Here is a 251,168-nt window from a genome sequence, read left to right on the forward strand (position 1 = left end):
CACTGGGGTTCAGACTTAAACAAAATTGTCTGATGGGCTGAGTGGGCTTTGATGGAGGCCAGGGTGTAGAAGGAACAGTGGGGTCCCAGGAGCCCAGGACCACTCAGTGCCTGAGCATGGAAGGAGAGATGAATGGTTTAGGGACCAGGTATCTAGCCTGAAGGATAAGGGTTTTGTGTGGGAGTTGAATATGCTGTAACTTTTTGGGGGCAACAGTGAGTCTTTCAGAGCTCCAGCTGTGAGGCGGCATCTTCATAGAATTCTTTTGGCTTGGCCTCTCAAAGCTAGGAGAGGGCTATCTCATCATCATTACCATGACGATTAACAGGTAGATAGCTCTGCACAACTCTAAATGTTTCGTCTACACTAACCACCACCACCATGTGAAGTAGGTACTGCTATTACATTCATTTTCTAGATGAAGACCCTAAGGCACAGAAAGATGAAATGATTTGCAGAGACCACGCAGACCATAAGTGGAAGAGTCACATTCCAACCCAGTCAGCCTGTTTCCAGATGTTGGAGAGCTGTAAATGTAAAAGGCAAATTGAATGGAACTACATTCTAAAGAGCAAAGAACCCCATCTGTGTGGGCTGAGGTTTACTTAACGGGTGTGTTGTCAAGACTGGGCACAGGATTGGTCAAGGCAGAGGGACTTATTGCGGGAAAGGCAAGGAAGCAGTTTTTATGGCCATAGGAGTTGGCCCGACAGATTTAGACCTGGAGGAGAACACAATGATTGGCAGAGTTTCCACTTCCTGAGTGTGAAGCTGGCATGTGAGGCTATAGGGCTGAGCAGGAAAGGCAGAGCAAACTCTCCCATGGCCTCATTTGGCTTGGGAGAGACAGGTTCACCCCTCATGGAACGTGCAATAGATCTTAACATCCCAAACCAGAAGTGCACCAAGTCTAATCCAAGTAACACATTTCTTTCAGACAGAGGTAAGTGTGGCCAAAATTGAAAATTCCCGACAGAGAATCCAGATTTATAAAAAAAATTAAGTGGGCATTTTAGAACTAAAAAAAAAAAACAAAAACCAAAAAAAAAAAAAAAAGCCAAACCAACCAACTGCAATTAATAACTCATTGAGATTAATAAGCAACTGGACATAGCAAAGCATAGGAGTAGTGACCTTGCAGAAAGGTAAGTGGAAAATATCTAAATTGAAACATTATGAGAAAAAAGAATAGAAATAATAGAAAAGAGCATGAGAAACACGAGGACACAGTCAAATGGTCTAAGGTACGTGTAATTATATTTCTTTCTTTTTTTTTTTTTTTTGAGAGACAGAGAGAGAGCACAAGCAGGAAAGGGGCAGAGGGAGAGGGAGAGTGGGAGAGGGAGAGAAAGAGATTCCCAAGCAGGCTCCACTTCCAGTGCAGAGCCCGACACCGGGCTGTACCTCACAACCATGAGATCATGACCTGAGTCAAAATCAAGAGCCGACACTTAACCAACTGAGCCACCTAGGCACCTTTGTATATGTATACTTCTTGAAGAAGAAGGATACTAGGAGAGAAGAAATACTCAAAGAGATAACATCTGAGAACTTTCTAAAACTGAGGAAAATATCAACCAAGAGTCAAGTAACTCAATGGACCGCAAACACAAGAAGACACACAGATAGCCAAGTCAGCATATGAAAGCATACTCAACACCACTCATCAATAGGGAAATGCAAATTAAAACAAGAAGATATCACGACATGCCTATTGGAATGGCGAACATCCAAAAAACTGACAATACCAAATGTTGACCAAGCGGAAGAGCAACAAGAACTCTGACTCCTGATGCGAAGGCAAAATGGCACCCTTATGGAAGACAGTTGGACAGTTTCTTAAAATGCTAGACATCCTCTTACCATACAGCTCAGGGCTCATGGTCCCAGGCATTTACCTAACTCATCTGAAAGTGAATGCTTACACCAACACCTTGAACCAAATCCCTAATGAAGAAAAAGCACACTCAAAACAGTAGGAAACTTTGTGGGATTTTTTGATTGCGTCTGGCCAGTTCCCGACCCAGCATAGGGCAGCACGCTTAGCGGGGACACAGTTCCTGTGCCCTTCCTCCCTGAGGAAAGAAGGAAAAGAGTTGAACTTGTTTGCAAAGTTCAGGCTTCTCGGGGAGCTTCTTGAGGAACTGGTTTCCATGTTGACTAACAGAGATGAAAGGGGAACAGTGGCATAGTTCAGATATCAGTGTGGAGGCTAGTAAGAGCCGTGGTGAGCCTCAGGGTGCATGAGAATAACAGGCAGCCTGGGGCAAGAGGAATACAGTGAAACGTTGATGGCCCTGAGGAGAAGCAGCAGGGGTAATACTTCCCCTTTCTTCCCCGCTCCAGCCCCCAGTAACCGCCATTCTATTTTCTGTCTCTATGAATCTGACCACTCAAGGTACCTGATATAAGTAGATTCCTGTAATAATGGTCCTTCTGTGTCTGGCTTCCCTCACTTAGCATAATATCTTCACATGCTGTGTCATGTGTCAGAATTTCCTGCTTTTTTAAGTCTCAAAAATGTTCTACTATCAGTAGAGACCATATATGGTTTATCCATTCATCCATCCGTGGACATTTGGGTTGATTCCACTTTGTGGAAACTGGCTGGCACAGGGAGGGAGGGCAGTCTTATGGAGGATGGCATCCTTAACTTCTCAAGTTGGGCCTGATTCCAGGTGCCACTGTATTTTATAATTTAATATAGTCATTTTACTATCTTTTAGTTTTATTTTGGTAGACAGGTAGGCATTTGGTATTGACATATAGTGAGAAGTATTAGAATAATGAGAAATTTGTTCCTGGCTAGTATTATCTTACAAACATTTAAGTTTCAAATATAGATTACCCCTAAGTAACTTGTATTTGGAAAAGTCTGTAAATATACGTGTTTAGGGATGTTTATCCCAGACTTTTTTTAAGTTACAAATTTTGGAATCTCTCTCTGCCCCTCCCCCGTTCATGCTCTGTCTCACTCTGTCCCAAAAATAAATAAACGTTGAAAAAAAAATTAAAAAAAACCCAAATTTTAGAAACAGTCTACATGTCCATTCATGGGAGTGTAGACAAGCCATAGCTTTTGAAGAAATGCAAATAGCAAGCCCATCTCTAGAGGGTCCTGAACATAAAGATACATTTCCAGGTGAAGATGATTATAGAAGAAATGTGGTTTCAAAAGTTTTGGTTCCCCTGTTAAGGAAAGAGGAACATTTTTTCCTCTCCATCCACCTCTATGTCTATGTCTTTCCTCACAGGACAGGAAATGCTAAGCCCATAGCTAAAGGTCACATTTGTTGGTCAGCAGGGGCACTGGGCCTGAAAAAGCCTTATGCCCATGGCAGGGTTGAACTCCTAAAACTGTTTTAGGGAAGGGGCACCTGGGTGGCTCAGTTGGTTGAGCTTTTGACGTCGGCTCAGGTCATGATCTCGTGGTCAGTGAGTTCAGGCCCCGCGTCGGGCTCTGTGCTGACAGCTCAGAGCCTGGAGCCTGCTTCGGATGCTGTGTCTCCCTCTCTCTCTCTGCCCCTCCCCCGCTCATGCTCTGTCTCTCTCTGTGTCAAAAATAAATACACATTAAAAGAAAAAAAATTTAAAACTGTTTTAGGGAAGACCCAGATAGCTCCTTGCTCTCTCTCTCTCTCTCTCTTTTTTTCTTCACCTTCTCTTCTGCTAATTCTCCTCCATGAACTCTCTGCTTGTATCAGCAAGACAACCCAAGCCTAGGTGTTCTAAAGGACTGGTCAATTCCTCTCTCTTCCTCTTTCTCTTCCCAATCTGAGAATGCCCATCCTTGTGGCAGGCAGAGGTCTAAGTATAATCCTCAATGACCCTTGCCCCTGCTGATGGACACTGTAACTATGATGAAGTATTATTCCTGTGATAATAATATGTTATCTCACCAAAAAGAGATTACATGGGCGAGCCTAATCTGATCATGCAGGTCCTTACAGTAGAGTTTCCTCAAGCTGGACATAGAAGGGGAAGTCAGAGGGCTTTGAAGCATGAACATGGTGCACAGTCACTGGCTTGAAGGTGGAAGAGACCATGTGTGAGGACCAGAGAGAGGTACTGAGAGGGATCCCAAGCCAATGTCCAGCATGCAAATAGGGATCTCAGCCCTGAAGCCACATAGACCTGAATTCAACCAATGACTCAATGAGCCTGGCAGTGGATTTTTCCCCACAGTTTCCAAAGAGGAGCCCAGCCTGACTAGCACCTAAGTTACAGCATTTGAGACCCTAAGCAGAGAATCTAGTTGAACTTATCCAGACTTCTGACCCACAGAACTATGACTTAGTGTTGTTTTAAGCTGCAAAGTTTGTGGTAATGAGTTACACAGCAATAGAAAACTAATATAATGATCTTATGATCCAAAGAACATAAGCTCAGTGGGATTCCACTGAGCCTTAGTTTTCTCATCTACCAAATAGGGACAATGATGCCAGATGGGTTTGTTGTGTGGCTTAAATGAGATAGTGTTTATGGGGTGGGGGGAGCTTTGCATATTGCAAAGTTGATATTTTTGTTGCTATTACTGAGCGTGTACTTGAACTGGGCCCAGTTGGCCTGGTTTCAACACTTTTCCAAGGAAGGATAAGGGCAGTGTGAAGATTGTAGTTGAGGTGACGGACGACCAATCCTGTATTTTCATTTCTATTTCCTGTTTCCAAAGGCAGACAGCTCTTCTAGGTATTTGGACTATAAATCATATCAGAGAGTTAGAGAATTTTCGGGAAGTACATTGTTCTCAACGCTTTGTCTTCTCCCCTCAAAAAAATGTAGGTTGGAGATTGTCCTGCTCCTTGAAATTTAACTGTGCGTCAGAGATGATCTTTGACGACCATCTACTTCCGTGTGTCCTGTGGCATTACTGTCCAGATCTCCCCTTTTGGCCATCACCAGGCCTTCTTGTGTCTAAATCCAAGGCTTTCTGGGTCTCATGGCTATTGGTTACACTTTCTTCTTGCCCTTGGGGGTGCAGAGACAGTCCCATTTAACTTATGACTCTGGTTATTTTTCTGTCACACTTTCAACATCATTGAATGCACATCCATAGACATGTTTCAACCAGTTATACACATAATGGGACAGGAAACAGCATTGCTATGAATAGGTTCTCAGGATGAACAAAGTCCAACTTCTTCGTATTCGTCAAGCAGATTTTTTTCCAAGAAAGGAATTCCCTAAATTCTTGACCATACCTAATTTAGGAAACAATAGGGTAACAGTAATATCTTCTGAAATAACAATGTGTGTATTTGCTTCCAGAAAGTGAAGAATCTCTTTAGGATTTTTCTATCAATTGGAGAAAAAAAAAAAAGGGTAGTAGCAACAGTAGGAAACATATTTGAGCCAGATCCTTCCCCCCCTTCCCTCTCTCTCTCTGTCTCTGTCTCTCTGTCTCTCTCTCTCTCTCTATATATATATATGATTGATAGATAGATGATAGATAATCTTATATATCTGCCTTATATAGATATTTCAAACTATTATTAAGCCAATATTTGAAGTGGAAATTTATTATTATTATTGCTGAACTTATTATTTGGGAAGATTTTGCTCTTTTGTTTCATTTTTCTCCCTCGTTTAATTTAAATCTGCGCAATATTTAATAGAATATGCCAGATAACACAGGAAGGGGCTTGTTAGAAGTCAGGTCAATTAATGTCACCTAATATTTTGACTCACGCAGACATTCCTGAAGATTCAACTGGATTCATTTAACTATTCACTCAGAAGGTTTATTAACCACTTCCTTTATTTGTTTTCTCCTTTTATGACATGTATTCTATTGTTTCTTTAGTGTAGACACTACTTTGTTACCTTGTTTTTCCTGTACAAGGATATAAGTGCCTCAAAGATGGGGACCAGGTAATATTTATCTCTTGCAATTCTCCGCACAATGTCTCACTCAATAGATCCTTATTCAATTCAGTATTAAAAAAAAAAAAATCAAAATGACCTAACAACCTAAGGGAACCAAGCTGGCAAAAATCCGGCAATACATGGGGCGCCTGGGTGGCTCAGTCGGTTGAGCATTCAACTTCAGCTCAGGTCATGATCTCATGGTTTGTTGAGTTCAAGCCCCACATCAGGCTCTGTGCTGACAGCTCAGAGCCTGGAGCCTGCTTCGGATTCCATGTCTCCCCCTCTCTCTGCCTCTCCCCTGCTCGCACTCTCTCTCTCTTTCAAAAATAAACATTAAAATTTTTTTTAAGAATCTGGCGATACATATATTTAAAAGAACATGTCAGTCAGGATGGTTTTGGCTGGGTGTAACAGAAAGTACAACTAAAGTTTGTTTAAATAATTTTCAGAAATGGATCTCACATAACAAGCAGTCTGGAAGTAGCTGCCAGCAGCCTGGCAGTGTCATCAAGGACCCGGATTCTTTGCCTGTTTTTATTTACCTTCCTCAGTACGTCAGCCCTTGTGGCCACAGGGTGGCTACACAATTCTAGGTACCATATTCTCACACAGTGATGTCTAAAGGCCGAAAGAGAGGGCACCCCTTCCTTCTGTCCTTTTTTAAGACTGATGAAAACGGAGTGAAACTTACAGCAGAGTTTTCCCGGTGTCTCCGTAGCCAAAATTCAGGCTGTCCTTTTCTGCTCTGATCTAGTAAGAGAGACTAGATTTAACCTCCCACATCAAACAACTAGAAAACTGGTCAAAATATGTGAAAGTTGTGACATTTTTAGACATTAAACAATGGGCAGTACGGACCTGGGATCCGTGAAGGGAGGAAATAAAAGGAGTGAGCCCTCCACATGCCCAAGATTACTGCATGGAGATAGTTTCCAGGACACAGACCAGGAAGGCAGCCGAAACAGAGTCTGCCGGCCTCGCTCACCTAAGGAGACTGAGACTGGGGTGTAGACACTGCAGGGGTTGTGGGGTAGGGTTCTAGATAGGAGGAGGCCAGCATTAACCCAATGTCACAACCATAAAACTCCTGTACAGTAAAAGAACTCTACCCACTGATGTCCCTCCACAGCAGAGACAAAACTCCTCAGCAAATTTCAGCGAGTTAAATCCAGAAATATGTAAAATGTGACACATTAGGTGATACCTTAACACGACATGGGGTTTCCCCAAGAAATGCAAGATCAGTTTAATACAGTGGAAGACAAAAAAAAAAAAAAAAAAGGAGGAAATCTGTATGATTACCTCAATAGTTACAGTAAAAGTATTTCAGAGTAATCAACATTTATATGTTAAAACTCTCGGGGCACCTGGGTGTCTCAGTCAGTTGAGCATCAGACTCGATTTCAGCTCAGGTCATGATCCCAGGGTCATGGGATCGAATCCTGCATTGGGCTCTGTGCTGACTGTGGAACCTGCTTGAGATTCTCTCTCTCTCTCTCTCTCTCTCTCTCCCTCCCTCCCACTCACTCTCCCCTTCTGTCCCTCCCCCACTCACTCTCTCTTGCATGCTCTCTCTCTCTCTCTCTCTCTAGGAGAAGGAAGAACTTCCTCAATGTCATAAATTACTTCTACTAATTACTAGTGAGAGCTAATATCGCTCTCAATGGTGAAAGATACACTGCTTTCCCTGGTTATGAAGAAGGCAAAGACGTCCACTCTCATCACTTCTATTCAACATTGTACTAGAGCTTCTAACCTGGGCAACAAAGCAAGAAAAAGAAATTAAAGGCTTTAAGACAGAAACAAAGAAGCAAAACTGTCTGTTTTGGTTTTTTTTTTTTTAAGATGACATGGCTGCTTATGCAGAAAATCCTATGGAATCTGCAAAAAGCTATTGGTATTAATAAGTGAGTTTAGGAAGCTCTCAAGATACAAGGTTAATAAAAATCATTTGTGTTCCTAGCAATAAATAGTTTAAATTGAAAAAAAAACCCATCTGCAATAGCATTGAAAAACCATAACATAGTTGGTGATAAATTTAACAAAAAACAGGACGTGCAAAGCCTATACACTGAAACTGGAAGACATGGCTGCAAGAAATCACAGAAGACTTCTGTAAATAGAGGCAGGCTGTTTCATGGATCGGAAGCCTTGACTTTATGAATGTTAATTGCCCTACAACTTATCTATAGATCCACACCTTCTCAATGAAATCCATGTAGGCTTTGTGTGCATGCAGTAATTGACAAACACATTCTGAAATGTATGTGTAGGGGCACGTGGGTGGCTCAGTCAGCTGGGCGTCTGACTTCAGCTCAGGTCGTGATCTCACGGTTTGTGGGTTTGAGCCCTGTGTCGGGCTCTGTGCCGGCAGCTCAGAGCTTCAGATTCTGTGTCTCCCTCTCCCTCTGCTCCCGCCCCCCCCCCACCCCGCTCACACTGTCTCTCTCTCCTTCAAAAATAAATAAACATTAAAAAAGTAATAATAAAATAAAATAAGATAAAACAGAATGTAGGTGGAAAAGCAAAGGACTTAGACTAGCCAAAACAAACTTGAAAATGGAGAATAAATTCACAAAATATATTGATCTGATTGCAGTACTTAATATAAAGCTATGGTAATCAAGACTGTGGGATTTGCATGAGGATAGAGATATAGACCAATGGAACAAGATAAAATATCCATAAATAGGCTCATCCATATATGGCCAATTGATTTTTAAAAAGGTTCCAAGGTAATTCAGTGGAGAAAGAATATTCTCTTTAACGAACAGTGCTAGAACAATTAAACGTCCAGATTTTTAAAAATATACCTCAATTCTTACTTCATAAGAAGTAATACAGGAAATAAAACTATGAAACTTAAAATTAGGAAAAACTTTGTGACCTTGGGTTAAGCATGATGTCGTAGGCAGGACACAAAAAGCTCGACCTGTAAGAGAAAAAATCGACAATTTGAACTTTGTTGAAAGTTAAAACTTGTTCTTTAAAAGTCACTATTATGGGGGCGCCTGGGTGGCGCAGTTGGTTAAGCGTCCGACTTCAGCCAGGTCACGATCTCGAGGTCCGGGAGTTCGAGCCCCGCGTCAGGCTCTGGGCTGATGATGGCTCAGAGCCTAGAGCCTGTTTCCGATTCTGTGTCTCCCTCTCTCTCTCTCTGCCCCTCCCCCGTTCATGCTCTGTCTCTCTCTGTCCCAAAAATAAATAAACGTTGAAAAAAAATATATAAAAGTCACTATTATGATAAAACGATTGTGTGTTAAACAGTAATGATGGATAGGTGACAGTTTGCATTTGCAGAAACCTATAGAATTGAATAACACAAGGGGTGAACCTTAGTGTATGAAAATTTAAAATAATTCTTTAGTGGATTGGGGGAGTCCAAGAAAGAACGTAGACTGTGACAAGAGAATCGAATGTACTATGTAGGTGGGAAACAACCTCAATGAGGGTGGTGGGAGACAAAGGTGTTGACCTAAGTAACTTTGGACATGAATGTACTCTGTAAGACTAAAGGGGAGAGGAACGTCACTCAAACTCTAGTTGATGTCGTTATTTCCCACGGGGGAAGCAGTTAACAGTTCCGATACTGCTGATACACATATATATTCTGACACATGTATACTGGAGTCAAACAATTAAGTAAATAAATGACAAATGGTGGTAGGTAGGTTTCTAACTGTTGGAGTGTGAATCTGGGGAGATCGAGGGGAGAATGCTAGAATGATCCGTGTGGTTTTGGATTACAATTGGAGACACTGGTAACTACTCATGCTTACCCTGACATCCATACAAGTGGTAAGGCATAGAGATATTTATAGATTTCTGTAGATACGCTAGTTAGTATCTCGGTTTCTAATACCACTCTCCAATAAAAAGGAAATAGGGCTCCTTGGAGAAACTGCTAATTTTACGTCTGGGTCAGGGAATATATGATATGAGCCCAGAGCACCTTGTACTGCCAGAAAGTAAGCAAATGCTCAATGAACAAAATAGAACAAAATACCAAGTTCACCATGATGGCAGATATGTCAAAGGAGCCAACTGAAAGAGGACTCAATGGCCAAAGCTGGAAAAAAATTAATAAACAAAATAAGGAAATAAAGTGCTGGATTATAACCTAAAGGAGAACATATTGATATTCTACTTTACAGACGGGGGAACTTAGTCTTACCCTGTTAAGTGTGGGCCGTGCACAGTGACTTGCACAGGGTACAACATGGGAAGGGGAAAGAGAATAACTTGACTTGGAGAAACCCTACAAACACTCCTTCAGCCAGCTGATTAATGGCAACCTTAAAATAATTACAAATCATGTGCCTATAAAATGTCATCATGTAATGTGATAGGATGAAAATGGCACTTTACCCCTGTAATCTTCTCCAAAACCCATAACCGCAATCTAATCATGAGAACAGCATGCAGACAACAGTTGGTTAAGTGTCTGACTTCAGCTCAGGTCATGATCTCACAGTTCATGGGTTCGAGCCTGAGTGGGGCTCTGCATTGACAGCTCAGAGCCTGGAGCCTGCTTCAGGTTCTGTGTCTCCTTCTCTGCCCCTCCCCCGCTTGTGTTCTCTCTCCCTCTCTGTCTCTGTCTCTGTCTCTCTGTCTCAAAAATAGATAAATAAATGTCTTTGAAAATGGCAAGTAAACACAACAAAATGCTCATCATATCTGATCATTTGTTATCATTGGCAAATGTATATTAAACTACACTGAGAGAACTCCACTAAAATTAAGAAGGATGACAGGGGCATCTGGGAGACTCAGTAGGTTAGGTGTCCGACTCGATCTCAGCTCAGGTGTTGATCTCAGGGTCTTGAGCTCAAGCCCCGAGTTGGGCTCCGTGCTGGGCGTGAAGACTACTTAAAAAAAAAAAAAAAAAAAAGATGGGGGTGCCTGGGTGGCTCAGTTGGTTAAGCATCCAACTTTGGCTCAGGTCATGATCTCACAATTCGTGAGTTCAAGCCCTGCATCGGGCTCTGTGCTGACAGTTCAGGGCTTGGATCCTGCTTGGGAGTCTGTGCCTCCCTCTCTCTGCCCCTCTCCTGCTCTGCATCTGTCTCTCTTTCATAAATAAATAAACATTTAAAAAAATTTTTTAAAGGATAAAAATACCAAATGTAAGTGAAGAAAGTAGAGCAACTGGAAAATCTTGGAAATCTTACATGATATGGATGGGAATGCTGCTTTGCAAAGCACTTTTGCAGCTTCTTCAAGCTTATATGTACTTTGTATATGTTCATCCTATGATCCAGCAAATCCCCCTCCTAGACATTTACTTAAGAAAATGATAACAGAAAGATTTGTGCTTGAATGTTCAGCAACCTTATGCGTAGGAGTCAACGGAAGTCATCCAAGTCGATAAATCCGTTGCACTGTAGCCGTTGCAATGGGAAACCACTTGGCTAAAAAGGCACAGGCTGCTGAATCACACGGCAGTGCGGAGGAGTCTCAAGTGCATTACGTTAGACAAAAGAAGAAAAACATAAAAACTACACGCCGTATAATTTATTTTATATGAAAACTTAGAAGATGCTGGTTCCGTAGTGAAATAAAGCAGAGCAGTGGTTTCCAGAAAATGGGGGAAGGAAATAACGATGAAAAGACGGCAGGAGACTTTTGGGGGGTGAGGAAATGTTTGATGTCACGAATGTGGCCATGGTTACATGGCTGTTTACATTCGTCAGTCTTACCAGATTGCACACTTAAAATTGCTTTATTTTATTTCACATATAAACTTCAGTAATGCTGACTAAGAAAAAAACTGAGTCGAGAGCCTGTATCTAAGCTAATCTCTGGCAATTGGAGTGGAATTACCCTGATCAAACTGCATTTATCACGATTCGCTCTCGGGTGGGAAAAAGCCGCCTTCCCTCGAGCACAGACCATCTCAAACCTGGATAAAATGGGGGTTTGTTAGTAGGAAGAAAGGTGAGGTTACAACCAACAGTTTCCTCTGCTCAGGGTCATAACGTCCTTATTTAAATTAGCCATAAATAATCTTCATTTTGTAAGTAAAATCCAGCCTTTCATGAATAATCATCACCTATCGAGCCATTCCTGCCCACCAAAACTGTGTAGAATGTTCCTGAAAAAAAGCTCTCCCATTAAAGGACACATATGAAGCAAATCCTCCAAGCTCGATGAGCTGGCAACTTACGGAAGAGAAGACGAAGCCCCCCACGAACGCCCTGTGACATTGTGACCGGCACATGTGGCATGTGACCTTCCTTCAACTCCTCTTTCCGTCCCTTCATATGGGGTATTTTGTTTTCTATCCTTGGCTGCTTAGCTTGCCCTTGTGGCTTTGAAGGGAGGACGTTTTTGGCCGAACTCGCAGAGAGGAAAGACGTATGCTGTTCTGCTCTTGAAATGTGTTTATTTTTCCCCACTACATATGTTTTGCTTCCTTCTCTAATGTCTGTGCTGAAATTGAAGAAGTCTGTCTTGCACGGGTGGTTCTCATTAAAATAGGCCTGGGCTGGTCCCTGTTTCTACGTAGATTTCAGGACCACGGCTTTTTATGGGTGAGTTACAGAGCCCTGCATAACTTGCCTGCTGCTATTCACGATGCATTACCCAGAGTTGTGAGAGAATTCAGGCCTAAATTGACAGGTCTGCTACGAGCTCACTTGAAACATCTGATATTCAAGTAAGACAATCAACTAGAAAAAAAAAAATCGGTGCATTCTTCTAGATTCTTCAGGTCCTAAATACCTTTGGAATGTAGGTAATCAAAAAACAAACAAACCTGAGCTCATTATCTCTATAACCCTTCGCTTCATAAAAGCCCTGCCCGAGTTACAGATGTGAAGCTGTGCCCTGGGCGCTAAAGAAGGTTAACAGAAGACTGTTTGGAAAAAAAAACACTGGCTTTTAAAACCCTGTACCTAAACATATCGTCCATTATGTTCTAAAGCTCACCAACAATAAATTAAGGCTTTATTTATGCTAAAATGTCCACCTCTGCAGATTTAGTAGGAAACAAAAGCTGTGTACTCATAGGCACTTTGATTTTCGTCTTGGGAAATGTAAAAGCTAAACTTTCTGAAGAATTGTAATGATGAGCCTAACTTAGAAAGCTGTTGACAGCTGAAACATTTGGTTTCTCAAACAGTCTCGGTCAGAGCCCTTACCCAGAGCACATGCTCACCTACAGAGAGCCGGGCCTTGGGGATAACCCAACTCCGGTCACTTCTGTTACTTAAGGCCTTTCTTGCCCCCAGTGAAATTCTCATCCCACTCCTTGAATTGGTCGTGCTTTGTCCCAGGACAGACTTGGAGAAAGTCTGGAGCAGAAGGAAAAGAGCTTCTCTATCCTAACACAGAATTGAGTTTCCTGGATTGGGGGTGGGGAGGGTCTCTTCCAATAAGCTTCCCTGTTTACAGCATCCTTCATCTGCACAATGACCTTCTGGGGAGCAATCCTAGCTGTGCTTTAGACCCTAACCTGGCCTTACCACCCACCTCTGTCTCTCTTGTTTTCCATTTCATTTACACGCTCAGCTGGGATCCCTATACCTGTGTTCTCGTTCATATGTGTCTTCCCACCATGTCTTAGAATTTCTGTGGTTGTCATTAGCACTGTTTCTCCCAGTATTTCTGGTTCTCCTCCCCCCCTGATAGGCACACAATGGGATCCCCCTGAAGTTAGGTATGACCAGATGACTTGCCTTAGCCGGTGGAATGTCGGTGGAAAGTTTAAGAGCCAGTGTGTGATTTACTTCTGTTGCTGTCTCAGTGAGTATGGAAGCATGTGTTGAAATGAGCCTCCGTCACTGCATCAGCTTGGACCCCTGAGTCACAAAAGTGAATGGAGCCCGCTGCTAACTTATAATGATCAAGAAAGATACCTTTGTTGATTTAAGCTTCTGAGGTTTGGAAGTTGTTTGTTCCTGTGGTATAACCTAGCATGTCCTGATGCTATGTCCTCTCCTGTGTCTGTGTTTTATTTTTCTGTTTCAGTATCGTACAACCTTTTCACATCCTGTATTTCACTGGAGCTTTCAGGACTTGGTTTGCATTCTCCTTTTATTTTATGCCTTATTATCCACCATTATTCTCATTGACTTCAACATCTATGCTTATGACCTGCCACATCTTAGACCTGTAGTGCCTGCCTTCCTTGTCTTTAGAACTTTTTTCTCTATATTAGTCAGCATCCAGCAGGGTCGTGTCCTGGAACTCATTACTGTAAGGCCTCCACGCCAAGGTTGAGATCACTAAGTCTGGCCTTTGTCCCAAATTTCAAACTCCTGGTCCGCCTACCTGGATTTATCTTGGTCAAGCTACTTAAGTGTTTTGTGCTTGTTTCTTCATTGAAAAATAAAGCTAAGAACCATACCTATCTCATAGGGTTGTTGCAGAGATTAAGTGAGATAGTGCACAAAGGCCCTCAGAGCAGTACCTGGCCCATTGCAAAAGCTCGACAGCTGTTAGCTCTAACGATTACCAACTGCTCTCTACCATACTCTTAGATCTGCTCTCCATTGCTGTTGCTTTAAATATTTTGTTCTTGGGGCGCCTGGGTGGCGCAGTCGGTTAAGCGTCGGCTTCAGCCAGGTCACGATCTCACGGTCCGTGAGTTCGAGCCCCGCGTCAGGCTCTGGGCTGATGGCTCAGAGCCTGGAGCCTGTTTCCGATTCTGTGTCTCCCTCTCTCTCTGCCCCTCCCCCGTTCATGCTCTGTCTCTCTCTGTCCCAAAAATAAATAAAAACGTTGAAAAAAAAAATAAATAAATAAATAAATATTTTGTTCTAACCCTGATCTTCATTCTAATTCCTAATCCACTAAATCTAATAGCATCCTTTGACTATGGTCGACGCCTGTATTTTAACTCCGTAACTCCCAGCTATGGCTCCTCCTTAAATCACGTACTTTCTTAACCTGACATTGACTGTGGACACACGAATGAGCCCAGGGGAGGCCAGCAGGAAAAGCACAGAGCTGAGCCAGCCCAAACCTCCAGCCCACAGTATCACCTTGAGGAAAAGAATAATTATTGTTCTGGTCATTGAGTTTGGGTGATTTATGATGTAGCAAAAAACCCACACACCTTCTGGTTGTGCAATTTTGAGCAAGTTGCTGAATCTCTCTGAACCTCTATCATTTTACTGGTAAAACGGAGATACTATTTACTTATCTTGCAGATGAGGATTAAGCAGCTGGCATAGTAAAGTGAGTGTCGCTCTCTATAACTTCCTGGGGTCCTTTCAACGGATCAATTGCACAGCTCCTCTTCCCAGAAGGCTTCCCCTACCTGCCAGGAGCTCTTTCCTCGCCTGGTTTTCTCTCTGAACCGTTACACCTCGTGAGCTCGCTCGTGTCCGGGACTCTATGATCAAGCACAGAAGACTCAACTCTCTGTCCATCTTGCATTTCCAGCTGTTTCTCTCACGTCTCCACTTACCGATCTGATCATGTCTGAACTACAACAGTCTACGGCACTCATTACTTCCTCTCCCGTTGGCTCACCTTTCCCATCTAACCTATTTTTTTTTTTCATTCTAGGAGAGAAAGTTTTAAATCCCCAATTTCCTTTATTGTCTGTTTCCAATTAGTTACTAAGTCATGTTTCTCCTTTGAAATCTCATTGTATTCTTTCTTCTCTGTTCCCAGTGCCAGTCATCTATTCAATGTTCTCCCCACCTCGACCCCCATTATGATCCTAGTCATCGGCCTTCCATGTCTCGATTCCACTCTTTCTAGTAACTGCCAGCCGATCGATTTTTCTAAGGTTTTGGCCTTGCTGTTTCTCTGCTTAAGAACCTGTAAAATTTCTACATCGCCTGTGTTTCTTTTTTTTTTTTTTTTTTTTTTTCAACGTTTATTTATTTTTGGGACAGAGAGAGACAGAACGGGGGAGGGGCAGAGAGAGAGGGAGACACAGAATCGGAAACAGGCTCCAGGCTCTGAGCCATCAGCCCAGAGCCTGACGCGGGGCTCGAACTCACGGACCATGAGATCGTGACCTGGCCGAAGTCGGACGCCTAACCGACTGCGCCACCCAGGCGCCCCATATCGCCTGTGTTTCAAGGGCAGATTCCTCACTCCAATCTCTTCCTACGCGTTGTGGTCCCACTGCAGTATCTAAACCTGTTACCCACTCCCCGCTAACTGCTCCATTCAAGAGGGGCCGCTATTAGCCCGTCTCCCACAAATAGATGCTGTGCAAAGCCGAAGATGCTGATGCTTTATTTGAAAAGTGAAATCGTGGCAGCAGAAGAGAGGAGGATGTGGAGAGAAGGAAGGGGAGAGGCAGGCAACACAGAGTGAGGCATTAGGTGCCGGTTCTGTTTCACGATGAGCCAAAAGGGGCTCTCGAGGGGCTCGGTGGTTGTGTGCACGCACTGGTCTCCTCTCGGCCAGCTTCGAGGAGAGGCTGGGCCTTCAAGTAGTGCATGGGAGAGAGAAACAGGAGGAATTTCTGTCTGGCTCCTTTGTCTTCTATTTCTCATCCATGAAAATTCCGCCCATGGGGTGTAAGCTGCCCCCCCCCCCCACTTCTGGGTTTCATCATCTGTCCCATTCAGGAGCTATTTTAGGTGCCAGAACTGGCACAGTGCAGTGGTTTCTGCCCAGGCCAGAAAGTATAAGGAGGAGCCAGAACTCCAGCAATTATAGAAGAGGCCAGAGTGGAGGGTCAAAAGCCATGGTCAGGGCGTGGTTGGTCCAGCACGGAAGGGATCTGAGGAGACCCACCAGCTCGTGTCCCTTACGGTCTGCCGGTGGCCCCACCCATCCAAACATACCCAACCTGACGCTGTCTCCTTGCTTGGACTATTCTCCACAGTCGTTTACTTTCTGTTCTGCCTTTCTGAGTCAGGCCGCTTCTTCAGTGAGTGTTGAAGCTCCACTCTTTCCATAAAGCTCCTTCCAACCTATGGAAGACTATGGAAGACATGGTCTTCCTATGGAAGACATCTGCTGTTTCGATTTCTGCCCATTTTCTTAGGACTCGGTTCTCTCCTTGGGCAGGGGGCGATTTCCTATCGTGTAAAACATTCTTCCCCTTCCTCGCTCCCAATTCCTACCGTGGAATGGAGGAGAAGGAGTCAGTGTCCCTTTGACCCCCACCTTGGGCGCACGCCATTTAAGCTCAGCCAATCTGTTACTGGTTCCCCAGGCTTTGGACTCTGTAGTCTGCTTCAGCTCTGCTGTTTGGGTGGGTGACCTTGGCTACGGATCTGCTGCCTAGCACCTGCAACTCTTGGTTCCCGTGTGGTCTGAAGCCTTGCCCTCCATGTTCCCGTGGATTCTGTGAATCTCATTCTCCCTGCCCCCTGATACCTCTCCAATTTCCTTGCCATGAGTTCCTTCTTCAATGTGAAAAATAACGTTAATAAAATCAACAGAACAGTCACAACAGAGATTTCAGTACAAAGTATGTTGGTGGCACAAAGGAGTGAGCAGTCCATGAGTATTGGAACGATCACGGAAGGCCACCTAGGGGAGGAGATGTTTGAATTGGGTCTTGAAGGAGGACCAGGAAGTTAACAGGTGGGAAGAGGGATGGACGTCATTGGCAGAAGGAGATGTAGCTGAGCTCTGAGGGATGGTTTGCTCGGTGGGAAGTGGGTAGTTTGGAGCAGGTCGTGTGATTGCCAGCCAATTCTAAAGGCCATCTTTAATGAGTGTGAGCAGGAGTTGAGGAAAGACTGGTCAGCATGGTTCTCCAGCCTCCTTCAGATGCCATGGTACAGTCCTGCGACAGGGGGAGGTGGAGATTTAAGTAGAATAAATGTGATAATGGATGTACAGTATGCTTTCAACACTCAACACATAGCAGCTGTTACTGTTATTGTTGTCATTACCACTTCTAGTCGGAGATGCTCGTCTTCAGATTTTACAGCAGAGGAACACTGAGCCTCAGAGACGGCAATTGATCTGTCCAAGGGTCAAGTAGCTAATAATTTTAGGGGCTCCTGGGTGGCTCAGCTGGTTAAGCATCTGAATCTCAATTTTGGCTCAGGTCACGGTCTCGTGGTTTCTGGGATCTAGCCCCGCATCAGGCTACCCACAGACAGCTCAGAGCCTGCTTGGGATTCTCTCTCTTCTCTCTATGCCCCTTCTCCACTCATGCTTGCTCGCTCTCTCTCTAAACATAAATAGAATTAAAACTTTAAATATCAATAAATAAATAAGTAAATAAAACACAACTTTATTTACACACAATCTCAGGACCTCGGACTTTCTAGTATCCAATGTTGCCTTCCAAGATGAACTACTATATCCTGGAAAGGATGTTTTGATAAAAGAATACCGTCCATTCCTACAACAAATCCTATTTCTTAGTAGTTTCTTCTTCCTAATATATGAATATTGTCTCCATCACTAAACCATAGCCAGATTTACAAGTTATATAACTATAAATTGGCTTCTTGATGAAAAGTCTGGAGAAGGTATTACAAAATGACAACAGAGGGGGATCTGAACGCAACCATGGAAAAAAGAAGCACTTGGAAAACTGAAAACACAGATCGGTGTAGAATGTTTACCTCCATCCAGAGTGAAGAGAGGGAGAACTTAATAAAAAACAGAAGGAAGCATCATTAAAGTGATAGTTTATAAGCATCTTCTTCCGAACCAGGGAGGATGACAATGACACAGTGACAAGTAGGTTTATAAATATGTATATCTTACTTTTCAGATAACTGGTGTCCAGCTATAAATTTGTTTGCTGCGACCATTGAAAGCCCGATTTCGAAGTCTAACTTTCCTGTTGAAGGGTTTTATTGTTACAAATACCCAGCAGGCAAGGATATTCTGCAGGGGGTCCCGGGGACAAATGCTGTTGACTCGTCCTTGTGAACAGCTGTCTTCCAGACTCTCCCCAATTCGTCTTCCTCTTCCTTGATGCAAGAAAACACACACCTGCCAAGTCTCCTCATGCCTGATTCCCTGCCAAAATATTTTGAAAAATCTTTTTGGGTTTTGCTGCCACTGGTCACTATTTTATTTTAATCTCTACTTGGGTTTCAGGAAGATGTTCTCTCCTGGCTGGACTTCCCCCTCAGGGTCCGCTGCACTGCTTGCATAGAAATAAGAAGGTGAATGATAGTTTATCTCTTCACGTGCGTCTAGCTGCCTTTTATAGGCATGTGCCGACAAATCTGCTCACCTTACAGTCTTATAGTAGCTGGACAATATTGCTTCCTCATCCACCCATGATGGTGATGACTGTAATCAAAGAAAATTATTGCTCGATATTTACTTGATGTCAGGCTATGTATGCTAAGAATCTTGATTCTCACTTTTGGGCATAGGTCTTGTATTTATTCCCATTTCCAGATGAGGACAGGGAAGTTGAATCATTTTCCAACGATTATCCAGTCAAGTAAAATGTGGGAGCTGGTAGTTGGTTTCAGTCGGATTCTTTCAGTATTTTACCACTACGTGTTCTTGTGTGAAATTCTTGTTAAATTCCACTTAAATGTATTTTTTTTTAATTTTTTAATGTTTATTTTTGAGACAGGGAGAGACAGCATGAATGGGGGAGGGTCAGAGAGAGAGGGAGACACAGAATCTGAAACAGGCTCCAGGCTCTGAGCTGTCAGCACAGAGCCGGACACGGGGCTCGAACTCACAAACTGGGAGATCATGACCTGAGCCGAAGTCGGACGCTTAACCGACTGAGCCACCCAGGTGCCCCAAATGTATTTTTTTTAAGTAATGCTCTGGAAACTTAGATTTGCAAATATAAAATACTCTTAAGTCCTTTAAGAAACCATTAAGCGAGGGCACCTGAATAGCTCAGTCGGTTAAATGGTCAACTCTTGGTTCCAGCTCAGGGCATGATCTGAGTCTGAGCTCTGCGTCAGACTCTGTGCTGTCAGCCTGGAGCCTGCTTGGGATTCTCTTTCTTTCTCTCTCTCTCTCTCTCTCTGCCCCTCCCCTGGCTTGTGCGCTCTCTTTCTCTCTCTCAAAGTAAATAAATAACTTTAGGAAAACAATTCAGCATCAGAAAGCAGATACTACCCGACATTCTCTGTGACCAGTAATGGGAGGTATGTCAATATAAAAAGCGTGTGGGGGGGCGTGGGTGGCTCAGTCAATTAACCTTCCAGCTTCAGCTCAGGTCAAAATCTCACGGTTCATGGGTTCGAGCCCCGTGTCGGGCTCTGTGCTGACAGCTCAGAGCCTGGAGCCTGCTTCGGATTCTGTGTCTCCCTCTCTCTCTGCCCCTCCTCTGCTCACACTGTCTCTCTCTCTCTCTCTCTCTCTCTCTCTCAAAAATGAATAAACGTTAAAAAATTTTTTAAAAAGTGTGTGTTAGGACTCAGTTTCAAGTGAGAAAAACCCAATTAAAAATGGTTAAAGAAAGAGGAAAGTTCATCATGTGGATAAAAAAGAAGCCTGAAAAGCCAAAATGGTGTCAAGGGTCAGGTATACCACCTAGGTAGGGTCTCAGACAATGACTATGCTTGGCCAACCCACACTGGGTAGTGGCCTGCGTGTGGGGGTGGGTAGGATAAGGTCAGGTCAAGTGGTACAAACAGCGTCTTCTTGTGGTAACCACAGAGCCATGGGAAGGCAATTCTCAGAAAGTATGTGGGACATAGATGTCCTGTACAATGGAAAAGCTAAGAAATTTCCTTGAGAAGTGATTTCTAAGAAATGTTGTCCAAGGTAAGGCCTGAATTGAATGGTGAGAAATGTTTTCACTTGACAAGGCAATTCTGGGCCAGGCATGATAGTTTCCTGACATGAGTCATAATTTTACTCGTGTGGTGGTTCCATGCTCTTACAAAGAAATAGTAGCAATAGGACTTTGAAAAGTAAAAATTTCCCTGACATGCAGGCAGATAGAAGACAGAATATTTGAGGCAAAAAAAAAAAAAAAAAAAAAAAAAAGAGAAAACTTTTGTGAGAAATACTGAAGGGAGGATATAATACGTGAATCAAAGTGATCAAAAGTGAGGGGTGCCTGGGTGGCGCAGTCGGTTAAGCGTCCGACTTCAGCCAGGTCACGATCTCGCGGTCCGTGAGTTCGAGCCCCGCGTCGGGCTCTGGGCTGATGGCTCAGAGCCTGGAGCCTGTTTCAGATTCTGTGTCTCCTTCTCTCTCTGCCCCTCCCCCGTTCATGCTCTGTCTCTCTCTGTCCCAAAAAAATAAATAAACGTTGAAAAAAAAAATTAAAGAAAAAAAATGATCAAAAGTGAAATTCAGAATGAGTTAGAAAATCTTGCCCGGGTAAGATTCAGCTCTGAGGCAGTATTTATTTGATTTTATCTTGAAACTGACTCTTGTGGAGTAACTAGTTCATCAATCAAGCTTAGCCATCTTAATCAGTTTCTATTTTTAATTTCAAAATAATCTGGTACAAGTCATGATAATTTATTTTTGTTAACCACGCAGAGGAGAGCCTGGTTTTTCAGATTATAGGATATATTAGTGTAAGGCTATGGTGCCTTTACAAAGGACTCCAAAAAACAGTGGCTTAACTTAGACGATCTTGTATTTCCTTCTTCCATAACACGGTCCAGGCAGCAAGCGGGCTCTATTTATCCTCTGTTCTGTTGCTTCCCCATCCTCCCCGAGTGGTTCGCATCTGTGGGATTGTAGCGGCACGGTGGAAGGCGTGAGGTGAAGCTGGTGAAAAGGGGACAGACAGGCCCATCATTCAGGGCAAGGGAGTCTTCCTCCATGGGAAAGGGCCGGAAGTTCACACTTCGTGTCTGCTCACATCCTGTTGGCCTGAACTAGTCAGAGTCTGTTGTCTGTTGTCGACTGAATGTTTGTGTCCCCTCAAAATTCATATGTTGCCGCTCTAACCCCCAAGTGTATTTGGAGATGGGGCCTCCAAGGAAGTAATTAAGGTTAACTGAGGTCATAAGGGTGGGGCCCTGATCCAATAGGATTAGCGTCCTTATAAGAAGATACCACAGAGACTTCTCTTTCTCTCTCTGTGCACGCACAGAGGAAAGGTCATGTGTGGACACAGTGGGAAGGCAGCTGTAGCTACTTATGGTTTCCCCCCCTGACATCATCTCCACTTGATTTCTGGGAGACAGTGTTTATCTAATGTATTAGTGCCCCATTGCTGCTGTAGCAAATGACCACAAACTCACTGGCTTTAAACAACACACATTTGTTATCTGACAGCTCTGGAGGTCAGAAGTCCAAAATGGCCTTTCATTGGCTGAAATCAAGGTGTTCTCAGAGCTGGTTCTTTCTGGAGACTGTAGGGGAGAATCTATTTCCCTGCCTTTCTGGCATCTAGAAGCTGAAGCCGCCACATTCCTTGACTCACAGTCCCCATCCCTCCATCTTCAAAACCAGCAACGGCCACTTGAGTCCTTCTCATGTCAAATGCCTCAGGCTCTCCTGCCTCCTTATTTTGCTCATAAGGGATTATACTGGGCCCACCCAGATAAACCAGAAAAATCGTCTCACTTCAAGGTCCTTATTTATTTTTTCTTTTTGGGACAGAGAGAGACAGAGCATGAACGGGGGAGGGGCAGAGAGAGAGGGAGACACAGAATCAGAAACAGGCTCCAGGCTCCGAGCCGTCCGCCCAGAGCCCGACGCAGGGCTCGAACTCCTGGACCGCGAGATCGTGACCTGGCTGAAGTCGGACGCTTAACCGACTGTGCCACCCAGGCGCCCCTCAAGGTCCTTATTTATACAGAAAAATGCATAGGTCCTAAGTCTATGTAATTGAAAGAATCTTGATAAATGTTTACAATCATACAGCCAACACTTCACTCAGGACACAACATGTTCATTACCCCAGACTCCCTTCTGTCCCCTTCCAGTCAGTGTTCCTGCTCTCCGTGAGCAGCCACTGTTTTCTTCTGACCAGTGTTGACTGTTGCTAAACGTCACATAAATGGAATTATACAGTACCCTTTTGTGTCTGACTTCTTTCACTTAACACAATGTTTTTGGAATTCCGTCGCGTTGTATGAGTCAGTGGTTCATTCTGTTTTATCGCCAAGTAATATTCCATTGTAAACTACACCACAATTTTGAAATCTATTCTCCTGCTGATGGACACATCGCAGAGCTTGGTTCCAGTTTGGGGCTCTGAGTGAATAAATATATATGTATTTGTGGGGGGAAAATCCTTATTTAATCACATCTGTGAGGCCCACATTGTCATGCAATGGAACATATTCCAGGTTCTGACCACATCTTTGGGGTCCCATTATTCTGTGTACTTCTCCTAATTTGCCTACTTTGTCTCCTAGTCCTGCTTGACTCTCAAGCTGCCTAAGCCTAAGTCTCCTAATCACTTTATTTCTTGCCATGGGCCCTTAAGGAGCTTAGCCTATACTCAGCCTCCTTAGCTTTGTCCTGGATCAGACTCTAACACCAAAACCCAATTTTAGAAACTGACCTCTCGCCTCTTTTGTTGTAACCAAGCCCCCGGCTTTGTACACCAAGCTTACTTCCTAGATCCTAGGGTGATGCTCCTGAGCCCGAGTCCCCGTCTGGAAACTCAGGTCCTTTAGAACTAAAGCAAGCCTCCAGAGAAACAGTCCTGCCCCATACTCTGGGTATCACGGCCAGGTCTGTGCTACGTGGTTATCAGACCATGCAGGAAAATCACTTGCTAGGGTAGACTTCCTCCTCTTGCCTGTGACCGTACCCCTGTGAGGCTGGCTCCCCTGGTGGGTCCAGCCGCCAATAGCCGGACCTGGATTGCCTTCCATGCAGGAGTCAGTAAAGTCTAGCTCAGTGTTTCTCAAATCCTGTTGCAGGAGATTAGGATTACCTGGAGAGCCTTAAAATATCTCGATATCCAGGCCACACCTGGTACCAACTGAAACGCTCTCTGGGGGTATAAACCAGCATACTTTTAAAAACTCCATCGATTCCACTTTGCGGGCAAGATCAAGGACAAGTGAACCAGCAATTCTACTGCTCAAAGTGTGCCCTGCCTACCAGCAGATCAGCATCACCCGGGAGCTTTTAGAAATACAGAAACTCAAACTTCTAACCTCAGACCTACTGCATTACGATCTGCATTTCAACAAGCTCCCTTGAGTGGCTTCTCTCATTATGAAAGTGTTCATAACTGAGCTTTTTTTTTTTTGCCTTTTAATTGGAAAATGGAATAGTACTGGAAGAAATTGAAATAATTCATCTTTATTGAGCATTTATCATGGGCCAGGCAGAGCGCTGGTGATTTACATACATCAGCCCATTCAATTCTTAGGGCAAACCTCAGTAAAACCTTCCCAGGCTGCCCCGTCAATGCTTGGTTCCCCATTTTCCCTCTAAAGTCTGATGTTTCATTATGCATATACATACATATATATGTATGTATATGTAACTTAAAAAAAAATTTTTTTATGTTTATTCATTTTTGAAAGACAGGGAGAGACAGAGCACAAGCAGGGGTGGGGCGGAGAGAGAGGGGGACACAGAATCTGAAGCAGGCTCCAGGCTCCGAGCTGTCAGCACAGAGCCCGACGCGGGGCTTGAACTCACGAAACGGTGACATCATGACCTGAGCCAAAGCCGGGCGCTCAACCGACTGAGCCACCCAGGCGCCCCTATATATAACTTTTTTTAAAAACCTTTTTCTGTCTTTTTATTTTAGAGAGAGCAACAAGTGGGGGCAGGGGCAGAGAGAGAGAGAAAATCTTAAGCAGGTTCCATGCTCAGAGAGCTCCATCCCACAGCCCTGGGATCACGACCTGAGCCAAATTCAAGAGTAGGACGCTTAACCAACTGAGCCACCCAGGCATTCCTTTACTTTTTTCTGTCTTAACTGCCAGGCTGAATGTCCTACAAAGATGAGGACCATAATATGTCTGTCTTCCATTATCTCGACTTTGCAGATGAGGGAACTTGCCCAAGATGTTGCTTTCAATAAGTGAGGGGGAACAGTGAGCCTTCTCCGGGCCTGATCAAAGCCCTCTATCACTACCTCTAACACCCACACACCACCCTTCACCCTTTCATGAGCGGAACACAACTGTATTTTCTGTGTGCTGCCTTCTAGGTTCTTGTTTGCATGAGTGCTTATTTTATAAAATGGCACTCAGAATGCCCGTTATGTTTAGAATTTTGCTTTTCTCACTTAACATATCACAATGCTTTTTGCAAACGTTAAGTTTTATATTTTAAAGATAGCTACACAATAGCCTATCACATTGATTTACTATGAACTACTTAACCAAGTATTGCTTAGCATTTAGGTTATTGTCACTGTTTATTATTTATCGGTGACTTTGAACCAAGCATCTGTGGGTGCTTACTTGAGCTGAGTTTCTACTTTCTCACAAAACGTAAAAATTCTTATCTCGTTTTCACCTTGAATGGGCCACCCCTGAACTTGCATGGTGCTACAGCCAATTTATCCAACCATGCTAAAGAAGGGGAAAATTGGTTACTGCGATTGCTTTTTATTTTTATAAGACGCTCAGAATTGTGACATTTTTACTGTTTCATCTTATCCCTTGGAAGTTTGGAAACTCATCTCTCACTGCATTATTTCTGCTCAATTTTGAGCGATGACAAATTGTGCCTACTTGCAAATTTTGACGCTTCCTATTTCTCCCCCAAATGTGTTGACCCTTTGCTTCCTCACATCACAAGTGAGTTCTCTGTCTGCAGTTCAAAGATAAGGTCTGACTGGAGTCTGAACGGAATTTCTAGGAACCCAGGACATAGGGAGACAGATGACCCCTTATGATTCCACCTGCTGTTTTTGACCTCATCCTCCATGGTCTCCGTGCAATGACCTCAGGAACTCTGGACCAGAAACCAGACCTGGGGTCTCGTTATCGACTGGACATTTGCTCACTTTAGGACCTTAACCCATGAACTCATTACCTCATCTCACACAAGGCAGTCCCTTCTGCCCCACTGCTGCTCTGCAGAATCTTACAGAATTTGGAAGATCACAACAGATAACCCATGTAAATGCATGTAAGACACTTTAAAAGACACATATGCATGTGTGTCCAAAGTTATTTCAGTGCAGGAATACTTTCAGTTCTGTATTTTAATATTTACATGTTTAGTACTTGATTAGTTTTTAGATATGAAATTTATGTAATCATTTATTTGATAAGTACTTTAATACCTAAATATTCTAATAGTTAAAAACAACTGTATTTTAAATTTGGTGCTGTGAAGAACGCTTTCTCACTCAACCATACTGCATCCTTTTTTTTCCTCAGATTTTTAAAAGTAATCTCCACACCCAACATGGGGACAGAACTCACAACCCCAAGATTAAGAGTCTCCTGCCCTACCTAATCTGGGCCAGTCAGCTGTCCCATAACAAATCCTTTTTAAAGGGCCCAATTCTACCTTTTTGTTCTTTACCTCTATGATTTTTAAAAGATAATCGCTAATATAATAATTTATTAAGTGTTTAAGGAAGTGTCTTTAGAAAAACTGGAATTGCTAGGGGTGTCAAACTAATTGACACAATGAGATAAAATCTCCCTATCAGGCAAAAAAAAGGGGGGGGAAGGATGGGGGAAGGTACTAAGGGGTTTTTATGATCTCATGGGTTTACACTGTGAGAAAATGAGATCTGCAAAATGTTGTGAATACTTTTAATAGAAAAAAATCAGAGGAAATTAAAAAAAATTAACAAGGACCAGATGTAGTTAAAAAGAAAAAAAAAGAACAAAGCAGTTGAACTCTCGTGTTAAGACTAACTTCCAAAAAAAAAAAAAAAAAGGGACATCTTCCCCCCCCCCCCCCCCCCCGCTGTAAGTAAGGGTAAACTAATAATTAAGTCCAAGTGACTCCTCTTGCCTTCCTTACACGAAGTGGGAAACAAGTTACAACTCATTTTCAGAAAAATCTTCGCAAAATCCTCAGCTAAGGCCCCGAGTCCCGGCCTGGAAAGGAGTCTGGCGGCCCGGGGCCCGGCGACCTTGCGAGGGAGAGGGGCGCTGGTCAGTTACACTCCGGGGGGCTTTCCGAAGGCTGAGGCACACAGCCGGCCGGGGGGCGCCGGGGGGCGCGGGCTGCGAGGTAAGGCCGGTCTCGGCAGCGGCGCGTCCTCCCGGCTCCCGGGCCCGGCCTGGGCGCGGAGCCGCCGTGGGGCCGGAAGGGTCGGCAGGGCAAATACTTTCTCGGAATCCACTCGCCCGGACCCACTTCAGCAGATTTTTTTCCTCCTTCCCAGACACTTTCTCCGCCCACCTCTCCCTCTCGGAGGGGGGGGTCACACCCCCGAGTCGGGACGCTCGGGGCACCGCGCAGGGCGGGCGGCCAGCTGGAGCGGCCGGTCCCCGCGGGTCGCCGGGGCCGAGCGAGGGGCCCCGTGGGGGAGGGGTGTGCGCGGGCCGGGGCGGGAAGGGGCGGGCGCGGCGGAGGTCGGGGGGGTGTGTCCGAGGGGCCGGCGGGCGGGAGGCCAGAGCCCGGCGGGGAAGGGCGGACTCGCGCTCTGCGGAGAGACCCCGCGCGTGGCCGCGCCTTTCTTCCCGGAGCCCACCCGAACGGCGGCTGCGAGATGCGCGGCGGTGGCGCGGGGGTCGCGCTCCTGGCCTCGCTGCTCTGGGTCGCCGCGCGGTGCCAGCAGAGAGGTGAGACCTGGTCTCCGGTCCCCCGGCGGGCGGGGGCGGCTGCGGGACAAAGCGCGCCGCTTTGCCGCTTGTTGGGTCGGTGCGCTCATCCTCGTTCACCTCCGGCCCGGGGGGATAGCACGCGTGAGTCTCCCGCGCGGCCCGTGGGGATCGTCTCCCTGGCCGAGCCAGAGAGGGCTGGGGACGCCGCCCGGGACGGACGCAGCCCGCTCGTCCGACCCTTGGGCTTGAAACTCCTCGGGCTCCGGGGAGGTCCCGCTCTGTTTTCTGCGATCCAGAGCGCCGCTGAAGCTAGCGGTGCGGGGATGGCGGGAGTGGGGCGGGGGGTACGGGACGGGGTGGGGGGGGGGCTCGTTACGACCCTGCAGCGGTCCTCAGTTCGCAGCCCCGGGCTGCTGGCCGGGCGCGGGCAATGAATGGGAAAAGCATCCTCCGAGTCTCCCTCATTGTCCTGCAGTGGAAAGCCCGCTGGTCCGCGGAGGGGAAAAGGCGGGCTCCTTGGAGCCACTCGCGGCCCAGGTGGGCTAGTGGGGACAAGCCATAGTGAGAAGCGCGCCCCCCCGCCAGCTGTCCTGGACCGGGAGTACTCGCCCGCGCGGCCCTGCAGAAGGCGTCCGAGCCACAGTTTGCGCCTTCCGAAAGGGCGCTTTATGTGCCACCCCCCGCCCAGAAGTGGCCAAACCAGCTCATTCCCCGCGCGAATTTAGGCCTCGGGGTGAGGGAGCCGGCGGCGACCGGAGGACTTTGCACGCTCGCTCGCTGCAGGGTTCCGTGCTTCCCTGGGCAAGGTTTGCGGAGAACGGAAACCCCAAGCTGATTTTCAAGGCTTCTATCAATGCCGGGAGAGAAACAGAATCCCTCTTTCCCTTTCTGCGGATCACTCCATTCCCCCCCCCCCCCACTCGACCCTAGGGTTAAGTCTTCCCAGCGTCGCTTCTACTTGGCTAAGCGGTCACAGTATTTGTTGAATGCATCGTAATGGTGCAACATATGACCATGGGCACAGTCCCACAAATACACATTTCATTAAAAAAAAAAAAAAGTACGAGTCAAAAGTAGGTAGGCGGAATGCGAAATACCCTCGTGGGAAAACTGTGTGTTTGGGCATTGTGCTGAGTTGTGAACTCCACAGAAACGTGTCCATCTCATTCATTCAGGCATTCGTGATGAACGCACTGGACCGGAGCTGGCAACACAGCTTTGAATGCCAGGCGCCTGCTCTGCTGGGAGTTGGGCTGGGACATAGAGGGAATTTACATAGTTTTGTGTGCTAGAAAGGAGCCGCAAGAAAGGGCGCCGCAAGCCCAACTCATTTCTCTGGGGTTGTTGAAAGCGAACAAGTCCCAGTTTCCCACACGGTGCACAGAGTGCAGCTTGGCTCAGTTTTATTGTTCTCAGAAATTGAAAGTTCTAGATGGAGGAGATGCCCCGAATGTTTTTCTTGCCCCTAGGAGCCGAGCACTTGGCTCCAGAGGTTATGAATGGTGTTTGGAGAAAGTGGGACCTCATGGGGCTTTCCTGCTTAAGATGCTGTGGGAAGCCACCCACAGCGGGAGCCTTTGAATCTTTCATCACACCGCCTTCCACATTTGCTGGTCTCCACCCTATCAACCAACACTGTGCTTCTTAACAGGCATTTTAAAGGGAGTTTTCATTTAAAAAATAATAATTTGTGCCCTACATATATAGCAGAAATGATGCGTGTAATGGTATAATTTGGTCATAATAAAATAATCCTGACCTGTATCGCTGATGAGCTAGCTATCTGGTGCCTGCGTTTTTGAAAATGATCATTATCTAACAGCCCTTAGATTATTAGCAGTTCTCTATAATTTCTGCAGTCTCTCTCTGGATCACCTTACAACTCACAGTATAGGACCCAGTGGCTCATTTACCTTGAAATGTAACCTGTTTAAAGTGAGTTATTCCTAAGTCTAAAATAAAAGGTGGTGTGTTTCTTAAAATAAGGTTAAGTCCACAGCTAGCAATTACATAGAATTAAAATTGCTTCGTGGGTTGGCTCATCAGCTTTTCTGTTTTAAGTCCTTCTTTTTTAAAAGTAAAAACAGGTATTTCCAGGCATAGGGGTAAAATGTGTGAATAAAAGAACATTTACTTGATCATCAAAATGGCATAGCATTCAAATTTAGCATGTATGTACTCACAGTAACATACGTGTGACTTAGGGAATTTCACAGGCACATTTTTCTTTTCTCTGGAGCTGTATTGCCCAGGTAAGGGCCAATAAAAAATATTGGTCTTAGCAGCTGGGAACAAGGATGTGTGTAATAAACATCACTGCCCATCTTCTATATATCCTGGACTTCAGCCCACTCCTTTTCCCTTCCTCTTTTCCAGACATTGAATATAAAGCCTACCACTGTAGCTAATATGACGTGATGAAGAATTCAAATGCCACAAAGAGGTGAAATGAACACATGTACTGTTTTGTGAAGTCTTGTGCCACTCTTAGAATTGTATTGTTGGGGCGCCTGGGTGGCGCAGTCGGTTAAGCGTCCGACTTCAGCCAGGTCACGATCTCGCGGTCCGGGAGTTCGAGCCCCGCGTCGGGCTCTGGGCTGATGGCTCAGAGCCTGGAGCCTGTTTCCGATTCTGTGTCTCCCTCTCTCTCTGCCCCTCCCCCGTTCATGCTCTGTCTCTCTCTGTCCCCAAAATAAATAAACGTTGAAAAAAAAATAAAAAAAAAAAGAATTGTATTGCTATATAAGCACGTATCATAAAATGTTGATATACCCACTTATTTCAAGGTAATCATCCTCGAAACACTACCATTTTATAATAATTCATTCATAAAGTCCCATGGATATTCATTATCATCTGCAGCAAATTTGGGGAGTGACAAGATAGATCTTTAAGCTTTAGATGTTTTATTCTCTGGCCTTACTAGCTGGACGGAATTGGACAAGTTACTTAATGTCCTGTGCTTTGGTTTCACCATCTGCAAAATGGGAATAAATTATAGTGCCTCCCTGGAGAGGCTGTTAATGATGACATGAAACAATGCAAGAAAAGCACTTGGAACAGTGTTTAGTGCAGGGTTAGCCCTTAAAGTAGGTAATCTACAAGCATCGTTGTTACTATATTACATAGAACTTATGAGGGAGGCCCTCTTCTTAGCTGTATTCTCTGGGATGCATAATCATTTCACAATTTGGAGTCTGGATTTGGAATCAAATAGTCTTGGGCTTTAAGTACCAGACCTGTCCCTCTGATGAGCCATGACCTTGGTTAACATCTTAACATCTCTGAATGTCAGTCTTCCTGTGGATAGGATTCATGTGATTCATGTGGATAGGATTCATGTGATTCAATAACACATGGAAATATTGGTGTGGCGTTGGGCACCTCCTCGTGTCACAGGCATACAACCCGTGACAATGGCTCTTACTGTTATGCCTGTCGTGTGTGCCTACCTCCCTCTTTCGTTGCCCACATTCATTGGTCATTAAGACTTGTTGATTTTACCCCCTGAAAATCTGTCTCCACGTTATGTTTTGTTTGGTTTTGTTTTGTTGTCCCCACTACTGACTAGGCTCAGGAATTGTTTATTTTTCCCATGAAATATTGTGATAGTTCTCTCACCAAACCTGCCTCCTCCCCTCTTCTCCGTTCTCCGCACTGCCTTCGCTGTGATTTTTCTGGAAACGCCACCTTATGGGCTTGGCCTGGTGCCCGCACCCCTCGCTGTTTCTCATGTATACACAAAATAACAGGGACATCACACTGGGGGTACACCAAGGAGGATGGGACTCCGGCTGGCCTGTTGTCCCAGAGCTAAGGGCCGTTATTTCAGGCACACTTGTACCTCCTCATAGTCAACCAGTATTTCCTGACACACAGGCTGTTAAGTGTCAGGCAAGTCTGCTGTTTAGGTTCCGACATCCTGGAAAACCTTCCTGGTCCCCTGGACGCGGAAGTATTTCTTAGATGCTCTTCCCTGAATTCCCAGGGGTCTCTCTGCTCAGTGCACTTGTCATACTTACCTACTTATCATGGTGGTGTAAACAATTGTCTCGCCAACCTGTCTCGCCCGCCGACTTGAGCTTCTTGAGGCCGGGGACGGTTTTATTCATAATCTGTATGTTCGTTGCTTTGCAACACGCCTCGCAGTGAACAGCCCCCAACTTTGCTGAGCCAAATTGAAATCAATATCTTTACTTACGAATCAATCAACTTAAAATAAGTTTTTGTATAGATAATCCATGCCCATGGAACAAAATCCAAAGAGTACTAAAGGGTATATAGAAAGGGATTAAGCCTTGACCTTTGCCACCTTCTTTTGAGGCAAGCACTACTTTGGTTTCTTGTGTATTCTTCCATAGATGTTTCTTCACATAACTCCTCAAAGCAAGCTACTTTATGACACCTACTTCTTCTGTGATGGTATAAGGGAGGACCCAGTTATTTCCTGACAGAACACGAACAGTGTTCCTCTCTCCACTGCCGCTCCCCATTCCTACTTCAGTGCACCTGTTGCAGGGAATTAATACATCACTTAATGAATGTACATACTTGTGAACTTCAGTTGACGCTTGTCACCTTCAACTTGTCCCTTCCAGCATGGTCTGACAGAAAGGTAGTAGAGCCGTGTTCCCTAGATCTTTTGGAATTTGAAAAGCCGGCCACCAATCGATTCCATGACCTTGTACTCATTCTGAAAGTATCGCTTACCATTGCATTGACAAGCTATTCCTTAAGCAGTAAATTCTTTTTAAAAGTATACTGTAGGAGGGGCGCCTGGGTGGCTCAGTCGGTTAAGCGTCCGACTTCAGCCAGGTCACGATCTCGCGGTCCGTGAGTTCGAGCCCCGCGTCAGGCTCTGGGCTGATGGCTCAGAGAGCCTGGAGCCTGTTTCCGATTCTGTGTCTCCCTCTCCCTTTGCCCCTCCCCCGTTCATGCTCTGTCTCTCTCTGTCCCCAAAATAAATAAACATTAAAAAAAAAAAAGTATACTGTAGGAGATTTATGATGTAAAGAAGTCAAGTTTGAGGATAATTCTATTAGAAGTTTAGGATGGTGTGTTATTTCACCAACTCAGTATGATTTGTTACTGGAACACCTATGGCAGACACAGAAAATTTTAATTGTTTTGAGTTTATTTACCTTTGAGAAGAGAGAGCACATGCACGTAAGCAGGGAAGGGACCGAGAGAGAGGGAGGGAGAGACAGAATCCCAAGCAGGCTGTGTGCTGTCAGCTCGGAGCCTGACTTGGGACTCCCACGAACCTGAGCCAAAATCAAGAGTCAGAAGCTCCAGTGTCTGAGCCGCCCAGGAGCTCCCTAAAATTTAATTAAATTTATGCTGAGGGTGACAGTGCCCAGAGTAACCATTTAATAGCACAGAATCTTTCCACTTGAGTCTTTGTTTTTTTTTTTTTTTCAAGGCTGGGTCAGGAGAGCTTTCTTTGGGTTAACTTGTTCCCAGTGATTTTGTGTCTTGCTTGGGGGCAGGAGACAGACAATGGAGGCAGTGAGAATCCAAATCAACCCGGTGGATGACATTCTTGCCTGGGTAAGCATTTACCTCAGAGTGTTCATCCAGAAACTGCGGTGTGGAAATTCATAAAATCCTGGCTTCGGCACGTGTGCGCGCCTTATTTATTTATTTATTTATTTATTTATTTATTTATTTATTTCATTTTTTTCTTTTCTGAATCTACTGTTTGAAGTTTGAATCTCTTCATTCCTGAAGTATCTTTGAAGTCTGATCTTTTGGCCTAGCAGGCAGTGGGACTCAAATTCTTGTGCCAGAGAACCTCCTGCATTGCTGGTGGGAATGTCAAATTTAGATCAATGAGTATTTATAGCAAATGCCATCGTTCCCCATTCCCTGAAGTATTTCCTGCATTTTGTTGCACCGTTCCCTAATTTCCTGTCAGAACCTCAGGAAATTCTCCGCAACAATAAAGAAGATGCTGGAGTTTAGCAGATCATTTTTGGTTAAAAGAGAACATTTGGGGGGAGGGGGGACCTCCTCACGTCACAATGCTGATTATTACATAGCACACACTTTTAAATGTCTTCCAACGTTTTTCGTAGTGACAGAATTTGACGAACAGCGATTATCTTGTTACCTCAGGCCCAGCACTTACGATCACTTCCCTCAGGATTTCCCCTAGTTTCTGACCTTCTTTCTGTTCCCTTGGCTGCGTCTACCTTTTCTTTTTCTTTTTTTGTATCCCCTTATCCAGATTGTCTCCCCGAATTTTTGTTCCTTCCTTTAAACGATTCCCTGATTTTTTTTTTTTAAATTTGTTTCTCCTTGTTTGACTGCAAATAGTCACCAGCTGTCTAAACTATGACCAACCACTTGTAATATATTTTTAAGGTTTTTAAAAAAAATGTACTTATTTTGAGAGAGAGAGAGATTGAGAATGAGAGGAGGGAAGGAGCAGAGATAGAGGGAGAGAGAAGCCCAAGGAGGCTCTGTGCTGCCACGCGCCCAGAGTGTGGGCTTTGATCTCGTGTGAGATCATGACCTGAGCCAAAATCAAAGTCGGACACTTAGCTGACTGAACCACCCAGGTGCCCCCCAGCCGCTTTTTAAAATGTTTATTTATTTTTGAGAGAGAGAATATGAGAGCACAAGTGGGGGAGGTGCAGAGAGAGAGGGGGGCAGAGGATCTGAAGCGGGCTCTGTGCTGATGGTAGAGAGCCCGATGTGGGGCTCGAACTCACAAACGGTGAGATCATGACCTGAGCTGAAGTTGGATGCTCAACCAAGTAAGCCACCCAAGGGCTCCCCAGCCACTTCTAATAAGTCTGATGCCCACATGCTTTCTCCTAATGTGCTCTAACACTGCCGTTAGGCCAGTGCTGCTGAAGCCTTGCTGTCATCGTGTGCCCCCTTGGCCCATCCAGTTCCAACTCCTGCCACGGCCATGGCCCTCCATAGCCCGTCTGGCTCAGTCAGGACTACCTAGCCTTATCCACAACTTTGTCTATCCCAAACGCCTCCTTCCTCCGTTACTGCAAGTAGTGTATGGACTTCCAATTGTCTGATTGGTCTGCATTACCCCCTTACCCTAATTGCACCCCCGTTTCTTACCTAAAACCCAACCTGACCACCCAGCACAGCCTGCAGCTTACTGCTGCCTTGTTACGATGCCCTGTATCAACTGTCCTGTGTCTGGATTTGCGTGCTTGTGTTTGTGTGTGTGTGTGTGTGATGAGTTAGGGATCCCACCCAGCCAGAGTTGCCTTCTGATCCTCTTTTGGATGGCTTGCCTAGAATTTTGTCAGCCAAGGTCGAAAAGAAGGGGTATTTTTCCTGCAAAGATCAAAACCTTAGCTCCCTGCACTTCATGCAATACACAAATAACTTGAGGGTATGAGGTTCTTGTGCTCAGACCTGAACCATTGGCAGTGGGGGGTGGCACTGCCCACAAATGCTCCAGAGATGGTGGGGTTGCCTTAACAACCATAAAACCCTTACCCAGCCCCTAGATTGGCTAATAACTAATAAATAAGTTATTTCCTGGGCGCGTGGGTTGCTCAGTCTGTTAAGCATCCGACTTCAGCTCAGGTTATGATCTCGTGGTCCGTGAGTTCGAGCCCCGCGTCGGGCTCTGTGCTGACAGCTCAGAGCCCGGAGCCTGCTTCGGATTCTGTGTCTCCTTATCTCTCAGCCCCTCCCCCACTCACGCTCTATCTCTCTGTGTTTCTCAAAAATGAATAAATGTTAAAAAAAATTTAAAAGAAAAGTTATTTCCACAACTCTTTCTGCCACTTGGCTTACCTTCTGTCCCCGTTACTATGCACTATGGTCGGCGAGCACTCTTTCCCCACCCTCAGAATTCCCCTGTCTAGCTTTCCAGCCCCTTTATTCTGAACCTCTAATTTTGGCATTTCTTTTTTCTTTTTCAAATGAGGTATAATTGACATATTACATATATTAGTTTCAAGTGTACAACATAATGATTCGATGTTTGTATATATCACAAAGTGATCACCATGGTAAGTATAGTTAACATCCATTCCCATACGTAGTTACACATTTTTCTTCTTGTGACGTGAACTTTTTTAAGCTTTACTCCTTTTGCAACTTTCAAATACGCAACAGGGTGTTATTAACTATGGTCACCATGCTTCACGTTACTTCCCCAGGAATTGTTTATTTATAGCTGGAAGTTTGTACCTTTTGACCTCCTCCATCCAAACACCATCTCTGTTTTTGCACAAAAGCTAGTTTTCCCAGCTCCTGACAACTGTACTTCTGGATTCATGGGTATTCTTTTGTTCATTTTAGAAGTGTGGGGTGGAGGGGAGTTCAAGATATTCACAAACATGCAAAATGCCTTTAGAAGCTTCCGTAGCTTTTCTTAAAGGGAGTTAGCGTTTTAAATAGCTAATACCTTCTTAGGGTAGGGAATAATATTTTCTTGTGAGATAGCTATTTCTATTCCATATTTCTAATTTTTGTCCTTGTGTTTGCTAATTCACTTATCCATTCATGCAAGGAACATACACTGGGACCCCGTTGTACAAAGGACCCCGATGTCTCTTGAGGACCCTGTTCTCAGCTGCCTTCCTTGCTGCAATCCCAGGCATTTCTTGATGATGTTGGTAGACTTGCTTTTGAAGTCCACAGAATTGAAAAGTGCATATGACAAAAAAAAAAAAAAAATTCTCCAGGAGAAATAATGGGCAGAGAAGAAATGGAGGGATTAAGGTCTCATTTGTAGATGTTACCATTATATTTTGTTTCCTTTAGTCATGTCGGTTCACCATGACCTGAGCAGGCTGAGTCTTGGGGCAGGGAAAGGCGGGAGATCGTGAGACAGAGAATGTTCAGCGTTAGCTGGAGCCGCAGGAGCAGCTCTTCTACACCAAACACCCTGTTAGGTGATGTCTGTTTCCTTAGGCTTCCTTTTGTGGGAAACTCGGAGCTCACCTGTTTGGCTGGCTCTTCTCTGTGCTCCAGGTGAAGAGGCACAATTAGTACAGTTCTCTCCCCGGGCTGCACATTAGAATTTAACAACATCAACGCCCAGGTCCTGCCCCCACGGATTGTAATTTATGGGGTCTGGGGTGGTGGCTGGTCATTTGCACTTTAAAAATGCTCCAGAGGTGATTCCTCTGTGTAGCCAGGGTTGAAAGGCACTATGTGAATGTCGTAAACTCAGCGTGCCAGTGAAATGCAATCATACAGCAATGCAGGTTTGGTAACTTATCCATGGAGGCAGATCAGGGACACTGACCCCACTGAGCCTGCCATAGCTGGGAGGCTAATGCTTTGTGTGCGCGGGTACTGAGCGCTTATACCCAAGCACCATCCTTGCTCGCTTTATGTGTGTTTCATGTGATTCCCATTGCACCGGGAAGTGGAGATGGTACTAAACACCACAAAGTTGTGAGGGATCCCCACACTCACAGCCTGTGTCATTAAAGTTGTTCAGAGAAACAGATTCTTCTTTGTGTCCCAGGAGCCCCTCAACAAGTGTGTGTCACCAGTAAGTGCTCAGCTGATGTATAGTAATTGCCGCAATTCTGGTTTAAATGAGCAGTTTCAGTCTCCGTTTGCTGACTTAGTCACATATAAAGGCCCTTCTTTCTTTAAAATCCTTCCTGATAGGGGGGCACCTGGGTGGCTCAGTTGGTTAAACGTTCCACTTCGGCTCAGGTCCTGATCTCATGGTTTGTGAGTTCGAGCCCCGTGTCGGGCTCTGTGCTGACAGCTCAGAGGCTGGAGCCTGCTGTAGATTCAGTGTCTCCCTCTCTTTCTCTGCCCCCTCGGCTCACATTCTGCCTCTTTCTCTCTTTAAATAAATAAATGTTAAAAAAAAATTTTTTTTAAATCCTTCCTGATCAAATATGACATTTAGATTCCCTTCCATCTGGAGACAAGATCTGGTCTTGTAGGGCTCACCAGTTGATGGATGGATTATTTTTCAGTCTTTACAGGATCCATCAAAAATTTAGTAAATCCATCCCATCTATGGGCACTATCTGGTGCCATATCCCTCTCTCCCAACTCCTTTAGAAGGACAAGCCACAGGTGCCTTTTTCTCTGTGTTTATCTGGGTCACCCCCTTCTCCCCAGATCCAATCTGCACCTTCTCAGGTCCGGTGACAACAAAGTCCAGCTGTCCTTACTCACCTGCTTCCCTATCCTTCTCTGATCTTGTCTTTAATTGATGATCCATTTTGCATTTGCTTCCTGCTTCTCTTCAGAAATTTGGGTTTTTTTCCCAATGTTTGGCTTAATATTTCCCTTCTAGCTCCACCCAAACTCACTCCCTCCACCTATACACCACATACACTGCCTACCAAACACACACCTCTGTCTTGACCTTGCAGACCAGCTCCCAGCTAAAGATACCTAGAGAGGTATTGTACTAACTAACCCCAGACCGACAGAACCAGAGTCTGGACCTGGGCCCATCTTCTGGGGAGAGGGGTGGGCAAATTCTGCTGGAGGGACCAGCCCAGCTGCAGGTGCTGAGATGAAATCTGATGTAGCCAATAAGAGCCCAGAAAGCTAAGTCCCCATGTGTTTAGGGACTGTGAAGTTGGCCATGTTCATCCCATTCTTGTTGAATGGCTTCTCACTCTCTGTGAGCAGGACTTCCAGGGCTGTGTGCTCAGACCCCTCCTTAGCTTCTTCTCCCACTGCTAACCCTATTTTGGCCATTCTGAGATATCTCAGGTTCCCACAATGGGACATGGTGGCTTGCATCTGTGAGCCTTGAGCACACTGTTCTATCTAGTACGTGGAAAGGCATTTCTTTCACCCGTGGCTCCCTGACTTACCCGGCTCCACCCATTCAAGCTTTGTGCCTGCTTGTTGCCATAGCAGTTTGTTCATACACCTGCCGGGCTCATCGTTTTGTAACTGTTTGTTAACTTGTCCGTCTCTCCTTGAGGGTAGAGATTTTGTTCTTATTTCCAATAACCAGCACAGTGCCTGGCATTTAGTGTTGATTCTGTAAATACTAGTTGGGTGAATGAATGGAAGTCCCAGTGCAGACAAGCAACAGGAGTGCAAAGGAGTCTGGTGGGCGTTACTTAGGGATCCAGGCACACAGGCAGTTGGGATTAGGTCACCAAGTCACCAAGCAGAGTGATCATCAGTGGCAGGGAAAGGACAGGGTGCCATCTCAGGAAGGCTGGATGGCAGGATTCAAGGATGGGGAGCACGGAAGAATTCAGGTAATGAAATGGAGCGGGGGGAGGGTGAACAAACATTTTTGGGGACCAAGAGCTGAGCTCACATTCTAAACCAGAACACGTGATCAGGGACAACCTGAAATAAGAAATCCAGATACTTTTCGTGTTCACAGATGGCATCCAAATATGGAGACAGAAGAGCCACAGAATCCAGTAATTAGAAGGTGCTGAATAACTTGAAGAGGTTATTAATCTGAGCTTTTTTTCCTATCTACTAATTTAGTACAAAGCAAAAATGGATTACATTCTTATAATTAAAATCATGACTGATGGTGAATATTGAATACAGATTTAAAACCCTGATTATATTTAACAAAGTCTTACTTATAGATTTGGAGTTACTACCTCCTAAGCATCTCAAGGCAGCCATTTATTAACACACACAGGCAAAAAGTATTCAGATTTCTAGAATGTTCCATACACCGGTGACCTGGGGTTTTTGCGCCCCCAGTGCTTGTAGTCAAATGAACATGAGAAATACCCGACGGATCCTGCTGCGTGTGCTCCTCAGCTCAGATCTGGGAGAGATTTTTGTTTCTCAACGCCTCAAACGCCAATATAACTCATCTTACGGCTTTAGAATAATATCACCATAAGCAGAAAGAGAACTGATTCACCACTACATTTCTGCTGCACTGGGTTTTCTTTTGAAGAGGGTGAGTTGCAGCACTTTGGTTTCTGTTACCAATTTTCCCTACGCTGATTTTGTTACACAAGATGCTTAGGTTCTTTTTCGGTGAATGATGGTACCCACTGAGAAGTCTGAGATACATGAGAATTCACTGCTCCCTGCAATCTAACCCACTAGATGATGTCAGATGCACAGCTTACACATTATACATTATTAACATACCGTAATTAGCAGTCAGGTAAGAAAAAATGCCATACCCAATGAATCTGATAGAATTACAGTTTTCTGTCCTTTGGGGTGTTAAGACTTCTTCCTTGAATCAGCATCAAGCAATATGCAACCTTCCAAAGCCTCTGTCTGGATCCAGGACATTTTAGGGATCAGTCCTCAGGTGGCATCACCATCTTCAGAATGAAGGCTACAGACTGCATGATTTTATACCCTGTACATGCAAAGGTGAGGAGACACTCCAACATATTTTAATGGTTTTATTGGGGTATAGTTACATACCATAAAATTCTACCAATCGGATGTGTACTGTGCAGTGTTTTTTTAAGTAAATTTAGAGTGTCGTACTGTCATTGCCACAATCTCTTGTGGAGTATTTCCAAGACTTCAAAAGGCTCCTTTCCACTCAGTCCCCACCTTCACTCTCACTTGGCCCCAAGCAATCATCTGCTTTCTGTACTTTTTGATTTGCCTTTTCTGGAAATTTCATATGCATAGAGTCATACGGTGTATATTCTTTTATGTCTATCTTCTTTTGTTTAAATGGTATTTTCTAGGTTGATCTAGATTGTGGGGTGGATCTGGAGTTTGTTATGCTTTATTGCTGAATACTGTTCCATTTTGCAGATAGCCACATTAATTTAATTTCGTTAATTTATTTTTTGAGAGAGAGAGAATGTGCATGAGTGGGGGAAGGGGCAGAGAGAGAGGAAGAAAGAGAATTTTAAGCAGGCTCCATACTTAGCGAGGAGCCCAGCGCAGGGCTCTATCCCACGACCCTGGGATCACGACCTGAGCCAAAATCAAGAGTCGGACGCTCAACTGACTGAGCCACCTAGGCTCACCCATCAGGAGCCATCAGGCTCAATTGACTGAGCCACCCATAGCCACATTTTTTTTTTTATTTTTTTATTTTTATTTATTTATTTATTTTTTTAAATTTTTTTTTTCAACGTTTATTTATTTTTGGGACAGAGAGAGACAGAGCATGAACGGGGGAGGGGCAGAGAGAGAGGGAGACACAGAATCGGAAACAGGCTCCAGGCTCTGAGCCATCAGCCCAGAGCCCGACGCGGGGCTGGAACTCATGGACCGCGAGATCGTGACCTGGCTGAAGTCGGACGCTTAACCGACTGCGCCACCCAGGCGCCCCCACATTTTTTTTTTTTTTTTTAAATCCAGTCACCAGTTGGTGGAAATTTTGATTATTTCTAATTTGGGGCTATTAGGAATAACGCTATAAACATGAGCATTCAAGTCCTCCTGTAGTCATGTTTCATTTCTCCTGAGTGAAATTGCTAAGAGCGGAATATAGGTCATATGGGAAGTTTATGTTAACTTTTTAAAGAGACTGAGATTATTTTCCAAAGCGGCTGCACCATTTCTCCATTTCTACCGGTGGTGTATGAGAATTCCAGCTCCCCTACATCTTTACCAACACTGCACATCGTCTGTCTTTCTGATTGGAGACATTTTCGTGGCTGTGAACTGGTATCCTGTGCTTTCACTTGCATTTCCCTCATAATTAATGACATTGAGAATTTTTCATGTGCTTCCTAGCTATTCATATACCTTCTGTGGTGAAATACCTGTTCCAGCGTTTTGCCCAGTTTTTATTGGGTTTTTCTGTTTTTGGAGTATTGAGTTATAAAAGTTCTTCATGTTTTCCCGATACAAGTCCTTTATCAGAAATGTGATTTGAAAGTATTTTTTCTCAGCTTATTACTTGTCTTTGGTTTTTATTGTCTTTATTTTTTTTAAGATTTTATTTTTAAGTCATCTCTACACCCAACATGGGACTCAAATTTACAACACTGAGATCAAGAGTCACATGCTCTACTGAGTCAACCAGGTGCCCCTAGCTATTTAAAAAAAATTTTTTTTTTAATTTTCAAGTTAGTTAACATACAGTGTAGTCTTGACTTTGAGAGCAGAACCCGGTGATTCATCACTTACATATATATAACACTCAGTGTTCATTCCAACGAGTGCCCTCCTTAATGCCCATCACCCATTTAACCCAGCCCCTAGATTTTCTTAATAGTGTGTTTTGAATCGCCAAAGTTTTTAATATTTTATTTTAGGTCCATTTTATCTTTTTTTTTCCTCTTATGGATTGTTCTTTTGGTGTCATTTTTAAGAATTCTTTGCCCAATCCAAGGTCACAAAGATTTTCTCCTCTATTTTCTTCTAGAAGTTTTAACGTTTAGCTCTTACATTTAGGTCTATGATCCATTTTGAGTTAACTTTTATGTACAGTGAGGAGCCAGTATCTAAATTTGTTTTTTGCATATGGGTATACAACAGTCCCAAACATTTGTTGAAAAGACAAAGTTGCCTTGGCATTTTGCCAAAAATCAATTTGCCGTACGTATGAGTGTATATTTCCAGACTGTATTTCGTTCCATTGATTCATATGTATTTTCCCATGCTGACACCATGCTGTCTAGATTGCTTTCATTTTATAGTAAATTTTGAAATCTGTAGTGTAAGACATTCAATTTTGTTTACTTTTTCTAAATTGCTTTGAGAGTTTCAGGTCCTTTGCATTTCCACTAGTAACAGCTTGTCAATTTCTTTTTATTTTTTTAAATTTTTAAAAATGCTTATTTATTTTTGAGAGAGAGGGACAGAGTGTGAGTGGGGGAGGAGCAGAGAGAGAGAGGGAGACACAGAATCTGAAGCAGGCTCCAGGCTCCGAGCTGTCAGCACAGAGCCCGATGTGGGGCTCGAACTCACGAACTGCGAGATCATGACCTGAGCCGAAGTTAGATGCTTAACCGACTGAGCCACCCAGGCACCCCACAGCTTGTCAATTTCTACAAAAGATGCCAGCTGAGATTTTGATAGGAAGTGGATTGAATCTAAAGATGAATTTGGGGAGAGTTGCTGTCTGATAGTATTGAGTCTTCCTATCTATGAATAAAAAACATCTCTTCAGGGGTGCCTGGTGGCTCAGTTGGTTAAGCATCCAACTCTTGATCTCAGCTCAGGTCTTGATATCAGGGTTGTGAGTCTGAGTCTTGCATTGGGGTCTGAACTGGGCATGAAGTCTACTTAAAAAAAAATGAACCGTCTCTTTGTTCATTTAGGTCTTCTTTAATTTCTCTCAGAAATGTTTTGTAGTTTGCAGTGTGTTGGTCTTAAATTTCTTTTGTTAAATTATTTTCTTAAGTATTTTCTTCTTTGCGAATAAAAAAATCTGGGATGTATGGAGAGCTGATCAAGTCCTCCTTTGCACTCATGTCTCCGGGACATCCCTGTTAGGTGTTTGGCTGGTCAGCTCAATGTAGCTTGCATTTCGGGGACTGCAATCACAGGCCAGCAAAACCTCTAGCAATCCCCACTCATTTATATGTTTTCTGTTGAATTTACTATTTTTATGACAACATCATTGTGTTTCCACTCTCTGCTCCAAATGGGGTCAGCCGTCAGTCCCTAGCAGTGAAGCTGCTGATGCCCAGGCTTGCACTGCCCTGGTAATCTACCATGGTGGTGAAGAGCTGGGTAAGGGTTCAGCAGCCCGGGCAGAAGGCTGGTCTTGCCCGCTGGTCTTAACCTGAAACCCTGGCAGCTTTTCATAAAGAACAACTCCTCAATTTGTTGTTGGTCTTTGGTTGATTTCAGAGTCCTAAAACAGTTGTTTTTAAACATTTTGTCCAATTACATATTTTTTTTTTTCAGGGGAGGATTTGTCAACCTCTCTATTGTGACATTGCCAGAAGTCTCTCTTAAAATGTTTTAACTTTTATAGATTCCTCTCACCACCAGTGAGAGTCCATTTCTTGCTTGCTTGCTTGTTTTTTTTTTTTTTAAGAGAGAAAGAGCGTGCATGTGCATAAGTGGGAGAAGGGAGAGGGGCAGAGAGAGAGAATCTCAAGCAGGCTCCACGCGGAGTATGTTTTCCACACCCCTGGGATCATGACTGGAACCGAATTCAAGAGTTGGATACTCAACTGACTCGGCACCCAGGAGCCCTGAGAGTCCATTTCTATTACCTATCATGCCATTAGCCACCCACTAGTTTTCTGTCCATTTCTGATATACTTCTTGTTAATTAGCAAAATGCTGGTGTTGATGGAGACAGATAACACAACACTATCTATGATGGGCACCTCTGGAATATGAGCAGTCTTCCTGACTGGAGTACGAGCTGACTACCCCCCAGAGGAACCTCACCAACTTTAACACTAGCTGCATCTGGGTAGTTTAACCTAAGACACACACACACACACACACACGCGCGCGCGCGCGCGCACACACACACACACACACACACTGTCTCAGTCTTTATACTGAAGTATCTTAAAGTAAATTTCAGATATTAGACCTGTTACCATTTATACTTAAGTAGATGTTCATCGTGAGTCAAACTTCAGTTTGGATCCTCAGTTTGACTAATTGTCAGCATATGCAAGTGAAAGGGAACTCTGGGAAATGCAATCCCCACGAGGAAATGAACACCACATTTAAAGAAGTGCTGTATTGGCAGCCTGGGAGCGTGGTCCCAGAAGTTGGAAGAAGGGCTAACTAACATTCTCCTGACACAAATGAGGCCCCCTGAACTTGCCAACTTCTTTGGAGAGAGAGCCAGAGGTGTGGAGGAAACACAGAGGGAGGTCTGTGCTAAGGTGTGGGAAGAGGAGGGAAGGACCGAGAAGGTGAGGGCTGAGGAAACGGAAAACTGTGTGGACCCTGCAACTTGAGCTTGAACCAAGACACTTAGAATGGGAAACCTGTGTAAGCCACAGTGGAGAGTAAAGATGGGCCATTTGGTTTTTACTCATTTGTTCTAAAAGAAAATGTGCTACAGAAGATGTATATCAATGTGGTTTATTTGAGAGTAGTAGTCTATTAACCCAGAATCTGGGTTCTGATTTCCTCATTACTAACGTGTAGAAATAAAGTAAATTTTCCTTGCCTGTAATATCATGATAAAATACAATATAGAGAAGAACTTAAAAAATAAAGGGTTAATATGGGGTACCTGGGTGGCTCAGTCAGTTAAGCATCTGACTCTTGATTTCATCTCGGGCCATGATCCCGTGATTCATGAGATTGAGCCCCATGTCAGTCCCTGCACTGAGCGTGGAGCCTGCTTGGGATTCTCTCTCTCCCTCTATCTTTGCCCCTTTCCTGCTCATGTACACACACACTCTCTCTCTCAAACTAAATAAACTTTTTTCAAAAAAGGGTACTGCTGTAGTGATGAACTGTGTCTCCTTGACCTTCCCTACCTATCTCCACCTGTTTTCTTCACCGGAATGGGGAGCTGGCCCCACCTTCTTTGAATGGCCCTGCCTGTGCCTTCGGAGGTGCTCTTGAAAACTCTTCCTGATCCTTCTGTCACCTAGACCTACATTTTCTCCCGGAAGCTCAAATGCAAGGTTCCAAGGCAGCCAGGGAAGAGATGTCACACTGTCCTCTCCAACCCACCCCTCCCCACCTTGTGCAAAGCCCTCCCCACAGGCCTCTGTGAAAAGACACCTGGTCAGAGTGCCCAGCAACCTGCAGGATTCAGGCTTAGAGGGTGACTCTCCATCAGAGTTAGACCATGCCAAGTAAATATCCTTCTTTTAAATTAAAAAAAAAATTTTTAATGTTTCTTTATATTTGATAGAGAGAGAGAGAGAGAGACAGAGGTTGAGCAGAGGAGGGACAGAGGGACACGTAGACACAGAATCCGAAGCAGGCTCCAGGCTCCAAGCTGTTAGCACAGAGCCCGATGCGGAGCTCTAACTCACGAGCAGTGAGATCATGACCTGAGCCGAAGTCAGACGCTTAACTGACTGAGCCACCCAGGCCCCCCTCTTCTTTTAAATTTTCACATTATATTGTAAGCATTTCACTGTGTCTTCAACATATCATTTGCAATATGACTGAAGCAGGCCAGTGGCAGATTATTCGCATGGAACAGGGCAGAGGAATCAAGCCACTGGTTTGCTTTAATAGATTTCACTGGTTGATGCTCATTTGAACTTTTTTGTTCATCTGTTGTGTCTTCAGTTGGGGAACTCTTGAAGATTCTGCTTCTCTTTACAGTAAGCCAAAAGCCTTTGTTTAACTGAAGCACCCCATTCCCTCTAGAAATAGCTGCTCAGCGTCTCCAAGACGTGAATGCAGGATGGGGAGTCTGGGGTTCTGTTGAAGTAGTGACAGAAAACTGCTGGAGGAAACATGATCTTACTAATTAGTCTGCTGATCTTTATGCCAAGGCTTGGCTGAATTAGCCAACCCCAGAGTGGTATGAGAGCTAGAAACAATCCAAGAGATCATTTAATCTCTTGAATCCAGAACAGCAGCCTTGGAGATGCTCAGCCATGAAGCATCCCAGACCCGCCTCAGATCTGCAGTGGGAGTCTGCATTTTTAAGGTGATCTCCAGGTGATCTATGCATGTAAAAGCTGGAGAAGTACTATTGTAATTCTCAACTCCTTTTGCATAGTCCAGTGCAGAATGGCTTTCGAATATCTTGTGCATAGCTAAATTATAATGATCACATTTGCGGATGCTAAGGGTCCTCTTCTGTCTTTTTTTTTTTTTAACGGTATTTTATTTTTGAGAGACAGAGAGATAGAACATGAGCAGGGGAGGGTCAGAGAGAGAGAGGAAGACACGGAATCTGAAGCAGGTTCCAGGCTCTGAACTATCAGCCCGGAGCCTAACGCGGAGCTCAAGCCCGCAAACTGTGAGATCATGACCTGAAACCAAGTCAGATGCTTAACCAGCTGAGTCACCCAGGTGCCCTCTCTTCTGTCTTCAATAACATGGCATTATTAATTCAACCTTAGATCTGGTAACTTTTTTCAGATTACTGTTTTTGTATTGTGTATAGCTATCACAAGGAACCATAATATCTTTTCCACCTTCGCCAAGCTTATCCCATACTTGCAGGTGGATTTTGGGGGGGAAAGTGGAGGGTCCTACATTTATCCCTGTTAAACTTCTGCTGGTTTTATTTCGGCCACCTGAGATTCCACTCGTTCTGCAACCCCACGTATTCATGTCCCATATATGTGATGCCTTTTTATATCAATATCTCAATTAGGATTCATAACGTTAACAAGGAAGCATTGGGAACACGATGTGGAAAACCCAAGTGTCTGCTCTCAGTTCAATATACTTTAGGTTGCTTCTCTTGGTTTCAAGGTAGCTTTTTGGGAAAGTACACTGCTTCCGCCTTTTCCCCATGAGAATGCTCCTGGGCCATCTTGGGCTTTCCATGGGAAATCAGTTCCTAAGGTGCGCTAGGATAACCCGCAGAGAGTGACCAAATTACCGTGACACAGGGGGAATGGGGGTCTGTAGTAGGTGGGAGGCCAAAAGAAGATAGGGTTTAAGGAAGAGGGGAAGGTCAGTTTTGGCAGAAGCTCCTGCAAGGTCAAGTAAACTGAAGGTGAACTGCAGGCAGAGTTGGAAGTTGATGCCCTCGAAAAGGGCATTTTTAGTGACTTCAAGGAACGGAATCCCAGTTCAAGGTGAGTGAAGAACAAATGTGAGGCAAGGAACAGGAGAGACAGTGAATGAAATTCTTATAGACATCCTTGACTTAGTAACAGCTTTTTGAAAAAAAAAAGAGAGAAATGATCACCTTAAACATATACATCTATTGAAAGAGGTATGATTTCATCTATTGAAAGAGCCTGATTTCAGAAACAAACAATGGTACTGGACCTGAGAAAACACAGGATTATCAATCCCAGTGAGAATGCTACCAAGATCATGAAAGTCTGTGTACTTTTGATTGGAGTGTTTACTCTGGGTGTTAAATGTATTTGTCTCTGGTTGGTCTCCAAGGTGGGAGATAACTCAAATGATTTCTTTGTTTGTGAGATGTCCCTGTAGGAATGTACTGGAATAAAAAGAGCTGTAATCTGGTGGATCCAGCCACTTTGGGGTCATCGTACTGGTGTTCAGTTACAGGTGGTGGCTTTGAATGCCAAATAGTTTCATCACAGGTACATGGACACTTGTGAGGACAAGCCTCGATTGATGCTACTGCTGGGCCCATGGAGAGTAAGGGCAAAATGAAAATAGGGGGCTCTTTGTTTAAATTCTGAAAACTTTCAGGATGGTTTCAGCAGAGCATTAAACCAGGGGGGAAGGCACTGATCACACATCCTGGAAGTGACTGGGGGCACATTCCTCAACAGACTTGCCAAAGTTTTAAAGCAGAAGCAAGGAAAATTTGTATCACAGAGCACAGCAGAGGCGGAAGAAGGAGAAAGAAATAATTAAGACCTCGAAGGGTTTGTAGAAAAGTTGATGGGTTTTGGAAGCATTTGGCTGGTGAGAAAATATTGCATTAATTGATGTTTTTAGGTACTTAAACAAATGATATAAACCTCGCGCACATTATACGTGAATAAGCAAAGTATAATGTGACTGCATTTTAATTCAGCAGGCTGGCAATATTGAACTTAAAGGGCATACTTGCTTTTTGACTTTCCTTTCAGTCAGTTCACCCCTGTAAGGATCTGGAAGGAGAGGAGGAGTGGTAGTGCCTTTCCAGGGCAGTGGGAACCAGACGGAAGATTTCAAAATATGTGTGTGCGTTGAGGACCTTTTGTGTGTTGCCTAAATGCAATAATGTTTTCCACAGGTATTTAAGTTGCTGCCCTTGGCAGCCAAAGAGAAAAACACTTCCTGATGAATGAATTCTAGTTTTTGTCTCTGCAACTGAACTATTATGCTGAATCAAAAACCACCCTGTCATGGAATATAAGCATTAAACAAGCCTTTGTGGGAGGAGTGGGTGGATCCCGATAAGGTTCTGTTTTCTGCAGAGGATGTTTGTGCCCAGCTGGTTCATTCTGCTTATTTATCTTAACAGTGAAAACCTCTGTCTTTGTCAAGGACACCTTGAGTCCATTGCTATGGAAATGGAACTCAGCAAAACCCTGAGAAGGCCTTTAGCTCACCACCCCCTCTAGTTTTTCTGAGATTAAACATCTCTTCATCTTCCCATGTGAGACAAAAAAAAAGTCAGCTGTGTTAAATGCCAAGCTCCCAAGAGTTTGGATTTGACTTTTCCCTCTCTGATTATGTAGGGTCTTTCTTTTTCATTCTCCTTCTCTCCGCTCCTCCCCCTCTTTTTCCCCCACTGAGCTGGAAAGGGCCTTGGAATCTCTAGAATATCTTAAAGCTTTTCTTTTACTAACAGCCATCAATGATTAAATTGGTGTAGTCCCAAACCCAGGTATTTGCTTTTGAAGGAGGAGGGGCTGTGGGCGGGGAGCCATTTGCCCTGTTTCTGTCTTGAGCTGACAGGGCTCCCAGCCTAGGGAGGACCCCAAGTTGTCTTCATTTAAAAATGCTCCCAAGTGTGAGCTTTTCGAGAAAATAAGATAACTGGTCACTTTTGAATAATTCGCATTGGAAGCAAAAGCCCTGTTTAACACTAAGCAAGCAAGACTTCTGCACATTTCAACATTAGCCATGATGGCATATTATTTCAAAGTTCTGCGAATAACGGTCTTTCGTATACAAACCAAGTTCACTGACTAGTGATTAAAATGGTTTGCAATTTAGGATAAATAGCTTGAAATAGAGTTTCTTTCAGTGGTGTGTTCCTGTTACGAAAGCATGGTTGTAGGTTCCCCGGGGGAAAGGAACGGAAGAGGAAGGAACCAGTTGTTCTAAGGAGCCTCTGACAGTTGCTGATAAGGCACAAGTAAAAGTGGGGAGATAGTTTCACGTATGCTTATTTTTCATATACACTAATTCATAACCTGCAGGGATGTTTGTGTTGTTTGCTGGAAAAAAAAAAAACAACATTTAAGGTGAGGTGCATTTTGCCACAACTGGTAAGTAGCCTCCTGAACATATTTTAGGGGTTGGGGATGTGCTACTGTAAGTAATTTCAACTTAAACCCTCTTCACTCTTTCCCCCACTCTTTCACATATGCCCACGGTCCTCAGCATCGGAGAACGTGTCCCTGAAAATAAGCAAGAAATCACGTGATAACTTTATGAGGGTGGGTTCATTCCCTCGGAGGGAGGAAAGATGTCATGAAAGCTTATGTTGGTTTCCTCAGGGCATCTCATCTCCTGGCCCAGGCAGCCTGGATGACCTCAAGGGCTCCTTTTCCACTCAGTGCCCCGGAGCTGGAGGCGGGCGCCATGTCAGGCCCACCTGGTCAGGTCACTTGGGACTTCGCCTGAGCAGGACATTAACTCTTGGCTTGGCCGGGGCTCTTCTCACTCACCTTCACGACCCACCTGGATCAGAAGGGCAGGGAACCTCCTGGCTGCCTTTGTCCAAAGATGGACTAGATGCGGGGATGAGGAGGTGGGGAAAAGACACTAAGAGTGACCTATGCCACCAGCCCCTGACTCAACAACACTTTAGTAGGAGCACTTTCCCATCCTGGCTTCTTGGCCTTTTGGTACCAACGGGTCCCTTTGGCAAAGCCAACGGGCCTATTCTTAGCATGTTTTTAAGTGCATAAAGTGCATACTACAAAGAAAACCAAGTATATTAAAGTATAGCGCTGCCCCTAGGAGTTAGCATGGCTAACTCTTCACATTTTGTGTAACTGTGCAAACGTCACCTCTTCAGAGACATCTTCCCTTGTCACCTCCTAGGACAATGAGAGAAGATTGTGATTTACAAATGTGCATTTAACTTACAGGGATTTATGACCACACAGTGTCGCAAAGGCAACATCAGAAGGAACAGTAAGCAAGGAAGAAGGGGAGGAGGGAAGGGGGTCAAGTGTGAATAGAGTGAGCAGTCCTGCTCAGCCTTCTGCGCAGTGAGTCCCTGCCTTGGAGAGTCTGGGTTTCTTTCCTCCGTGTGTCATTCAGGATGCACATCACTCTGGGCTGAATGTGTCTCTTCTGTTTAAAGGCAGATACTTCTCATACTCAGTGACCCTGGAAGACAAGCCTGCTATTTCATCTAAAATCAAATCAGAGAAACAGAGACTCAAATACATGAATTATAACCATGTAAGTCTAACTATATTTGAGGAAACTGATATTAGTGGTATCCACTTACAATATGCAAATAATAAGAGCAACTCTTTATTGAGCTCCTAATACATTATATCTTCCCCATAATCTCATTTAATGCTCACAGAAGTTCCTAGGCACTGCTCTTCTCATTGCACAAATAAGGGCACTGAGACGTAAAGCCACTCAGCCATGGCCACACAGCTGGCAACTGGTAGACTTATAATTCACATCCATGGTGCTGTGATACAGAAGTCCATGTTCTTCCTCCTTACCCAACCACTGCCTTTCATAAGTAGTGGTGATTGTGATAGACTTTCCATTCTAATAGAATTGATAGAAAATACATGATTGGAGTGGACATTTCCATTTTAAGCCTGAACGTGTACAAGTTCGACGTTAAACATGCCCTATTAAGTAGAACTTATCGTTTTGGAAAAATTCCACATGATGTAGATTTATACACTGGGGAGTAGGCAAGAGTCAAGAAAGTGCTATTGTCATGGGCATAGATCAGAAGCAAAGCCAGCCTCTGTGAATTCTCTGACTTATGATCAAGGTTGTATGAAACATCATTTGTTTCTCTCCTTCTCCTCTTGAGAGCCAAAGCTCTGAGGAGTGACTCCCAAAGGAGCAAAAGAAAGCAGAAAGGAGAGAGAGAGAGAGGGAGAGAAGAGAAGAGAAAGAAGGAAAGAAAGGGAGAGAGAAAGAAAAAGAAAGCCAGTTTATATTTCTTTTGAATTCTTAAAAAAAATTTTTTTTTAACATTTATTTATTTTTTGAGAGACAGAGACAGAGTGTGAGCAGGGAGAGAGGCAGAGAGAGAAGGAGATACAGAATCCGAAGCAGGCTCCAGGCTCTGAGCTGTCAGCACAGAGCCTGATGTGGGGCTAGAACCCACGAACCGTGAGATCATGATCTGAATGCAAGTTGGATGCCTAATCTACTGAGCCATCCGGGTGGCCCTCTTTTTGGTTATTTTATCCAAAATGATAAAAGAATTACCAAATTACTTCTCTTTGCCTTTCTGTACATTGAATGGAGAAAATCTTTTCTTACTTCATTTTCCAAATAGTGGGAAAGAGAATGATGGACACATTTACCTGATAAGCTATTGAGGTAAAATTCCAGAATCATAATAACTTAGAAAAAAGGGCTCATAAAAATACTCATTTAATAGTTGAAGAAATTGGAATGCCTGGGTGGCTCAGTCAGTTGAGCGTCCAACTCTTGGTTTGGCTCAGGTCATGATCTCACAGTTCATGGGATGGAGCCCCATGTTGGACACCGTGCTGACAGTACAGAACCTGCTCGGGATCCTCTGTGTCTCTTTCTCTCCGCCCCTCCCCCACCTGCACCCTATCTCTCCCACTGTCAAAAATAAATAAACAAACTTAAAAAAAATAGTTGTAGGGGCGCCTGGGTGGCTTAGTTGGTTGAGCATCTGACTTCGGCTCAGGCCATGATCTCACGGTGCGAGGGTTCGAGCCCCGTGTCAGGCTGTTTGATGGCAGCTCAGAGCCTGGAGCCTGCTTCAGATTCTGTGTCTCCCTCTCTTTTTGACCCCCGCTCACTGATGCTATGTCTCTCTCTGCCTCTTAAAAATGAATAAACATTTAGGGGCGCCTGGGTGGCGCAGTCGGTTAAGCGTCCGACTTCAGCCAGGTCACGATCTCGCGGTCCGTGAGTTCGAGCCCCGCGTCGGGCTCTGGGCTCATGGCTCGGAGCCTGGAGCCTGTTTCCGATTCTGTGTCTCCCTCTCTCTCTGCCCCTCCCCCGTTCATGCTCTGTCTCTCTCTGTCCCAAAAATAAATAAACGTTGAAAAAAAAAATTAAAAAAAAAAATGAATAAACATTTAAAAAAAGTAAAAAAAAATAGTTGAAGAAATAGAGGCTCTGAGAGGTTGATGTGCCTGAAGACATAAAGGCATGTAGAAGTGCAGCCAGGAAAAGAGTCTAGATTTAGTCTCCCAGTTCTGTGCACTTAGCAGTGAGAGAGCATTCCTTCCTTCATTTTTTTATTCTTCCATTCAGACTTTATTGGGCATTCACATGAGCCAGAGGCAAACTTAGGGCAAGTAGGATATGGTTCTACCCCAAAGTAACCCACAGATTGATCAGACTTGTTTTTATTTTTCAGAGAATGGATAGTGAGGGGGGAGAAAAATGGGAGGGAGATGGGAGCTGGTGCAAATGCTAAGTGCAGATGGGAACAGGACAAAAGAAGAACATCTATATTAGCCTGGGATTCAGGAAAGATCAGAGCTTAGCCTGAAGGGTGAGTAGGGCATGAAGGGTTATATGAAATATGCAAAGGGAAGGAAATTGAAATTGATTTGAAAACTAACAAGAGGAGCTGGGAAACGATTTTAGACCTGCCTTTGCCTGGGTACACACCCTCATCCATCTGCCTGGAGTATCCCTAACTGCATTTCTTGTTCTAGACTCTCTCCTCTAATATGTTTTAAAATATTGCTGCATTTTAAATATTATTCTTACTAGAATCTGTGAGTAGATGCCTGTTTTTTTCTCCTGATTGTGAGAGCCCCAGGGTTAGGAACAGCCCAGATCTGGCATCCTGGTGTCTCAGAGGGGGTGCCTGCCTTAGTGCTTTGATCCTAAGAGATTCTCATGGAAAGTTTATTGAACTTAACCTAACATCCTCACCTGCTTCTTTGGACTCATGTGGATACATTACTAAAAGTGAAATCATCATCTCCCTAAAATTCAAGTCATTAGAATACTTTAATACTATTAACCTGGATATTAAGTTATTAGAATACATTGATGTTATTATCCTGGAATAGTGTTAGATCCTTCCAGAATTTTTCTCTGAATGATGCCATTTGTCGTTGTTAGAGGTGCTGTTTTTATTGGTCAACCAGGCAACTACCATGATTCAAAGAGTGCTGGCAAACAGGGTAGTTTCTTTTTTTAATTAAAAAAAAAATTTTTTTTAAATATATATTTTTGAGAGAGAGACAGAGACGGAACATGAGCAGGGGAGGGGCAGAGAGAGAGGGAGACACAGAATCAGAAGCAGACTCCAGGCTCCGAGCTGTCAGCACAAAGCCTGATGTGAGGCTCAAACCCATGAACCACAAGATCATGACCTAAACCGAACATGGATGCTTAACCAATTGAACCACCCAGGCTCCCCAGAGTGGTTTATTTCTAATACTAGCCTTCTCTAATTTATTTATTTATAGAAGTTTACTTGGTTAAATGGGTGAGGTTAGAGTAAATGGAGAACAAAATGGATTTGAATTTAAAAAAAAAATCACAAATTTCTCAATTCAGGAACTTACATTCTTATTTTTCCAAATTTCTCCATGATCGAATAAATAGCTTTGATTATTTTTTCAAAATAAAAACTCCTGACAGCAAAAGCCACTGTGATTATTCAACCCCATAAAATTTTCATAATTTTTAATTCCATTCTGGGGAAGAAAAGGATCTGAAATTACTGCCCTAGACTCCTTAACTAAGAATTGCAGATCATTTTCTTTCCAGGATATCACATTGGTTTTGAGTATGGATTAGTATAGCATCATATACTAGCATTGTATAGAACTCAAAACTGTTTTTTTCTTTTTCCAAAGCAGAGAACAAACCTCACTGGAAAAACTCATGCTTTTTTTACACACAAATGCATTAAGGCCCTCAACCCCCGACCCTGAATCATTTGAGAAATATTGATGAAAAAGATGTTGCCATTAGCTTCAGGGTAGTCAGCATTTTAGATACTCCGGTTTTAAGGCAGCAACAATATTTGCTGCTGAGAAAAACATCTAGAAACTTCTAACAATGAATTATTAAGCTATCGGGAAGTCTCTCAGATGAAAACGTGGGTAATTGTATGTAGTAGCATTGTTGCCTGCCAGCTTGTGGCAGTTGTCTTTAGTTTTATTTTTTACTTCATATGAATAAGGGAATTTCCATTAGATTGACAAGTCCTAAAGTGCATTTAAGAAGGCCATATGTACTCAGGCTGTGAGGAAAGGGAATTAAAACAAAACAAAACAAAAAACACTGGTGAATGAGAAGGAATTTATTTCATGCTCAGTGGAGTTTGGCTTTATATTAGCTACTGGCTAAATACACACATAGAGAAATGATTCCATTGTGTGTCCCATTGAGTGAGAGAAAAATACAGATTAGTATTACAGGAACACTAACTAAAGTAAATAATGTCTCTCAACAAAAATGTATAGTCTAATTTATTAAGTCCATGGCTAGGGAATGGGAAAACTGTGTAACATACGTATCCTACTGTAGCCTTCATTCTGCCTTTGATTTTTATGCATAAAATCAAACGTTTGCTCTTGCTAAATTCTTGATCCCGAGGCCCTTTCTCACCCTTTGATTTCCTGTCCCTCCTCCAACTTGAAGCTTGGGTAGTTTCCCTTTACTGAGGTATTTCAGTGGTCTTTGAAATGATTCAGCAACCTGAGGTGTTTAAAAAAAAAATTATTATTATTATTATTTTTAAAGTAGGCTCTGCACCCAGCATAGAACCCAACATGGGGTCTGAACCCACAACCCTGAGATCAAGACCTGAGCCCAGATCAAGAGTCCGAATGCCTAACCAACTGAGCTGCCCAGGCGCCCCTTAAAAAAATTATTTTTAACACATGCTTTTTCTAGTGTGTATTCCTTTTTTTCTTCTTCTAGCAGATGTGGTCATATGCAATAGGGAACAGTAATTATTTTATAACTGTGAAGTGAAAGTAAATGTATTCATGCAAGGAATAATGTTTAGTGAATCATTTTTGTTTTTTTTTCTTCAAACATTAGTTTATCTGAGAAGAAAGATTAGTTTTAGTGAAAGACAGCCAGGATGTTTTTATGGCACTAAAACGATTTAAAGGTTTTTCTACTCAAACATACTAATGAAGGAATTTATTTTTCTTGTATTAAAAGTGTATGTATGATACCAGCAAGGTAAGGACATACAGAAATTCTTTAAACCTATCTAGTACAGGGGCACCTGGGTGGCTCAGTCAGTTAAGCGTCCAACTTGACCTCAGCTGAGCTCATGATTTCACCATTTCATGAGTTCGAGCCCCACATTAGGCTCTGTGCTGAAAGCTTAGAGCCTCCTTGAGATTCTCTCTCTCTCTCTCTCTCTCTCTCTGCCCCTCCCCTGCTCAAGCTGTCTCTTTCTGTCTCACAAATAAATAAATAAACATGAAAAAAAATTAAAGCCTATCTAGTACAAAGAACTACCTGATGCTGATTACTATAATTGAGATATTATTCAACCAAATTCTGTTCAGTTTACCTTCACAAGGTTTGTGCTTCTTTGCATCAGTGACTTGGAGCAGAGACTTCTGAGTACAGAGAGCATGTGCCCTCACCACTCCTAGCTGCCCCCTGTAACTCAAGGCCACCGAAGTTCTCCAGAGTGGGAGGGGACCCTGGGCAGGAAGCGGGGAGTTCTCTTGATGTGGAGCACTTGGGGGGGGGTGAAGAAGTGGGAGCACTTGCTAAGTCAACATGTGAAGTATTTGTCGATAGAGAAACGCATCGCTAAATCAGTTCCCATGACCTTGGTTTCTTTTTCTTGCTTGGCTAATCTGTGCCAAGGGAATGGATAGAGTTGATTGTACTGCAGATCTAAATGCATACATGTGGTATAGAGCCAGAAAAATATCGTTTTAGCTCTAGGGATAAAACACCAATGTTTAAAATCATATTGCATTTTATTCTTTTTCTAATCTTTGTTTGTTTAGAGAGCGCAAAAGCAGGGGAGAGGGCCAGAGAGAGAGAGAGAGGGAGAGAGAATCTGAAGCGGGCTCCGTGCTCAGCATGGAGCCCGACTTGGGGCTCAATCCCATGACTGTGAGATCACGACCTGAACTGCAATCAAGAGTCAGACACTTAACTGACTAAACCACCCAGGGACCCCAAACCATATTGTATTTAAAATTTTTTTTTTAACATTTTTTATTTATTTTTGAGACAGAGAGAGACAGAGCACGAATGGGGGAGGGGCAGAGAGAGAAGGAGACACAGAATTGGAAGCAGGCTCCAGGCTCTGAGCCATCACCCAGAGCCCGACGCGGGGCTCAAACTCACGGACTGTGAGATCGTGACCTGAGCCGAAGTCGGACGCTCAACCGACTGAGCCACCCAGGCGCCCCAGCCATATTGTATTTTAAATGCCTCCTAAAATACATTCAAACCAGATTACTAGAATGGTAATTCTAATGGTAATCTCCTAAAGGATGGAGAAAATGAGTATTTACCTCAGCACCAAACAGAATAAATATCAGCTCCTCCTACCATGTAAATACCACACGCAAGAATCTGGTTTAGGAACCAGATCAGTACATAAAATGTAAGTGTCTAACTACTGGTGGATAAAAATAATACTTTAGGGAACTGCATAATTACACATAACAATTCATCAGTTTCTTCACAAAGCCTTTTTAATTAAAAAAGAATCCCCTTTAAAGGAATATGATAAAAATAACCAACTTTAAGTTCACAGTGAAAAAATATATAATATATTAAATATTGTATAGGATATAAGTGTGCGTTGTGTTTCACAATTAGGAGTAATGATCTGGAAGACAAACATTCAATAACTATTTTCTGTTGAGAGGCTAAGGGCCTCTTGACTTGAACAAGGTCATTCTCCTGGGATAGAACACTACTGATAGGTAGTTCTGTTTTATGTGGCATCTTTTTTTTTTTTAATTTATCTTTAAGTTTATTTATTTATTTTTGAGAGTGAGAGAGAGAGAGAGAGCAAGCAGGAGAGGGCAGAGAGAGAGGGAAGCATAGAATTCAAAGCAGACTCCCGGCTCTGAGCTGTTAGCATAAAGCCCGACGCTGGGCTTGAACTCATGAACTGCGAGATCACGACCTGAGCCAAAGCCAGATGCTCAACTGTCTGAGCCACCCAGATGCCCCTGTGGCATCTATTTTTTAAATAAATGCATAGTAATTTTTTTTAATGCAGTAACCCTTACCAAAAACACCATTTGAATTTTGTAATTTCAGTGATTACAATATCTATATTAGAAAAGCTCATTGAAAACATTAGGCACTACCTAAACAATAAAAATTGAACACATGAACTCCTTCTATATTACTAAGATTATATTGTGCTTTTTCAGATTTTACTGGAAAAGAAACACTGCAGAGAAAACATTGACTCTTTGCTCTTTATAAAGAAAAGATTATCTCCTGTGATCTGAGATCAACCTCGAGGAAATTAGAGAAACCCCCCTTAGCTAACACCCCCCTGCCCCCTCACTGAAGTTTTGTGTCTCAGTACACAAAATCATTTAGGTAGAATGCCTCTTCAGTGTCCTGTACACCATTGTTTCTCGATCTTTATGGAATCTTCACTGCTCTTATCTTCTTTTAACAAGATACAGCCAAGTTTCCAAAGACCCTAAAGCCATTCTGCCTCCCACAGTCATCCAAAAATTGTTTTCTGAATAGTTTGGACCAGTTGCTTAAAGATAAAAATCACTCAAGACAAAAAGGAGTGTACAAAGGCAAAGATTATTACTGAACTGAAGAGAATTTTGAAACCTGGATCATAGTGTCGTAAACCCTAATTCACCAACAAAAATAGGCAGTAAAGAAAAAGGAGAAGGCAGGGAAAATCCTAGATGATTATGGGAAAGACCAGGTAAGTTCTGGCAGAGGCAGCGGGAACAAGGCGGACAGAGAATGGGTGCCCTTCTTTTAAGTGAAAGGTGTGTGAATTTCATCAGCAGATACATGCATTGGATCATTTGAAACTTGTCTTGACACCTGTTCTCCCAACATTTTGTTGTGAAGATTTTCAATCAGAGAAGTGGAAAGAATTGTACGGTGAACACCTCTCCTCCCACCCAGATCCTACAATGAACATGTTACTCTTTCTCCACCACCTGTATTCCATCTCTGTCCATCAACCCAGCTCATTTTTGGTGCATTTCAAAGTGAGTTTAGATATCAGTATGCTTTGGTCCTAAACTTTTTTTTAATAAACTTTACTTATTTATTTTGAAAGAGACAGAGACGGCATGAGTGGGGGAGGAGCAGAGAGAGAGAGAGAGAGAGAGAGAGAGAATCCCAAGCAGGCTCCACGTGATCAGTGCACAGAGCCCAACTTGGGGGCTCGAGCTCACAAAACTGTGAGATCATGATCTGAGCCAAAACCAAAAGTTGGACGCTCAACCGACTGAGTCACCCAGGCACCCCTGCTCTTAAACTTTTAAGCATGTACGTCAATATTTGTTTGATTCTTTTTTGTTTTTCAGGTAAGGTGTACATACAGTGAAATACTCAAACCTACCCACACTGTAGACTTGTGCCTTCTGTGATTTTTCATGACACCAAACCTTTGTCGGGATGTAGAATGTAACATTACCCCCCGAAGCTCCCTCGTGTCACCCCCCCATCAATTCCCACCCCCTGCAACTGCCTGTTCCGATTGTTTCCTCATACATGAATTTTGCCTGTCCTAGAATTTCATATCATTGAATCCGCTGTATGTGCTGCTGGGTGTAAGGCTTCCTTCCCTCAGCGCACAGACTTCAAAATCTCTTTTTGAGTCACCTGCAGAGTGAGGTGAAGTAATCCCATTCTTTCGATTTCAAGTGGCTGAGCTGACTTGGTGAATCCTGACTTTCAGGGCTGTTTCCTGCCATTCTCAATCTTGCCAGCAACGCGCACATCAGCACCAACGCCACCTGTGGGGAGCGGGGGCCCGAGATGTCCTGCAAGCTTGTGGAGCACGTGCCGGGTCGACCCGTGCGCAACGCACAGTGCCGGATCTGCGACGCAGACAGCGCCAACCCCAAAGGCAAGTGTCGCTCCTATTCGGAAGTGCCCTTGGGGACTGGTACCTCTAGAAATGATGACTGAAGGCTTCTGTTAGGAGTCACGAACGTTGTGTTCACCTTCACTGCCACTCATGTCCACTAGCCTTGCCATTGGGAAGTCAAAAACTTTAAAGAGCTGAGAGGGGGGCGCCTGGGTGGCGCAGTCGGTTAAGCGTCCGACTTCAGCCAGGTCACGATCTTGCGGTCCGTGAGTTCGAGCCCCGCGTCAGGCTCTGGGCTGATGGCTCGGAGCCTGGAGCCTGTTTCCGATTCTGTGTCTCCCTCTCTCTCTGCCCCTCCCCCGTTCATGCTCTCTCTCTGTCCCCCCCCCAAAAAAATAAATAAATAATAAAAAAAAAATAAAGAGCTGAGAGGAACGCCTATATTTTTTCTTTTCGCAGAACGCCACCCAATATCCCATGCAATCGATGGGACCAACAACTGGTGGCAAAGCCCCAGTATTCAAAACGGAAGAGAATATCACTGGGTCACAATCACTCTGGACTTAAGACAGGTAGGTCGGGCCAGAAGCACTGAAGGATGTCTATGGATTGCTGAGTTGTGCTCTCCCGATGCCCTTCCAGAAAGTCTGGCTTGTGTCTGAGCATGTTTACATTCTGGTCAGACTGTTTTCCACCAGGTGAATTCAAGTGATACACAGAAGTAGTCTATTTCTTGTTGCATTTATCATTCCCAGGTATCTGCGAGAATATGGATGAAATTGTGTCCACGTGGTTTGGTGTTCTTGGAATCTGGGTGAGCGGGGCACGCTCACCTGTTTGGGATACCATATCAAGCTGTGTGCTACATGTCGTCAGACACCCTGGGGGTGAGGGGACAAAACGCAGAGTTCCTTTTGAGGTTATTGGCTTACTATTATCACTGTGCAAAGGTATTGCATAAGGGTTGTATGTAGAAAATAAGGCTAGGAAACCAAAGGGATGATGTGACTCCTGTTGGCCATGCTCCGGCCCTGTCATGCCGTCGGTGAGTCCCAGAGTAATGGATTGTCCTTACTTCTGTGAGCAAGCCTTCAGTACGAGTTGGGAAAGACAAGGTATAAATGGCTCCAGCCACGCCCGTATCTTCTTGCTTTGCTTCAAGACCACATAGGAGAACGGAGAAAAATATGATACGGGTCTTGGTTTTCCCGATGTTTCTGGAAAAGGGAAGGAAAAGGAAAGAAATCTGAGAGGAAGGAATGAAAGAGAGATGGCAGGTGTTTTGGGCTATTGTCAAAATCTCGAATTTGAGTTCTCCAGAAAAGCCATTGCATGACATTCTTATTTATTTCCATTTAATTTCTCTTACATTAGAACTCATCAATATCATGTTAACTATAAGCTCAAAGAGACAAATCATTGAAATACGCACTGCAGGGTTGAAATAGGAGTTGTGAAAATTTCATGACAAAGAATTATAATTCTTTGAACAGGTATTAGTTTTGGGTTTTTTTAAATGTTTATTTACTTATTTTGATAGAGAGAGAGTGTACCCATGCGTGAGTAGGGGAGGGGCAGAGAGAGGACAGAGAGAATCCTCAGCAGGCTCCGTGCTGTCAGCGCAGAGCCCCGTGTGGGGCTCAGTCTCATCACTGTGAGATCATTGCCTGAGCCGAAATCAAGAGTCGACCACTCGAACGCCCAGACCACTCAGGTGCCCCAAATAAGTAATAGTTTTTGAAATGTGTAGGCGTTTAAGTAGAAGGCAAGGTGATGGTGTGTATATTCACATACAAGGAACTTTTGTATTATTTCTAACGTATCTGAGTTCTTCTGGGAACCCTTGGGTTCTTCTACTTGGGTTCCTTCTACCATAAGGAATACATTCAAGTGGAATTAGCAGGGCCTATTAGAAAATGTATTATTTCTAATAATAACAGTAAATAAAGTAGCAAAAGGTGAGGCTCAGGAGATTTTTCCCCATGTTTAGGTTCATAGTATTTCAGTAAAATAACACTTTCAGTTGTTTTCAGCCGTATGTCTTGCGTTATTATGTCATGTCTTAATATTTGTAAACCTCCCTAAAGCAAAAGAGAAAAGAACCCCCATTTTGGCCTGGCCTGTTTTTATTTCAATGGTGAGAAATTGAATCTCTTCCTCTACTGCAGGAGATCTTGGTTTTCCCATCGCCTTTTCCGTTTATTTTCTATCTTCAAGGGGAAAAATACAGCCGTTTTCACCATCAGAAATGTGATAGTATATGGAGTGTAGAGGCAAACTAACAGCTGGACATTTTACTTTTGGATTTCAGATCCATGTTAGACTGTCACTTATCGTGCAATGTGTCACATTTGATTTCACTCTGAAGGGATCTCTTTTGCTTTAGGTTGAGCTGAGTTGGCTTGAGGAATTCAAGGGGGCTCATCAGTTTTAGGTCTTTAAAGCATATTTCAAAAATAGGCATGTTTACATAGTTATAGACCTCTAGGTAATTTCTAGTGCTTTTTAGATAAATTTCCAAATTAAGATTACTTAAACTAATTGGTACTCAGAAATGTCTTTACCTTTTTTTTAAATTTATTTTTTATTTAAATTTTTTTAAATCATGTATTTATTTTTGAGAGACAGAGAGAGGCAGAGCATGAGCAGGGGAGGGGTGGAGAGAGAGAGAGAGAGGGAGAATCCGAAGCAGGCTCCAGGCTCTGAGCTGTTTGTTAGCACAGAGTCCAACACGGGGCTCGAGCTCACGAACTGCGAGACCGTGACCTGAGCTGAAGTTGGACGCTCAACCGACTGAGCCACCCAGGCGCCCCTCTTTACCTTTTTTAGACAATGTAAAATTTTTGTCATGCTCTCAGTTTTTTAAAAAGTGCATTATGCAAGTCTCTCTCAGATTTATTTATTTATTGAGCCTTTTTATTATGAACATTTTTTAACATGCAGAAAGCATATTACAGTAAGCATGCACATACCCACCCCTGAGCCTCAGAGATTGTTAAACATTCTGCAATCTTGATTTCAGCTTCCCAGTTTCCAGGTGAATGGCAGTCATGATGATATTGTACCAATACAATATTTTCTGTAGCTTCAAAAAGTGAAGAGATTTGTCCTGAAGAGACACCATGCCATTTGCAGTCCTAACAAAATTAAGAGCAATTCCCTAATAACTATTTCACCATCCGTATCGAACTTTCCCCGTTTATCCAACAATGTCTTCTGTAGCTCTTTTTCCTTTTCAAACCAGGATCCATTAAAACCAGTTCTCACATTTGATTGTTAGACTTCTTAAATCTCTTCTAATCTGCATTGCTCTCCACTGGTTTTTAATTTTTAATTTTATTTTTTTAATGTTTATTTTTGAAAGAGAGACAGCACAAGCTGGAGTCAGGCAGAGAGAGAGAGAGAGAGGGAGATAGAGGATCCAAAGCAGACTTCATGCTGTCAGTGCAGAGCCCCATGCAGGGCTTGAACTCAGGAACAGCCAGATGATGACCTCAGTGGAGGGAAGGAGGGAGGAAAGGAGGGAGGGAAGAAGGAAAGAAGGAAGGAAGAAAAAGAAAGCTTAAGATTCACTTTAACGAATGTTAATCCTAACATATATGTGAGTAGTCTACATAACAAACTACTTCCTGCTCACTATCAAGTGACTTCGGAGCTTGGTCTTCAGCACTATACCCCTGAATTGAGTCAGAGATCTTTTGTGACAACTTAAAATTTTAAAGAAGTCATTCTGAGTGAGAGAACTAGCATGGGCATTTGATGGATCTTTTTTTAATTTTAATTTTTTTCAATGTTTATTATTTATTTTTGAGAGAGACAGAGACAGAGACAGAGACAGAGACAGAGCATGGGCAGGGGAGGGGCAGAGAGAGAGGGAGACACAGAATCCGAAGCAGGCTCCAGGCTCTGAGCCGTCAGCACAGAACTCGAACCCACAACTGCAAGGTCATGACCTGAACCGAAGTTGGACGCTTAACCAACTGAGCGACCCAGGCACACCATTTGATGTGTCTTGAATGTAATGCTTGTCAGCATTTTTTTTAGGCCCTGCTGATTCCACTTGAATGTACTCCTTATGGTAGAAGGAACCCAAGTAGAAGAACCCAAGGATTTCCAGTTTGAGACCCACTACTTTCAAGGTTTAGACACCAGGCAGAATCTTTCATCAATAGGGACATTCGAAAATCCAAACCACGGTGAGATACCACTTTGCACCCACTGACACGGCTGTTACCAAAAATACAACAGAAAATAACGGGGGTTGGTGAGGGTGCAGAGACACTGAAATCGTGCTCCATTGCTGGGGGGAGTGTAAAATGGTACAGTGTGGTGGAAAACAGTGTAGTGGTCCCTCAAAAAGTTACACAGAGAATTTGCACATGCGCCAGCAATTCTCTTCTAGATATATCCCCAAAAGAACAGAAAGCAGGAATTCAAGGAGAATACTTGCACACCCGTGTTCATAGCAGCATTATTCATAATAGCCAGAAGGTGGATGTAACCTGTGTCTGTCAATAACTGAATGAGTAAACCAAGTATGGTATGTAAATAGAATGGAATATAATTCTGCCTTCAAAAGAAAGCAAATTCTTTTTTTTTTGGCATTAACTTCAGTATTTATTATTTTTTAGAGACCATTTATTTATTTTTTCAATATATGAAATTTATTGTCACATTGGTTTCCATACAACACTCAGTGCTCATCCCAAAAGGGGCCCTCCTCACTACCCATCACCCACCCTCCCCTCCCTCCCACCCCCCATCAACCCTCAGTTTGTTCTGTTTTTAAGAGTCTCTTATGCTTTGGCTCTCTCCCACTCTAACCTCTTTTTTTTTTTTCCTTCCCCTCCCCCATGGGTTTCTGTTAAGTTTCTCAGGATCCACATAAGAGTGAAAACATATGGTATCTGTCTTTCCCTGTATGGCTTATTTCACTTAGCATAACACTCTCCAGTTCCATCCATGTTGCTACAAAGGGCCATATTTCGTTCTTTCTCATTGCCATGTAGTACTCCATTGTGTATATAAATCACAATTTCTTTATCCATTCATCAGTTGATGGACATTTAGGCTCTTTCCATAATTTGGCTATTGTTGAGAGTGCTGCTATAAACATTGGGGAGAAGTGCCCCTATGCATCAGCACTCCTGTATCCCTTGGGTAAATTCCTAGCAGTGCTATTGCTGGGTCATAGGGTAGGTCTATTTTTAATTTTTTGAGGAACTTCCACACTGTTTTCCAGAGTAGCTGCACCAACTTGCATTCCCACCAACAGTGCAAGAGGGTTCCCGTTTCTCCACATCCTCTCCAGCATCTATAGTCTCCTGATTTGTTCATTTTGGCCACTCTGACTGGCGTGAGGTGATATCTGAGTGTGGTTTTGATTTGTATTTCCCTGATGAGGAGCGACGTTGAGCATCTTTTCATGTGCCTGTTGGCCATCCAGATGTCTTCTTTAGAGAAGTGTCTATTCATGTTTCCTGCCCATTTCTTCACTGGGTTATTTGTTTTTCGGGTGTGGAGTTCGGTGAGCTAAAAGAAAGCAAATTCCGATACATGCAGCAACATAGATGAACCTTGAAAACATGCTAAGTGAAATAAACCAAACACAGAAGGACAAATACTGATGATTCTACTTCTTTTTTTTGTCTTTTTGACAGAAGAGAGAGAGAGAGAGAGAGAGAGAGAGAGAGAGAGGGAGAGAGAGAAAGAGTATGAGCGGGGGAGGGGCAGAGAGAGAGGGAGACACAGAATTGGATGCAGGCTCCAGGCTCTGAGCTGTCAGCACAGACCCCGATGCGGGGCTCGAACTCACAAACCGCGAGATCATGACCTGAACCGAAGTCGGACACTCAACCGACTGAGCCACCCAGGCACCCTGCATGACTCTACTTCTATGCAGCACCAGAGTGGTTCTCTCTCTAGAGAGAGAGAAAGTAGAATGATGTCTGCCAGCGCTGAGGGGAGGAGGGACTGGGGAGTCAGTGTTTCATGGGTGCAGACTTTCAGTTTGGGAAGGTGAAAAAGTTCTCAAGGTGGATGGCGGAGATGGCTGCACAACAATGTGAATGTACTTCGTGCCAATGGACCGCACACTTAAAATGGCTACAATGGTCATTTTTTACGTTATGTATATTTTACCACATCTTTTGAAAGTTGGTATATTGTGAAATACATGCTGTTTTGTATCAGCTGGGTCCATCCAATCAGGAAATGAGAAACCACACCAGTTATTTACAGGGATGTATCTAGCACGAGGAACAGGTTAAACAGTGTTGGAGGACTGGGGAAGAGAGTACCAAGGGAACTCGGGGATGCTAATGGCTGAAGGGGAACCAGGGGAGGCGACTGGGTTATTGGCATCTACACGCGTGGGGGAGGCTGCCTTCCAGTCTTCTGGCCTCCTACTGTTGCCTCCACTCAAAGCCCCCCAAAGCAGAGTATGGAAAGGTGGATTTGCGGTTGCTTTGCAACCAGCACAGAGACTGTCTCCTCAGTAGGTCATCACTTGTGCCATTGCAACCATGTAAACACAGAGACACGGCCTTGAACCCTGGAACAGTAGTTTCACGGTGGTTGGCCAGATCCTGAATATGCGTATAGTAAGTTTTTAGATCAGCTTTGGAATAAAAATGCAAAATTTGGAATTTTCATGGGCAAACCATGGGGTGCCTTTTGATACATTGACAGACTGGGTGTGTCCTTAGATCTTGGCTTAGAGACCATACAGGGTGATGCCTTGGTACCGTGACTTTAAGAAGGACAGCGGTGGAGGAAAAGGGAGGCAGTTCCTTTATTTATATATGTATTTATTGTTACTTCTTGATTGTGTGGTGCCATGGAGGTGTGGAAAGTGTAATTGGGCACTATGCTTTCATAATTTACAAAGTAGAAGCTCACAGCATTGAGGATGACATGTTGTTCCTAGTCAAGCACCTGACAAACTCCACGCACTAAATAAATGTGAGCTTCCTTTCCTCCTGTCATGTTTGTAGTCCACAAGTGACTTTGAAGTCCCAAAGATCTTTAGATATCACCCGAAAAAAGGTTAACCAAGAACTTGATATAATCTGGTTGGAGTTCGCCCGTAGGAGAAGGTTGAAGGATGCAATTATGCAGATGTTGAGAAATACATTCATAAGTCAAAAACGATTTTTTTTTTTTGCTAGTTAGAAAAGTACATGGCCTCATGGTAGAAAAATTAGAAGGTTCAGGTAAGTGTAAAGAGGCAGAAAACCTTATAATCCCTTCACTCCAAAGCAACCAAAATAACATCAGCATATTGCTTTTAGGCTTTTGCATGGATTTCTGTGTATTTAATAATGCTGCAATAATGCTATCATGTATAACAGATTTATTATGGGTGTTACATCATCAAATCCTCATGCTCACACTATGAGTTTGGTCTTATTATGATCTCCTTTTGACAAATGACAAAACTGAGACTTAGGGAGTTCAGGTAACTTGCTCAAGAGTAGAACTCACTGGGGTTCAGGAGCCTGGGCTCTGTCTTCATCAATGGGCAATACGATCCCTTCAGCTGAAACTTTTGACATATATGTTTGTGTCCTGATGTTTTATTAACTTTGTAGCATTTCGCAACATAGCTAAAACTCATTATTAATAATTTTTGAAAGTACATTAATATTCTTCTACATGGTTTACCCATCACTTGCATAAGAATCCCCATGCCTGACATTTTAGTTATTTTCTGTCTCTGTTATGGGGAATAACTGGGTTAAAAAAAAAGAGTGTGATCTCATATGTATGCCAATGAAGTAATACAGTGAATACAAATCAGTTTCAAGGTTCATACTGCAAGCTTGTGTTTAGTTTTATTTTGATGATCCCATTAAAAAGGAATATTTATTGCCTGTATGTGTATAGGAATCTATACATATACCTTGTATATGAACATATATGTATTATATATATATATATGATATGTATGTGTAGGACTTACACAGTTGACCCTTGGACAGTGTGGGGGTTAGGGGTTCTGACCACCTGTGCAGTTGAAAATTCATGTATAAGTCAACTACTGACCTGCTGTTGACTGGAAGCCTTATCGATAACATATAGAATTTAGAATCATATAGAACTTATAAAAATATATAATATAGAATTATATACAGTAGGTATAGAGTCTATATATGGCATATTAAATCTATACATGTATATATTGTATACATATAATCTACGTATTGTGTACTTATATACAATGAATATATATAGGAATCTATATTTGTGTACATACTAACATAAGTATAGGTTATAGACTACAAAGCATTCTTTTCCTCATCCGTATTATTTTATCTGTTCTCCCCAAAAGTCCTGGAATACAGATGGTCTCTTTGGAGGTAAGCACATTGCAGCACAGAGTGGTTCACTGGCTCACCCAGGGTTAAGTGGCTGTATGTGCTGAAGCTGGGATTGGAAATCGGGACTTCTGGTTCCTTCCACACTCTGCTACTGTCTCACCTCATTTGTTCCTGGTCTCCTATCACTGTTTTCCTGTTACGGGGAGACTGGCTGGATCTCACAGAATTTCCTCCTGATGTGGGATAGTTCAAGGTCTTCCTAAACCCTTCCCTTGTTTCTCTTTCTTCATGTTGCCACTCAGGGGGTCCTTTCCCTACGGTCACTGGTAGATTTGGGTGCTAGCGGCCATGTGTTTTTTGGCCAAGAAGCAGGAAAATGAACCAATGTGTTGTACTCTCCCTCGAAAAATTTTAAAACCTGGGAAAAAAGTGTCACTGGGAGGTGGTCAGATTTGTGAGTCAAAATTTGTAACGTTCGTTTAGAAGATAAAATACGTTTCGTAAAAAAAGGAAATGTTTCCTATAGCACTGAAAATAAAACTGCCTTTTGAAGCAGTGCTTTATTTTCTGTGTAGGTTTAATTAGGAAGTGGCACTTTGTTGTGGGAACATAATCACAGAAGGGCCTTTGTTTTATACGAACCTTTAAACAATAGCTGCTTGTTTGCCGGGTTTTATAAAACCTCATTAATTTGGATGTCTGTTGTTTTTTCCCTAAAATTTCTGAAAAATTGACCAGAACTAGATTGAGGTTTATTATTGTGTCATATCCAAATAGAAGGTGTTTGCTAAGCACACTGACAGGGTAAATAAGAAAAGAACAGGCAGATTTCACAGTCTTCAGAGGGAAAATCTTGAAAGATTTTTAGAACAAGAACTGCATGTAAGTTGGAGTTTCTCATTGCAGGGGAGTCTTGGCTGTTCATTAAAAGAGGTCAGGCAAAGACCCTTCCTGGAAACTGTGGTAGGAATTATTGTTAACCGTATACTTGCATTGATTCAAAATGATTCATTCTGTTTCAATTTTCTGTTACTTTATACTCAACCAATTTCACATGTTAAGTTTTTCTTGAATTTGTTTGGCAAAAAGAATAGATTGGAAGAAATCTTAAGCTCTTCATTGTGGTCTGAAGTAAGCCACACAAAATCCTTGTCCTTCAGGCATTTTTATCTTTTTCGTCCTGTTCTCTGTGAAACTGCTACTCTCGTAGATAGGTCTTTCTTTTGTTTTCGTATTTTTATTATCTCATTTTATTGTTTCATACACAACTTCTCCAGTTATCTATTGTGTATCTAGTGTGTACGAAATCACAGCAAACCTTTATGCCTTCAAACAGCAGCATTCATTATATTTATCCCAGTTTCTATGGGTGAGTATTTCAGGAAGGGCTTGATTGAGTGGGTGCGTGGGTAAGGTTGCAGGCATGGGGGTTGGAGGTGGGGCAGCTGGGGAGGAGGTGCTGAGGCAGCTAGGAAGAGGTTGTCTGGGCAGTTGGGAAGAGGGTACTGGGGCAGCGGAGAAGGGGGTGCTGGGGCAGCTGGGGGCTTCATGTGGTCTCAAGACCTCTCTGTGTGGTCTCTCCATGTGGGCTGGTGTGGGCGTCCTCATAGCGTGGCAGCCTTAAGGCAGAATGCCTACATGGCAGTTCAGGGCTCCAGCACAAATGTTCCAGAGAAAGTTCCAGAAGTCGTGTCCCCACGTAGACCTGGCCTCCAGAGTCACGTGGCAGCACCTCCCTGGGCTCCATGGGCCACCCAGTCATTGCAGTCATGGGAGATTCAAGTAGAGGAGACATGGAACCACCCCCGGCCTGTCAGCGGGGGAGGGGGAAACAGTTGGAGGCCTGTTGTAAAACTGTGACTGCCTCATACTTGTGACAACGCCTGTCTCTGAGGGGCTTCTTCTGCCAGCCTCCCACAGCTCGTCTTAGGTGCCATGCCTTTATCTTTTGGTGTCCTAAAGAGCTATAGGATCAAATGGGGACACAAATACTATACCTTGAATTGTTCAATGTTCCTGGCAGGTGCGCTGAATAAGCGAAATTAACTGAGACCAGGCTTCAAGGACTGTACAGACTTCTGTTTCTTGACAAGATTTTTTTAATGTTTATTTATTTTGCGAGAGGGAGACCCAGAGAGCAAGCATGAGTGGGGGAGGGGCAGAGGACGAGGGGGAGAGAGAATCTCAAGCAGGCGCCTCACTGTCAGCACAGAGCCGGACACGGGGCTCGATCTCAGGATGTGTGAGATCATGACCTGAGCCAAAAGCAAGAGTGAGACACTTAACCAGCTGAGCCACCCAGGTGCCCTGACAAGATTTATTTTTGAGCTTTATCATTTATGTATTATCAATAGTTTGCTGAACAGTCAAGCATAAGCATATTGCCATTTAGCACATTTCGTTTAGCATCCCCTGCCCCTTATTTTGTTTTGAAAGTCAGAAGATTGGCCTCACTAATACAGTATGTTTTACACAACAGGGCTTCTTAGATTGGGCCTTGGTGAGGATTCTGGGAAATCAGTGCAGGTTTTGAGACCCTGTCTCAATATACTTTTCTTGTCCCCAATTATTTTGACTTCAAAATACAGTTTTTTTGTATATGTATGGAAAGAGAGAGGTCTGTTCTGAAATCATTATTTCTTCCTGTTATAAAGATGAGTTTTAATTTCTGAAGAAATACTTCTTTGGAAAATATGGTGCCGTTGGAATCCATTCTAGCGTTTGCTGGGTTTTTATTTCTTTCTTTTTACTTAGTGATCTACTCAAACTGCAGCATCTTTATCTTTAAAAATAAAGCTGGGACAACTAGGAAAAAACAAAGGAGCTCATGAATACCTCAGCTGTACCTCAAAATAGCTCTTGTGTTTTCAGTGTCTTCAATTGACCTTTTCTCTGTGCAGAAACATCCTTTATTTTGATATAGAAGTGGAAATTTTTTAAATATAAAAAAATACAAGGCAAAAAGTTTCTAAAAAATCACTTGTGATATTAATTACCAGGAGTTACCTTTTTTTTTTAGAATTTTTCTTAATGTTTATTTGTTTCTGAGAGAGAGACAGAATGTGATCAGGTGAGGGGTAGAGAGAGGGGGAGACACAGAATCCGAAGCAGGCTCCAGGCTCTGAGCTGTCAGCACAGAGCCTGACGCGGGGCCTGAACTCACAAATCGTAAGATCATGACCCGAGCCTAAGTCGGACACTTGACCGACTGAACCACCCAGGTGCCTTAGGAATTACCTTTTGATCTATTCCATCCTAGGTGAGAACACGGTACATATTTAATAATTCATGATCTCTGACTATTGGGTGCTAGGGCCTCAGGATTCCTTGATGAACAAGACAGTGATGGCATTTGGGGAAAACCCTTAGCACAGAGAAGGTACGCAACAAACAGTGGCTTCCTTATATATTGGTTGTTATCACTGCTGCTTTGATTGTTACTTAAGGCCGAGTCTGGCCTTCAGGGCCTCTGGTCGTGGGGGAAATGGGCAAGTAAGCAGACCTCTTTGGTCCTGTGGAATAGGGGTTGAGGGTGCTTGGAGAACATAAGGAAGGGAAGGTTAGGGAATCAGGGAGACAACCCAAATGAAGGGAGTGAAGAAGGGAGCAGGGAATGAGGAAGGGTACACAGGAGAGCAGCTAGGGAAAGGCATGTTTATGGAGCTAAAATAGTACATTCAGTCCTGTAATAAATGTCTTCTTTCATTTTTCCTGTTGATTGAGATACAGTTTACACACTGTGAAATGCACCCGTCGTAAGGGTATAGTTGGATGGGTTTTGACACCTACAGACACATGTGTAAGCCACAGCCTTATCGAAGTACAGACCATTTCCACGGCCCCACCAGCTCCCCCTGTGCCTTCCCAGTCTGCGCTCTACCAGCCCCTCCCCCTCCCACCACCAACTCCTCTGGAAGTTTCTCACTTTATTTATTTATTTAAAAAAAAATTTTTTTTTTTAACGCTTATTTATTTTTGAGACAGAGAGAGACAGAGCATGAACAGGGGAGGGGCAGAGAGAGAGGGAGACACAGAATCGGAAGCAGGCTCGAGGCTCTGAGCTGTCAGCCCAGAGCCCGACGCGGGGCTCGAACTCGCGGACCGCGAGATCGTGACCTGAGCTGAAGTCGGACGCTTAACCGACTGAGCCACCCAGGCGCCCCAAGTTTCTCACTTTAGATTAACTTTTCCAGTTATATAATACATGAATGGAATTAAACAGTGTGTCATTTTGTCTGGCTTCTTTTAGCGTGCTGTGAGACGCAGCCACAGGTGCTGGTATTGGTGGCTTGTTCTTTAATTTCTGGGTAGTATTTTACTTCGTGAATATGCCAACATTTGTTTTATCCATCCTCTTGTTGTGTTGTTTGGGTTATTCCAGTTCTTTTTCTCAACGCCTGTTTTATTTTATTTATTTTTTATTGAGATGTAATTGACAACACTGTAAAAGTCTGAGATGCACAACTTGGTTTGATATATTTCTTATCGCAGTATGATTACTACAGCAGCGTTAGCCAACACTTCTATCGTGTCATGTAACTATCATGTCTTTTTCGTGTTGAGAACAATTAAGCTGTAGTCTCTTAGTGACTTTGAAGTTTATTATAAAGTATTGTGGACTATAATTGCTGTATTATGCCTTAGATCGAAGAACCCATTTATGTACTAGTTGCCTTAGTTTTTGACTACTGTAAATAAAGCTGCCACGAGCATTCTCATACACATCTTTTTCTGGACCTATGTTTTTGTTTCTCTAGGATTGGAATTGCATAGCCAAAGGATATGTCAGTATTTGACTGTAAGACATTGACAAACCACTGTCCAGAAAGTGTCTCCAGGCAATAACCTCGTCTCCCCGAAATCACTGTCCTGTGCTTCCTGCTGTCCAATTCTTTAAAAACCTTTTAATGTTTGTTTTTGAGACAGAGAGAGACAGAGCATGAGTGGGGAAGGGTCAGAGAGAGAGGGAGACCCAGAATCCAAAGCAGGCTCCAGACTCTAAGCTGTCAGCACAGAGCCCGATGTGGGGCTCGAACTCACAAATCGTGAGATCATGACCTGAGACAAAGTTGGGTGCTTAACTGGCTGAGCCACTCAGGCCTCCCTAATTTTTTAGAACCACTCTTTTGTATACTTTATCCAGTTTTCTAGTTGTTTACTCCGGGAGGGCCAGGCAGTACCAACTTCTTCTTCATGGCCATCTTCAAAATTCCTGTAACAATATTCAATGACAGAATAATAGGTCACCATCTGGGTACATGATAATTTATTCAACCTGTTCCCATTGTTGGACATATAAGGCATTTCCAATTTTATAAAGTCATGCTGCAACAAATGTTTGGATGTTTTTATGACTGAAGGTCTGATTATATTTTAGTGTAGATTCCGAGAAATGGGATTATTGGGTCAAAGAGCTTAAACATCTTTCAAATGTGATCTTTTTTCTTTTTTTGAGAGAGAGAGAGAGGGAGAGAGAGAGAGGATGCAAGTGAGTGAGGGGCAGAGAGAGAGAGGGAGAGAGAGAGAGAAGCAGGGCTCGTCCAAAGCAGGGCTCGAGCTCACCTGAAGTGAGCCCGGACTCATGAATGTGAGATCATGACCTGAGCCGAAGTCAGATATTAACCAACTGAGCCACCCAGGCGCCCCTCAAATGTGATCTTCACTGCCTTAGTTTTTCAGAAATATTTGTTATTTTATATGCTCTCTGACAGTGAGTGTGTGTGTCTCATAACCCCTCAGCAGCTCAGAGATTAACATTTCCCTTCGATTTTTGTTCTCTGATAATCGAATAGCAGAGCATCTACTATTTGCTTGTTTATTTGTTATTATTTGTTCATGCATCTATTCAGATGTAGCATATACTTATTGCTTTATGTCACTGTATTGGACATCTATTTGGGGGCACTGGGCTGAATTCAGATGCTTAAACAATGTTTATTTATCCTTGTCTATTACCTTCACAGGTATAAATTATGTCATGATTATTCATCTCTACAGGAGCCATCAAAGTGCTTGTAACATGGTAGTGACACTCTTAGATATTTGAACATCCATGCAAGAGGCAGGACAGAATTTTCAACTCCTATTGTAACCAAACAGCAAAAAGTTGAATTAACTCTAAATATTGTTTGGGGAGGTACCACTTGTCAGAAGAATCACTATGGCACTTGAGAAAAGTAACTAAAACTCTGATAGTGGTACCTTCCAGCCATAGTGAGCATCTTATAAAGTGTTTTCCTATGCATTATTTCACACTACACTTACAATGCGGAACAAGTAAAGAACGTATCGATTCGTATTCGCGTTCTTCGTTGTGAATAATGCCGTGGGACAATAGAACACGCTTTGGATTTATCATTTTAAGCCTGACTTGTGGAAAATATCAAATCTAGTTTTATAATTCTCTAGATGGTAAGAAATTAAAATGTGTTACCTGGGGGAGAGTGAATCTGGAAGTCTTGCTCTGTGAGCATTATTCTTGGTGAGATGACAGACAAAGTTGCCAGAGCGATAAAGGTAGAAAATCCCTAGTGACCGGACAGCAGCCTGTTTATGCCACTGCACTTCCTGAGGCCTGGGATCCCTTTGAGATTTGTATCCAGATACTTGGAGGGCACTGGCTCCCTCCGGCCTGCCCTTTATGCGCCATAAGGTACGGAAATGAAGTCTGGAAAAGCTGTGTGATCAAATTAAAACCTGCAGATTATTAGCTGGGGAGTCACAGCTGTCCACACCGGATATCCTGAGAAATTTGGTGAAGTCTTAAAACCACCCATTAGCCAACTGGGGTGGTTTAAGCTTTCTTAGAGTGATAACTACGATAGTCATGTGTAAATAGTTTGTTTTTGACAAAGTAATAGACTTTATTTTGCAGAGAAGTTTTCTATTTATAGGAAAATTGAGTGAAAAGTATAAGAGTTCCCATATACCCCCCCTCTATAATAGTTTTTGATCAAATTTGGACTCTTAATCATAGTTTTTAAAAGTAAATCAAGTGACTGATGTAGTACATGTTCACAAGTTTCTAAGAACTTTCCCCCTCATATGTAGAGGGTGACTGAAAATTGTCATCCGTCTTATAATTTAAAAATTTCTCTTTTCTGTAGTGTTTTATGGCCTGTTATCAGAGGATATTTACCTTTGTTCTTCATACAGTAGAAGCACAAGGAAAGCCAGTAACGTAACCAGGCAGTAGGCCTCCACTGAGGTGGCCACTATTCGGGGTTATTTATTGCTTTATACCAGATTTACCTACGGGCCAGGCAGGAAACAGGGCTTCCCAGAAGTCAGCTCGTGGTTCAGGAAGTAGCTCCAGGGAGGAAAGCAGTCTGTCTGAACTGTGGGTCTTCAGTCAAGGCATCGCCAGGGCCTCCTTCCCTTCTCCAACCTGAGTGGTTTGGGGCTTGGATTTTATATTTTGTGAAGTACCATCATGACAGAAACAAGGTCATGGGAAAGATGAGATTCCCGATGTCCCTTCTGAGCTGTTTGCTTGACCTCCACGTGGCTTCATGGGCTTCTCCAGAGTTCCCTGACTGGAAATAATGTGTTCTACTCACATGCAATTTAGAAACCTCCATCTTCCAGGAAAAGTTGAATCTTCATGCCATTTACTTTTCTCTCCCTATTTCCCCATCCTTTTTTTTTTTCTTGTGGTAAAATATACATAAAATTTGCCATCGTAACCATTTTTTTTAAGCGTGCCATTCAGTGGCATTAAGTACATTCACACTGTTGTGAAACCATCACCACTGTTTGCCTCTAGGTGAATAATCCAGTCTCTATGAATTTGACTTTTAGGTGACCCATATGAGTGGAATCAGGCAGGATTTATCCTTTGCATCTGGTTTATTTCACTTAGCATAATGTCCTCAACGTTCACCCATGTTGTGTTATGTATTAGAATTTCATTCCTCTTTAAGGCTGAATAGGGACATCCCAGGGTTTGTTGACCCATTTATCCATTGATGGATATTTGGGTTATTTCCATCTCTTGGGTATTGTGAGTAGTGCCACTATAGACATTGGTATATTGGTATCTCTTTGAGTCCCTGCTTTCAGAAGTGGGATTGCTTGGTCATATGGTAATTCTATGATTAATTTTTTGAGGACTGTCTTCCATACTGTCTTCCATAATGGCTGCACCATTTTACATTTTCACCACATTTTTCTTAAGTAAACAAAAGCCATCCTGCATGAGACACTTATTTAGATATTTTTTTTTAAAAAAGCTTTAAGTGTGATCATTTAAATGTGATAACCATCCATTCGATGCCTGACAAGTGATAGATGCTCAGTGAAGTTAGATGTATCTAAAGAAAAACGACAATCTTTAAATAGGACATAGACCAAAGAATGAAATCTTGCAAAAACAAAAAATAAAATGCTTTCTAATTTCTCTAGTGCTAAAACTACAAACGATTCGGCTAGATTTCGTGACCAAAGGAAAGAAACACATAATCATTGTTTCTAGGAGTTGTAAATGTGTAACTAATAGGTTAATGTTCAGTGGAGTCAGTCAAGTGCAGATTTACACAGCTTTTCTGGATGGTATCGCCAGTTGGATTTGGGAGGCTTGATGATTAGGAGCCCCCTTTACTTTCAAAGGGTGTGATGACACTGTCTTCTCATGATGAGTGATGAGAAGGGATCGGAAGCACGCAACCCATTGCGAGAACGACTGGGGCACCATAGGCCATTGGGAGTTCTAGCAGATGAAGTGGAAAGAAGTTGATTTCCAAATGTTTGTAGCCAGAAGTGTCTGAGACTGAGGAAAGAAGGGGGAAGTGCGGGTTGTGGGGCCACGTGGGGCAGACCTGTTCCATCTTCCAGAGGTGGATAGAGGGTCCTGCCAGAGTTGGAGAGCTCTGCCTGACCTCTTTGTGTTTTCTTCAAACTTATAGTTGACTTTTTAGAAAACCCTTTGGGGCACCTGGGTGGCTCAGTCAGTTAAGTATCCGACTCTTGGCTTCAGCTCAGGTCATGATCTCAGTTTGTGAGTTCTAGCCCTGCATCCGGCTCTGTGAAGACAGCATGGAGCCATCTTGGGATTCTTTCTAACCCTTTCTCTGCCCCTCCCTCGCTCATGCTCTCTCTTTCTCAAAATAAATAAATAAACTTAAAAAAAAAAAAAGAGGGGCACTGGGTGGCTCAGTCGGCTGAGTGTCCAACTTCGGCTCAGATCATGATGTCACAGCTTGTGAGTTCAAGCCCCGCGTCGGGCTCTGTGCTGACAGCTCAGAGCCTGGAGCCTGCTTCCGATTCTGTGTGTGTGTCTCGCTCTCTGCCCCTCTCCCACTCGTGCCATGTCTCTGTCTCTCAAAAATAAATAAACATTTAAAAAAAAGAAAGAAAAAGAAAACTCCTTAAGACCCACTTGACCTTTTCTCTTTTTGGTCTTGGCCTTCACTACATCATTGTCACCATCTCTCCTGATTTCCCAGCACCAACATCCAGTTCCATTATCTTTTCACCCCTGCTGACTCTGCAGCCCCCTGGTTCAAGGTCCTCTAATGGTCTAAAAGTTTGAACATGGTGTCCTTCCCCATCTCCCCCCTTCTGTCTACACCCAAGCTGGCCTGGCCTCCTGCCATTTCTACACCACTCTGTGCTCTGGCCCCACAGGGTCTTCACTTCTTGTCCCTCTGCACCTTCTCTTGCTTTACCTCGACATCTCCTCCTCAGGCCTCCCCTCTTTTCAGAGAAGACTTCCCCAACCACCCCATCTTCTCCAGTTTAGGCTGGCCTCCCCTGCCACAGCCAGACACCTTCAACACCTTCTGTCTTCCTGGGGGCTTGGCTAACCTCTGTCTTGTCCATCAGGGCATCCAGCCACGCTAACCATGTCCTCCCCTTCCCCGCTGTACTGGTTGCACCTGCCCCATACAAGTCCCCGTCACAAAGCAGACACTCAGTCAGTGTTTATTGAATGAAGCTCCAGCGAAACGTTGTTAGGGAGCACTCCTTGCTCCCGTCCTCATGTGTCCCTATGGGGAACACCTCTGAGAATGACATCTCTGCTTCTCTGCCTCTCCTTCCTCCTCCCCTGGAGAGGAGCAGGTATTTGTCTAGCTGGCTGAAGAGCTGACCCAGGTAGGGCCACGTCCCTATTCTTCTCTTGTTGGGCAGGTTGTTCATAGGACACAGGTTCCTGACCCGCAGGGCAAGGTCACGGGGCGGGTGTGCACATGTCCACTCCGCCCGTGACGCAGAGCCACACAGACCACTACAGCTACCCATTGAAGCCGCAACCTCCATTTTTTCCCTTTTTCTGGCATATCGCTGGCTTCTTTCTTCAGTCTCTGTGACAGATTTCTGAGCCTACTTCACAGTGAGTAGGGGAAGAAAGGGAAATTATTTATTGCCACTTCTGCTCCAACATAAATCAACGGGAGGCTGCATTTTGGGGAAAAGCCTAATGTAATTTCGAAGGCTATGAGATTCATAGGTGAAAAACTGGTGGAGGTTAGGAGTCAGGGGATAGGAAAGGTGCCTTTTGTATTTCTTAGGTCTGAGAGTGACCAGTACGTGCATCTCACAAGTGGGTTTGTCTCATTGTAGGGGTGCCGGGCCGTCACAGGACACAGAGTGGGAAAAAGGGTGAAGATCTCCACGCAGGGCATTGGGTGACATGCCTCGTTGTGCTTTTGAGGTAGTTCCGACTAATCTTCCACAAAATTCAGCAACAGCGTTCCAGAACACTTGGCAACATTGAGCACTGGGAACAATTATGTGGAGGAATGCACTGACACAGGGAATGAAAACTAACATCTTACTTTCCAGTTTTGACTTCTTCAAGTAGTATGACACTTTTCCTTTGAAATACTTGCTAGTCGTCCTTAAATGGAAACTGTGACATGGGACAGCTTACTGACTGTCCTTTTTAAAATAGCTTTTCTAGTTGATGAAACACAGAACTGCTTCTGACAGATGTTTTGAGTATCGCTTCCCCATCCTCCGATTGCTGGTTATAAGTTACCGTTTCCTTTTTAGACAGGCTCATATCTCTGTGCCCTCCGTTTGTTGGTGACCATCTTTATTATTTTGGCTTTTCCTCGGTGTCTACTTGAAGCATCTGGGCTTGGTTCAAAAGTGGGCCATTCCTTGTTTTTCTGAGACACGAATCTTAAAGTTAAGGAAAGAAATCTACTTGATTTAAATTTGTCACTACCGGTGGCCAAGTCCCCCCATCCCAGTGAAAAGAAAAGGCAAAAAAGAAAAGACAGCAGAGGGCAGATCCGGATTTTGATGTGTTCATTTTGCATTTCTAATGACAGCACCAAATTTAAAGGAAAAGAAATGTAGTTTTATTCCAGAATGCTCTTTTCATTCACAACGCTGTTTCCTTCTGTTAATTTTGTATACAGGTCCTAAAATGAAGAGAGATCAGTAAAACAGCCAACTAAAATACAGTAGAAATGACATTGTAAGGTGATTGCCCGTAAGAGGTTTACCTAAAAAGTGCATCTCACGTATCCTGTCGGTCAAGTAACCTAATCCCCAAACTCCCCCTGCTGCTTCCCATGATTATCAACTGATTAGATGCGTGAGTGATGGATACTCTAAAACCAGCAGAGGTTCATATCTGCGGTAGTAGTCAGCCTTCTGGTAAATAATAACCTTTTTATTCCTGAGTAGTAAATTCTGAATTTCGTATCCTAATAATGTCCCAAGAAATAAAGCTTACAAAGCACAAATTCACTACTTTTTGGAGGGATAATTGAGCAATATTACTTATCAAATGCACTTAACTTTTAAAAAATATAATTGAACCCATAACCCCAAACTCTTTTGTCGGCAAAAAGCTCTTTTCCATCACATTAGAAAGAAAACATTCCTCCATTCGCTGTGTAGTGACCGTCGCGGAGGCAGGTCAGTGCTTGTATGGAGAATTTCCAGAGGGATCCTGCGCGGTATCTGGGTCCCTGCGGATTATGTGGCCCAGCAGAGAGAAGTTGAGCTTTCTGTGGAGATGAGATACTTCACTTCTCCATGTACGCTGGAAATTAACCTCCAATGTTGGAGAATTAGGCTCTCTGTATTTTTCAGATGCCTGTCCCTGATGTGGATTTAATATGTTTAAGATGGCGGCCCACGTGAAAATTCCTGTCTGGATTCCTCTGTAGAAAGTGGTGTTTGATGTTCGTCTACTTTATTTATGTGACACTGTTTATGTGCATTCCAGTGATCATTAACAAAGGCCACTTGGCGGAAAACCATGATGAAGGTGGATTTTGAAATGGCTGTATCAGCTGCAGGTTTGGCAAGACCGCAGTGGCTCTGAGTCTAGTGAAAACTGCTTCATCAGCTTGTGTTCAGCCAACCTTACGTGGAGACAAAAGGCAGTTTAGTCAACCATGCAAAAAACCAAAAGCAACAACAACAAAAAAAACCCCTAAAGAAACACAGGACTATCAGATTTCATTAGGGCAAATGTTTAAGATTCTATATACTAACATAGAATCCCTCACTTGTTCTATGTTATGTGTTAAGTCCTGTTTATCAAGGCACAGTTCGTGAATTAGAACTTGTATGAATTTGCTAGGCCTGTCATAGCAAATACGAAAGACGTGGTGGCTTAAACAACAGAAGTTTAGGGGTGCTGGCGGCTCAGTCAGTTAAGTGTCCGACCTCAGCTCAGGTCATGGTCTCATGATTTGTGGGTTCAAGCCCCGCATCGGGCTCTGTGCTGATAGCTCAGAGCCTGGAGCCTGCTTCGGATTCTGTGTCTCCCTCTCTCTCTGCCCCTTCCTTGCTCATGTTCTGTCTCTCTCTTCAAAAATAAATAAACAGTAAAAAACAAACAAACAAACAAATGCCAGAAATTTATATACTCAGAGTTCTGCAGGCTAGAAGTCCAAGGTCAAAATGTTGGCAGGGTTAATTTCTTCTGGGACTTATCTTGTTGGCTTGCAGATGGCTTCTTACTGTGTCCCCACATGGTCCCCCTTCGGTGTGTGTGCATCTGTGTCCTAATCTTCTTATAAAGTCACTGGGCATATTAGATCAGGGCTCATTTATATGACCTCATTTAACTTTAATTACCTCTTTAAAGACCCTGTCTGCGTATATAGGCACATTCTGCAGTCCTAGGGGTTAGGACTTCAGCATATGAGTTTTGGGGACACAATTCAGTCAATAACACAGCTTAAGTGAGGACAGTGTTAAGTGTTTAAATGCTTCATGCATTCCTCTCCTCTTTTGCAGATTTATAGCTCCCAGTCCCTTTCTTGGTTTGTGGCTGGTTGTTTTTTTTTTGTTGTTGTTGTTATTTTTTGTCTCCAATTTGGGGACCTTGAGGACTATTTATTGAGAGATTGTGAGAACAATGCTGAGCTTCACAGCCCAAGGTCTTGATCAAGATAAGAGTTAAACGTTTCCTTCCTTGAAGGATTGTCCTGAAGTTTCTCCCCTCTGGTTCTCCTTCCATTTGGTGTCCTTTTCTTATGGTTAAGCTCTCCGTATGAAAGCCGACAAAGAGTTTAATGAAAATACAAGAACATGGTATTGAAATAATGGAAACACTAGGCTAGGACCCACCAGTTGCTCCAGCCTGGAACCTTGCCAGCTGTGGCAGTGTGGCATAGTGGTTGAGTACACACTGCGTGGGCTCAAAGCCCTGGGCTACACATTTGAGTACCTGTGAGATCTTGAGATTACACAACCTTTCTGCGGTGCCTCGGTTTCCTCATCTGTGAAGTGGCGGAAATAACGGCATGTACTCCATAAGAAGAAGTTAGTGGTAGGATTAGAAAAGCTAATGATTCTAATGAAGCATTCATAATTCTGATAAGGCCTTTAGCATTGTCCTGGGCCACAGTAAGTGCTACATTAAGCATGAGCTGTCATTAATTTTTGGCTCTGGCGCCTTCTCCGTACCCTCCCGTGGCTCATCCGGGACTCTCACGACAGAAATGCCAGAGTTAACTGGAACAACTTCCACGGCACTTGTTTAGATATGAATGCACTGTCCAAGTGAATGTTAGGAATCTTTCATTTTTCTATCACAAAAAGGAAGTTCAGCAACCTTAGGTACGTGTGATCATTCGGGAACCAGCACTCTGGAGGAGGTGTGGTGGCTGACTTTGGAGTCAGCCTGATTTCTACCTGAAATCTGCCTGATTTCTTATTGGAACCTACAACTCAGTAGTTGGTCTCTTACCGTCTCTATTCATCAGTTTTTAAATATGTAAAGTGGAAGGGGGAGCACCTGGGTGGCTCTGTTGGTTGAGCATCTGACTTTTGATTTCTGCTCAAGTCACGATCTTGCAGTCTGTGGGTTCGAGCCCCACGTCGGGCTCCACGCTGACAGTGTGGAGCCTCCCTGGGATTCTCTCTCTTTCCTTCTCTCTCTGCCTCTCTCTCAAAAAAAAAAAAATAAATAAACTTTTGAAAAAAATATATTAACTGGGAACAACAATCATTGGGAATTCAAGGAGTTGTTTGGGATTAAATGAGATGACACACATAAAGCTCTTAAAATGTATGAAGTCATCCTATTAGCTCTTTCCATTTTTAAACGTGGAACTGGAAAACTGAAGGTAAATACAGTTCATTTCAGCTGTCTTTGTGAATTTCCTTTCCTTCTATCCCTCTCAAATGGGCTGCCCCATCACACTGTCTCACTGGGCACCTCCATTTTTTAAAGTCTAGTTTAACATAGTCACCAGTGGTGAAGGATCAAGGTTCCATGATCATGGAGTTCTACTCCTATGATGGAAATATTTGCAAAAGCAACTGGATAGGTAATGAGTAAAGAGGAAGATATTCTCCCTTCAATTAGTTTGGGCGTTGCTCTGAAAACCAGTAGAAGACAAATACCATATGATTTCACTCATATGTGGAATTTAAGAAACAAAACAGATGAATATATGGGGATGGGGGGCGGGGGAGAGACGAGAGGGAACCAAACCACAAGAGACTCTTAAGGATAGACAACAAACCAAGGGTTGGTGGAGGAAAGAAGGTGGGGGATGGGCTGGCTGGGTGATGGGTATTGTTATGGTGGGTGTGGTATGTAAGTGATGAATCACTGAGTTCTACTCTTGAAACCAATATGGTATTGTATGTTAACTAACTAAAGTTTAAATTAAAAAAAAAAAGAAAAGAAAAACAGGAGGAACCTATGAAGGCAGAAGTCTGTCAGGATGCTCCGGGAGAGCGCTGGATCTCTGAGAAGCTGGAAGTAGCCCGCCACCAAGCTGTATAACAAACTCTGGATGTATTTCAGGACTAGTTCTAGAGGAGACAGTAAGATTTTTTTTTTTTTTTAATTTTTAAATTTATTTTTGGGACAGAGAGAGACAGAGCATGAACGGGGGAGGGGCAGAGAGAGAGGGAGACACAGAATCGGAAACAGGCTCCAGGCTCCGAGCCGTCAGCCCAGAGCCCGACGCGGGGCTCGAACCCACGGGCAGCGAGATCGTGACCTGGCTGAAGTCGGACGCTTAACCAACTGCGCCACCCAGGCGCCCCGAGGAGACAGTAAGATTTATTGGCAGGGACTTTTCAGAAGGGTTCGGTATTTCAGTCACATTAAAATACAGTAAGTCAGGGGAGCATTACATAAATAATGAAATATATGAATTATAAAATTGGGGGAAAGGGTTCTTTGCAATCACCACAAATAAAAATCATGAAGTTGTGTTCATGGGTGAGTTTTCTGGAGATGTTTACGCCAGGACAAAATAGTCTTTGCATCATTTTAATGTTTAAAGGTGGTCTTTATTGATAAAAATGGTTCTAGATTTGTCAACATAGCCTGTTCAGTTCCCGTTCCAAGCATGAATAGCAGATACACAGCTCCTCGTTTTCCTCATTACTGAAACCTGAGAATATCGTTTTACGTCTACTGTGCTTTAGAAACAGTGGTTGCATGTTAAAAGGAAATAGCACATGAATACAGGTCATCAAAATATCAGACACACTTCTATCACTTGCAGACTAAGCTTGGTTGGAGGATGTTTCTTGCAGGTGAATAGAGTTACTATAATGAAATAGAATTGTCTCTCCCAGAGAATGAGGCAGTAGGTGAATGTAAGATTATATGGCTTATGGTGGGTTAACATTAGGAACTCTTGTGTTCCTGGAATTGGTGAGGGCTAAGATGGAGAAGCTAAAAACAAAAAACAAAAAACGCAGAGGCAATAAGACTCAGAATAAGCAAATTATAACTTCCTTCCCAAAGCATACACATATATATATGTACATACGCACAAATATATATACACATAAATGCTGTATGTGTGTACACATTTATATGCGTATATTACATATATATTTTAAAAATAAAAAAGATTTCACTTTGGTTTACAAAAATCACCTCTAACTATCTGGGTTACAGGAAATCTGGAGCAAATAGCAGTTTACACGGAAAAAGGCATTTTTTTGTATGGTTGCTTGCAACCCTAATCTAAGTTTACTAACAGAAGAGTGAATGCTTGCTAAAGAACAAAGGGCATAATATTTTTCCTATGTTTTCCCCAATTCAGAAAACATTCGAAATTTTGTATTCAGTTCATGGGGACTGCATTTTATAGTAAGGCTGTATTTCGGGCATCACGACAAGGCAATGAGGTCTTGTTAAGTGATGAATATCTTCAGGTAAATAGAAAGTTGACGCTGAAAACTTTGGATTCCAGAGGTGATATATGATTGGCATGTTCGACTGTCTGGAGGAGAGTTACAGGAAATGGAATCAGCATCTTTTCTGAAGCTCTGGGGCATGGAATTTATGAGGCACCTTGAGAATCAATACAGGGAAAGATCCCCTAACAGAGAAAATTTCCATAAAACAAAAGAACTATCTTCAGAGCAAATGAATTTCCTGCCACTGCAGTGTTCCAAGAGAGGCTGGTTGGTGGAGACATGATTCCTTTTTAGTGCTGAATTTGGGGCTACATAGCTACAAGAGCCCCTTCCAAACCCAAGATTTACCTGGCCGGTCTCCTCGTCCGGCTAGTGGTCATCAGCATCCCCGTTTCCCCTCTATTCCTCCTCTACACTTTCTAATTTTATTTCCTTTTAAATGAATAGTTTTTAATCTTTCTGAGCAGTTTTTATGCTTACAGAAAAAAGACTGTAAAGTACAGGGTCCCATATCCCCCTCATTCCTCTGCACTGTTATTCACATCTTGCATTAGTGTAAACCATTCATTCATTTTAGCTGATGGGCCGATGTGGATATATGGTTATTAACTAAGTCCTTAATTTACATTGTTTCACTCTTTTGTGTTGCACAGTCTATGGATTTTAACACATGTATAATGATATGTGTCTGCAATTACAGTAGCATACAGAGTAGCTTTGCTGCCCTAAAAATCCTCTTGGTCTCCTAGTCATCTGTCCTTGCCCCTAGCCCCTGACAACTACTCATCTTTTTACTGCCTCTGTATTTTTACCTTCTCCAAAACACCACATTTTTGGAATTATATCATATGTAGCCTTTTCAAATTGGCTCTTCCACTTAGCAACATGCATTTAAGGTTCCTCCATATCTTTTTGTAGTGTGAGAGCTTATTTCTTTTATCACTGGAGATGTATCACCTTTTGTTCATTCACCAGTGGAAGTTTTCCATTCACTTACATAAATACCAAGGAGTGCAGTTGCTGGGTTCTATGGTAAGAATATGTTTAGTTTTGTAAGAAACTGACAAACTGCATTCCAAAGCGGCCACCATTTTGCATTTCCATCAGCAATTAATGGGACTCCCTGTTGTTCCATGTCTTGTCAGCATTCAGGATTGTTTGTGCTTTGGATTTACGTCATTCAAACGGGCACACGCTTAGTGGACTGACTTTCCCCCCCTCATATTCAGATGTGTTATTTCCAAATTACTATAAGAAATACACTTAAGGGGTGCCTTGGTGGCTCAGTCGGTTGAGCATCCAACTATTGATTTTGGCTCAGGTCATGATCTCTTGTTGGATGGAGCCCCAATCAGGCTGTGTGCTGACAGCACAAAGCCTGCTTGGGATTCTCTCTCTCTCTTTTTCTTTGCCCCTCCTGTTTGCAAGTGAGCGTGCGTGCTCTCTCTCTCTCTCTCAAAAATAAATAAAGAAAGAAATATATTTAGGCTACTATTTATGAAATATAATGTCACTATTATCATCCAGAATCCAGATGGAAAGACACTAGAAACAAGAGCCCAAGCACTGATTTAATATTAATACTGTTGATAATAATTATAATAATATAAATTTATTTGTGAGTCCTTTTTGAGTTTATTTGGAAAAGCAATGCCACCAGGAGAACATTCACAAGACATATTTCTGATCAATACTTCTATGCAATTACATTATGAGACGTTGGCGATCATCATCTAATAGTTCTTTCAAGGGAACTGTTTTTTGTAATTGCTACTGATTCTCGTTTGAGATTTCTCAGTGTCTTCGTTTCAGGTCTTTCAAGTTGCCTACGTCATCATCAAAGCTGCTAATGCCCCTCGACCCGGAAACTGGATTTTGGAGCGTTCTCTGGATGGCACCAAGTTCAGCCCCTGGCAGTACTATGCAGTCAGTGACACGGAGTGTTTGACCCGTTACAATATCACTCCAAGACGGGGGCCGCCCACTTACAGGGCTGATGATGAAGTGATCTGCACCTCCTACTATTCCAGACTGGTGCCGCTTGAGCACGGAGAGGTACTGTGCCCACCGCAGTGACATGTGGTGTTTCACCAGAACACTCAAAATAGATCTTAGTTCAGGTTACAGAGATCTTTAACTCTCCAGCTGTGTTTAAGGTATTGACTGGTGTCTGCTGATGATTGATGTCGTAACCCGTACATTTCACCGTATTGATTTCGTCCTTTCCAGGAGAGCCCCTGGTCACTCAGCTGTAACTCAATAATTGTCAGAGCATCTTTCGTGACACCAGCTCAAGAACGTTTGTGGAAATATTAAGGAGAGGACTGAAATGCCTCTAAAAGATGTAGTTTCTAGTTTTCTTTGTGGAGTTCTCCTCTTTGGTGGTGTTGAGCGTCAGAGATGGCTCACAAAGTATTTCAGCTCAGTGCTCACCACACCCAGACCGTACACACTTCATTAGAGTCAGAGTGTAATAAAAAACACACCGTTCTTTAGTGGCACCTGGCTTGATGAGATAAAACTACGAACACCCTCCTGAGCACTCTTCACAGCAGGAACTCAGCAGCAAGCCTGCCTCGTTTCAAGAGCAGAGATTAACAGAGAAACTCTCACTCTCTCACTCTCCCAGTCTGTTCCTGGCACTTAGACTTTGTTTCAGAGAACTCATAGCCTAACGAAACATGTTAAAATACCCTCACCACCCTGGGAGAAGGGGTTCCGTTAAGTCTTCCGGCAATCGCTGAGATAATGGAATTCATAATGTGAAATTCATTGAAGATGCTTTGTGAGCATGGTAGTTCACAGGTAGTAATTAACGAATGCTGGATTTCTACAAGAATCTAGTTGGTTAGTTTGATTTTAGATAGTATCAGTAAAGATTACATGTTCAGGGTAAACAATCAGGGCTATATTTTTGCATGGTTAAAGTTGACATTTGTTTATTTTGATGTCTTTATATTTAGATTCATACATCGCTAATCAACGGCAGACCAAGCGCTGATGATCTCTCACCCAAGCTGTTGGAGTTTACTTCTGCACGATATATCCGCCTTCGCTTACAGCGTATCAGAACCCTCAATGCCGATCTTATGACCCTCAGCCACCGAGACCCTAAAGACCTCGATCCCATCGTTACAAGACGAGTAAGTCTATGGCAGGGCTCCTGCCCCTTGTGAAAAGTTTATTTTGTTTAAGAGAAATAGACTTTTCTTTTTGGTTGGCCTTTTCCTCGCAAATCGGCCTTTTTTTCCCCCCTTATTTCACTGAGGATCATTATATATGCTTTGTTTAACGTGCCACCTCTAAGCTGGGGGATGGTTCTGACCTCGTGTCCTCAAGCCCCCTCCCCCCATCCCATAATGCCATAATTTAGCGAATGTTGTTGTATTTGTTTCTCACATTCTGCTCTGGCTCCACATGTGGTCTTCAGCAAGCTGTTGTTGTTGTTTCCACTTAAAAGGAAATTTTAAAGTTTGAGTTATAATTTATATTCAAGGGGAGGTACAGATTTTAAGTTACAGTAAACGTACAAGGTTTGTATGGACAAGCATTTTCAAATCCCTTGGATAAATGAGGAGTGGAATTACTGAGTTACAAGGTAGCTGTGTGTTTAGTATTAAGAAGTTGCTAAGCCTTCTGGAAAGTTGTACCATTTTGCAGACCAGCAACGTGTGAGAGTTCTGTCGCACGACACGCTGTCACAGATGTGGGTTGTCACCCATTTCCACGTCAGCCATTCTGATGTGCATATGGTGGCAGTTCCTTGTGATGTTAATTTGGATTTCCCTGACCACACATGTTGAACAGGTGCTTATTAGTATCTGATTGAATCATTTCGTCCCCTTATTAGGGAGCTATAAAAGACCTTTATATATTTTGTATACCAGCCCTTTGTCAGATATCTACACTGCAAATATCTTCTCTGTCTGGAGCTTGCTTGTTCACTTTCCCATGACATTTAAGAGGTTTTAATTTTGATCAAGTCGAATTTACCATTTTTAATGTTATACCTAATGCTTTCTGTGTCCTTTCTGAAAAATAGTTTTTTATTCCGGGTTTGCCAAGATATTACCCTGTGTTCTGTCTAGTAGCTTTATAGTTTTAACTTTTACATCTATTGTCATTTCAAATGAATGTCTGTGTTTGGTGTGAGGTAGAGGTCAAGGCTCTTTGTTTCCCCGTCTATACATACAATTAATTATTCCAGCACCATTTGTTGAAAATACTTTCCTCCATTAAATTGTTTTGGTGCCTTGTTGAAAATTATTTGACTTTACTATTGTCTACTTCTATATCTGCACTCCATGCTGGCTTATTGATCTATTTGTCTGTCTTTAGGCTAATAATAAACTTTCTTTCCATAGTTTTTTAGAGTAAGTCTTGAAGTCAGGTACTATAATAGCCCTAGTGAATTATTTTTTTAATATTTTTCGCTATCCTGGGTTGACTGTGTTTCCTTGTAAATTTTGGAATCAGTTCATTATTGTCAAAAGAAATCCTGCTAAGATTTTCATTGGGATTTCACTGGTTTCGTAGATGAGTTTGGGAAGGATTTTGGAAGACATTTTGACAATTTTGGATCATCTGATCCGTAAACATGTTATAACTGTCCACTTACCTAGGTCTTCTGTAGTTCCTCTCGGCAATGTTTTATTATTTGTTTATTTGTACATCTATTATTCAATTTATTCTTAAGAATTACACATTTTTGCATGTTAGTCTTCATAGATGGCTTTCTGAATTTTATTTTCCATTTGTTCATCGCTAGTGTATAGAAATACAGTCCATTTTTGTTAATTTTCATATTAAGACATTGCTAAAGTCACATATTATTTCTAGTAGTTTTTTTTTGTTTTAGATTTTTTTCCTAAGTACACAATAATATCATCTACAAATAATGAGTGTTGGGTCTTACTGTACATTCTTTACACTTTTGAGTTCTTTTTCTTGCATTATTGGACTGGCTGGCACCTCCCGAAAGATGTGGAATGGAAATGGTGAGAGCAGATTGTAAGAAGAAACCACTTAATCTTTCACTGGAAGCTCTTGGTTGTTCCTGGATTCCCTTTATTAGGTGGAGGAGATTCTCTTCTACTGGCTTGCCAAGTTTTTTTAATGAATGATGTTAAATTCTGTAAAATGCTTTTTGTGAATCTATTTGAAACGATCAAATGATTTTTTTCTCCTTTATTCTATTAAGATGGTGATTTAAATTTACTGATTTTTGTGTGTTGAACTAACGTGGCATTTTGGGGGAAAATCCTACTTGGTCATGAGTTATTATGCTTTGTGCGAAGTACTATATTCAGTTATATGGTGCTGTATTCAACGTAGCAATGTTTCTTAGGGTTTTCAGTGGTATGAGTTTTGAATATGACTGCCTGGTATGAGGTGCAGTTGTAAGAATTTCTTGGTATAAGAATTTCTTTTAGATGCCTTTGGTTTTTGTTGATGAACTCATCTGAGCATTATTTGCTTAACTTGAACACAAGGATTCTTTGTACATAAAATATAATTTAAAATGTATATCTAATTATTTTTTTAGGTTACTGATAACAACTGAGCTATTTGTTGGTGAGCCCAACATTTTCTTTTAACTGAAACAGAAGAGGCCTTAATTTTTGTTTGTTTTCCTTAGTATTACTATTCAATCAAAGACATTTCTGTTGGCGGAATGTGTATTTGTTATGGCCATGCCAGTAGCTGCCCATGGGATGAAACTACAAAGGTGAGTTCTAGTATTTTACAGTGTAGTAAATCTTCCAAATAGAAGTTATAGCTATAATATTTGCCTTACTGTATTTTTTATTCAAGTCAGATGTCCAAAGGTGTAAAATCACACGGCAAAAAAAGATTTTTCAGATAATTTAACTGGTTTAATTTTTTTGCACAACTTTATTTCACTCTGTTTGGAGGATATATTTCTTTTTTGTTTGTTTGTTTTCCTACTATGTCCAGCACAAAGCAGTGGTTTTTTTTTTTCCCATCATGATGAGTATACTCTTTATTCTCTTTCAATTATTTCACCCATCCTCTTCTACCCCACCCACCTCCCCTCTGATAACCATCAGTTCGTTCTCTATAATTAAGGGTCTGATTCTTGGTTTGTCTTTCTCTTTTATTCCCTTTGCTTATTTGTTTTGTTTCTGAAATTCTACCTATAAGTGAGATTATATGGCATTTGTCTTCTTCCGGCTGTCTTATTTCACTTAGCATTATACTCTCTAGATCTATCCATGTTGTTGCAAATAGCAAGATTTCATTCTTTTTTATGGCATAATAATATTCCATCATATATATATATATATATATATATATGTGCAATGTGTATATATACACCATATCTTCTTTATTCATTCATCTATCAATAGACACTTGGCTGTTTCCATAGTTTGGCTTTTGTAAATAATGCTGCTATAAACACAGGGGTGCACATGTCCTTTTGAATTAGTGTTTTTGCTTTTGGGGGCTAAATACCCAGTAGTGCAATTACTGGGTCATAGGGTAGTTCTATTTTTAACTTTTCGAGGAAACTCCGTACTGTTTTCCACAGTGGCTGCACCAGTTTGCACTCCCACCAACAGTGCAAGAGGGTTCCTCTTTCTCCACATCCTCACAAACACCTGTTGGGTTTTTACAAAATGTTTCTTTATTTTTGAGAGAGAGAAAGAGAGAAAGAAACAGAGCACAAGGGGCAGAGGGGCAGAGAGGGAGGGAGACACAGAATCTTAAACAGGCTCCAGGCTCTGAGCAGTCAGCACAGAGCCTGACGCGGGGCTTGAACTCACGGACCGCGAGATCATGACCTGAGCCGAAGTCGGACACTTAACCGACTGAGCCACCCAGGCGCCCCTGCTTATATTTTTTAGAAGAATGGCTTCCCTCCTCCCATTTTCTCCCTCTTCCATTTTTGTGGTACTAAATCAAGGGAAAATCAAGTTTGCCCATGTTAGCATAATACTAAGTGAATAATTTGACACCCTGTCTTCTTCTCTTCAACAACGTATATGAAATGACTTGTTACACCCTCCCCATCCCCACTCTGTAATTCTCTGACTCTTGAATAGGATTATCCTCTTTTGAGGATGAAAACTATGAAGATCAAGATAATTATTAATAGGAACTTATAAACCCTTAACATCAGTGCATCTTACTCTGAAAACTTTGTGTTCGTGGACCCATTTTATTTTTAGCTTTGTATCCCTGCTCGCTTCTGTTTGTCACCAGGCCATGGGTGTACATTTTTCTCTAAAAATCAGATGCCACTATGCTCTGATCTAGCCACATGTCCTCTCGTGTACCGTCATGCTACGTGTTTGACGGTGGTAAGTTCTTTGTAAAATAAAGTTAAAAATATACAGGTTGATTTTCAGGTGCAGTTTTGTATTCCCTGTTTCTAGAAGCTTCAGTGTCAGTGTGAACATAACACCTGTGGAGAGAGCTGCAATAGGTGTTGTCCGGGATACCACCAGCAGCCGTGGCGGCCCGGCACCATTTCTTCCGGTAACACGTGTGAAAGTAAGTCCACTGAGGATTGGAAGAATGTCGTTGTTTTCCTTCTTTTAAAAAAAATTTTTTTTCAACGTTTATTTATTTTTGAGACAGAGAGAGACAGAGCATGAATGGGGGAGGGTCAGAGAGAGGGAGACACAGAATCCGAAACAGGCTCCAGGCTCCGAGCCATCAGCCCAGAGCCCGACGCGGGGCTCGAACTCACGGACCGTGAGATCATGACCTGAGCTGAAGTCGGCCGCTTAACCGACTGAGCCACCCAGGCGCCCCTGTTTTCCTTCTTAATATGCTTTATGCTTATATGCTTAATATGCTTAATAACTTTATGATGACCTGACATTTGTAATTAGTACATAACCCCTTTCCTTAACTCTTCAAATAGTTCCCAAAGCTACATATTACCTTAATACAACTGAGTGTTAAGGCCTACGTGTATCTTTTGGGATTTGCTGTTTTATCTAAAGTTCCCCTTCCCATATATTAATTTATTCTTTATTAATTTGGGTTTAATTTTTTTAATGTTTATTTATTTTTGAGAAAGAGACTGTGTGAGTGGGGGAGGGGCAGAGAGAGAGAAGGGAACAGAGGATCTAGAGTGGGCTCTGTGCTGAGAGCAGAAAGCCCGATGTGGGACTCAAACTCGTGAACCATGAGATCATGACCTAAGCCGAAGTCAGACTCTTAACTGATGGAGCCACCCAGATGGCCCTTAATTTGGGTTTAATTTTTAAATAGGCAATTTATTCACACGGTTCCAACATCTACCAATATACACAAATATGTGGTGGAAAGTATTACTTCCACCCCATCTCCATCCTTCCCACTTAAAAAAATTTTTTTAATGTTTATTTATTCATGAGAGAGAGAGACAGACAGACAGAGCATGAGCAGGGGAGGGGCAGAGAGAGAGACACACACACACACACTCTGAGCTGTTGGCACAGAGCCTGATGCGGGCCTTGAACTCACGAGCTGTGAGATCATAACCTGAGCTGAAGTCGGACACTTAACGGACGGAGCCACCCAGGCGCCCCATCCTTCCCACTTTTTACTATTTCCTACTGTGTTCTTCCTGGAATTTTTATGCAAATAAAGCCTACATCAACATATTCCTACCCCCAACCTAGTGTGGACACAGAACCTGACATGCGATGCATGCCATTCTCCACATCACTTTTCTATTTAGCGATACATGCAATATGAAATGCTGTTCTCATTTATAAATTTTATTTTATTTTAATTCTACTGTAATTAACGTACAGCGTTATGTTAGTTTCAGGTGTACAATATAGTGATTCACAATTCTACACGTTACTCAGTGCTCATCATGATGAGTGAGCTCTTGATCCCCTTCACCTATTTCACCCGTCCCCCCCACCCACCTCCACTCTCGGAACCATCACATTGTTCGCTATCAATGCTGTTTTTAAAAACAGGAACACTGAATTCCATTAAATGGATGCAACATAATTAAAATAGCTACCTGTCCATGAATAGTTTGGGTGTTACCAGTCTTTTGTTAACACCAATAGTGGTGCAGCAATTAGCCCTATATATGTCATTCGTAAGCGCCAAGTACTTCCGCAGGATACGATCCCGGGAGATAGGGTGAGGGGTCCGGTGGGTGTGCATGTTTATAGTGTTGACAGCTACTTCCATTGTCCTCCATAACATTTCCCATATCCTATCAAAATGACCTATTCTGGAATTTTAATTTAATTTGCAGTCATGGAAACTTAGGGAGGGAAGGGTTTTCTTTATATAAGACATAATAAATACATGAATTGAGATGTTAAAATTCTCCTAGAGTGTAATTGTCACAATAAAGCCCAAGACTGTTACTATGATGGAAATGTTGCAAATCAGAGGAGAAGCTTGAATACCGCGGGACAGTTCAGAGGAGGCGGGGTGTGCATCAGCTGCCTGCAGAACACCATGGGAATCAACTGTGAAACCTGTATCGATGGATATTACAGACCACACGACGTAAGAGTGTTTCTTCGCCATAGCTGAATTTCGCTGCCTTGTCAAGGTGGAAGAGAGACTTCACCAAGTGTCGTCTTCAGTATTGGAAACTCACTTCCTTTTGGGATGTTTCATTTATATTCTTTTTATGCCAGTAGCATTTTTCAGATATCAGCTTCCTACTCGATCTGTCCTGTTCTCTTGCTCAGAGTCGGATGGTCACTTGTTATTTAACTTGGAATGGGGGGGGGGGTGCCTACTGGCTGTGTGATCTTGGTTTTGTAACACTAACTGTGAATGCGGAGTCAGCCAAGAACTATCACAGCTGTATCTTGCCTGTGCCTCCCTGGTTGACTTGATATGCAGCTACGACCTGGCTCCCTGTGGCGGTCTGGTCTGGGTGATGCTCCTGTATGGCTGTGAGAGAGAGAGCAGAGCATGGGCAGCCGCGTAGCCGTGGTCACGGGAAAGGATGACACTCCACTAATGATACTAGCTCCTGTCCCATTACAAAACTGTTTGGGGCTTTCTGGCTTGAGCTCACCTTATTTTCCTGAGACACACCCTCCCTGGGTACACAAAATCATTATGATGGTCACATCTTGAATAAAAAGGCGATCCCTTGTCATTGGTATTGTTATTATTGCTAATATCGCTATTGTTTTTAGTGAGATAATCCAGGACAAACTCTGCCTTTCAGGTATCTCCTTATGATGACAACCCTTGTCGTCCCTGTGACTGTGACCCTTTTGGGTCCCTCAGTTCTGTCTGTATTAAGGATAAGGCTCAATCTGGCTTACACAAAGGTAAGTACTTGATTCATTTTTGTGCTTGAATTGATATTGTGTGTGTGTGTGTGTGTGTGAGAGATTTGTACCTGGTGGAACTGTTACCTTTGGATAGCAATTGGATGATATGATCCTCTATCAATTATTCTGTTCACAAAACACTTATGAAGCACTTACTATGTGTCAGGCGATGTTTTTAGAACCCAGGAATATGTACTTGAACATGATGATCAAAATTCCTGCTCACAGGTAGACAAACAAGTACATGCCTAATGTAACTCCAGGTAGGGATGAATGCTATGGGTATAAAGCAAAATTAGGGGGCGCCTGGGTGGCGCAGTCGGTTAAGCGTCCGACTTCAGCCAGGTCACGATCTCGCGGTCTGCGAGTTCGAGCCCCGCGTCAGGCTCTGGGCTGATGGCTCGGAGCCTGGAGCCTGTTTCCGATTCTGTGTCTCCCTCTCTCTCTGCCCCTCCCCCGTTCATGCTCTGTCTCTCTCTGTCCCAAAAATAAATAAACGTTGAAAAAAAAATTAAAAAAAAAAAAAAAGCAAAATTAGGAATCATGATTGGAGGAGGATGAGGTGTAAAGGGGGCAACGCTGGGTGATGAAATGACATTTGAGCAGATAATTGCGCGTTTGATGAGAGAAGAAATAAGGCTCAGTTTAAAGCCAAATGGGAACACAGTAAATAGCAATGCCTCTATTTAGTCCTTAGAAGACACTCACAAGGCTTTTGCATACATCATCTGGCAGAGCAAACAAATTCTCCTGCTAACTTTGCAAATGTCAGTGTTCTTTCTGTTTCAAACACTGGCAAAGGACTTGCGAATACCAGAATCTCCTGAAAAGGTTGCATTTTTCAAAGATTTCTGTGACCTTATCCAATTCTCAGTCACTAGCAGTTAAAATGGATATCGATCCACAGGGAAGGATGTGCCAACTGTGGGGCCCGAAATGTGGAGGGTAATTTACAGAACTGAATTAATCCCTACATGTGACTGGTGATGGGAACCTAATGCTAATGAGGGTGATGTTGATTGTAGCGACAATTACCCTTGATTGGGTTCATTTTTAAAAATGTATCATTTAAGCATTCAACCATAGCAGAAATTATTTAACGCATTTTATAAGCAAGGAAACTGTAGCGCAAAGCAGTTAATAAACTTGGCTGAGGTTACACAACTAGAAAGTTTCAAAGCTGGCATTAAAGCAGAGATACTGCTCACTGCCCTTTACCATTTGTCTTGTGCTTTCAAAACAAAACAAAACAAAACGCTGTATTGGGATACACTTCACTAGCATACAATTCACCCATTTAAAGTGTCGGTTTGGTATATTCGTGATTACAACCGTCAAGGCAGCCTAATATTAGACCATTTTCATCGCCGTTACCTGTTGGTAATCATTCCCCATTTCCCTCCGCACCCTCCACCCCAGCCCTGGGCAACCGCTAATCTACTTTCTCTCTGTAGATTTGCTTATTCTGGACATTTCATATAAATAGAACCATACAATAAATGGTCTTTTGAAACTGGCTTCTTAGCATAATGTTTTCAAGGTTTATCCGTGTTGTAGCATCTATCAGTACTTTGGTCCTTTTCTTTTCTGAATGCTACTCCATTGCATTTATATACTGCATTTTATATAGCCATTCATCAGTTGATGAGTATTTCCTTTGTTTCCACTTTCTGGTTATTAGGAATAATGCTGCTACAAACATCCCTGTGTAACTTCTTTGTGGATGTATGTTTTCATTTTTCTTAGGTAAAAGGTTAGGAGTGGAATTGCTGGGTCATAGAGTAACTCCCTGCTTAATATTTTGAAGACGTACCGAACTGTTTTCCAAAGTCATGGCACCGTTTTACCTTCTCACTAGCCTCTGTTTCTCATCTCTGTTTTCTTTTTTTAAACCATGGGTTGACAAACTGTGGTCCAAGTGCCGTAGCTGGCACACCGCCTGTTTTTGTATATAAAGTTTTATTGGAACAGAGCGATGCCCATCTGTTTGTGTATTATGCATGGCTGCTTTGAAACAGTCATGGCAGAGGGGCGCCTGGGTGGCTCGGTCGGTTAAGCGTCCGACTTTAGCTCAGGTCATGATCTCACGGTCCGTGAGTTCCAGCCCCGCGTCAGGCTCTGGGCTGACAGCTCAGAGCCTGGAGCCTGTTTCCGATTCTGTGTCTCCCTCTCTCTCTGCCCCTCCCCCATTCATGCTCTGTCTCTTTCTGTCTCAAAAATAAATAAACGTTAAAAAAAAAAAAAAAGGAACAGTCATGGCAGAGTTGGGTAATTGCAACAGCAATCCTTTGGTCAAAAAGTTTGGAATATTTCGTGTCTGGTCCTTTACAGAAATAGTTTGCCAACCCCTACTTTACTCTTTACCCTCCTGATGGGCCATCGCTGTCCTTTTCTTCCCAGGGAAGTGGCCAGGTCAATGTCCATGCAAGGAAGGCTACGCAGGAGAAAAATGTGATCACTGCCAATTTGGTTATAAGGCTTACCCAGCCTGTGTCCGCTGTGAGTGTAGCCGGGCTGGCAGTGTGAACGAGGACCCATGCTCAGAGCCCTGTCGCTGCAAGGTATGTGCGGGGGTTAAAGGTGACCCTGAGTTTCCTTTGAGGTGTGCAAGAAAGGAACACATTCCACAGGCTCAGAAGATCAGTTCTTGAGCAAGGCAGCAAGATTTAAATAGAACTCTCCTTCCCCGCACCTTCCTGACAAGCATGAGGTTATGTCACATCCATGTCCTCGGACTTAGATGGGCACGCCCAGTTTGGGTTTTTTTTTTTTTTTTTTTGGTGGCTTCTGGGCAATGGCCACATAGTCCAGAGGTATTTCTGTGACTTCCAAGATGAAAGCAAATACTGCATTTCTGAAGCCTGGGCCATTAACCTCGTGTATGACATCCTTTTCCAGCTTAATGTTTAGAGGAGAACCAGGTAAATACTAAATTTATAAGAACATAAATTAAAGGCAGATACATTATTGTAGATTTCTCTTAAAAAGGAATTGGACGGGGGGGGGGTGCCTGGGTGGCTCAGTTAAGCGTCTGACCCTTGGTTTCAGCTCAGGTCGTGATTTCACAGTTTGTGAGTTCAAGCCCTACGTCAGGCTCTGTGCTGACAGTATAGAGTCTGATTGGGATTCTCCCTCTGTTCCTCTCTCTGCCCCTCCCCCACTCTCGCTCTCTCTCTGTCTCAAAATAAATAAAAAAATATTTTGAAAAAGGAGTTGGACAGGAGTACCTGGGTGACTCAGTCAGTTAAGCATCCGATTTCTTGATTTTGGCTCAGGTCATGATCTCATGGTTTGTGAGATCGAGCCCTGAGTTGGGCTCTGCCCTGACACAGCATGGAGCCCGCTTGGAATTCTCTCTCTCCTTCTCTCTGCCATCCCCTGCTTGTGCTTGCTCATGGGGCACTCTTTCACTCTTTCTCTGTCTCTGTCTCTCAGAATAAATAAATAAACTTTAAAAAAGGGGATTGGAGGGGTTCCTGGGTGGCTCGGTCAGTTAAGTGTTTGACTTCAGCTCAGGTCGTGATCTCACGGTTCATGAGTTCAAGCCCCACATTGGGCTGTGTGCTGACAGCTCGGAGCCTGGAGCCTGCTTCAGATTCTGTGTCTCCTTCTCTCTGCCCCTCTTCCACTCATACTCTGTCTCTGTCTCTCAAAAATGAATAAACGTTAAAAAAAAAGTTTAAAAAAAAGGAATTGGACAGTGATAAAAACACATTAATTGGGTACCAGGGTGGTAGAGCTTTTTTGCTATCTGATATTAATATCCATTTCCTCATGATAGCCATAATTGTAGGACTTCCCATTGTATCTTATGTGCTTCTTCCTATGTAATCAGAGTCTTAGGCACATGTTATAAGTGACTGAAAATAGTCTTGAGCATTTATCAATAAGACAATTATATAGCACTCTTCAGATTTTAAGATTCTTTAAAGACTAGCAAAAATGGGAGATTTAAAACAAAACAATACGAAAAAAGCCATTTCAAAATAATGACCAAGCTCTGAGATCCTGACCCTCATTCTTGACTACAAAATTAAATGGTAATTATTTCAAAATATGTGTCCTGGAATTAATGACGTCATGAGGCTTTACATTTACTTTGAGCATCTATTTATTTACCTGTTTCTCTGGATCACCAAATGCCTTTCTTGTTAATGTCATGTTAATGCCACTTAATTCCGTCTACCTAGAACACACTGGTTTCAAAGCTAATCTTTTCTCTAATGTGCAGGAAAATGTTGAAGGGGAAAATTGTGACCTCTGCAAGCCAGGATTCTATAACTTGAAGGAGAGAAACCCCGAGGGCTGCTCGGAGTGCTTCTGCTTTGGCGTTTCTGATGTCTGCGACAGCCTTTCTTGGTCCATCAGTCAGGTGCGGGTACCTTCCCGGAGCCAGGATTTAAGAAGCGAGCATCTCAAATGAGCTGTCTGGGAGCTGTGTTCTAAAGCATGGAGGCTGTCTTTCCCTGTAATACCCCTCTCGGCAGTTTGGAATGACATTGGCATAGATCAGAGGCAGCTTACTACTAAAGTGTCACAAAAGTTTCTTTCCTGGTCATGTGTTTGTTCCTACATACATTTCCCTATCCAAACAATAGGATATTATGGTATGGTAGAATGTATCACGTTTAAATTTCTCCTGTGGGGAAATGTATCGGGTTGTGGGGTCAGATCTCACTGCATCTGCTCCACACTGGTCTCGGGCCAGGAAGCACATCAGGACAAGGGCTCATGCAGAATTTTCTAGTTCAGAGAACCTGGTGAGGGTAGGAACAACAGTGAGTGACATAGGGATTATGAGGAAAGGTAGCCTCAGTTGTTCTGGGAGTGGAAAGTCCTAGGGGGATGCCACGTGGTGCCTTGGGAGGACAGTGTGATGGCTGGGGGTTAGGGAGGACTGTAGGGCATAGGGCTCATCCATGGGAACCACCTTGCCTCCCCATGGCCCATCTCGGGAGACTGGTATTCAGGGAGGGGTTGGGGGTTGCTAGTCCCTGACTCTCCTTGCCCTCCCTTTCCTCTCCCTCCATCACTGGCAGGTTAGGAGGAGTGGGAACCACATAGGGGAGGGAGTGGGAATCTCAGTCAGTACCTGAGAATGAAGGTGAATCCCTGTGGCCACCATGCTGGTGCGATGGCTTGTCCTCTCTTTGTAGGTGACAAATTGGGAGGATAGGATCTGGAGGTTATACTGATATACTTTTTAGCTTGTTGGTAAAAAACAGGAAGCAATGATGAAGAAATCAGAGTTAGCAAAAGACATTTTGTTCAATGCATTTACTAAGGTCTTTGCCATTTTTTTTTTAATCTAAGATATATATCCGTGGCCTTGACAGTTTTGCTCACCTACCTGGATGTAATTGATCTGGATTTGAGGAGTGTTTGACTCATTCTCAGGTCTTCTAGGCCCTTTGACAGGTAGAAGGGTCATGGGTCGTGTGGTTCTGTGGCCACAGTGTGTTAGCTCTGTCCCTAACTAAGCTTTCTGGATCTGTTTCTTCACCGTGAGGATTTCTGGGTGAAACCTAAGATGACTTCTATTTCGTATTCCTAAATTCTGAATCTTTTTTTAAGGTGAAAGACATGTCTGGGTGGCTTGTCACCGACCTGATCAGTCCGAGCAAGATCCCATCTCAGCAAGACGCACTGGGTGGGCGTCATCCGATTAGCATCAACAACACGGTGGCCACGCAGAGGCTGACTTCCAAGTATTACTGGTCGGCACCGGAGGCCTACCTCGGAAATAAGGTAGGGCCATCATCGGAAGTAACAGCTTGGACAAAGATCTCAAGGCACGTTAAGAAAGAACGTAACTTGGCGCTTTAAGTCATCTTATGGTCACTTGAGGGTTTGACAGAAAATTATACAGCATTTACTTACACTTGCCTGACTCACATGGTCTTGCTTATCCTTACTTGACTTTATTACATCATTAAAAGACGGACTTTTTACTCGGCCATATCGGTCATAAGCAGTCTGTTGTAAGAAGCCTGGTCCCCTCCTCCCCTGACAGACTTTCTACTTTGCTCTGGGTTCCTGGATCACGTGGGCCTGTGTGAAATGTCGGTCACATTCCTGCTTTGTCTGGTTAGCCCTGTACATACCTTGGCCCCATGGCACGGTAGTGAGCCTGGCACGTAGGAGGTACTCAGGCAGGGAGGGCTGCGCTGTGAGGCTGGGGCACTGCTGGTTTCAGCGTCAGGACAGACTGTCTCTCGCCTAACATCCACAGTCAGCGACAGAGTACTTTCCATTTGAAGAAAATGCAAAATGGTGGTTCCGTGAGGCAGAAATTTGGTTGCTGTGACTTAAGTCTCCCCTCAAGGCTGTTGTCCCCTTCCTCCTCACCAATAACGCCTTCTCCCCAGATTCGGATGACCTGGGAATATACTCAGTGGAATCCATCTTGGTAACGCGAGCTCCGTGTTCACCTTCACCATGCGTTCAGTTTGTTTTAAAGTAATGGTATGTTGGGGCGCCTGGGTGGCTCAGTCGGCTGAGCGGCCGACTTCAGCTCAGGTCATGATTTCACAGTTCGTGAGTTCGAGCCCCGCGTCGGGCTCTGTGCTGACAGCTCAGAGCCTGGAGCCTGCTTTGGATTCTGGGTCTCCCTCTCTCTCTGCCCCTCCCCCACTTGTGCCACGTCTCTGTCTCTCAAAAATAAATAAACATTAAAAAAAATTTTTCTTCTTTAAATAAAAAAATAAAGTAATGGTATGTTTCATCGTAGTGTAGGTTTTTTAGCTTGGTAAGCTTCTGCTTCATTTGTTGGTTATATTTTAATTTTAGATTTTGTTTTACTTAGATTTAGGTTTAAGTGGTGCTTATTTTGAAAATGATTTCCTTTTTCCCATCAAATTATAATCCTAGAAGATGTACTCTGTTTATGTGATCTTATTACCAATAGTCAGTGATTTCTTTTTTTCTGTTAAGATCGCCTCTCCGATTCTATGGTGCAAAGACTAGATTCTGAACATGATATTGTTGTAACATACCTATCGCAAAGAAAATCTCCTCTTTACATTAGAGGCTATGACCAGGAAGATAAAGCTTTTGTCTTTCTTCTGGCAGATGAGACAGGTTCCTTATTGTTCTCCTATAATCAGGCAGTGAGATCAGAATGTTGGGGTTATTGTCATGGATTTAACTCCTAAATCCTAGAGGAGTTAAGTGAAATACATGTCTATTGTGTGATTCACAGTTTATTTATGCTAATTAACCTTAGGGTCTCTAAGAAGGAGTACATCTTTCTTCTGTCCACTTAAATTATATCCTGCATCGAGACGCCTAGGTGGCTCAGTCAGTTCCGCATCTGATAGCTCAGGTCATGGTCTTGTGGTTCGTGAGTTCGAGCCCCGCATCAGGCTCTTTGCTGTTGAGCTTCAGATCCTCTGTCTCCCTCTCTCTCTGTCCCTCCCTCCTCTCTCTCTCTCTCTCTCTCAAAAATAAACATTAAAAAAATTATGTCCTGCCTTATGGTAATATCAATTAAACAAAATATTCTTGTAATATGCTTTCTTTTCACTGGCTTAATGTGAACCTCCTTACATACTGTGGCCACTTGGACACCTTGTCGCCTGGTTGTTTCCCGATGGATCCTAGCCACCACTTCCTCTTGCTGAGGGGCTGTGATCATTTGCCCTTGGTGTTCATGCTTGCTTACGTGTTTCAGCTGACTGCTTTCGGTGGATTCCTGAAGTACACAGTGTCCTATGATATTCCAGTGGAGACAGTGGATGGTGACCTCATGTCGCACACCGATGTCATCATCAAGGTAGGTGCTCTCACGCTGCTTTGCTGTGGAGCTCAAGGGCTTAGTTGGGTGACAGTTTTGTGACTCCGAGTAGCTAAGGGAACCTCTAGTAGCAAGGAGCGCTTGGCCGGGTGGCCATTCAGCAGTGTTTTGCCTCATCTGGAAACTGACCAGACTGAGTGTCTCCGGGTCCATTTCCGGAACTGCCTCAGGGGAGCACGCATGGCTCTTCCCTGGATCCTGGAAGCTGACACATCTTTTCACATTTAAAACGGAGACAGGTGTTTGTCTTGATGTTGTAACTGCCTTGCCAGCCATTTGACTCCCTCTGTCTCCTCCTGCCACGTTGGCCCCCATATGAGTGGTTAGGTGACAGCGCCTGGCAGTGTGGGGACAGGAGATGCAGTGCCATTTTTGTTCTCAGCCTCTGTCCCTAATCCTGTCCCCTCACTCTTCTCCTCCCCCGTCACCAAAAGGCCCAGCTCAGCCTCCCCGGTAGTTTTCCCAAAGGTAAGAAACCACTTCAGATTCTAGTCTGCACCTTTAATGACTGAAATCTCCCTGTCTAGCCTGCTCAGGGTGGGAACCGTGTGACATAAAGCATTTTTGTGAATGGCAATTTATGAAAGCTAGAGGTATTTTTACATACTTTTTCTACTTTTGCTCTTCAGTTAAAGATTATGGGTGTCATGGGGCGCCTGGGCTCAGTCAGTTGAGCGTCCAGCGTCAGCTCAGCTCATGATCTCACAGCTCGTGGGTTCGAGCCCCGCGTTGGGCTCTGTTCTGACAGCTCAGAGTCTGGAGGCGGCTTTGGATTCTGACTCCATCTCTCTCTGCCCCTCCCCCACTCACACACTGTCTCTCTCTCTCAAATATAAATGAAAACATTTTTTAAAAGTTTAAAAAAAAAGATTAGGTGTGTCAGATTGATTGCTTTGAGGAAAATTGTGGGCGAATATATGCCGTTTCTTTTCTGAGATCCCAGGGAAGGACCCCGTCTTTAGATTTACAGTCTGATTCCCTCTGAGGGTGCTACATTGAAACACCTTTCCTCTGATTGTTCTGGACCAAGAGCTATAGACACAATTACATGTTTACCCTGAGAACCTAAGCACAAATGAAAAGCCATGTTGCTGAATACAAATTTGCTTTTACTTTTTGGCCGTGAAGTTGAATTACAAATATATTTCCTCTTGTTTTGAATGTTAGGGAAATGGACTCACTTTAAGCACCCAGGCCGAGGGCCTGTCATTACAGCCCTATGAAGAGTATTTAAACGTGGTCAGACTTGTGCCAGAGAACTTCCGAGATTTTAATAACAAAAAGGCGATAGATCGTGACCAACTGATGACTGTCCTTGCCAATGTGACACATCTCCTGATCAGAGCCAACTATAATTCTGCAAAAATGGCTCTTTACAGGTGGGTATTGAAAGAGAGGGAAGGGTTTTGGTGAAGGTATTTTAATCTTGTGTTTATCTGTTATTATGCATTTTAAGCATAATATATTTTACTTGATTATTTTAAGGGCACACCTAGTGGAACCAGCTGTTGTAAAAATATTTTTATTACTATAATTTTATGGAAGATGTAAGAATAGTTGTCCATGACAAATGTGTGTCTCAGTAAGGAGATAGTCTTGACGTCAGGATCAGAAACGTGTAGGGTGTCTTTCTGAGCACTTCCTGACAAGTTAACAATTGGCTGGACCATCTTGCATCTATCTAGTTTTCACCCTCCCGATGTTAACGGTCTTAGATTTTACTGTCTATTTAAGCTAATGTTCCCATCCTTAGTCTTTTTATTGCTTCTAGAAGGGCAAGTTCTGGCAATGCCAGGCTAAGTATAAACATTGGCTACAGCTAAAGCAAACACGGAATTATACATTTAAGGACAATCTCTGTATTCAAGATAGAATTATTGAATAGATTCGTTTTTCTGAAGCACTTCAGCTCAGACTGGACAGCATCAGATCCTTCCCACAGCTGTCTGGGCAATCACATGTCTTTCCACCAAATGTTGCAAAGGCTTTCCAGCAAATACTGATGGCTTGCAGAAATCATATTGGTGTGAAAATCTTTACTTACAGAAGTCACATCACCGTTTTGCTTGAACAGGCCTTTTTTAAGACTCCACCTTCCTCAAAGTGTTAGATGTCATTTGCAGGTGGGTATCTAAGTCACGTGATGACCCCTATCTATCGGTAGGTTGGATTCTGTCTCTTTGGACACAGCCAGCCCTAACGTTATAGACCTGGCACTGGCCACGGAGGTGGAGCACTGTGAATGTCCCCAAGGCTATGCAGGGATCTCCTGTGAGGTAAGGCTTCTCTTATTCCCTTCTTGTCCCCTCCCTTTTGTTCTTTCCTAAGGGGAAGAAAGCACCCTGAAGGTAATACAGTGGCCCACACTTGGTTTTTAACTTTAGAAACCCCATGTTTGGCTCAGACTTTTCGAGGCTATAGGAATATTAGCAAACACAATGTTTAAAGAAATCTGGTGCCGCCTGCAGAGAGGGGTTCTGGGGCACCTGGAAATGCTCCGAATTAAGTCTACCCTCTTGCCTTAGTCATCTGGAAAACTGCATGCCATATTTTGCATTTCTAAGGAGGACTGAACTTGTCTAAGGAGGACTGAACTTGATTGTATCTGAATGTTTACTAATCACCAGCATGCAACCTAGAAAGCACTGGACAAGCCAGGCCCGTTTTGAGACTTTTTTATGGCCCCCAGCTATGTTAACTTAGGTGAGCTCCATCCCACAATGAAGGGTGAGAAAATGCACTTGAATCATCACTAAAAGTAATCTGTTGGTTAAAAATTTTTTTCTTTGAAATATATTTTGAAATGATTTGGACCTAAGTATTGATAACTTTCTGTGTATTTGGCACTATCCTCACCTCTTTCTGTAGGAAAGAGCTAGGAAGTAGTCACATCAGGTTTCAAGTTCATCTGTGCTGTTAACCACCCCACGGTCCCGCCTCTCCCGTGTTCAAGACTGACTATAATTATGAACATTTGTCATTGGCTGTGATTGTCTGGCAATCATTTTTACAAAGTGAGAACACTGTATTTATGATTCATTTTTATGGATGTTTATCAATTATAAACATTGCAGTTAAGAAAGCGGGCCCATGCTTCACGATGTAAATATTTAATTAAATATTTCTATTGCTATTTTAAATTTTTTGCAGAGTTGTTTCTTTTTTGATCCAATGAACTTTTTTTTTTAGATCTGAAACATTTATTCTTAGGCCAAGGAAATGTCTGTAGGTCCTAATTCCTGTGTAGTTAATATTTAACGGGTAAATGACCTTAAGGCTACCTTATAGAGTGTGGGATGTGGAAATAGGAAAGCGGGCAGATCAAGTAAAAGCCTGTCCCAGCTAGACCAAGAGGGGGCAGCAGTGAGCAGTTGCTGCTGGAGAACTCAAAAGTCCACTGGGTTTGGAGAGAAAAGTACTGATGTGCCTACGATGATGGCTCAAGCAAGTGCACGAAGCTTAACACAAATGTTTCAGTGTTTTTGTCAGACAAAAGAACGAATTCTTTAATCAAAAGCTGACATAAGGACTCGGGCAGCTATTGGTGGGGAATGGAATTTTTTTTTTTTTTTTAAGTTTATTTATTTATTTTGAGAGAGAGAGAGAGAGCACGAGCTGGGGTGGGGCAGAGAGAAGGAGAGACAAAATCCCAAGCAGGCTCTGCACCATCCACACAGAGCCCAAGGTGGGGCTCAAACTCACGAACCTTGAGATCAGGACCTGAGCTGAGATCAAGAGCCAGACGCCAGCCAGGCGCCCCAGGAATGGAATTCTTGATAGCACTACAGGGACCACACAGACCCCCACCCCAGTTGGTGCCCACCTGTAGACTAGCCCATTGCCCTTGAGGGGAGTATGGCTGCATGGAGGTATTAGAGGACATTCACAAGGGCAGTGTGAATGAATGCATGTATATATTATTTATATAATGAAAATGCAGTTTTAATACTTTTTACAACAAATAAAAACGAAATCCACATCCCTCCTCTGTGGCCCCACGGGAGTATGCTGGCCTCCAAAGTCATCACTCCCCAGTCTGCATTCTGAACATGTTTTGTGTCTGGTGTGGCCCCGGGCAGCCCTGTGGCCACGGGTCTGGGTGGCGACTTTACTCGCTCCACTGGCACGGTGGGCCTGGTGCCTAACTGTTCTGTGTTCCAGATTTCATGTCTATCAAACAGAATATTTCTCAGGGTCATCATGAGAATTATGACATGGGTGACTGTGTCCGGGGCAGTCCCCAGCTCCTCACAGGCAGGGGATGGCCCTGGATACTTCAGAAAGCACACCTGTAACGCTTGCTCCATTAAACTGATGCGGTTTGACACCGACCTACGCTTGAAGACTTTGATGGTAATATTTAATGAGTTATAAGCAGAAGAAAATAAAATCAAGTTGAGAGGAAAATGCCCTCTTGATCGAAACACTGGTTAAGTGGCTGAGTGTTACATGATTTCTTTTTTTTTTTTCTTTTTAAAAAATTTTTTTTAACGTTTATTTCTTTTTGAGACAGAGAGAGACAGAGCATGAACGGGGGAGGGCCAGAGAGAGAGGGAGACACAGAATCCGAAACAGGCTCCAGGCTCTGAGCGGTCAGCACAGAGCCTGACGCGGGGCTCAAACTCATGGACCGCGAGATCATGACCTGAGCCGGATCGGACGCTCAACCGACTGAGCCACCCAGGCGCCCCACATGATTTCTAATAATATTGCAGTGGGATACCGCTGAAGTACATGCGGACCCATTGTATAGCCACCAGGTTTGGGTGTGCGTGCTTCTACCTTTAAAAAGAAATAAGGGGTTAGTGGGTGGTGGGCGTTGAGGAGGGCACTTGTTTGGATGAGCACTGGGTGTCGTATGTAAGCGATGAATCACGGGAATCTACCCCCAAAACCAAGAGCACACTGGCACACTGTATGTTGGCTAACCTGACCATAAATTATATATACATTTTTTTAAATTTAAAAATTAAAAATAAATAAATAATAACAAAAAATAAATAAGGAGCTAGATTTATGGTGACGGTTGCACACTTTGGGAAGTTTACTAAAAAATTCATTGAACCGTGCCCTTAAAATGGGAGCATTTTATGGCACGTAGATGATGCCTCGACAAAGAAGTTTGAGGGGAAAAAGAGAAGTTTCTCTACTTCTAGAAAATGGAGCCGTTTATGTTTCTAACGTATTGAAAAGAAGATGAGGGGCGCCTGGGTGGCTCAGTTGGTTAAGCATCCGCTCTTGATTTTGGCTTAGGTCACAGTCTCGAGGTTTCCTGATTTCGAGCCCTTTGTGGGGCTCTGCACTGACAGTGTGGAGCCTGCTTGGAATTCTCTGTCTCCCTCTCTCTCTCCCGCTCCCCCACTCATGCTCGCTCTTTCTCTCTCTCATTCTCTCTCCCCCTCAATAAATAAACAAACTTAAAAAATTTTTTAAATAATAATAAGAAAAGATGCTGATTTCGATAATGTCCAAGGTTGCCTTCACCGATGTGTGTTACCCGCCCCTCTTTTGCAGTCCTGCCTCCCTGGCTATTATCGTGTGGATGGAATACTCTTTGGAGGAATTTGTCAACCCTGTGAATGCCATGGCCATGCAACTGAATGCGATATCCACGGAGTTTGCTTTGTGAGTCTGTTCCTAAAACCTTGAGTGCCCCCTCCCACCCATCCCAAAGCCATCTGCTATGCAGAAGTGGTTTAGAACAAAATGCTTCCTTCACAGGAGATTATCCCTGCCCTTGTAGACTCCAAAGGAAATTTGCAGACTTAAGTTCATGTCATAAAATGTTTCCTGCTTCCCCCCGCCACACACACTCTTTTTGGAAAAAAAAAAAAAAAAAAAAGGGTTACTTTGGTGAAAACGGAAAAGGGATATATAATTTCTTTGCGGGTTTTTTATTAGAACAACGAACTTACTTTGTAAGATTATAAAGCTATATACAGGTAGAAAATATTATCCACCAATTAAATAAAAAGGATCAGGTGTTTTACATGAAAATGCTAGCATTTTTTAACATATTACACAGCATATCATAAAAGGGATAATAAAACTTCTGATAATCACACTCATTTGTACAATATATAATGCTTCATAGTTGTTAGCTTGGATAAACTCTTCAAACAAGTGCTTCTTTCATGCAACATGAGTTGAAACATGGCTTGACAAATATGCAGTTAATCTTGAGAATGAACTTTGGGGCAGATACAGGGCAAGACTTGTTTTTTAACTTCAATCAGAAATTCTTTTCAGTTCTTTTGCCCGGAAGCCAGGCCATACTCCTGGGTTCTAATGGATTTACTGCACGTAGATCGAGTGAACACATATGTTAATCAGCTGAGTCTGATTCACCCCAGGGAAACCTTCATACTCTTTCCAAAAGAGATTGATTGAGTCCTAGGGCTAGGGAAAATTAATTATCAGACCCAGGGAGATGCCCTGGATTGCTTATTCTCTCTAGAGCCTGGTTTTTCTTGATTCTGTAAGTAAAGCTTTCATTTTGTTCTTTGTTCCTTTCTTTGTTCTGGGAATGCAAGTGTCTGTAGGAAATGCACAAAATGATGATTTGCACACGCACTGAGTGCCTCAGGATCGTTTCCCAGAGCTTGATGAGGTCGCTGCTTTTTTTAAATGCCTCTGCCTTGCCATGTGCGTTCTCGAGGCCAGCCTTCCAAGGGCCTCTGCCAATAGCGAGGGGTGGTCGGCAGACCGTGGTTGTGGCACCGATGACTTCAGGTGCAGGCGAGCTGAAAGGGTGTTTGCACAGGCTTCTATTAATATATATTGACAAAATATAAAAATAGATACCCCTGTTAAAGCGAAGATGCTGACAGCCACTGGCCTTCAAGTTCTAAATATAATAAATGATAATGATTTTTGTCATTGAAAAAGTTTTGGAAACCATGTTAGATGCACAGAAAGGCTTACAAAACCAGTGTAGAGAGACCCTGTGCAACCTTCACACATCATCCCCTGATGGTCTTGCATAACCAGAGTCCAGTGATTGAAACTAAGAAATTCACGCTGGCAGCATCCCATCCACGGAGCTGCGGACTTCACTCCAATTTCGTCAGGTTTTCCACTCATGTCCTATTCCTTTCCAGTGTCAAGCATTTTAGGCAAGAAGACGCGAAGGTGACATGCCCTCTCGGTGCACACTGTCAGGAGCATTCGGTCTGGTCTTCTTCCCGGGGACGTTAGCCTGGGACAGCCGGATAAGGTGGTGACAGTCGGGTTTTTCCACTATGAAGTTATTTTTCTTTTCCAATCAAGAGAAGATGTTTTTCCTTCCCAAGGAGATGAACATTCTCATCCTTAACATACCAGCTCCTCCAACAGGGCTGGTCACTTAAAGCGATGGTGACTGAGACAGCATTAAAACAGATACTTGGGGCCCGGCAGTAGTGGTGCCCGGGTGGCTCAGTCGGTTGAGCATCCAACTCTTGATTTCGGCTCAGGTCATGATCCCAAGGTTGTGGGATTGAGCCCTGCGTCTGGCTCTGCACTGAGCGTGGAGACTGTTAAGTTTCTCTCTCTCTCTCTCTCTCTCTCTCTCTCTCTCCCCCCCCTTCTGCCCCTCTCCCCTGCTCACACTCTCTCTCTCTCTCTCTCTCTCTCTCTTTCAAATTAAAAAAGAATTTTAAATGAAAAGAAAAAAAACAGACCCTTAGTAGGTTTTTTAGCAGAACTACATAATGGCTTTCCCAAAGAAAAAGAAAACCCCGTTCTGAACCTTTGAGCAAAAAAATCATATCATACCTATTTTGCAAGTGGACATAATCATCATCAAATTTTCCCCTTAGATGTAGCAGTTGCTGATGATTCTGGCCCCACCACCACGATGTTTGCAAAAGGGTAGCTCTGCAACTCCAGCACTCCCCCCATGCTTACTGGTTGGCACGCAGCCTCCACTCTAAGCAAGAACCCCACACCCCTTTCTTATGTTTACTTATTTACCTACTGATTATCTCTCTGGACTCATGGATTCCAAATTTTCCCAGATTTGACTAGTGGAAGCATACCCAGTAGGGTTTTTTTTGTTTATTTGTTTTTTGTTTTTGTTTTTTTTTTTTTTTAGAGAGAGAGAGCAGAGGAAGGGGGCAGAGGGAGAGAGAGGGAGATAGAGAATCCTAAGCAGCTTCGACGCCCAGTGCAGAGCCTGAGGCGGGGCTCGAACACACAACCCTGGGGTCATGAGCTGAGCCGAAATCAAGAGTCAGATGCTTAAGCAACGGAGCCAACCAGGCGCCCCTACCCAGTAGTTTTTGATTGCATGATGAACATTGTGCATTGTTAAGTTTTTGGATTTTGTCGCTTTCCTTTAAAGAATGTCAGAGTTTGTTTTGGCACGCAGTAAATTACCATAGGTCAGCTTGATTGTCTCCAGGTTTGTTTTTAAGTTTTGTTAGGGTGGGTCTAAAATAACCTCTATTCTAGGGCAGGCTTAACCCTTCTGCAAATGAGTTTTTCTTCTGGGGTCTCTGCTGGGCGCTCTGGGTGTTTGACAAAGATTCTCCATACTGGCCGGTTACAATTCTAGTGTCCCTGGGGCTCTGTGTGAGTTCTGAATTTTTCAGCTGACCTCATGGAAACGCGCTCTACACACAAGAAGTTTAGTATTCAGTAGCTATTTGAAGGGGTCTCCCATGGGGATTTCTGGAGCTCTTATTCTGTGAAGTTCTGGTTCTCTGCCCAAATTCTTGCAGTTCTAGCCTCCCCATACTCTGACCTCCGTCTCCTCAACTCAGCAAAACCACCTTCTTGCCCACCCCGCCCCCCACAACTCCCTGCCAGCTTGGCAAGTGTCTCCGGGCAGAAAGACATGCGGTCGTGGGTTCATCCCATCACCTCCCTTGTCTCAGGTATTTCCACACCCCTCTGTGGTCCAGTGTCTGAAAGAAGTTGTTCGATATGTTCTGCTCCAGTTTTCTAGTTCTTTCCCACAGACGGGCAAGTCTGGTAGCCGTTCCTCCAGCATGGGCTGAAGTGAAATCTTCTCATTTGTACAGATTGTGCAAATTACATTTTTTAATTCATTTATCTGGAAACAGGCACCCCCTCCTCATATGACAGGGTTTGGTGACTTGTTTGAGCATTTGATCTTTTTTTTTTTTCCCCCCTCCCACTCTGACTTCAAGTTGTTTGTAGATGAATCAGAGAGTCCTTTAAGGAGACCTGAACTGAGTCTTCTCCTCATTCACGTGTTCTAGGCGTGCAAGCACAACACCACCGGGGACCACTGTGAGCAGTGCGCACCCGGCTTCTACGGGCTGCCTTCCCGAGGGACTCCTAGGGACTGCCAGCAGTGTGCCTGCCCCCTCTCCACAGCCTCCAACAAGTAAGCCCGGCAACTCCACCGGTGGGCTCCACCCGGTGCGGCCACAATGTCTATTCAGATGTGCGTTGATTTCTTCAGAGCCAGACTTTATGTGTGACGAGAGTGTGATAACCCGGTGGTAATTAAGTAGGATTAAAGGTGGAGGAATGGATTCTATTTTATTTTATTTTATTTTATTTTATTATCTTTTTAATGTTTTATTTATTTTTAAGACCGAGAGACAGAGCATGAGTGAGGCGGGGCAGAGACAGAGGGAGACACAGAATCTGAAGCAGGCTCCAGGCTCTGAGCTGTCAGCACAGAGCCCGACGCGGGGCTCGAACTCACGAACTGTGAGATCATGACCTGAGCTGAAGTTGGACGTTTAACCAACTGAGCCACCCAGGTGCCCCTGGATTCTCTTTAAAAAAAAAAAAAAAAAAAGAACAAGTTTGGTGCATTAAATTAAATAAGAAAAGTTATGTGATGGCAAGGAAAGATGCACAGGTTTGCTCCTCTGGGTCTAACGTTGCTCGTTTATTCTTTCAATGTATATGGTATGTACCTGCCAGTGGTCTAGGACATATAAGGTACACAGAAATGAATAAAACTTTGTTCCTGGCCTTAAGGAGTTTTTGATATAATGCCCAAAATAGGTAAATATGAGGCTCGTTGAAAATGGGCTGAACTCACGTAATGATTCAACCGATATTTATCAAGTGCCTACTGAGCATCATGGTTGGTTCAACGTGTTCATCCACGGCTGCTGGTCCCATGGAACCCGCACTGTGGTCATGACTCAGTGGAGGTATGTCCACTGTCCGGAGAGTGTGAGTCTGCCAGGAATGACTCAGAGAAAGCCTTTGATCTGAGGCTTGAGGATGAGAAGGAATTTGAAGGCTGCAGAGAAGGGCCTTCCGGGCAGGAGGAACTGAGTATGCCAAGGCGGGGTAGCACAAAGGAGCAGATCCCATCTGTGAAATCACAGTTGGTCCTGCCGCACAAAGCGTGAGGGGAGGTGGAAGGGGCCAGTGGTGCACATGGCCTCATTCGCAGGCCAGTGGTTTGAAAACCTGCTTCTCTCTTGCTGGTTTTCCCTTTAGGACCCTTCTTCCTTCATGACCCAGGGAATTCCCCCATGGGGATTTTTATTTGAAACTGCACCGTGCAAAACAGATACAGGCAGGGCTACTCAGATGAAATCGTGGGAGACTCTCAGCTGCCCCATGGCTCCCTTCACAGGTCCCCCCAAAACCCAGGAACAGAGGTTGAAGGGACCTTTGTCAGCCATGGGGGTCCTTTGGAGAATGTGGATGGGCCGTCATGTACAAGCTCGAGCTCGCTCTTGGCCAGTGTGGCGAGGGCTCTGAGGCAAGCAGACCAGTGACAGGGAACCCAGAGAGGGGAACTTGGCTTGGCCAGGAGGAGCATCAGAGAAGGCGTCCTGGAGGAGGTGGCTGCTGAGTTGGGGATGGGGGATAAGATGAACCCAGCCAGAGAGGGGAAGAAGTGCCCTCTGGGCTGAGGGACAAGCAGGAACAGGGAACAGTGAGCAGCCATTGCCCAGTGAGATGGGCTGCATGGTCGGGGACCGGGGTTCTGGAGTAAAGACCTAGTGAAAGTTTGTAAGGAGTGGTAAAAGATGAGCATTTTATTTTTATTTTTGAAAAATTTTTAATGTTTATTTTATTTTGAGAGAGAGAGGGAGCAAGCAGAGGAGGCACAGAGAGAGAGAGAGAGAGGGAGAGAGAGAGAATCCCAAGCGGGCTCCACACTGCCAACACAGAGCCCGATAAAGGGCTCGAACTCATGAACCATGAGATCATGACCTGACCCGAGAGCAAGAGTCAGATGCTTAACCGACTGAGCCACCCAGGCGCCCCTAAAAGATGAACATTTTAAATGTTTAGAAATTCTACCCCACCCATTGGAAAATTGTGTTAATCTGTAGTGTTTTGACAGTTTCAGCCCCACCTGCCACCTAGAAGATGGGGACGAAGTGGTCTGTGACCAGTGTGCACCGGGATACTCGGGAGCTTGGTGCGAGAGGTACTCTGTCTGCATCACTCAATTGATTTCAAAAAGTTGCATCAGACTTTTTTTGTTACTTCAATATCAGTTATATGTGTTTACTTTTAAATGTGTAGCTAAGTATGATTTTAGAGCTTTGGGGTGTGATTATTATTTCACATAATTATAGAGACAAGCCAGTATGCCGATTAAAAAACTAGTCTGAAAAACTCCCTGGGAAATTTTCAAGAACAGCATTCGGCCTCCTTGAGCTAATATGGGTTCTCGTCAGTGACAATAGACACAGCGAGGAGCCAGTGTTTACTGTGCACACATTGAAATCTCCCTTTACTCTGGATAGTTTCAGAGGTGAGGGCTAGTTTGATTTAACAGCCATCCTCTGGCGCCTGAAAGCCAACGCGGTCTTTTCCCACGTGTAAGTATCAGTGCCCGGCTATGGCTAAAGTCCCCAGGAGAACCGCACCATACCCGTGGCCGTGGCATCCAGGTACAGTTGGCCTAGGGCTGAGTGCACATCCACTTGGATGTATGGCTCATTTTGGATGCACTCTCTGCCTTCACAGCGAGTGAGGAGATCTGAACGCCCGAACTCAGTGTTGCACTCCACAATAAATCTTACGTAAAAAGAGTTGTGTCTGACTTATTAACCATTCAGAGAATCCCTGGATGGTGGGGTCATGTCTAGAGTATTTGCATTCAGTTGGATCCCTCCTTCAACCTTTTTGCAGATGCGCAGACGGTTACTATGGAAACCCAACAGTGCCCGGGGAATCCTGTGTTCCCTGCGACTGCAGCGGCAATGTGGATCCCTTCGAGGCTGGTCACTGTGACTCCGTCACCGGAGAGTGCCTGAAATGCATTGGGAACACGGCTGGTGCCCACTGTGAGAGGTGTGCGGACGGCTTCTATGGGGATGCCGTGACTGCTAAAAATTGCCGCGGTGAGTGTGTGGGCTGCGAAGTCAGAGCCGTTACTAATCGCCATGTGAAGTCTCCATCCATCTACTTACATGTGTCACAAAGGGCTCAGCCTATGGGGTAACTTTATCTCAACTGGTGCTTGTGTTAATGCCAGTGTAGACCCAAGACCTATGTCTTCCCTGCTTGCCCTGCCTTAGCTCGATCAGCTCCTATAAACGAGGTCAGATGGTCTAGCAAATAAGTGCCCTTCCACTGGGGGAGAAAGTGGGACTTGACAGTGGTCAGGTGCTCCCAGTGACCATGGCGAAGGCAGAGTGGTGTCAAAGCCTGCAGTGTTTGTGAGGACAGGCTCAGGGGTCTCTTGAGTCGGACGGGATTTCCAGATACAGGGTGGGAAATGGGAAGACTCCAACCCTAGAGTCTCAGAGGTCTGTGCCCGGACTACTGACTCTCACGTTGCTCTGCAGGGCTGTGTTTCCTTCCCGACATTACGGATCACTTAGAATCATTCATTGAGGAAAGCAGAATTTCATATACCTGAGATAACCAACGTGTAATACAAGTTGGTAATACAGCCCTCAGATTTCTAGGCACAGATCTTGAAGGTGTGAAAGAGAAAAAATGGCAATTTTAAATTTTTTTGATAATTTCCTATGTCCAGTCCTACTATGCTATTACAACATGGGGACACAAGAGGGTGCTAGCGATACAGAAAAGATATTTTCCCAGGCAGGTAAGTCTTTGTAGCCTTGGGCCAGTCGACTTGATCAGCAAGGCCACCTAGATTGGTTATCATAGGAGGATAATTATGATACCTGGTATTTGTGAAAAGCTTCAAAGTTTACAGAATGCTTTCACTACACTCCTGCCATTTCTTTTCATCTTTACTGCAAACCTTGATGATTCATTGTTCATTCATCATTTATTAAGCAGTCACTATACTAAGTATTGTCGTAGAAGTTGGAAAAATTATGACCCGGGTCTATTTTTTTTTAACGTTTATTTATTTTTAAGACAGAGAGAGACAGAGCATGAACAGGGGAGGGTCAGAGAGAGAGAGGGAGACACAGAATCTGAAACAGGCTCCAGGCTCTGAGCCATCAGCCCAGAGCCCGACGCGGGGCTCGAACTCACGGACCGCGAGATCGTGACCTGGCTGAAGTCGGACGCTCAACCGACTGCGCCACCCAGGCGCCCCGACCCAGGTCTATTAAGGAGCTACGTGTAATGGTGTGGAGGTGAAGCACAGATGTGAGTCTCAGGCTTTGGAGTCTGACCAATGCGGGTTAGAGCTCAGGGTTGGTCACAACCAGCTGGGTGACATTAGACAAATTTACTAACCTCTCTGAACCACTATTTCCTTGCACATAAAATAGACATAGGCATATATATGTGTATATACACATATATGTGAGACGTCAGTGAGATAACAAAGTTCTGGACATGGAATAAATGGTAGCTGTTATAAATGGCTAATAATAAAAATGATACTTTTTATTATTTTTCTATAATTAATGCCATCCAGTAGAAATGTAAACCACACAAGTAATTTTAAGGTTTCTAGTCACCGGGGTGCCTGGGTGGCTTGAGCGTTGAGCTGGCTGAGCATCCGACTTCAGCTCAGGTCATGGTATCATGGTTCATGGGTTCGAGCCCTGAGTCAAGCTCTGCGCTGATAGCTCAGAGCCTGGAGCCTGCTTCACATTCTGTGTCTCTGTTTCTGCCCTTCGCCCACTTGTGTGTGCTCTCTCTCTCTCTCAAAAACCAATAAATAAACATTTAGAAGTTCTTTTCTTGTCACCACATAAATAAGTAGATGAAATGTATTTTTTTAAAATTTTTTTTTCAACGTTTATTTATTTTTGGGACAGAGAGAGACAGAGCATGAACGGGGGAGGGGCAGAGAGAGAGGGAGACACAGAATCGGAAACAGGCTCCAGGCTCTGAGCCATCAGCCCAGAGCCCGACGCGGGGCTCGAACTCCCGGACCGCGAGATCGTGACCTGGCTGAAGTCGGACGCTTAACCGACTGCGCCACCCAGGCGCCCCTGAAATGTATTTTCATAATACATCTCATTTTACCCAGTACGTAAAAGTAGCATCACTTTGTCATGTAATCACATTTTTTAAAGTATTAATGAGATATTTTCTTTCCTTTTGAAGACTGAGCCTTCAAACTTCAGTGCATATTTTATAGCCTATTTCAATTAGGATGCTAACTTTTCCTAAGAAACACTTGATCTGTAATTTAGATAACACAAAATTCATAGCTGCAAAAGGGAATTTACATACCAGAGTTGTTCAAACATATTTCAAAGTTTTTCATTGTGACCAAAAAAAAAAAAAAAAGAATCATTTTCCTTTATATTTGCACCTGCATTGACAAAACTGCTTCAGTATTTTGCATAGATAATAGGTCTTGGTGATGAACAGAAGTGGGGAGGAGGGTCAGAACATATAGGATCTGGGTCTGGGTCCGAGCTGTTGGCCCAGGTCTTAATTTAAGGGAAATTAGAGATCTCGCTGGTCAGTTGCATCGGCCACATCCCAGGGCTCAGGAGACACATGCACGTAGCGCCAGGCAGATATGACAGACAAGTCTCTAGGGTGATAAATGACCATCCCTGGGGTGCGCACAAAGGTCCGTAAGGGCCCAGGGCCATCCACAGCTGCCTCTGGAGGAAATGCCACTTGATGCGAGTCTAGGAGGGTGCGTAGGAGGTGACCAGGTGGGCTGGCAAGTGGTGGGAAAGTGTCGTCCAGGCCGGAGGAGCAGAGTCCGGAAAGAGTGTGCTAGAAAGTGAAAGGCAGGTTGGGCCAGGGCAGGAGCCTCGGCTTACGGGCGGAAAGCAGACTGCATCTAGTGTGGACCGCACAGCACCGTCTGTCCCGGACTCCAGCTCACCTGAACGGATCTGTGTTGAACAGTCACTCTGGAACCACTGTGGAGGACGGAGTTGACAAGAAGACAGACAAGGCCAGAAGAGAAACTTGCTGGCAGAATAAATGAGGGTTTCCGGCAGAGCTTTTGTCATGGGGTAAAAGTGACCGCTGGTCATGGAAGCCCCGTGACCGCTGGAGGTTGGGAGGCAGGGAGGGGTTAGGACAGGCCGGATGGTGGCCCAGGCGGCTGGACTGGTTATAGAGGGACAGTGTCCCGGTTCTTTCTAGTTTCCAAGCATTTGTAAGTTTTATTCTTACTTCATTTCCTCTCTCCTGTTCCCCAGCTTTGAGGAGATGAATTCTTACTATTTCTGGATATTTCACTAGAAATCCTTCCAGGCCAGGGGCGCCTGGGTGGCTCAGTTGGTTGAGCGTCTGACTCTTGATCTTGGCTCAGGTCATGATCCCAGGGTTGTGAGATCAAGCCCCACACTGGGCTCCACACTGGGCATGGAAACTGCTTCTCTCTCTGTCTCTGTCTCTCCCTCCCCCACCCCTCTCCCCTGCTCGCATATTCACTCTCTCTCTCTCTCTCTCTAAAATAATAAAAAAGAATAATAATAAAAAAGAAATCTTTCCAGGCTATGATAGAATCCCTCTCATGGACTTCCCAGAGGCCCCACCTGCTAATATGCTGCTGTTTTATTAGGTTAACCCCAATGAGAATCCCAGTATTCAGTATTACTGACATGGGAATTCCTAGGGGGTTGTTGGGAAGGCATTTGGATACTCAGGTGTGCAGGAATCAGGGAGGAAATGGAGCTCAGAGACGCATCAGCTTTGGTGTGGTAGCAGAATTGGTGCTTCTGGAATGGTTTTGCAGGACAGCCCAGGGGCACTGGAACCCCACCAAGCTCTACTGTTCAAGGCACCTTATACGAAATATGTTAGGCGGGTATAATTTTGATATTATGAGAATTATATGTAAAGCACCTAGCAGTCGGTTATTGGCACCTATTTTATTTTATTTTTTTGTATTTTATTTTCTTTAAAGTGTATTTATTTTGAGAGAGAGAGACAGAGAGCGTGCACACATGAGCAGGGGAGGGGAGAGGGAGAGGGAGAGGGAGAGAGAGAGAATCCCAAGCAGGCTCCACACCATCAGCACAGAGCCTGATGTGGGGCTCGAACCCACGAACTGTGAGAACATGACCTGAGCTGAAGTCAAGAGTCGGAAGCGTAACCGGCTGAGCCACCCAGGCGCCCCTAATGGCAACTATTTTAAATTAGTATTATTTACAGTACAAAAAACTTTTTGGTAATAATTCCTATTAGAATTGTTACCATAGCAGGACAACTACTGACAGCTGTGTGACCTGTGGCAAATTACACAATGTCTCGAAGTTTCAGATTCCACACTGGACAACAGAGACAATTATAACGCGTCTCTCCTCGGTTTGTTACGCAGGTCGAATGAGAGCTACTGTAACGTGATACGGGCGCAAACTGACAGGACAGTAAATACAATTTATTATCGTCAATATTTGGTGGTGGTCATACGGTGAACTTTGACCTTTCCCCAGAGGAAGGGGAGGCTTTCCCTGAGACACAGAGGGGCAGGCACCAGAGGGAGAGACACAAGATACGAGAAGGAAACCGAAGGGTGTCCCTAACCTTGGTGAGCGGGAGTGGGCGATGAGTCTATGTCACGGGAAGATACAGCCAGATGAAGACCCATAGTGTGCTCATTGAATTTGCCCTGGGAGGTCCTGGGAGATGTTAGGAGGAAGCAGTTTTAGCAGCCAGGAGGCAAGAGCCAGGTGAAAATTGAGTTGGAGGGAGACGGGGGACAATTAGTGGGATCAGGAGATGGAACCTCAGATGGACTTACATGCGTGTGGTGTGTGTGCGCACGCACATGGGTGTGTGCATGTGAGTAAATGGGTGTGTGATGTTTTCTATGGGCGACAATTGAAAATAGATGCTGAGGAGTGTTTTAAAATACAGGTTTTATGGGGCGCCTGGGTGGCTCAGTTGGTTAAGCATCTGACTCTTGATCTTGGCTCAGGTCATGATCCCACAGTTCGTGAGTTCGAGCTCTATGTGGGGCTCTGCAGTGACAGGGTGTGGAGCCTACTTGGAATTCTCTCTCCCTCTCTCTCTCTGCCCCTACTCCACTTGTGCTCTCTCTCTTTCAAAATAAATAAGCTGTATATATATATACATATATATATACATATACATACATACATATACATACATATATATATACACACACGCACACACACACACACACACACACACGCACACACGGTGTATTGTTATTTAGGTATGGCAAGGCCAGCAGATGCCAGGAGGAGGGGACACACCAAGGCATTGTGGGGAGGGCACTCAGGAAGCACCCATGTAGGTCAGGAGGGGAAATGTGGTTTTTAGAGCCTTTGTTGTGGTTTCCTCAGGAAGGAAAGGGCAAGGCAGAGTAAACGGGTTTAGGATTGGCTACTTTAAACAATTTCAGCAGGCTCTGGGGCATGGGAGCCATCCCTAGTTGTCTGAGGCATGGCCCTGGGGTGAAAGGTCCTGGGGACGGTGGAGGTGAAGCCCAAATGAAGGGAAGGCCCAATAAGAAGGCCTTTGTGGGTGTGGGCTCCGGATTGGTTCGTTTGCACGCGAAAGGCGTTCTGGCCGGCAAGCTATTTATTCTTTCTGGACATTGACTAGCCCTGGGAAGGGCGGTGTCTCCGGGGTCCAAGGCCCCAGAAGGCACATGTAATACAAAGAGTGAGTCGAGTGTTCACAGCTGAGCCAAGGGAATGGGCAGCGGCGAGTGGGGCCCCTAGCACTTCCCCAGCCTCCTGCAGGGGGCATCATGGATCCACTTCCGCTGGGGAACACCACCTCAGTGCCTTGGCCGCAGTCAGTTACGCTGCCTTTCCTCTGAACCTCAGCCTTGCAGTGTCCTGTTGTCTGCCACTGCTGTGCCACACGCAGTGGCACAAGTGAGATAACCTGTGAAGATTTTCTCTTCTTACCTCATTACACCATATGACAGTGCGCATTCCCTGAGTGCAAGCGTTCATAAGCCGTGTGCATTTCTGGGGTATTTTGTCAGTGAACATATTAAATATTTTCAAGGACGTGCATATTGACGGCTAGTTTATAAATACCAATTAAACATTTCTTGGAGCCATTAAATTGCATCACTCCAAAAAGGTGAGGGACTTGGTAGCTTGAAACATCAATATTATAACCATAGATAAAACATCAATAGCTATAACTATAGATAAAATTGAAGTGTTTGGCCTGAAACTAAGTACGTTAGAGCTACAAACAACTTGTGACTTAGAACAGGGAAATAAGTCACATTGAACTATGAAATGTAACATTAGCTATTTAGATTGTTATAACGGAGCTTTAAAATATTAAATATCTCCATGATTGGAATGAGAGCAGGCGACTCAGTTGATTTTGAAATCTCCGTCGTATGTTTCTTATGAAGATTTGTTAATAAACATCGGTGGCTCATTTTTACAGACTCAAGGAATTCATGAAATTGGTTAAGATCGTTTGCTACTTGCTATCGTCATAGCTTCAGTGGTTTTTCTGTGTGATGGTTCCTTCCACCAACCCCATTTGGCCTACTTTTCAGAAAAATACTAAATTTTAAAAGTCATTTGAAAGTGATTTATTTTAGCCTTAGGATTTGAAACATGAATGTTTAAAATTTTGCCTTTGGGGATTAAGGGGTCTTATTACAGCTATACCCAGAAATGGGCACAAATGTGTCTCTTGTGTGTGTTAGCCTGTGAATGCCATGGAAGAGGCTCCCTTTCTGGTGTCTGCCATCTGGAGACTGGAGTCTGTGACTGCAAACCGCATGTGACTGGACAGCAGTGTGACCGGTGCTCGGTAAGAGGCCTGCTGGTCATTGCGTACAATTAAAGTATGTGTCAGCGAGGTCTGTAATCGATACCTGAACGTTGGTTCCCAGTGAAATGGACTTCATGACTGCCGGAAAGAGCTCATGCCCAAAACACGGCTGGTGAATGCTGTGGGTCCTTACCTGTGGACCAGTGTTCAGTCTGTAAGGGGGTGGAATGACGTCACGAGCACTTTATGATTCTGTGAAACATCCTGTGTTTGACTTGGGAAACGTTCTCGTGAGTATTAGTGGCTAACTAAAATGTATCTGTGGCTTCCCCAATTCTGTCCCTCCTGTGAAACAGCATGGCTATTATGGGCTGGACACAGGGCTTGGGTGCTTGCCCTGTAACTGCAGCACGCCAGGCTCCCTGTCGGATGACTGCACGGAGGAAGGCCGATGTCACTGTGTGCCAGGTGTGGCTGGGGAAAAGTGTGACAGGTGTGCGCGCGGCTTCTATGCGTTCCAGGACGGCGGCTGTACACGTAAGCTCTGGAATTCATTATCTGAGACTTTATAGTAATTTCCCGACTTTTCTTGGCGCTCTCCTTTGACTTCCAATTCTGTTAAGTTCCTTCACTTTTTCTCTTTCGAGTGTGTAGGATTTCATACCTTTTTTCTGTTTCCTGGCCCCTGTTTTTCATCTGCCCGGAATCTCTGGTCAGGCTTTACTAATAATGATGTGAACTTCGATTAGCTTTCGTTTCTTCATCTGTAAAATAGAGAAGCTGATTGTAATCTCCACCCAGGAGTTATTTTAAATGTTGAGCATAGGCATTTGGAACACAATAAATCCCTGTGAGTATTGGCTGTATCTTCCCGCCTACTTCTGTTTCTCTGTCCCGGTTACCCCGTTTCCAGCAGCAGCTCCTGACAAGGAGGAACAGCCACCTCCCGGGAGACACGGACGGGTCTTGGGAACCACGAGGTCTCCGTCAGGAACTAGAAGAATGGTCTAGAATGGTTTGGAGAATTAATAAAAGGGAGATGACCTGTGGCATCAACTCGGACGCCTTCCGTCGCACGGTGGTCCTGATGTGTTACAACACTGTCTGTCTTCGTTGCAGCCTGTGACTGCGCCCACACGCAGCACACTTGTCACCCGGAATCGGGGCAGTGCATCTGCCCTCCTCATACTCGGGGCGCATCCTGTGACGAATGTGAGGACGGATACTGGGGCCGTGACCCAGAGCTCGGATGCCAGGTGCGCGCTGCCATCGGCATTTTCTTAACCAAGAAGCGCTTTGCTGGAGCAAATTACATTCCTTCTGTGTCATCCATTCGCTTGACCTCAACCCGGTGAACAGCTCTGTGGTTTGCATTTAAAACTCAGTACGGGTGGGGCGCCTGGGTGGCTCAGTCGGTTGAGCGTCTGACTTCGGCTCAGGTCATGATCTTGTGGTTCGTGAGTTCGAGCCCCGCGTCGGGCTCTGTGCTGACCGTTCATAGCCTGGAGCCTGTTTCAGATTCTGTGTCTCCCTCTCTCTCTGACCCTCCCCCGTTCATGCTCTGTCTCTCTCTGTCTCAAAAATAAATAAACGTTAAAAAAAAAATTTAAAAATAAATAAATAAATAAAACTCAGTACGGGTTCAGGCATCACCTGAAACAGCACCTTTAAAGTACATCATTCTAAATTTTCTTCAAGAACCGACTGTGGAATTGATGGCTGGAAAACTTTTAGTGCCCTTTGAATGTATTCTGCACATACACTATCTTCCAGGAGAAGGACATAAGTCACTTTGTTGGAGGGTTGTATCCAGTCTTCCTTGGTTCTGTTTTCTATGTAGCTTTCCTCAGTGAAGCTTAGATAGAGGTTGTGTTTTGAAAACAGACTTGACTTTGCCCTTTAGATGATGTTGACTTTCAGGTCACAGGTTGGGCCCAGTGCGCATGTGCTGAACGGGGCACAGCCGTCCAGCATGGCAGTCACCGCCTCCCCTTGGCTCTTGGCAAAGTGAAACCATGGAGCCATATTGGGAGAGGCCCACTCATCCCGACCACTTCCCCACACTCAGTGTTCTTCTGTAATCCCCACATGGGTACATTATGAAAATGTAAAAGGTACCTTTTTATTTAGTTAGTTTGTTTTTCCAGGCCTGCAATTGCAGTGCTGTTGGGTCAGCCAGTCATCAGTGCGATGTGCTCACTGGCCGTTGCCGATGTAAGCCAGCGTTCAGTGGACCGAGCTGCCACCAGTGCTCCCTGGGATACAGAGACTTTCCAGACTGCGTGCCCTGTGACTGTGACCCAAGAGGGACCTCGGCAGATACCTGTGATGAGGAACAGAGTCTTTGCAGCTGTGCAGAGGAAACCGGTATCTGCTCTTGCAAGGTAACAGCCCTCGGCGTTCCACGGTCTTCCCCTCTCACATGCACCACTAGGACTTTTGGGCTTTTGACTACAGTAGAACCTTGGTTTGTGAGCATAATTTGTTCCGGAAACATGCTTGTAATCCAAAGCACTTGTACATCAGAGCGAATTTCCCATAGGAAATAATGGAAGCTCAGGTGATTCGTTCCACAACCCAAAAAATATTCATATAAAAATGATCACAATACTGTAGTACAATACGAAACAATAAAGAAAATACAAAATATCAAGAAAAATAAACAAACTAACCTGCACTTGCCTTTGAAAACCCTTGTGGCTGGTGTGAGGGAGACAAGAGAAAGGAGGGTGATTGTGTAGGACGACTTTATCAGCAGTGGGATCACTGCTGCCTATTGGCTCAATGGGATTTTTTTCTTTTTGGGCAACTTTCACAAGGAACCTATCCAGTGACACTTGCTTTTGCCTCCTTTGGAGGATTTCGCAGAAATGTGACACTGCATGGATGATCACTCACAATCCAGCAGTGAGAGACAGAGAGAGAGAGAGAGAGAGAGAGAGAGAGAGAGAGAAGAAACATTGGCTCAGTTGGGATCACGTGACATTCGGCATCACTACTAGGAGTAGGTTCTACTCCTATTGAGAGACACTGACTTATCAAGCTAAAGTTTGTTAGAAATGTTTGCTCGTCTTGCAGAACATTCACAGAGCAGGTTAGTCGCAATCCAAGGTTTTACTGTATTGACCTCAGCAGCTAGGTTTTAGACACTTGGCATGGTTCTCACTGCCTTCTAGGTTTGAGTTACAATTCGGTGTAGGCTCTTCTAGAACACTTCTCTAAAGTGGAATTTTTACTGGTTATTGCAAGTGTCAGATGATGGAACTGAACTGAAAGACACGGAGTTTTCTTTCGTGTTCCGGTTGGCTGAGTGGCCAGTGCGTCTTGAATATTCAGGCAAAACGGGTAACCCAGGGCTTCAAGAAGATGTGATTTTATAGCTGATAATTATTCTTTCGTATGTGCTGGCCAGACTGAAGGCAATTTGTGCTTGTTGTTTTCCCAGCAGGTAAGATTTCAACATCATGTTTAACTCTGTGTGTTTCCACTGGGTTCCCCCGTGTGCTTGTGATTAGGAGGTGACTGGCTACCTCCTCTGATCCTTTTCAGGGGCTGGTGAGAGAGAGAGTAGTGGGCTGACTAGTGACTAGGGGTGAGGAAGGGAGCGCCCATGCAGATACTACGGCCCGGGAGCAATGGAAACACCAGTGAATATGCCTTTGGCTTACCACACAGGTGACGGCAACTTTCACCTGAACAGGACGGGAAGGGCCTGCCTCAGTGATCACCTGGTCTGTGTTCTCCACCTGACGGGCCATCAGAGTCACCTGGGGCCTCGGGGAGGCCTCCCTGGCTGCTCCAGGAAAGGCTCATCAGGCAATCTATATATTGCCAAGGCCTCCAAGGCGATGCTGATGGTTAGCTGCGTTTGGGAATCACTGATGGCGTCAGAGGGCGGGTGTTCCTTGAGGTCAGGGAGCTTGCTTTGCCCAAGGAAACGGCTATTTCTGAGACGTGTGCTGCTCCCGAATGAGTTTGCCGTCTGCTCTCATTTCTGTTCCGAAATCACACCTCTTCTTTTTAGGTAACAACAGACGAGTCTGTTGCTTTTTCTCCTTTAGGAAAATGTGTTTGGCCTGCAGTGCAGCGAGTGTCGAGCCGGCACCTATGCTCTCCGCGCCGACGACCCTCTGGGGTGCACCCCCTGCTTCTGCTTCGGGCTGTCACAAGTCTGCTCAGAGCTCGAGGGTTATGTGAGGACCCCGGTGAGTGGTGCGCGCGGTAAAGCGTGCTGTTTTCAGCACCCTCCCCACCGTGGAAGTTGGGTGGTGGGGGGGGAGACAGTCAAGTACTTTAAACTTTGCTCTGATGGCATCAGAAATTCCAGGAAGCTGACCTGGGTTCGCTGTGAATCGGAGCTCTGTTTCCTGCCGTCCGAGGAAAGAAATGAAGCGGGGACGGAAGGCACCCCGTGTCGCTCCTTAGCTAATCTGTCAAAAGCTCTACTTGGCGAGGAGATAAGACTGCAACGCACCACAGCCTCCTTCATAGGATTGAATCCTGCCCCAGCGTAGCAGTAGCTTGGCCCAAAACGCAATAGTGTAAAACACGTGCAGTTTTCACCTTAACCCAGAGGTTTGAGTTTGAAGGAAACATCTGTGTTACTCCGGTTTTAATAATGAAGCTGTCTCGTCTGTGAAACGGTAGTAGAATCTGACAAACCAAAGGGGAGGTGTGAATTCGTGTCCTAAGGTGTATTTTTCTTTCCTTCCGTGACCAGATAACGCTGGGCTCGGGTCAGCCGCTCCTGCGTGTGGTTTCTCAGAGCAACCTCAGGGGCACGACCCAGGGGGTGTATTACCAGGCTCCTGATGTCCTCCTGGACGCCGTGACTGTCAGGCAGCATATTCACACGGAGCCGTTCTACTGGAGACTGCCAGAGCGGTTCCAGGGAGACCAGGTGAGGCCCACGCCCAGCCTAGGACTGGTTCTCATTTCCTGGGAGACTCGGGTCTCGTCCGAAATCACAATGGACTGTGTTAGCCTACTAGTAACCGAGGGGGTTATTAGTTCACTCTTCTAAGTGGGGCTGGAGAAGTTTAACACTCAGCAAAATCCCCCCAGGGGGCGCCTCGGCGGCTCAGTCGGTTAAGCATCTGACTTCAGCTCAGGTCATGATCTCGCGGTTTGTGGGTTCAAGCCCTGCATTGGGCTCTGTGCTGACAGCTCAGAGCCTGGAGCCTGCTTTGGATTCTGTGTTTCTGCATTTTTGTTGAAATCAATTTGAGTGTGTGTGTGAATTCACCCAGATCTTTAAAATTGGCAAATATGTATCCAGTGTTCCTATAGCTGTAGGTTATTTTTAATTCAAAGGAGTTTGAAAATAATCAGGATCATTACCACACAGATTTGTTACTTTGGTGCTGCCCTCCATGGGTGCCATCAAGAGGAAATTCCGGAAGGTGATGGACCTGTCTGTGGTGGCCTTGATGATGGTGGTGGCTTCACAGGTGTATACTCATCCCCAGACTCGTGGAGTTGTACAACTTAAATGTATACAGCTTTTTACATTCCAAACATGCCTCAGTTAAACAAAACAAGGAACCTATAAAACATCTCTAACTTTAAAAAAACAAAAAAACAAAACCAAAAAAACTAGGGCACCTGGGTGACCCAGTCGGTTAAGCGTCCTACTATTGATTCTGGTTCAGGTCGTGATGTCACAGTTTGCGGGTTCGAGCCCCGAGTCGGGCTCTGCATTGACAGTGCAGGGCCTGCTTGGGAGATTCTCCCTCTCTCCCTCTCTCTCTGTTCCTCCCCTGCTTGTTGCTTGCTCTCTCTCAAAATAAGTAAACTTAAGAAACAAAACAACAACAACAAAAAAACCATAGCCTGAGTCAACGTAATAATCCATAATTAGGTAGAATTAAAAGGAAGGAAGTTCCAGACAACCTCCAGACAACCTCTCCCACCCGTGTGATGCGCGATTTCTTTCAAGTGGCAGCAGGCTTGTGGTGAAAGCTTTAAACCAGCGCACATGAGAGGTGTAAGCCATTTCCTGTCCCACAGCTCCTGGCCTACGGTGGCAGACTGAAGTACAGCGTGGCCTTCTATTCTGCCAATGGCATGGGCACCTTCAACCTTGAACCCCAAGTGCTCATCAAAGGAGGCCGGACCAGAAAGCAAGTCATCTACGTGGATGTGCCAGCCCCGGAGAATGGCGTGCGACAAGACCAAGAAGTGGGAATGAAAGAGGTGACGGTGTCCCCTTTTCGCATATGTCCCTTAAGGGTGTGAATTTAGCTCTGGGGGCAGTGGAATGACAAGCTGCCAATACGAGAGCCAGAAGACCTGGAGATTAAAATCCCAGCGGGTTTGGTAAGATTTGTGAAAACAATCCCAAGTTTCATGTTCTCAAGAACTGTATACTAGGTTTGTGTTACCTTGGTGCAGATTGCACCCTAAATCCTCCATCGTGATACCCATGTCTCCATCTGAGTGGATGTAATGGCGTGAAGTCTCTGGACTTGCTTGGACCTGGCAGGTGCGTGTCCACTTGCCTGGTGGAGGTCTGTGGACGGTTCACTGTTCACCTGCCGTAGGTGACACCTGTCTGCTGACAAACGAGGCTGGCGTCCCTGCCGCCTGGGAGGTGACCGCAGAGCTGCCTCCGTTATGTTCGCTCTCCTGCGCGGGACGGGGCTCACTTCCGGAGAAATTGACCAGAGAATTACTAAGTTCACAAGCCCCTGAGGATGTGTAACCTGAATGTAATTGAGTTGTGTTTCTCCCCCACAGAATTTTTGGAGATATTTTAACTCTGTTTCTGAAAAACCTGTCACACGCTCCGATTTTATGTCTGTTCTTAGCAACATTGAGTACATCCTCATCAAAGCATCTTATGGTCAGGGATTACAGCAAAGCAGGTACTTGGAATCTTCTAGAATGAAAAACAGATAGTTTTAATTTGAAACCAAACTGAAGAGATTTGATTCACCCTTATTACTTCCTATATTTATTAGTCTAGATATATTTGTGTTCCTCACCAAAACTTTGTTAAATATTAATATTCTGAAATGTGTGGGAAATGACCTAGATTATCCATCCTCCAATTAATGTGGATATAAAATGCGAGTACATAATGGTGAAATCTTAGCTAAGGATGAAATATAAAGAAAACAAAACAGTTCTGTCATCTTCTGTTCTGCCCTTGAACTGAAATGACGTTTCTTTGTAATAACATCAAGAATGCTGTCACCTGCTCAGTTAGTGCTTATCCCATAAAGAAAGCTGCTCAGTTATGGCCAAACTACTCCTTCTAGTTCTGGGTGTGCTTTCTGGAACCTTGTTTGTAAGGTCTAAAATGTTGGCTGGGGACCTTCACCGTGTAATGACAGTAATGATGGGCTTTTACACATTCCCTTTATAATCGTGCAGGAGCTACTCCCAAACCGGCAGGAAAGCTCTGATTTAATACATGAGCAAATTCATTAGGTAATGTGCTAGGTCTCTAGAAAGCGTCTTTTTAAATATTAATGTCCCCTCTCACACTTCATGGTTTCACAGAATCTCAAATATTTCCATGGAGGTTGGCAAAAAGGCGGACAAGTTGCGGCCGGGACAGAAGGCGGCATCCCGTTTAGAGAAGTGTCTCTGTCCTCCTGGCACGGCTGGGTTCTCCTGTCAGGTACACAGCTGGGTCCTTCTGTCAGTTAGGGAGACGGTGCCTAAAACCCACTACCTGGTTCTGAGTGGAAATCTGCTTGATACAACTCCAAGTGATGATCAGAATTTGTATGTATTGTATACTTTTTCTCTTTAAAAAAATTTAATTATGGTTAAATACGCATACACAAATTTTACTGTCTTAAACATTTTTAAGGGTATTGTTCAGTAGTATTAAGTGCATTCACGCTGTACAACCAACCTCCAGGATTCTTCAACTTGCAGACCTAAAACTCTGTACCCATTATATGGGAACTCCCCAGTCTCCCTGCCCACAGCCCGGCAATCACCTTTCTGTCTCTGAATTTGACCGCACTAGGTCCTTGATTTAAATGGAATCCTGCAGTATTTCTCATTTATGACTGGCTAGCCTGATGGCTACTGCGTTGACCGTTTTGCCTGTTGTGAATAATGCTGCCGTGAATATGGCTACATGTATCTCTCCAAGACCCTGATTTCAGTTCTTTGGGGTTTATACCCAAAAGTAGAATTGCTCGGTCATGTGGTAATTCTGTTTGTAACTTTTTTGAGGAGCTGCCATACTGTTTTCCACAGCACTGCCTCATTTTATATTCCCACTCACAGTGCACAAGCGTTCCACTTTTTCCGCATGCTTGACAACTCTGATTATTTTCTGGTTTTTTGATGGTAGTTCTCCTGGTGGGTGTGAGGTAGTATCTCATTGTGGTTTTGACTTGCAGTTCCCTAATGATGGGTGAGGTTGAGCGTCTTTCCAGGTGCTTATTAGCCATTGTATCATCTTTGGAGAAATGTTTAGTCAAGTTGTAATACTGTAATTTATCAGAAGACAGATGTATTTGGTCTTTATCCCCTATTCCTAGCACAGAGTTCTTAAATGCTTGGAATTTCCTAAGTGATGAGATCTGTAAATGTGTCTTTTGTTATGTTAATGAGGTGACTTTTGGAAAGCTCCTAGATCATGTAAGGATGGAGGCTGGTCACCAAAAGAACCCGCCATGTGGTTGGAGGACTTACAGTCTTACCCCCAGACCTCAGGGGAGAGGGGAGGGACTAGAGGTTGAATCAGTTTCCAGGGGCCAGTGATTTTCTCAATCGTGCCTGTGTAAGGAAGACTCCATAAAAACCCAGAAGGATAGAGGCGCTGGGTGGCTCAGTCCGTTGAGCGTCTGACTTTGGCTCAGGTCATGATCTCATGGCTCGTGGATTTGAGCCTCACGTCGGGCTCTGTGCTGACAGCCCAGAGCCTGGAGCTGCTGCGGATTCTCTCTCCATCTTTCTCTGCGTCTCCCCAGCTCATACTCTGTCTTTTGCTCACTCTCTCTCTCAAAAATAAATAAACATAAAAAAAAAAAAAAAAAGGATAGAGTTCAGAGAGCTTCCTAGTTTGTGAACGCTTGGTGAGCCAGGAGAGGGCATGGCAGCTCCAAGCCCCTTCCCCGTATCATGCCCTCTGCATCTCTCCCATCTGGTTATTTCTGAGTTACATTCTTTTATAATAAACCAGTGATCTAGTTCTGAGCTCCACTCTGGCAAATTAATTAAACTCCAGGAGGGAGTTGTTGGAGCCTCCAATCTATAGCTGGTTGTCAGAAACACAGGTGACTGCCTGGATTTGTGATTGGCATCTGTAGTGGGGGGGGGGGGAGGGGCAGACTTCCAGAACTGAGCCCTTAGCCTGTGAGATCTGATGCTATCTCCAGGTAGGCAGTGTGAGAATTAAATTGTCAGACACCCAGCTGGTGTCCAAACGTTCCTTGGTGTGGGGGAAAAACAAACCCACACAAAGAACTGGCCACAGAATGTACTGATCAGAGCTGGGGCTCAGAGGTGGGATTGGTGTCAGAGTCGCTAGAAGTCCTTCACCCATTGTGTAATCATGTTCATTTCCTTTTGCATCCGCTCAGGACTGCGCACCTGGTTACCACAGAGGGGAGCTGCCGCAAGGTGGTGGCCGAGGACCCCGCCCTCTGCTCGCTCCTTGTGTGCCCTGCAATTGCAACAACCACAGCGATGCCTGTGACCCCGAAACTGGGAAGTGCCTGGTACGTGTGTTTGTGTGGGTGATTAGAGGAGGCACCAAGTCTTTGAATTTCTGGTCCAGAGTCCTATAAAGATCTTGGTTTAGAGGGAGCTTATATTTAGTGTAAATTACACATAAATTTCCTTCCAAAAGGCTAAGAGGTCTGATGCTGTCAGTGCGAAGTCTTGTGTAAGTTTTAGTTCTGTGAATTTGTGTGTGGGTACCAACTGGGGAATTAGTTACATGTACTTGCAGTACTGGTGGTTATGGTGAAAGTAGACGAGACCTTTGTGTCCTAGAACTGGGAGGGTCACCTGGAGGTTTTAAAATAAGTTAATGCCAATATCGCAAATTTATTTCTCTCCTCGCAATTTTTTTTTAAAAAAACTTATTTTCGGGGCGCCTAGGTGGCTCAGTTGGTTAAGCATCTGACTTCAGCTCAGGTCATGATTCTGCAGTTTGTGGGTTCCAGCCCCACGTCGGGCTCTGTGCTGACAGCTCAGAGCCTGGAGCCTGTTTCGGATTCTGTGTCTTCCTCTCTCTCTGCCCCTCCCCTGCTCGTGCTCTGTCTCTCTCTCTTTCAAAGATCAATTTAAAAAAAAATTAATAATACTTAATTTCTTGGATGTCTTCGTATGCGTTTGGTTCTGAGATACCTTTCCCTTGTTTCTAAAACACACAAAATTCAAAATTCAGAAGTTGAGGATCTAACTGGCTTTACTGAGGGATTCGTGAATTGGGGGGGCAATCCCATCTATTGAGTAGAGGGGAGCTCCAAGGAGTTATACAAAATAGAAATTTTTTAGGAGGGAGGGTGGGGCAAGGAAGTTATTATCAAAAAGAGGGGCGCCTGGGTGGCGCAGTCGGTTAAGCGTCCGACTTCAGCCAGGTCACGATCTCGCGGTCCGTGAGTTCGAGCCCCGCGTCGGGCTCTGGGCTGACAGCTCGGAGCCTGGAGCCTGCTTCCGATTCTGTGTCTCCCTCTCTCTCTGCCCCTTCCCCCGTTCATGCTCTGTCTCTCTCTGTCCCAAAAATAAATAAACGTTGAATAAAAAAAAAAATTAAAAAAAAAAAAAGAAAAGAAAAGAAAGGATTGCTCCAGAGGCAAGGTCACTTTCCACTGGGTGGAGGGCAGGGAGTCTGATTAGGTGGGTCACCTCCTCTTCCTTTTTGGGGATAGAGAAGGGCCTACATGACAGGGTACCTCACTGGTGCTGATGAGAAAAGTCCCGACTGACTGGTTAAATACATTTCTGGGGGAGACTGAAGCTGCAGTCAGGCTAGGCATTAGGTCCAGTGTGGCGTCTTGGCCTAAGTGGTGCCATTTTGGGCCCGTGGTTCTCTTTTTAACAGCCTAGACCAAGATCGGTCCCGGAAACCTAAGGAGAATTCTGGTCACCGAAAAGCAACACATGGGGCAGATGGAAGTCTTGAGGCCTTGCTGAGGACAAACTCTTGTGTCTGTGATTTCGCTTAAGCTGACAAGGCCTTATTGATAGCGTAGAATAACCTGATGTTCTTTCCCCCGCTCTGGAAATCTCATTTTTAAAATAATAATTCTTGGAGAAACATGGGTTACTCGTATAAATGGCGCCAAGACTAACTTACCTCGGGTAAAATAACTCATTGACAGGAAATGAGCTGCCCCCCCCCCCCCCCCCCCCCCCCGAGAAAGACATACCTGAAGCCATCAAGGTCCCAGGTGTGGCTCAATCACAAGGAACAGGACAGGGAAATTGGGACAGGGGGCTCCCAGCCGACCTGCAGCCACTCTAGACCTGTCTTCTGTTTGGAAGCATTTTTTCGTATGTGGCCTGTAAAGGTCATTTGCACTAGACACGCTGCTGAACTGTCGCAGTGTGCAGGTGAATTTCGGTGCTGAGGCGCAGCAGGGTTTTCCTCAATTAAAAAGGTATCTATTAACCTTTGCTGACTTCATTATACATGTGGAATTAAAGAATTGTTCCAGTTCTACCAGGTAAAATGGACTTAATGAAGATGCAAATAGCTGCAACACTATTAAAAAAATTTATTCACTTCAATCAGCTCATGCTCCAGGCAAAAGTAAGGTCCTGATCGAGACAATGAGAAAATCTCATTTAAGGATTTAAGGAGGATTGATTTCAGGCAACTTAAATCGAGACGCGATTAGCGGGGAAGGTCCCTTGGCCAGTCATGGGGACAAAGGTCTCATGGACACGTGGTTCGTGAGTTCGAGCCCCACGTGGGGCTCTGGGCTGACAGCTCGGAGCCCGGAGCCTGCTTCGGGGTCCGTGTCTCCCTCTCTCTCTCTGCCCCTCCCCCACTCCCTCTGTCTCTCTCTCAAAAATAAGTAAACATTAAAAAAAGTTTGTTTTTTTTTTTTTTTTTTTAAACGTTGATCAGTTCTTTCATGCTGTATCTTTCCTTGGTACAGCTAACTATTTTAACAAGATTAGGGACTCTTCGGGCATTAAATTATTACCCTGCCTTTCCTGGCCCAAATTCACCAGAATAAAGTTGAGCAAATGACCGGTTGATTTGTACCCAAGGAAGAATACAACCTGCTTAACCCAATCCAGGAAAGATTGTGGTGAAGAGTGTCACCAGTATCAATAAAGACAGATAGCTTTTGGACAGTTCCCCACTCTGGGAGGAAACGTTTGCCAGATGTTACCTGGAACCCATAAGAGCTCACACCTGGATTTGTTCATTAAATTTTGCAGTCCACAACAGTGGATACGTATGCTCCAAGATGACAGGTCTGAACTACACTATTCACACCACGCAGTTGTTTAATGTATGTTTACCCACCACCAGCAATGGGGAGCTCAGCTCATCTTTGGGCAGCCCTGATTATTCCTGGAATTTAGTGCCCTGGCTTGTCTACCCGTTTGGTGCACTTTTAATCTTTGGAGCCATTGAGACAAACCAGTAGTTCAAATCTGTTCATGAAAGATGGCAATGTTTTAAGACATAACTTGTAAAACATTACCTTCCTCTTTCACATATCAAAGGCCCTGAATCTCCAGTCCTCCTGGTCAAATATCCTTAGTTTATATGCCTGATGTATCTATGGAATGGTTGAGTCCATTCCCCATCCTGAGGTTAAAGTATCATGCCCACAGCCCAGCACCTTTTCTCCAGGTATGGGTGGGGCATCTCTCTCTCTGACTTTAGGTGTCCCATGAAGGCAGCCTGTGGGTTTTGCCAGTCTGGTCACTGCTGCCTCTGCTGAGCTGACTTAAGATGCTTACACTCTGTCCACATGTTTAACACCCAAGTCCTTGCTCTTTGAACTTGGGGCCTTATCTTTCCTCTTCAGTCTTCATCTTGTGAGGTCTCTTTTGTGGTTTAGTGCAACAGTGCACTTCTAGTTGACAAAATCTCTTTTAAGCACTAACTGTGGATTATTACGTAGGTGGGCATCCAGACCATTTTGGATCTGATTTAGTCACTCAGCATATAGTGTCCCCCCTCTTCATGTCACTGGGACTTCGATAGTATCCTAAAAATGATTGGTCAGACATGTGACCTGGAAAGGGGTGGGGAGACTGAGGAACACCAAGCTATCCTGGGAATTCCTTTCCTTGGGGACTCCCTTCCAGGAGATAACCCTTAACGCTTTTACCGTTGAAAAACTGACCAGCCTTGTCTGTGCAGTTTCCAAAGCACGTGACTCATCCTCCAGATCGGTTGACATGAACGGGTTCTCACTTCCCAGCCACTCTTGGGGGCAGCTTGTCTTCAGTTCTCTAGGACCTTGGAAACCAGGAAGCTCACGATCCGTTGTGGATTTGGGGAGTTTTTTAATGCTGGAGTTGGTGTCAGCAATGAAAACCAGAAAATCGGATCGATACTTGTTCATCATCTATTTATTGTTCATCAGATTTATATTGTGTATCATTAAAACAAGTACTTAACACGTGTTCTTTTTAAGAGCGAGGTTTCAAATTTTACTCCTTTTTAAAAAATTTTTTTTTCAACGTTTTTTATTTATTTTTGGGACAGAGAGAGACAGAGCATGAACGGGGGAGGGGCAGAGAGAGAGGGAGACACAGAATCGGAAACAGGCTCCAGGCTCTGAGCCGTCAGCACAGAGCCCGACGAGGGGCTCGAACTCGCGGACCGTGAGATCGTGACCTGGCTGAATTCGGACGCTTAACCGACCGCGCCACCCAGGCGTCCCAGGAATGTAATTTTAAAACAGAAAATACTGGCATATTTTTTAATCAAAAGGATTTCAAAAATAGCATTTCAAAGGTCTAAAAAGGTGTCCTTGTATATCCTCTTTGGCTGCCAAGAGGAAAGTCTGCTTCTGTTTGCCAGTGTTCCGCATCTTGTCTTTCTGTCCCTACACCCCACATGGAAGCCAGTGCCCAGGGCCTGGGCGGACAGTGATCGAACTGGCCAAAGCAGATTTCACCTTGGAAATGGATGTCAACAATTATTTTCTCTTGTAGCTTCAAAAACTATTTTAATGGCAGGATCATAAGTCGTGTCATCGAAATGGTGACATAAAATTTAACTAGAAATGAATTGCTTGTTGGGAGAATCTCCTGGTGGCGCTCTAAAGCTCAGCAGTTTCGGGGCACCTGGGTGGCTCAGTTGGTTAAGCGTCTGACTTCAGCTCCGGTCATGATCTTGCAGTTGGTGAGTTTGAGCCCCGCATTGGGGTTTGTGCTGCCAGCTCAGAGCCTGTGACCTGCTTCCGATTCCGTGTCTCCCTCTCTCTTTGCCCCTCCCTCACTCATGCTCTGTTTCTGTCTGTCTCTCAGAAATAAATGAACATTAAAGAAATGTTGGGGCGCCTGGGTGGCTCAGTCGGTTGAGCGTCCGACTTCGGCCCGGGTCATGATCTCGCAGTCCATGGGTTTGAGCCCCGCATTGGGCTCTGTGCTGACAGCTCGGAGCCCGGAGCCTCTTTCAGATTCTGTGTCTCCCTCTCTCTCTGACCCTCCCCTATTCATGCTCTGTCTCTCTCTGTCTCAAAAATAAATAAATAAACATTAAAAAAAAAATTAAAGCTCAGCAGTCTCTTCCCCGTTTCCTAAATCGTCTCTTTACTTCTGTTCTTTCAGCCCCTTACCTGTGATCAGTGAACCCCAACTATGTGTAAAACCAGTGTGCTTCAGATGTTTTTTTTTTTTTGAGTTAGTATATATTTTAGATCCATGTTTTAAAAAAAATTTTTTTTTAATGTTTATTTCTGAGACAGAGAGACAGAGCATGAGTGGGGGCAGGGGCAGAGGGGGGAGGGGACACAGAATCGGTAGCAGGCTCCAGGCTGTGAGCTGTGAGCACAGAGCCCGACACAGGGCTCGAACTCACAGACTGCGAGATCATGACCTGAGCCGAAGCTGGACGCTCAACCGACTGAGCCACCCAGGTGTCCCTAGATCCACATTTTAAGGACCTGAAAGTTGGTGGCTTCTAGAAGCCGTGTGTATGCATACATATTGTATGTGTGTGTATTTTCTATAAGAAGGATATATTAATAATTCCTAGGCTATATTCATTATGACAAATACAGGCCAGAGCTGGCAGTATTTCCAAGATTTAAAACCTATGAAGAGGGGCACCTGGGTGGCTCAGTCGGTTAAGCATCTGACTCTTGATTTCAACTCAGGTTAGATCTCACGGTTTGTGGGGTTGGGCTCTGTGCTGACATCGTGGAGTCTGCTCTCTCCCTCTCTTTCTGCCCCCCTCTTCCCCACTGTCCTGTCTGTCTCTCTCGAAATAAATAAAAATAAATATTAAAAAAATATATGATGAAAAATGCTCTTCCTCTCAATAATAATAATAATAATAATAATAATAATACCTGACAGTGGCTTACTTAGGTGTCACCAGGTAAGGATGATTTCTAACAATCACCCCATGATTTTCCTCTCCTTTTGGAACGCGGGGCTCCAGAACTGCAGCCATAGCACCACTGGTGACCACTGTGACTTGTGTGCTCCTGGGTACTTCGGGAAGGTGACTGGCTCAGCCAGCGACTGCTCTGTGTGCGCCTGTCCTCGCAGCCACCCTGCCAGGTGAGCCCCCGCAACTGTGCCCGGAAGCTGGGGCTGCTTCCATTCTCGGCCTTGGTTTCCAGGCTTTTAACTAATACTCTCTGTGTGTTGAGAAAGGCTGATTTTAAGAGAAAGTGTTCATTATTACAGCATTTGAAGAGAATCTTTCCAAAAGCAAAGTATCTGTGTTGGTATCGGGGTGTTAAAATGGAACCCACGAAAGAAAATACTTTCAGGTTTTATTGTTTATTTTATTTATTTATTTTTCAATTTACTTTTTTTTAACTTACATCCAAGTTAGCTAGCATCTAGTGCAACAATGATTTCAGGAGTAGATTCCTTAATGCCCCTTCCCCATTTAGCCCATCCCCCCCCCCCACAACCCCTCCAGTAACCCTCAGTTTGTTCTCCATATTTAAGAGTCTCTTATGTTTTGTCCCCCTCCCTGTTTTTATATTTTTCTGCTTCTCCTCCCTTATGTTCATCTGTTCTGTGTCTTAAAGTCCTCATATGAGTGAAGACATGATGTTTGTCTTTCTCTGACTAATTTCACTTAGCATAATACCCTGTTGTTCCATCCACGTAGTTGCAAATGGCAAGATTTCATTCTTTTTGATTGCCGAGTAATACTCCATTGTGTGTGTGTGTGTGTGTGTGTGTGTGTGTATTTTTTTTTCTTTTACCACATCTGCTTTATCCATTCATCCGTCGATGGACATTTGGGCTCTTTCCATACTTTGGCTATTGTTGATAGTGCTGCCATAAACATGGGGGTGCATGTGCCCCTTTGAAACAGCACACCTGTATCCCTTGGATAAATACCTAGTAGTGCAATTGCTGGGTCGTAGGGTAGTTCTATTTTTAGTTTTTGAGGAACCTCCATATTGTTTTCCGGAGTGGCTGCACCAGCTTGCATTCCCACCAGCAGGGCAAAAGAGATCCTCTTTCTCCACATCCTCGTCAACATCTGTTGCTGCCTGAGTTGTTAATGTTAGCCATTCTGACATGTGTGAGTTGGTATCTCATTGTGGTTTTGATTTGTATTTCCCTGATGATTGAAGTGGAGCATTTTTTCATGTGTCGGTTGGCCATCTGGATGTCTTCTTTGGAGAAGTGTCTGTTCATGTCTTTTGCTCATTTCTTCACTGGATTATTTGTTTTTTGGGTGTTGAGTTTGATAAGTTCTTTATAGATTTTGGATACTAACCCTTTATCTGATATGTCATTTGCAAATATCTTCTCCCATTCTTTCGGTTGCCTTTTGGTTTTGCTGATTGTTTCCTTCACTGTGCAGAGCTTTTTATTTTGATGAGGTCCCAATAGTTCATTTTTGCTTTTGTTTCCCTTGCCTCTGGAGACGCGTTAAATAAGAAGTTGCTGCGGCCAAGATCAAAGAGGTTTTTGCCTGCTTTCTCCTTGAGGATTTTCATGGCTTCCTGTCTTACATTTAGGTCTCTTATCCATTTTGAGTTTATTTTTGTGTATGGTGGAAGAAAGTGGTCCAGGTTCATTCTTCTGCATGTCGCTGTCCAGTTTCCCCAGAACCATTTACTGAAGAAACTGTCTTTATTCCATTGGATATTCTTCCCTGCTTTGTCAAAGATTAGTTGGCCATATGTTTGTGGGTCCATTTCTGGGTTTTCTATTCTGTTCCATTGATCTGAGTGTCTGTTTTTGTGCCACAGGTTTTATTTTCTGAAGAATAATTATAGCCTCCAGCCTCTGTATCCAGCGTACCTGGAGATGAATTGTTATTAATTTTATGAATGTCGATATGAAGAATTCCATTCCTGTTTAATGTAAGGGGGGCGGTTAGAATCTGTATATGCTGGTGAAATGATGAAATGCAGAAATGCTCCTTAGTAATGAGACTGAGGCTAGCTTCTGCCTGAACTCATGATGCTCATATTGGAGTTATCTGAACACAAAAAAGAACCAGAGGTTTTACGTGGAAATTGGAATATCTATGAGACCTCTTTGGTTTATATGAAATTGTAATTCATAAATAACATTTCATCATTGCTTAGAATGTTTGACAAGGCATTGAACATGTATAGATTGAATACCAGCTTTTGGTAGGCTAAAATGAGGTTTTCTTTTTTAATCGTTGCTTGCATCTTCTTTTATTGTCCCCAAGTAAGTGAGGCTTGACGGTGAGTAACAAATGAGAGGTGCTGTTAGCGTCCCTTCTAAACCACCATGCATATAGTTATTACTATTAAACTTTTTGGGTTAAAATGTATATAAATTTTAACTCATTAATTCTACTTCTGTAATCAGAGCTGTAGAAATATTTGCATATGTGTGCAAAGATGGATATATTTTGGCATTGCTTATACTCACAAGCAATCACAGGGGAAACTGAAATATCTACTTACGGGGAGCTGATTTTTATATATCGTGGCGCACACCTACAGTGAAATAGTGTACAAACACTGAGAAAAGAATAAGGTATATCTGTAGGTACTGAGTTGGAAAAACGAGCAATTAAACTATGTAACTGGGGGCGCCTGGGTGGCTCAGGCGGTTAAGCATCTGACTTCGGCTCAGGTCATGATCCCACGGTTTGTGAGTTTGAGCCCCATATGGGACTCTGGGGTGACAGCTCAGAGCCTGGAGCCTGCTTCAGATTCTGTGTCTCCCTGTTTCTCTGCCCCTCCCCTGCTCATGCTCTGTCTCTCTGTCTCTCTCAAAAACAAATAAACATTAAAAAAAATATTTAAAAAATCTATGTAACAATGTATAATATGGTATTTTGGAAAAAATTCATATCTACGTGTGTATCCATATACATATGGATAGCTCTTTCCGTATCCAAACTAGCTCCTTCTAGTTTGCACATTTGCGTACTTTTGAATATTTTACTTCTTCAATCTAAAAAGGTCCTAACCACCCCCAAGGTGCACAGTAGTAAGAGACAGGGTGTGAACATCTCTGTGAGCTCTGCATCTGAGAGACCCTCAGAGACATGCTTTACTTTGCTTATATCTTGTTTCCATTGAGTCTGTTCCGTTAGTCTTTAGGGAGGAAAAACAAGACCGAACTGAAATGGGGCTGACCCTGAACCCTGTCACTCATTCCGGAAACTCCCACAGGTCAAAAACACAGGCTACCCCAGAGGTTTTTTTCCAGTGGGTTGCAAGTACCCATCTTGGCCTGTAGGTGGCGCAAGGAGCATGGATAATTGAAAATGTGGAGGCAGGGGTTGTGGAAAGGAAGGAGCCAAAAGCTGAGATCCCTGAGAAGATCTGAGAGGATTATTAAATTTTGAATGGCTCTGTCATTTTGCTTCTAATGGCCCATCACATGGCTCCCTACTTCGGGTTCATTTATTTTCAGATGGCGCCCTCCCCCATGTGCAGACCTTGCCCTGCTTTTCCTCCTTGCTGCCTTTCCAGTCAATTACCGTCACCGGGCACCTGTCAGGCTGCATCTTCCCGTGCTTGCTCAGGGTCTTGCACAGCTCTCTCCAGTCCCCTTTCCATCTAATAAGCCAGGTGATAATGCCCTTCAACCTCAGAACAAGACCCTTTTCACCTGGAAAGCTTTCTTGTTCGGTGACTAATTTGCTGTAATGTGTGTGATCGTACAGATTCGTTGTAATCTGTCAATTCTTGGCCTCTGCGCCCACACGATTGTCACTGGCTGGGTGTGCGAGGAATATCTTTTGGATGTGACAGATGCATGCGATAGTGTTGGTCACATGTTTGTTTCCCTTCTTTTTGCCCCCAGTAGATTTTAAGCCCTAAAAAGGTGGTCTGTCTGGTGTAATCACTTAACTTTCAGAGCAATATGGAGTATCCTAAGACTTGTGAATAAGTGCCATAGGCAGATTTGAAGCCGTGGATCTAAGAATTCAAAAAACTATGTTTTTTCTTCCAGTTTTAGTCCCACTTGTGTCTTGGAAGGTGATCACGATTTCCGCTGTGATGCCTGCATTCTGGGCTACGAAGGACAGTACTGCGAAAGGTACCCGGGGGGGCTGGTTACCATGCGGAAATCGCTAGGTGCGTCTGCCCCGTTGATGTGTACAGGGCGTATTTACTAACGGGATTTGGGAGGTGTTATCAGTTTGGATGGGCATGACTGATACGGGACCTTATTACTATTCCAAAACAGCATCTACGTAAAACGTAGAATGAGGCAAATGGGCCCACGTTCTTTGTATTTTATTTGGCAGAAATGACCGCTATCCTTGACCAAGAGTTGGTGTAATATACCAACTTGCTGCTGTTGAAACTACTGTGTGTACTTCTCTGCAGGTGCTCCTCAGGCTATCACGGGAACCCTCGAGCGCTGGGTGGCACTTGCCAGCGGTGTGACTGCAGCCCCAGTGGCTCTGTCCACGGTGACTGTGACCGCAGGTCCGGGCAGTGTGTCTGCAGGCCAGGCGCCACAGGGCTCCGATGCGAGGAATGTGAACCGAGGCACATTCTGCTGGAAAGCGATTGTGTTTGTGGGTATTTTCTTCCTCTAAACCTTTAAAGATTTTTCTCTCTCTCTCCAATGTTTCCCTGTTATGGCACCTGCAAGGATAAAGTAGGCGTGTCTGCGAGCTATCTGAGGAAATGACAGATGGACTCCGAAAGGAAATACATTTGGCATTCATTGCCATCGGTCCAAGTCAAAGACAAGCAAATGCACTCTGAAGTTTGGAGCAGTAGAAGGAAACACGCGCCCCGCCTGGGATCCACGCTGGGCATCAGTTGTTCCTTTCTGTGTGACCCCAGGGGAGTCACCGATCTGATTTGAGGCTTAAAGGCATCGCCTGAGAATAGGGGCTCAGCACTTCTTGCTTCCCTCCCATCACACAGGCGGAAGGGGGAATGTCCTCTGCCCGTGGATGTCATTACTGCAGAATGGCTCGTGCAGATCCACGAGAAAACGTGCAGACGGCTGTGCCTCAACTTCAACTTTCTTTTTCTTCTAGCTTGTGATGATGAATGTGTGGGTGTGCTGCTAAATGACTTAGATAATATTGGGGACGCCATCCTTTCCGTGAACCTCACTGGCGTTATCCCTGTCCCGTCTGGAATTTTGTCAAACCTGGAAAATACAACGAAATATCTCCGGGTAGGTACTGGGAATACGGAGATGGGTAGAAAACCTATGTCACTGAGAGATGGGAGAGTCGGTGGGGACAGTATTCTGTCCTTCTGTCTGTCTGCCTCATCAGTGTGGGAGTCTCACTCCTGGCATCTAGGCTTCCTACAGTGTGATCAGGGACTTCATCATCCACACGCTAACCTGTTCCCCTGTGGGACCACTGTGAATTGTTTGACTTGTGGGGCGCCTGGGTGGCTCACTCGGTTAAGTGTCCTACTTGGGCTCAGGTCATGATCTCGCGGTCCAAAAGTTTGAGCCCCGCGTCAGGCTCTGTGCTAACAACTCAGAGCCTGGAGTCTGCTTCGGATTCTGTGTCTCCCTCTCTCTCTGCCGTTCCCCTGCTCGTACTCTGGGTCTCTCGCAAAAATAAACATTAAAGAAATGTTTTTAATTAAAAATAAATAAATAAATAATAAATTGTTTGACTCGTTCCATAAATGCCTCCATAAAAATTCCTCCCCCATGGTCCTTCTGCCTTTTGGGAGAAGACAAGTCCCCTTGCTCCTCTTTATGACAGACCTTTGGATATTTGAAAGCAGCTGTCCTGATACAAATACAGGAAATAAACCTAGATGTATCTTCTTTAATGCTGGAATATGCTGATGATCAACTGTTTTCTGTAAATGTATTATTCTTTTTTTTGAAATTTTTTTAAAGTTTTTTATTTTATTTTTGAGAGAGAGAGACAGAGTGTGAGTGGGGGAGGGGCAGAGACACAGAATGCGAAGCAGGCTCCAGGCTCTGAGCCATCAGCACAGAGCCCAAAGTAAGTGTATTATTCTTAACTGGGTTTGTGGGGCACAAAAGTTTCTCTTCCCCAGAAGGTATCTAAACATCTCTGGGAGTAAATCATAGTTTTATGATTAGTCAGACAGGATCTGGGTCAAAAAAAGGAACGGGAAATTAAGAAATTGGCTTAGTGGACAGCTTGCTACTGTAGCATTTTTAATTCTAAATTTTCTTCTAACATTTATTTTTGAGACAGAGAGAGACAGAGCATGAACGGGGGAGGGGCAGAGAGAGAGGGAGAATCCGAAACAGGCTCCAGGCTCTGAGCTGTCAGCACAGAGCCCGACGTGGGGCTCGAACTCACGGACTGTGAGATCATGACCTGAGCCGAAGCCGGATGCTCAACCGACTGAGCCACCCAGGCGCCCCAGTAGCATTTTTAATTCTAATTGGAAAAAGTGCAGTTCTTAATTTTGCTTAAAACCTACACGTTAGAGTTTGAGATAGTCAATTTATTGTGTCATGTGGTAATGAAAAGGATTGTCATTCCTGAATGCTGTGTTTTTAGATAAAAGCCTAGGCGTGTGTTTGAGAATCTGGCTGCTTCACCCATCTGCTCGTCTTCTCTCTATAGACATAATGGCCATAAAGAAAGGTTAGGGAACTCTCAGAGATGTTTTTCACATTATTTCTCCTGAAATGGAAAAAAAAAATGTTTTTGAAAGGTGAAAATATTCTCCAAAAAAAAAAAAAAATAGAAAAAAAGAAAGCAATGTTTAAATTTCTTTTCCACTCACTATAGACCCTCTGGACTAAGACCAGCAATTTGTTTATTTTGTCATTTTTAGGAAGCTTTATTAAAAGAAAATACACGTAAGGACCTGGCAGAAGATCAGCTTGAAGATGTTGCAGAACAAACAGACCACCTGCTAAGGGAGGTAAGTGCTTCACACAGAAGACCCGCTTCCCACCCAGCCCTTGAAAGCAATTGCATCGGGCTGGTCTGGAAGGTTCTATTAAATCAGGGCAGGCTCTTTCTCCCGGGAGCTGTGCTCCAGGTACCTTGTCATCAAATTGGTTTTAACCCTCTGCCAGTTTCTGTGCTTTAGCGGGAAGAGACTCCTGACTTAATTTCTCCTGTCACGTCTGCCGAGTGAGGACTTGGCCAAGTCTCTGTGCCATCGGCCTTGTCATTCCTTCCGGTGAACCGAGGGGCGGGTGGGTGTGTGGTGTCTGTGCAACCCTCAGGCTTCGGGCCGCGTGCTTCTGACTCGTGCAGCTTGAATGTCAAGTGAGCCTGTTTGGATGTCAGCAGGAATGATGTGTTTGTTCAGCCCATTCCAGATGAATGGTTTTTAGTGAACCCCCTCCCCCCAAAAAAATCTCATTTGCAGATGGTGGGGGAGGCCTACTGTCAAATTTATAATTTTCACTTTTGGATTTCGTGTGTGTGTGTGTGCATATGCACGTGGACATATGTATATAGATATGTGTACGATAGTGTATCTATCATCTCGTGCCTGTTTGTATCTAGTCCCTGTAAGTATTCACACACACAATCATGTACCCTAAAGTATTAGGTTGGCCTGTTAATTTAGAATTAAGGATGATTTGGGAAGAGTTTAAGGGTTTAAATGTGGCTTTTAAGTACCTCAGTGAGCAAACATTTGGTAGGAAATGATAAGCTGATTAAAATAATTCTCTCTACCCATTAAAGAAGATTCTCTTGGGGCGCCTGGGTGGCGCAGTCGGTTAAGTGTCCGACTTCAGCCAGGTCACGATCTCGCGGTCCGTGAGTTCGAGCCCCGCGTCAGGCTCTGGGCTGATGGCTCGGAGCCTGGAGCCTGTTTCCGATTCTGTGTCTCCCTCTCTCTCTGCCCCTCCCCCGTTCATGCTCTGTCTCTCTCTGTCCCAAAAATAAATAAAAAACGTTGAAAAAGAAGATTCTCTTTGGATTTTGACTAGAAAACACTTACAGAACCAGTCTGAGTTACTTCACACTCCTGAACATCACAAACAACCTTTCCCTTTACAAATTATAACGTTCCTAATAAAAATACCTGCAGAGGGCAGCTGGGTCTCTGCCCTTGAGCTGCCAGCCTCACAGACATCATGGCATTGTATCCTCATAAGGCCGCAGGAGGTAAGGGTTAATATTACTCCATGTTACCGATGAGGCCAGGAGATGGTTAAGTACTAGGTCTCCAGCCCGACAAGGCTGATGGCCTAACACCCCGTTTGCACCTGACTGTGTTCTTAACTCCTGAACTGAGTTCTCATGGTCAGTGCAAATTAGTGAGATTTTACTTTCGAAACTCTATATACTTGCATCCTAAAGTGAATATAGAGTCTTTGCAATAGACACGCTTGGGAGTTTGTGGTTTAATAGCCAATTAGGCTCTTTCAAACAAAAAAAAAATCCATCTTTTCCCCACAGACTGAGTAGTAAATTATTTCGCTAACCACTTAGTTTCCAACCCTGAAATGTTAACCTGGGCTCCCATGATGCCGTGGATAGCTTTACTCCATACCCTGGGATATATTTTGTTGCCTAAAAGAGACAACTGGAACAGCAAAGCTTGCGTGTCATTCAAAGTCAAACTAACCTGAGACCTTGACTTTCTGTCAGCTCACTAGACTGTTAACGAGTAGCCAACATGTAACCAGGGCGACTGAAGGAATCCTTGACAAGAGCCAAGACCTCATGACATTTACTGAGAAGCTGCAGAGAACTATCCAAGGTAGTGTGCTCAGTGTCTCACCTGTGCTTATTTGGTAGGAAGGTCTCCATTTGCTTTACTCGGTGTATGAATAGATGTGTGTGACTTGTACTAGCCTGCCCAGAACCAAAGGCCTGGAATATTCCATAGCTGGGGATCCTGAGTCCTGAATCGAAAGATCATAGACTTTCATTCAGAGTTTTGTCTTTTAGAAAAATGAATGCTTTCTTTTTTATTGTCTTCGTAATTCCTTGTAAGTTCCTAAGTATCAGGTGAGTATGGTGCCTCCCCATTTATTATGAGTTTGTCAAATTAACACTTATTAAGTGGAACACAGAGGGCCCGGATGATAAGCCAAACCCCCGCAACAGACCCCAAGAGAACATGAGATGCAGAAGGTTATTACTCACAGGTCTAGGAGGAAGTACCCACCATGCCTCGAGGGGCCACCCAAGGGGGGTAAAGGTGGGGTGCAGGCAGAGAGAGAGAGACAGACAGGCCCTGAGGCATATTCTTTTATTGAGGTTTTTGGTGGAGTGCTTTGGGGTCCCAGGCTAAGGCTAGGTTGGTCAATCCAAACCAAAATGGGGGGGGGGCATTGGTTAAGGCCCATGGAGATCTTATCAAAGAGGCCCATAAGGAGAAGGCCCTGGGAAGCAGGGGGGACTTGGTCACAAGGGCTGCTGGGGAGGTCCTAACAAGAACTGACATTTGCTTGTTGACCTTGCTGGGGCTGTTATCTGGGGTATGGGCTTGCATGAGGGACTACTGTCAGTTCAAGGTCACTGCAGGCTGCTTGGTCAAACAAAATGGATGCCAAGGCAGCAATACCATGGAGCAGGAGAGCTAAACTCTCAACACCAACCCCTCTGCCCAGAATAGGAGCTGATAGGATTTGGGGCTTCAATGTATACCCACAGTATTAGAATAATTTAGTCCTGCTCAACTGGGATGTCTCATCTGGCTTTAGGAGTGCTATTTTCAGTTTTCTGGCTACCAGAAACATATTCTTGCTTTTCTTGTTTGATTGTAGTTTAAGGATATAAAAAGTATTAAATCCAATATAAATTAGACTTTATAGGGCAAAAGGTAAGGAAATTATTAGAACAAATAATTTGTTTATTAAAAAGAGTAGTGTTGAGTATTGGTTCCTTCATACAGTAAATATTTACTGAGAGCTTTATGTGCAAATGTTTGTGCCAGGTGCAGGAAATGGTGAGGGAAACATGGTGGCCACAGCCCTTGCCCTCATGAGTTTATGGATACTGGGGAATACCAACATTAAATAAACCAATAATCTCAAGTTCTTGAGTATTTTAATAAGGGGCAACTGGAGTAAATTGGGATATGTGGGCTGGCCTGGCTTGGCCTGAGGTTCAACCCAATTTAGGTGAACAAAGCTGGCCTCACTGAAGAAGGTTCTAAGTTTTTCCATTTTAGTGCTGTCCACTTTGAGAGACCTGTTGAATGATTGATGACTGTTGTCCATAGAGATTATTGAAAAAGCAGCAACTCTAAATCAGACCGTGGATGAAGACTTCCAACTACCCAGTTCTACTCTTCAGAATATGCAAAAGAATATTACATCTTTGCTAGAAGTCATACAGAAAAGGCATTTCGTGCAGTTGCAACAGAAAGCCATACTGGAACTCAAGTAAGTTTCTAAATACCATTCGTGACACAATCAATTAGAGGTAGGAGCTTGAATACTGAGGGCTAAGGAGGCATGTGGGAGCAGGGGAGGGAGAGGATGCTCTCACTGGGGATGGAATGTCATAAGAGAGGGGCACTATTGTCAAAAAAAAAAAAAAAATGAAGAGACGGGTGCCAGCTACTCCCAATAGAGGGAGTATAATCAATGCCAGTATCTGTCTTTGTGTCATAGGTTTTGTTTTTCTTAGTGACTCTGGAACATTTCCACCTAGCACAAACAAAAGAACCTCATGATACCATATTTACTGAAGATCAAGTATAATGCAGTGAATTCCCATGGAAGAAAATATGGTCAGTGGCTGTTACCATGCTGTAAGCTCTCAGACAGATTGACGTTATGTCAGAATGATTTAGCCAGTTGTTCAAACTCTCATTAAAAACCACAATGTGGTGTGACAGATCAAAGAATTGTTAGACATGCTCACTAGGAGTTTGTATTTCCTTTCAGGCTTTTTTCTTAGTGTTTTCACAATTATTCCTTGATGTAATGTAGCACAAGGTGTGTCTCTCTCGGGTTGTGATAAATATCTTAGTAGTTACACCATATGCCATCAAGACTCCATTCTCTACAGTGCAATATTTAATCTATTTTAACATATTTCACTATTTCAAATAATGTGATGGACGTCTCAGACAAAAATCTTTTCCTACATCTTACATTATCATCTCTTATTAGGATAGGTATTAAGAAGAGAAATCATGTAGCCAAAGAATTTGCATTTTGAAGATTCCTGACTTGTGTTTCTAAATTATTTTCTAAAAGATTTAAAAACAATTCCATTACACTTCCACTGGCAACACACTGCAGAGTTGAGCTTACGTCTTTCTTCACATACGTCTTTTTTTGAGCTTATGTCAAAATCATTGAATATGATACTTGACATTGTTGATTTGTTAGGTAGAAAACAAAAGGAGGAACTTACTGTCAGATGGCATTTGGAGAGACAACTAGTAAAATAATCACTGGAACATTGGTTAGGGCCAAGAACTCGTAACGAAATGGCTATGAGGAGAGATCAGAGGAGGGTGAGGTCCCGGGAAATGGCGAAGAGGGCTGCCATCTTGGAGCATCCGCTCTGGGCTGGGGAGGGCGCAGGCTTCACTTCTCTCATCCTGTCACATAGTCATCTCCACTGCTTTGTGAGGTTGGGGAGGGTCCAGCTGGGGAGATGGGCCCAGAGACTACAAGTACTTTGCCCAATATTAAACCTCCAGGATCATATGAAACCTGACCACACACCTAAACCCTATGATCTTCCAACCCAATGGAAGGAAGAACCGCTTGAGACCCAGTCCATAAAAGATGGGTGGGTGGAATTTCAATGTTCGGATCAGAGACGTGCTAGGTTGTAATCATGTTTCCCTGACCTGGCCTCTCATGTGCATTCTCCCTTCACCTGAAATGTATGGCATGGGAGGGAAAAGATCTCACCAGCACCCATCATTCTTGAGGCAGCCATTCTAGGCTCAACGCTGCTTCCCAACCATCCTTAGCTCCCTTAAGCTCCCTATAAACTTCATGTATTCAATTCCAGCTCTCCTGGGGCTCCCTTATTGGCCCCATTGTTCATGTCATCCACGCATGATGTATCCTCTCATTGCATCTTCGCTCAGCTGCATATCAGAGTCAGTGGGGGAGCTTATTAAAGATGAAGATCCCCTGGAGGTTCTTGGGAATCATTAGTGGGGATGTCTCTCCCACTATTACCACAGTCAGTTGAGTCATTCATTTGTTCCTTCATCAAATGGATTGAGTCCCCAGGGGATAGGCATTGTGCTGGGAGTTGGGGACACAAAGGAGAACAGAGCCCTCCTCCCCACTAGGAGCTTGTAGTCCAAATGGGAGAAGTTCATTTTCTACGTAGCATTTGGGAAGAAGGGGGGAAGGCAGGGTGGCCCCTCTCCCCTATTCCCTTAGGGCACCCGGCCCTCTCACCTGCTGGGCCCTCACTACACTTTTTCTGCTGTTGTAGCGCTTTTTCTATTTGCAGTAAAGTTACCCATAAGATTGCTGATCTCTCTCTCTTAAACTTGTAAGTAAAATCATTGCTACTAAAGATACCTTTTATTTAAAAACATTTGAGTTTATTTTTTTTTAACATTTATTCATCTTTGAGAGACAGAGAGAGAGAGCATGAGTGGGGGGAGGAGCAGAGAGAGAAGGAGACACAGAATCCGAAGCAGGCTCCAGGCTCCGAGCTGTCAGCACAGAGCCCGATGCGGGACCCGAACTCACTGACTGTGAGATCATGACCTGAGCCGAAGTCGGACGTTCAACCGACTGAGCCACCCAGGCGACCCAAAAACATTTAAGAGTTTAAAATGTGTTCTCTGGCCTTCTCTTTCTTATTGTCCATAGATAATCCCTGAATGTTTATGCCATTTCAAATTTCACAGATTATTTTATGAATTATGTATAAACTTTTCATTATGACTCTTAGAAAAGTGGTCATTTATGCTGAAGTATGGCATTCTTTTTTTTTTTTTTAATGTTTATTTACTTATTTTGAGAGGGAGGGGCAGAGGGAGAGGGAGAGAGAAAATTCCAAGCAGGCTTCACACTGCCAGCATGGAGCCCTATGCGGGACTCAATCTCACAAACCATGAGATCATGAACTGAGCTGAAATCAAGAGTCAGATGCTTTACCAGCTGAGCCACCCAGGTGCCCCACTGCTGAAGTATGGCATTCTCATAGGTGAGAATATTTATCACACCATCCAGTTGCTTATCATGCTTGTGTTGGGGTCCCTAAGACCATTCAGAGTTTCACTAGGACTCTAGGACTCTCCAGACTCATGGCCAAGATTTCTTAGGTGATGTATTTAGTATGCCCAGCTGGATACATAGGGGAGAAGATACAGCAGAGCCTGGAGGAAACCACGCAACTTTTCCTAAGCTCTCTCTCCTCCGTGGGGGTCACAGCATATACTGTCCCAGCAGTGCAAATGTGGTACCATGTATGGGATGTTTCTACCCGGGAAAGCCCATGAGAAGTTCAGCATCCAAGGTTCAAACGGGGGGCTGGTCCCATATGCAACCCTCTACCAAGCACATACCAAATTCCAGACTCTCAGAAGGAAAGCAGGTGTTCAACATAAACCACGTTGTTTGCACAAATGGTCGAGGCAGTGAGCCACTCTTATCAGTTAGGGATTGGTGGGAATGTTTGCAGATGCCAGCCAAGGGCCAGATTTGCCAGCAGGCCTTTCTAAGGATAGCTGACTCCTTTACTGCATGCTATCAATTATCCTTTGTAGCTGTATATGCTAGCTGTTTTCCATGCTCGTGTCCCCAGAGCTATCCAACGATATTTCATTAAAGAAATGCATCCTGTGACTACATAAGTTTGGGAAAGGCAATGTCTACTAAGGAGAGACAAGGACTTCTCTTCTCAAAGCTTTTAGTATGCTTGCTTCTGTGCATCGAGACTGTCCAGGAGGAGCTGAGAGAATACAGCCCAACTTACTTCACCATGGCACTCTTTCTCGTGGAACCTGCTTCCAACTCATGGGGCGTTGGTGCTGTGGAGGAATATAGTTTGAGGAACACTGGCTTAACTGTATCAGTTGAAGAAATTCTGAAGGAAGAAATGAAGAGTGCTGAGTTTTTTTGTTGTTGTTTTCTTTTCAATCTTTGCCAAGTCACTGATGACCATATCCCTGCATGAGATCAGTTTTTGGTGGTAAAGTCGCTTCACGGATGAAAAGTTGACCTCTCTTTTAAAATTTCGTAGAGACTTTAATGGTGAGAAGTGACTGATCCAGTCCACTCTCACCGCTGTTGTTTAACATAGTGTTGGAAGTTAGCCTCAGCAATCAGACAACAAAAGGAAATGAAAGGCATCCAAATCAGCAAAGAAGAAGTCAGACTTTCACTTTTCGCAGATGACATGATACTCTACATGGAAAACCCAAAAGAATTCACAAAAAAAGCTGCTAGAACTGATACATGAATTCAGCAAAGTTGCAGGATACAACATCAATGTACAGAAACCTGTTGCATTTCTATACACCAAAAATGAAGCAACAGAGAAATCAAGAAATTGATCCCATTTACAATTGCACCAAGAACCATAAAATACCCAGGAATAAACCTAACCAAAGATGTAAAAGATCTACATGCTGAAAACTATAGAAAGCTTACGAAAGAAGTTGAAGAAGACACAAAGAAATGGAAAAACATTCCATGCTCATGGATTAGAAGAACAAATATTGTTAAAATGTCAATACTACCCAAAGCAATCTACACATTCAATGCAGTCCCAATCAAGATTGCACTGATATTCTTCTCAGAGCTAGAACCAACAATCATAAAATTTGTATGGAATCACAAAAGACCCCGAATAGCCAAAGTCATTTTGAAGAAGAAGACCAAAGCAGGAGGCATCACAATCCCAGACTTTAGCCTCTACTACAAAGCTGTCATCATCAAGACAGCATGGTATTGGCACAAAAACAGATGCACAGACCAATGGGATAGAAAAGAGAGCCCAGAATTGGACCCACAAATGTGTGGCCAACTAATCTTTGACAAAGCAGGAAAGAATATCCAATGGAAAAAAAGACAGTCTCTTTAGCAGATGGTGCTGGAAGAGCTGGACAGCAACATACAGAAGAATGAAACTGGACCACTTTCTTACACCATTCACAAAAATAAACTCAAAATGGATGAAAGACCTGAATGTGAGACAGGAAACCATTAAAACCATAGAGGGGAAAACAGGCAACAACCTCTTTGACCTCGGCTGCACCAACTTCTTACTTGACACATCTCTGAAGGCAAGGGAATTAAAAGCAAAAATATACCATTGGGACCTCATCAAGATAAAAAGCTTCTGCACTGCAAAGGAAACAGTCAGCAAAACTAAAAGGCAACCGACATAATGGGAGAAGATATTTGCAAATGACATATCGGATAAAGGGTTAGTATCTAAAATCTATAAAGGACTTGTGCCCCAATGTTTATAGCAGCGCTTTCAACAACAGCCAAATTATGGAAAGAGCCTAAGTGTCCATCAACTAATGAATGGATAAAGAAGATGTGGTTTATATATATAATGGAATACTACTCGGAAATGAGAAAGAATAAAATCTTGCCATTTGCAAGATGTGGATGGAAGTGGATGGTATTATGCTAAGTGAAATATGTCAGGCAGAGAAAGGTATCATGTTTTCACTCATATGTGGAACTTGAGAAACTTAAGACCGTGGGGGAGGGGAAGGGGAAGAAATAGTTTCAAACAGAGAGGGAGGCAAACTATAAGAGACTCTTAAATACAGAAAACAAACTGAGGGTTGATGGGGGGGGGGAAGATAGGGGAGAAGGGGAAGTGGGTGATGGGCATTGAGGATGGTACTTGTTGGGATGAGCACTGGGTGTTGTATGTAAGCAGTGAATCATGGGAATCTACTCCCAAAGCCAAGAGCACGCTGTATACACTGTATGGTAGCTAACTTGACAATAAATTATATTTAAAAAAGTGACTGATCCATGGTCAGACGTTAGAGATGTATTGGATTTACTTGTGTGTCTCCCATGTACTTTGAGTTCTTGTTGCCTGTATCATAATGTGACTTCTTACGATCATGAGAAATCATAAGAATGTTCAAGTAATTCCTGGTGGTGCTCTTATGTCAGAGTTCAAGCATGCACCTTTGGCAAACGTTTTCTACTGTGTCTTCAGCCAGCAATCTTGTATCTGTGAAAGCTGAGGGTGATTCACAAGGCATTTTTCCATGAACTCTTTTGAAGTTCTAACAAACTGAAGCAGGAAGCTCATGGGATATATTTAATCCCTGTCAAAGTTTATACTGTCAAAATTTCATTATTCTATGTAACTGCGGATTCAAAATTGACTTACACGAGCAATTTGATAGCATATTTACAAAAGAATAGGAAAGAATATCTTTTGATTTCCTAAAGCGTGCTCTAGTATCCATGGTACAAATTAGATCTTTCTGGCACTTGGATTTGAAGTTTTTATAAGGTCTATTTTTTAAGTCGCTGCAGAAAAACCTTTATGTCCTCTGAGTACGTTGGTTGGTAACTTCATAGCAAATCGCTCAATAGCCTCTTTTCAGTTTCTTGCCATACAATAACACAAGACTACAAGCTCCCATCGCTCCCAGACCGTGGGCCCAATTTTCTGCCCCCAGATTCACAGAGATGATTTCTTTCAGTTCTTTCACTAACATATGTTAGGAAGTTTGTAAATGAAGATAGTTTGTTAAGGGTAAAGTATACATACACGCTGCCTGTAGCGGTCTTAGAAAAATGACTCCTTTTTGAAGAGGTTATGATGTGATTGCATTTACGGTTTCACCAAGACGCGGCGTGTGGATATGCAGATCCTTCCGCTACGTTTCATGATGTGAGCGTTGTTCATTTACTCACTCTGCGAATCGTCTGTATTTATCAGGGCTGCTGAAGATTTATTGTCACGGATTCAGAACAATTACCCGAAGCCACAGAAAGAGTTGGAGGTATTAAAAGAAGCAGCAAGCAGCCTTCTTTCAAAACGCAGCAGTGAACTGCAGGCAGCGAGGGACCTTGTGAGGGAAGCAGAGGTGAAGAACCAGGAAAGCGACCGCCTGCTGCACATTGTCAGCGCCAACCTGCGAGAATTTAACGTGAGTCTTTTTTATATATATAATTTTTTAAGTTTATTTATTTTGAGAGAGAAGGCGCGCAAGCAGGGGAGGGGCGGGGGGATGGGGAGAAAGAATCCCAAGCAGGTTCTGTAGGGTCAGCGCAGAGCTTGACGTGGGGCTGGAACTCACAGACCTTGAAATCGTGACCGGAGTCTGAATCCGGAGTAGGCACTGGCCGAGCCACCCAGGCGCCCCTAAATGTGAGTCGTAATAAGGACAGTGTCTTTCCTTCTCAGGGCTGGGATCCAAATTCTCCTATGTAAATAATAGCATTTTTAGCTTTAAAAATGAGCCCCAAGTACTAACTTCAGCACACAGTGTCAGGCACCGACATTTGGAAGCTGACTTGCTCTTTTTGAAGCATCCTCAAAGGCGATTTTTGCCACAGGATAAGACGGTGCGTGTTCAGCAAGAGCAAAACTTGACCTCCACGCTGATTGCCAGAGGGAGAAGATTGCTAGACGCTGTCACTGCACCTGCAGATGCTGTAGGAGATGCTCTAGCAGTAAGTTACCGCTCAGCACAGCCACATACGGGTTCCAAAGCATCTTCACACGCCTCCTCCACATGCACAAGCGTGTGCTGTCACATAGATGCACAAGTAGCCACAATATGAATTTCTCTCCGCAGCAGTTAGAGCGTCACCGAGATGAGCTACTTTTATGGACTGCCAAAATCAGGCGCCATGTAGATGATCTGGTCATGCAGATGTCCCAAAGGAGAGCTCTTGACCTTGTCTACAGAGCAGAGGACCACGCAGCTGAACTCCAGAGACTAGCAGGTGCTCTGGACAGGTGAGACCAGACCTTGCAGGAGTCCCAGGGGTGGTGACCCATTGATAGGAGACAATAAGAACGGCTCTTTTGATGACAGTGTTGGGTCACTCTTCTTTGGTCTACAAGTGAAGACTGCTATTTTATTCACAGGGCGAGAAGGATTTCCTCCCACATCTGGTAACATTGTTGTCTTTCTGCATAGATGGAAAAATACGAACTGAACTGGAGGGGAATTAATACAAATGTTATGCTATGATATCAAGCCATGAAGGCCTTGTTAAGTAGCTACAAAATACTCGGGGCTTTGTCAGGTTGGATGGAATGGCGATATTAATTTTTTTTAATGTTTATTTAATTTTGAGAGAGAGAAAGCATGAGCGGGGGAGGAGCAGAGAGAGAGAGAGAGGGAGACACAGAATCTGAAGCAGGCTCTAGGCTCTGAGCTGTCAGCACAGAGTCCGACATGGGGCTCAAACTCATAAACTGCAAGATCATGACCTGAGCCGAAGTTGGACACTTAACTGACTGAGCCACTCAGGCACCAACCCCCTGTGATATTTTTAAGTATCCCAGCTTAGCTGAGTACAGCAAATGAAGGAACTAGTGTTCAGCCTTATCGATGATTTACACAGTATTGTGGTTAATTGGTAAATTTATTTCTTTAAAATTTGTTACAAATTGTAGGTAGGAAATGTCTGGCCGCACTGGGAATATCTGTGCTTCTGTGTGCTGGGTGTGTTTTGTGGAAGGAGAAAAATAAATATCTTTCCAATTTGAGGAATGCTGCCATCAAAGATTAGCTCACACAACAAAAGCAATTAAAAATGATAGAAGCTAGAATGTTGTGTGAATTACGTGCTGCGTGGAGCATTACCACCTACACATGCCATAAGAATCTGTAATAGAAAGCGGAACTCGATACTCAGCTTCTCTTTTCATCAGCTTTCATTATTTCCCAAAAGAAAAAAAAAATACTCTCTGACTATATACATAGCTAGAACAAAACCTTTATTCCCTAGCACGAAGTATAAAAGCAATTTGTTATGATAAATAAAGTTAAATAACATTATTACCTTCTGTTTATCCATCACCAAATTTTGCCAATCAAGTAGTAACTGCTAGTGTCTGGTCTGGGCATCCCTCAACTTGATAACCTTGGGAAGAAAATGAAGTGAGTTACTCAGCAGGCAAAGATACGTCAATTGTCAGATTTCATGCTCAAGATAGAGTGACCTGGATGAGATTGCACCATTACCAGTTGGCAAGTTCATAAGTGGTCTGCCCACTTGTAAGAGTGGAGTTCAGATGATTGAAATATTATCTGATCCTCCTCCAGCCTCTAGTGAATCTCATTAAATCGGTGTGTACCTTTTGAGGAACAAGATTCAGCATCCTTATTATATGCTTAGGGAAGCTTTTTGAAAATTAACAAGTGCAGAGCTGGAGGGATTACCACCAAGGCAAACAGGGCATGGTGCCCCAGACAGTGCAGGGGGCTTGAACGGAAACAATGCTGAGGGCAGCTGGTGGACACTGATGCTGAAAAAGCTGGGCAACAGCAATGGTCTCTTCTTTGGGTGTTCATTCAACAGTGCTTCTGAGTGTACTCATGACCATGTAGCTACTTCTTTCAAAGATCGCATGTGGAGTTGGAGGAGAATCCTTACTAATTCCTTGTTGATACTTTTCTAAGCGTAAGAAACTAGGAAACCTTTAGGAATAGTGGGCAAGTTCCACTTAGTTTATACTAACATCTGTACATTTGTCGATTACGTAGTGGCCTTGGCAGTGTTAGACATGTGTCCCTGAATGCCACCAGTGCAACCCACGTCCATTCCAACATTCGGAGCATGATTGAAGAATCAGAGAAAGTGGCAAAAGATGCTCTCAAGATCGTGACAACGGCGAGTCTGGTGAGAGCTGCCCCGGGGCTGCACTAGATGCCTTCCTTTTCTAGGCACTATGGGAGATTGTTCCAGAAGGTGCTGAGCAAAGACCTAGTAGCTTAAATTTGGGCTTGTCAGCATTCTTGTCTGGAGGGATCTGTTTGGCTCTGTCATCATGTGATGTAAGTTTTAATTTCTTAAGATCGTAAATACTTCTTTACAAAGACCAGGGACTAGTGATGTGGAGATGAGGAAAATCTCACAATTTCTTATAACAAGAGGATAATGCTTCTTGATACATACTTGAGACAACGTTTCTTGGAGGAATATTCATCTAATGGTGGTTTTTGTGTTTATATATTTAAAAATGCTTTGTGTTCTTTCTCCTCAGCCATAAATTAGGACAATTTAAATTGTCCCTACATGTTGCCTAGTGGACTCCCATGTCTGGAACTAGATGGGAGGCTATTCCGATAGAGTTGCTCTCCCGTCTCCAGTGGGAGTGCACCTACACGCACCCTCCCACCCCCCGCCATGTTGACTCTGTCCTGTTTTCCAGTTCTCAGAATCCCTTGCTCCCAATGGGAAAGTGGCTCTCCAGCGCAGTTCCAGATTTCTAAAAGAAGGCAACAGCCTGAGCAGAAAGCATCAAGGTCAGTGTCTAGCTTGGACTGTATTGCTAAGCAGAGTGAATACAAACACTTTTCTGAGCATACTGCTGGAACATTCTCCGCTCCTGGAAGAATTTGAAAGTGAACGCTTCTTTGTCACCGTGACATGCCCGTTTTCTGATGTAGGAGCGTCATATTATAATTTAAGTTTTATTTATTTTTAAACTTTTATTTTAGTGCTGTCTCTTAATGTGCGGGCACCTCTAACCTTCCGTAGGCTTGTTAAGCCTTCTTTGGTAACTAAATCCTCCACTCGTGGCTTTAGCTCACGAGCTGTCACCGTTTCACAGCGTCTGTCAAGTTCTCTTTGGCTTCGGGGCCTCCTCTCTTCATCTCACACTGTTTTGCAGGTTCACGAAGAGTCGTACTGTGTGTGGTATATGCCTCTTTTGGCACTTTTGCCAGGCAGAGCTAATGTAACGTTAGACGCTTCTCAAGTCATTACTGAATTAAATCATAATTTTGTAAAAAATACCCATGTGGCTAGTTTTTCCTGAGGGTTTCAGTAAACAATTATTTGGCATGTATCAAGAGCTATCCAGTGAGCACAACACCAAATGGCAGCAGGAATCTGCTGCGTAAGAGAAACAGAGGAGTTTTATGACATACACTTTTCACCTGAATATCTTCTAATATGTCAAAAACACCAAGTCTTTTCCCGTAGGAGTAAATGGTGGGCTGTAAACAAAGCTCATACCCCTCAGACCACTGCCATGCCCAGTACTGGCTCCCATAGCTGTATGAGCCAGGGGCATGGACGTGCACATATTTTTGTTCCTCTGTGAGTGACACTATTTAAAATTTATGTTGTCATCTCACGGTAGAGAAAGTTCCTAATGCTGGATCATAAAGCACATGAAACACAAACTCTAGCATCAATGTTGATGGGCTGTGGTTTCCATTTACACAGCCAAAGGTATTTCACAGGCCACCAAATAATGAATTTTCTGGCAATTAAAATCTTAAGCAGAACCATCGTGTTCATCAAGGATTTTATCCGTAATTCATTTTTTAACGCTGTGTTCAGAATCAAGATGTGGTTGTGTATTATGAACAGAAATATTAGAAGTAAAAGCTTTGATCCCACAGCTTTGATCAGACTTGAAGGAGGCTGAGGCTCCTACCTGTTGGGTGGCGACAGAGTGCAGGAAGGGGAGGGTCATTCCCCCAGGGAAGCATGGTGGGGAGCAACTGGGGAAGATTCCAGGGCAGGACTATGTCTGAGGTTTTATAACCCAGAGGAGAGACGTGGACAAGATTTAGGTGTGGACGGGAAGTCGGTGAGTGATCAAGATTGAGTGATTTAAACACAAGTCTTCACCTTGAGCTCTAATTTAATTGGACATGCAATTTAAGAAGAAATATCAGGAAGAAGGGCAACAAGCAAAATAGAAAAAAATGATCAAGCAAGCAAAAAACACCCTTAATTTCTCTAATGAGTGATGCTAAGTCTTTTGGGAAAAATTTCAATGTTGGGGGTCTCTGTGGAAAGCTGTTGATTCTGTAGACAGATCAGAGTGATAAATGAAACTGTTGCCTAGGCACCTTTGAGTAGCCAACCCCCAAAAAAGGACACTTTTTCCCCTTTAAATAGGTATCACATTGGAACTGAGTAAATTGAAAAATACAGCAAACAGATTTCAAGAGAATGCTCATACAATTACTAGGCGGACCAATGAATCACTCTCCATCCTTAGAGCATTCCCTGAAGGTAAGTGGAAAGGGGGTTCTTGATTTAATTAATGTTTTCTCATTTCAAAACCATTACACCTGAGCATGAGGAAGTCCTGCCATGAGTCTGATTAAGAGCCCTCCCTCAAGAGGAGACCAAGATTGATAGAGTTTTTACTCGCAGAGGAGTATGATTTGGAAAGGAAGAGGACTATTTTTGAAATAATTCCAGAATGCTTGCATTGAAATGCTAGAATTACACTCTGAAAAACAAAAGCCTTGGGAGACTTTATGTTAGCATACGAATTGCTGACTTTTAAAATGAGCTTGACACATCCCTTAAGTGAAAGGGTCATTCAGAGAAGTCAGCAAGAAGGGGAATGTTCCTGCTTTAAGGGAAAATTCATTATAAATGTGGGCAATTAAAGAACTCTTGCTTGGTAATCTTCCTTCATGAGGCAATAAAGCATTCTAAAATAAGCTCATAAATCACTTTAATATTGATGGTTTGGAAATGCACTATTCATTAAAATTTGAAATAGGATAACTTTTTAAAAGTGTAATACAAATGAATCCTGCTGCAATGCATTACTTCCATTCCTTCAACCTTCTCTTTTTTTCTTAAGAAGTCTTACAAGATGCCTTAACAACTCTAGAGTTCTTTCTGCTGGTTCACCTTGTAAACACGAGGATTACTGTGGGGACCTGGGCTTGGGGCGCTTTGGACTGACTTATAACCTTAAGTCATTGGAGAATTTTCTGATCTGGACAGTTCTTCCTTCCTTCCTCCCCTTCCCTCCCTCCCTCCCTCCTTCCTTTCCTTCAAGGATGCATGATGTATGTCGATTAAACACTTAAAAATATCTTTTTATTTGGAAATAATTTCAGACTTGCAGAAAAGTTGCCACAAGAGTCAAAAGAAACCTGTCTACTCTTTATTGGCCTTCTTCTAGTGTTAATATTTGTCCCATTTGTGATTGAATACTTTAAAAATGAATACTAGTGCCTTTTTTAAAAAAAATGCATCACCCAGATTTTCTAGAATAACTAAATTCCTCCTTACTGATTGTGACCATTTAGTCTTTACTGTGCTGTTATGTCTCCTAGCCAGTTGACACTGTGGGCAGATATCACTTCCTCTAGCCTGCCACACGCCCATCTCACCTACAAGTTTAAACTCCCTAACCTTCTTATCCACACACAGAGGGATCCGAAGAAAGTGTTTAAAGAATATGAGAAGGGAGGGATAGAAGGGAGACCAAAGAAAAAAGTGTAGCTTATTAAACAAAGACGATGCTGAGCACATGGCAATTAGCAGGTGTTGTCATGATCTCTCTATGTACTAAAATTTCAGTACAGAGGATTGTTACCAAGATTATTTCATTTCTCCCTCAAAGGGAGCAGTAAGGCATTGTGATATGCAGCCTTAATACTGCCTTTAAAAACCGGAAGCCCCATTTTGTGTTCAGCAGCCAGTAAGAAACACTGTAACAGGTTTCCATGTAAAGTTACATTTATTGTGGTTTATGGTTTTCTCCATGTATAATCACTGAAGTGCATGCTTGCATATACATTTATTTCAGGTGTCAGAGACAAAGGAGCCAAAATCAAAGAGCTGGCCTCATCTGCAAATCGGAGCGCTGCAAGCACCCTAAAGAAGGTTGTGGGATTGAGCAAGGAGCTGTTGAATACATCAACTGGCTTGTCCAGGGTTAATGCCGCCTTACAAGAGACAAACAAACTTCTGCAGGACTCTTCAATGACCAGTACGTTACAGTCTCCCTTCCCATTAGGAGAGTCTGCATCGTGAGATTTCGAACTGGCCAGGTGCACAATGGTGTCTTGTTCACAAACAGGATTCCTAAAGAATAAAAATGCACTGATATCTAGATTTGCATTTATAAAGAAAGAGAAGGGCCTTGGGTAGTGCCTGTTGCTGGTGCATTTTTCATATACAGTTGACCTTTGAACAACAGATTTCAACTGTGTGGGTCCACTATACAGACTTGATAAATATAGGTACTGAAAATATATTTTCTTATGATTTTCATAATAACATTTTCTTCAGCTTACTTTATTTGTTTTTACTTTACTGTAAGAATACAGTATAAAATACAGGTAACATATAAAACGTGCTATTTGATTATCTGTGTTATCGGTAAGGCTTCCAGTCAACTGTAGGCTATTCCTAGTTAAGTTTTGGGGGAGTCAAAAGTTTTACAGATTTGCAACAGCATAGGGTTTGAGTGCCTCAACCCCTGCGTTGTTCAAAGGTCAACTGTAGTTAGCAAAATTTCAAGGATTTGATTACTAGAATATTCTATTTGATCCAGTGCACTGGTAATGAAGAACTAATTTCTCTGGTTTCCGCCCTACCACCAACCTCTTTGCCACCTTGAACTTGTTAGCTCTGCTAGCTGGAAGAAGAGTTAAAGATGCAGAAACACAAGCCAGCCTTTTATTTGATCGGTTGAAGCCTCTGAAGATACTAGAAGAGAACCTGAGCAGAAACCTATCAGAAATCAAACTGCTGATCAGCCAGGCCCGGAAACAAGCAGCTTCTGTGAGTGTGGGCTTCTGTGGCTCTTGGGGATGTGGCCATCCCATAGCTGGAGCTCTTGATAACTCCAGGACTCGGGGAACTCCTGTGGAGGAGGTGACTGTCACACCGGTCCCCTGGACTTCCACGGACTCAGCTCTTACATCTCAGATTTCTCACAGCCTTGTCTGCAGTATATTTAAAACTTTATGTTAAGTATATTTACCTAAATACATACATATATTTTTTCAGTGGCAACTTACGACTTTTATGTATGTGCCTGTGCCGTGTCTCAAAAATACCTTCTTTCCTGCCCCAGACAGTATATTTAAATATACTACTTAATTAGTCTCATTTTCTGTGGGGTTTTTTTTTTTTTTTTTTGCTTTATTCAACATGTTTCAAAATGTTGTTAGCAAAGAGATCTCATGTCTGTATGGAGATTTATAATTGTAGCCTAGATGTATCAATTTATAACTATTAGCCAGCTGGTACAGAGCACGTGGTCAAAGTGTTTACATCTAAGTTTCAGTGGCAGAGTATGGTATTATTGCCATCATTTAGCCAACCTGGTGTTAATAATCCGAGTACTTTTCAGGACGTTTGCACACTACGAGCCTCATCCTCCAGGAGTCAGTCCAACAAAACACTCTAAACACACACAAATCCAGGTCACTAAATGCAAAAAACACTTGACAGCTGGAAAAGTACGAACGTGAGAAAATGTTTTACGGCCATCCGTAGCACATGGCACTGGTTGTGCTCTAAAGGAGAGGCATTTCAGGGAAATAATAATACTTTCAACAAAATATGCAGTTGTCACACTACTGGGGATTTATAGAGGATAAATGTGACCTCTGGTCTCATGCTCTTCTGCCTGAACCCTTCTAGTTAAGAAAAAGTTCTGGAATCTTGAATTCTCTCTCCCTCGGGTGGCCTTGTGGTTGGAAAAGGGCTGTAGGTTGACCTGGGCTCTGGTTTCTATTTATTTCAGTTAAAGTTACCAAATAAATGCAAGCCTGATAGATATTTCCAAATGCTCTGGTTAATACAAACCCATAATCTTTAAAATTAATATAAGTGGGCGCCTGGGTGGCGCAGTCGGTTAAGCGTCCGACTTCAGCCAGGTCACGATCTCGCGGTCCGTGAGTTCGAGCCCCGCGTCGGGCTCTGGGCTGATGGCTCAGAGCCTGGAGCCTGTTTCCGATTCTGTGTCTCCCTCTCTCTCTGCCCCTCCCCCGTTCATGCTCTGTCTCTCTCGGTCCCAAAAATAAAAATAAAACGTTGAAAAAAAAATTAAAAAAAAAATTAATATAAGAAATATATGCAAATACTTAAATATGTAGTAAGGACAAAAATCTCTCTATGAGTATTTGCTGAATGTATAAATAGATTATCCCTTAATTTATTTGTCAGACGACTGTCAAATATCCTCCCCGCGTGGTGTAAAGATGCCAAGGTGAACTGGAGAAGCTCCTTGTGTTAAGGAATTAAATCTCACATGAGTGAGACTCTTTCCAACATAAGATACTCTTAAAACTTCAAGAGTGATTTTTTAGTAGTTAAATAGTTCACCAAATAAACCCAAAACGTTATGAAACCCAAAACGTTGACGTATCATCAAGAGAGGAAACCTGCCAAACAGTGAAAGTCTGTTAGGAAGCAGCACTTTTGAACTCTTGGCATGCTGCCAGCGTGAGTCACTAAGTGATTAGAACACTTCCCCTTTCCTTTTACAGATTAAAGTCGCTGTGTCTGCAGACAGAGATTGTGTCCGGGCCTACCAGCCTCAGATTTCTTCTACTAACTATAACACCTTAACACTAAATGTTAAGACAAGTGAACCCGATAACCTTCTCTTCTACCTCGGGAGCAGCACCAGTGTGAGTGTGTACCTGCCGAAAGCAACAATGAATCTCTTACGAACGTGTATATTTTCTGAATCCGCAGGGTTGTTGTCTTTTTTTTTTTTTCTTTTATAGAAAAAAAAATAGGGCCTTGGTGAAATCACTAATTCTTCTAAGGAAACTAATAAGCATTTGCTGAACTGGTGGCATCAGATTAAAACACCCAGTACAAAACTGAATGCCTACGAGGAGGACCGTGGTATTGAGGAGAGAGGCTCTCCCCTCTGCCATCTTAATTGCTAGCTATGGGGTAGAATTTCCTATGTCTTCTGCAGCCTCTTCAGCCACTGAGTCTAGCATTGGGTCTGTAAAATCGATCTTGGTGGTTTACCAGGAGTGGAGGAGTGCACCCTAAGGGGCATATCAGAATTATCCAGCCTCCCCCAAGCTCTTCAACCCACCATTCTGGTAGTTCCCAGAAGGCAAGTCCCCTGTGGAAGACCACTGACACCTTTGGCTATACCAGTGGGCATGTGTGGGTCAGAACCTTTGGAGGGGGTGTTAGAGCAGAAAATACGAACAAGCACAAATTCTAAAACATCTTCTTTGGAGCTGAGGTGCCGAACACATGCAGGTCCGTGATGTGGGATTTCATGGCTTCTATCTTGCTGTGTGTTTCATGTTCATGTATTGCCTTTTCAGATTGAGCAGACAAGTACAGTGCCTTCCCTCATGCTCCTTGTAGGCTGCTGGTGACCCCCCGGGAGATTTCTTGGGGGAACTTTACAGAAGGCATTGTGGAAGGCCATGCTGGTGGGCCAGGGTGGTGGGGCACTCATGTCCAACAGTGGCTACTGTCTCCCGTGCTCTGAGTCATGCTCCAGCTCCAGGGAGAGGAACATTTAAAGACAAAAGACAGGTTTTTTTTGTTTGTTTGTTTTTAAGAGTAGAGAAAATGCTGTAGGGACTCATGCAAACAGTCTGGCACATAAACTCACCCCAACTCCTGCCCGCACCCCAGTCTGATTTCCTGGCAGTGGAGATGCGGCGAGGGAAGGTGGCCTTTCTCTGGGATATGGGCTCCGGGTCTACACGGTTGGAATTTCCAGACTTCCGAGCTGACGACAACAAATGGCACAGTATCTATGTAACCAGGTAGTGGAGAAAGTGCTCTCCAAGCATCTCTTTTCTTAAAACTGTACCTTATAAGTTTGTAATGTGTTTGTCACCTTATGTAATTGTCTTTGAAACTTCTGGGAAGTCAGACTGCAGCCAAATATAGTTGGTTTACATTACAGAAATAAGGACTTTTTAAAATTATTATTATTATTATTATTATTATTATTATTACAGAAGAAGTAAACTGTTACCAAAGTCAACAATCAAAAGAAGTAAAAGTTAAAAGTTTTTGTTACTTTTAGGACGTTTGGTCTAAATCTGAGGCAGCCAACCTAGTAAATTGTGTTCTTCCTCGTAGAGAGGGGTGGGAGGCAGCAGGGTAGAAATGCCACGTGGTTGGTGGGTGTGGTGTGCACACATAGAGGACAGAACGCAAGGATCCAGGTGGAGAATGTGGTTTCTTAAAATTCAGACCCAAAGCAAAACTCTCCCTTGTAAAGCCCCTCTCCAGAGGTAACTCCTTTTAAGCAGCTTTAGGTGTATCATTTTGCTTTTCTATAATATTATAGTGTATTGTTGATGGTGTGTTACGGCTGGAAATTTTTGTCTTTTGCTTTGTCATTTATAGACACGGAGTAATACTGAAGGCAGTGGACTGAATTAGATACACTAAAACCTTGCATTGCAAGTAACTTATTCTGCAAGTGTTCCACAAGATGAACAAACATTTCTAATAAATTTGAACTTGATAAATGAGTGACGTCTTGTAATACGAGTAGTATGTGACACTGAACATGACATGATCACAACTGGGCTGATGGTTCTTCAATTCGCTTTGATATACCAGTGCTTTTGGATTACAAGCATGTTTCTGGAACAATGATGCTTGCAAACCAAGGTTTTATTGTATATAATTTAACTTATTATCTAGAACTCTCTTAAGCACGAGGAAATGTATATGATTTAGAAGACCTACTTCACAAGAGCTTGGGAGTAAACTGGGGGCAAAGTGGGCAAGACTGGGAGAGGGAGACCAGTGGGAGCTGCCGAGGGACTGTGGGGAGAAACACCTAGAGGCTATGTTATAAACAGATGTGTATGTACGTGGAGGGGCTTGGAATTCTGAAAGTATTCTTTTTGCAATTCTTTGTGACCCTTACAGATTTGGAAACATTGGTTCATTGAGTGTAAAGGAAATGAGTGCAACTCAAAAGCCATCAGCAAAAACAAGTAAATCCCCTGGAACAGCGAAAGTTCTGGATGTAAACAATTCAACACTAATGTTTGTTGGAGGGCTTGGAGGACAGATCAAGGTAACATTCAGAATGTTCGTCTGTACAGGACCGGTTGCTTTTACCTGTATATAAAATTAATGTTCAAGTTATTGAATACCTCTTAGGCAGATGAATATTTTTTGTTTCTATCATTTTGCTTAATGACAGTAAATTTGCAGAGTGGGCTGGTTTTAGAAAGCAAAGGATCCTGCTGGATAAATAGCATAAATGGAAAAGAAGCCAGTGGTTCATTTTGCTATTTGAATTTCTTTTCCAGTACTCAAACAGGAAATTCAATATTCCACCTTAATTTCTGTAGTTTCCCTTATTGCTATTCTAAACTCTAGTGGTAGAATAATGCTAATTAGTGTTTAGCACAGGAGCCTATGGTATGTGTTTTATTATACCTGTTACCCCTTTACCGAATAAAGTTCAGTCACCTGGACTTACTTGGTTCAGTGCTCTGAAATGAGAGTAGGAGTCTCCTTCCAGCCAGACCCTCACACCCGACATGCTCTGAGCCTCTGTTTCCTCATCTGTGAAAGGGGCTTCTCTCCAGGGATCCTGGTAACCAAGGTGATCTTTAAGATCCTGTCAGGTTGTCACTCATTCTAGGATCCTACTTAATAATCGGAAGGAAATTCAGTGATTCCAACCTGGCCTTTTTTCTGGATGTTGCTTTCTCAAAATTTGGATTTGTTAGATTTGAGCTCCTAGGAAGGAGTTTCGTGCACATAGAGAATTTACTCCTTTCCTTCTGAAACGTGTGGGCTGTGCTTGTTTTGCTTGTTTATATTAGAAGTCTCCTGCTGTGAAGGTTACTCATTTTAAAGGCTGCATGGGAGAGGCCTTCTTGAACGGACAGTCCATCGGCCTGTGGAACTATGTTGAACGGGAGGGCAAGTGCCACGGCTGCTTCGGAAGGTAACATGCGCTATAATCTAACACACAGTATGTTATTAACATCTGGCAGCTGCTTAGAGGATTCACGAGCACATCATGGGTGGTACAGAGTCTGTGATATCGGACATCTCACCGCTAAGGATGTGATGTAGGTCCTTTACTAATAGAAGTTTGGGTATCATTTTTAACCTCTAAAAAGTACTGTTTTCACTGTGCCATATGCTTTTTCATCATGGATCATAAAACTGAGAAGCATCAGACATCCTCTCCAACAACCTTCTGTCTCAGAGAGCCACAGCAAAGTCTTCGGTAAATCCCTGTGTGTCTTTACTTTGAAAATACCTCCAAGGATAAGAATTTTCTTTGTGCTGTCAGATTTTATGGATAAGTACTTTCCTATTCTTAAATTCTAAAATTCTAGAAATTAAATGCATTTGGCAGTGGAGAACAACTACCTAAAATCGTCTTGCAGGTATTAATGTAACAGCAGGCATTTAATAACAAGCCCACTGAGCTCAACACTCCCTGCGTTACTTTCTAAAAAGGTAATTGCAGTTTCGTAAATGTACAAGACCTGTTTTCTAGCACTTCAGTAATTAAGACAATAGATTGCCTTTGCCATTAGAGAAATGAAACATCTGATAGGATTCTGTCATCTAATGGGCTGCTCTGTCTAGATAGATATCTGTAATTAACAGTGAGCTGTGACAAGATCAGTTGGAAGCAACTCCCATTACATTTGGAAACTTGTGGGCGAGTTTTCATTTTTTTACTGTCAGATCTGTTTTCTCTTAGGGCTCAGAGCTTGGGATTTTGTGGTTTGAGCCTTTTCTTTGCTACTTTCCCCTGACTCAGCTTGCTTTCAAAGTCATGACCAGAAGCTTCGTTATTGGAGCCTTCTGGAAAAAAAAAAAAAAAAAAATTAGCTTTGGAATCTAACTTACTCAGGCTCCCTCTCCTACCAAAATCCCTCTTGGTGACTTTGTAGTAAGTCACTTACTTTGTGGAGATTTGATTTCTTCTTTCAGAAAAGGAAAATGGTAATCATGTTTGTCTTACCTCCCAAAAGTGGGGTGATGAACACCTAGCATGATGTATGTGAAAATACTCAATGAATTTGAGACTGTTTCCCTCTGATCTTTCTGCAGTGATAATCCACTGCTTTTTAGATAAATGTCTCAGTTATTTTCTTGACAATAAGCATGTGAAAACCAGAGGTTCTGTAATTGGCAAATATAATAAAAAACGATATTACCTACTGAGGTAATGGCACCAGCTCTAGAACTCAGGGAGCAGAGAACTCCCCATCACATTTTCCTCGTGCTTTTTCTCTAGCAGGGACATTTCCCCAGCAATAGTGATTTGAACTTGAAAAATGTTCTGGCCCCTGGACCTCTGGGCCCCACATTGACCCCAGATCATTAATCTTACTTGTAGAAAGGAAAGTCTTGACAGAGATGGAAAATTTCTAATATGGAAAATGTCCCCCTGTGCTTTAGCTGTTACAGTATCCCCAATTTCACCTGCCATTTTCAGGGTTATCTTAAAACCGCTGACCTTAAACTGTAGCAATGAGTGAATCTGATGATTGCTAGCTCTTTTCTTTTGTTGGAGAGGAAGTCAATTTTCTATGTGGCCACTCGTTTTCTTCTGAGATCTGCCCTCCCACTGCATGTCTACCCAACCTGGACCTCCGGGGAAAGAGGAAGGTTGCTCCAAACTCGGGAGGGACTGGCAGGTGCCACCACCCTCCCAACGCATGTTCTGGAACTGGCTTTTTTGCTGGAAGGCTGACCACCCAGCTGAACCTTAGGGTCATACTGACTCATTAGCTCAATCAGAGTTTTGATTACATGTTTTTCTGGGCACTGAACAAATCAACTGGCTATTCTTATACTGACTACCACTTCTAAAGTATGTTGTGTGTGTGTTTTTTTTTAAAGAATATTAGTTTGATAGGATATTAATAAATACTTTTTTAAAGTGGGGGTGTCAGATGTGTCCTGACCATAAATGTTTGGGAAATAGTGCGTTAAATGATTAAGTACATTTCCTGATTGTGAAGCATCCAGAGCCCCTAATGTGCGAATGTGCAGTAACCTTGTCCTTGGGATGGGCTGGAGTTGCACCATTTCCAAACTCACTTGATCCCAAACTCTCTAAAAAGCAGCATTCCAGAGTTGCTGGTGTTCCACAGAACACATACCATGGCAAGTGCTGAGACAGACACAGCTGATGCTTTCTGTCTGTATTTGTAAACTGAATTGTCTTCATTTTAGGCAACCATCCCTACCCTATTAGACAAAGACTTGAGCTCAAAGAATTAAACTAATTCTAGTAAATGAATCAATTTTAGCAGACCAGTGATTAGAATTCAGTGTGCATTGCACCTCTGCGTGTAACCTGCCATTTTAAATCATTAGTGTGGTCAACTGATGTCCTTTAGATTTAAAAAGATAATTTTCTCAATAGAAACATTTACCTGTAACTTTGACTTATATTTTTTTAAATTTATTTTTTATTTTTTTATTAAAAAAATTTTTTTAACGTTTTATTTTTATTTTTGAGACAGGGAGAGACAGAGCATGAACAGGGGAGGGTCAGAGAAAGGGAGACACAGAATCTGAAACAGGCTCCAGGCTCTGAGCTGTCAGCACAGATCCCGACGCGGGGCTCGAACTCACGGATGGCGAGATCGTGACCTGAGCCGAAGTCGGCCGCTTAACCGACTGGGCCACCCAGGCGCCCCTTTTACTTATATTACCAACTAAATGAATTGAATTTTTTGTTTTATTCCTCCTTGAATATATTTACACTTCTTTATATGCTATCAATGTATGTTAATAATTATGAACAATCTCTTAAATTCTTAAAGGATATTACAAAAGAAACCATGGATTCTAACAGTTTTCACCTAAATATGGAAAAAAAAACCTTTTTATTTGATTAACAGGACTTTATTCTTGTATTAGTTATGAGTGGATGTTGTGATAGGCTGTGTAGCTGACTTTTGGGACAGGTCAGTCGCCTGCGTTCAGGGCACTCTTCTAGGTGCTGGCAAGGTCAACGTCAGTCACATGAGTTCATCATCTCCTCCAACATCTCCTGGTGTATAGGAGAGAGAGCCATATGAAAGCACAGAGCAAGTACTCTGTGCTGTGGCAGGAGGAGGTGACAGGTGAAGCAGCATCTTAGGCCTGGGCCCAGGTGCTACCCCATTCACTCTCGTAACAGCTGCCCAGAGTGCTGATGGTACCACAGTAGGTATTACCCCTGTCATGAGTGAGAGCTCGGACCAGAGGCCTAGTCATTCTTTAAGGCTCACAGGGCTGAGGGCTGGGGAGGGAGGGTGTCTCTCTAGGCCTGCCTGACTACAGGACTCTCACCTGGAATTGCTGGGTCTGGAACAGAGCTTTCCGTAAAGTGCTTTTGCCAACCCTGCTTTCATTTGTGCTGGGGCCTCTTGTCTGGGCAGGGACCTGGAGCTGCCTTCCTGTGGCCCACCTGCGATCAGGCGCCTGGGCCTCACGGTTATAGAATGGAAGCCTGACCCACAAGGGGACAAGCCCCAGAAGTGTGTCATTGACCCCGGGTCAAGAACCTCCGAAGACGTGCATTCACAAGTTGGTTCATTTGAATGCACCCCTCTTTGTGCTGCCTCATTGGGGCAGGCCCTGCTGATGGAGAGAAGCCAGAAGTAGAGAGTCCACATTCTTGAGAACAGAGAACTCAGGAGTTCTGGGGAAGGAGAGGGTGTGTGCAGCGGAACAAGACAGATTTCTGGAGTTCTGTTTGAAACCTGGTTTCACTATTTTCTTGGGTGTGCTCTTTGAAAAGGTACTTAATTTTTGAGGTTCAGGTTTTAAGAGGCAAAATGGCAGCCCTTCAGGGACCTCCGAACAAAGCAGAATCATCAGAGCTAAATGTACTGAACATATAAGTGCCAAGCATTGTCTAAAGAACTTGACATGTATTAAATCATGCACAGCCTTCCTGAGAGCTATTGTTTTCCTTATTTTATAGATGAAAAGAATGAAGCGCAGAGACATTAGGTAACTTTTCCGAGTTCACACAGCTAGTAAATTGAAGGACTGGGATTTGAACCCCAACAATCTGGTTCTAGAGTCCGCATCCTTAACCCCATGAAACTGGTCAGCCAAGAGCTAGAGCAATGGAACATGCTTGTAGGAAGTCACAGCTTTAGGAATTAAATAACAGAGAATTAAGCCATAGTTTTTTTTTTTTTTTTCTGAGCCGAAGTCGGATGGTTTTTTTTTTTTTCCAATATATGGAGTTTATTGTTAAATTGGTTTCCATACAACACCCAGTGCTCATCCCAACAGGTGTCCTCCTCAATACCCATCACCCACCCCCCCCTCCCTCCCACCCCCCATCAACCCTCAGTTTGTTCTCAGTTCTTAAGAGTCTCTTATGCTTTGGCTCTCGCCCTCTCTAACCTCTTTTTTTTTCCTTCCCCTCCCCCATGGGTTTCTGTTAAGTTTCTCAGGATCCACATAAGAGTGAAACCATATGGTATCTGTCTATAGTTTCTTTACGCAGAGTGCATTTCAAGTTATATACACTTCCTGAAAGAGGTCAAAAGACAGCAATCTTTAGAAAAAACTGGACTGTGGGAAGCTATCAGTTTGAAACCTCAGGTTTCACAAAGCACCGCTATGTTTGTTCTGTGGATGGAAACAGTGTCACTGGTTACTTGTCCTGCTTGGAGATAGGGCACTGAGTTTGCTTATTCCACTGGGAGAAGTACAAATTCCTACCCCAAACACACCAAAGTCCGAGTTTCACTCTGAAGCCCAGAAACATTTTTGAAACCTATTAGGACATGTTCCAGATAAACTTACTTTGTAATTAAAGCGTGAATAAAGTCAGCCTTTTGAGGTGTGGGGAAGACCAGAAAACACTCACCTGAGAAGTACTGAGGTCTGTATTAAATAACTTTGTTCTAAGTTCATCCTGCAGATTTTTGATATATATATAATATATATATAAATTATATATATATTATATATATATATTTGTCAGTGATTTGATATATATAATATATATATAATTTATATATATATTATATATATATTTGTCAGTTATTTATATATATAATATATATATAATTTATATATATATTATATATATATATTTGTCAGTGATTTTTTTTTTTTGCACAGTGGTCCTGCTACATCGATGTAGGTTTGTTTTCCATCATTACTCCAGTTTAGCTGATGTATTAGTTAAAACCAGCAGAGGGTGATAACATGCTAATATAAAAATTACTCTGAAAGCTTTGGAATTAAGAAAGGACAGTTACATTATAGGACATTGGAACAAAGAGTCTACTTGATAAGTAGAAATATTTAGAGCAGTTATCCATCCTTTGAAGACATTCCTTTTTACTACAGTCAACACTGCCTACATTTTCCTTTCCATATAAAGCAACTGGCATTTGTTTTGCATAATCTCATGGCAAGCATATTTTAAGATATGATTTATGCTTCTTATCAGATTATGGAAATAATAGCTCTACCAGTTTTTGTGAGGGAGAGAACTCAATGAAGGTATTTCTTCTCCTTAACTGCCTTCCTGAGAATAGATTGTATTTCATCTGCTCTGCTTTGCAGCCCCCAGAACGAAGACTCGTCCTTCCATTTTGATGGGAGTGGTTACTCGGTTGTGGAGAAGACGCTCCGGGCTACCGTGACTCAGATAATTATGCTTTTTAGTACCTTTTCACCCAACGGGCTTCTTCTCTACCTTGCTTCAAATGGCACTGTAAGAGGCTTTATGGGACAGCAGACTCCACCGTGTATATACAGTCAGATTGCTAGGAGGATATTTATGTTTAATGACTGCTTCATGAGCATATGCAAATATAATGTATACATATGTATGCCATACTATTTCCCCGTTTTAAGAAATGTATTATAAATTCACCAAAGAACCTTTGGAAAATACAGTACAGAGTACCAAGTAGAAAACAGCCTTCCAATCATTGTAGAGAGCAGTAACATTTGTTATTAAATTTTGACTTTCATATATCTTGCTCCACATTCACTGTGATCACTGTGGCCTTTGAATTCCATCGACAGGAATTTCATGTTATTTTTATCCTATTGTGCACGTGATCTCTCTGGATCTTCTAGTTTTATTTTTAGGACTGGTCCATGTAATCTCAATGAAAAAGATACAAAGATTCCATTTCTCTTACTGAGTTGTGGATTTGGGCAACAATGCATTCCTCTCCTTTATATCAGTGTAGTATTCTAGAAAGTCTTCCCGGACACTTTAGTTTCCTAACAGAGACCTCTGACTGTTAGGCCAGATCCAGTTTTCTGAGTTTGACTTTGGAAGACTTCTGCCATCCTTGCCTTGGGAGGGAAAGGGGATCCGTAAGAATGACATAGCCCTGGGTAACTCTTTTCTCTTCTTCACAGAAAGACTTTGTATCCATCGAGCTGGTGCGTGGCAGAGTTAGAGTTACAGTTGACCTGGGTTCAGGGCCTCTTGCTCTTATTACAGACAGACGCTATAACAACGGAACCTGGTATAAAATCGCCTTCCAGCGAAACCGAAAGCAAGTTAAGTGCACAGAAGGGCAAGGAGATACTGGTCACCCTCATAGACATAGAAATCCTTCCAAAATCAGCAGTCTTTATGTACTTGGTGGCTCCTTGGGTATTCTTGAATGATACTCTAATAGAAAGCCATTGTTTTCTTTGAAATGCTAAACGCCAGGATTCACATTTTGCTGGAGAAATGTTATAATTCTATTTTTCTATGGTTTCCAGGTGCATTACTTAATATTAAATGCTGAATTGGAATCAAGGATCAAATCCATTCGCTTTTCTGCCACACACATACTGCTGTCATTTTAGTTTTGTATATTCTGGATTCACTGACTTTTGTACAGAGGATTTAATAGTCAAGAACACTCCCTGGTCAAATGTGCAGAATGTGAAAGAGTATGTCTTTATAAATGAACTTTGGTTTTACTTTAATGCAGAAAGTGATTTTCATTTTCTTGTCTCTTCTATTCGATCTCATTTTAGGACTCCTAGCAGTTATTGATGCATATAACACCAGTTATAAAGAAACGAAGCAAGGTGAAACTCCAGGAGCATCTTCTGACCTCAATCGTCTAGATAAAGATCCAATTTATGTGGGTGGATTACCTAGGTCAAGAATTGTAAGGTATATATCATATGGCCCATTTGTCATGCCTGTAATTGCCAAATGTGTCAGTTTCCCAGGGCTGCCATAATAAGGTGCCCCAAGCCAGGGGACTTAAACAACTGTGGAGGCTACAAGTCCAAAATCAAGGTGTCGGCAAAATTGCTTCCGTCTGAGGGTTGTGAGAAAGAATCTGTTCCATGCCTCTCTCCTAGCTTCTGGGAGTTTCAGGCATTCCTCAGCTCGTGGATGGCTTTCTCTTTGCTTCTTATTACACTGTCTTCCCTCTGTGTATGTCTCTGTGACCAAATTTCCCTTTTTAAATTTATTTTTGGATGTGAGCAGAGAGACAGGGAGAGATAATCCGAAGCAGGCTCCATGTTGTCAGCACAGACCCCGGCGTGGGGCTCGATCTCATGAATCACGAGATCATGACCTGAGCCAAAATCAAGAGCTAGACACGTAACCAACTGAGCCACCCAGGTGCCCCTAAATTTCCCTTTTTATAATGACAATGGTCATATTGGATTAGGACCTATCCTAATGACCTCATCTTAACTTGATTACATCGAAAAAGACCTTATTTCCAAATAAGGTCACATTCACAGGTACTGGGGGTTAGGACTTCATCATCTTTTGTGAGGGACAAATTTTAATCCCTAACGTCTGCCTTGATTCAAACCACTGTGTGTCTACTAATTGGGATGTAAAGAAATCCTCCTGCAGTAAAATTAATGATTTTCTATGTGTTGCCTTTAGAACATCTAGTGATTGTTACTAATTGTTACTTAATATGGTACAGTATTCTTAGACCCCACTTTCACTCATAAGTTGTTCCTTCTAGACATTTCAGAATAGTAGAATCTTTTTCAGGGCAAAAAAAAAAAAATCATGCTGTCTGCATTTCTCCTTTGCGTGATGAGAATGAATAACGTATGTGAAAGTTGAAACACCAGCATCAGGAAGTTGGAAGAAAGGTGGCAGAGAAGGCAATGAGATCCTTTTGTAACACTGATTCATGTTTAGCTTTGTGACTTTAATAATTTGCATAAGATCTCTGTGGGTCTTTGTTCTTAGTTGTGTCATTTTGGACTGGACAAATGAAGCCTGAAGTTTCTTTCACACCATTAAAAACAAAAACCTCCTATACCAAAGGCCAGCAGTCGAGGCAAGATAGATTCTGGGGAGTGGGATTACCAAATGTCCAAACTGATTCACCTAGCCCGGTGGTCTTCAAAGAAGTTAGTAGCACAGCTACTCCCCTACTACTACCGCACTAACTACAGCTGAGTTCTTACATGCACTCCTAATCAGCGGCACGGAAGTGCGTCCACACTGGTTGCTGTTAAGCTGAGCAGTCCAGATTCACTCCTCACCCCTCTTCTTTGCCAGAAATTTCTGAAAGTTCCAAGGGACACAGCTTACCACCACAGTCACCAGTACCCTCCCCCCACACCCTATCTTGAAATGAATTACACTTAAACTTCAGGGGGAGTTGGTCACTTGTCCCAGGTCTTACCCCTCTGCCAGGATGGAGCCAGGATTGGAAGCCAGTTTCCTAATTCCCTATTCCAGATATCGTTTCCTCACATGGTGGCAGCAGGGTGGGTGCTCCTGTAGCAACAAGCTGTGCCACAGTTCATCTGTACTCTACCGAGATGGACACTGTGCAGACAATGGAGAAAAGATCCCCCTTTCCAGGAAGACATTCCAAATAACAGACTTTTATGCTAGAAGGGACCTGGGTATCTATCAAGACCAGCCTCTTCAATTACAAAGGAAGAAACATATCCAGAAAAGTTAAAATCTGCCCTAAATCTTGTAGTTGCCTAATGGTCTGCAGCTCACTACTCAACACAGAGGGAAAGGAAAGTGAGATGTGACTCTATCTGGAAACCATGTGACTTCAGAGTTCTCCTGTGACTAGCTGATGCTTCAGAGTATAACTTAAGAGATGTTCAGTCATCTCCATATTTTGGAAATGAGAGACTGATCATATTACAACCTCACCCCAACCAGCAGTGTGGCAACTTCTATTAAGAAAAATATGGTAGTGGGGCACCTGGGTGGCTCAGTTGGTTCAGCACCCAACTCTTGATTTTGACTCAGGTCATGATCTCACAGTTTGTGAGATCAAGCCTCACATCAGGCTCTCTGCTGACAGTGAGGAGCCTACTTGGGATTCTCCTGCTCCCTCTCTGCTGCTCGCATGTGCACACACACGCTCTCTAAAAATAAATAACAAAGAGAAAAATATAGGGGCACCTGGGTGGCGCAGTCGGTTAAGCGTCCGACTTCAGCCAGGTCACGATCTCGCGGTCCGTGAGTTCGAGCCCCGTGTCGGGCTCTGGGCTGATGGCTCAGAGCCTGGAGCCTGTTTCCGATTCTGTGTCTCCCTCTCTCTCTGCCCCTCCCCCGTTCATGCTCTGTCTCTCTCTGTCCCAAAATAAATAAACGTTGAAAAAAAATAAAAAGTTTAAAAAAAAGAGAAAAATATAGTACTGATTTGGATTTCAATCTATGTGCTATTGTTTCCTTATGACTGTGTACTGTCTTTCTTATAATTGGCCTGTTTTAATGAGTATATTTAAATTGCAGTGACTACAGTACTTTCCCTTAAAATATGATGCATTTTTGTCTAGGTAGCCATTTAGTCAAACTCCCTAAATTCAACCCCTTTCCTTGGTCCTAAGGAGAGGCTTCATTAGACCTAAAGTCTTCACCATCAATACCCTTCTTAGTGGGAGACTTAGACATTTCTGCAGAATGACACATAGAAGCAGATCTTCTTTACCTGTAGGTCTATTTTTATTCCTTCTTTCAAAAATGGAGTTATAAAATCCAAATCTTGTTCTCGTGCCCTTCTCTACAGGAAAGGTGTCACCAGCAAAAGCTATGTGGGCTGTATCAAAAACCTGGAAATATCCAGATCAACCTTTGATTTACTCAGAAATTCCTATGGAGTGAGAAAAGGCTGTATACTGGAGGTAGGAAGCCTTTTATTAATATTTGAATGAGTTTTTGCAAATGTCCACTGACTTACCAACATAATAAGGTAGCAAAATCTAACACAGTGCGATGGATGGAAAAGAGATGATGGGGAGACCAGCAGTAAACCCCACCATGGGCGATTCAGTGCTTAGGAGTCCTGATGGTGTTCTTTTTGCCTCCTTTTTAACCAGCCTATCCGAACTGTTAGCTTCTTGAAAGGTGGCTATGTTGAATTGTCACCCAGGTCTTTGTTGCCAGAATCGGAACTGTTGGCAACATTTGCCACCAAGAACAGCAGTGGCATCATCCTGGCTGCCCTGGGCAAGCATGGGGAGAAGCAGGGTCATCGGCAGGCCCACGGGGTGAGTAGCTCAAATGCTATTGTTATTCAGCCACAAGCTCAAGAAGCACTAGTTGGAAAATGACTTGGTCGTGAACATTATCATAGCAGTGTGGCCAGTTGTTTATAAGTGTGCATTTTAATAAGTAGCAGTTACTATCGCTGAATGTCTTCCCCTATGAATCAGTGAACTCTTTGTGGTACACATTTTTCTTGTCTACCTACTGAGAAGGCAGATACTTGCTGTCTACCCCTCATTCTTTTCAAGCTCATTCAGAGCTTTTTTTCCACATGTTATGGTGGCTACTCTTTATTCTAAGGCTAAGAAAGTAAATCCTTCAGTTCTGTAGAGTTTTTTAGTGTGCTGCTCCATGGAGCACAATTTTCCTTATCTACAAATAGGATTGAAGTCAGCAGAAAGAGAAATGTGGCCTGTGATCAGCACAGTGGGGCAGCTGTAGAAGAGAGAAAAGTTGATGGGTTTCCATATTTATATTCCATTTTAAGAGCATAGATATACCCTTTCTTTTGCTCAAACTTGCATATATCACGTAATTTGAAGAGGCTTTACAGAATGCTAATTTACGGTCTTAATGAAGTAGAGGTCACGGCATACTGTCCTCTTTTGTGCAAGATTATTTGTAGACATTGCTGTGTGATGATCACAGCCACACTGCAGGGTGAATGCTGCTTATCCTACGTTTTGCTGAGGAGGAAAAAGGTTCAGAGAACCTTGTTAATCTGCTGAAGGTCACACAGCTGATATACGTCCGAGCCAGGACTGGAACACCAGTATGTAGACTCCTAGTGCCTGAGCCACTTGGCTAAGGGTCTAACCATGACAGAGTGGTAATTTATGGGCCCCACCAATCTTTTTCTTTTTTTCCTAGTTGAGATGAAATTCACAGAACATAAAAGTAACCATTTTACAGTGAACACTTAGCATTTAGTGCTTTCACAATGTGGTGAGGCCACCTCCTCTATCTAGTTCCAAAACATTTTTATCACCCAAATAATAGCCTGTGCGGTCAAGCGGGCCCTTCCTGTCCCCTCAGCAGCCCAGTGCCTGGTGGCCAGCGGTCTTCCTTCTGTATCTCTGAATTTCCTGATGATCTGTATTTTATATAAATGGGCTCAAACAGCATGTGATCTTTTGTGTCTTCCATTTAGCATGTTTTTGAGGTTTGTCCACATCGTGGGATGTGTCAGTACTTCCTTTTTATGGCTGAATTGCTATTCCATTATATGTACATAACTTATTCACTGATGGACATTTGGGGTTGTTTCTACCTTTTAGCTATTGTTAATAATGCTGCTATGAACATTTACATCAAAGTATTTGTCTGACTACCTGCTTTCAGTTCTTTTGGGTATATACCTAGGAGTGGAATTGATAGGTCACATGATAATTCTATGTTTAACTTTTTGAGGAACCAATAGACTGTTTGTCTCCACCAGTCTTAAAATTTTTTTTAAATGTTACTTTATTTTTGAGAGAGAGCACGAATGGGGGAGGGGCAGAAAGAGAGACAGAATCTGAAGCAGGCTCCAGGCTCTGAGCTGTCGTCATAAAGCCCGATGTGGGGCTCGAACCCACAAACTGTAAGATCATGACCTCCGTGGAAGTTGGACGCTTAACCCACTGAGCCACCCAGGTGCCCTGCCTCCACCAATCTTAATAGGACCATTTGCAAATCATAGTTTGCTGCTTGTTCAGCAAAACAGAATGCTCACAAGGGCATTGTGAAACACTCACACTCCCGTTCTGCTGGTGGACCAATTTTCAATGTGCAAAATAATTCTCAAAGCTTTAATAATTTCCAAACTCTTCCACCTTTTAAACCCACTTTTAGAAATGTTAGGCCAAAAAAAAAAATGTTCACAGGCAAAAAACAAAAGTACTATGTATGGTAAGAAAAATTGGAAACTAAATTTTTAACAATAAATCGGTCAGTGATTTACAGTATATGTATCTGTTAGTACATATGGTGGCAATAAAAAGTATGAAGTAGAAAGGGAAATCTTTGATAGGGTTAATGATAAGAGCATAAAGCAGAATGTAAATCATATGAACAGAGATTAGAAACTCATATACAAAATTTAAAAGAGTTGTGTTAGATGGTGATATTCTTAATAAGTTGCTTGTTAATACTCTCATATTGTCTTCATAATAATTTTAAAAATCACGTGGCAATATTTTTTCTGTTGAAAATCTCTCAGCAACCTTCCCAGCCCTTCTTTTCCATCATGCTGATTGAAGGCCACATTGAAGTGCACGTTAACTCTGGGGACGGAGCAAACCTGAGAAGAGCTGTCCTGCGTGCTCCCAAAGGCACATATGGTGACGGGCAAGAGCATTCCATCTCTCTGATGAGGACTGGGAGGTATTCACATACAAGGCCCTGGTGACCGACAGTAGGAACCATGTTAGGATACTCTTTGCAGTAAAATGGTTGGGATGACTAGGATGAAGTCAGGAAAATTCAGAGATTTTACAGCTCCAGAATAACTCTGGAGCCCTTCTAGAAAACCTCCCTCAAAAGTAATTTCATCCAGGGGCGCCTGGGTGGCGCAGTCGGTTAAGCGTCCGACTTCAGCCAGGTCACGATCTCACGGTCCGTGAGTTCGAGCCCCGCGTCGGGCTCTGGGCTGATGGCTCGGAGCCTGGAGCCTGTTTCCGATTCTGTGTCTCCCTCTCTCTCTGCCCCACCCCCTTTCATGCTCTGTCTCTCTCTGTCCCAAAAATAAATAAATGTTGAAAAAAAAAAAAAAAAGTAATTTCATCTGCTTGGTAATAAGATATTTGTGGAATTTTTGCAATTAAAAAACCTCAACCCTGCTCTTTTCTGGGGCCCAGTGTAAAATGTTTTACATCAGATTAATTCTGTGGCAGATAGTACCATAGTGTGAGTAGACAGCATTATATCAATACTAAATAATAATGTCAAACAGTAAGTAGGAACACAGTAAACAGAAAACAAATAGTAAAATAGTAAATAGTGTTGTATCAGCATTCCTACATATATCCCTTCAGAGCGGTAGACCAAATGTTTCAAAAGCATGCTGGACATTTTATCACAGGTAAAGTAAAAGAATAATACTCTCCCCAAGTGAATTGAACTCAATAGTATTTAATAACGTGATTCATTTTGGGAGGATGTTCAATTGTAAGTGTTAATTTTTAAGACTCACCTTTTTATTCACTTAGTATCGTTAAAATTTGTCTTCAGGGAACTTCTGTCATTCAGTAAGAACTTGTGAAATTATGTATTAAAATAGCTATGTTTCATTACATTTAAAAGCTTCTCTTTTCTCCTTTGACCTTTTAGCGTTATCACTGTCCAAATGGATGAGACAAATCCTGTAGAAATGAAGTTGGGCCCATCAGCAGAAAGCAGGACAATAAATGTATCCAGCCTGTACATAGGGGGAGTTCCAGAGGGTGAGGGGACATCAGTGCTCAAGATGGGAAGATCATTTCACGGCTGTATCAAAAACCTGATCTTTAACATGGAGTAAGTGTAGCTGCTCTTAACATGTTTTTGCACTTCCTAATTTTTTAAAGCTGAGTACTGACCCTGACTTGCTATCTAATTTTGCTTTTGAGGTTACCTAAAATCCTACAAGTTTCTGAATAACAAGCGAGCCCTATTCTATTGCAAAGGTCTCCCAAATGGATTCTACTGGATTAGAATAGTGGATATATCTGGTAATCATATATTAAAAAAAAAAAAATGAACATCAGTTCCACAGACTATCAACAAACATCAGAGGTCAAATACACTTTTGACATGCACTTCAGGGAACATAGAGATTTTGTGATGCAAGTTTCTTGCTGTCTTGAGCTCACTGCTTTAAAGGAACCTTTATGGTGGGGTTTCTTGCAGCTTCGGTTTAATGGCTCCTCCTGAAACAATTAGTGCCTAATTAAGAACGGGAAGTCTGTTTTCCCTGTGGAGCTCATTCTGAGTAAGAGAACGGACACATGCCCACATGCCCATGGGTATTTATTTCTTCTTCACTTGCCTCCTGCCTGCATAAGAACGCTGGTGGCACAAAAGCGGGGCTACAACCTGCAGGTGGGGGTGCGGGGCCAGAATCTGCCCAGGACAAGCAAGCTCCCTCCTGCCTGAACTGCCCATTTGCCTTGAGACCTTAAACAACGGCTTGGATCTCTGATGGTCGCAGTGTCCCCTGTAAAAGAACCTCTTAGGAGTCCTTGGACTTTGGAAGAATAAAACATTACACTGGGTTTCAGCACGATTATCATGTCAGAGCCTTGGTTTGTACAACTTATTTGTACAATTGATTTATTTGCCCAGTTCTCTGTTTATAAATAAACTGATTCAGCATCTTACTACTGAAAGCCCTGAGGCTGAGAATTCCATAGGGCAGAAATGCTTCTGTGCCGTTCACAGCCACGTCCTCAGAAGGTGCCAAGAGGGTAGACGCAGACAGGACATGTTGCAAGGGCTGCAGAGTGAAGGGAATATGACAAGTGTAGGTCAGGACTTCCTGGCAAGTGTAAATCTCTAAGAAAGAAATCAGTGTTTAACTGAGGCCAGTGTGTAGTCGTGTGAGAGCCAGAGACAGACTCATTCTCTTACCCCGGCCAAGGCTGCATTTGAGCCAAATCTTGAGGGATGCTCAGCGGTGGCCAGGAGGACGACACGGGGAGGGGCTGGAATGGGGTGGGTCGAAGAATCAAATGAGGGAATATATAAGACTTACAGACTTCTAGTCACTGGAAGATGGTCAGTTTGGTTTCACTAAGAGTAATATATTAATGGTTTTTCATAAGACTGTAGTGTTCAATAATCAAATGACTTTGGCTCCTGTGTTGGCTTGTACATAGTATCTTAATTAATTTTATAAACACTTTGTATCTAGACATTTGGATTTCACGAGTGCGGTTGGTTATGAACAAGTAGATTTGGACACCTGCTTGCTTTCAGAAAGGCCGAAGCTGGCTCTTCATGGAGAGGACAGCGAGCTCCCGCCAGAGCCTCAGCCTTTACCAAGTCTAGTAAGAGGGGCTTTCTTTAATTGTATCAGTCAAGTACAGTCAGAACAAAAGCGGGGACCTTGTTACAAAGGTGTTGGGAAAGCTGAAGGAGCACAATGGAACAACAGTGCCACGGGAGAAGGTGGTGCTACGAGGAACAGGGGGAGTGAGTCTGAGCAGAGAGGGTCTCCTGGTGAGTACTGGGGCACAGAGAAGAAAGGTGCTGTCAGGGAGGCCACCTGGAGCTGGAAGGGAGGGAGAAACACTCCAGCCTTTTCCACTGACCCACCCTCCAAACCCCCAGATGGAAGCCATTTTTACTTTTTATTTTGGAGACAGAGTGTGTACGTGTCTGTGGGGGGGGGGGGGGGGGGGGGGGGGGGGGGGGGGGGGGGGGGGGGCGGGGCGGGGAGGAGCAAAGAGAGAGAAGGAGAATCCCAAGCAGGCTCCATGCTCAACACAGAGCCTGACATGGGGCTCAATCCCACGAACCATGCTATCATCACCTGAGCCAAAATTACCAGTCTGATGCTTAACCAAATGAGCCACCCAGGCGCCCCGAGGAAGCCGTTTTTCAAAGAACTCTAGGAACGGTCACAAGGTTCATCCCTGTGATGAAAGGCAGAGCAGGGGCAGGGTGGCGAATAGTTCTCTGATGACACGGCACAGCATTTACAGACCATAGGCCCTGACAGCCATCTTCATCTGACTGCCGTACAGCAAGATTTGTAGCAGTTTCTATAAGGACTCATCGTGACTTCGGGTTGAGTCAGAAACAAAATAAGTCGTTATGTAAAAGCCATTGAACATTCCATTATTGCTTAAAAAAAAAAGATTTGATTCATCTAGGAAAAGCCAATTTTGACCAAGTACTTTTCAAAAAAAAGTTTTTAATGTTTATTTTTGAGAGAGACACAGTGTGAGGAGGGGAGGGGCAGAGAGAGAGAGAGAGGGAAACACAGAATCTGAAGCAGGCTTCAGGCTCTGAGCTGTCAGCACAGAGCCTGACACGGGGCTCGAACTCATGAACCAAGAGATCATGACTTAAGCCGAGGTCGGACGCTCAACCAACTGAGCCACCCAGGCGCCCCATGGCCAAGTGTTTTTAATGGCAGTTCTTAGTTTCCATTTTCTTTACCCTTTCCTGATTTCTCTGTTTCCTTGGTTGAAAGCATGCACTCTGATTAGATGGTGGTTCAGTCATACAAAAAGCAGTACCTTCCAAGCAGGACCAATCTTTGAGCTCAGGACAGCTCCCCTGGTAGCGTCCACCTGCCCCAAGCTGAAAAGTGAGTCTGAAGCCTCACGTGGTTCAGAGCCACTGTGTGGAGGGTGCGGCCAGGCAACCTGCAGGTTCCCCAGCAGCCCCCCTTTCAGCCTCGCTCCTCTCAGCTGGACTTGCTCTGTCTGGGAGGAATTGGAGACGTCAGGCTCGGAGCCCCTGCTGGTCACTTGTGGGCACTTCCAGTCTCCTGGTACATGTGCTGCTACTGATCCCCTCCAGCCCTTGCCTGGGGTGGGAGGCAGGGGAGGGCAGCAGCAAGGCCTCTGCCCCTTTGGCCTGATGAATAGTCATGGGACTTTTAAGCAAACTTAAGTGGGACTGAGGTGAAAGACAGAAGCTCTAACTGCCTTCTCAGATAAAGACATAGCAAGTAAATTACTTAAAGCAGAGAATCAGTCAGCGCAGACATGTATTTGTGGCTGTTAGTGTTCTGATCCAGTTGCTTCTGAGATATTTTTTTCATGGAAAACTTGGGACACGTTAGTGGGGGTCCTGGCTCTGTGTGGCTGAGAGTCCATCTGCGTGTCTTACAGGGGCAGTGTGCTGTGGACAGAGCCCCAGAGTACATCCCCAATGCTCACCAGTTTGGCCTCATGCAAAGCAGCCATTTTGTGTTGCCCTTCAATCAGCTGGCTGTCAGAAAGAGGTGGGTATTGTTCTAAAGTCTTTATTAGATGTCTCACCGATAAATGAATCCAGGAGGTATTCTTCAGCAATGAGTCTTTTCAGAAGCTTCTTGTATGTTATTATGGAGTATTCAACGTGCAACCAAATGGCAGTGGTGAAAAGGCAGAGACAGGAATGCAGCCTTTGTGCAAACCAGATGCTTAAAATGTGGTCCAGTGGGGTTCTGTGGTTTGTCCTTACCCCTTCTTGATGAAGGCTAGCTGCTGCCTCTGTATGAATATAGAAAAGCACACAGGTAGGGAATCTCTCTAAATCATCTTGTTCTAGAATCTCAAGTCCTCTAGATCTATCATCCTCTGGACTTTCAACCCCATTCTGTTGTAAGCATTTACTAATCTGATCAAATTGTCCACCCAAACTCTTTCACTGTGCCTTTCAAACTCCCTGGTGCCACACCCACACCAATCTGTGCATTCCTTCTTGCCCTCACACCTGCTTGTCCCCAAGGGCTCTTCCTTGACAAAGATAGCTCACATCCCACGGATGAGGCCTGGGGATTCCACATTCCTCCTCTCCTCTGAATCCTTCAGACTGCACCTGGTGTTATGGCCACCTGTGATCACTGCCCCTATGGCACCGTCTTCAGACCTTGCCTCAGTGTCTTTGTTCCAGAACTTGGGCCATCATTTTCCATGAATTCGGCCACCCCACACTGGACCTTCCAAGTCTTCTGGCTCCTGTCAGAGGGCTTTTCCTCAGCCACATTCTCCCCACGGTCACACACACCCTTGCCTACTTTGTAAATATCCATCCCACTTCCAACCAGAATCTCTACCTGAAGCATCCTATTAACCCCGTCCTCCTCATATCTACTGTTACCTCCCATTCCAACAGCTCCTCAACTGCATCAAGACCTTGAACCTGTCATGCTTTCGCACAAACCCTCCCTCTACAACTCCCCTAGAATAGTTTATCCCCAATACCGATGGGCACAGTGCCATTATTACAGGTGCTCCTTTGCAAACTTCCACCACGGCCCCAGGAAAAATTCATACTTCCTAATCTGTACCAGAATCCACATTGGTGGTCAAGTCTGCAGAAGTACATATCTCTTTCTTACCTGGTTTGACTTGAAAGCCATGGCCACTGATTTGAGATGGAACCTCCAGACTACATGAGTAGCCAATACTATTCTCTATTATGTTTTTTTTTTTTAATTTTTTTTTTCAACGTTTATTTTTTTGGGGATAGAGAGAGAGACAGAGCATGAATGGGGGAGGGGCAGAGAGAGAGAGGGAGACACAGAATCGGAAACAGGCTCCAGGCCCTGAGCCATCAGCCCAGAGCCCGACGCGGGGCTCGAACTCACGGACCGTGAGATCGTGACCTGGCTGAAGTCGGACGCTTAACCGACTGCGCCACCCAGGCGCCCCTATTATGTTCATTTTTAAAAAAATTTTTATAGCTTCTCTTATCTCAAAACTCCGTGCATTCCCACAGCCTCTCTTCATGCCCCAGTTGATGACTGCCTCAGTGAACAGAGAACTCTCCTCATCTGTCCACTACCCAAAAGAGCACCCCTGCTGCCTTTGTCCCCACCCTTGTACCTCTTCCCCTGCACCACAGAGGAAGGGTCCTGCTCCCCATCTTGCTTGCCTCTGGAGCCCATCACCTCTCTCAGAGCCATCACCCTCTTCCTCATCAGTGTTAACAAGAGGAGCAAACACTTGTGCCACAAATTGCCTTGATATTTAACACTCGCTGTCCCAGAGTGCTTTAGTGTTGTGCTTTCTTCTGCGGGAGGATACCCAGATGCAGCCTTCCCTCCACTGCTGTGTGGTGCTGTCTCCCATGGAGCCCCGGTAGGGGGTTCCTGGCTGTCCACCCAAATCTACCCCATTGTTTTAGCATACTCGGCACTGTCTGCAAACAAAGTGCTGAGCTTTGTGGGGCTTGCTCCTGCCATTCAGAGCTCAGCTGAAACAGCACCTTTTCAGGGCTGCCTGCCCTCTTTAATAAAACCACCAGTTGGCCTCTCATGACCCAATTTTATCTCTGATAGATTTCTAGTATTAGTTTTGCGGGAGAAAGGACATTCCTCTTTGTTTAGTGCTCCAGCCTCAGCATCTAGAACAGTCTCTGGCAGACATCTGTATGTGGTAACTATTAGTTGGGTGAACAGATGGATGAATGAATGAAAGAATAATGAATGACTCTCTGCTGAGATGTTAAATACACAGGTTGAAACAGTTATTAGATTCTCTCTTTGAGGTTATTTTTACATGTGAAAGTTTCTTTCTGAGGCCTGAGCTCTTGTTTTCCTACAGGCTCTCAGTTCAGCTAAGTATCCGGACATTTGCCTCCAGCGGTCTGATTTACTACATGGCTCATCAGAACCAAGTTGATTATGCCACGCTCCAGCTGCATGGGGGCCACCTTCACTTCATGTTTGATCTTGGGAAAGGCAGAACAAAGGTCTCCCACCCTGCAGTGATCAGTGATGGCAGGTGGCACACGGTATGCCCTCAGGAAGCTGGTGAATCCCTCGTGCTAAGGTTTATTCCATCCATCCCTTGTATCCATTCCAGTTCGCTGTCATGAAGTGATCCCCTTTGGTTTCTAGCTTGCTTTGTGTCCACTGTCTCCTCTATAGATATAAGCTTCTTGTAGGCAGGGACCTTTTCTGCATCCTGAAAGGCACTCGGCAGCTAACGTTGGTGGAATGAATGAAAGGTACCAGAAGCGTTCTCACCTTGATGAGAAGTAAATCAAGCCTGCCTGTGGCATGAGTGGGCCAACCCTTAGGTCATGGCATTTGCTTTCTTATAACTAGGCCTCAGGGGTTCTTCCCATTCTAACATGCGCTTTGCCTGTGCCTGCTCCAGCCTCCTGCCAGGCTTGGTCTCCTCAACACCAACTGTGTAAAAATCAGAGCCATCCTTTAGGATCTCATTCAGGTTATTACAGCTATAATGAACAGATGCTGCAAACAAACATCTGTTACAGTTTTCTCAGATTCCTTTAAAACTGTGGATATTCTCATTTTGCTCTAGGTCAAGACAGAGCACTTTAAAAGAAAGGGCTTCATGACAGTTGATGGCCAGGAATCCCCCACGGTGACAGCTGTGGGAGATGGTACCATGTTGGATGTGGAAGGAAAGCTGTACCTAGGAGGTCTTCCCTCTGAGTACAGAGCCAGGAACATTGGAAACGTAAGCTGTGTTTTCTGTTTGGAGCCCGTCTTACCTTTATTGTGGTTGTGCTTTTGTGGTTTTATTTGTAGAAGAAAAAGTTTATGTTGAATTACCTTGTTTGAAACTGGAGCTTGGCTGCATGATGCACACCTTTTAAACTGCATCCCTAAATTGTGTTGGGGCTTCCCCTTGAAGCTCAGCCAGCCTTTCCTACCTGTTAGTTAATGAACGTTTCCCCTTCCCAGCCATTTAGCTCTGGTACAATGCAGGAAAGTCCAGTAGATTTGTATTTGCAGATTAGAAAACTCAGCATCTTGATTTCTACACTACTTAATCAAAATGATGGAAAACACCTTTACTGCATTACTAGCCAAGATACTCCTAGCTAGTAGCATTCCGTTAGATGTTTATGTAAACTATTGTGGAAATTCGATTTTAAAAACCAAAAGTTAACATTTTAATGTGTTTGTTGAAGCATAGGAACATTTTACCCTTGCCCTTCTTGTTCTACTTAGAGCATCTATTCTCATGTCACTTGGTTTAGATCACCCACAGTGTCCCCGCCTGCATTGGGGAGGTGATACTGAATGGCAAACAGCTGGACAAAAGCAGCCCAGTGTCTGCATTTGCAGTAAGCAGGTGCTATGCAGTGGCCCAGGAAGGAACGTTCTTTGAAGGCAGTGGATACGCAGCTCTTGGTATGTATTATCAATGATCTCAAAAGAAATCTTTGGGTTTATTTAGCCTGCACTCTGAAATGGATCCAGTGATATGTCCTGATAGGACAGGACCCCCTGAACAAGACTGCAGCAAGACCATTTTAGTTAAGTGTTCGAGTTTATTCTAATTTCTCAGCTTCTAATGTAAAAGCCTTCTCCCCCTCATGCTATCCAGATGGCCTGCTGCAGGCTTGTTCCCACCAGGAGAGCGGCAACTTCAGGCAGAGGGCAGACATGTGGTACTGGTTTTGTCTGTACTTTCCCTAAATTTATGTGAGCCACATTCTCTCTGCCCAAGTTAATAAAGGCCTTTGACAAAAATCAACATAAAATATCTAGACCAGCCAGCCAAATGCAAGTCAGATTTGATGAAGAAATTGACTCCATTGAGACTGTTGACAATACTGATCCTAAGTAGAGGAATTTAAATGTCTAAAATGCCTTCAAATGTAAATTCCTCACGGCCTAGAACTAAGCCTTTGTAATGTATCTGGCCTTCCCTCTCCATCTGATTTGCTGTTTGCACTCACAACCCTGCTTGCTCCTCTTGGCCTCTGTTCCGCTTTCTACCACAGGGAACCGCATTTCTCTGGCTTCCAGGGAGGTCCTGGTGGAAGATTAGGGGCGGGCGGGAGGAAAGGAAAAGCTAGCACACTTCTCTCCTTCACTCTGTGCTTCCAAGAAGCTCTGGTAACACGGCCTTCTCCCAATTTTCCTCTAACCCTGGGCTGAACAGCCATCTGCTATGTAGCCCCAGTTTGGTTTCTCAGCTTTTCTATCACTTGAATAAAATATACATTTAATTAAATCCTCAAGTAAAAAAACCTAGCGTGGATATGAATATGCTCAGTAAATGACACCATACCCAGTATGTAGATATTGGGAAAATAAAGTAGACTATTGCCGGATAGATGATGAAGGGATTATATGGATCAAATCCCTTTCGGTTTTTTCCCTATGTGTCTCTAGAAGAGAGGATGTGCCTGCCTGGGCTCCGGTCTGGCTCAGCCTGGTAGGTCTTGAATAGCATCACTTCATCTTACAGATGAGGAAGCTGAGGATGGTGCTGGATCCAGAGAAAGAGCTAGCACCAGGCCTCCTGAGCTAGGAACCAAAATGCACAGCCAGCCAGCCCACGGCCTCTCTGACTCTGAACCCTCCTGGGCCAGGCTCACCCCTAACTTGGGGTTATCCTTGTATTTTTCAGTCAAGGAAGGCTACAAAGTCCGATCAGATGTAAATATAACACTGGAATTTCGTACCACCTCCGAGAATGGTGTCCTCCTGGGGATCAGCAGCGCCAAAGTAGATGCCATCGGATTAGAGATTGTGAATGGCAAGGTAAGTGCTTGATCTTGATGGGGTTCTCCTTTATCCCAGTGCCAGAGACAGAGCAATTGAGAAACAGTAGAAATATCTAGATCCAGGGTTGCCTGGGTGGTTCAGTCAGTTAAGCATGTGGCTTTGGCTCAGGTCATGAACTCATGGCTCCTGGCTTCGAGCCCCGCATCGGGCTCTGTGCTGACAGCTCAGAGCCTGCTTCAGATTCTGTCTCCATCTCTCTCTCTGCCCCTCCCCTGCTTGTGTACTATTTCTCTCTCTCAAATATAAACAAACATTAAAAAAATTAAAAAACAAAAAAACAAGAAATACCTAGATCCAAACTTCCAATGATCATTTCAGTGGAAAAGAGAAAAGGTTTAATTAATCTGAAAAAGATTAAAAATGACAAAAATGAAATTAAACTTAAAGCAAAATTGCAATCTTACTACAACAGAAATCTTTTCTCCAGAGGCATCTGAAAATTGCCAACCTGATGCTCTCCCTTCCCTAATATTTGTTAACATTTCATTTGGAAGTAATTACAGATTGATAGCAAGTTATAGTAAAATATATAAGGAGGTTCCCCCGTGTTAGCATCTGCATAACTTTTTTTTTTTTAATTTAAAAAAGTTTTTTTTTCGTATTTATTTTTGAGAGAGAGAGGCAGACTGCAAGTGAGGGAAGGGCGGAGAGTGAGAGAGGGAGACACACAATCTGGAAGCAGGCCCCAAGCTCTGAGCTGTCAGCACAGAATCCGACATGGGGGTCGAACCCATGAACTGTGAGATCATGACCTGAGCCGAAGTCAGCTCCCCGAGTCACCCAGACGCTCTGCATAACTCTTAAAAAAAAGTTTTTTTTTTTAATGTTTACTTATTTTTGAGAGAAATAGAGGGGCAGAGAGAGAGGGAGACACAGAATCCAAAGCAGGCTCTAGGCTCTCAGCTGTCAGCAGAGAGCCCAATGCAGGGCTCAAACCCATGAAGTGCGAGATTGTGACCTGAACCAAGGTTGAATGCTTACCCGACTGAGCTACCCAGGTGTCCCTGCATAACTCTTACACAACATCAAATCCATGAAATAGACATTGGCATAATCCAGAGTTTTTTTCAGTTGAGTTAGTTATACATGTACATGTGTGTCTGTAGCTCTACACAATTTTGTTTAGCTTTATGTATCCACCCTCATAGTCAAGATACTTAATTGTACCTCAAGGCTCTCTCGACCCACCCCTTCATATCCACACCAACTCTCTCTCTAGCCCTGGGCAACCACTGATCTGTTCTCCAGCTCTCTGTTATTTCATGAGTATTATATAAATGATATGATACAGTATATGTCCTCTTGAGATTGGCTTTGTACACTCAGCCTCATTTCCTGGCATTGATCTGGGCTGTTGTGTTTATCAGTGGTTCATTTTTCTTTTTTTTTTTATTGCAGAGTATTCCATGTGATGGATATACCACAGTCTAATTTTTTTAATTCAAAATATATATATATATATATATATATATATTTTTTTTTTTTTTTTTCTGTAACTATTCTGCTCTTTTCAGTCGCCAGTCTTTCCCATGTTCAGAACAAAATGAACTTAACAATTAGGATACCTTAGTCTCTTTTGCTTGAAAACTGCCTCTAGGTGCAAGCAAGATGTGAGGGAAGAGAGTCTTCCTTGTCCTTTCTTTTCTGTAAGTTCTCTCTTGACAATAGCTGAGGTGTGGCTTGGCATTCCTGGTCCTTAGACATAGCCTCTGTCTTTTGTGCACTAGGCCAGTTGTCCCTGGCAAGTTGTAACGAGTGGTCTGGAGTGTCAGCCATCACCAGGTTGTGGGAACTTATCCTGGAGATTATTAGGCCAACATCCCCTGCAGATCAAGCTTCCCATCCCGGTCAGGGGCACTGCTGTCTCTTCAGCCACCTCCTGCGTCCCCCAGAGGATCACAGGAGAACTGGGGAGTTGTTGCCAGGCCATGGGGATGAAAGGCGTCTCTTAAATCCTCTCTACCTACCTACACTTTTCACCATTTCTCTTGCACTGTGGTCAACTTGTGTTGCTCTGAAACTAAGATGCTTGACTCTTTTTAAGCTACTGCCTCCTGCAAGGAAGGAACAAGTCTCTGTGCTCTAGATTTTTCCCAATTTTATTTGCAATCTCATTTGCCTATTTCTAGTACTTCTGCTTCTTCCCCACTGGGTTTCCGGCCGCAAGGACATCCTAGAATGGGGGTGAGGAGGATGTAAGAAAATCAGATCCACCTCTTGTCCTTCACCTCTTCTCCCCCCTTATTTCATCTTCATGTCTAAACAAAGCTGCCTCTACATCATACCGCTTGCCCCTCTACACTGTGGCTTATAGCCAAAGGCTTCCTCATCTGGACTTCAAAAGAATTTTGAAAAATTCTGTATCGTGCGTATTTTTATATGACATCTGAGAAACATTATTAGAAGTGTAACAGTTGCCAAAAATGTAATTTCTGATGTATATTTTACCTCTACTATTGGCTTATTTTTCCTTTAAAACTTTTCTTAGCTGTTGCCCGAGGGTCTATAGTATACATCTTTAATTTATCACAGTTGACCTCGAAATACACGGAGTCACCTCTACAACAGTATTCTTACAAGTATTCCCTGCTAGCTTTTGCAAGTCTTAGATTTTTTTGTGTGTTACAACTTGCTGTGGTAGGGCACCTATAGTCTGTCACAAGAGAGTCGGTAAATGGTCCTTCATAGGTGCTAGCCATCTGCTACAAACTGACCCTCTAAACCCATCAGCTCCTGCAGGCCTGAAAAAGGTACTGATTTGAGGGCAATGGCTTGGGCTTCTTCCCATGGAGGTGGTCATTGATCCTTTCTGTAGTTTAGGGAGTGATGAAACCTGCATCCTTTATGAGGTTATTTTTCAAAATCATTGTTTTTCATAGCTTGCCCTCCTTTTTAGCAGAATGGGGGGATTTATCTACTCCAAGAGCATTATATAAATGAATGGTGTTCCTTAAACATAGAAAAATTCACCAAGGTATTTGTGTCTTGTTTGTTTAGATCTTGTTTCATGTTAACAATGGTGCTGGTCGGATAACAGCCACATATAAACCCAAAGCTACCAGTACCCTGTGCGATGGAAGATGGCACACCCTTCAAGCTCAGAAAAGCAAACACCGCTTGGTTCTGATTGTTGATGGGAATGCAGCTCACGCTGAAAGTCCACACACCCAGTCCACCTCAGCAGACACCAACAATCCCATTTATGTGGGCGGCTACCCTGGTACGTATGGGTGTCTGCTTTGCCCATTCACTTTTAAGGAGCTCTGTCAGTTTAGCTGGATACAGAATAGGGATTGAGAAAAATACATGGTTTGGGTGACAAATCCTTTACATTTTAGAAAGTCTATCTCAAATACCTAGAAGTTCTTGGAAAAGTTAAAATAATCTACACAAGTAAATTCATCGTTAGGTAAGACTCTGAGAACACCGGATGCAATGTAAAGTAAGCGAGATGACTTTACCGAGGCAAGTCATCTTAGATGACCCCCCAGAGTAGGAAGTCATTTTAGGGCAGGTAACCATTTTAGAGGACAAAGAAACATGATCTTATCCTCTGACATCGATTCTGGATTTGAATTCTGCATTTCGGATGTTCCCAGTGATTTTTACAAATAACGAAATAAACATCTCTTTGATGACTTTTAAGTCATAACTATACCTTAAAATTACCATATATTAAAAGTTTTCATTGACTTATCACAGAAGCAACATATGTGGGAGAACAGTGTTCTAATTGTGATGAAGAAACTACTTGATAATTACTTTTGCTCCTATTGTGCTAGTCATGTCATTTAACAAAATTAAGCAAGACTTCTCTCTTAACAGCTGACGTAAAGCAAAACTGCCTGAGCAGCCAGACCTCCTTCCGGGGGTGCTTGAGAAAGCTCACTCTGATTAAGGGCCCACAAGTGCAATCCTATGACTTCAGCAGAGCTTTTGATCTACAAGGAGTTTTCCCTCATTCCTGTCCTGGGTCTGAACCCTGAATTTCAGAGCAACTCCCCAGTTGGGAATCATTGTTTATATTTTGAGGAGAGATCTCTCATCAGTTCTGATTTCATTTTCAACTCAGGTTAAGTGTTTCCAGAGAGAAATTTTGTACTTGTATTAAACTAAAACCATGTGTACAACAAATACCTCTATTAAATAGTTTAAAATGTAAATTGAATTAAGCGCCTCACTTTTTCTTTGTAAACATTGAATATTCTGTTGATTACCTGACAGTTTTTCATGTTTTACATTTTGAATTTTATACAAATATGGAGTCTGGTCCAAGATAGTGATGTAGGAAGACCCTGAATTCACCTCCTCCACAATCTATACCTATTTATAGAGCAGTTCCTCCTGAAGAACTGAGGGCTGGCTGGATGGCTTCTGTGGCACAGAGCACATAAAGAGTGGCAAGAGATATGGGGACATGGTAACAAAAGGAACCCCCACCCCTATGAATTGCAGTGGGGAAGGATAGCATTGAGGGACCATGAGCTGATCTGTCTGCTCTACAGCACAGAAAAAAGCCGTCCTTTAAAAGAGCAACTAGTATCTAAGAGATCCTACCTTGTAAATCCACCAAACAGGAGAGCTGCTGGAACTCTCTCTGGGTCAGAAGGGCTGGCAAGTACCATGGTTTACACTCCCCCGAACACCTCGATAACACAGGCAGGAGCAGGGTTTGGTGCCTTAGCTGGCCTGCCACGTTAGTACTGGGTTCCCTGGAGCACAAAAAAAAGCCATGGTATAAAAGAGCAAATAGAATACAAAAGAGCCAGCCCTAAAACCACCAGACAGTGGGGGAGATGCTGGAACTCTTTCTAGGTTGGAGGGGCTGGCAAGTGCCATGGTTTACGTTCCCCATCTACCTTGATAGTGTGGATGGGAAGAAGGTCCAGGCACCAGAGCTGGCCTACTGCCTGAGTCCTGGGCCACTAGCCCACACCATCCCAGCCATTCCACCAAGGAGGCCCCGAAACAGCACACACTAGAACACCCCTTGTCAATGCTCACTATAGCTCCAGCCATCCCATCAAGGTGACACAGGCACAAAGCACCCCAGAATACTCCATGCCTATACCACTTCGGCTCCAGACTGCTTGCCAGGGCACCCTGGTGAAGAGGATGCTGGGACTTCCTGGCTCATGCTGTTTTGGCTCCAGCCACCCCACCAAGGTGGCCAATATTCAGAGTGACCAGGAACCCGAAGCCCCTGCCTGCCGTGGGGTTCCAGCCACATCACCAGGGCAGCCCCGGGGCAGAATGTCCCAGGATTCCCTGACCTGTGCCAGTTCTAATCGCCACACTAGGTCACTCCCTGTGCTTGTACCCACTGGGACTTCACCTGTCCTCAAGGATACCTTCTGGCCAGAGAGCCCTGGAACTGCCTGAGTCAATACCCACCATCAGCTACAGATCTCCTGCCCAGATGCCCCATACATGGAGCACCCCAGGTCCCTCTGGCCTGCCTCAGCTACAGCTGCCCCACCAGAGTGCCCACTGCACGGAGAGCCCTGAAACACCCCAGCCCACATCCACTTCAGCTTCAGCTGTCCTTCCAGGGTGCATGGAGTACTCTGGGACAGCCCAGCCCATACCCATGCCAGCTCCAGCCATCACACCAGGCAACCCTAGCACAGAGTGCCACGTGATCCCCAGCCTGCACCAGACACAGCTCCAGCCAGCCGGCCAAAGCCATAAAGACACACACATTCTACACGGGAGATGACCATACACAAGACCACTCCTTCAAGTTTAGAAGTGCTGCTCCGCCTATTTCAGAGGATCACACACAGAAAGTCAAGTAAAATGAGAAGACAGGGGCATATGCTCCCAATGAAAGAACAAGACACAAACTCAGAGAAAGAACTAAATGAAATGGAGATAAACAATACGCATGATAGAGTGTAAAGTAATGTTCGTAAAGATGCTCACCAGACTGGAGAAGAGTGGAAGAACTCAGTGAAAACTTCAACAAAGAGACGGCAAACATAAAAAAGAATCAGAATTGAAATTAATAACTGAAATAAAAAATACACTCTAGGGAGTCCACAGATTAGTAGATGCAGAAGATATCAGCAGTCTGGAAAACAGGGTAATGAAAAGCACTCTGGCAGAACGGAAAAAAGAAAACAGTATTTTAAAAAAGGAAGGTAGGTTAAGGGATCTCTTGGACAACATCAAGCAAACGTTTACATTATAGGGGCCCAAGAAGATGACAGAGAGAGAAAGGAGCAGAAAACCTATTTGAATAAATAATAGCTGAAAACTTCCCCAACCTGGGGAAGTAACGGATATCCAGGTTCTGAAAGTACAGAGTTCCAAACAAAATGAACACAAGAAGGTACACAACTAAACACAAAATTAAAATGTCAAAGGTTAAAGATAAACAGACAATTTCAAAGCAGCAAGAGAAAAGCAAACTGTTATATACAAGGGAAACCCTATAGGGCTGCCAGCTGATTTTTCAGTAACCACTTTGTAGGCTAGAAGGGAGTGGGATGACATATTCAAACAGCTGAAAGACAGAAGCCTATAACCAAGAATACTCTACCCAGAAAGATTATCATTTAGAATTCAGAGACAGAGAAATAGTTTCCCAGTCAAAAGTTAAAGGAGTTCATTGATACTAAACATGTCTTATAAGAACCGTTAAAGGGACTTCTTTAAGTGGAAAACAAAAGGTCACAGAAGAAAATTATGAATAAAAAGATGTAAAAATATGACAGCATATACATAAAAGGTAGAGGGAGTAAAAAAGTTCTTTTAGGATGTGTTCACACTTAGATAACCATCAACTCAACATACACTGCTGTATTCTTAGGACCCTATATGTGAGCCTCATGGCAACCCAAACCCCAAAACATAACACATAAAGAGAAATAAAGCCAAATATGACACTACAGAAAGTCCTCAACTGCAAGAAGAGAGAGCAAGAATAGAATGGACAGAGAAGAATTACAAAGACCACTGAAAACAATTAACAAAATAGCAGTAAGTACATACCTCACAATAGTTACTTTAAATTAAATGGACTAAATGCTCTAATCAAAAGACATACAGAAGCAGAATGGATAAAAAAGCAAGACCCATCTATATGGTGCCTAAAGAGACTCACTTCAAACCTAAAGACAATACAGACGGAAAGTAAAGGGATGGAAAAAGATATACCATGTGAATATGGGGGTAGGGGAGGTAGGGGGGAAGCAACACTCACACCAGACAAGATGGACTTTAAAACAAAAACTATGATAAGAGACAGATAAAGGCAATACATTATGATAAAGGAGTCAATCCAACAAGAGGATACATAAATATCTATGTACCCAACACTGAAAAACCTAAATACATAAATATAAAAGGAGAAATTGACAGTAATACAATAATAGCAGGGGACTTCAATACTCCATTTACATAAAAGGAAAGAATATCCAGGCAGAAAACCAGTAAGAAAATAGTGTCTTTGAATGACATACTAACAAGACAAACCAGGTATGTATAGAACATTCCATTCAAAACCAGAGAATACACATTTTTTTCAAGTGCACACGGAACACTATTAGGATATGTTAGGTTACAAAACAAGTCTCAATAAATTTAAGATTAGAATTGTATTGTGTATCCTTTCCACAATTGTAAGAAACAGGAAATCAACCACACACACATAACACACACACGCACACCACAAAACACAAACACATGGAGGCTAAACAACATACTGCTACTAAACAGTAAATGGGTTAACAAAGAATTCAAAGAGGACATTGAAATGAAAATGAAAACACAACAGTTCCTAAAGATTTTGAACTGTTGTGTTTTGATTTTCATTTGAGAAACTGAAAACCGTTCTAAGAGTGAAATTTATGGTAGTACAGACCTACCTCAAGAAACAAGAAAATTCTCAAATAATCTAACCTCACTCCTAAAGGAACTAAGAAAAGAAGAAAGCCCATTTAATCTACAATAATGGAGTCAACAATATACAATGGGGAAAGACAATCTCTTTAACAAATAGTTCTGGGGACCCTGGACAGCAAAAGAATGAAATGGACCACTTTCTTACACCATACACAAAAATAAAGTCAAAATGGATTAAAACCTAAATGTGAGACCTGAAACCATAAAACTCCTTGAAAAGAACATAAGCAACAATTTCTTTGACATCAGCCACGGAAACATTTTTCTAGATATGCCTCCTTAGGTGAGGGCAAAAAAAGCAAAAATAAATTTGGACTACACCACAATAAAAGGCTTCTACACAGTGGAGGAAACAATCAACAAAACAAAAAGGCAACCTACTGGATGGGAGAAGATATTTGCAAATGATACATTTTATAAGGAGTTAATATACAAAATATATAAAGAACTTATACAACTCAACACCAGAATACCCAAATAAAATGGGCAAGGGACCACACATTTTCCAAAGGAGACTTACAGATGGCCAACAGACACAAGCAAAGATGCTCAACATCAGTAGCCATTAGGAAAATGCAAATTAAAACCACAATGAGAGATAACCTTATACTTGTCAGGATGGTTAGAATCAAAAGGACAAGAAATAAGTGTTGGTAAGGATGTGGAGAAAAAGGAACCCTTATGCACTACTGATGGGAATGTAAACTGGTGCAGCCAGTGTGAAAAACAGTATGGAGGTTCCTCAAAAAAATTAAAAATAAGGGTGCCTGGTGGCTCAGTGGGTTAAGCATCCGACTTCAGCTCAGGTCATGATCTCACTGTCCATTAGTTCGAGCCCCACATTGGGCCCTGGGTTGACACCTCAGAGCCTGAGCCTGCTTCGGATTCTGTGTCTCCCTCTCTCTCTACCCCTCCCCTGCTCACATTCTCTCTCAAAAATAAATAAACATAAAAAATTTTTTTAATTAAAAATAGAACATATGACCCACTAATTCCACTACAGGGTATTTACCCAAAGAAAACAAAAACACTAATTCGAAAAGATATATACACTCCTATGTTTACTACAGTATTATTTACAATAGCCAAGATATGGAAGCAACCCCAGTGACCATCAATAAATAAATGGATGAAAAAGTGGACAGCATACATATAAAATGAAAAAAAGCAAAACCAGACCCATACCTACAGAGAACGAACTAATGAGGGCCAGAGGGGAGTGAGGCGGGGCAATGGGAAAATGGGTGAAGGGGGGTGGGAGGTGCAGACTTCCATCTATGGAATGAATAATGGGGATAAAAAATAACAGTGTAGGAGAGAAGATGGCGGCGTAGGAAGACGCTGGGCTCACCGCACGTCCTGCTGATCACTTAGATTCCACCTACACCTGCCTAAATAACCCAGAAGACCGCCAGAGGATTAGCAGAACTGAGTCTCCAGAGCCAAGTGCAGACGAGAGGCCCACCGAAGAGGGTAGGAAGGGCGGCGAGGCAGTGCGCGCTCCATGGACTGGTGGGAGGGAGCCGGGGCGGAGGGGCAGCCCGCCGGCCAAGCAGAGCCCTGAGTCTGGCTTGCAAAAGCGGAGGGGCCGGACGGAGTGTGTTCCGACAGCAAGCGGGACTTGACATCTGGAAGGTTATAAATTAACAGCTCTGCTCAGAGAATGGGAGGGCTGGAGGACAATGGGAGGGAGAGTTGTTGAGCCCCGGATGACAGAGCTCAGCTTGGCGGGGAACAAAGCTCCCTGCGCCATCTCCCTCGCCCATCCCCCAGGCAAAATCCCAAAGGGAACCGGTTCTTGCCAGGGAACTTGCTTGCACCTCACAAACACCCAAAGCTGTGCTTCTGCGGATCCATCCCTCCGGTGGGTCTGACTCCCTCCAGGTGCCGCAGGGCCCCTCCCGAAGCGGATCTGTGAAGGAAAAGCAAGCTGAGCCTGCCCCTCCCGCCCCTGTGCACCTTGCCGATCCACCCCAGCTAATACACCAGATCCCCAGCACCACAAGCCTCTCAGTGTGCAAGTAGCCCAGACGGGCCACGCCACCCCACCCCACCCCACAGTGAATCCCGCCCCTAGGAGAGGGGAAGAGAAGGCACACACCAGTCTGACTGTGGCCCCAGCGGTGGGCTGGGGGCAGACATCAGGTCGGACTGCGGCCCCGCCCACCAACTCCAGTTATACACCACAGCACAGGGGAAGTGCCCTGCAGGTCCGCACCACTCCAGGAACTATCCGAAATGACCAAGCGTTAGATTTACCCTCAAAAGAATCTCCAGGAAATAACAACAGCTAATGAACTGATCAAAAAGGATTTAAATAATATAACAGAAAGTGAATTTAGAATAATAGTCATAAAATTAATCGCTGGGCTTGAAAACAGTATAGAGGACAGCAGAGAATCTATTGCTACAGAGATCAAGGGACTAAGGAACAGTCACGAGGAGCTGAAAAACGCTTTAAATGAGATGCAAAATAAAATGGAAATGACCACGGCTCGGATTGAAGAGGCAGAGGAGAGAATAGGTGAACTAGAAGATAAAATTATGGAAAAAGAGGAAGCTGAGAAAAAGAGATAAAAAAATCCAGGAGTATGAGGGGAAAATTAGAGAACTAAGTGATACACTAAAAAGCAATAATATACGCATAATTGGTATCCCAGAGGAGGAAGAGAGAGGGAAAGGTGCTGAAGGTGTACTTGAAGAAATCATAGCTGAGAACTTCCCTGAACTGGGGAAGGAAAAAGGCATTGAAATCCAAGAGGCACAGAGAACTCCCTTCAGACGTAACTTGAATCGATCTTCTGCACGACATATCATAGTGAAACTGGCAAAATACAGGGATAAAGAGAAAATTCTGAAAGCAGCAAGGATAAACGTGCCCTAACATGTAAAGGGAGACCTATGAGACTCGTGACTGATCTCTCTTTTGAAACTTGGCAGGCCAGAAAGGATTGGCAGGAGATCTTCAATGTGTTGAACAGGAAAAATATGCAGCCGAGAATCCTTTATCCAGCAAGTCTGTCATTTAGAATAGAAGGAGAGATAAAGGTCTTCCCAAACAAACAAAAACTGAAGGAATTCGTGACCACTAAACCAGCCCTACAAGAGATCCTAAGGGGGATCCTGTGAGACAAAGTCCCAGAGACATCACTACAAGCATAAAACATACAGACATCACAATGACTCTAAACCCATATCTTTCTATAATAACACTGAATGTAAATGGATTAAATGCGCCAACCAAAAGACATAGGGTATCATAATGGATAAAAAAACAAGACCCATCTATTTGCTGTCTACAAGAGACTCATTTTAGACCTGAGGACACCTTCAGATTGAGAGTGAGGGGATGGAGAACTATTTATCATGCTACTGGAAGCCAAAAGAAAGCTGGAGTAGCCATACTTATATCAGACAAACTAGACTTTAAATTAAAAACTGTAACAAGAGATGAAGAAGGGCATTATATAATAATTACAGGGTCTATCCATCAGGAAGAGCTAACAATTATAAATGTCTATGCGCTGAATACCGGAGCCCCCAAATATATAAAACAATTACTCATAAACATAAGCAACCTTATTGATAAGAATGTGGTAATTGCAGGGGACTTTAACACTCCACTTACAGAAATGGATAGATCATCTAGACACATGGTCAATAAAGAAACAAGGGCCCTGAATCATACATTGGATCAGATGGACTTGACAGATATATTTAGAACTCTGCATCCCAAAGCAACAGAATATATTTTCTTCTCGAGTGCACATGGAACATTCTCCAAGATAGATCATATACTGGGTCACAAAACAGCCCTTCATAAGTATACAAGAATTGAAATCATACCATGCATACTTTCAGACCACAATGCTATGAAGCTTGAAATCAACCACAGGAAAAAGTCTGGACAACCTCCAAAAGCATGGAGGTTAAAGAACACCCTACTAAAGAATGAATGGGTCAACCAGGCAATTAGAGAAGAAATTAAAAAATATAGGGAAACAAACGAAAATGAAAATACAACAATCCAAACGCTTTGGGATGCAGCAAAGGCAGTCCTGAGAGGAAAATACATTGCAATCCAGGCCTATTTCAAGAAACAAGAAAAATCCCAAATACAAAATCTAACAGCACACCTAAAGGAAATAGAAGCAGAACAGCAAAGGCAGCCTAAGCCCAGCAGAAGAAGAGAAATAATAAAGATCAGAGCAGAAATAAACAATACAGAATCTAAAAAAACTGTAGAGCAGATCAATGAAACCAAGAGTTGGAGTTTTGAAAAAATAAACAAAATTGACAAACCTCTAGCCAGGCTTCTCAAAAAGAAAAGGGAGATGACCCAAATAGATAAAATCACGAATGAAAATGGAATTATTACAACCAATCCCTCAGAGATACAAACAATTATCAGGAAATACTATGAAAAATTATATGCCATCAAATTGGACAACCTGGAAGAAATGGACAAATTCCTGAACACCCACACTCTTCCAAAACTCAATCAGGAGGAAATAGAAAGCTTGAACAGACCCATAACCAGCGAAGAAATTGAATCAGTCATCAAAAATCTCCCAACAAATGGGGCGCCTGGGTGGCACAGTCGGTTAAGCATCCGACTTCAGCCAGGTCTCGATCCCGCGGTCCATGGGTTCGAGCCCCGCGTCGGGCTCTGGGCTGATGGCTCGGAGCCTGGAGCCTGTTTCCGATTCTGTGTCTCCCTCTCTCTCTGCCCCTCCCCCGTTCATGCTCTGTCTCTCTCTGTCCAAAAAAAAAAAAACAAAAAAACGTTGAAAAAAAAAAATCTCCCAACAAATAAGAGTCCAGGACCAGATGGCTTCCCAGGGGAGTTCTACCAGACATTTAAAGCAGAGATAATACCTATCCTTCTCAAGCTATTCCAAGAAATAGAAAGGGAAGGAAAACTTCCAGACTCATTCTATGAAGCCAGTATTACTTTGATTCCTAAACCAGACAGAGACCCAGTAAAAAAAGAGAACTACAGACCAATAACCCTGATAAATATGGATGCAAAAATTCTCAATAAGATACTAGCAAATCGAATTCAACAGCATATAAAAGGAAGTATTCACCATGATCAAGTGGGATTCATTCCTGGAATGCAGGGCTGGTTCAACATTCGCAAATCAATCAACGTGATACATCACATTAATAAAAGAAAAGATAAGAACCATATGATCCTGTCAATTGATGCAGAAAAGGCCTTTGACAAAATTCAGCAACATATCTTAATAAAAACCCTCGAGAAAGTCGGGATAGAAGGAACATACTTAAACATCATAAAAGCCATTTATGAAAAGCCCACAGCTAACATCATACTCAATGGGGAAAAACTGAGAGCTTTTTCCCTGAGATCAGGAACACGACAGGGATGCCCACTCTCACCGCTGTTGTTTAACATAGTGTTGGAAGTTCTAGCATCAGCAATCAGAGAACAAAAGGAAATCAAAGGCATCAAAATTGGCAAAGATGAAGTCAAGCTTTTTGCAGATGACATGATACTATACATGGAAAATCCGATAGACTCCACCAAAAGTCTGCTAGAACTGATACATGAATTCAGCAAAGTCGCAGGATACAAAATCAATGTACAGCAATCAGTTGCATTCTTATACACTAACAATGAAGCAACAGAAAGACAAATAAAGAAACTGATCCCATTCACAATTGCACCAAGAAGCATAAAATACCTAGGAATAAATCTAACCAAAGATGTAAAAGATCTGCATGCTGAAAACTATAGAAATCTTATGAAGGTAATTGAAGAAGATATAAAGAAATGGAAAGACATTCCCTGCTCATGGATTGGAAGAATAAATATTGTCAAAATATCAATACTACCCAAAGCTATCTACACATTCAATGCAATCCCAATCAAAATTGCACCAGAATTCTTCTCGAAACTAGAACAAGCAATCCTAAAATTCATATGGAACCACAAAAGGCCCCGAATAGCCAAAGGAATTTTGAAGGAGAAGACCAAAGCAGGAGGCATCACAATCCCAGACTTTAGCCTCTACTACAAAGCTATCATCATCAAGACAGCATGGTATTGGCAAAAAACAGACACATAGACCAATGGAATAGAATAGAATCCCCAGAACTAGACCCACAAACGTATGGCCAACTAATCTTTGACAAAGCAGGAAAGAACATCCAATGGAAAAAAGACAGCCTCTTTAACAAATGGTGCTGGGAGAACTGGACAGCAACATGCAGAAGGTTGAAACTAGACAACTTTCTCACACCATTCACAAAAATAAACTCAAAATGGATAAAGAACCTGAATATGAGACAGGAAACCATCAAAACCCTAGAGGAGAAAGCAGGAAAAGACCTCTCTGACCTCAGTGGTAGCAATCTCTTACTCGACACATCCCCAAAGGCAAGGGAATTAGAAGCAAAAATGAATTACTGGGACCTTATGAAGATAAAAAGCTTCTGCACAGCAAAGGAAACAACCAACAAAACTAAAAGGCAACCAACAGAATGGGAAAAGGTATTTGCAAATGACATATCAGACAAAGGGCTAGTATCCAAAATCTATAAAGAGCTCACCAAACTCCATACCCGAAAAACAAATAACCCAGTGAAGAAATGGGCAGAAAACATGAATAGACACTTCTCTAAAGAAGACATCCGGATGGCCAACAGGCACATGAAAAGATGCTCAACGTTGCTCCTTATCAGGGAAATACAAATCAAAACCACACTCAGATATCACCTCACGCCAGTCAGAGTGGCCAAAATGAACAAATCAGGAGACTATAGATGCTGGCGAGGATGTGGAGAAACGGGAACCCTCTTGCACTGTTGGTGGGAATGCAAATTGGTGCAGCCGCTCTGGAAAACAGTGTGGAGGTTCCTCAGAAAATTAAAAATAGACCTACCCTATGACCCAGCAGTAGCATTGCTAGGAATTTACCCAAGGGATACAGGAGTACTGATGCATAGGGGCACTTGTACCCCAATGTTTATAGCAGCACTCTCAACAATAGCCAAATTATGGAAAGAGCCTAAATGTCCATCAACTGATGAATGGATAAAGAAATTGTGGTTTATATACACAATGGAGTACTACGTGGCAATGAGAAAGAATGAAATATGACCCTTTGTAGCAACATGGATGGAACTGGAGAGTGTTATGCTAAGTGAAATAAGCCATACAGGGAAAGACAGATACCGTATGTTTTCACTCTTATGTGGATCCTGAGAAACTTAACAGAAACCCATGGGGGAGGGGAAGGAAAAAAAAAAAAAGAGGTTAGAGTGGAAGAGAGCCAAAGCATAAGAGGCTCTTAAAAACTGAGAACAAACTGAGGGTTGATGGGGAGTGGGAGGGAGAGGAGGGTGGGTGATGGGTATTGAGGAGGGCACCTTTTGGGATGAGCACTGAGTGTTGTATGGAAACCAATTTGACAATAAATTTCATATATTGAAAAAAAAATAACAGCGTAGAGAAAATAGTCAGAGGTACTGTAATAGTCCTGTGTGGTGCCAGATGGTAGCTCCACGTGTAGTGAGCACAGCACAACGTACACTATCCAATCACTATGTGGTACACCTGAAACTGATGGAACACTAACATCGACTGTACTTCAATTGGTTTGAAAAACTGCCCTTAAAGACTGAATAGTAAAACAAAGGAATGTTGACTGCATCCATCTTAATTTGAAGAGCTGGGGGAAAAAAAAAACCATTTTCAACCAATCCAATAAGATCCTGTTTCTTTTCTTTTCTTTTTACGTTTATTTATTTTTGAGGGAGACGGAGACAGCATGAGCGGGGGAGACGCAGAGAGAGGGAGATAGGGAATCCCAAGCAGGCTCTGTGCTGCTAGCACAGAGCCCGACATGGGGCTTAGACTCATGAAACCATGAGATCATTACCAAAGCCGAAACCAAGAGTCAGACGCTTAACTGACTAAACCATTTTTAAGAGAAAAAGAACTCTATTTTCAAAGTGTCTAAAGCTTATACAAATGTCTAAACAGACTAGCATTCTGGCACATCCACTCTAGAAAGTTAATTTTAACCCTAGAAAATAATGATTTTTTGACTCAGTAAAAAAGAATAAATTAAAAAATAAAGTATCTCTATAGCCTATAATAGATTAGAACAAAGAATGAATATTTTCATTTCTTTACCAAAATTTTTAAGCTCTGATTTCTACAACAGACCAGCAATGCTATTGGTTACATTTCAACAGAGGGCACCAGCTGTCTCCTGCAGAAGACTTTAACCAGGCCCTAGAGGGGACAAAGGGAGCAAAGGAAGGAGATGGAACCTCCTTTAGACAGACTGTTGTTTAATCAGGGCCTGACTAAAAGAACATTTTTCGGGACCAAAAAAAAAAAAAATGTGTACACACACACACACACACACACACACACACATAAATAAATAAACGTGTGTGTGTGTGTATAATTCTTTCCCCTTGATCAGCTACATTTTTTTTGCTTTTGATTTTTAAAATATTTTTAATGTTTATTTTTGAGAGAGAGAAAGAGTGCAACCAGGGGAGGGGCAGAGAGAGATGGAGACACAGAATCTGAAGCAGGCTCCAGGCTCCAAGCTGTCAGCACGGAGCCTGATGTGGGGCTCGAACTCAAGAACTTCGAGATCACGAGTTGAGCCAAAGTCGGACACTCAACAGACGAGTCACCCAGGCGCCCCGATCCGCTACTTTTTCTGGAAGAATGTGTATAATTTTAAAAGAAAAAAATTTTAAGCCACACCTATATATTCTTTAAATGAACTGAGGAGTTTTAAACCCAAATTTTTGAGGTCTTATTTGATTCCCTACAAACGTATTTTAGTTCTGTTCTGTGGCCATGGCTGTGGTCAAAATGGCTGCTATCTCAAACACTTCAGGAAAATGATTTCTTTTTTCAAATTCTTACTGGAAAAGAGGTCTCTACCTCACTTAGCAATGACCTACTTTTCCAATACAGAAAGTGACAGATTCAACTTCTATTCCTGTGAGAGGTTGTAATTTGATAAACAAGGAAGGCAACTGTGGTCCTGTCCCTGTCTCTCTTCTGTGCCTCGCTCATGTCTCTGAACACTGGCAGCCATCTGTACCTCCTGGCTGATGTCTCTGAAATCTGTAATTCCCTCCCAATTTAATATCTGTGTGAAGATACTAGAGAAAGGTGACAGCCAACTGTGGCAGAGCTGTTTGTTCTGTAGCAACTGGCAACCGAAGGAATGCGGACAAGTGCAGTCTCAAGGCAGCTCCTTGGACAGCTGGATTAGGAAAGAGGCATTAGCCATCTCAGCACAAAAATGCACAAGGGCCCCTCACCATGCCGAGAGTGGCCCTTCTGTTCTTGTTTCTGTGGAAACCCTCTACAGTGGAGACGAAGGCATGGACATTCTAGAATCTGGTTCACCACGTTGGAGGAGGAAATGATCCGAACCACTACAGACTTGGATAGGGTTTATTCCCTTTCCCCCCTCTCTCCTCTCTCCCTCCTTCCCATTCGCCCTCACCATTTATTAATAGAGCTGAAACAGGGTTTGGGCCTTTCATCGTTCGAACTATTCACAAGGCCTCTCCTAAAAGATCCCCTCGGGAAAATCCACTTCTCTCCCCTTAGGGCTTCCACTGAGTGCAGAGTAGTACATCCGGGGTTTAGAGGTCTCCCCTTGATGGTAAAGAACCTGGCTCCAGATCAGACACCTGGCTGTGCCTCACCTCAGGGCTTTATGTTGGTTCCTTAACCTCTCTCAGCAAGGCAGAATTCAGGTCTTTGGAGTTAGGTTGCCAGATAAAATATAGCAGGACACTCGGTTAAATTCAAATTTCGGATAAACAATGAACCACGTTTAGTAAGAATATGTCCTAACTATTGCATGACATCCTATATTTATTTGGTAAATTTGGCAACCCCACTTTATAAAGTCCCAAAGGCCTACTCTTTCCCTCACTCACTACCACATGATTAAAAAAAAAAAAAAATCTATAGTTTAAAGATATGCAAAAAAGTTCACTGAAGATCATATTTTTCCACAATACTTTTATTGAAATTTCAGATTTTTTTCAAAACCTATTTTTGGGAGCCCAAGCATTTGCTCAGTTTGCCTCTTCATCCATCACTGCGTTTTTTTCTTAATTGCGGTAAAATATGGCTAATGTAAAATTTATCACTTCAACCACTTTTAAGTGTACAGGTCCGTGGTAGTAAGTACAGTCACACTGTTGTGCAACCGTCATCACCTTCTGGCTCCAGGACTCATTTCATCTCACAAAACAAACTCTGTACCTGTTAAACACTAACTCCCCATTCTCCCTCACCCCAGCCCCTGGCAGCTACCATCCTACTCTCTGTAGGAGTCTGACTACTCTAATTACCTCATATAACTGGAATCATTCAGTACCTGTCGTTCTGTGACTGGCTTATTTCACTTAGCGTGACGTCCTACAGGCCCAGCTATGTTGTGACACGGGTCAGACTTCTTCCCTTTGTAATGCTGAGGAGTGTTCCACTGTGTGGACAGACCATGTTTTGTTTGTCCATTCATCCATCAGTGGGTGCTGGCAATGTTTCCATCTTTTGGCTTTCGTGACAATGGGTATATAAATATTTGTGCAAGTCTCTACTTTCAATTCTTTTGGGTATATTGCCAGAAGTGGAATTACTGGATCATTTAATGTTATTTTTGAGAGTGAGAGCGTGCATGAGAGAGCAGGGGAGGGGCAGAGAGAGAGAGAGGGAGACAGAGGATCTGAAGCAGGCTCTGTGATGACAAGAGAGCCCGACGCATGGCTCGAACTCATGAACTGTTGTGATGATGACCTGAGCCGAAGTTGGACGCTCAGCCGAATGAGCCACCCAGGTGCCCTGGTAAATCTACTTTTAATTTTTTGAGGAACCACCATACTTTTTCCCAAGCATCCAGGACTGTTTTTAAGCCTCAATTTTTTCATCTGTAAAATGGGATTATGGAACCAATATCAAAGAAGTACATATTTAGGAAATACTAAAATTGACTCAAAAGAAAAGAAAATGCCTGGGGTAAGCTAGTAACATTGACTTTGGTGAAATTTAATCCTTGGTCACACATGCCCATAAAAAAAGGCCAATAATCAGTTGGTTTAAAGGCAAGTTTTACTAACCATCAGAAACAAACAAACAAACAAACAAAAAAACTAACCAACTCATTCAATATGCTGGTATAACCTTAGAAGGCCCAATTTATGTAATACACTACTGATCTTCCTGTACTGTTTGTCTATACAACCATCTCTAAAATGATGCACTATAATCAGGGATGATATACACACAGCTGAATACGACAACAATGTATCAACACAGGCTTATGAATTAAGTAATAATTTAGTGTCCAAACCAGAAATTGAGAGGAAAACAGATAAAATGCTCTATTAGAATTTCCGAGCCCAGAAGGCATCTGTATTTTCACTTTAGAACACTAGAAATCAAAGGCTAAATTGTGGTACCAGGGGACAGACTGGAGTCCTATGGACAGTCTGGGAAGGTTTAATAGCTGTAAGTAGGCTTGGCGGAATGCACAACAGATGCATTTGTGGGCTGGAGCCCAATTTACAAATTGCTTTCACATGCATGGTGGTGGTTGGGTGTAGAGCAGGGAGTATGGGACCTTGATACATGGGTCTAGTAAAGAAAGGAGACTGCTGGGAGCAATGGGAACAGGTGTGAAGACAGAACAGAGTGGATGGGGCCCGATCATCATCAGCCCACAAGTCAAGCAGGTAAGGAAGGAGATGCCCTGTGAAGCATCAGGGTTTTCTCTCAGGGGAATGCTGGGATGAGACGGTGTGCTTTTTTTTCACTATATATGTATGTATATATGTATTTTTTTAATTTAAAAATACTTTATTGCTAAAAACTCTTAACCATCATCTGAACTTTTTGTTTTCCAAATTTTTATTGGAAAATTCTAGTTAACATACAGTGTAATATTGGCTTCAGGAGCAGAATTTAATGATTCACTACTCACATATAACACCCAGCGCCCACCACCATTTAGCCCATCCCCCGCCCACCTCCGGTCCACCGACCCTCAGTTCGGAGACAGTGCATTTGGAATCACAAACTGGCTGGAGATGCAGCCTGCACAGCCGGTTGAGCAAGACTAAGTGAGAGCGGACAACCAGGGCGGTGAAGAAGGACAAAAGAACGGCCCAGGATTGTTAGAGGCTCCATGTTAGCTTTAGCCACTAAGAGATTATCGGGCTCAGCAGGGAGCTTGGAGCACTGTGAGTGCAGGTTCCATGAACAGGAGATAAGTTGAGAGAAATCATAAGCTTACGCTCTGAATGCACCGAGTTTGAGAAAACGGTGAGAACATCTGAAGCAGGATGTCTTAGCTGGTTGGATGAAGAGAAAGTGGGACAAGGTGAGGACAGAGCTGGCCAATGAGCTGAGGGTTTACGCGCTGCTGCCTCCAAGGTGTGCCCAAGACCACCAGAGTCCCAGCTGAGGAAACATCAAAATTGACCTTAGGACTACAAGGAAGGAAAACCAGCTAAGAAATTCGCATTGGGCAATGTTCATATGTATTTTCTAAAAAGCATTGGGGCACCTGGGTGGCTCAGTCGGTTAAGCGTCCGACTTCGGCTCAGGTCACGATCTCGCGGTATGTGAGTTCGAGCCCCGCGTCGGGCTCTGTGCTGACTGCTCAGAGCCTGGAGCTTGTTTCAGATTCTGTGTCTCCCTCTCTTTCTGACCCTCCCCCGTTCATGCTCTGTCTCTCTCTGTCGCAAAAATAAATAAATGTTAAAAAAAAAAAAAATTTTTAAAAAGCATTGCTGAGTTTTGAGGGCGTTTCTTCCATAAAATAGCTATTGAGAGAATGGATGGATTCTGTCTTCTGGATTCGGCAACTGGTTTCTCTCACCACATGTTTCGTTTTCTATGGGTAATATATATTTTTTTAAGTAGGAGGGAATTAGTGATGCAGAAATAAGGAAGTCTCACTAGATTTCTTATAATGATGGTGCTACTTGGTGGCTCTCCTTTCTTCACCAGTAGCAGAAACTCTTTAATGGCTGATTACATATTTTAAAATCCCACCAAAATCCTTATGCTTGCTCCTCGGCCATAATAAACTCCCTCCAGGTAACACACTGTTACCTGGCTTTTCTCTCTTGCTTGGAACTGTGACTGGAGGCATTTCTGCCCTGCCCCCACCCCAGGACTCTTGCACAACTACAACCTTAATTATTCCTGTATCAGCCTCTGAATCACTTGTTCCTAATGGCAGAATATCTCTAGTGCAGTTCCAAATGTCTAAAAAGCATTAACAGCCTGAGCAGAAAGTATCAGGGCTTTTTCTTAGGTTTGACTACACTGAAAAGCAAAGTGAATATGGGCCTATCTCCTAACACCTGTGGTAACCAGTTTTAGTTAGGTATTATGTTAAAGCCTTAAAATTTCTCTATCAAGTTATTATTTTATAATGTTTTCAAATGCCAAAAATGTCACATAAATTTCAAGTCTATGCAGTTACATAGACTTGATGTCTATGATGTCTCTGATGTCACTGATGTCTTCCTAGACTGCCCTCTGCAGCAATGACTGCTCTGGTTAGGGACCTGTCATTGTTTTTAATGGCTCTTGGTTACAATCCATTTTCCCCTCAGTGTGCTCCTCAGTGATCCTCTAGTTGTTTTAAAGCTTCTGGGCAGGTCTGTATTGTGTTTGATATTTCTTGGGCATTTCTCCCAGAGCTAACATAATTAGGACCTGTGGAAGAATATTAGCAAATAATTATTGAATATTAGTTTATCATTTTTTCTAAAAGTATCTCAGCAGTGTATTTCTTTGTACAAATATCGAGACTTTACAAATGTAATTCCCCTGTACCGTCTAATAAACATAAAACAAATGGCAGATAAGTCTCTGTTGCAAGATATTTCCAAAAGAAGTTCTTGAAGCTTAACACTTTTCATAATACGTAGTGCAATTTTCAGCTTAATATATCCTGAAATGTCAACACTATCAGGATTTTTTCAAATACATAGCCCATGTTCCTTTCAAACTTTTTCAGTGTTGAGCAACAGGACCCATAGCAGCCTTCAGAAGCAAGGCCTTGGATGGGAACATAATGGAAATTTTTTTTGTAACACAATTTAGAAATATTTTCTTCTCACAGTATGTGTAGTATGTATTACTTAGCTATAAAGTATTAAAGCACAAACTCCAGTTTGAATATTGAAGAGCTGTGGTCTGCTTACATAATTACAAGAATTTCATAGCTATGAAAGGGTAAAGTTTTTGGCAGTTTGTATTAGCCAGAACCATTATAAGCATCAAGCATCTCATGAATAATTTAATTTTTAGCATGTGTTCAAAATCCAAATGAGATGATCTGTTATAAACAAAAAGCAGTAAACGCTTTGGTAAAAATTGAAGAATGCATAACTAACAGAGTTATGTCTCTATTAGGTGGTCAGAAGAGAACAATTAGGGAAAGAACATCAGTTGAGGACGCAGGTGGGTGCTTGTGAGGAACAGACACACCAGAGGTTAGATTTGAGGCTCTGCAACCAGACTAGAAAAGTAAGCAGAATTAGGTGCAGGTACGAAGTCAGTGAGTCTGGTTAATACTGTGTGATTTAAAAAAAATTTTTTTTCTAATGCTTATTTTTGAGAGAGAGAGAGAGAGAGAGAGAGAGAGAGAGGTGGGAGGCAGAAAGAGAGATGGAGACACACAATCTGAAGCAGGCTCCAGGCTCTGACCTACCAGCACAGCTCCCAAGGTGGGGCTTGAATTCACGAACCGTGAGATCATGACCTGAGCTAAAGTCAGACACTTAACCAAATAAAACACCCAGGTGCCCCAATACTGTGTGATTTAAATGTAATTCTGCACCCTCGAAGCTTGATTAAGTTGAACATCGAATTTAAGAAGAAATATAAGTGAAAAGGACCAAAGAAAAAGTAGGAATGATCTGGCAGGATTAATTAAGGCTGACTGGGGAAAAAAAATGTCCAATATTGGAAGACTCTATGCAAAGCTTTTGCTATTTCAGGAGAGATCAGAAGTGAACTGAAGAAAGCACTTCTTAGTAGGCAAACCTAAAAGAGAACACTTTTTCCCCTTTCATTAAGTGTTATATTGGAATCGAAATAAATGGCGGGGGGATGGGGAGAGGAATCCTAAACTGATAAAGTGACTGAGTAAGTGAATAATGCTGACACTTAAAGCGATCTCCAAAGTCAAGTGGAAAGATATGATTATGTGTGTTTTTTTAAATTGATATAACAACAGAAAATGGGATAGAACTTAGGGTCTGAACAAAACCCAGTTAATTTTAACACCAACAATTCTTCAGAAGCTTACAACAGGACCCAGGGTCTACAATACATGACATTTGTAATGTCCAAGATACAATTCAAAATCTCTCAAAGTACACACCACTAGGAAAACAGGATTAATTCTTAAAGAAAGTAACATTCAACAAATGCCAATCTCTAAGAATTATCAAAGACATTAAAGTAGCTTTGCTTCATAAGGTCAGGGAAAACACATTTGAAATGAATGAAATGATACAAATTCTCAACAGAGAAATGGAAAGCTAAAAAGGAATCAATTGAAAGTGAACTGAAAAATACAATATCTGAAATTTAAAAAACAATGACCGGATGGACTCAATATCAGAATAGAGATGATAAAAGAAAGAATCAGTAACTTGAATATACAATAAGATAAATTTTCCAACCTACCAGAGATAAAAGATTGAAAATAAAACAGTGCGTAGATAACATCTAAAGATTTAGTATAGTATAATTAGAGTCCCACAGGAAGAAAAGAGATTGGAATAGATAAAATATCTTTAGCAAGAATAGCAAAGTACTCCCTCAATGGAGTGAAAGGCATACATACACTTACAGATTCCAGACACTTAGCAAGTTCCATACAGAACAAGCTCAAAGAAAACAATGTCTCAAAGCATAACAACTAATAGCTGGAAGAGAAAAAAAACACACACACATTACACATAGGGGAACAATGATTCAAATATCCATGAAGTTCTCAAAAGAAACCATGAAGGCCAGAAAACAGCAGAACCACATTTTTAATGCAGTAAAAAAGCTTACTCAACCGAGAATTCTACATCCAGTGAAAATATCTTTCAAGAATAAAAGTGAAAAAAAGACATTCTCAGATGAAAGAAAACAGACAGAATTAATCAAGACCAGTTCTGCTCTAACATCAGAACATATTTTTAAAAAACTCTTACAATGCAATAATAATATTATAAACAACCTTATTTGAACAGATATTTCACAAAAGAAAAAATATGAATGGCCAACATGCAGAAGAAAAGATGTTCAACATCATTAGTCATTAGGGATATGCAAATTAAAACCAAAATGAGATCTGAGTTACAGTCCAAGATGGCAACATAGAAAAAACCTGAACTCATGTCTTCTACAGACACACCAATCTACACCTATTTATGGAGTATTTTCTTCCTGAAGAACTAAAGGCTGACTTAACAGCTTCAGTACAACTGAAGATAGAGAAGGGCAAGAGAGACAGAAACAAGGAAACAAAGGGAACCCTACTGCCAACAAAGATGTTAACTGCAGTGGAGAAGAATAGCACTGATGGACGCTGAGCAGATCTGTCTGCCCTAGGGCACAGAAAAAGAAAAAAAGAAGCCACGGTTTCAAAGAGCAACCAGTACGTAAAAGATCCAGCCCTAGAACCCTGCCAATGTCCAGGAAGCTGCTGGAACTCTAAGTTTCAGGAGCTGGTGAGCGCTAGGATTTACATTCCTCCTCTACCTTGAGAGGATGGACTGCAGCAGGGTCTGAAGGCCTTAGCTGGCCTGCCGCCTCAGTGAGCACTAGGTCCCTACCCTGTACCAGCCCCACCCTCCCCTCCAAGGCAGCCCGAGGGCAGTGCACATGGGGAAACCCCTGGGTCCGCACTCACTAAGCTCCAGTGGTCATTCCAGTGTGACACAGGTACAAAGCACTGCAGAACACTTCAGACTCCTACCACACTGGCTTCAGACATCTTGCTAGGACAGGGCGCCTCTGGCACAGTGCACTCTGGGACCTCACTGCTGATGTGTGCTTTGGCTCCAGTCAGCCCACCAAGGTGCCCCTTGTGTGGAATGCCCCGAGAACCTCCAGCCTGTGCCCACCTCAGTTCCAACTGCCGTGCCAGGGAACCCAGGATGCCCTCACCTGCACCCACCTCAGCTTCAGCTGCCCTTCCAGGGTACCCGCTACACACAGAGCCCAGGGACAACACCAGCTCACACCCACTCCAGCTCCAGCTTTCCAGCCAGGGCAACCCCTGTGAGGCACACCCCAGAATCCCCTGGCCCACACTCAGCCTCAGCTCCCGCCACAACATGCTCTTCATGGAGAGATCCGGGATGTCGCAACTTATATCCACTTTAGTTCTGCTATCCTGCCAAGGTGGCCTCTGCACATAGAGCCCCAGGACCTCCCACTTGCACCCACTTCAGCTGTAGCTGTGCTGCCTGGGTGTCCTCTATGTTTAGAGCCCTAGGACCCCTCAAGCCTACACCCACTTCAGCGGTAGCTATCCTGCCAAGGTGCCCACCGCATGGAGAGCCCTAGAACTTCCCAGCTGCCAACCTGCCTCAGCTCCCACTGCCCTGCCAGGTCACCCTCAGTGTAGAGAGCCCTACAACATCCCAGCTTACACTAACTTCAGCTTCAACTACCCTGCCAAGATGCCCTCTGTGTCTAGAGCCTCAGGACAGCCCAAATTGTACCCACTTTCAGATTCAGCTGTCCTGCCAGAGCACTTTGTTCACAGGGAGCCCAGGAACCACACCAAGCCCTGATGACTTCAGCTTTAGCCATCCTGCCAGGGCGCCCTCTGCAGCTAGAGCTATATGCAACCTCTTGCCTTGGATTCACTTCAGCCTCAGCTGTCCTGCCAGGGCTCCCTCTTCATGTAAACCCCAAGAGTTCCCCACCTGCATCCACTTCAACAATACCTGTCCTGCCAGGGCACTCTCTGCACCTAGACACCCAGGACCCATTGGCTTGCCCATGGGTACAAGCTACAGCTGTCCTTTTGGGGTGCCCTCTGCAGAGATCCTTAGGACCAACTGCAGACTATGCCCACTTCGGCTCCAGCCATACCACAAAGACAGCCCAGCACAAACTGCCACATGACCCCTAGTATACACCAGCCACAGCTCCAGCCAGACAGTCAAAGTCACCAGGCACACACAATCTACACAGGGGACAACCATACACAAGATGATTCTTTCATACTCAGGAGAAGTAGCTCTTGTGCCTAATTCATAGAAACAAACACAGAAAGTCAAACAAAATGGGGAGACAGAGGAATATGCTCCCAATGAAAGAACAAGACAAAACTTTAGTTGCTAAGCATCTGACTTTGGCTCAGGTCATGATCTCACAGTTCATGAGTTCAAGCCCCACACTGGGTGACCTTAAGCCCCACTTCAGGTGAGCTCGAGCTCTGCTTTGGGTGAGCATAAGCCCTGCTTCAGATGAACACGAGCCCTGCTTCGGGTAAACACAAGCCCCACTTCAGGTGGGGCTGATTTGTGTCCTCGCTTACTGATTTGTGTCCTCTCTCTCCCTTTCAATCTCTAAATAAATAAATAAATAAATAAATAAATAAATAAATAATCTTAAAGATTCTCGCTGGACTGGAGAGAAGAGTGGAACTCAGGACTTCAACAAAGAGATGGAAAATATAAAAAAGAACCAATCAGAATTGAAATTAGTAACTGAAAGAGAAAATACCACGGGGAATCAATAGATTAGCAGATGAAGAACAGATCTGCAATCAGAAAGACAGGGTAATGGAAAGCTGAATTCATCCCAGCTGAATAAAGAGAAAATCGCATTAAAAAAATAAGGACAGGTTAAGGGATCTCTTGAACAATATCAAGCAAACATTTACATTATAGAGGTCCTAAAAGAAGAAGACCAAGAAAGGAGCAAATTCTTCAAATTTATTTGAAGAAATGATAGCTGAAAACTACCCTAACCTAGCAAAGGAAACAGACATCCAGGGTCAGAAAGCACAAAGAGTTCCAAACAAAATGAACCCAAGGAGGGTCACGCCATAACACATAATAAACAAAATGTCAAGGTTAAAGATAAAGAGAATTTTACAAGTAGCAAGAGAGAAGTAATACGCAAAAGAATGAAACTAGACCACTTTCTTACACCATACACAAAAATACACTTGAAGTGGATTAAAGACCCAAATGTGAGACTTGAAACCATAAAAGTTCTAGAAGGAAACATAAGCAGTAATTCCTTTGACATCAGCCGTAGAAACAGGCAAGCAAAACACAAGCAAAATTAAACTATTGGGACTATATCAAAATAAAAAGATTTTGCACAGTGAAGCCATCAACAAAACAAAAAGTCATCCTACTGAATGGGAGAAGATATTTGCCAAATGATATATCCAGTAAAGGGTTAGTATCCAAAACAGAGAACTCATACAAGTCAACACCAAACAAACAAACAAACAAAAAACAAAAAAAACCCCAAAAAACAACAAATAATCTGATTGAAATGGGCAGAGGACCTGAATAGGCATTTTTCCAAAGAAGGCATACAGATGGCCAACAGACACACGAAAAGATGCTCAACACTGCTAATCATCAGGGCAAACAAACCAAAACCACAATGAGATATACTTTACACCTGTTAGAATGGCTACGATCAAAAACACAAGAAATAACAAGTGTTGGCAAGGATGTGGAGAAAAAGGAACCCTCACGCACTATTGGTAGGAATGTAAATCAGTGCAGCCACTGTGGAAAACAGTACGAGTTTCCTCAAAAAATTAAAAACAGAATTATCATATGATCCAGTAATTTCACTGCTGGGTATTTACCCAAAGAAAACAAACACACACAAAAAAGTAATTCATAAGATATATGCACCCATGTTTATTGCAGCATTATTTACAACAGCCAAGACATGGAAGCAACCTGAGTGTCCACAGATAGAAGAATATATGGTATAAGGGGCGCCTGGGTGGTCCCAACTTCAGCTCAGGTCATGCTTCCAACTTCAGCTCTGGTCATGATCTCACAGTTTGTGGGTTTGGGCCCCACGTCAGGCTCTGGGCTGAGAACTCAGAGCCTGGAACCTGCTTCGGATTCTGTGTCTCCCTCTCTCTCCCGTCCCCTTCTCACTCTATCTCAAAATAAATATTAAAAAAAATTTTTTTAAAGAAATGTGTTATACACACACACACACACACACACACACACACACACACACACAGTGGAATATTACTCATCCATAAAAAATGATACGATCTTGCCATTTGTGACAACATGGATGGACTTACAGAGTATTATGCTAAGTGAAATAAGTCCGAGGAAAGCAAATACCTTACGTTTTTCATTTAAATGTGAATCTAAGAAACGTTAAAAAAATGAAGAAACAAAAAGCAAAATCAGACCTATGTAGATACAGAGATAGATGCAGAGAACATACTGATGGTTGTCAGAGGAAAGCGGGGAAGGGCAAAATGGGCTAAGGGGAGTGGGAGACACAGGCTTCCGATTAAGGAATGAACAAGTCACAGGAATAAAAGGTATGGAATAGGGAATGCAGGTGATGGTACTGGAATAGTGTTCTATAGTGACAGATGGTAGCTACACTTGTAACAAGCATAATGCAGAAGCTTATCAAATCACTACTGTTATACACTTCAAACTACTGTAATACTGTGTTTGAACTATACTCAAAAAAAAAAAAACAAAAAAAACAAAAAAAAACAAAAATAGAACAACACAAAGGCACATAGGCATTTTCTCCCATAGCTTTTTTTAAAAAATTTTTTTTAACGTTTTATTTATTTTTGAGACAGAGAGAGACAGAGCATGAACGGGGGAGGGGCAGAGAGAGGGGGAGACACAGAATGGAAGCAGGCTCCAGGCTCTGAGCCATCAGTCCAGAACCCGACGCGGGGCTCGAACTCACGGACCGCGAGATCGTGACCTGAGCTGAAGTCGGACGCTCAACCGACTGAGCCACCCAGGTGCCCCACCCATAGCTTTCTTGACAAATGTTTGCCAGTCAAGACTTAGTTATTTATAATATTGAGGAGCACCTCATGGTGTTGGCAGCTCCATTCCCTTGCTGGATTGCTCTCATCAGTAACTCCTGCTTCTTGCTATGGTTCTTTGCAGCCTCACAGAATATGTCTACCCTTATTCCATATGACAACTCTTCACCCAGTAGGTGACTGCTAATCTGTCACAACTAAATACTACCAGATCTCATAATTATTTTTCACATCACACTGACTAATGCATAAACACCCAAAAGTTAACTGTAGTTAACTCTGGAAGGTAAGAGTACAGGTATATTTCCTTATATGTAAATTCTAATTTTTGCAATAAATATTTTACTTTAATAATAATAAGAAAAACACAACAAGATCCAACCACATACGTTCTAAAACACTGAAAGTGCCACCAAGAATTTGAGCAACTGGAGCTCTTGTACCTTGCCAGTGGAAATGTGAAATGGTATAACTTCTATGGAACTGTTTAGTAATTTCTTTAAAAAATTAAATATAGACCTACCATACATACCAGCTATTTTATTCTTGCTATTTACCAAATAGACAGACCAAGACTTGTTTAGATAAATGTTTTTAGGAGCTTTATTTGCAGTAGCCCCAAACTGGAAACATTCTAGATGTCCATCAGTAGAATAAACCATAGTATATTCATATAATGGACTGCATAGAAATAGCAAGGAATAAACTACTGATATATCAACATGGCTAAATCTCAGAAATATACTGAATGAAAAAAGCCTTACTCAAATTACATACTGTATGATATCATCTACATAAAATGCTAGAAAATGCCTGGGGTTAAGGTGTAGAGAATAGATTGTATGCGGGCATGAAGGAACTTCGGGGGGATAGTACTGACTATCTTGTTTGTAGTAGAAGGCTTCATAGGTGTGTGTATATATACATAATCACCTTAACCATCTGGTATTTAATTTTGCTTACTATATCTCAATAAAGCTGTAAAAAATAACTAAGAAATGAATTTCTTAGTTAATTATTGTGGATCTGGGTGCTGCTGATGTGGAATGAATACGAAAAGCACCCTGAAGCCCAGTGATGCAGCTGACCCTTCAAGTGTCTTGAGAAGCCCAGGAGCCAGACAGCTGCCCCTATGCCTCTTTCCTTGCTCTTTCTGAAGATTCTCCAACTAGCACAGAGCCACCTTTATACTGGGGGAACAGCAATGACTCCATCTTTTTCCCATGACCATAGGTTTTCTTCTAGAAGTTTCACAGGTTTAAAATCAGTTCTCACAGGTTCTAGGAAGATGGAGGAGTAGGGGGATCCTGAGCTTACCTAGTTCCATGGACACGCCAAGATTAAAAACACAGCAGCACAACTGACTCTCAAAATGACCCGAAACCTGGCAGAACTACTTTCCAGAGTTAATCAGAGAGAAGACCACACTGCAAAATGTAGGAGGGGCAGAGATACAGTTGGGAATCAAACCCCAGGTAAGACTAACCACAAACGGGAGGGACGTCACAAGTATGGAGAAGCGAGAGGATCAGACCCCATACCAGGTACCCCAGGCACAGGGAACAGATACTGGGAAGATGAGTCCACATAACATTTGAGAGTTTTTACTCTTGAGAGTAAAACTCTTGAGAGTTTTTACAATCATACTTTAAAAACCAGTGGGCTTAGCTCTGGGAGAGCTGGAGGGCTATAAGAAACTGAGTCCCACCCTTAAAGAGACAGCTTAACAGATAACCCCACTGAGATACAGCACAGAAGTAGCAGTCTAAAAAGCGCGCGGGGTATGCAAGGAGGAGAATCATTTACTAATATCAGAATGTGCACTGGAGGTGCAGGGATCTTCAGAAAACCACTCCAAGAACAGAAGTGCCGGTGGGCACCATTTCTCTCCTAGCCTAGATAACAGGACACTTATGGGAATTAGCACAAACCCTGTCCACCTATCTTGCTAGTACCTGGGGCCCTGCCCCTTCATGTACCTGCAAATCCATCCCGTCCAACTCACCTCAGCTGGCAGCCATTCCTCCAAAGCAACTCCTGCCCTGAGAAGAGGAGAAAATAACCACACACACCAGTGTACCAACAGTCACAGCAGCAGAACCTTATAGCTGGCAGCACAGAAAGAGTGCCCTGCCCATCAGTCCCAAACTGAGAAGTAGGAATCTAGTCCGATGGCCACCTCACCCACCGACAAAAGCTCCCAAGGGGACAACACAGGGAGAGCTCCCTGCAGGTTGATGAACTGCAGCCCCAGCCAAGCGGCTGAGGGAAGGCATCTGGTCTGACCATTGACACTACCTGACTACAAGCCCAAGGAAGTCCCACATTGACCCATTAACAGCACAGGGACCAAACCCTGCTCAGGCGAAGTGGGCCATTGCAACCAACTGGACTGGAGGCAAATATGGATCAACCAAAACAGTAAGGCACAACAAGCAACATAGGGAACACCCCTAAAGCACATGGTTCAGGTGAACAAGGGGCATTGCCCTGCAGCACACAGGCCTTCTCCTTTACAAGGCCACAACTTTCAAGATCAGGAGACATAACTGACTTCCCTAATACATAGAAACAGAGAGTTAGCAAGTAAGGACATAAGAATATGTCCCAAATAAAAGAACCAGACAAAAGCTCAGCAAAAGAGCTAAAGGCAATAAACCTTATTAAAAAATTCAAAGTAATGGTCATAAAGATATTCACTGACTTGAGTGGAAGATCTCAGTGAGATCTTCTAAGAGATAGAAAATATACAAAAGAACCACTCAGAACTTATGAAGAACTCAATAAGCAAAATAAAAAATACACTAGAGGGAATAGCAGATTGAGAAGGCAGAAGAATGGATCCGAGATCTGGAAGACAAAGTGTTGGGAAGCAATTAAGCTGAACAGCAAAAAGAAAAAAAGAGAACAGGTTAAGGGAATTCAGAGACATCATCAAGAGTAATACCATTCACATTATAGGAATCCCAGAAGGAGAAGGGAGAGAGAAGACAGCAGAAAATTTATTTGAGGAAATAATAGCTAAAAAATTCCTAATTTGGGGAAGGAATCAGATATCCAGATTCAGAGTTCACAGAGATCCCTCAACAAAATTAACCCAACGAGGACCACACCAAGACATATAATAATTAAAATGGCAAAAAGTAACGATACAGAGAAAAATTTAAAAGCAGCAAGAGAAAAGAAAACAGTTACATACAAGGGAAACCCCATCAGCCTATCAGCTGATTTTTTAGCAGCAACTTTGCAAGCCAGAAGGGAGGGGCATCATATATTCAAAGGATCAAAAGAAAAAGGGGAAAAAAAAGGTGCAACCAAGAATATTCTACCCATCAAGTCTATCATTCAGAATAGAAGTAGAGATAAAGCGTTTCCCAGACAAACAAAAGTTAAAGGAGCTCATCACCACTAAATCAATCTTACAAAAAAAGTTCAAGGGAATTCTTGGAGTGGAAAGAAAAGGCCATTATCAAGAGATAAGAAAATTCTGAAAGGAAAAAATTTCACAGTTGAATGAAAATATATAATCAAACTAGTAATTAATCACTTACAAAACCAGTATAGAGGTTAAAGCACAAAATCAGTAAAATCAATTACATCTACAAAAATCAGTCAAGGGATTCACAAAGTAAAAACATATAAAGTGTACCATATACATAAAATTTAGTGCTTTTAGAATGGGTTCAAGCATTCTTAACATAGACTTAACATAGACTGCTATACACGTTATATGTAAATCTAGTGGTAACCACAATTCAAAAAACTATATTAGATACACAAAACTAAACAAGAAAAAAATCCAAGCATAACACCAAGGAAAGCCATCAAACCCCAAGGGAAGAGAGCAAGGGAAGAAGAAAGGAACAGAGAACTACAAAAAATTATAAAACAACTAAAAAATGGCAATAAGTGCATACTTATTAATAATTACTTTAAATGTAAATGGACTAAATGTTCCATCAAGACATACAGTAACTGAATGGATAAAAAAGCAAGACCCGGGGCACCTGGGTGATTCAGCTGGTTGAGCATCTGACTTCAGCTCAGGGCATGATCTCATGGTTCATGAGTTTGAGCCACACGTTGGGCTCTTTGCCCTCAGCGCAGAGCCCATTTGGGATCCTCTGTCTCCCTCTCTCTTTGCCCCTCCCCCCTCTCAAAAATAAACTTTTTTAATTTCAAAAAAAGTAAAACAAAGAATCCAAAAAACACCCATCTACAAGAGGCTCACTTCAGACCTAAAGACACATGTGGACTGAAAGTGAAGTGAGAGAATAACACTTACCATGTAAATGGAAGTGAAAAGAAAGCCAGGGTAGTAATACATATCAGACAAAATAGACTTTCAACAAAGACTGTAACAAGAGAGAATAAGGACACTATATAATCATAAAAGGAACAATACAAGAGGATATAAAAATTGTAAATATCTATGTATCTAACATGAGAGCACCTAAATATATAAAGCAACTATTAATAGACATAAAGGAAGAAGTTGACAGTAATACAATAATAGTAGGCAATTTAACTGCCCACTTACCTCAACGGATAATCATCTAGACAAAAAGTCAACAAGAAAACAGTGCATTTGAATAACATGAAACCAGATACACCTTCCAGACATAGTCACAATATTCCATCCAAAACCAACATAATATATTCTTTCCTAGTACACACGGAACATTTTCCAGAATGGACCATGTATTAAGCCACAAAAACAAGACTCAATATATTGAAAAAGGCTGAAATCATATTATGCATTTTTTTCCTACCAGAATGGTAGGAAACTAGAAATCAGTCGAAGAAAAAAACCCTGCAAAAACCATAAACACATGGAGGCTAAACAAGATGCTACTAAACAGCAAATGGGTCAAGAAAGAAATCAAAGAGGAAATAAAAAAATTCATGGAGACAAATTAAAATAAAACATAGGGGCGCCTGGGTGGCGCAGTCAGTTGAGCGTCCGACTTCAGCCAGGTCACGATCTCGCGGTCCGGGAGTTCGAGCCCCGCGTCAGGCTCTGGGCTGATGGCTCAGAGCCTGGAGCCTGTTTCCGATTCTGTGTCTCCCTCTCTCTCTGCCCCTCCCCCGTTCATGCTCTGTCTCTCTCTGTCCCAAAAATAAATAAACGTTGAGAAAAAAAAAATTTTTTTTAATAAAACATAATGGTCCAAAATCTTTGAAATGCAGCAAAATCTCTTTTAAGATGGAATATTATAGCAATATAAGTCTACTTCAAGAAGAAAAATCTCAAATAAAAACCTAACCTTACACCCAAAGGAGCTAGAAAAAGAAAAATAAATGAAGCCCAAAGCCAGTAGAAGGAAGGAAATAATAAATATTAGAACAGAAATCAGCAAGAGAACAAAACCAATTAAAAAGACCACTGAAATGAGGAACTGGTTCTCTGAAAATATCAACAAAATTGATAAACCTTCAGCTAGCTCATCAAAAAGAAAAGGAAAGAAAAGAAAAGAAAAGAAAAGAAAGGACTCAAAATCTGAAATTAAGGAGTAGAAATAACTGACACCACAGAAATAGCAAAGGACAATCTGTAACAAATGAATAATTCCTAGAAACATGCAATCTTCCAAAGCTGAAAATAGAAAATTTGAAAAGATCAATTACTAGCAATGAAATTGAATCAGTAATCAAAAAACTCCCAACAAACGAAAGTCCAAAACCAGATGTATTCACAGGTAAATTCTACCAAACATTTAAATAAGAGTTAATACTTATTTTCCTAAACTATTCCACAAAATGGGAGGAAGGAAAGCTTCCAAATTCATCCTACAAGTCAGCATTACCCTGATACCCAAACCATACAAAAATACTACAAAAAGTGAAACTACAGGCCAATATCTCTGATGAATATAGATAGATGCAAAAATCCCCAACAAAATATTAGCAAACCGAACCCAATATTACATTAAAAAAATCATTCACCGGGGTGCCTGGGTGGCTCAGTCAGTTGAGTGTCCAACTTCAGCTCAGGTCATAACCTCACAGTTCTTGTGTTCGAGCCCCATGATTGGCTCTGTGCTGACAGCTCAGAGCCTGGAGCCTGCTTCAGATTCTGTGTCTCCCTCCCTCTCTGTCCCTCGCCCACTCATGCTCTCTCTCTCTCTCTCTCTCTCTCTCTCTCTCTCTGCAAAAATAAATAAACATTTAAAAAATTTGTTTTAAATCATTCACCACAATCAATATTTGCAAATCAATCACATCAACAAGAGAAAGGATAAAAGTCATATGATCATCTCAATAGATGCAGAAAAAACATTTGACAAAATATAACATATCTTTATGATAAAAAGTCTCCAGGGGTGTCTGTGTGGCTCAGTCATTTAAGCATCTGATTCTTCTTTTCAGCTCAGGTCATGATCTCACAGTTCATGGGTTTGAGCCCCACATCATGCTCTGGGCTGTCAGCACAGAGCCTGCTTAGAATTCTCTTTCTCCCTTTCTCTCTGCCCCTCCCCCACTTGCATGCACACACTCTTTATCCCTCTCAAAATAAATACATAAACTTTATTTTTTTAAGTTTATTTGTTTATTTGAGAGAGAGAGAGTTTGCAGGAAATCAGCAGGGAAGGGGCAGAGAGACAGGAGGACAGAGGATCTGAATGAAGCAGGCTCTGTGCTTATAGCAGAGAGCTTGAGGTGGGCTTCGAATTCATGAACCGCGTGAGATCATGACCCAAGCTGAAGTTGGACACATAACCAAATGAGCCATCCAGGCACCCTGACAAAGTGGGTTTAGAAGACACATTCGTCAACATAATAAAGGCCGTATATAAAAAACTCACAGCTAACATCATAAGCAATTGTAAAAAACTGAGAGCTTTTCTCCTAAGATCAGAAACAAGACAAGGGTGTCCACTCTTACCAGTTTCATTCAACATAGTACTGGAACCCTAGCCACAGCAATTAGACAAGAAAAAGTAATAAAAGACATCCAAATTCATAAGGGAGAAATTAAACTGTCACTATTTGCAGCTGTCATCATACTATATCTAGAAAACCCTAAAGGCTCCAGCAAAAAACTACTAGAATTGATAAATGAATTCAGTAAAATCACAGGATACGAAATCAATATACAGAAATCTCTTGCATTTCTTTACACTAATAAGGAAGTAGCAGAAAAAGAAATTAAGAAAACAATCCCATTTGCAAGAAAACAATACCCAGGAATAAACTTAACCAAGGAGGTGAAAGACCTATACTGTAAAATGTATAAAACACTGATGAAATTGATGACACATAAAAAATGGAAATATATTTCATGCTTATGGATTAAAAGGACAAATACTGTTAAAATGCCCATACTACCCAAAGTAATGTGCAGATTTAATGCAATCCCTGGTGTGTGTGTATTATAATTATAACAATTAATTATAAATAATATATATAATATATTATATATATAATGGAATATTACTCAGCCATAAAAAGGAATGAGCTCTTGTCATTTGTGAAAACATGGATAGACCTAGAGGGTATTACACCAAGTGAAATAAGTCAGATAAAGGAAGACAAATATCATGTGATTTTACTCGTATGTGCAATTTAAGAAAGAAAGCAAATGAAGAAAAATAGAGACAAACCAAAAACAGACTCTTAAATACAGAGAACATGGTGACTGCCAGAAGAGAGGGGTGGGGAGGATGGGTGAAATAAAGTCTAGTTCTTATCTTGATGAACACTGATAATGTACAGAATTGTTGAATCATTTTATTGTACATCTGAAACTAATATAAAACTCTATGTTAAGTATACTTCAAAAAAAATAAAAGTGTAATGAAAGGAAAAAAAGCCCCAAAATGTGACATCCCCCACTCCTCTCCCTTTAGTCTATTTAGCTATTAACAACAGGCCCAATCCGGGGCGCCTGGGTGGCGCAGTCGGTTAAGCGTCCGACTTCAGCCAGGTCTCGATCTCGCGGTCCGGGAGTTCGAGCCCCGCGTCAGGCTCTGGGCTGATGGCTCGGAGCCTGGAGCCTGTTTCCGATTCTGTGTCTCCCTCTCTCTCTGCCCCTCCCCCGTTCATGCTCTGTCTCTCTCTGTCCCAAAAAAATAAAAAAACGTTGAAAAAAAAATTAAAAAAAAAAAAAAACAACAGGCCCAATCCAAATTCCATGTGGACATTTGAACTTGATACCTCAAAGCATGCAGATAACACTGGGCACAGCAGAATGTGGATATTCTTACAGGGAATGTTTTCACATGCCATGAGTGACCAGGGAACTGAGGGTTCACAGTTCTTCATTAAGTGAAATATTTTGTGATTAGTGCTGACTTGGTAATTGGAAATTGTGTTTATTATCTACAAATTTCCATGTGTTTCAGATTTCTCCAATTAATTTCCTACCTATGAAGCAATGAGAAATGAATTTTTAATGAAGTACATGGCTAAGCCTCAGGGTAGTCATTTTAAACTGATACAAACAGCAGGTAAGAACAGATAAAAGGCTTGTGTGATTTAACTCAAAACACTCTGGAAGAAAATTTTTAAAATAAATAGAATTCTACTTGGACCTAATAGACCCATGCAGAAACCAGGAGACTATGCCAGGGGATGAATCCTGAGAATTTTGGAAGGAGTGGGGTTGGGATAGAGGTAAATACAAGGCTGGGTAAAAGAATATTTATTGCTATGTGGGCACTTTTCCACAGGAAAATAAAATATGGTTCTTGATTTTAGTTATTTTTTATTCTCTTACAAGTCTGATCTTCAATCATTGGGAACTCATTTCAGTCATTTCAGATCATCAATCACTATCACTCTTAGTATTATATGTTTTTAATCATGTATACTAAAATTCTATTTTTGCTGTAACTTAACACTCTGTAGTCATTCAGGGTGTGTTTTTCACACATAAATTTCAATATATTTCACTTCCAATCACCTAAATGTGGATGCTCCTCAAATTTCCAACACTGACTTTATTTTTCTGTTTACTGTTTTGAAGTTAGATCTGATCTATGCCTAAAGTTTAAAATATAACCTAGATTCAAAGTATTCTGAAAAGTTAAAAAAATCAATATTCATAGTCCTCACTTCTTCAAAATCCAGTTTCTCTTGTCTACTAGACCTTTCTACTTGGATAAGTAAGTCACCCAGTGCCTCAAACTCACCTTGTCTAAATGGGCCTATATCCTCCCCGCCTCTAGCTCTCCTAATTGGTTTCACTTCTGGATTTCCCAATTTTTACTGGTGCTACTGTCATTCTCTCAGTAGGTCATAAAGTCTCCTCCCATTGTTAGAAATGTTAAGATAATATTTTTATTAAAAAATTTTTTGTTAATATTTGTTCATTTTTGAGAGAGACAGAGCGCGAGCAGGGGAGGGACAGAGAGAGAGGGAGACACAGAATCCGAAGCAGGCTCCCTGCTCCAAGCTGTCAGCACAGGGCCCATCGCAGGGCTCAAACCCACAAACCGTGAGATCATGACCTGAGCCAAAGGTGGACACTTAACCGACTGAGCCACTCAGGTTCCCTGAAATATTAAGATACTCTTGATACTCCTCTCCAACCAGTCACTCAGTACTACTGTTCCTTCCTTCAAAATGTTCTTTGCATTTTCATCTTTATTTACATTGCAGTTTATGTCTTTTTTCATTCATTCAATAAATATCAAGCACCAACTATACAAAAGGCACTGGCACTAGGGCAGTGAAAAAACAGACCAAATCATGCCCTCCTGACTTCATCTGTCCTATGACCTTGGCATCAATCTCTTTCAGCTCAAGGACTCTGCTCTGTGCAGCCACCTCACACTGATAAAAATACTCCTTGACCGTATCACTTAGCCTCTTCTAGCCTCTCAGGCAGCTCTATGAGGTAAGTTCCACCCTCCTAGAGCTCCAGCCCTCTACAACCTGTAGAGAACCATCTCAAACTCCTTACCTCCTGAACCCTCTGGCCAGCCCAAATGGGTTCTTTGCTGTCCATGAATATGTCTTGGTTCATTCTCTCTTCATTATTCTTGCCTGTTCTACTTTTCCAGCATTAATTTAGAGCTGCTATCTCTCTGCATAAGAAATTATAAATTCTTCTTCTTCTGTGAATTCCTCCCAGCCCACTTCTAATTTTCTCCTCTACTTCTGAATTATTGCATCTTATACAACTGGCAATTAATCATGGTTTACTTTAGGGTATCTCTTGCATTGCAAAGAGCTCCCTATCAATTGCATTACTGTTCACCTTAAACTTTGTCATTTCCCCAATCTTAGGCAGTGACTCTTAATTAAAAGCTGTTGATACAATATATGTGATTGCAAAAATCGGAAATGACTCCTTTGAGGAATCATTAGTTCTGGCACGGCGCCTGTTGTGTTTTGTGTTTCTACCATTTCTTTGACCAACCACACAGTTAAAAAATAGAAGAGGAGGTAACACTTCTTAACTCATTCCAAGAGGCCAGCATTACCCTGATATAAAAGCCAAAGATACTACAAGAAAATTACAGAGCAATAACCCTTACCGATATTGATACAACAATCCTCAACAAAATACTAACTTTAAACTGGATTCAACAATATTTTAAAGGTTTATACAACCTGATCAAGTAGCCTTTACTCCTGGATTGCAAGGAGGGATCAACATATGAAAGTCAATCAATATATCATACCCCATTAACCGAATGAAGGGAAAAAATAACTCCATCTCAATTGACACAGGAAAGTGTTTGACAACATTCAGGTGCTTTCATGGCTAATTTTACATGTCAATTTGACTGGGCTACAGTGTGCCCAGATATTTGGCCAATTATTACTCTGGGTGTTTCAATGAGGGTGTTCTTGGATGAGATTAACATTTAAATCGAGGAGTTTCTGGTTTGGTGAACATGTGGAGAGCTGGGGAGAGTGGCATGTCTGGAGAGGGCACTTGCTCTATCCATCTCTTCCATATGGCTATTCTTAAGTTATATCCCTATATAACAAAACAATCATCTAAACTGTGAACCTCTGATGTCATCTCCACACTTCATCAATTCTTACTTCAGTTCTTTCATGGATGATATAATTTCTCAGTCCAGGCTTAAAGGAGAAAAGTCTTATTACGATAAAGACATGGAAGGGCAGGCTTTAGAAGTATAAGAAAGTTCTGGATATTTAAAGGCTAAAGAGTATCTGGGAAAAGAAAACTATGAGAAAATCATAAGTGAATGCTCAAAAGAAACAGATGCTCAAGGCAAACATATGGCAGAAGTATTATTAGTACAAGGACAAGGGAGAAGATGACCACCAAGGCCATCTCCTCAAGCCTACCCCAATGATCATTCCCATACTGTAGCTACTGTAAGTACCGTATTTTCTCCAACCACAAATTATATATTTAGTAATACTATCCACATAAATTCCTTTGTACTTGTCCACAAGTTCTGATGTCTTTGTTAGGAAAACAGCATCAGCTATTTTTACCCAGACCTTAGCCTAATTCCTATTGGTTCCAGTTTCTCCCACCCGCTGAATGGTTAGCCAACAGTGACCTTTTTTTTACTTTTTCTCTTACCACTATTTAACCTCTTCTATGCCAGTGCAAACAAACTCCCAGCCCTAACTTGCGTAAGCCATGTAGATCCCAGACCCCACCCCCTCCTTTTCTCTGGGACATCAGTACTTTCTACCTGGCCATCCTTCACCCTTGCAGCTTTAGACTGAGACATTTATAGAAATTAACTTGCACTTATACAGCTGGTAGGTGCCAGAGTGAAACTTCAATAGAGGTTTTCCTATCTGTATACTTCTCTCTATTCCCTTGCTGTTAATTACCATACTAAGCATGAGATTGTATACTTATATATAAATATACACATATTCATTTAAAAGATTATAAAGTAAGGAAATGTGTATAAAAAAAGGAGATGTAAGGCTTGTGAAAAATCTACAGGTACTATATATATCATGTAAATGAAAAAAAATGTAACACTTACGCCTGATTGTAAAGGTTTCTCATGGGTTTTATCAGGTGAACATTGGTCAGCATTCTGCAGAAACTTTCAAGTTGCAATTGCTTTTAAATATTATGTGTCCATTAGTCAAGAATGGCACATTTTATACCTGTGTTTTTGGTTTTTGCCTTCCAGGGGTAACTAACAAAAGGAAATGCACATTACACTGCATGCTAATATAGCATGCCAATAAAACATTAAGAGCTTAGCTGTGGCACAGACAATAAAAAGATTGGGTGCATCTGCAAGTACCTTTAAGAAGAAACCCGGGTACCTGGGTGATTCAGTTGGTTAAGTATCTGACTCTTGATTTTTCGGCCTGGTCATGATCTCATGGTTCTGAGTTTGAGCCCCACATCTGGCTCTGCGCTGACAGTGTGGAAGGAGCTTGGGATTCACTCTCTCTGCCCCTCCTCTGTTCTCTCTCTCTCTCTCTCAAAGTAAATAAAAACTTAAAAAAAAAAAAAAGAAACCAAAATTTAAAAGGAAGGAGAACACTTTCATGGTCTATGAGTAACATAACCTGTAAACAAACCATAATGTAGAGAAGTGGGGCCTGGATCAATTACTGAAAAAGAATAATAACAAAACATTTCTTGAAATTTCTAGAGTTCAGAGTTTCAGAATTTTCAAAATGCTCTTATGTAAATAATCTCATTTTACCATAATGGTTTCATGCAGCAAGCAGGAAAGTGTAAGTTTTCCCATCTTACACAGAAGGAAGGTTCAGTGTCAAAATCCTTCATGAAATGTTTCACACCTAGTAACAGAGAGCATAAGTAACCTGAACATTGTTCTAAGACCTTTGGAAACATCAACCTAGCTCCTTAATCACAGCTGACAAAGTTTTCTTTAAGCAACATTAATCAAGATACTCCTGGGGGAGTTTTGTTTAGTCCATAAATGGCTCTCCGGGATCATCAGATGTAGATAATAAACAACAGAAAAAAAAAAAAAAAAAGCAGTCACAAGATTATCATTATACTTTCAAGGTGTTAAAGACTACAGTCATTCGTTCAATAAATATTTAACGAGCAACTACCCCATGCCAGCCACTGGGTTAGATGTTAGGGACTCCACCTTAAGCAAAACAGGTTATTTGCCCCCACTGTCATGGAGTTTTCTCTCCTGTGTGTGGGGAGTGGGATAAGTGAGACATCAAGTTTTAAAAAGAAATCTCAAAACATCATGATGACAAACTCTGAAGAGCACTAACAAAATAGAGAATGCGTCCCTCCAACATATACCCTTAAAGCTAACCCAAAGTGATGGTATTAAGAGGTGGGGGGGGGGGGCCTTTGGGAGGTAATTATGTCATCATGGTGGAGCCCTCATCAATGAGACTAGTGTCCTTATAAAAAAAAAAAAAAGCCCCCCCCCCCGGGGGAACCGGGAAGGGGGAGTAGTGAGCAGGTAGGCCCTTGCCTTCTTCAACCATTCGAGGACATAAGGTGAAGTCAGCCACCTACAACAGGGACATCACTAACCATGATGGCACTTCATCTTGGACTTCCAGCCTCCAGAAAGGAGAAGTAACTTTCTGTTGTTTATAAGCCACCCAGTCTACGGCATTTTTGCCACAGGAGCCAGAGGGACTAAGATGGGTGCTACATACACAAGCCTATGAAAGGAGGACCTGATCTAACTGGTACTCTGGGGGGACAGAGTAGGCTTCCTTTGAGAAAGCGATGCTAAGTGTTGATTTCTGAACGATGACCAGGAAGTACTATGCCTGGCATGGGGGGGGGGGTGGGGGGGAAGAGGCGGGAGTTGCGGGGGGGTGGGTAGACTAAAAGGTTGCCGGGCAGATTGTGCAAATGAGATTCTAAAATGAGGAGGGCGGGAAAGCACCACACATCCCGACAGACATGAAAGTTCTTTCTGGCAATTCTGTCTCCAATTCCCACCTCGCTTTTTCCAACTTACTTCCATGGAGTTTCCATGTCCACGGGTCCCAGGTTAACCGGCCTAGGCCACCGCGCGAATCTAATGATTCGGCCACTGGGCAGCGGGGGGCTGTGGACGCCGGGGCGGCTGCTGTGGATGGCTCACCCACTTGCCCCAGGCACTCGACGACACACACCATTCCTACCCCAAGCACCGTGGCTCTTGCAGGAAGTGGGCTGCCCACACTCGGCCTGGGAAGCGGCTGCGCTTCGATGCGGGTTTCATCACGGACGCCCAGCCTCACCCCAAGCCCCTCCCCCGCTCCCGGAGCCCGGCCTGTCCCTCACACCACCAGCCGCGGCCCCGGCACTGCCAGGCCCTGAATGGTCCTCGGCGGGAACCGTACCCACGGGCGGGAACCACCGTCTGGCCCCGCTGGCGGCCGGGGTACCACCGTCCCCCGACCCGTCCACCTGCTCACCTGGTCCCGGGTCTCAGGAGTCACATGATCCGGCCGAGGGCGCGACGGCAGCGACCACGCCACAACCAGCCCTGCGCCCGTCCCTCGGGTCGGCTTCCTCGGACTCTTGAAGGAATATGCGGCCCCGCGGGATTCTGCAGATTCGGCGTTCTCTCGGCCCGCACACTCGTTCTCTCTTTAAGCACACAGAGCGGGAAAACACGGGGCAGAGTCCTTCTGAGCCACGCCGTTTGGGCCACCGTGGTGAGGCGAGGACAAGGACGCGCCCAGGCACTGGAAGCGTCGACTCTCAGGCCCATCCGGCTGTTAATGGCGGGCAGGCTGGCCAACACCGGCCATGAGGAGAAAGGAAGCGCCAGCTGAGGGCTAGGGCGGGACTTGGGCGTGGAGCGCGGCTTGGGAACCATAGCGCCCGGCGAGGGTGGAGTCGGCCTGGCCGTCGGCCTGGTGGGTGAGGGAGTGGGAGGGGCCTATATGCACCAGAGGGGCGGGGTTAGAGAGCGGGGGAAACAGTGCCGGCGGGGGCGGGGCCAGCCTGGCTGTGGGCGTGGCAGCTGAGCGGAGTGGGCGGGCCGACCTGCAGCGGTTGGTGGCCGTTGGCGCGGCGGTTGGGAGGGCTGTGAAATTTGGGGCTCACACCTGGGGTCAGGGTCATTCATATCAAGCTTGTGTCCGATTCTGTAGAAAGCAGGGAACCGCAGCCACCCCAAGCTACAATCAAGGTCTGCTTCAACGTGGTTATTCCCTAAAGAGAGAGGCCAGACCACTGCGAGTCCTGAGAGGTGCGGGGGAGAGAAGCTTCAAACAGTGGTTTTTCACCAAGAGGTGTCGAAAGTGATTGCTGAGGCATCAGCGGGATTGCTGGTGAAGCTAGTTGTCATCCTTTCATAATCTCTCTTTCAGTAGATTGGAGAGCGGAGTAAAAATAATTCTATTTACCCAGAGTGGCCTTAGATAAAGCGATCAAGAGGGGACAGGAGTGTGTGCAGGCAGCGCTGGAACGGGCCCCGCTTATGTGGCCCCCTGATCTCTTAGTGGGAGTTTCTCAGAGACTCGGGAACTTGGGGAGAGGTTGTGGGCAGCAAAAGGACGCCCAGTCTCCAGATGGGGGCAGATGGGGGCAGCTGAGGGTGGTGGGGAGCCTGGGCTGTGGCCCCTCCGGCGGGAGGCTCCAGCCGTTTAGTGTGGAGTTGGGAGCAGACAAGCTCTCTTTGGGATTCGAGGTGTCCTATACGTTTTGTATTCTCTTGCTTCAGAGGGCACGGCCAGACCCAACAGATGGAAGCTGCGAGGAGACCAATTTAGACGTGACTGGGGAGGTAAGGATTGAGCTGACAGAACACCCCATTCCTGGGATTAGGCCATCACTGGCAGGAAGGATGAGCCCCATAGTGGAAAGAGCATGGTTTTGGAAATGAGAAGTGTCTCTGCTTCTGGTTTTGAGTTGGTCATTTATTTCCGCAAGGCTGCATTTCCTCACTTCTGAAATGTTGATAAGGATATTTTCCCTGCTACCTCATAGCTGTGGCGGAGGTTGACTTTGATGGCCGCTGTGAAAATGCTTTGCACAGTAAGGGTGACAAGAGCTAACAATTACTGACTCCCAGCTGAGAATATGAAGGGGTTTTCCACATGCAGTCTCATTTCATCCTTACATCAACTGTCTCTGGTAGGTATTGTTATTAGCCTCGTTTGACAAATGAAGAGACTATGGCTGCTATCAGAGAAGTTAAGTAATTTGCCCAAGGCTTTTCAGCTGGTTGGAGCAGAATCCAGGCCTCAATGTATTCAGACTGACCCCAGAGTCTATTCTCTCAGCACTGCACTATAAAACCTAAATCCTGTGGGTTTTGTTGTTGTTATCAGTATTTTATAGAACCAACTCCAAATTTAGGCAAGATACTGAGCTATATTTCCTCTAACTCCAACAGTGAGATTTGCTGATTCCAATAATCGACTCTACCTACAGGCTTTTCGTAATTATAGCTTAATTTCTCAGCCTTAAGTAGCCTTTTTACCTATAAAAGAGTCCTGTCAACATGTAAATATCCTTTGAGGTGGGGGGAAAAGATTGAGGGGAGGTGCCTAGAAACAAAGAGATGAAAACTTGACCTACATTAAAAAGGGCATAGAGGAGAGTTGTGGGAAGACGTAATATTAAGCAATTTGTCTCTCAAATTGTCTATAATGAAAGACCAGTTTTAATTTTTAAAAATTTCCTATCTGTAGTGAGCTGATCTTTTCGTAAAATACTATAAAAATGATTTACTAGAAAAATGAAATGAAAAAACAGACATAATACATACCCAGTTTTCTGAATTAAAGACCACAGAATAAACCTGCATTTTATTAACCATAAGAATAAATAAAACAGGAAAAAAAGAATTTTAAAACCAGGGCACATTCATTGAAAGTATGGATACAGATGTGACAAAGAATCCCTACTATGCTTGTAGCATTTTTTTCATTCCACAAATGTGTTTACTTCTTGCTAATTTATCTAAAATTAATTTGGGTTTGGGGCACCTGGGTGGCTCAGTTGGCTAAGCATCTGACTTAGGCTCAGGTCATGATCTCATGGTTTGTGAGTTCGAGCCTCGCATCGGGCTCTGTGCTGACAGCTCAGAGCCTGGAGCCTGCTTCAGATTCTGGGTCTCCCTCTCTCTCTATCCCTCCCCTACTCACACACTGTCTCTCTCTCAAAAATAAACATTAAAAAAAATTTTTTTTGAAAGCTCATTAGAGAAACTAATCTCATAGAGGTATGTTGATTGCAGTGTAAGAGGAGGTTAATTTCAGCAAGTTCAAGATACTCATTTTTAACTTAGATCCAAAATGAAAATTTTCACAACTCATTTTCAGTCCATCAACTAGTTCCACAATTTATTTCATAGTTATATTTCAACTACCTTTTATTGAAATCACCTTTCAGTAAAAGGCAGAACCATGATTTTCTTACATATGCCTGTTCTTGTAATGAAAAGATAAAATTTAAAGCATTTTGTCAAACTTGTAAGATGTAACTTTGCCGATCGGCAATATTAAGTTCATCACCTACTTCACTGACAGTCATTATTAAGTGATGGAACATCTCAAAAATCTGTAAAGGTATATTTTTCCAAGCTTTTATTTTTCCCTTTCAATCAGATATTACTGGCAAAACATGTTGCCATACTTCTTTGCATGGAAGTATAAACACCATTAAAATACTGAAGACAGCAGCAAATAAGCAAGACTATCTAATGTACACTTTAAAAAATTAGAACCAAATTAGCTTCTTATTTTGTAGAAACCTATGACACGAATTTGCCTTACAGTTCAGACATTCTTGACACAGCTTTCTTGCTCCATAAAGATCCTAATTCAGCATGTGGTACGTGTTATGATTCAACTTCCATATTATTACATCTTTTATAATTTTAATCTATAATTTTAATTTTACACTTTTATAATAATCTTCAATTTACATTAGTTTTTGCTGCATCACTAAGCATACTTTTTAGTGAAGCTGACATTTTTCATAGCAAGACGTTTCTCCATGAAGGGAGTTCGAGACTGATTATGGTCAGTTGCGAGCTCTCCATCTGGGTAACTCTTACAAAAGTGCTTTTCTCGTTGCAGGGGTCCCATCAGAGCACGTTCCTACTCAAAACTTAAACTCCAAGCACATTTGTTGACAATGTAATCCTTCATGGTTTTCTTCAGTACAGAGTTGGTTGCTTTTAGCAATAAAGCTAGGTGGGGGTGGGGAGAGGGGCGGGGAGAATCCTACCATTTTACTATTGTGTTCAAATTAATTCATTTTAGCAAGATCTGTGTGGCTGCCGAGTTGCAGTGAAAAACAGGCAACATTATGTATTTTATGGTTGGTCTTAATTCTTAACAGCCAGTTTCTGAACACATGTGATTGGAAAGTGATTCTTGAGCCCCATTTTTTTCCTGTGTTTCACCTAATGCTTCTAAGCAAGCATCTCTGATGCAATCATTTGCTAATCTTCCAGTAATTATCAGCGGATTTTTAGTTTTAGCAACCTGAGGAGCAATTTTCTATGAAGCCCCCAAAAGCTTTAATGCTTATAGTGTAATACGGAACATCTGCTCTGTCAGCCTCTTGATTCAAAACTCTCTTTCTCAAAGACTTCTTTTTTGTTTTGGATTTGTTTGGTAAGTAAATGTCACTTAAGGATCCGTTTCATTCACGACTCATTAGTACTTTTCCATAAATCACATTATGGTTTTAGCACTTTGTCAGACAAATTTACTTGCCTAGTACAGCTACCAAATATGTGTGTATTTACATTAAAAGTCATAATTAAAAGTCAAAATGATTATAACAACGATGTTGGATTATAGCTGACAAATCTTAAAATGATATGAAGCGTGAGGCGGTCCTCCTGTGCCCCTGTCACATGCATGTACCACTCAAGTTCCACCCAAACTGCTCTGTACCCTATTGGATGAGTTGAGTTCATCCATCATGTCCTGGGGCTTTGGGGAAATATATCACATTATTACATACACATTTCTTAAAGCTTTCTCCTGTTCTTTCTGCCTACATTGTGTTGGACTTTGTTGTTGTTGTTGTTTTTAACTTTATCTGTTGAAAGAGAGAGAGAGCGAGGGAGCGAGGGGGTCGGGAAGGGGCAAAGAGAGAGGGGAAGAGAGAGAATCCCAAGCAGACTCCTAGCTGTCAGCCCAGAGCCCGATGTGGGGCTCGATCCCACAAACAGAGCCAAAAACCAAGAATTGGATGCTTACCCAACTAAGCCACCCAGGCACCCCTGCAGACCACACTTTGAATAATATTGTCCTGGAATTGATGATTGGCACTTGTCAAAAATGCTAACCTCTGCTGGGTACCAAATGCTTACTTGGCAATAGAGGAGAAAAGATATGTCAGTTCTTGCTCTAGTCTGGCTCAGCCCCAATGATTGGGTGTGTCTTCTTCAAAAGCTACATTTACTTCATCTCAGGGTTATCTTTGTTAGGTGCCAGTCAAGAAAAGCTACGACGTCCAGTGGGATGTAAACATCAACGCTGGATTTTCATACTCCCTCAGAGAATGGCCTCGTTCTGGATATCAGCATTGCCAAAGTGGATGCCATTGTATTAGAGATTATAATTGGCAAGGTGGGCGCTTAATATTCAGGATTTTTGCTCCCTACCACCAGTAACAGAGCAGTTAGGAAACATTAGACATGCCTAGTACCAAATCCCAATCATCTACTCTGAAGGAGTGGGAAAGGTCTAACCACTAATGTAGAGCTGATAAAACACCTTTTAATGCCTTTGGTAGTACAGAAGCTGTGTCATTCCACTGCTCCTGCCCAGCAGCCCAGACCCTGACCTTGTGGAAGTGGAAGAAGAATCTCAAATTCTGTCCTCAGGCAGAGCAGGCTGTCCAAAGTGAATATTGGTGAACACCCTTCCGGTCAGCAAAGGAGGAGGGCGGGACATGGAAGGACAGACTATAGGTGCATGATTTCATCCGTTTGGGACTCCACGCTCCTGGAGGGAAGGAATAAGTTTGTTAATGGTTTTGTACAGTGCCCTGCGTGACAGTCATTACATCTATGAGGTCTCCACAGACAGTGAAGTGATTTTTTTAAAATAGTAATTACATCTCTCCTTTCGAGTTTCACAGATTAATCCGTAAGACCTGCCCATCATCCTCTTAACAGTATCTGGGGCTTTCATAGTTACAGCTGTTCACAAAGCCTCTTGTGAAAAATACTTTGCAAATGTACTTTCCTTTTGAGCCTTTCCAGAAACACAGGGCAGAATGGCCCGCTTTTACATTTTCCAGCCTAATGGTAGAGGCTCTGAACGCAAAACAGATCTAAATTTCTTTTTTCTTTCTCAAAGCTTATAAGCTTTTTCTTAAAAAAAAAAAAAAGAGAGAGACAGAAAAATAACATCAAGGAAAGTAATCTATATGGCTCTTTGCTCTCTGGAAACAAATAGAACATGAGTAGAATACTATACCACCAGACAGATATCACATGCATGAAAGATGCATTTCAGTGGTTCTCAGCAAGGGGCGGTTTTGTCCCACAGGGGACATTTGTCTGGAAATACTTTGGTTGTCACAACTGAGGGAGAAGGGGCCGTGCTACTGGCGTCAAGTGGGTAAAGACCAGGGAGGCTGCTAACCAGCCTCCCACGCCCAGAAGAGTCCCCCACGACACAGAACTAGCGGGCCTCAAAGGGCAATAGTGGCAGGTAGCGAAACCATGATTTAGTTACACCTTCAAATTTTCTTCGAAGCTAATGCTTTTGTGGACTTATTTCTAGAACTTGTTAATCCCTGACATTTTATCCTTTGGGGCTCCGTTCTATGGGTAAGTTGCCAAAATAAGCCTTTTTCCAGTTTCCCAAATAAAGTGTAATTGTAAAGGGTACAATTAAAAAAATTTTAAAGATACAAAGAACTACCCGATGGGAGTATGCTAGTACTCCTACTTCTGGGAGCTTTTAGAGAAGTAGATTATAATACGAGCCTTACAATTTTCAGGGGAATCTTCTGATAAAGGAAGACCGCTTCGGGGAACAAACACACCCCCAAATGAGAAGGCATCAATATACCAGAGAAACCTGCGCAGTCTGAACAGACACGGAGTTCTTACGGATCGTCAGGTCCTCTGAGGTCGCGGCTGGGCTTTAATGCTGGCCTTACCCTCAGTCTCCTGTATTTCATCACTGTATCCCCCACCTCTGCGGTCACAGCGGAACCTTCAATAGCCTCATGCCCACCGGCGAGCTTTTTGAGGAGCACCGAAGTGTGAGGAACTCTTTCGCAAATTGTGTTCATTCTTCCACAGACCAGGCCCAGGTATTGACCTGGGACTTCCGTTCTCCTCTGTGTGTGGATTTTCCTGACTTCAGACAATTGTCCTTGGTAGGACCTCAGTGACAGCTGATTCAGGATCGGTGATGAGCTGGTCGTAGCTGACGCAGGCCGAAAAGAATTCCTATAGTAAATGTGAGAGTTCATGCAGTTTCTCCAGATGGGGCTTGGAGAGTTTGTTTCATTAGTAGGTTTTTAAGACTGTCTTTGCTCTTCATGAACGCTGGCATGTCATTTCCTCTTCAGACAAAACTTCTGCCTCTGGTGCATGTAGCTCTATCGTGGGGTATTGGGGGAAGCAGGCTAGCTTCAGGTGGAGGCTTCTGGCATGTCATTTCGCACCTCTGTGTCCTGATATGTCTTCTTTTACTGGTTTATTTTGATCAGTTTATCTTGAGCAAGTGTTCCTCACTAAAGGCAGATGGATAGAGCATTTTCCCCCAGAGGAGGCAGCAGCCACGTCTCCTCTGGGGAAGAATCCATGATCGGTCTGGTTTGGAGGGCACCATCAAGCACCCTACCCCAGGGGCTAGCCAGCAAGTGTGGGCATCTGCGGGGGCCCTCTTCTGATCCAGGTGAGCGCTGGAGTCTCCCCGTTCATTTCCAGAGTCACAGAAGGCAGACATCCTTGCAAGGGTTGTCTGAGCAATGTCACCCTTTGCCAATGGAAGGCCAGGGGCTCTGTCTAGCAACTTTATGCAAGCCCAAGATGCAAGAGAGCACAAAATGGGAAGACTTTCTAAAAACCCTTTTTTCCTAATTTTAGGCCTTTTTATAAGACTATGCATGCCGATTTTTGTTGGGAAAACATGTTTAAGAAACTTACCCCTCTTGGGGACTGAAATCTGTGTGGGTGGTTTAAACTGTCTGCTTTCTTGACCCACTGTGCTGGTGGTTGGAAGCAGTTTTCTTTGTTTTTTTTTTTAAATATTTTTAAGAGAGAAAGTGAGCAAGCAGGGGAAGGGGCAGAGAGAGGGGGACAGAGGATCTGAAGCGGGTTCTGCTCTGATAGCAGTGAGCCCAATGCGGGGCTTGAACTCATGAACCACAAGATCATGACCTGAGCTGAAGTCAGTCACTCAGCTGACTGCACCACCTGGGTCCACACCGGGAGCAGTTTTCTGTGTGGACCGTGTTGACCACACCGTCTCTCTGGAAGGAGCTCATACTTCCTGTTGCAGAATTGTTCTATAGCAGTAACAAAAGTTCCTCTGTATCTGTCAAAGGCAATGTAAACTTCATCTCTTCTAACACCTACAGCAGTTGCAGGGAAGACCAGATAGGGTTCTTTTTGTCTAGCGCTTCAAGTTTCATTCCCCTCTTAAATTATTTAAGGCTGGCTTTGGTAGTTGCTTCCTAAAGAAGGTCAAATTGTGGTTTCAGATCCATTTAGAATTCATAAAAGGAACATTGGCTGAGCTGACACATTCATCTGGAACTCGAGGAAGGCTAAAGCAAAGCCCTATTTATACCCCCACGTGTCCCAACAGGTTGTGTGTCCAAGCAACCTATAGGCCTCCTAAAGTCATTTCCATTGTCACTGTGATCCAGTGCTAACTGTGATCTGGCACCCGTAATTCCGACGACTGCAGCAGTACATGCTGAAGAAACAGTGTGAAGGTAACACACTTCTCTTTCAAACCAGCTTTGAAATCGTTAAGCCTGAGGAATCTTGTACTGTCTGAAATACTGGGAAGGAGCACGCAAAGATCCTGCCTCTTTCCAGAAATTGTTCCACTGGAAATTATCATTTTTCACAGGAGATATTCTCGACTGTCCTTCTTGACAGTCTAATGATCTTAATACTTTCCCTATGGTAAGCCTTTTCTGGCGTTTTCTCATTAATGGCAGTGGGCAAAGCACGGTTCTCTCCCAGGGTCCATTTGGCATGGGAATTCAATGTACCGCCACCATATTTCAGGGTCTAAGCACGGAGCCCAGGCCTAATGTTTTTTACAGCTTTACTGAGGTATAATTGACATACAATAAACTGTGAAGTTTATTTAAAGTGTACAGTTTGATGTGTTTTAGCATGCGTATATCTCCCTGCAACCATCACCACATTCAAGATACTGGACATATCACCCCCAAAGGTTTCCTCATGCCCCTTTGCAACCCCTCTCTTCCCACCCTCCTCTTAAACCTTTAACATGCTATCTCAAAGTTGAAGCCAGAAAGTGGGAAAGCTACTCTTCCCATTCAGCAAGTCTGGTATAATCCCAGCTCCGAGACAAGGTAAGGAAATTATGACATTTACAGACCCAATGTTACTTTTGGATCCAGATGTGAAGATCCTCAATGAAATACTGGTTAATTAATCAATTATGGAAAAAAACAGGACCAATTACAATTGTATCCCATAGACTTCCCTTTTTATTCTCCAGTGTATTTTTTCACTAAATCTTTGTTCATTTTTCCCCAGTTTTCCTTCCAGTTTCCTCACAGTTTTAGCTTTCATTGATATTCTCATTTTATCCTGACATTATAAAACAAGATGGCTATTTTCTCATAAGCTCCTGGAGGGGAAATGTGTGCTAGATGAAGAATGGCTGCTAGTGGGTAGCAATCACCCACATTTCAAAAGAAAGGAGCAGAGCAATGAACGAAGTTATATTCAATTACAATTTTCTTAGTCCCTTCTATTGCTCGTCAATCCCTCGAGTCCCCAAGAAATACCACTGAAGTTGTCAAGGCATTCATTTCCCAGGTACTTCGATTTGTGTCAAAGCTCCTAAAAACAAAGCCTTCTTTGCCAGGAGGATAGGGCCCAACAAATAGGTCTTCTATGATAAAATATTAGATAGACTGAATATATCCAGTCCATCTATACAGCTGTCTCTAACATTCCTGCTATTTAGGAATGAGACATGATTAAATATTGAACATTTCTCAAATGTTTATCAATTAAGTGCTAACTTAGCACTTGAACTGGATGGCAAGATGAAAATGGAGAAAATGCTCTATGAAAACTGCTAGGACCAGGGCATCTGGGTGGCTCAGTCGGTTAAACATCTGGCTCTTGATTTCAGCTTGGGTCATGATCTCATGATTCATGAGATTGAGCCCGCGTCCAGCCCTGCCCTGACAGTACAGAGAACCTGCTTGATATTCTCTCTCTCCTGCCCTTCCCCTGCTCACACATACTCTCAAAATAACAAGATGGCTAGGACCAAAAGGCATATGTGCACCTTAAAACACTATCAAGTAAAGGGCTAAGTTATGGTACAGTGGGGTAGAAAGGAATGGGAAGGCTCTAAAAAGGTACCTGTAACTAGTATTGTAACTAGTATTTGTAGACTGTATAATAGGAGCACTTCTAACAGCCCAGCGGACAATGTACTTTCACTGTAGTAAGGGGACTGTCGCGGACAGGGTGGGTGATATTAGGACATGAGAGATCTAAGTTCCCTAGTTGAAACAGGGACCCTGGTGTTAACGGGAAAGAGTACTAGGCAGGTCGGGCCTGATTGTGGAGGATCCAACAAAATTACCTCAGGTCCATTTCCAGTCAGCCCCTCGTATAAGAGGTATCACTTTTCTGATAATCTATCACTATAGATTTTCTTCTGCTGCTGAATTTCAGGTGAATGGAATCGTGTAGTACATACTCTTCAATGTTTGATTTCTTTCACACAACACGGTTTTGAAATTCATATTTTTGCATGTATTTAAAATTCCTTTTTAGCCAGGGGCACTTGGGTGGCTCGGTTAAGCATCTGACTTCAGCTCATGTCATGATCTCGTGGTTTGTGAGTTTGAGTTTCATGTCTGGCTCTGTGCTGACAGTGAAGAGCCTGCTTGGGATTCTCTCCCTCTCTCTCTCTGCCCTCCCCTGCTCATGATTACTCACCCTCTCTCTTTCAAAATAAATAAACTTAAAATGTTAAACAGTACCCTTTTTACCCTTTTCCAACTTCTCTCTGGACTGTCAGAAAACACGTCATTTACCACCAGAAAGGTAAGAGAAACGTCTTATGGGAGCCCCTAGCATCCCTGGAACTCCTGATTCTTTTCAATCTGCTTGTATGCTTTGCCAGAGATCTTTGGAATTGAGGTAACTCCCTTGCCTTCCCTGGCACAGTTGATCCAACAGAAATTACAACTGGGCTCAGAACATTCTGGGATGGCCAAAATAAGACAGCATGCACTCCCTAGTGAAGAACCATGGGAATAGATAACCTAGATGTGTCCTTGAAGAGGTTAACGGGGTGCCTAGGAATGACCGCTTCATTAGCCATGGAACAGAAAAAAAAAAAGCCTCATTTCAACAAGGCAAGAATATGTACCATGGGAGGACAAATCCATTAATCTTCCCAACAGATTAACCCGATGCCCCAAGAAAGAGAAAGGGTGGGGAAAGCACATCCGTTTGTTTTTCAGTGTCCATTCTCTGTGCCAGGAGTTACATCCAAGGGAATAAATGAGCCATTTGGAATGAAGCCATATTTGTGTATTGTGTGGGAAAGAGACTCAAAAAGAGACAACCCAGTCTGTTCACCTTGAGAGAAGCTGAGAAAGACAAGGAGGGCCTTTGAGCTGCAAGAGACAGATGCAGCCCTTCTAGAAGCGTATAGTCCCCACATTTGGGGCTTGAATCTAGCAGTGAGCAGCAGAGATAGTGCCAGCCCCCACTCGGGCTCCCATCTATACTGGGGGGCTCAGAGCCCTCTGCCCACTCCAGGAGAGTTTCAAAAAAGCAAATAGAGTGCCACGTGCCTACCTAGGGCATAGGCATCTGAGATGCAGGGAGGAGCATGAGGAAGTGCTCCCTTCCCACCTCTCTCCCAGTCACCCCAAAGTCCCCCAATGTGCTCCTGGGTGTGTGACCACAGGGCGCCTGACTTCAACCATGGCCTTGGGAAAAGCTTTAAAGGCCCTTCATCCCCCCGTCCCCGTGTGAGGGAGTGATCTGAAGAACTTCTGTCTGCTGGAGAGTTCAGTTCCAACACAAGAGGACAACGACAGCAACGAAACCTCAACTATTCTGCAGCTCAGCTGGCACCAACCGGTACTGGAATAGAACCCGAATCCTCTGCTGCTGTCCAGTGACAGACACCAGGAAAGTGGAATGTTCTCTAGGATAATGACAGGCTATTTTTAGAGGTAAAATGACAAAATCTAAATGTTGACAAGTTCAAGCCAGAAGGACTTGGGCCTACCTGTGTTCATTTAGGACTGGGATGTGGCTATGCTTTCAAACTTGGTCACCGCCATGGTTTCCCAAAGGGTTGATGTGGGCTGTGACAAGAAAGGATCCAAGGGACTCAAGAGTTTTGACTTGAGGAACTAAAAACTGTTGCTCTTAACTGAGATCTTAAAAAACTAACATATGGTTAGAATGGATTTTGGCACAGAGATTTAAAAATTCACTTTGAGACATGCTAAGTATGGAATGTTTTAAAGGGGGATATTTTTGCTAAACTGGATAAAAATTTTGCAGCACCAAGATTTGATGGGTTCAACTATCATGTACTCTTAGTTGATGTAAAAATCCAACATCTCCAGGATAAAGATAATTGGAGCTCTATTAAGATTAATTGGATATACAGTAAATGGATTGGTAAAGAGATGAAGGGAAGATTGCTGTCTGATAGAAAAAGCCAAATCCTAATGATCATATATGTATTCCTTGTATATTTGTATGCTAATTGGGTTGAACATAGATTATGGAGGGAAAGACTAAAAAAAAAAAAAAAAAGGGTGGACGTGACCTTTTCTCTGTCTCTGTGGAAATCTGACCTTAGGTTAACTTTCTGGCTTCTTGCTTCTGGGAACCTGGTAAGAGAATATGTTAGTTGTACTACTGGGGAGCATTGTTTTTAGTAAAAGGTAGATCTTATGATGCAGATCTATGCTTTCAAACCATGAGTTTTGTAACCTTCTCCTCCTGGAACAGAAAACCCTTGCCTCCACATAATGGGCAGTGCAGTGTGTGGATATGTGGTTCTGGATCTATTGGGTACAGAAAGACCAAAGAAAAAATAATTCCTCAGACTCATCCCTCTGTATGAATTACGGAGGAAGAAGACCCAACGTCAGAGAAACACCTGCGACTGCTCCATGGTGACCTCTTTGAAATCTCCGCATAATGATTTTACATGGTGTCCAAAAGATGAGCGAGTTACTGTTATTTGTTGTTGTTATCTGTTGCTTGTCAAGCAAGCTTTTGATATTTGTAAATTCTTACGTTCCTTTAAATAGAGGTTGCTAATGGCACACAAGTGTCCTGAGATTTGTTTGTTTGTGAACCTTTTGGTTATAACTATGGGCAAAATGTCATGGAGTGATGTTAACTTGCTAAGCTGACATGGAGGGTGTTAAATTTTTATGTTCAGTATATTTTGTGTTTATTATATGCATCACTATATAATACTTCTTGAACTATTGTATTTCAAGAGTTGTAGTGTTAGAGATTATGTAACTGACAATATATTTGAGAATGGGATAACTGTGGCTTGCTTGTTAGAACTGGCAGGTTACTTTGTAACTATTTCCAAAACATCTGTTATTTAAACTGAAGCAATAAGTCACTCCTTTAAAATAAAAAGCAATGGGGCATCTGGGTAGCTCAGATCTGGGTGGCTTAAGCATCTGACTCTTGATTTCAGCTCAGGTCATGATCTCACAGTTTGTGGGTTCGAGCCCCACATTGGGCTCTGGGCTGACAGTGCAGAGCCTGCTTGGGATTCTCTCCCTCTCCCTCTCTCTGTCCTTCCTCCACTCATGCGCACTCTTTTTCTCTCTCAAAATAAAAAATAAACATTAAACAGTAAATAAATAAATAAAATAAAAAGTTGTTGCATCATTGAAAGTTTTAGGACACTACAAAATAGCTTCTGCAACCCTGTTTGGCAATGGATTAGTAGAGTGGTGGATTCACTGATTATTAGTGATGGGTATGTTCTTATTGATTTTGGTACTTTTTTTTTTTTTTAGCATTTATTCATTTTTGAGAGTGAGAGAAACAGAGCATGAGTGGAGGAGGGGCAGAGAGAGGGAGACATAGAATCCAAAGCAGGCTCCAGACTCCAAGCGGTCAGCACAGGGCCTGACGCAGGGCTCGAACTCATGGACTGTGAGATCATGACCTGAGCCAAAGTCGGATGCTTAACCGACTGAGCTACCCAGGTGCCCCGGATTTTGGTACATCTATGTTCAGATCATTGTTAAGTCATTGGGTTGGAGCCCTGGGGTGGCGTGGAGTGAGATGTAGTGAGTGCGGGTCACTGATGGGAGAGAAGCCCCTGTCATTTAAGGACACAAGTTACGCCCCAGCACCGGCCCGCAGCTGCACAGTGAAGGAACTTACGGTGAGGTTGCTAAGCAAATACTCGGAATGAATTACTGTTACCTATAAGCTCATAAGCAAATTGTTAAAAATACTCATGCTTGCTAGTTGACATAGTTCAGATAAAACTTTTCAAAAGCATACTCTCCTCATTCCCTTTGCTTCTCACCCCCACCCAGAGCAAGTGTAATTTACTACAGGGAAGATAAAAAGAAACATCTAAGGGGACCCCAGCATTGCCCAAAGTCCTGATTCTCTTTAATCTGCTTTTATGTTTTTATGTTAAGAATTTTTTTTTTCAAAATTCTACAGAAAATTTCAAGCGTAGAGAATATTACTTTGAATACTGGTATACCTACTGCCCTTCCATCGGAAGTATTTTACTATATTTGGCCTGAAGCATATCTATCTTTCTATTGATTCATCAATCTATCTTATTTTTACACATTTCACAATAATAAATTACAGACACCGATACACTTCCCCCGAAATGCCCCAGGATGCATATCATTACCTTAAGTTCAAGATTTCTTATTTGCAAATTATTGTCTTTTGAGGTAGCATTTACATATAATGAAATGCAGGAATAGTAAGTAAACATTCACTGAGTTTTGACAAATATATACATCTTTGTAACCCAAACACTTATCAAAATATAAAACAATACTATCCCATAGAAATGTAACGCAAGTCACATATATAACTTAGAATTTTCTAGTAGTTACACTAGAAAAGTAAACAGAAACTGCTGAAATTTATTTTACTAATACATCATTTTAAATATACAAAATATTAGAATCTAACATGTAATAGTAAAATATTACTAATGAGATGTTTTATATTCTTTCCTACTTACGTCTTCAAAATCTGGTGTGTATTTGGAACACATCTCCATTCAGACTAGTCACATTCCAAGTGTTCAACATGCCCATGTGGCCTGGCCAGTGGTCCTGTATTGGATGGCACATATAGAATGTTTTCATTCCCTGGAAAGGCCCCATGCCCCTTCCACCCAGTCTCCATACCCACCCCCATAGAGGCTCCATCGTTCTAGGTTTTCTCCCCTCTCACTTATTAGTGCTGCCGGTCCTATCATTTCATGTCAATGGAATTGTACAGTATGTATCTTTTGTGTCTGGCTTCTTTCACTCAGCATAATGTTTCTGAGATTCATTTATGTTGTTATCTGTACTCAGCAGCTGGTAGTTGTATAATTGGTCTGAGAGAAACTGCTAGACCCTTTCCAAAATGGCTGCCCTACTTTATATCAGCAAGTATAAGAGTTCTGATTCTTCCACCCTCAAAGTGATCAATCTGTTTAATTTTAATCATTCTGGTGGGTATGTAGTGGTATCTCCTTGTGGTTTGTTTTGCATTTCCCTAATGACACATGATGTTGAACGTGTTTATATCTGCTTCTTAGCCATTTGTGTTATCTCCTTTCATGTAAGTATCTGTTCAAGTCTTAATGCCCTTTTCAAAAATGTGCTTGTTTTTCATTAGAGAATTCTTTATATATCCTGAATGTCAGTCTTTTGTCAAACATATACTTTACAAATATCTATTTTCCTAATCTATGGTTTGCTTGATTTCTTAATGGTCCCCTTGGATAAGCAGCAGTTTTAAATTTTGTTGAAGTCTAATTTAGCAAATTTTGTTTTCTTTTAAAAGTGTTGCTTTCTGTTCCTAAGAAAGCTTTGCCAATTCCCAAGTCACAAAGCTAGTCTCCTGTGTTTTCTTCTAAAGGCATCATTGTTTCAAGCATTATAATTAATACTCTGATCCACTTTGGATGAATTTGTGATATGCATATCTAGTTGCCCTAGCCCCTTCTGCAGAGGGTTTCCTTTCTCCATAGGGTTACTTTGGCACCGGTGCTGAAAATCAAATGATGATGTAAGTGAGCACCACCTTCTGTGCTGTTTTGTTTCATTGATGTAGGTGTTGACCTTCATACTGTATCATAGTATCTTAATAGCTGTAGCTTTATAGTAAGTCTTGAAATCCCTCATTCTAAATGTAATCCCTCATTCTCTTTTTGGGGTAAGATTACTTTAGATGTTCTAGATCCTTTGCATTTCCATATAAATTTTATCATTAGTTTGCCAATTTCTACCTAAAAAGCCTACTGGTGTTATGATTGGGATTGCATTAAATCTACAGATCTATTTGTGGGGAATGGACATCTTGCCAATGTTCTTCCATCCATCTCTTCCCACACAGAAACATGATCTGTCTATACATTTATTTAGCTATTCTTTAATTTCTACCAAAAGTATGTTTTAGTTTTTCCATAAACTTTTTTGATGCTATGGGAAATGGAAGTTAAAACCCTTATTTTCCAATTGTTTGCTAATATAAAAAATACAATTGATTTTGGAGCACCTGATTTTGGGTGGTTCAGTCGGTTAAGTGTCCAACTCTTGATTTCGGCTCAGATCATGATCTCAGAGTTTGTGAGATCAAGCCCCACCTCGTGCTACACTGACAGCATGGGGCCTGTTTGGGATTCTCTGTCTCCCTCTCTCTCTGCCCCTCCCCTGCTTGCTCACATTCCCATGTGTGCGTGTGCTCTCTCTCTAATAAATTAAAAACCTTCAAAAAAAATACTATTGATTTTTACGTAATAACCTTATATACCATGACCGTGCTTAATTATCTTACTAGTTCTAATAGTTGAAGATACTCAGCCTTTTCCATATAAATACTCATATCATTTCCAAATAGAGACTGTTTTCTTTCTAATCTTTTGCCTTTCTTTCTTGCCTTTAGCACAAGATATACTGTAAAATGTTGAATTTACAAAAAAATATCATGAATTAGTACTGAATTTTGTCAAATGTCTTTTCTGTATCCATTGAAAAAGTTTTTTGTTGTTGTTGTTGTTGTTTTTTAAAGACACATTAAAAACAACATCATAACCATCCATTACTATAGTGCCACATGGGTTTTGCACAAGGCCACCATCCAGCAAATGAGTGACAGAGTGGGCTCACACATGTGCCTGCTGACTTGAAAGCCCTGTTGTTGTTTTTTTGTTTGTTTGTTTGTTTTTGAGAGAGAGAGAGAGAGAGAGAGAGAGAGAGAGAGAGAGAGCAACCTCGAGAGTAGGAGAGGGGAAGAGGGAGAGAGAGACAGAATCTTAAGCAGGCTCCATACCACCACAGAGCCCATCACGGGGCTCGAACTCATGACTGTGAGATCATGATCTGAGGTGAAATCAAGAGTCGGATGCTTAACCAGCTGAGCTACCCAGGCCCCTCAAAAGCCCCCATTCTTTCACCAGGCACATGGTGCCCTTAGACTGGTGGAACATAAGAATTCTTGGGACAACGTTTTTCTTTTTTTCTCTTTATTTTTATGGATAAATGCAACATACATATTATATTTAACAATGGAAGCCAAGACAAAAGAATTAATATTAACTTTTGCAACGGGAGACAACATAAAACATTGGCATTTCTTGTGACATTAAATCATTTTTTAATCAGATCACAGAGTTTTAGAAAATAGTTGAAAAATGGCTGAAAGATTTGTTTTTAAATTAAGGTTATGTGTGTGTGTGAAACCATTTAAAATGTTTGAAAGAAACATTTTAATCCATGTCACGCTATTTTTTATTAAGTGACATATTTATGGAAAATAGCTGAAAATGCCTGTCAGAAACTAGGAACTATTTAATCCCATAATATATATTCTTTTCAGGCATGTTAAACATTTGTGAAAAACAGTTGAAATATGCTTGATAGAAAGAAGGGAATTTCAATCTCATGTTGCTTTTCTGTCAAGTGCAATATGGGTAGAGCAGTTGAAAAATGCCGGAAAGCAGAGATGACTCTTAATTCCTACACTTGAAAACCTGCACTGCAACGTGGTGAAACACACAAGACAATGACTAAGGGACACGAATTCTCTCAGAGTATACCACAGGTCACAGTTACAGAGTATTTTTGGCTTTAAAGCTTTTGCTAACAATATTTTACATCATTAAATGTGTATTATTAAATGCACATTGAAAGCTAACTGAAGTGACTTAAATAATAATAAGACTCAGGGACAGTTTGTAACAAAAACTGTTAAAGTCCATTAATTTTTTTCCCAAGAAAGGCAAGTGAGGTAGTTTATACTGTATACCCATTGTAATGAAATTAACATTCCAGTTTATTTGAAGATCACTGAATCCAAGAATCATATCCTCCAAGAGCTGCTAAACAAAGGGATCCTCTTCCACAGAATGCAGAAAACAATGAGCCAGCTCTAGGTTTATTTTCTGGGTAAGTGTCACTAAAATGTTAACTTCCTCTAATACTTTCCTGGATATTATTTTCCTAAGTGGGAAGCTAGTGAGAACTGAATCTAGAAGCCCGGGATCTGAGTCTTCTCTTGTTTGCAAACATACTACTCAATTTTACTGACTACTGTAACTATTTTAAAACAACCCTTGAAAAAGCAAAAATAGTTTCAGTAATTATTTGACAGACATTTTTGAATTGCAATTGTAGAGGTTTGTTTATTCTTTAAGAATAAATTGAGTAAAAAGAACCTCTACTCATACAAAATTAGTCTGTATGTCTACTGGAAGTTCTCCTC

General features: G+C 43.0%; 1 protein-coding gene and 2 long non-coding RNA genes across 3 annotated transcripts; 2 read left to right on the forward strand and 1 right to left on the reverse strand.

The window, feature by feature from the left end:
- The first annotated feature begins 27,210 nt into the window (after nt 1-27,210).
- Nucleotides 27,211-193,304, forward strand: LAMA1 (laminin subunit alpha 1). The gene is made up of 63 exons (XM_043558326.1): nt 27,211-27,377; nt 59,023-59,193; nt 59,614-59,726; nt 85,875-86,117; nt 87,026-87,205; nt 89,701-89,790; nt 91,463-91,580; nt 93,382-93,560; nt 94,240-94,345; nt 96,749-96,909; nt 98,580-98,720; nt 99,923-100,096; nt 102,021-102,122; nt 103,311-103,522; nt 104,308-104,419; nt 107,658-107,768; nt 111,350-111,477; nt 113,419-113,505; nt 114,216-114,427; nt 121,093-121,199; nt 121,517-121,697; nt 122,280-122,416; nt 123,308-123,544; nt 125,222-125,365; nt 125,881-126,060; nt 127,170-127,355; nt 127,899-128,026; nt 128,667-128,787; nt 130,712-130,849; nt 136,723-136,844; nt 140,706-140,792; nt 141,086-141,279; nt 141,754-141,896; nt 143,507-143,596; nt 145,288-145,399; nt 146,870-147,032; nt 153,511-153,721; nt 154,131-154,247; nt 154,373-154,536; nt 156,296-156,431; nt 156,964-157,057; nt 158,670-158,786; nt 160,330-160,512; nt 161,155-161,309; nt 163,025-163,168; nt 164,154-164,287; nt 165,414-165,564; nt 166,325-166,449; nt 172,062-172,212; nt 172,875-173,019; nt 173,490-173,631; nt 176,483-176,597; nt 176,793-176,963; nt 179,162-179,325; nt 180,271-180,456; nt 181,832-181,967; nt 183,765-183,877; nt 186,186-186,375; nt 186,912-187,070; nt 187,597-187,750; nt 188,979-189,112; nt 192,134-192,356; nt 192,962-193,304. Exons 1-63 carry the CDS (start codon nt 27,305-27,307, stop codon nt 193,120-193,122), a joined length of 9,258 nt encoding a protein of 3,085 aa, XP_043414261.1. The 5' UTR covers nt 27,211-27,304; the 3' UTR covers nt 193,123-193,304.
- LOC122470577 lies at nt 183,885-232,898 on the reverse strand. The gene is made up of 3 exons (XR_006293941.1): nt 232,444-232,898; nt 193,694-193,848; nt 183,885-184,127 (listed from the first exon to the last, which is right to left on the reverse strand). It is a non-coding gene; the product is annotated as an uncharacterized LOC122470577 (long non-coding RNA).
- A 142-nt stretch (nt 232,899-233,040) lies between these two features.
- Nucleotides 233,041-239,176, forward strand: LOC122470576. The gene is made up of 4 exons (XR_006293940.1): nt 233,041-233,225; nt 233,700-233,762; nt 237,432-237,573; nt 238,958-239,176. It is a non-coding gene; the product is annotated as an uncharacterized LOC122470576 (long non-coding RNA).
- The last annotated feature ends 11,992 nt before the right edge of the window (nt 239,177-251,168 follow it).

Source organism: Prionailurus bengalensis, chromosome D3 (genome assembly GCF_016509475.1).
Source record: "Prionailurus bengalensis isolate Pbe53 chromosome D3, Fcat_Pben_1.1_paternal_pri, whole genome shotgun sequence".
Lineage (NCBI taxonomy): Eukaryota > Metazoa > Chordata > Mammalia > Carnivora > Felidae > Prionailurus > Prionailurus bengalensis.

Coding starts and splice junctions, on each gene's coding strand:
- LAMA1 (XM_043558326.1), top strand. CDS start 27,305: ATGCGCGGCGGTGGCGCGGGGGTCGCGCTCCTGGCCTCGCTGCTCTGG. Junction 98,721..99,922: donor TTTCTTGGTCCATCAGTCAG/GTGCGGGTACCT, acceptor TCTTTTTTTAAG/GTGAAAGACATGTCTGGGTG. Junction 113,506..114,215: donor TCGGGAGCTTGGTGCGAGAG/GTACTCTGTCTG, acceptor ACCTTTTTGCAG/ATGCGCAGACGGTTACTATG.